At 41.7% G+C, this 212,584-nt stretch overlaps 6 protein-coding genes across 9 annotated transcripts; all 6 read right to left on the bottom strand.

The window, feature by feature from the left end:
- Nucleotides 1-1,202: 1,202 nt before the first annotated feature.
- Nucleotides 1,203-11,572, bottom strand: SUPT4H1 (SPT4 homolog, DSIF elongation factor subunit). The gene is made up of 5 exons (XM_083348347.1): nt 11,416-11,572; nt 9,247-9,353; nt 4,647-4,702; nt 2,800-2,853; nt 1,203-2,317 (listed from the first exon to the last, which is right to left on the bottom strand). Exons 1-5 carry the CDS (start codon nt 11,482-11,484, stop codon nt 2,250-2,252), a joined length of 354 nt encoding a protein of 117 aa, XP_083204473.1. The 5' UTR covers nt 11,485-11,572; the 3' UTR covers nt 1,203-2,249.
- Nucleotides 11,573-14,933: 3,361 nt separating this feature from the next.
- Nucleotides 14,934-71,764, bottom strand: RNF43 (ring finger protein 43). Its single transcript, XM_083350092.1, has 9 exons — nt 71,512-71,764; nt 48,626-48,748; nt 40,466-40,540; nt 32,817-32,948; nt 30,632-30,733; nt 29,590-29,745; nt 28,627-28,729; nt 21,097-22,539; nt 14,934-18,732 (listed from the first exon to the last, which is right to left on the bottom strand). The coding sequence occupies exons 1-9, from the start codon at nt 71,746-71,748 to the stop codon at nt 18,689-18,691; spliced, it is 2,415 nt and encodes an 804-aa protein (XP_083206218.1). The 5' UTR covers nt 71,749-71,764; the 3' UTR covers nt 14,934-18,688.
- A 4,261-nt stretch (nt 71,765-76,025) lies between these two features.
- HSF5 (heat shock transcription factor 5) lies at nt 76,026-91,776 on the bottom strand (the record flags this gene model as incomplete). Its single annotated transcript, XM_083353778.1, has 6 exons — nt 76,026-76,096; nt 77,727-77,904; nt 79,114-79,641; nt 80,204-80,301; nt 84,764-85,135; nt 91,092-91,776. The coding sequence occupies 6 exons, from the start codon at nt 91,774-91,776 to the stop codon at nt 76,026-76,028; spliced, it is 1,932 nt and encodes a 643-aa protein (XP_083209904.1).
- A 6,418-nt stretch (nt 91,777-98,194) lies between these two features.
- MTMR4 (myotubularin related protein 4) lies at nt 98,195-156,816 on the bottom strand. Of its 4 annotated transcripts, none has more exons than XM_083348211.1 (20): nt 156,732-156,816; nt 150,108-150,337; nt 138,307-138,369; nt 123,187-123,276; nt 114,919-115,035; nt 113,931-114,013; nt 113,170-113,336; nt 112,877-112,973; nt 111,786-111,899; nt 110,479-110,675; nt 109,768-109,896; nt 109,217-109,328; nt 108,366-108,561; nt 105,941-106,126; nt 105,054-105,224; nt 104,513-104,667; nt 102,691-103,891; nt 102,083-102,193; nt 101,513-101,601; nt 98,195-99,458 (listed from the first exon to the last, which is right to left on the bottom strand). In XM_083348211.1, exons 3-20 carry the CDS (start codon nt 138,307-138,309, stop codon nt 99,281-99,283), a joined length of 3,396 nt encoding a protein of 1,131 aa, XP_083204337.1. In that variant the 5' UTR covers nt 138,310-138,369; nt 150,108-150,337; nt 156,732-156,816; the 3' UTR covers nt 98,195-99,280. The 4 variants fall into 4 exon arrangements, with proteins under 4 accessions (XP_083204337.1, XP_083204336.1, XP_083204338.1 ...); XM_083348210.1 differs by having other exon boundaries at nt 138,307-138,373; nt 150,109-150,337; XM_083348212.1 differs by lacking the exon at nt 150,108-150,337 and having other exon boundaries at nt 138,307-138,373; nt 156,733-156,802.
- A 9,068-nt stretch (nt 156,817-165,884) lies between these two features.
- LOC310632411 (caspase-1-like) lies at nt 165,885-181,213 on the bottom strand. Its single transcript, XM_083349629.1, has 9 exons — nt 181,011-181,213; nt 178,032-178,304; nt 176,475-176,578; nt 175,547-175,720; nt 174,261-174,495; nt 173,420-173,575; nt 171,584-171,693; nt 171,082-171,180; nt 165,885-166,265 (listed from the first exon to the last, which is right to left on the bottom strand). Exons 1-8 carry the CDS (start codon nt 181,015-181,017, stop codon nt 171,088-171,090), a joined length of 1,152 nt encoding a protein of 383 aa, XP_083205755.1. The 5' UTR covers nt 181,018-181,213; the 3' UTR covers nt 165,885-166,265; nt 171,082-171,087.
- A 4,858-nt stretch (nt 181,214-186,071) lies between these two features.
- ABHD11 (abhydrolase domain containing 11) lies at nt 186,072-192,056 on the bottom strand (the record flags this gene model as incomplete). The annotated part of the gene is made up of 6 exons (XM_083358764.1): nt 191,569-192,056; nt 190,640-190,775; nt 188,973-189,146; nt 187,371-187,541; nt 186,741-186,922; nt 186,072-186,216 (listed from the first exon to the last, which is right to left on the bottom strand). Exons 1-6 carry the CDS (start codon nt 191,688-191,690, stop codon nt 186,072-186,074), a joined length of 930 nt encoding a protein of 309 aa, XP_083214890.1. The 5' UTR covers nt 191,691-192,056.
- Between the last annotated feature and the right edge of the window lie 20,528 nt (nt 192,057-212,584).

Genomic DNA, 212,584 nt, shown 5'->3' with positions numbered 1-212,584 from the left:
CATTGTCCATAAACATTTATTATATTTCCATATTTGAAATACAGAGGAAGGGCCTATCATCTGGCAATGCCTTCATATGCCACGCTTTAATATGAGCACTAAAGGAAGGCAGGGTGTTTGAATACTTGCCACCTTATTTCTAAAAATAATAAAGGCAGGATAGAAACAAATAAGTATGGATTGAAACCAAAAGAGACTAACAAACAAGGGCTTCTGTATGTTAAGATGGTTTGATCATATAATGAGAACTGTAAGAAAAATGAAAGCAGAGAAGATGGAAGAAGTGGATGGATCATCAAAAAAGTTGGTTACAGAGGAAAAAGCAATGCATGAAAATGATGAAGGCGAGAGTGCAGATAAAAAATAGAGGTAGAGTAAATGTTTTTCATTTGATTTGTATCCCATCTTTTATTATTTTTTACAAATATCTCAAGGCGACAAACATATCCAACATGTCTTCCTCCTACTTTCTTCACAACAACCTTGTGAGGTGGGTTGGACTTGGAGACTGGCCCGAGGCCACCCAGATGGCTTTCAGGGCTAAAGCAGGACTTGAACTCAAGTCTTCCACTTTCTAGCCTGGTGCCTTAATCACCAGACCAAACTTATCTCAGACCTTCAAGTTTGGGGGTTACTGTTCTTACTCTGTGTTTTATAATGTTGCTCATTCCCAAAAGAATTAGGATGGTGGGTGTGAATGTATAAATGTAGAAGAGAAAGACTTGAGGCTTTGAGGCTTATCACTCATATCCTCTTGCTATTGTTCAGTGACTTCATGACACAATGAACAGGATTTTTCCAGATTGTCAATAGCTGCTTCCCTGAAGCTTTAAGCTTGGACTGGTTTGTCTCCACCAGTGATGATATTAGGCATCTTGTCTCCTGTCTTCAATTTTTCAAAGCGCTGGAGTCTTCTTCAGTGATTTGTGCCTTCCTATTCAAGGTAGCTAAACTTCTGCTTCATAATTGTTTCCAGTGATCAGTCCGATTCTGATCTAATATTAAATAACATTTCAGTTGGATATTCCACATATTTGGAGGGCGATAACAAAAAAGCCATTTTTTTAAAAAAAAATTCATTAGTATATGCCAGGCATATACTGTGGAAAGTTATCACTATACATTAAAAAAAAAACATCTGGCTGTTGAATAATGTGCCAGTGAGCAAACTTCAAAGAACAAACAAGATAAAAACACCGAAATGGAGGGCAGAAAATAGTTTTAATTTCATGTAATGCAAATTACATTGCAAGGAATATTATTGTTTCCAATATATTTCTTTCCTTCTTTCACACCAGAAATTACAATTCAATAGCAACTTGTGATTCTGGAGTCATACTTAAAGCTTTCAGAGACTGCGTGCAGCACTAATAAGATGTTTAATTTAGACCCATGTTTTAAGATATAGGCAAGCAACCTGTAACCCATACCCCTCAGCCATGTAAGGCCCATCACGGAAAATATTACCTTCTTGTATTATTTATTTATTTATTTACTAGGTTTTTATCCCACCTTTATTACTTTATAAGTAGCTCAAGGCAGGGTACATACCTAATACTTCTTCCTCCTATTTTCCCCATAACATCTCCTGTGATTATCATCATGCCACACAAATGGCAGCAGACAACCTGCAATCTCTGCCAGTCTGCTGGTCCCCCCGTTGAACCTGCTGAGGTCCTGTTGCTCAGAGCAACCGGATGGTCCATAGTGGACTGCTAGGGATATGAGGGGAGATATATAAATGGAACCCTAACCAGAAGGAGCATATGGACAAATTATCCCCATCAGAACTAATATGGAAGTCTTGAATCAAAAGTACTACTACATATTCTATGAAAAGTAAGAAAAAATCTTATCTCTGTCTTTTATGGAATATGTAGTACTCCTCTCAGAGAAAATCCTAGAAATTGAGCCCAGGCAGGCTAGAACACCTCATCTACTACAGGAAGGCAAAAAACTTTTAACAGCAAAAGCCAGAGTGCAGATTTCTGATGCTATAACCAAATTTATTAAAAACAGCTAATAGAAATCAGAAACACTTTGGAGATTAGAGGCACCTCTTCCTTAAGTCTTTCCGGAAACAACCCTTCATATCTAGCTCAAAGGCAGAAAAATGAAGCCGCTAGTAGGCAGCCCCTGAGTCCTTAATAAAAACCTGACCCATGTAGAGATCATACTCCATATCTTTAGAATAGTCCATATGGGAAAAGGAAGCTGGAAAGACACAATATTTGAGGAACCAGATATTCTTAGGTCTTTATGGCTGTATCCCGAGATCTGTAGACCACTCCACGGCTCTTCAACTCCCGTACGATGCCTGCAACAACAACAAAAAATCTATTAATTTAATGGACTCAGATGAAGTACAGGTGATCCTTGCTTACCACCCATTTGTTCAGTGACCATTCAAAGTTACAACGGTGCTAAACAAGAAGACCCATGATTGGTCTGTAAAGCTACGGCCGTTGCAGTGCCCTTGCTCAACAGTAAACAGGCACAAATTTCTAATGCAATTGTTGGATTTTTAGAAATGAGAAAAGATCTCCAAATCCTAGTCCTCCAGAAGGGAATTCTGTAGAGCAGGGGTCCCCAACCCTTGGGCTGCACAAATAGCAGGCCAGTGCACACGCTTGTGCAGTTTGACTTCCACAAGCATTGGGCTGGCACGCATCCACACACAGCTGAACTTGTGTGAGTGGCAGGCTGGCACGCACCCACATGCATGTGCCGGCCCGCTGCTTACGCGGTCCAGTTCCCCTCTCCCCATCTGGGACGCCAGTAAAGGCTGCTGTCAATTACCTTGGGGCAGACGGCCAGTCACTGACACAGCATACACGCCTGGCTTGAAATTACCTAAGAAAACAGGAACAAATATGAATTATGACTGCTGAGAATTGCAGTGTGAAATAATATTTTTATTTGTTTGTATCCCTCTTTTATTATTTTTACAAATAATTCAAGGCAGCGAATGTATCCAACACACCTTCCTTCTTCTACTTTCCTCACAACAACCCTGTGAGATGGGTTGGATTATGACTAGCCCAGTCACCCAGCTAACTTCCATGGCTAAACAGGACTTGAACTCAGGGTCTTCTACTTAATAATATGATTTAAATAATATAACTTTCAGGAAGGGTATTCATGTCACGCACTCACTTTCTACCTCAGTCTAAGTTATTTTAATCAGTTGTCTGAAAGTTTGTTTAAAATATAGTTTTAAACGCACTGTATAGTTTTGATACTTGTGTAGCACTGTACTGATTGAAGATAATTAACACTCTAATGTTTACACAAATGTAGACAACTGAGGATTAAAAAAGAAATAATATACCAATACTGATTACAAACTGAAATATCAATAATAATCATAAAACTATTTGCCTATTACATCCATAATTAATTATAACATTTAAAAACTGCTTCAAAATGTTCAAAGTATTTGCTGACCGGTAAAACACTACAAATTTTGGTCTTAAGCTGTTTAATTAGCATTAAAGTTATCACTCTATTGTTACTTAATGTTTTTTGTGCATGTTGATAAAGGAAAAAGGCAAAGCAAGCTTGAAAACAATTGAAATACCAAAACGTTCCAAAAGAGACTATTCAATTTCTAACTTACCCCTTTTTATGCATCTGCTAATTTACCATATTTGTAAACATTTGATATTCTTAAAAGTCAAGACTAGAAATGCTTATATTTGCCATGTTGCATGATGTATGTGTGGAAACCATTTATGCTCAACTTCTGTTGTGTATATATACTGTTAATTTTGCCACTGCTGTATATGTTCCAAGTGTAAGTTCCCACTTAGCTATTATCAGAATTATATTTTTCTTCAAGTATTAAGCAATATTTATTCTTGTTTTGTGAGCATGTCATTTAATTACATTCCCTTGTACAAAGTGAAATGTTAAATAAAGCCATAAAAAAGTTCAAAATTGAACAAGGGTGCTAAAACCCAGATTTAGTTTAAAAATATTTTAGGATTGTTTCAAGTGTAAATACAATTCCAAGAGACTGAAAATGATTAGGACCAATTACAGCTAGTATCTGAATCATCCTGAGTTCTGCAGAACAAATACAAATGCAAATAGTGTATCTACCGTCATTTTTCCAAATAATGTCATCACTGTATTTGCCAATGAACATTTATGTTTCAAATGTTCAATTAATGCTTTTAAATGCCATGCTTTGAGTTGACAGTGTCAAGTTCAAAGAAATCAATTTGACTAATACTCGTAGTGTCCTCCAAAATGGTAACTATGAATCTCCCTGGGTTTTGAAAATTTTTTCTCACAGGTGAAACATATTCCATGGGCTGATGCTTCACTCCTGAGTCATAATGATGTTTTGTTAAACGGTTATGTTATTGTGAAGAAATTCTTGTAACACAAAATTGCTAGCAAATTTCAGTTCCTGAAGTTTACATCTCTGCTATCAGAATGGGAGGAATCCCTCTTGCAGAAAGTTTCTATAATACTGAAAAGCATCAATAACATGACCTACATGTTCCTGTAGACAAAAAGTTTCCCTTCCAGTAATCCACTACTTGTCCTTAATTTATTCATCAATCTTTCTCAAACTTGAAAGCAGACCAAAACACAATTTAATTGTATAATTAAATATAAGGTGGACGAAAACTTACTGATCCATTGCCACTTGGAGACCCAACTGTCCTCGGGACTCATCATTGCAATAATGCTGCAAGAAGACAAGTAAAGTCAGAAAACTGAAAAAAAAGTAAAAAGAAAACCCAGAGAAAACTGAATTTCTGTATTTTGGGGACACCCTGTTTCAGGGATCCCTTGCATTATTTGTCTCTAGTGATGACAAACCTACCGCAGAATTAGCTTGAATATCTTCTTCATGAAGCTCTAACTGAAGTGGTGTTGAAATCAAGAAGAAATGAATCAGTAGAAGGAAGAGCCATTAAGTGCACAAGAACAGAAAGATATAACAAAAGAAACACCAAGTGAAAGGAAAAGAGAAAGAGACGGAAGAGGAGGAGGAGGAGGAGGAGGAGAAAAAAAGAAAAGGAGAAGAAGAAGGAACTATATATAAAAGATGCGAATGACAGCTAAATAGAACCTGAGGCAGGCTTAGAAAAATTGAGATTTGCTTAGCCGAAACAGCAGCAATAAGATTTCAGCCTCTCTGGGAAATATTGTTAGTTCAAAATTTATAAAATAAAAATGGAGGATGGACAACAAAAGATGGAATTTGAGGCACTATAAGAACTAGAATGGAGGACTGGAAGGATGAATGGAGGTGACAAAAGACTGGAAATAAGGAAAAACAGTAAGCAGAAGATCCTGGATGCTGGATGAGGACTTCTGACCAACTGCCAATCCCAGGCTAAAGGTAAAGGTAAAGGTTCCCCCGCACATGTGTGCTAGTCGTTTCCAACTCTAGGGGCCGGTGCTCATCTCCGTTTCAAAGCCGAAGAGCCAGCGCTTGTCCGAGGACGTCTCCGTGGTCATGTGGCCGGCATGACTAGACACCAAAGGCGCACGGAACGCTGTAACCTTCCCACCGGAGTGGTCCCTATTTTTCTACTTGCATTTTTTTTACATGCTTTCGAACTGCTAGGTTGGCAGAAGCTGGGATGAGTAACAGGCGCTCACTCTGTTACGCGGCACTCGGGATTCGACCTGCCAAACTGCCGACCTTCTGATCAACAAGCTCAGCATCTTAACCAACTGAGCCACCGCGTCCCAGGCTACTGTTTGGTTAACTGAGGAGCTATGGGAAGGAAGTAACTGCGTCCCACGCTACTGTTTGGTTAACTGAGGAGCTATGGGAAGGAAGTAACTAAAAAATTCCCAAACAAAGTAGACACAATTGAGTATTGGTAAGAGTTCCAACTAAGTTTACAGTGAGATTATTGAAATAACATTTTTCTCTGTACTTATTGTGTCTGCAAATTCCTGTATAGCAGACAAATTATAAATTATCTGGGAGTCCTTTACAGAAAAAAAATGGGTGCGACTGAACACCTCCAGGGATGCAGGATGAATGAGCCAACCAAATTTCCAGGTTTTGTGGCAAACAACATCTCTTGTATCTGCTGTCCACTGTAGTAAGCAAAATAATGTCTTCTGGTGTAATCTGAGATTCTTTTGCTCTTATGGAGCCAAAAGTGATGGTTGAGTCTTCTGTAATAGTCTGAACTCTGCCACCTGTCTGATCCATGTCCTCTTGGAGTCCTCAGATAGTTAGACAGTGCATGGCTCTCTGAGAAAATCAATGGCTCTCTGAGAGAGCTTGTAGTGATACTTGCTTTAAAAGAGCTGGGGGTATACTCTTTCTTTGAGAGGCCTTCCCTACCTCAACTATCTCTGACAACTTTCATCCAGTTTCCTACTTTCTCTTCCCAGTAAAGATTGTAAGGAGATATTGGTGAAGCAGCTACAAAAGTTTTTGGACAAAACCAATTACTTGAAAACCCTCCTTTATGCCTGGATATCCAGACCACCCCCTTTCCTGTATTTTTGGAGAGCTACAAAATACGGCTCTTCCAAAAGGCCTATGTGGATGAGTAAAAGGGTAGTTTGGTGTACAGTGGTACTGCAGTATTCGACTGCTTCACATCTCATCGTATTTGGTACTCAACACTTTTTGATACAAAAAATGTTGTCCTGGTAGTCACTGTTCGTTTGGTACTGTGATAAGAAAAGGAAGACGGCCATGGAGAACAGACAGGAAGTTGGGCATGCTGGCAAGGTCATTACAAAAGGAAGAGGGGGCGGACGTAGAGAGCAGAAAAGAAGTTGGCCATGCTGGAAATGTTGCTCACATAGGAAAAGGGACAGACAGGAAGTCCTTCCTGGCCAAAACACAGGGTCGCGTGATAGGTCATGTGGTTTGTTTGACACTCATCAGTTTTAGTACTTGTCACGCCTCCTGGCATCAATTAACACTGAGTACAAAGTACCACTGCAGTTATTAAGGCATCAAGCTAGAAACAGGAGACCGAGACTGATGCCTTAACAACTGAAGTGGTACTTCCGGGAGGGTTTTAATGAAATTAATATATTTTTTATTTTTATTTTTATTCCATTTATATCCCACCCTTCTCCGAAGACTCAGGGCGGCTTACAAGCTTAGCAGTAGCCTTCATTCTATGTATATGCCTGCTTATTAGGGCTTTCACACACACACCCCAAGCGGCATTATTACAAAGTCAGCTTAATTGCCCCCAACAATCTGGGTCCTCATTTTACCTACCTCGGAAGGATGGAAGGCTGAGTCAACCTTGAGCCTGGTGGGATGCGAACCTGCACTAATTGCAGGCAGCTGGTGTTACTTAAGGAGGCATTAGCCCACTGCTCCACCAAGGCTCTGTATGCAGAGCCTGATTCTGTATCTATGTAGCAGGCTGACTCTGTAAACCGCTTAGAGAGGGCTGTAAAGCACTGTGAAGCAGTATATAAGTTTAACTGCTATTGCTATTTAAGTTAGTAATAACAAAAGTAATATAGCATACCTAATTGTACTATGGGATTCCCAAATCAGTAAATATTAATAGACATAATAGGAACCATATTTTGGGTATATGACACAATGAGCCAGAAGCAATTGCAATAGCAGAGAAATTGCCCAAAACAAAAAACAGGAAGGGAAAGCAACAAGCAATAAGGAGCACAGACTAGACTAGAATTAGAAACAGAGTTTCTTTTTTCAAATTGTTGTCTTGTACAATTCCCAAAGAAAAAAAGAAAGTTATACAAATTACTATGTATAATCAAGGTCAACTTAATAAATGAACTGTTGTTTATTCCTAAGAGTATCAGTATCAGTTTTTGTCTCCTTCTCTTAAGAGAACACACTGTAGCTACAGATCAATAAAATTTCAAACAATTTGTCATCTGTTTCTTATATTCAGGGGGGAAGGTTTTTGCTACAATATTCTCTTCCAGTTAGCAGTTTTCCTAGATTTTTGGTAAAGGTCACTTTCTACTTTTTAAACGGAGAATTTTTTTTTCAAGAGATCCACAGCTTTACCTCCACAGCTTTACTAAAATGTATGAACCTTATCAAGGATTTGCTTTCTTATGGGTAATATCATGCTCCATAATAGTTGTATTAATTCAAAATCTATGTAAATAATCGCCCCTATTTAATTCTCATGAATCCAGTCATACTTTTCCTGTAGGCCAAGGGTGGCTAACTTACAAACTGCAGACCCTACAACTCTTTTTCGAAGTTCTGAACCTTCTTTCCTTCACATAAGATCATGCTGCTGAAATTTGTTGACAAACTGCCAGTGGTATCATTTTCTGAATTCATTTTTCCAAGTAAGAAGTTGATAGGTCTTCATTCAGCAACTGACAATTGGGACCAGCAACTTAATTGTTAAATGAAGGAGTCACTAAATGAAACCACAACTTTGGCAATAGTCTTACTCCAGCTTTCTTTTGCTCTGCAGACCCGCAAAGGTCATAAGGAGGATGAGGATTGTTAGCAAAGTTACTTTTTCATCACCACTGTTAACTATAAGGCAACTGCTAAATGAGGACTCCTTGTTATAATAATAAAATATGAAACACTGAATGTGAAAGATTATCTGTCCCATTGCTGACTCTGCACAATTGCAAATTCATTCAGGGATAATAACTATAAGAAGAGTACTTCATTTTGCATCTGATTTCTAGAATCTAGTCAAAATGCAGCTTGGGCAAGAGCAATTCTGCATTTCCTATCTGTTGTATTTAAGTCACAACAAAGTTAAAATTATACAAATGAGATTCAAGGGATATTATGTTTGCAACATGTATAATCAGAGACAAGATGGATAACTGGCAGGAGCAATTTGTATTACTGGCACATAATCTAAGATCATTCCTATAGTAACTTTCCATTGCTGAAGAATTCAGCAATACCCTCTTTAATTTTACACACTAAAGATTAGACATGGCCTTCACATTTTTTAAAGGGGGCTGATAGTTATAAAATGGATGGGTCAGATTGTGCAGATGGAAGAAACTTGGTTTTCTGAGTACTTATCTTTTACATTATTATAACACTAGGCTAGAAGGTCAGTAAACAAACTTTTTTTAAAAAAAATATCAGTGGCATATTTTCTAAAAAGGAAAAGCTCTGCTATCTAACCAATTTATTAAACAGTAATTATAACTAGCAACAGCAAAAAAAAAATGCTGGATTCCAGGCCTGTATCTCACCCTCAAGGCTTATCTGAAAACAACTGTGACCATTATGTGGGGAGCTGACACAGGCACACTTACCCATCGAAAGAAGAACTAGTACAATCGTAAACCATCTCACGGTTCCCCTTCATCTGGAGATAGGCGTCACAGTTGTCACAACCATCAAACTCAAACTGATCAATAGTCTGTTGAAGAAGAAAAAAGTTATAACAGAAAAATCAGAAGTATTGCTACTAGAGACAAGCCCATTTAAATTAGGAGCATCCTCTAAGGTTCCAATGTATCTTTTTTAAAGTCCTCACCTCAATAATGGGAAATACCTTTGCTGCAATTTGTTGCAAAAATTGCTTTCCACAAAAAAAAAGAATTCATCATATTTACAATAAAAGCACACCTCCCAACTTTTCTTTGCATTTAACCCTTCAACATGCTTTTCCTTTGCAACTTCCTTTTCATTTTATAACTAAGTATGGATCAACAATACAATAAGTTGCCCCAGAGATTTTTTTTCAGTACAGTTGTTATTCATTTCCTAACTTTCCTCTCAGATATTAGTACACAACTTTCTCCCATATTCATTTTGAATACCATGGTTGTTGGGAGAGACTAAAAGTAATATGACTAGTCAATTAGTACAGCAAATAAGTAAAAAACTGAAGTTAAAGCTTGTGCTCATTGCAAAAATTTAAAGCTTTTTAAATTAAAAGGGAAAATATTTACTATTGCAGGGGGCACATATTAAAATTGGCTTTTAAAATTAAACATGATACAAAGAAATCAAAGTTGTTTTCTTCTTCACATTTAATACTGGGATTTAAGCCGTCCACTGAAATTTGAGATGGACAAGAGGAAATACAGCTTATAAGGATAAAAACAGCACATGGAGGTAGTGATGTGTGACAAGTTTTTTATGAAACCTCAGAAGCGAATTATGTTTGAATAGTAGTATTCTGAGAATCTCTACCACTCTTTAACATGTGGTTTATTAATTTGATTTACATGTGTCATCCAAGTAGGTAGGAGCACTCAATCAACATTAGCTGAATTGGAAAAAGCTGAACTGATTAATACTTGGCTGGGAGACCACCAAACCCCAGTGCTATAGACTAGTTTACAAATTTTTAAAAATAGTGAAGGCAAAGCATTTCTACATTATTGCTAAGGAAAGGTCAACATATGGGAGTTTTTACCTTTATCTATTCAGATCTATGTTCAAATCGGTTTAAGAAGGGAAAACTATACTTTCTACATAAATAACTGCTATTGAACATTTATTAGAGGAAGGCTTTATGAAGATTTCCAAACACAAATCCGACTTGTTACTCTGGAATTCATGGTGCTTTCTTATCATTTCAGATTAGAATCCAATTTGTTACATATTATCCAAAATGATGAACATCAGTAAAAACACCATTACCCCTATTTGCAAACAATGTAGTAGAGGAACAAGAGTAAAGCACTTAAAAAGCTAAACACATTCAACAGTATTCACAGCCAGCCAACTAAAATTCTAAGCAAATAATTTTAGGAAGTATTTATTGAATGGGAGAAGGGGGAGGAAGGGTACTGCTGTATGTCAACCTATCTGAGAGACAAGCTCTGAAGTGGGGGAAGGCTGCCAAATATGCCCCAGCTATTGCTTGGAGCTACTTCGGACGCAAGACGAAAAGGCTCTAATACTGGGAAGGATGGAAGGCAAGAGAAGAGGAAGACCACAGCAAGGTGGATGGACTCAGTTACAGTGGTGATGGATGCGCCGTTTAAGTAGAATAGAATATCTTTATTGTCATTGTGTAACTCACAACGAAATTATGTCATTGTGTAACTCACAACGAAATTAAGTACTCACGACGAGTAAAGACCAGGTTAGGGACAGATCGTCATGAAGAAAATCTACCACGGGGTGGCCAGAAGTTAAAAAACACTTGATGGCACATAATCAAGTGCTGGAACTGAGAGAAAAGGAACAAGAAACCCCTGCTCTATTGGGTGGGATGACTTTCACCGACAATGCCACTCAAGGGACAGCCTCCTTCTCACAATCGGATATTTCAAGTGACAACACCATAGACACAAACAAGGTGCCGCGCTAGGAAAGCCATCGTCGGCGAAAAAAAGCCCCCAACGTGGTCTCCCAGGACTTACACGTCCCCGACCCAAACCTAGAAATATATATCGGGCGCAGTACTATTCCGACTAGAATTTTTGAAAAAAAGGAATTTCCGCTTCGCTAAACGGAAGGCACACCTTGACCAATGAGCACAGCAAGCAAGCCCTCAAGTGCCGCAGATCCTTAGGTACCGTTTCCAACGCCATGACCACCACCAACCGGCAGCATACACCTAAGGGAAGAAAGCAGACAGCCAAACACACGTCACTTCCCTCACCAAAAAGCTTCCACTACAGTACTCTGTGCCGCTCTGGGAGTTCTCTCGTTTTACTCCTGAAGGACGCATGCGCACAACTCTGTGTATGTATGTGTGTGAGAGATGAACTGGTGTCATTCAGTAATGGCGCGTTGCGTTATCCGATGCTGTTTTGTGCGCAAGCGCCCGATTAATTCATAAGCTCCGCCTCTAGAAACTGAGTGATGGTTTTACTGATTGTAGTCACGCGAGGTTTCGATAAGGGAAAAAGATCTTGCCGCCGAAATCGAACTTCTCCTTTGGTATAATGCAGGGGTCGGCAACCTCGGCTCTTTTATGACTTGTGGACTTCAACTCCCAGAATTGGCTCAGGAATTCTGGGAGTTGAAGTCCACGAGTCATAAAAGAGCCGAGGTTGCCGACCCCTGGTATAATGTGATTCTTTTTGCCTCTGATAAGTGTACACTATAAATTGTTTCAGAAAGTCATTTAAATATTTTTAATTCTATTTCGTGTGTCACTTAAATTGTTCGAAATTCACTTTGGCGTTAGCTAACCCGATTTTTTTTCCTAAAAATATGCGATCCTGAAAAATATTTGATGGCAATTGGTGCTATCAAGGTACGTTGAATATCGATCTGCCCTGTTTAAGTCTGCCTAAAAATCACAAGACGTCCTGCTGATGAGAATCCGTTCTCCCAAAGTGAGAATGATAGGAATGAGAGACTTTGAGAGTCTTCTAATCTAGTCCAGGGATAGGCAACCTCGGCTCTTTTATGACTCATGGACTTCAACTCCCAGAATTCCTGAGCCAGCCAGGAATACCATCTTGGACAATGGTTGTTCAAGTCTTTTCTTTTAAACCTCCAGGGATGGAGCGCCCATAACTCCTGGAGACCAGCTGTTCCAGTGCTATCAGAACTGTCCTTATTTTCAGACTGGATCTTCCTCTGACAAGCTCCTACCCATTGCTTTTTGTCCTACCTTTAGGTGGTACGGAGGATAAATCAATGTCCTCTTCCCTGTGGCAGCCCTTCCAAGTATTGGATGTGGAGCAGTTAGCATGTCTTCTCTTGTACCATGGCTACAGAAGCAGTTTTCACATTAGAAATTGTGTCCTTCATTCCTTCCAACATACACCGCTAACTTTTGCCGCATTTGCATGCCATTTTCCCATCATTTTTCCCATCCTTAATATTATTAACACTTCACTATAATTTTTTTCATTTTGATATGTGATTTGCAATTGTTCATTGCATTCCTTTCAATCACTCAGGGTAACATCTCTGGGATTTATAAAATGGTACAGTGACTGTATATTACTTATCCAGGGTGATCTGTTATTTCTATATGTGCATGTTGAATTTATCTATCTCACAGGTAGTTTCATTGGAATGCAAATATTGAAATATCCATGATCCAATAAAATTCAAAAATAATAAAGTAGATAATTTTAAAAAGCATATCAAACCTCAAATGCGCTCTGGAAAAGTCTTGTCTTCCAGAAGGCAAGTCATTCCAGAGAACTGGCACTGATATAGAAAAGAGACATCTCTGTGCTTCAGTATCCCTGCCTCCCAAAAGTGGCAAACCATCAGTTGTTTTTCATGGTAAGATCAAATGGGTTTGGCCAATTCTAGTGGATGATTGCAGTTTCGAAGAAAAGTTGGTGCCAAGCCATTTTAAGAGCATAGAATAACCCAAAGCACATACTCCAGTAGTGAAAAGTTCCCTGAGGATGGGTTCCAGCATGAGTCCAAAAGCTCTGGTCCTGGTGACTGCCCCAGATTGGTATTGCATAAGAGTTTTGATTAACACTAGCACGCCAAAGCCTCCATGAAGCTAATCCAGAGCTCATAGCACAACAGTAATGGGCTCCCATTGATGAACATACACAGGCTAATGCAATTTGGACCAATGTGGCTTTCAAAGCAGTCCCTTTGTAGAGTACATTTCAGTAGTATAGTTGATGCTGGGGGCATGAATAACTGTAGCAAGACCCTCTCGCCATACATAGGGCCACAACTAATGCATCATGTGCAACACTGTAAAGGCTCCCTGGCCATTACTTCCCATCTGCTGTTGAAGAAGGAGCAGCAACTCCCAAGTTTTGAAGTCAGCCTTTAGGGGTAGTGCTTCCTGACCACGAGACAACATTGGAGCCATACATAATGGACAAATAGGATTCTGTCCCATCCAGACCTTCAGCCTCTAGTCACCAAAACAAGACCTCAGTAGCCTTGCCAGTTTGGCCCAGGACAGAGATGTAAAGCTGGATGTTATGAACAGACAGATGCTGCTGCATCGTGAATTGATGTTTCAAAGGTGTTTTTTCAAAAGGCAACTGGACTTTGTTTTTCCTTGAAGATATTTCGCTTCTCATCTAAGATGATCATCCAATGAAGCTTCTTGAATAAGAAGCAAAGTGTCTTCAAGGAAAAACAAAGAAAGTCCAGCTGTCTTTTGAAAAAGCACCTTTGAGATGACCATGACCTGGATGACAGAATCTCCACAGAGATCCTGAACTGATGGATAACCTCACATACTTGTTTCACAAAGTGAAAGAACCAACTAATGCAGCACACCTGAAGGCAACAGCCACTAAGCCAACCACTCTTCTACCACCACCACCACCTGGAACCCTGAGGAAGAAGCCATTGCAAAATAGTGTTCCCAATCACAAACTCTTGAGAATCAATCCAGGGTATAATAATCATTGCTAGTGGTGGTGCAGTGGTTAGAATGCAGTATTGCAGGCTAATTCAGCTGACTGCCAGAGATTCAATCCTCACCAGCTCAAGATTGACTTAGCTTTCCATCCTTCCAAGGTTGGTAAAATGAGGACCCAGATTGTTGGGGGCAATATGCTGACTCTGTAAACCGCTTAGAGAGGGCTGTAAAGCACTGTGAAGTGTTATGTAAGTGCTACTGCTATTATCTGCCACATATTTCATGTTTCCTCCACTGGAGGTACTACAGAAAGCAAGAAATCTTTCTTAAGATCTAATTGCTAGATTCCAACCCTCAGCAAATATCTGGATTACCACAGCTTTAATATTCAATGGTTCTATAAATTTCCCCATTAGATCCTGCCAGTCTCCAACCTTTCAAAATTAGAGTTGATCACAAGTGCATAATCACTGCAAAGAAGAAACAAAATGAGAACCTTGTTCAGATAGAAGATCAGGGTTATCAACTGATTTTGACCATATCCTGCAATGTATGGGAAATTTTTCCCCATATATACCCCCAATGATATGAATGGGGCAGCCTCATGGATTATGCTGTTTTGCTGCAGTCTCCTATTGTCACAAAGTTGCTTTTCAAGAGGCCGGAATAAGCTAGGATTGTCCCTGTACAATCTAGGAAGTACTAAAGGAAACCCATTCAAACCATACCCAGATTTCCTTCCAATGTTATTTCTCATGTACATTACAAGTCAACATATAAATATTTTTTTTAAAAAAAAATTCTGACAAATAAACAGGAAGAGGCATCTCTTGAACACAGGCACCCATGATTTTATACAGAAAAAAAAATAGCCACATGAACAGCTCTACACGTGGATAAATATATTAGCAAAATAAATAGATTTGAGCATGTCCCCATATTCAAACAATCTTTCTCTTAGACATAAATATTTGGTTTTGCATATGTATATACATAAACATATTTTTTCCCTTTTGGTTTATAAAAGTACCCAAGTGCCTGAAAAGTAGATTCAAAAAAAATAATTAAAAAGTATAAAAATAAAATCCTTATTCACATTTCAAAGGGTCTGAGGTTGCCAGGAGGAAGGAGCAGAACAACTGCAGCTGAAGGAGTTTGAAGGAAAAGGTGCTGAAAGGAAAAGAACCATTCAACGTGTTCTCACTGACTCACTGTTTCCCTGTAGAGTGAGTTTTTTTTCATCCTTTCTATGGCTTGTGCTTTGACTCCAACTGAAACAGAACTACAGCCAAACGTGCCTAGTCTTCAGATGTTTTCTGACAGGTTTCGGAACATCTAAATGAGCGCTATTTTTGTTCCTGAAACATTTTCCAGTGCTTAAATCTAAAAATACAGCAAGGTTAATTCCAGTTTTTTTTACTGTCTCTTATAGTTGCCACTAAATTGCTCCATTTGAGGTACTCCCAGCATGCAAGAAATTGTGTTTTGACCTGAAAAGACTAGTACTTTCCCCCAAATGTGTAACTTTGAAGTGTGAGAGAGGTGTTGGGGCCATGTCTTAAAGTCAGTGAGAATGAGATAATGGAACAGGGCTTTTTTTCTGGGTAATTTTCCTGGAATTTTTTTTTTGCAGAGGGGGGGGAGGGCTGAGAAAGAGGAATCATTGTGAATGTAGGGTGCTCTTCCTGTTGTGCGGTATAGTAGAAAACATCCCACTGAACCTCATCAATAAAGTAGTGGTAGCTTCATAGAATATACAACCTGTGACGTGGGGCACCCCTTTATGAAAAGAACTGGTTACTCTGTTCCTATTCTGTACCCAAGGGGAACGTAAATCTCTTCCAAAACAATGTAAGTCTTTATCCTATGATACAATGCTTTCTCACCTGTGGTGCTTTTTAATACATTTTAGGACTGAACCTCCTATTTTGCATAAACTTGATTACATCTGTTGTTTTCCTGCATTTACAGCTTTCTAACACCTACATGCCATGAATCTTCTTTATCCATGAATAAGTCTCTAAGTTCACATCCAATTTTTGGATGACTAGTCATCAAAGGATGTACAAATCATCCATCAGTAATTTCTGTGAATTTTCAGGTTTTTTTTAATCTGCACTAAGAAAAGCTTTAAATCAGCCAGATCACTGATCTGTGTCTTATCAATATCACCTGTAATACTTCCTCAGTTTAGTATTCTCCAGATGGTGTAGGATTATAATCACCAGAATTCTCAGGCACACTATCATACCAGTACTATCAAGCCCAGGCAGCTCAGCAATTCTGATTTAAATCTTGGAAACCACTACAGATCAGGGACTTTACCCAGCTCCTCCTGGAAACACTATGGTTTGAATTTGCTACTTTTTGCATGCCAAATGTGCTCTTCCTCTTTCTACTGCCGGTTCATTAATATCACAGCTGCATATAGCCTGATCGACACTTTCCTTACATTATTTTATCAAATATGAAATGAATAAAAATAATAAATTCCAAATCTATATTTTGAATTTCCATTAACCTTATAAAGTTTTAAAGATATATCTCTGGCCAGTTTGGTCCTTGTTCGTTAGTTGCAGTGCATTATGAAGAAAGTGACAGTAATAAGCACACACCTCTTGATTTCCTTGCTCATCTCTCAAAAAGCCTGTAATCTCTGTTTAACTTTTGGCAGGTTCTTTAGAAAGGAATCTTTTTAATCATAAATCACTTTCATTTTATGTCCCATTCAAAATTTTTAGCCAAAGAGTGAATGTCTTTGCAATGCTACAGGAGTTAATGGTCTTATATATTCAGTGAAATTCTGAGTATATCTAAAATAAAGATTTATATCACTCTTTATGCCAATTCAATTGATAGTTTCTCCCCAGAGAATCCAGGACTATTAGTTTGGTAAGTATGCTGATTATTCCCAGGCAGATTTAAGTCAGTGCATGGATCTACCTAAAATGCCAGAGTGTTTTAAATAAGAAAAATATCCATAGCTACATCTCTAATTTGCCACACTCACAACAGTACCATATTAATATCCCACTGCTTGATGTTTGACTATAGGTTACATTTACCAATTAGCAACTTATCACAGCATTGTTATTCAATTATGTCTCAGGATGTTTTATGCATACCAGTTACTAAACAGCTTGCCTTGTATTCACTCAGAGCAATGAAAAAAAAGATGCCTGAAAATATTAACTCTAATTCCACAAACGTCAGCTCTTTCTCTTCCACATGTAAAGTGCAGCATGACTGTCTTTAGCTTGGAATTGTTACCTATTCACAATTGGATACAAAGGAGGAGGAGGAGGGAGGAAGAAGAGGAAATAATATTGTGGGCTATGTTGTAGAGTAGCAGGGTGCTGGATGTGAGGATGAAAGAGCAGGGTTTAAATCTTAGATCAGGGCTACTCTGAGAAAAACTGAAATCTTGGGCCTATCATGGCAAGGACACCAGGAAATATCTGGGCATCCCTTTGGGGGAGGGGTGTAGTTTATTTTTTGACAATTTTAAGGAGCTAGGTAGGGATTCTTGGTCCCAATCCAGCCTCTGAAACCACTCTCCTCTCCATATCAGTACCAATCTAGGGTTGAAAGGTTTGTAGAGAACTGGGTTTCTGTAGTTAATAGAGGTTGTTAGCTTATGACATCCTGAAATATTCCTATCTACCATGTTTCAACTCAGTTTTCTAAATGGTCCGAAATAAAATAACCATTAACTACGGCTATGGGGTCTTTTTGCTGCTCAAGGATCAGGCATTTCAGTTAGTACAGACAATAGCTGTAATTCACAGGAAGCAGATCTGGAATTCTCCCATGCTAATATCTGATGTAGCAGACAGTACTCAAAAGGGGAGGGAGATATGCACCTTCTAGACATCTTGGCAAATCGAGCTGTAACGACATTCCTATGAGACAGAACCAGAGTGACCTCCAATACCCCCTTTGCTGAGGATGGGTTAGAGATTTTGGATTTTGCAAACGACATCTTGAACCAAGACTCACAGACACATCAGAAGAAGAAAAATTAGCAGGAATGGAATAATTTCTCTGTCTAATTTCAACCTGCATAACATATATGCTCTTGGAATGAGGTGAGTGTACGGTTGTTCCTGCCGTTCTATTTTGCAATTAAAAAGCAAATGTAAATGAACTTTATGGTGGTTCTTTTTCCCCCTAGGAATTTTAAATGATTACACTCCACTTTCCTTAAGGAACAACAATATGAACAGTAAGGATCCTCCATTGCAACAAATGAAAAAGTCTTCAAGATGGCAGCTTCCAAAAACAATGCAAGTGACATTGGCAGCTTATAGTTCTGACAGGCGGGTGACCACTTGTGGGTTGAATTGTCTGGACAGAAAATTTAGTAAGATTTCTGTACTGCATTGCCAACAAAAGAGACATGAAGAGTTTGTAAGAAAGCCCATTCTCACTGAGTTTCTGGTCTCTTCTCTTAGGCTGTCTGACGGAGTGAAATTCACCTCACATCAAACTGAATGTTCATACACATTGGGGATATCTTCTGTAGATCCTGTAATTAAAAAAAACAACCAAGCAACTAGATTGAGAAAATGGATCTCTTTTTATGTTGATCAACTGCAACCTAAACTGATACTGAGACTTAAATAAGACCTTTAAGTGAGATTACATCTTCATTAGATTTGTTCTTACAAAGAAGTTGCAAAACAGATAAAATGGACACTGAAGACATGGCATTACAGTAATGTCAAGACTGTTCTCATTTCGTAGATAGAAAATTAAACGAAGAGAATGCATTTATGCCATATTTCAATCCATTTTCAGGCACAATTCAAAGTCATAAACTTTTTGAAACTTGGGAATATTAAGGTTATTCCTTTTCTTTCCAATTGTACAGTAAAGCTGTCTGTCACCATTATCAGAGGTAAGTAGGATTCTGAATAGCCATACAGTTTGTTTGTCACAGTTTCCAAGGTTTAGGGCCATTCCTAGTGATCCAGTTTCAAATCTATCCACCCATTTTTGAGACAGCAGTAAATAATGCCCAGTATTTAAAATGATTTAACAAACTCCTTGTTTCTCAATAACTCTAATTACCACGAAACCTTCCACCAATTACAGCACTTTTGTCATTGGTTTTGACAGACAGCTAGACTACCAAATGTTGATATTTAAATTTATATTGCCTACTCAATATATGTTTTCTTCTTTGTTATATATTTATAATAAACAGGTAGTCCTCCACTTATGATCACAATTGGGCCCAGAATCGTCATTAGTGAGGTAGTCATTAAGCAAGATGCCATGTGACTGTTTTGTTTAGGGACTGCAATCCCAGCTCTCCTACTTGCAGTATTTAAGCGTCTGTGGGAGTTGTTAATCAGAGCCTGATCAGGTGGGGCAATCTTTCAGCACACTGAAGGAATCAAATGTGACAAAAAAAAACCCTAGCCAATATCGCTCTGGAAGACTCAGAATGCTGGCATTCACAAACATTTCCCCCTCCTTTAGGGTTCACTAAAGTGCTAGCAAACAATATTCTGAAAAGATCAGAATGCTAGCATTTGCTAGCATTTTCCCCTCTGTAGGGGTGGAGACAATGGTGTTCGCTAAAATGCTATCAAATGGCAGCATGCTGAGCTTTTCAGAATACTGGTGTTCATTAGCGTTTTCACCAATTTGAAGTCCATTTCTCCAGTGCACAGAGAGGAGGGCAATTCCCTTGGCATGCTGGGAGAACGGACCTCAAATCCGACGTCCTCCCTTGCAATCTTTCCTTCCAGCTTCCCCACTGATGTTCTGAGGAAACTGGCAGAGAAGATTGCAAATAGCAATCACATGATTCCAGGGCACTTGGCATCAGGTCCTGAATGCAAACAGGTTGCCAAATGCCCCAAATGCAGTCGTGTGACTGGGAGGAGGGGCAATGCAATATTTTACAATGGTTGAAAGTTCTGAGGGCCTTGTGATTGTGAATGGCAATTAGACCAGCTGTAAGTCAAGCACCACCTCTACCGCAAGCTACTTTATACAAAAATGTATACAAGATAAACTTTATACAAGCGGTAGGTTCACAGCAGAGACAAAATGTCAGATGGAATAGCATAAATGAGTTGGAAGCTACTTTGTAAATCATTTAGTCCAATGCCCAAACAATGCAGATGAGTCTCCTATATCCATATCCACCAGAATGTGCTTCCTTTATCAAAAAAATGCTTTAATAAAAAGCTTTCCATTTTGCAATACTTAAAAGTATTGCCACTGGAGAGCAGGTTTAACTGCTGATTCCTAGAGAGAAGGTGCAGGATGAGTAAAGTACGTCATGCTTGAGTTCCCACAAGCTGAAGGCATTGGCATCTTTGATCAAAAGAGCCTTGGTGGAGCAGTGGGCTAGTGCCTCCTTAAGTAACACCAGCTGCCTGCAATTAGTGCAGGTTCGCGTCCCACCAGGCTCAAGGTTGACTTAGCCTTCCATCCTTCCGAGGTAGGTAAAATGGGGACCCAGATTGTTGGGGGCAATTAAGCTGACTTTGTAATAATGCCGCTTGGGGGGGTGTGTGTGAAAGCCCTAATAAGCAGGCATATACATAGAATGAAGGCTACTGCTAAGCTTGTAAGCCGCCCTGAGTCTTCAGAGAAGGGCGGGATATAAATGGAATTAAAATAAATAAAATAAAAAATAAAAAGTTCCCATCCCATTCATATTATATTGAATACAACCCTCTCAAGCCAGGATTGTATTAAAGTTCACTAACGAACTAAATTCTATTCCCAGAATTCTACGGGGGGGAGTTCTTGACATACATTTTAAAGACAATTGTTACATGGTTTTCAAAATACATATTGCAGATGGAAAATAGAGGTGATATGATCTTGGAAAATAAAGGTATATGAGACTCTAAAGGTTCAGACTTACCCTGAAGGTTTTGCAGAACTCGATTATTGAGGTAAGAGCTTGTGTTGCTTCCTGTTGCATCCTTGTCTGAACATTCTTCTGGAAATGTGTGTTCACAATCCAATTGTTTCAGCGTGTCCCTCTTTTCCTGGGGCTCCACGGTAAAACATGGAGTTAGGCATTTTGATACCTCTGGCAATGCTGCAAAATTATGCGCAGGGGGACCACCTACTAAAAGAGGTTGAATTTCTGGAGAACCCTGGTTTCTAGATAAGCCACCAGGATGGCTAGCTATTCTGCATTCCAGGGTTCTGCTGGAGTCCTTGGGGGAAGTCTCAAGAGGACACTTCCATCTCCTTCTACCTGGATGGATTTGCACATGGTGTTTCTGAGTACCCCACAGTCCAATCGCTCCAGCTTGATTACTGGCTGTCACGCTAATGTCAGACCCATCTGCCAAATACAGCTCAGTAGGTCCTTGCCTAGAAAGATCTAGCATTTGCATTTTCTCTGTCCTTTTTTGTACTGAGATGTTTTGTGATCCCACCTTTGTCCTGGAATATTTCATCTTGCGTGGATTAGACTCTTGGTTTGGCCTGCCATTTGGACAGCTGGAAGGTTTCTGCCCATAATGGTGATGCCTGTGGTGATGGTGATGATAGTGGACATGATTACTGGCTAGTTGTGCTCTACTTGTTACCATTGTGTCTACTGACTGAAGCTGTGAATCCCTCCCAGAGGACGAAGAATCTTGTTTGTTTTCTCTGCTCAACTTCTCTGAGCCACAGAAGGTGAACGGATCATAATCACTGCTCAGGGAGCTATGAAAAGTAGAGCAACTGCCATGGATAGCCTGAAGACTGATGTCAGTGCAATTCAACATGGAGTCACTGGAACTGCCATGGCAAGGACCTGAACTGGAATCACTACCGGGGCCATCAGGAAGGTATCCACTGGGTTCTGTAAGATAACTTTCCCCAGAACCACTACTGTGATGGTGGTGATGCCTCCCATGGCGAGTTCCTCGATGTAAAGGAGCAGCGTGGTTTATCTGAGCTGCAAGGGGAGCCCTGAGACCTTGGCAAGATGGCTGGTGTTGACGCAGACACAGCCTACGAGAGGCCAGGGCTGGCTCACACACTGGTGACTCCAGGTGATGCTGTGAAAGTAACAGGCTTCTGCTGAGAGGAGCTTGGTGGCCACACCAAGGCTCAAAGCCAATTGGCCTATAAGGCAAGTAATGCATAGTTCCAAAATCCAACTGGGAGAGTTCAGGAGAGTGGAAGAAAGGGTGGCCACGAGAGCTCACTGAAGAGCAGTTCCTGGGGGGCATTTGAGGGACAGTTCGTGAGAAGTGGTACAAGGCACGCCCTGGTCGTTGCCGGAATAAATGAGGCCTCTGTCGAGATCCAGAATTGTGTCGGTCCTCACGAGAATGCCTAGATAAAGTAGGGGGAATCCGATCTGAAAAAGAAAATTAACTTTGAGCAGAGACTTAAGCCCTTGTGAATCCTAATCATGCAGTATGTTAATTAAAAAAAACTTGATTAGCAGCCATCTTTTTATCTAAATGAGTTTGCAATGTCTCAACACATGGAAGTAGAATGCAGGATCTCACTGTGTCTTGGTAACGAGCAACATCTTCAACTTGGGCAGCCAGATTCTCTTCAGCCAATCTGTTTTTTGATGAATTAACTATTGCAGCAGTTTAACTGCAACATGTCTGGAGCCTCTAGTATGAACTCAAGACTATAATACAAACAAATGAAAGTTTATACTGAGCCAGACCATTAGGTCATCAATCTTAATATGGTTCTGTGCTGATATGTGATGCCTCTCACAATTTCAGCCAGGGGTCTCTCCCAGCCCTACCAGGAAATACCACAACACTATTAATCTGCAGCAGTGCCTGAATAAATACCTGATAAAGCAGTAGCAGACAAATCAGCAAAGAACAAAACTGCTCTATCAAATTGGGAGCAGTTAATTTTACTAGTTTCTTAGCCTCTTTTATGGAAGCTGGATGGCTGTTTCCTTTTTTTTTAGTTTTAGAAAGAAAAATTTGGAGTAATCCAGTCTAGGTTTATCCTGATCCTTTTCTGTTTTATCTATTCGTTCATGAGGGATTCAGGACCAAAACAAATAGCCAAGATGGTGTAACAAGAGAAACCCTGTTTTTGCAGAACCATACTACTATGCTGATCTTGTATCTAGCAACTGGAACAGAGGCTTAATCTTATGTTAATCTGACTTCCATTTGGTATGGAGAGGTGTTAAATTTACAGTCTCAAATCTTCCACCATCTTTTGGCTGCTTTAATGCTTAATTGGCAAGTGGAAAACTCTTTTGGCCTTTCTTCAGTTGATAATGAGTTTGAAATCAAGGCAAAGAAAGCAAGAATGGTCAAATGTCTAGGGCCCAAATACAGCTAAATGCCAGACTTATTTCTGACCCACAAGAGAGAGCTGGTAAGAAAGTAACAGGAAGCTACATGGGGTTGCTTATCTATTTAGTAGCCCTTTCTCATGATTTACCACTTTCAGAAAGACTGGATTTGTGCAGGTAAAAATTACAGAGTGAGGTGAAACAAGATTTTGAGATAAGACAGAGAATTCTTTGTATTAGAAAATTAAAATTAAAAGCCTAAATGTTGATTAATATGTAAAAAAGAAGTGGGCAGTTTGAGAAATCTGATAAATACACCACAGCCATTGAAACAGCATTGAAGTAAATATTCTATATAACATGACCAATTTACAGGGTCTGCTTCATAGAAATAATTTACTTTTTAAAATATAATACTCAAGATCAGTCTATAGTAGTTTTATAGAGAAATATACACATAGAGATTAAACCTTCTATAATGGAGCAGGGTTCATATAGCTTATAGAGGAGCTGTGTGAAAATACTTTGGCTTCAAATAATCTGAATACAGCTGGGAAATATCTTCGTCTGCCATATAAGAAGTCTGTTTCTGGACAGTCAAAGTGGATAGAACAATGTGGATATTGCAAAAATGTGGGTGTTTCATTTGCTGATGACTGGATTACAAAGCTCAGGAATTTAAAGTAATTCACCTATTGAGTATTACATTAGTCCAAAATCCAGGGTAACTTTGGGAGGAGGTGGGCAGCTTACAGTCTATGATATGAGGTCACATCCTGCCTTTACCTTGGCAAACAGGATTTTTGGAATGGTATACAAAGGTGGTAATATTTTTGGAACTGCCTTCACAAACTCTTCAGGAACACAGACTATTTAATACAGCTTGTTTGGCAGCAGAAAAAAAATGTCTCGTGAAATTTACTAAGGATGCCCTTTCAGTCTTAGTTAAGACATTAACTAAGTATACTGTAGAATGCTTTTTTAAAAAAACATATTTTTTTGCTTTCCTGAATGCCAAGCAGAAAGGGATCATTCTAGAGGACAATACATTCTATAATCTGACGGCAGCCATAGAAAGGACCTGCTTTTATTTTCTCTTTTGCATATTTTAATTTTTTTCTTATTTTTCTTTCAAATGTGTATTGTTGTTGTTGTTGTTAGTTGCGAAGTCATGTCCGACCCATCACGACCCTATGGACAATGTTCCTGCAGGCCTTCCTGTCCTCTACCATCTTCTAGAAACCATCTAAGCTCACGCCTACTGCTTCAGTGACTCCATCCAGCCACCTCATTCTCTGTCGTCCCCTTCTTCTCTTGCCCTCAATCTTTCCCAGCATTAGGCTCTTCTCCAGTCAGTCCTTCCTTCTCATTAGGTGGCCAAAGTATTTGAGTTTTAGCTTCAGGATCTGGCCTTCTAAGGAGCAGTCAGGGTTGATCTCCTCTCAAATGTGTATACTTTTATTCTATTCAAAAATTCTAATAATTTTTTTAAAAAGATCTGTTTTCTAGCGTATGGCTTTCTCTGATCTTGCAGAGACTGCATCTTAAACATAACTTTCTCCAGTAGTCCTAATAGTATACATAATTTGCATTATATTGTCCCTACGATAACCTCCTGCCAAGCCATGTAGGGTTTCTAAGTCATGTCCAAAACTTTGAATTGGATCCAAACCTGACTGGCTATCAATAGAGCAATCACCTTTGGTATTTCTCCCAAAAGAAGCCTGACCACTGTATTCTGGGCCAACTGTTGCCTCCAAATTGCCTGCAATAGCAGCCCCATTTAGTTACTGTTACACTTTTTAGTCCAAGGAATTAAAATGCAGGTGAGTTAATGGGCAGAGATCTCTTGTTAAATAATTCAGAATCTTTATGCTCTTAGATCAGGGGTGTCAAACTCAATTTCATTGAGGGCCGCATCAGCATTGCAGTTGCCCTCAAGGGGCCGGGTGGGTGTGGCCAGGGTGGGCGTGGCCTACTGGGTGGGCGTGGCTAGAGTGCGTATGGCCTACTGGGTGGGCATGGCCAACTCTACATCGTTGGCATCAAGGGTGCCTATGGGGGCCTGGGCAGGAGTGGGACAGATCTGAGGGTCTCTGGCAGAAGGAGGGTCTCTGGGCCAGGGCCAAGGCAGTAGGGGCCGTTCCCTCACTGTTTCCAGGATGGCTTCGCGGGCCACATGAAACCACTTCGCGGGCCGGATCTGGCCCCTGGGCCTTGTGTTTGACATGTCTGTCTTAGATAGAATACCTCTGAATTCTAATGTCTGAGAACAACTGTGGAAGAAGAGTATTGTGTCCATCATCTGTTTGTGGAATTCTCAGAGGCATTTGATTGCCAATTGTATATACCTTTCCTCATTTTTTCTTTTTCCTTTTTTGTCTTTTCCCTTTTGTCTTTTGTTTTTCCCTCCCTTTTTCTTCTTGTTGTCTGTGGAGCCTATTGGATTATAAACTTTTAGTCACAGAACTGTTTAAGGACAGTGGAAGCTTAACTGTTGGTGATTTTCTTTGGAGAAGGCTCTATGGATTATTAATTTTGAATAGTAGGACCTTGCAGGTTATAAATTTTCACTGAGCGATAATTTTGGATTTTGGACAACTGCTCCGGAAGTGAGCCTCACAAACAGAATTGGATTACAAAATTTCTTTTTTCTTCTCTTCTTCTTTGTTTTCCCTTCTTTTTCAGGGAGTTTATTGGACTATAGAGACTATACATAACAACTACAAGACTTATTAAAGAGAAATTTAAAAAATATATTGTGGTATTGAACACAAGATTAATGGTTTGATATAAGGCGGACATCTGGGAAAAGTATTAGAGTTGATAACAATTTTGGGGGGGGTGGAATTAAAAATGAGTGTTCCGAATTTAGCTAAAACTGGCAAGAAAACACCCTCAGCCCCTTCCTCTATCTCTGCAAGCCCTGTGTAAATTCATAACATAAACTCTCAACTAGAAAGCTTCCGACGGATGGTTACAAAGAATGAACAAAGAATTCAGAAAATAGAAGATAAGACAGTAGAGACTGATCAGAAGACGGAAGAAATAAAAGATGAAAATCAGAGGTGGATGCAGGCAACTAGAGAATTGGAAGATTCAATGGCAGTTTTGGAAATGGAAAAGGCATCTTATTTTTTTAAGATTTCAAAATGTAATGGAGGACAAAAGAAGAGGATCTCGCGGATTTGATGACAGAGCTATTGGCTGAAGCACTGGAAATAGGGAAACAGGAAATGGAAGGAGAGACAGACCAGATATTTTGAGTCAATTCAAGCTATGCAAGGAGAAATAAAGTTCCTAGAGAAGTGTATGTTAGATTTGTCAAAAGATCTATAAGAGATGAGATATTGAGAAGAGTGAGAGATGATCCTCTGCATTCTAAAGTAAAGGAAATTGTAGTGCTGAAGCAGATCCCCAGGAGGATAAGAGATTCAAGAAGAGAGTACAAATTCCTGACCAGAAAACTAATTGAAAAAGGAGTGAACTTCAGATGACTGGTTCTGGAAGGGATTTTAATTAATTAGGACATGAAAAGATACATATTGGACACTGCATTCAAGGCAATGGAATTTTATGAGAGATACAAAGCTTTTTTGGAAGGAGAAAGTCTGGAATTTCATGCAGTGAGAGAAGCAAAAAAAAAAAAAAACACCAGGAAGAGATAGCAATAGAAGGAACAGCCAAACCAAGGGAAGAAGAAACAGAAAACATAAACAGAAGAAGGGGCAAAAGGAAGAAAACAAAGACAGATAAGAACAACTAGAAGAATAAAACCTAAATATAATTGAAGAAGGTAAAGGAAAATGGGATTCTTTTGATGAATATAAATGGATTGAACTCCCCCGCAAAAAGGAAAAAATTTTTACACGACTACAAAAATTAAAAATGGATATAGTCTGTCTCCAAGAAACACATATTAAAAGACAACATTAGAAATTGTTAGAACAACTGAAAATCAGGAAACTTCACACTAGCACAACAAAAGAAAAGAGGAATAGCTTTATATATCAAAGAGACAATGAACCCCAAACAAATCTATGCAGATGAAGAGGGAAGAAGATTAATGGTGGAAATAATGATAAATCAAAAACAGATATTGATGGTAGCAATATATGCTCCTAATAACAAACAAGTTTTATCAAAAATTACACAAAGAATAGTGGAATTGGAATATCGAAACATTTGTTTAATGGGAGACTTTAATGCAGGGGTGTCAAACTCAATTTCATTGAGGGCCGCATCAGCATTGCGGTTGCCCTCAGGGGGCTGGGTGGGTATGGCCAGGGTGGGCGTGGCCTACTGGGTGGGCGTGGCTAGAGTGTGTATGGCCTGCTGGGTGGGCGTGGCCAGCTCTACATCATTCGCATCAAGGGTGCCTATGGGGGCCTGGGCAGGAGTGGGACAGATCTAAGGGTCTCTGGCAGAAGGAGGGTCTCTGGGCCAGGGCCAAGGCAGTGGGGGCCGTTACCTCACTGTTTCCAGGATGGCTTCGCGGGCCGCATGAAACCACTTCGCGGGACGGATCCGGCCCCCGGGCCTTGTGTTTGACATGTCTGCTTTAATGCAATAGTAGATGGAATGCTGGACTACAGAAGCAGCAAAATAGGTAAAGAAGAAAGGAATACACTACCTACGTTTCCTTTAAAATGGCAGAAGAAATCTGTATGCAGGATATATGGAGAGAAAAGAACGCCCAAAAATCACAATATACATTTTACTCGGGCACAAATCATGGTCTAGAATTGATATGATATGGATATCCCCTGAATTAAGCACAATTATATATGTATATGGGCAGACCATAACCCGATAAAGATTACTTGGAGAGGAGCTAAGAAAAAAACTAAGATTGCCTCTGAATCAATCTTTACTGAAAGAGAAAGAATTTATATAAATAGCAACAAAGGAAATGGAATTTTTCTTTAAAATAAACAAAAAAGAAGAGACATCGCTTTAAAATGTGTGGGATACAGCTAAAGCATACTTTAGAGGTTTGGCTATAACTTACATGGCGAAAAAGAATAAAGAAAAAATGCAACAACAAACGAAGTTAAAGGAGGAATTTATAAAATTGGAATCGGTATATACTATATAGTCTTAGGACTGATCTAGCATGTCTGATTTTAACTACTACCCTCAGATTTTTTTTCTGCTCACTCTTACCAACAATGTTGAACATGCATAGTGGACATGTTTGGTGCTGCTGGAGCCAAGGGTCCACACACTGCCGATGGAACTCATGGGAACAGGTGATGATCCGTAGTTCCTGTAAAATAGGAAAAAGCAATGGGATGGGAAGGCAGTGATCTAGATTCAGAGGAAGAAACAGTCTTGATTTGGGTAGGTCACTCTCCTATTTCTTGTGGCATATCTCACTGGAAAGGTCTGGTGGGAATGTAATTAAATCTCTGAGTTTTAAACAAGTAATGAGGTTTACGGCTTTGAAACGAAGATGAACACCGGCCCCTAGAGTCGGAAACGACTAGCACACATGTGCGGGGGAACCTTTACCTTTTTTAAGGGTAAAAAAAGTTACAAAATGGTGATTTATAAAGACTAAAATAAGATAGTTGAATGATTGGGAAGAATTAAAATAGGCATTAGTTCATAGTTACAAAGTTTTTTGACATTGCTCCTTCTGTTCACAGGTGGGGCCAGACTGATCTGTGAGGAGGCAAGGGTGGTCAGGGTGATCAAACCAGCATTATAGCACACATATGCCCCTTTTTCTACATGCATTATATCATCATACTACCCAAAAGATACAGAACTTGCAGTACAATGCTATTTTCATTATGTGAAAAATGCACTAAAACGCATTTTAGATTTATTTTTCAAATTTATGTAGCAATCCACATAACAAAATATGACTGGGTGGAGTACAACCAAGTTTTAAAAAATTATAATTAGATCCAATAATATATCCAGGAGCACTCCACAGTGCACACCAAGAAACTCTAAAATATAGAATGCACATGTAAACAGCCATGCTTTTTTCATTTCATCCACAGATTGGCTAGACTTGGTTTTCACCTTGCTCTAAAAACAGGCTTTGGCTGTGAAGGGCCTGTTTATTTGACCTAAGAATCTACATGAGAACTCCCAAACCCAGAAAAATATGCTTACCTGCCCCTCACAAAATTCTTCCAAGCAAATTGCACATATAGGAGGAGAACTGCAGGTGCTAACAGAGTCCCCTGTTGGAGCATGCCGATGGGGGCCTTGATACCTCCGTACAGCCAGGCGGTTGATTGCTTGTATTGTCACTTCCTGCACATTTGTCTGAGGAAGAATGAGAAAATAGAGGGAGGAAATCTTCCAAGGCCTCACCTCCTGCACAGCTGATATGGAACATAAAAAATCAGCATTTCCTTTCAGTTTAAATAGATGACCAAGTTAAAGGGGTTTGTGGCAACCTAGTTCAACCAAAACCTCTCTTGCTTAATGCAGGAAATTCTTTAGGGAGCTGTATCTTCCTACAGTGTGCTGCTAGACCATTGCTATGGCAACAGCAATGGAAACCCACCTATACAAAGTCATGAAAATTTCAGGAGAATCCTGAGAACTCTTGTGGTAACACAATGTATGGCAGATATGGTTGGGAGGCTGCAGACAAGAAAACTCAGCTCTTTGATCTGCTGCCGGGAAGCTAGGCTGAGCCAGACTAGGAGGAGAATCTAGCTTTCCTTGTACAGTAAATGAATATTACAGAGTTGTTGGGTATATAAATGTATAAATAAACAGCTAAACTCACCATGAAGCCACTTTTTCAAAATCCCCACAATGTGCTTCCACAAAACCTCTTTACATGTCAGATCAAAATTTAATTGTGCCCATCTGTCTCAAAAGACTGCCTACCCTTGAAATAAAGCAACCTGCTGCTCAGAGTCTCCAGAAATGGAGTGATACAAGTTTTAAGTACAAGTACTATTAGAGATTTGGAATGATACAATACCCAATTCTTGTGCTTTGTGAGTTTTTGGTGCCACTGTAAAATATGTGTCTGACATCCAAAACCTATAGTTAAAACTCCATACAAAGGCTCTCATGATACTCATGGATCACCACGATCCAAATAAAATATTAATCATATTATCAGAGAAAGAAACATTTTCTGAAGGATTGAGAACATTTGATATCAGATGGAGTACTACTAAACAATTCTTACCTGATTTCTGCCTGGCTGACAACGAGTGCGAACAATGAAGATTATAACAATGACCAGTACTGTACTGACAACGGTGAGGAGTATCCAAACATCATAGTCTGGCTGTTGGGAAGACCCAAGAGATTAGAGCTCTGTCATTCATTCCAATAGGCCACCTCACATGATATGCCAGAACAAATCAAAATAGTGTAGTGATGAAGCGACAATTCAAATCTCTATACACCCATACTGGTTTACGTTATATTATCCTATAATTTAGTCAATAATTTGATTAAACCATACAACTTATCTGAGCAGGAAATCAAACAGTATCATGGTAAAATGCAGTAGAAAAGTAAGAGACGTAAATATTGCTAATACAAAAAGGAGTAAAAGAGAAAAAGTTAGATTAATCTGGAATAACTAGAAATTCCACATTAGAATATTAAGTTTCAGATGGTGATGATCAGGCAGAAAATAACAGAAATATGTAGAAATATCAAATATGGATACATATAGCCAACATAAAAATAATATAGAAAAAGCCATCTGGGAAGGAATTATAAAAATATAAAGGGGGATTAAGGCTAGAAATATGAGGGATATCAGCAGAGAAGAGAAAGGAAAAAGAATAAGAAATCTGAGTACAAAAGGAACAAACAAGGAAATAGGAATGAAAACTATTAAGAACAAATCCCACTCCCAATCAACAGATTTACTACAAGGTGGGGGGGAGAATCTGATAGTATTATAACTAAACAAGAATGCAATAAAAGTGCACACATTAACAAAGAAAAGTCTATTAAGATAGGACTAAGTGGTTCTTGAGAGTAAGAATCTTGAAAGCTAGACTGACAGGCGTCTAGATGAAAGACATCTAAGACAACAAACGCAGACAACCGGACATGAGGCAAAAAGATGATTGCAACAGGTCTATAACAAATAAGCTATTGAGCCACACTAGGAAGGTGGAATTATTACATAAAGTGAAGGAATCTAGGTTTGGGGCTCTAGCTCACATAATCAAAAGAGCCATTTCTGGCACAGCAGCAAGAAAAAAAAATCACCATAAACTGGGGTTGAAAAAAGCATACGAAGATAAATTAGGTATTCCTTGACTTACAACAGTTTGCTTAGTGTGTGTTCGAAGTTACAACAGCACTGAAAAAGTGACTTGTGACCATTTTTCATACTTACGACCATTGCAGCATCCCCATTTACATTCGGATACTTGACAACTGGTTCATATTTATGAAGGATGCAATGTCCCGGGGTCATGTGATCATTATTTAAGACATTCTGACAAGCAAAGTCAATGGGGAAGCCAGATTCACTTAACCACCATGTTACTAATTCAACAACTGCAGAGATTCACTTAATAACTGTGGCACGAAAAGTAGTAAAATGGGGCAAAACTCACTTAACACATTTCTCACTTAGCAACATAAATTCTGGGCTCAGTTGTGATCATGTCAAGGACTATCTGTACAAAAAACATGAAATATGTAGATTTGGCAACAAACTGACATTTCCAAGAAAAAGAGCAAGAAACAATCTCAGTTACATTTCTGTTTTGCTTCAAAGGTAATTGCCCAAAGCAGAGAATAAAGACATTCAACAAGTAGTTTGAGGAAATCCAGGACCATTAACCAAAGAAGCAAAATAATGCCTGAAAGCAACAGGGGAAAAAGGAGAAAGAGTGAATCAAACTCTTTCACAATGCAAATCTGCACAGTGATAAGATTAGTGACATCTTCTGAGGCTTTGGTGGGAAGACAAAAATAGTTTAAGTTGGAAATTACCAAGGTGCAGGCAAAAGAAGATAGTAGATAGGTAAAACAAACAGAAACCTTGAGAGCAGCTAAATACAACTAAGACATGAAGAAAGGATGAATACAAAATTATGAATATCAGCAGCATAAATATCACAAATATGCCTTGGCTAAATTTCCCCAGTCAGCAATTTGTTACCTCTAAGTTGGCTGGAGAGGGATTGGTGTTATAACCAAACACATCTGGAAGGGGGAGTTAATTTGAGAAAAGTTATCCTAAGCTAAAGAGGAGAGAAAAATGCATAAGTTGTCTATGATAAAACAGAAAAAAATGAGGCTAGTTAAAGTATAGATACACAATCAACATTACTGTGATAGAGACTTAAGATTTTCATTAAGAATCCAGGGAGGGAAAAACTGAGGTGCTTACTTACCCAAGCTGGCATTTCCTTCACCTCAATCTTCACATGGGCTTCACGGTTATTGTTCACCACTCTCATGAGAAGTTCAGCATTGTGGCCCCAGATCAGAACAACAGGATGACTCAGCCCTTGAGGCTTCCTCAACTGTGGAGAGATGGAATATGAGCTGGGCTCTCTGGACCATTCTACAAACATTCATTTGGCTTTGGGAAAACATGGAAATCATTTCCTTAGCATGTTTCAGCAAAGACTGGGTTCAAGTGTCATCTCTACTGGGGAGATGGCTATCTTAAAATCTCATTAAGTCATATGGTATTGCCCAGAAAGTTGCTTGCTTAGCAATCAGTTTAGTGATAAGAAGACAATCCTAATGACCAGGTGAGACCGTCAAGCTGTCTTGATGTCTAAAATATGAAATCCAAATGATACTCCTTTCTGATTTAGCTACTGAGCCTTCATATACTGAGTTTTTTTTAATGAATTTATAAGGCCACCCATCTATCCAATGAAACTCTGGACAGCAAACATAAAATACAAAGTATCAATAGTTGTAACACACACACACAGAGAGAGAGAGAGAGAGAGAGAGAGAGAGAGCGCCCAGGTCAACATTTCCTCATTAATATTATTATTATTATTATTATTTATTTGATTTATATACCGCCCTTCTCCTTGGTAGGACTCAGGGCGGTTCACAGGGCACATATAAAAAACAAAAACACTATACAAAAATTAAAAAGAATTAAACCCTTGCCCAATAAAACAGTAATACAGATTAAAAACAATTAAAAAACCCATAATCCCCATCAGGCCAGACCAGCTAATTCGAACAGATGGGTCTTCAGGCCCCGACGGAAAGTTCGAAGGTCTGGTGCCATCCGGAGCTCCACCGGCAACTGATTCCATAAAGCCGGGGCCCCCACAGAGAAGGCCCTCCCCCTGGGGGCCACCAGTCGACATTCCCTGACTGGCGGCACCCTGAGGAGGCCCTCTCTGTGGGAACGCACAGGGCGGAGGGGAGTCGATGCCGGCAGCAGGTGGTCCCTGAGGTAACCCGGACCCATGCCATGTAGGGCCTTAAAGATCGTAACCAACACCTTGAACCTCACCCGAAAGACAACTGGTAACCAATGCAGCTCGCGGAGCAAAGGTGTAACATGGGAGTACCGGGAAACTCCCAAGACAACTCTCGCGGCCGCATTCTGTACCAGTTGGAGCCTCCGGGTGGTCTTCAAGGGAAGCCCCATGTAGAGAGCATTACAGTAGTCAAGGCGAGAGGTCACGAGCGCATGAGTGACTGTACACAGGGCATCCCGGTTTAGATAGGGCCGCAACTGGCGCACCAGGCGAACCTGGGCGAAAGCCCCCCTAGTCACGGCCACTATATGCTCTTCCAAAGTAAGCCGCGAATCTAGAAGGACTCCCAAGTTGCGAGCCCTATCCACGGGGGGTAAGAGCTCACCCCCCATAGAAAGAGATGGAACATTTGGAATGTCCCGGGATGCCGGAATGCACAGCCACTCAGTCTTGTCAGGGTTGAGCTGAAGTCTGTTCCTCCCCATCCAGACCCGAACCGCCTCCAGGCAACGGGACATCACGGCGAGGGCATCACTGGGGTGGTTTGGGGTCGAAAAGAAAAGTTGGGTATCATCGGCATACTGATGATACCCAACTCCAAAACCACGAATGATCTCACCCAGCGGTTTCATATAGATGTTGAACAGGAGAGGCGAGAGAACCGACCCCTGAGGAACTCCACAAACGAGAGACCTAGGGGCCGATCTCTGCCCCCCTGCCAACACCGACTCCGAGCGTCCCAGGAGATAGGAGGAGAACCACTGAAGAACTGTGCCTCCCACTCCCAATCCCCTGAGACGCCGCAGCAAGATACCATGGTCGATGGTATCGAAAGCCGCTGAGAGGTCTAATAGGACTAGGATAGAGGAATGTCCCCTATCCCGCGCCCTCCAGAGATCATTCACCAGAGCGACCAATGCCGTCTCCGTGCTGTACCCGGGCCTGAAACCCGATTGGTAGGGGTCCAGATAATCCGCTTCATCCAGGACCAGAGGGAGCTGATGCGCCACCACACTCTCAACAACCTTCGCAAGAAAGCGAAGGTTGGAGACTGGACGAAAGTTGTTCAAAACGGCTGGGTCCAGGACAGGCTTCTTGAGGAGAGGTCTCACCACCGCCTCCTTCAAGACGGCGGGAAAATAACCCTCACTCAAAGAAGCAGATATAACCGCCTGGAACCAGCCTCGTGTCCTCTCCCTAGCTGCATAAACCAGCCAGGAAGGGCACGGGTCCAACAAACATGTGGAGGAGCTCAGCCTCCCCATAATCCTGTCCACTTCATCAGGGGTCACAGAATCAAACTCTTCCCAGATAACATTGACAAGACCGCCCATGTCCTGATCGCCTGACTCTGCCCAGCTGGAGTCCAAACCGGTCCGAATCCGAGCGATTTTATCCGACAGATGATGACTAAATTCCTCGGCACGACCTTGCAAGGGATCCTCTCTCACCTCCTGATTGAGAAGTGAGCGAGTCACCCTAAACAAGGCGGCCGGGCGATTATCTGCGGACGCGATGAGGGTGGAGAAGTAATTACACCTCGCCACCCTCATCGCTGCGAGATAAGACCTAATATAGGTTCTTAACCGCAATCGGTCGGGTTCGGATCGGCTAGACCTCCAGCAGCTCTCTAGGCCCCGTTTCCGGCGCTTCATCTCCCGGAGCTCCGCGGAAAACCATGGAGCTCGCTGGGATCTGCGCCGGGTCAGGGGCCGCAAGGGTACAACCCGGTCAAGTGCCTCAGTGGCTGCCCTTCCCCAGGCTTCCACTAAGGCATCAGCCGAGCAGTGAGCAGTGGAGGCAGGTGGGGACCCCAGCGCCGCTTGGAATCTGTCAGGATCCATTAAGCGTCTGGGGCGGTACCATCTAATTGGCTCCGTACCCCCACGGCGGGGGGTGGCAAAGCGGAAGACCAGCCGCAGGAGATGATGATCGGTCCATGACAGGGGCATAATAAATGGAGAGCCCCCACCTAGATCATCCAACCACCGTCTAGATAAAAAAATCAGGTCAAGGGTGTGGCCTCCCTCATGAGTTGGCTCTGAAATTACTTGCGTCAGGTCCATGGCCGCCATGGAAGCCATGAACTCCCGAGCTAGCTCAGATGAACCTCCCAGAGATGGTAGATTGAAGTCTCCCAAAACTATAAGTTTGGGAAACTCAACCACCAAACCCGAGAGGATATCGAGCAGCTCGGGCAGGGCTGCCGCTGTGAGACTAGGCGAAATGTACACCAGCAGCAAGCCCAACTGCGCCCCAGGACCAAATCTCATGAAGAGAGACTCACACCCGACTATCTGAGAAACGGTGGCCTCCCGCGGACATAAGGTCTCCCTAATGGTAACCGCCACTCCCCCACCCCTACCTTGAGCTCGTGGCCGGTGTAGCACCCGGAAACCTGGTGGGCAGAGGTCAACCAAAGGGACCCCACCCTCTGGGCCCAACCAAGTCTCCGTGATGCAAGCCAGGTCCGCATGCTCACCCTCAACTAGATCCCTAACGAGGGGAGCTTTATTAACCACGGACCTGGCATTCAGGTACACCAGCCGGAGCTCAGGAGGCTGCACATCCCCGCTCCCGGGACCTCGGGGAAGAACCAGAGGGTCGGAGCGCCTCACCGCTTGAAGACAGCGGAGACGGCCCTCCCGGTAACGATATGGCCCCCTGTCTATCCGCCTGCTGCCTTTCCCCGTCGTGGGAATTGGTAGTCCCACGACCCGCTCAAGAGCCCCAGATGTACCCACAACCCGCTCTCCACGAGCGCCGTCAGACCCAGGCCTGGCCTGCAACAAAGTTGTTTGGCTACCCCCCACCGCCGAACAACCACTACCCCCCACCCCCCTCCCCAACCCCCTAAAAAATTTAGCTAAAAAATTAACCAGGGGCCTCTTATTAGGTTTATATCGCAAGCCCCTGGCCTTTCCCGGCCATCCCTCAGGGTCCCAACAATTGGGCCCCTCATCGAGATTAGGGAAAGAAAAGAAAGCGGGACGCACCCAGGAGAGGGGGGCACCCCTGAGGGCGAGCAAGTCCGTGTCGGAATATTGATGCATCCAGTCAGCGAGTCCAGAGAGGGCAGTCCAATGATTGAAACCAACAGGAGGATCAAAGGAAAAGAGTGGGACATTTGGGCCATCCACCAACCACTGCCACTTGATTGGATGCTCCCAGGGGCACACCACAGCCCGTCCTCTCACAACGGGACGCGAGTCTGCCTCCGGGGATGGTCCAAAATGCCCACCCTGGGTGGGGCAGCACCCACAGAGCTCCCACCTCTATGGGGCTGCCGATGAAAAACAGGCCACTCTCCCACTGTGGCCTGTACCCAGGTCCGTCCCAGTCCAAAGGGGGAAAGAAAGAGGCAAATGGAAAGTTAATAAATAAGATAATAAATAAGTTAATAAATAAGTTGGCAGTCCATTGTATCGCCATCGTTGTCATAAATGTCGTTGCTGCTGCCATTATCTCAAGCAGCCAAAACCAACGAATCGCTGTCGCCATGGTCGTCCTCTCCACCGCCCAAAGCAGCCCGAGGACGCCGCCGGTATCTTAGGATACCCATCCTATACATCTGTACACTGGAGCTTCAGAACTAACAATCTGGCCCAAATGCCTGAAGTACGAGTTAGTAAGGTTAGGAGTGATCCATATTTTGGGGTGAAGATGTTCCATATGGCAGGCACCCTGAGAGAAAAGACATGCTTCCTAGGATCCACCAGGTGAAATTGCCTCACTGAGGGGACCAGGAACATGCCCATTCTACTAGATCGAGTGGGTCAGGCAAATCCCTCAATAACTCTGGCAGGGTCAGGTGATCCCTCAATAACTCTGGCATCATTCCATGCATCACTTTAAAAGTGGTAACTAGCTTCTTAAAGTGCAACCAAAAGCCTACAGGAGTCACTGCAAAGCACATAGCTGTGTGTTATGTGAGTGTATCATGGTGCATGCAATTCTGCACGTGCCACTGCATTCTGGACCAGCTGATGCTTCTAAATACTTCTGAAGACAGCTCCATGAAAATGTGTTGCAACAGTCCATATGCGAGGGTGATTAATATGACAATGAGAAGTGCCTCCAATCCAGGAATGGGCGCAACTGGTGCACAAGAACTTTTTGTGTGAAAGCCTTCCTGGCCATAGGTGCCATCTGCTCCTTAGGTACAAGCTGCAAGTCCATGAAGACCCCGAGATTGTATATCAACTCTGACTGAGGAAATGTTACCCCATTCACAGTTAGTAGTGGAAAACTGCTAGATATCGGGAGGTATAGAACACTGAGCCACTCAGGGTTGTTAAGGTTGAAATGAAACTGGTTCTTCCCCATCCAGTCCTACATAGCCTCCAGGCATTGGGAAAACACAAGAGCTTCAATACACCACTTGGACAGCCTGAGGCACAGATGTGCAACTGACTGGCATCAGCATACTGATGAAATTACATCCTATGCCAAACCACATGCAGTGCTTTCATATAGATATTAAATAGGACCTGGGAGCGAGTCAAGCCCTGTGGCAGCTGAAAAGCAGGTGGCCTAGGGCTGGACCTTTCCCTCCTAGCAACTCCAACTGGAACTGAGGGAAGGAGAACCACTGTAACAGTGCCTCCTACCTCCCAGGATATCACAACTGATGGTATCAAAAACTACTGAAAGATCAAGAAGGGCCAATATGGATATATTATCCCCATCCCAAGTCCACCAGAGATAATCTGCAAACATGATCAATGCCATCTCAGTGCTATATATAGTCTTCAATGAGTCCTGTTCCTCTAAATCCACTTCCTCCAAAGTCATTTGAAGCTGTATTTCTACTACCTCCTCAGCAGCCTTGATTGGGAGTTGGCCAAAGTTGGTAAGAATATGGGTGGCTATATAAATGTTTTAAATAAATAAATAAACCTTCCCTATTTAGAGATTGGATGAAAATTGTCCAGTACACCTGAGTACAGTGATGCTCTCTTAATGAGGGGCAGACTACTACCTCCTTCAAGCCAGGTGGAACCATTGCCTCCCACGAGGAGACATTTATCTTCACTTGAGCCTAATTACATGTCAAGTCTTGGGACGCTTTAACCAGCCAGATAGATCTTTGCTTTGACTTTTCCTATACATATTAATTCCAAAGCATGTTTTTTTTGCCATACCGACAGTTTTAATCACAATTAGTGGAAATTTCTATCTTGTTAACCCAGTGTGAATTGGGGAGACAAGAACGAAAGCAAGTGTCATAACAAAATATGTGGATTTAAGATGGTATTTGCTGATGCAAATATTCAGCCTTCAAAACTACAAGACAGGGAAAGGAGTTAGACCAGATAATTTAAAAAATCTCTTCCAACCTTAAACTCTATGATTCTATGACTTAAGGCAGGGGTGCCAAACTGCCAGCCCATGGGCCGGACGCGTCACCAGGAAACCATGCCCACCCCATTGCCGGCAATGGAAAAAAGCTCCGATACGAGTTTGACATGTCTGACTTAAGGCATTCTCTTTCAAGGGCCAGGGATGAGATGAAGACAATGTCATGGGGACAATAAAAAGACATCGTAACAAGTTTGTGCCATGTTTAACTGCAAGCAGGGAATCGGTCCTTACGAGACTCTGAGAAAGCAATCAGAAGCCCTACTATTGTTGTGTGCCACTCAGTCACCTTATAAATTTGATAAATAATTAAATCTGATTAGCTTCACTGTAAAGACAGGGTATTACATTTTTTTAACAGGACTGAAAAATGTCCTTGCTTATCAACAATTAGGTCATTTCTAGCTCTAAGATTAGAAGACAACCTGAAATCTACACCATCAAGAGGTATCAAAAGAAATCCCTGAATACTGTTTTCCTAGTGTTCAATTTTAGTGGTGAAATAAAGTGAAACAATATTTTGTAGGTCTGGAGTGATGGAATTGGATTCCAAAGAGTACTTGGGTCACATCCACTTTCACTTAACAGAAACCAAGCATTGCTTAGCTCCATTTTTCCATGTTTCATCATGGCAGAATGCCAGGCCTAACATTAGGAAATATGAGGCTACCTGGCCCAGATGGGATAATCTGTATATCACATGAAAGGGCAGCTACAATATTTTTGTTTTTACAGGTCACCTGACACAAGGAGGAAAGGGAGTCATCTAAAAGCCAAAATAAGGGAATATTAACAGTGCTGTCTTTACCCCAAGAAGCTTAGCTGCCCTCTTCTCATACCCATTTCTATGCTGGCGACCAACACGTTTCACATGTATAAAAAGAAATGGACCTAACAATTCCCTCTGGAGGGAAACACAACACGAGAATACAGTTCGAGGAAATAGGGCTACCAGGGATGAAGAGGCAAGAGAACCAGGCTGTGCATAGTCAGTTCATATGAGATTCTGGTATTTCTGTTTGCCCACCTACTTAACAACTGTCCCAATTCTGAAGACGTTGCTTGCATCAAGTCATCTACTGGCAAATTAATAAAAATTCAGAAATATTTAAAAAGAAGGAAGTGAGAGAAGGAAGTGCTGGCCTCTCACTTTTTAAAAGCAAATCTGTTAAAACAAACAACAAAAAAAAGAATATTTCCCTTTCTCTTCAGAATCTCCTTACCTGGTCAGCAGCACTCTGATCATCTGTAATATCAAACAGAACAGCCCGAGCTCCCCTCTCCCCTGCCAGTTTTGCCTGCAAAGAGAGGAAAGAGTTCAAAAGAATATATGTGAATAACTGCACCATCGTGACCACGTAGCCCTTCTCATTCTTTGTTATCCACCTCAGTTACTAGATTGGACATTTATTCTGTGGTCCCCATCTGTGGGAAAAGAAGGCCTTGTTTGTATTGAGTTACCTGTGTCTTTCATAATTGGAAAGCAAGCTACTGGACTCAGGAGGCACACATTTCATAAAAAGTTGATTCTTCACTTTTAAATGATGCATTTATTTACCTATATATTCATTTACAGAAAACAATCCCAGTTTGAGAAAAAGAGGATGCATAGATTTAGAGTTGTATAATATCACAATTGAAAGGGAAGAAATGGCCACAACGAAGTGTGTGATTTGTAGTATAGGTAGTCCTTGACTTACGACCATAATGGAGTCCAAAATTTAAGTTGCTAAGTAAGAAATTTATTAAGTGAGCTTTGCCCCATTTTATGACTTCTCTTGTCACATTTGTTAACTGAATCACTGCAGGTGTTAAATTAGTAATGTTGTTAAGTGAATCTGGCTTCCCCATTGACTTTGCTTGTCAGAAGTTTACAAAAAGTGATCACATGACCCCGGGACACTGCAACTGTCATAAATGTCAGTCAGTTTTCAAGCATCCAAATATAAGTCACATGATCATGGGGATACTGCCATAGTCTTAAGTGTGAAAAATGATCATAAGTAATCTTTTTCATTGCTGTTGTAACTTTGAGCAGTCACTAAATGAACTGGTGTAAATTGAGGACTACCTGTACTCAGTAGCAATGAAATTGGGGAGTTCTAAATGTCTTGGGATCCGTAAATTGTATTCCCAGCCCAGCCCAGCCCAGTTGTTCAGATATCTAGAGCATATAAGCAGCAATTTCCCCCCTGAGCCTGGAAGATGTTCCCAGGAGATTGTGCCCTCTATGGGCTGCCCTCTCTGCCCTGCTGACAGACACTCATAATGGAACAACCATGTTTCCCCAAAAGTAAGGCTACCCCAAAAATAAGGCCTAGTTTTGGGGCAAGGCACACACCTACCCATGTTTCCTCAAAAATAAGACTGGGTCTTTTTTTTGCCTCCAAAAGAGGCATCAGGTTTTATTTTCGGGGGATGTCTTACTCAACTCCGGCACCGACAGCCCCGCCTAGCAGGACCAGTTCTTCTGGGGCTGAAGGAGCAGCTTCATTCTGCAGCTACATTCCAGCTGTATTCTGCAGTCAGGCTATTCCGCGAGGCCTATGTAGCCGAGTACCGAGCTATGGATTGAATCCATAGCTCGGTTCTCAGCTGCAGTGGCCTTCTGGAAAAGTCTGTGACTAAGAAATGCAGGCCTGGCTGCAGAAGACACCTCAGAAGTGGGCTGGTGAGGAGAGACCTGGCTGCAAGATAAGTGAGTATGGGGCATGTGGAGCAGCTCCACACCCCCATCTCTGCTCTAGCTTGATTTTTAGGTGTTTGCCTCACCCCCAAAATCAAGATAGGGCTTATTTTCAGGGTAGGCCTTATTTTTGGGGGAAAGATGGTAAAAATCAAGCTAGGGCAGGAATGTGGGTGTGGAGCTGCCCCACACACCTCACACCCACTTACCTTGCAGCCAGGCCTCTCCTCTCCTCGCCAACCCGCTTCTTCTGAAGTGTCTTCTGCAGCCAGGCCTGCATTTCTCAGTTACAGGCCTTTCCAGAAGGCCACTGCAGCCGAGAACTGAGCTATGGATTCAATCCATAGCTCGGTTCTGCAACATCTCTGCAGCTGTGAACTGAGCTATGGATTAAATCATAGGCATAGGCCTTCCAGAAAGGCCTGACTGCAAAATGCAGGCCGGAATGCAGCTGCAGAATACAGCTGCTCCTTCATCCCCAGAAGAAGTGGGCTAGCTGGGCAGGGCTGTCGGTGCCGGAGTTGAATAAGACATCCCCCGAAAATAAGACCTGGTGCCTCTTTTGGAGACAAAAAAAAGACCCAGTCTTATTTTTGGGAAAACATGGGTAGACTGGGGCAACTCACTCCCTATAATATCTAATCTGAATCCTCAGTCAGTGCTTTCTGCTTGGAGGAGTTATCCAGTACCTTCACTTTTAAAAAAATACAGGCATATATCAGCTGTCATATTATGTTTTTCTAAGCAGTGTACAACTTTAAAACGGCTTTTATTCAGCTTAAAAATAAAACTGTAGCAATACTGTATATTAAAATATAGAAACCTCATAAATCAGTGGTCATGAGCAGTGGAGCAATATCATGAGATGCAAATGTTAAAATGAGTCAGCCTGCTTTCAGAGTAGGTCCAGACTATAATTAGGACTAGGGATGGGCCACAACACTGGCACATTGAGACCTGCATTTTGGTTCAACTCTTGGCATCTCCCATTAAAGACTTTCTTAAACTAGAACTGGAGGAAAGGTCTATTGCTCTGAAAGGATAGCCCCTCTCCAGCCTTTTATCTGCTGCAAAGCCGAGAATTACATCCAAATTCAAAAGTAACCAAAAAAGTGATTTGTGACTTGTGTGTGTGCATGCATGTGTGTGTGTGTATGTAGCCTTCATATGCACAGATACAGATTCCTGGTTTCAGCTCAAAAGACGACAATGCCGCAGCCGCCAACAAAAAGCAGGCCCGCTCTGGGTCAGCAAGGTGTGATCTTGCTTCTCTTTGGAAAAACTCAGGAGCCATCCAGGACTTTGACTTTCCATTCCCCTCCTCTCCAGCCCAGCCCAGCCCTGCCCTACTTGGAGGAACAAAGCTCTCCTCTGTTCCTGCCCCACACTGAAAGCAGCCCTGCCACCCAAACACCCGCAATGCACACGCCTGCTCCCACTTCTCTCTGGTCTACCTTAAATTCCCTTCCCCACCCCTTCCGCCCTAGCTAGCTGGCTCACCTGCTTCCCTCCCCCACATCCTATTGGCACTGGATACCTGCCAGGCCAAGCAGGCCCCAAAGCCACCCGCTGGCTCTGCTTCAAAGCCTAGGATGTGAACCGCAGCCCTGCCTCACCAAAGCCTGAGGCTGTATGAGCCATTCAGCAGGGGCTTTTCGCCAGTTCTAAGCTTTGAGCTTTAGAGCGGGCAGCCTTCAGGCAGGCACATGAAAAAGGCAAACAAAGGGGCAGTGGGCACTGCCAGGCTCAGCCTCTCCCTGAAACAGGAATTTGGGAATTAGTCCCTCAGAAGACCTAACCTGTCCTTTAAGGTCTGATAGTTAGAGGTGAGCAAAGGACACAGGCAAACACTCGAAAGAACTGAGTTTCCTTATCGCTCTTAAGATCTAAGGTTGAGCCCTAGCGTGTTCTACAATTAACATATCCATGGGGAAAGCAATACTACCATCAGGGCACTCTGTTTATGGTCAAAGACTTAAATGAAGCAGGCACAGTTCATGTGTAAAAGGGGGCAGGCATACTCTCCAAGTGCATTAAGAGCACCTACCTACCTACAGGCGGTCCTCAACGTACGACCACAGTCGAGTCCACAATGTCTGTTGCTAAGTGAGACATTTGTTGAGTGAGTTTTGCCCCATTTGATGACCGTTCTTGCCACAGTTGTTAAGTGAATCATTGCAGTCGGTAAGTTAGTAACCCGGATGTTAAGTGAATCTGGCTTCCCCATTGACTTTGCTTGTCAAAAGTGACCTCGAGACACAGCAACGTTCGTAAGTATGAACCGGTTGCCAAGCATCTGAATTTTGATCACACGATCATGGGGACGCTTACAAAGGTTGTAACTGTGAAAAATGGTTATAAGTCACTTCGTTTCAGTGCCATTGTAACGGTCGCTAAATGAACTGTTGTAAATTGAGGATTACCTGTATTAAGTCAACAGGATGGTCTAAACCAGGGGTCGGCAACCTTGGCTCTTTTATGACTCGTGGACTTCAACTCCCAGAATTCCTGAGCCAGCTATGCTGGCTCAGGAATTCTGGGAGTTGAAGTCCGCGAGTCATAAAAGAGCCAAGGTTGCCTACCCCTGGTCTAAACAGAGAACTCTCTGCATTTTTCTTTCCTAAAGGATATACAATAACTCTCCTTTCTCCTTCCCCTAGTATTCAGACAGAGAAGTTTAACGCTGCCCTGATGATGGAATGGGTGGGTTTGGGAAGTAAGGCCAAAGCATAGGAGCTCAGCCTTTTTGTGAAGAAATGCTGGCAGAGTGGGCCTCTCCTTAGCCAAGCTAAGCCAATAGTGACTTCTTGGCTCTTTTTATTTCCTCTTTCCCTTCTTTGTAAATTCATTTATAATTATATGCAAGACCTGCAAGACTAACTTCTTCCACGTCTGCTTGAGTCAAGATTGCCAATATCTTTCCCTCCTTCCTTACCCAATTCTCAGAAACTCACTGGCTATCAGGATTGATGCAATGCCAGAAAATGTGCCTTTGATGATTTTGCAACCTGTTCTTTTAGAAGGTGACATTTTTCAAGTTGGTATAAAAGCTGTGTGGTATCCAAAATCATGTCTCCAAAACCCCTTTCGATCTTGCTCAGAATTCAGACATTTGTCACTTGATAATTGGGGTAGTAAAACAGTCTCTGCTGCCCTTCATCTGGTTCCTTACATTACGCTAGGAAGTGGGTAACCTTTGGGCTACAAAACACCCCCAGCCCCATCTATGGTCCCAAATTCCACAAGATCTTATGCAATGGTCAACAACCAAATCACAGGAGGGCAACATTTGCTTTGCAAAAAACAGGAAATTATCTTTTTTTTATTGAAAAGTTTTACAATACATTTTTGTATTTTGAAATTATCAAATAGGTGAAGTAAGAATCCAATAAGCTTAATAAACCCAACCCCAAAATTTAGGAAAATAGGGATTGAACAGTGTAGCCCTAAACTTTCTGGTGACATTTGTATGTTTCTATCTTGCAAATGCCAAGAGCAAAGACAAAGGCCCTCAGCTACAGTCTTATCTGCAATCCATGACTTGTTTATATGCTGGCCTCTATAATATACATGATTATTTAAACAGGCCAAGTTTAAATTTAAACAGGTGGTCCTTGACTTATGACCATAATTGAGCCCAAATTTCTGTTGCTCAGAGAAACAGTTAAGTGATCATTTTATGATCTTTCTTGCCACAGTTGTTAAGTGAATCACTGCAGTTGTTAAGTTAGTGATGTGGTTTTTAAGGGAATCTGGCTTCCCCACTGATTTTGCTGGTCAGAAGGTCACAAAAGGTGATCACATGACCCCAAGATACTGCAACCATCATAAATATGAGTCAGTTGCCAAGCGTCTGAATTTTGATCATGTGACCATGGGAAGGCTGCAACAGTCATCAGTGTAAAAACCAGTCATGTCACTTTTTCAGTGCTGTTGTAACTTCAGTCACTGAATGAACTGTAGTAAGTCGACGATACTCTTAGATTTGTAACTCCTCTACTGTTCATGCAATTTAAGAAAGCTTAGAACATGTTCCTAGAATTGATCTGAACATGTTCATCAAAACTTTATCTATGATACCCAGACTACATATAACCTTCTAAGGCTTTGTATGATGTTTTTCCAAAATCTGTCATTAAATTATATGATAGAAGAGGGAAATGCTAAATATTTGAGCTGCATATGCTTTAAAAATGATTTAGAGGAAGAGATTCACACCTCACATGAACATAGTACCCTTCTGCTGCTCATTAAAGTGTATGTGATCTTCAGGTTTTCTGAAAGATGCTGATGTTTTAAGGAGTCAAATCAAACCAATGTACATTTAATGAAACTTTCAAAGCAATGGCATTTTTTTCAGGTTTCAGGCCTTGAAAAGTGATGTGTGAGCTTTAATGAACAAAAGGGAAGAGCTGCCCTTGCAAATTATTCTTGAAGCACGCAATGCTAACCCTAATCATAAACTTAAATCTATAGTATGAAATCTAATTAACTAACCGTAATTAAGATATATTTAAATTAAATTCAATGCCATTTCTATCTTGTTTTGAAGTGCAGGCACCAGCATACCACTCAAAGGGCAACTTCAAATTTACACACAGAGAGACCCGTCCGCACATCCCTGCTATTAATGTACTTTTGGAGTACAACTTTGGACTATTACTCTCCATGCTTGCTCCATTGAGGTAACTGGGTCCTCCCCCCACCGCAAAAGAAAAACCATTAGGAAGAGTCTCTTTTCCTGGATGAGATCAAATATCCATTTAGCCTAGTGCTGGTCAGTTAGAATCTCTCCAAACTAGGCAGGAAAATTAAAAATATCCTTTCCAAAGGCCTGAGGTCCTGGGATTCAAAGTCAGGTCTTTGGAGTATATCAGTACTCCTCATCCTTGACAATTTTAAGAGGCATGGACTTCAACTCCCAGAATTCCTGATGGCTAGGAAATTCTGAGAATTGGAGTCCCTGTCTCTTAAAAGTTGCCAAAGCTGAGTAGATTATGAGGCCCTTTGAGTATTGAGGAGGGAGGATTTGCCACTAGCTATTTCTGTATAGTCTCTAGCACCTCTAGAACTGAAGAATCACAGTTGTGGACAATTCTGGCATGGAAATGGTTAACACCTGCCTCTTTTGGAAGGAAGGAAAAGAGGAAGTCTGATGAGCAAAGTGCAGAGGCTGGAACACTCTCAGCAGCTGCCTTTGATCTCAGCGTCCTTGGAAAGCGTGTGTGAGCAGGTATCCGCCAGAATTGCTCCAGCAGGCTGGCTTCGCAATTGCCAAGCCTGCCTTGAACAGGGAGGTCAGAGGTTAGCAGTACAACTTCTCAGCTGTAAGATCAAAGGCACTGCAGATCTCAGGCTCCAGGGTTGCCCTGGGAGGTTGGGCACTGAGAGAGCTTAATTTTTCCTGTAAAGGTGCTCTCAAACTGGGAAACTGGTTACGCTTTCTTTAAACCTTTCCAGCATTTACATGTGCATGCACATTTGGGATGGATTCATTTCACCCTGCAAGGTCCCTTCCAACTCTATAATTCTAATTCTGATTTATCCTAACAGAATCTAAAAGAGAAAATGATAAAAAAAAATCTTAATGGTCAGCAGTGGCCTTGTCTTAAGAATTATACTAATCAAAACAATGTGGGCCTTATAGCACTTCAGATTCTACAAAACCTTTCAAGAATCTTTGGTCTGAGAGATGAATTCACTAAAAGAAATGTAGCTCTCATTTTCGAAGCAAAGAGCATTGTGCAAATTTGCTCATTTCCTGAATATGGAGTCTAAAGAATATAGCAGAAATTGCATATGAAGTCATGTTTAACAGGGATGACTAGCAAAGAGTCCCATTTGTTCTGTTGAAGCCAGCCAGCAGTTCTAAGTTGAGTTCAAGACACAGGCTAATCAGTATTTCTCCCCTCCTACCAACTCTCATTTAGGAAATCCAGTATTCCCTTGTATCATGCTGAGTATTTTGGGAAGCAATAATTGACAGAAAATCACATTTTTACAACCAAATTTAACAATAACTTTTTTTTATTCTGTTCAATTGTGTCCAGTTTTTGGAAACAGTCAGAAAAAAGTCCCTGCAGTTTTCGTGGCAAGATTTTTCAGAAGTTGGTTTTCCATTGCCTCCTTTCTAGAGCTAAGAGAAAGTGACTACTAGCCCAATATCACCCAGCTGGCCTCGTGCCCAGGTAGGATTAGAACTCATAATCTCCTGGTTTCTAGTCTGATGCTTTATCAAACTGCCTCTCTTTGCATTAAATTAAAATAAGGTAAATTTCTGGCAGATGGATTGACAGATGGATACGCAAGTAGGAGACAGAAAGCCAGACACACATGGAAATCTGACATATGCACACATTTATATTGTGTATACGGAATCTTTAAATACCATTTCCCAAAGGCTCTCCTCCCCTAGTGTCTTTCCCAATAGAAAGGTGAGGCCCAGCACTAACATCTCAACTGAGATGATCTGGAATGGCAATTTCTGAAATGTCTTGTTCATGCTTCATCTTTCCCAATGGAAAAGAGTGTAAGGAAAAGAAATCAGAGTGTATGACAGACTGTGTGTCCATTTAATTTCGGCCTTACCCATTTGAACGTAAAGACACTTGGGAGCTTAATTTTCAATCTAATCAACCAAGGAGCTGATCAAAAAACTTTCTGAAGAAGTTATTAAGTCTGTTCTGAGCAAATATACCTTATTGGCCAGTGACAGGCATGGCCGGAGATCCCGCTCAGGCCTCTCCAGTTTGACAATGGAGACAAATCCTGGGACTGTATGTTCATCCTCGCTGGTATTACACAAAGACAGGGGATGGAACTGGAAAGAGAAAGGAAGGGAAGTTACTACTGATAGGACAATCATAGAATCATAGGGCTGGAAGGGACCGCAGAGGTCTTCTAGTCCAACTCTCTGCTCAGAGCAGGAGCCTTATACTACCCCAATCAAACAGCTGTCCCATCTGTTCTTGAAAACATCCAGTGACTGAGCACCCACAATCCCGGGAGGCAAGTTATTCCGTTAATTGCTCTCACTGTCAGAAAATTTCCCTTCTTCTAGGTTGAATTTCTTTGATAAGCTTCCACACATTGCTTCTTGTTCTGCCCTCTGGTGTCCTAGAATAAGTCAATCCTCTCTACTTTGTGACAGTCCCTCAAGTACTGGAAGACAGCTATCCTAAGAGGCGTGGTGGTGCAGTGTTTAGAGTGTAGTACTGCAGGTTACTTCAGCTGACTGCCAGCTGCCAGCAGTTCAATTTTCACTGGCTCAGGGTTGATTCAGCCTTCCATCCTTCTGAGGTGGGTAAAATGAGGAGCCAGATTGTTGGGAGCAATATGCTGACTGTGTAAACCGCTTAGAGAGGACTGTAAAGTACTGTGAAGCAGCATATAAGTCTAAATGCTATTGCTATTGCTATCATGTCTTCCTTAATCCTTTTCTTCAATTGGCTAGCTAGACATATTAACCCTTTATGATTTTTGTTGGCTTACATTATAATGCAGAAGATAGACACTGCATTATTGAGGAGGGATTGTGGATCATCACTTGATGAGCAACTGAGCTGCAGGGTAAAATGCTGCAGAAACGTTTGTCAGTTTCAGATAAATATTTACATTTTTTCATTATTGAGCTTAGGCATTCTTCCATTTCTTAGACACAAGCTTAATGAAAATGTTAAAATATCTTCTGGATGACTTAAATGGCATATCTAACTCATAATCCAGCATGATTCACAATCTGTCCAAATGATGATTTTCAGGTAAAGTTGCATTACAGCTCAGTTATCATTATGCTTGTTGGGAATTCTGAGGATCTGTAGATTCAATACACCCAGTGAGCATAGATTACAAGAAGATGCTCTGCAGTGACCAGTCAGATGTATGACCAAGAGGTAAAAGATACACTGTGCTCTACGTACAATTACTCTTGAAGAAGCTGCCAGTAGTACAAACATTCTGCTGAATTATTTGTTAATATAGTAGAAAGTTTCCAGGAATGCATGGGACTTTTCTTCTTTCATTGTACCACTAGTCAGTTTGCTTCTTAGCCCAGTTGAAGATTATCTAGCAAAGGTCCTGGCTAAAATTGGGTATGAATTAGTCACTTACAAGGACACGGTATCTACATCGCTTATCTAGATTTAAATCTTAGCTTTCTTAGCAAGTCTCACTTTTTAAAGATTATACCTTCATAATTAATTTGTTAAAAATGCTAAGGAAAACAAACAGGACTAAAAGAAGGAACCATTCCTGTTTAGAATGGAAAGCTGGCAGCAAGGAAAGGATTATTCTTGCAAGATTACAGTTGTTCCATAAACACAGAGAGGTGTTTCCTTTGAATTCAAAATGCCTGAAGCTTTGTTCATGCAATCTTAAATCACACAAACATATATAAATACAACATACATACATATAAGTGTAGGAAAAATAATTAATTTACTTTCATTCACAAGAACTTCCTAATAGAAGACTGTTCCATAAAAATCATACAGAGACTTGCTGAATCAATGTTCGCCAGCATTCCAAGTCATTCAGTGGCTGGTCAAATTGATTTAGGAAGCATACAGTACAAGGATACACCTTTTTCCACTTTTTGGTCCTCTTTCCAGTTCTACAATGCATTTTAAAGTATGGTAGCGATCTCACTTGCAACTCAGATTGTTGGGAACTGGCAAGTTTTTCCACAGGGCCAGAGCTGTTACCATTGTGGACATCAAATGGAGGAACTGCTTAGAATCTGGCCAGAGAAAGAAAGAGTGTGTTATTGGGAAGTTGCTCCATCTCCAATGCCACTTGGTTGCTTCCAAAGGGTGTGGGCTACTTAAAAATTGCCATGCCTAATGGCTGGGATGGAGATGGGGATAGAATGTCCCAATCACAAAACTAAGCTTAAAAAAATAAAAATAAAGGTAGTAATTGATCAGTCAACTTCAAGTGAAGTGAAATTACTTTAAGAAAACCTTTGCAACTGGATGATTGTTGTGGATGATTGATGATTGGATGATTGATCCGGTTGTGCGGTTGTGGGGTGGGGTTTCAAAACTGGATGATTGATCCGGTTGTGCGGTTGTGGGGTGGGGTTTCAAATCCCCACGACGATTGGGAATGGTAGCAGGTGGTTGCACGGAGGGCCGTATCAACATCCGGGATCACGCCCCCGCTGTCTTCAAGCGGTGGCGTGCTCCAACCCTCTGGTTGATACCCGTTTACCCGGGGGTGAGGGAGATCGGGCCCGAGCTTAGGCTGGTGTATTTTAATGCGAGATCCGTAGTGACTAAAGCTCCCCTCGTCCGAGATTTGATTGAGGAGGAACGTGCGGATCTGGCATGCATTACGGAAACCTGGTTGGGCTCAGAGGGAGGTGTCCCTCTGACTGAGCTCTGTCCTCCAGGTTTCTGTGTGCTGCACCGGCCGCGGGCTCAGGGTAGGGGCGGGGGGGGTGGCGGTGGTTATACGGGAGACCTTATACCCTTGGGAGACCACTGTCGTACAGATTGGTGGGAGTGAGTCGCTCCTCCTGAAGTTTGGCTCTGGGGTTCAGTTGGGTTTGTTGCTGACATACCTGACACCCAGCTGTGTTGCAACAACTCTGCCCGGGCTTCTCGACACCCTTTCAGGGCTGGTGGTTGAATTTCCCAGACTTATTGTTCTGGGTGATTTCAACCTTCCAGCCCTGGGTGGGTCGTCAGAGTTAGCTCGGGAGTTTATGGCCTCCATGACGGCCATGGACCTGACCCAGATAATTCAGGGCCCGACCCATGGAGGGGGTCACACTCTCGACCTGGTTTTCCTACCTGGACAGTGGTTTGATTATCTGGGAGGGGGTACGCCAAATACTGTCCCCCTGTCATGGTCCAATCATCACCTCCTACGGCTGGTCTTCCGATACGCTACCCCTCGCCGCTGGGCTGCGGAGCCGACCAGGTGGTTCCGCCCCAGGAGCCTAATGGATCCAGAACGATTCCAGATGGTGCTTGGGTCTATACCTATCTCCCTCACCCACAGCCCGGCTGATGCCTTGGTGGAGGCTTGGGAGAGGGCTGCCACCGAGGCACTTGACCGGGTTGTACCCTTGCGACCCCTGATCCGGCGTAGATCCCGATGGGCTCCATGGTTTTCTGTGGAGCTACGGGAGATGAAACATCGGAGACGGAGTCTGGAGAGCTGTTGGAGATCCAGCCGGTCTGAATCTGACCGATTGCGAATAAGATATTTTACTAGGTCTTATCTCACGGCGATGAGGACGGCGAAGTCTAATTACTTCGCCGCCCTCATCGTGTCCGCAGATAATCGCCCGGCTGCCCTGTTTAGGGTAACTCGTTCCCTCCTTTCTCAGGAGGTGAGGGAGGAGCCCTTGCAGGGGCGGGCTGAGGAGTTTAGCCAGCATCTGGCGGACAAAATCACTCAGATTTGGACCGGTTTGGACTCTGACTGGGCAGAGTCTGACGGGGAGGAATCGAGCGATCTTGAGAGTATTATCTGGACTGAGTTTGATCCTGTGACTACTGAGGAGGTGGACAGGATTATGAGGAGGCTGAGCTCTACCACCTGTTTATTGGACCCGTGCCCTTCCTGGCTGGTTTATTCAGCTCGGGAGGAGACACGAGGCTGGTTCCAGGTAGTGATATCTGCTTCTTTGAGCGAGGGTGTCTTTCCCACCGCCTTGAAGGAAGCGGTGGTGAGACCCCTTCTCAAGAAGCCTGCCCTGGATCCAGCTATTTTGAATAACTATCTAGCGAAGGTTGTTGAGAGTGTGGTGGCGCATCAGCTTCCTCTGTTCCTGGAGGAAACTGATTATCTTGACCCGTACCAATCGGGTTTCAGGCCCGGGTACAGCACGGAGACAGCATTGGTCGCGCTGATGAATGATCTCTGGCGGACTCGGGACAGGGGTTGTTCCTCTGTCCTAGTCCTATTAGATCTCTCAGCGGCTTTTGATACCATCGACCATGGTATCCTGCTGTGAAGTCTCAGGGGGGAGTGGGGGGCACTGTTTTGCAGTGGTTCTCCTCCTACCTCTTGGGCCGTTCGCAGTCGGTGTTGACGGGAGGGCAGAGGTCCGCCCCGAGGTCTCTCGTTTGTGAAGTTCCTCAGGGGTTGGTCCTCTCTCCCCTCCTGTTCAATATCTATATGAAGCCTCTGGGTGAGATCATTCGTGGTTTTGGGGTGGGGTATCATCAGTACGCCGATGATACCCAACTTTTTATTTCTACCCCAAACCAACTCAGTGATGCCCTCGACATGTTCCTTTGCCTGGAGGCGGTTCGGGTTTGGATGGGGAGAAACAGGCTCAGACTCAATCCTGCCAAGACTGAGTGGCTGTGCGTACAGGCATCTTGAGTGAACCATTCTATTCCATCTTTAATGATGGGGGTGAGGTGTTACCGCCCCGTCGATAGGGCTCGCAACTTGGGTGTCCTCCTGGATTCGCGGCTCAGCCTTGAAGATCATATAGGAGCCGTGACCAGGGGGGCTTTTGCCCAGGTTCGCCTGGTGCGCCAGTTGCGGCCCTATCTGGACCGAGATGCCTTGCGCACGGTCACTCATGCGCTCGTGACCTCCCGGTTAGACTACTGCAATGCTCTCTACATGGGGCTGCCCTTGAGGACCACTCGGAGGCTTCAACTGGTGCAGAATGCAGCCGCGCGAGTTGTGATGGGGGCCTCCCGATACTCCCATATAACACCTCTGCTCCGTGAGCTGCATTGGCTTCCGGTTGCCCTCCGGGTGAGATTCAAGGTGCTGGTGATGACCTATAAAGCCCTAAATGGCTTGGGTCTGCAATATCTGAGGGAACACCTGCTGCCGGCATCAAGTTCTGTGCGCTCCCACAGGGAGGGCCTTCTCAGGGTGCCGCCGGCAAATGATTGCCGGTGGGCAACACCCAGGGGGAGGGCCTTCTCTGTGGGCGCGCCTGCCCTCTGGAACCAGTTACCCGTAGAGCTTAGGACTGCCCCAGATTTTCGTTCATTCTGCCGGGACCTGAAGACCTGGCTCTTTGAGCTTTCCGGCCAGGACTGAGGATTTTTTAATTTTTTAACTTATTGTAATTGGGTTTTTAATCAGAGATATAGGGGTTTTAGATTTTAATCAAGGAAAATTTAATCTATTTTAATTGCTATTGATTTTTGTATTGTAATGTTGTTTTAATTGCCTTGTGAACCGCCCTGGGTCCTACGGGAGAAGGGCGGTATATAAGTTTAATAAATATAAATATAAATATAATATGATCAAGGGCAATTAAACAACAACAAAAAATGACCATCTACTGGAGTCTGGAGGGGGTTGTTCTGTCAACTGGCGTCAACCCTTATTCAGCTAGTCAGGGGAAGGCTTATGGCTAATGTAATGCCTGTTCTTCTGGGGAAAGAATGGCCATCTGCGCTGTTGCATCTGTTGTCTGATAGACCAAAGGTGAACTCACACCTGCTGCTAGCTTTGGCAAAGGATCAAGGGAGAATTTCATTGAAAGTATGATAGCATCTCTCCCCCCCTCACACACACACTGGTTAAAAGAAAGCTGGCACGTCTGTTTAACACAGCAGCTTCTCTGTGTGGGGTCAACAGTATGTCTGATGGATCAAAGGAAGGAGTGCTGCATCTCAAAGATATGGTTCTTCACCTCCTAGCCATTATGGTATATGGTTCACTAGTCTTAATAAGCCAAAAATTGCAAACTCTTTGCTGCTGCATTTCCAGAAATCTTCATCACTGCACATGTAATTCTATTCAAAATTTTAGAGAGACTGTGACTATTTAGAGTTGAGGGATCTGTGGTTCTGCAGATGCTATTGAGTTACAACTAGAATTCTTCACCATCAGCAGTTTAGGCTACTAGTAATTCATAAAAATCCGGAAGGCTATAGATTCTTTATCCTTTGCTGCAGTTATTTTAATGTACAACACACATGTGGACATTGACCCTCAATACAGAGTGAAATGGCTCTTCTCTCTCATCACTGATACCATACACTAGATAAAATTAGATTCTGGATTTAATAATCTAACTAAGCAGACCCTAGATTACTAGTCCAGAATCCTGCCCTAAATGCACACCCATTGCTGATGTACAAGGTTAACATCAGAGGCTAGGGAACTATATGCCACAGAGACTGCCGTTTTTGTGCCCTCACTGTTGCCAAGGTGTATTTTGAACTCCTAATAACCTACCGTGGGACAATGAGATTTTGTAGCCTATATTTAATGAGAAAAACAAACACCCTCCTGACTTCTACGTTACTGGAAGGCAGGGTAGAAGATTGGTGTTTTGTTTGAATAAGTGATTGCAATATAAAGCAACCAGAAGGCAGGAAAGCAGAAAGAGAAGGAGAGAAATTCAGTGGAAAAGCATGTGTGATTTCCCCATAATTGGAGACATCTAACTAAGGGGGCTGCCAATGGCAATTACTCAGACTGAAACAAAACATATTTCTTCTAGAAGAGGGAAACAATCTAACCAGGTGGAAGACCTGCAAATAGTTGGTGGAGGAAGGTTGGGCAGCTTCCCCAGCTCAGTGCTATCTTAGTATATTGCAACCTTGCCCTCGACTTCACTGGTGAAATACTGTATGGGCGATACTACTATATACTGGAGACTTCCCCATTCTAATTTCCAGAACTTTTAGGACTGAGACTTTCAGAATTTGCAGCCAGATGCTGTCCCAATTCATCCAACATGCTTAGTGTCAACACTTAGCTTTGGATGCGGAAAAAAATCCATTTTCTGTGCTTCCCCAGTACACTGCACCACAAATTGAGCAAACATTCTGGGCTCCCACAACACACCAAACCTGGATGCAGCATAACCAGGATTAGCGAGCTGCAGGGTGTGTTCATCTAACTCAGCGTTTCCCAACCTTAGGAACTTGAAGATGCGTGGACTTCAACTCCCAGAATTCCCCAGCCTGCTGGCTGGGGAATTCTGGGAGTTGAAGTCCACGCATCTTCAAGTTCCTAAGGTTGGAAAACGCTGATCTAACTAACCTTTTTAAGCATGTCGTGTGAACACAACCCATCGAGGGGGCGCTAGGCTGGAGAAGCCCGCTCCACCCCACTGGCCTCGAAAGCCAGAGGCTCAACCAAGCTGTCCGGGCCGGGCGAACCGAGGGCTCGGAAAACGCCCACGAAAGACGCGCTCCCGGCGTTGCGGACGGCGGCGGCGGCCCTCGTGGATTTCGACCACGTGCGAAGCAAAGGAAACCTAATCAGTTCGCTCCAGCGCGGTAGGTTTGAAGGTCAGCCCTTCGCAGCGAGGGCCCTTGTCTGGGCTGGCTGGGCTTGCCCGTGTCCCGCGCGGCTTGCCCACAGGCCCTCGCCTCCAACTCTCGCCACAGCCAGCGGGAGCGGCCAGCAGGGCCTCCGAGGCTGCCTGTGGCGCGGCGAGATGAAAGGCGGGCCGCTAATGTAAGAGCCGGTGGCCTCCCCAGTGCCGTTTGAACTGTTTACAGATCGAGTTAACTATTACAGGCCGTGTGTATCTTGGCCGCCTGCCCGAATTCTTCCGCGCCCGTCAGATATTATTAAACAACCCTTTCGATGCTCGCCTGGAGTTCTTCCAACACACCTCAGAGAACTGCCGACACTCCAGGCGGAGCCTTTGGTTGGCACTCTTGTTCCCGAGGCCCAAACAAGAATCCTGGTCTCGGCCGCGGGGAGGGGGATTTGGCTGGCTCGCGGCGGCGAGTCAAAGGGAGAAGAAAACAGGGAGGGTCAGGCTTGGTAGACACGGGGAAAAAAAGCTTCAGGGTGGGCATAGAGCCTAAGAGCACCCCTCACCTCAGTTCCCTGGGCAAGGTAGCGCAGTGTTAAACCTCCCGCCCCGCATCTGCAGGAGGCTGTAGAGTTGAATGGGGGATTGTGGGCCGCTCATTGTGCCCGGGCTGTTTCGTGGGAGGAAATGGGAGAGACTCCTATGGAAGCCATGTTGAGGAGAGCCAGCATGTTAATGCAAAATCCTCAGTATTTCGGGATTATTTGCCACCCCTAGTTATCTCGGCAGTGCTTTTCATTATTAGAGTATCTCTCAAGCTGTGCCTTTTATTAAATAGGACAATTTACAACAATTATGGCTCAAGGCTGAGTCTCTCTATTTCTGCTTAGGTGACCTGTGGCGCAAGTACTGACCAAATGGCAATTTATCAGTGGCCATAATTGTGTAATAAATCAGAACTGGCTGGATGAACAGAATTCACTCAGACGTAAGATGTGGTTTTTAAGCCACCATAGATAGGCTTGGAAAACCAATTCAACCGCTCTGTGGCTCAGCTGTCAAATGCAACTGATAGTTCTTTTGCCCCTGCATTGATCAAAATTAGCTTAATAAAAAACCTAGTTCAACTGTTGTTAATGAATTATTAGAACCAGTGTGATCTAGTGGCTAGGGGAAAACCCAATCAGTCAGGCCAGTATTATCTCCATTTCAGAGACTAGATGAGTTTGAAAGACATTTCTATTAAAACCACCAAGCTCAAAATAAATGAGAGAAGTTTTGTGGTATTTTGGGTGTCACCTCATTTTTCTCCAATGTATTGTGTTTTCAAAGAACTTGTTGGCTTAGTTGAGGAACATAGTCTGTCAATTTGAGCCCTGGGTAGTATGAATCAAGATGGAGATTTCTTGGAGCATTTACAGAATGTCTTTCCTTCAACACGATGCAGATATATACTCCTCATTGTAATACACCATTTTTGGGTAAAAGAAACCAAAAGCATATTTTTAAAGCTAATTAAACCCATCTCAAAATGTTACATAGTGGACAAATTATGATCATTGCTCAGTAGTAACAGAAGAGTTCTTCATCTCAGAGTTGCTTTTTCTCTTTTTTGGTTTTGGGTCACCAGTTCATTAATGACCTTCATCAGTCAACATTCCAGATCTTTTCAAGGTTACAGGTAGTCCTTGACTTACAATAGTTCATTTAGCGACCATTCAAAGTTACAACAGCACTGAAAAATATGATTTGGGACTGTTTTTCATACTTAGAACCATTGCAGCATACCCACAGTCACGTGGTCAAAATTCAGATGTTTGGCAACTGACTCACGTTTATGACAGTTGTAGTGTCCCAAGGTCATGTGATCACCTTTTGGTGCTTTTGACAAAGTCAATGGGGAAGCCACATCATTTAACAACTGTTAATAAACAACTGCAGTGATTCACTTAGCAACTGTGGCAAGAAAGGTCATAAAATGTGGCAAAGTTCACCTAACAACTGTGGCTTAGTAATATAAATTTTGGGCTTAGTTGTGGTTGTAAGTCGAGGACTACCTATACTCCCAAACCACATGACCAGGTAGTTGTGTTTTTCTGAAGAGACCCTATTTTGTTTATTGCAGATCATTTCAGGGAGTGGTATTTTTTTTTAACTCTGGTTGTAGTACCAGAGGTACACTAGGATTTTCATGCTGAGTGCTCTAACATTTTCCCCCAAGGCTCTTTGCTCCCACTTCCCTCTGAAGGGCAGACTGCTTTTGGCTGCAATCCAGCCTCTATAAATGCAGGCTTGAGAAAGCCAATAAGCTTTGAGGGCTCAGCCCCCCCCCCATCCATGCACAGCAGCTGTTTTTTTATCTGTTACCCTTCAGGTGGGTGGATTTCAACTCTCAGAGTTCCCCTACAAGCCCTACCCATCCAATGTAGAGCAAATAATTTGAGCAGCCAGCCAGAGAGACATAATTCAATGATTGTGCCCCAGATCATTTAGCCCCATTGTAATTGAATTTTGATACAGTACATTATCTAAACTGTGCTAGAAATCCTGGCAACTGCCATGACCACTCATAAACTGATGCAATTTTCTTTTTGTAGAGTTTCCCTACCACCATTATGTTCAGAATTCCCATTTAAATAAAGCACTCCCAATGATCATAGCAACCTAAGCAAGAGGATGGCACATGGGGAACCTCAGCTCAGGCAGGGAAGCCTGAGAGGAGCTGAGTGGGCAGGGAGGACTGTAAACAAGTGTGCAGCTTGGAACTGTGGGCTGAGTTAATGTGTTCCTGCTGGAAAGCCTGGGAGCTTGCTGTTGGCAGGTTTCGATCTCCTGCATCCCGTGTCACTAGGAGCCATTTGCTGGCTCCTCCAGCTTCCCAGCTTGTTCAGGCAGGCCTGTCCTGCTAAGAGAGGGAGGAATTTGATTCTCACCCCCAGGGGCTTGCTAAGTAACTCTCCTGCACTTCAAAGGAGCTCTTTATTTTGCCTTAGTGATCACACCCTGCAAAAATTTCCCACTGACAAAAGAAATCGTTTTATAGGCAAAGGAGGGATTGGAATGTCTCCTCAACCCTGATGAAGGAAGAAGGGCCCAGCACACACCCTGGAAGAGACAAGGCATGGAGTTGTGGTCTCTGCAGTGATAAGTGCTGAGACATAGGATGATCTGAAAGTTGGAAGAATCCTGTTGGATCCTATCCAGCATCCTGTTTCCCAAAGTGATGAACCACATGTCCTCTAAAACCCCATAAAGGTGAGGAAGCTTACACTTAAAATACAGAATTCCAATGTAAGATATCACACACCTCTGCTATGAATTGTGATCTAAGATATTGTTATAATAATGTCAGTCATAGTGTCCATTCTGGAGATCTATGGCAGGGCTTTTCAACCTTTTCACCCATTGTACCACTTTTAGGATATGGCAACATCTGAGTACCACCAGTTGCCTAGCAAGGTGTCAAAAACTTGATGGCCAAAAAAGGAAAAAAGTGATGAAGTACAGGTAGTTCTCGACTTACAACAGTTTGCTTGGTGACTGCTTGAAGTTACAATGGCACTGAAAAAAGTGGCCCCCAAGCCACAGCTGAGCTAGACACCTGCCTGCCCGCCTGGCGGCGCTCTTCCTCCTGTCCGAGGTTTTCATTGTGACCATTTCTGTTGAGGATTGGCAGCGGGGGTGGGTGTTTGGTTTTTATTCCCCCTGTCTGCTGGGTGGTTTTGGTCACTTTCTCTCAGTCTGCAGCAGGTTTTGGTCACTTCACATGACCCTGGGACACTGTGACCGTCATAAATATGAATAAGTTGCCAAGCATCTGAATGTAAATCACAAGACCTTGGAGATGCTGTAACATTCCAGCTGATTGACGCTTCTTCTGGGCTCAGCAGAAGCGCCAGGATCAGCATCAAGCTCCAGCTGGAGCCTGGAGCTGATCCTGGCGCTTCCGCTGAGCCCTGACAGCCCTGCAGCTCCAGCCATCTCTTGCTCAGGCTTGTGCGGTGCTGCCACCAGTTCAGCTCATTCCCCTCCCCTGCTACCACTTCTCTAGGATGGTCACGTACCACCTGCCAGGTGCCAATGTACCACAGGTGGTACCCGTGCCACTGGTTGAAAAGCCCTGATCTATGGCATTAATCCCAAATCTTACTCAACGCAAACGGAGAGCCACAGGCTTCCATTATTAACCTTGAGACTGGACCAAATCTTAATATATTTTCATTCTTAGATTAAGCTAAAAGGCCAGACTACCTTCAACCCAATACTCTAGATCTTCAAGCACCATAGTTTCCAAGAAGTTTTTGACCTTGCTGGTTTGGGAATAATAAAGGTTGAATACCAGCAACTCTGTAGGACAATGCGGTGTTTTCTAGATACTGAGAGAAAAAATATTATCAACGAAGAGTACAAACCTGGATAAAATGCCCTGCTCATGTTTTTGTTTAATAGTTGCAATATCTGCTCTGACCTGTGTGCAGGTTGCTAGAAATAACTAGCTGAAACCCTAGCAGATAGCTAGGCAACTAGGCCAAGAAGCTTGAACAATAATTTGGGAGAACACCGTGTTAATGAAGCTGAATGCAGTCTAGATAGTATACTTAGTAGACATTGCAAATTAACAGAGGATGGGAGATATGGATACGGCATACATCTGGAATAGGATTAACTTCTTAGGTCTTCCAGTCTGCCCATAGTACTTACATCTGATATCTGAAAAATCAGATATCGCAGAAACTGACACAACTTAACTCATGACTTGGCAGGGGCAGCATTTGTAAAACATTACAAGCTTTGTCAGTTTTAACCTTTGCTAGGGGTTTTTGTGGGCCAGCGTTTTGTGGAAACATAGTCATTGGGTTAATTTATGGATCATTATATTTGCAAATCTAGAAAATGAGTTAATTAGTACCCAGGTGAAGTGGGCTGTGTGAATGCTGCCAGTGAGGAATATTAATAGTAACTCTTAAAACTATGTTACCACACAAAAAAGTTTACATTTTTCCATTCTCTCTATTCCCTGCTGACCCTCATCCCAACAATCAATTACAGGTGATAATTCAGGTTGCCGGAGAGTATGTACCAGCCAGCAATCATTGTCAATATATAACAATTGTGGGACTTAAAGCCATAATGGTTTTAGTTTCCCACAAAAATACTTGAGCAAGAAAAATAGTTAATCATCTGCTATGGTCTCTTGCATATGTATGCTCATTAATGTAAGTTGAAGACATGGCAAATATAAAGCAAGACAGTACTTCATGAGGAGAAGCCTGTTCTGAAGTCAGATGGCCTAAAAAGAGCTATTTTTTTGCAACCAGTTGCCTGAGTGCCATTTTTTAATTGGAAGGGACAGCTATCTATAAATGTATGAAGCTATATTATACACATCTTTCCAGTAAGTGTTATTAGGATAATCAGTGTTTTGAAGGTCAAGATTAAATTCAGTGAGGGTGAAGGTTTGTTCTCCGAGTTTGTGGGTTGGTTTCTGAACATTATCCTAGATCCAAACTACAGATATTCACCACTATTGAAAATTAAATTCAATGTTTGGAGATAGAGCAGAACCAGAGGAACTTCATATCATCATGAACAGAGCCAGAATCTGAGAAACATTTTTTTTGCAACATGGTATTAGTATTGCTTCACACTTTTATATTTTGGGGTTGTTCCTCAAAAGAATTGGAAGTTGTAGTTGTTCTATGTGGCTGCTCAATTCCCACCTCCACATTAGATGCAATAGATTTTGACCTATGAAACATCTGAATTTGCAGCTATTCATAAAATCTACAAAAGATCCTGGTCTTTTTAAAATTTGACCTCTTTCATTTTGGACCTTCCAAATGTACTGGACTTGGTGCTGATGAGAATTTTAGGAGTTAGACACATATAGTGAGGATCAGGTTGGGGAAAAATTAACTATTTGACTGAGCACAGGCAGGTTCCATTAGTTTATGGAACTAGAAACTCAGAAAAATCCCACTGGTAGAACCATAAATGATCCTACCACTCTCCAGCGGTGGTATTGTATATGCATTTGCTCTAATTCTTCAGAATGGAACTTTTTAGAGACTCTACAACAGGGGTGTCAAACTGGCAGCCTGCGGGCCAGATGTGTCACATGCAGGCCATGCCCACCCCAGCTCCGTTAAGGCAAAAAATGTTTTGATATGCCATGATATGTCACATGACATGATCATGTTAGACACCCATGGTCTACAACCAGAACATCTGAACAGCTTACATGCCTATTTAATCTAACATCTTTGTTTTCACATGGTCAGCTAGAGAAATCTGATGAGATTACTAGATTGAAATATGAAGGCTCTAAAAGGTAATGGTAAAGGTTCCCCCGCACATGCGTGCTAGTTGTTTCCGACTCTAGGGGCCGGTGCTCATCTCCATTTCAAAGCCGAAGAGCCAGCGTTTGTCCGAGGACATCTTCCGTGGTCATGTGGCCGGCATGACTAGACGCCAAAGGTGCACGGAACGCTGTTACCTTCCCACTGCAGTGGTCCCTATTTTTCTACTTGCATTTTTATGTGCTTTCGAACTGCTAGGTTGGCAGAAGCTGGGACGAGTAACAGGCGCTCACTCTGTTACGTGGCACTCAGGATTCGACCCGCCAAACTGCCTACCATCTGATTGACAAGCTCAGCGTCCTAACCCACTGAGCCATCGTGTCCCTTTTATGAAGGCTCTAGTCCTCCCTTTTGGTTTATGCTTGGTGCTCAGGTGGTGCTCTATAGCACCATGCTATTATGTTTTCTCCATAAATTTTTCTGCTCCAGAGTGCAGTCCTAAAGCCCAACATTTCAAGGGAGCAGAGTTTTCTTAGACTCAGCCGGGCTTCCTCTCAAAAAAACCTGTTGATCTAGAGATTTCAATTTATATTCCCCAGGTGTCTAAAATGGTAACTGTTTTCTGAGCCTGAGTGATCTTGTGATTCCAAATATATACCTAGTTTAGAAGCGCCCTTAAGTACTTCAAAAGAACATGGAAATCTAACTTAGAGCCCCTGTGCTCGTGTTTAAAGAAATAATTGTTAGGGGGAGAAGAAAAATGTGAGGAATATTAGTGCATGTCTGTTCATGTTTATTCAGAAGCAGCAGCAGTGATGCTGTCCTTTTAACACTTGCTGTTCGTCCTAGATCATCATTCCCCAATCCAGTGTTCCTTAGACAACCCATATGGCTAAGGATTTGGGGAATTGTAATCCAGGTAGGGATGCTTCTCAAAAACGTCTCACCTAATTTTTCTCCCAGTAGGACCAATTCCAATGTGGGATTGTCTACAGTTTCTGTTTGTCAAATTTCAAACAGAATACAAACAGCAATCAACATTTGCTGCAGCCTTTCCTCCTATTTTGTCTTTTCACCTTTTTTATTGCAAAATTTCTATTATAATATTTTTCTCTTGAAGCAAATAAAACTTTTCAATCTCACAATTCAAATTTCAGGGAGGCTAGTTCAGAATTTCATACATTTCAACTTGGAGGAAGAGAGGAATTCTTGTGTTCACTTATAAATTTCACTGGTCAGTCTACGGCTATTGTACAGTGTTTGTATAGCTAAAGCAACTTTTTGCAGCTGCACTGTGTTAATCCTTTTGATGTGACATCAGGTCTAGATCTGTGTCTCAGCAGAAGAATGGAGGGTCAGTCTTCACAGCTTCTATTTCAATGATCAATTGTACTTTGTGCCCAAAAGCCCACTTATTGGTTAATCATTACACAAATCAGCCCTAAGGAAATGCAGTCAATGGACAAGGGAAGTTAAAGATACCCATTAAAAAGTTTATGACCCTTACTGGGTCCAGGACAGTCAAAAGAATCTTAAACTCAGCTGAAGTTACAAAGACAACAAATGTCAAATTATCTGTGAGATCCTACTACCATTGTAATATTGGACATTTGTTTATAATAATAGAACATATATGAGAGTAATTTCTTTTTTAAAAATAGCCATTGGTATTGCTTAATCAAAATATACTCCTTCAAATTGGTTTCCTCAGAAATTCAGCTTTTGATATGAAGAGCTTGCCTTTTTAAAAACTAAAATCCAAGGTTGAAAACATCCTCTTTGATGGCCTTATGCGTCATGAACATTTCTCCCCTTTATGTTAATTTAAAACATACACACCTGTAATACAAACTCTGGGCAAGATCTATGTGAGCTTTTTATCTTGGCACTATGACATCTATCTTACTCAAGATTCACACAACACATGTCAATTGTTTCTATTTTATCTCAGCATAGCAGTTTTCTCAGCCTACTGCCTTTATAATGATTCTGTGGTATAATATAGCAATTTGTAATACCCAGTAAAATGTTTTTTTGATATTATAGGAATATTTAAGGGAGCTCCCAATAGGGAAGAGCCAAAAAAGTTTCCTGTTTTTTAGAAATTGTGCTGTCACCAGGGGTGGTGGGATGGTTATTGTTTTTTTTCTATATTGTAATTTTTATTGTTTGTAATCTGCCTAGAGTCACTGTGAGTGAGTAGGCAGCTATATAAAATTTCTAAATAGTGAGGAAGTAGTGAGGGAAAGAGAAGAAACAAGAGTCATGGAGACATCATTTTTTAAATATAAAATAGGTTGATGGGAAGAACAATCCATTGCGTCTAACAGCTCGGAGATTAGCAGTACTGTAGGTCTCTAATGGAGCATCATAACAAGAATTGAGATTTGGCAGCTTCATAAGCTGACTGGATATCATAATTTGTATTTTATGAGGGGTTATTTCATTTGCTTTGGAAGATGATGGTTGTTATATATTCCTGGATCTAAGTGGATTTTTAGAATCAGTTAATGACAGAAAGCAGCAGCTAGAACTTTTAATGAATCTTATTCGATTCATTTAAAACTTCCAAACTCTTAGTATCTAAATCGTCCTCATATTGTGAAAATGGTCTACTGAACTATAGTGCCTACTCCATTGGATTAATTGCCATATGTTTAGGTTATTAGTTACAGCAAATATGAAAACCATGGTGTCTCATTGCTACAAGGAGCTCTAGTGTAAATCCTCACAAGAGACATAGGGTTTACCTTCATCATCAGTTCAGTTTATGGCGATCAATATATCAAATCAGGGATGGGCTGATTAAGGATTATCACCATCAAAGTAAAGAGGTCTAGATTGGGAGAATGAGACAAGAGTGTTCAACCCTAAGTATATTTACACCACATGTTGAAAGAAATGTGGTTAACCATTTGTGGGCAAGACGGATGAATAGAAAGGAACCAATTTAAAATGGATCTACTTTATTGCTCTGCTCAAAGAACTGTGGCTTACAACCAGACTGGAAAGTAGCTTCTGCCTGAGATTCCAAAAAATATTTAAGTGATGTTGGGCTCCTGTAATTACCCTGCCAATGTGAGGTAGTTTCTCCCTGAAGTTGTTTAACATCAGTATTCAAGTTCATTCATACCTTTTGAAATACAGTATCAGTTTCCCAAGAATTTAAGATATATCCAGATGAGGCTCTTATTGCTCAGTCATCATGTTTCTCAGAATTTTATGAGAGTCAAATGTGGTCCTCACCCGAACACAGCACCCCTTTTTTCCCCTTTTCGCTAAGAAATATGTTAGCAGCCTAATGCCAATGTTGGAAACTCTCCTTCTAGAAGCATGCTAGAAGGAGAGTTCCCAATATTAACTAGCATTAACTAATCCATCCAAGTGTGAAGAATTGGGCCAGTTATAGGTGATCTTATCAGACAGTAGGAATCCCAGTCCTTCTGACAAGGGCATCTTAGTACCTATATCAAATGATGCCCATTTATTACAAAACCAATATATCTTACTGCACATTAAAGGAATGCATCAGTTACTCCTCTTCGGCTTTGTAGCATTTGATTGTTATATCAAAATATTTCAACAAACAGCATATTCTTTAACATGAAGATGTAGACAGTTCTCAAATATGAAACTTAAGATGTCACTGTATGAATTGTACTGCTTCATTGTACATTTTTGGATCAAACTTTGTTTTACTCACATTTTTCATCGGCTTAAGACAAATAAATAACAGCACCACGAGGAAAGCTAGGTATTAAGCATCTTAAAACTATTGCCACGTTCAAGAACATAGTAATGCTCATCTTCCATCTATTTAATGCATGTAAATGCTGTTACATGTTTCTTATTGGTAAAAACAACAAGAATTCAGAACAAATGTAATTAAATATTATCTATAAAACTGGGCCTATGCCATTTGATCACTGCAGATGGGGACTGTAGCCAAGAAATTAAAAGACGTTTGCTCCTGGGGAGGAAAGCCATGGCAAATCTAGACAGCACACTAAAAAGCAGAGACATCACCCTGTCAACAAAAGCACGTATTGTCAAGGCTATGGTCTTCCCAGTTGCAATGTATGGCAGTGAAAGTTGGACCATAAAAAAGGCTGAGCGCCAAAGAATTGAGGCCTTTGAACTATGGTGCTGGAGAAGACTCCTGCGAGTCCCTTGGACTGCAAGGCGATCAAACCGGTCAGTCCTAGAGGAGATCAACCCTGACTGCTCTTTAGAAGGCCAGATCCTGAAGCTAAAACTCAAATACTTTGGCCACCTAATGAGAAGGAAGGACTCACTGGAGAAGAGCCTAATGCTGGGAAAGATTGAGGGCAAGAGAAGAAGGGGACGACAGAGAATGAGGTGGCTGGATGGAGTCACAGAAGCAGTAGGCGTGAGCTTAAATGGGCTCCAAAAGATGGTAGAGGACAGGAAGGACTGGAGGAACGTTGTCCATAGGGTCACGATGGGTCAGACACGACTTCGCAACTAACGACAAAATGCCATTTGATCCTACAGATCAACTTCTTGCCACCAAAAGGAATTTTAAATATCTATAATTCTTCCTCTTTATAGAAATATATATGGCTTGCAGAGGATGGGGATAGAAAGATGTGTTTTTCCTCTCCCTAGAAGTATAATGAAATTACTGTGGTCAGCTAGTTATACGGTATAGCACAACATACCCCTACTAAAGAGTATGAACTTCTGGGTGAGCGGCAATTCTGTATGCTTTGACTACAGAGCTGAAGAACGAAGAGAGAAATAATATAAAATAATATAAAACATGCAGAAAAAATCTGCAGGAAGAACAGGAGAGAAAGAGAGCTAAGAATGGCAAAGAAAGAAAATGCAAATTCTATGAGCTACAGTGATAAGAGAAGGGGGGTTCAAAGAAAGGCTTAGCAATGACAAAATGAAAGTATAAACTGAGATAGAAAAGAGTGAATAAGTAGAAGTTTAAAGGATTGGGTTGAAAGTATGGCAAAATATTTTATACTGTTGCTATAGTGATGAAGCTCTCTTGGATTATTATACCTGTTAAAAACCAGCCTTTTGAGTGTCCAATTTATATTGCACACTTGGGTTGTCTTGGCATCAGGATACAGACCTCCAATTCTGCAGGTTTATTCCTGGCTAAAAGCTTGCAGTCCAAAGCTACACATGTAGCTTTGGATTGCAAGCTATATATTTTTTAAAATACCAAATTGGAAGAAATGGAATTTTATTCAGTTTCAAGACATGGCAGCTTCTCTGATATAATATAAATATACGGTATAATCAAAAATGATTTACAGATTTCTCTCTTCTCCTTTCTCCTAAGTTTGTTATAACAACCTGACTTAAAATGACACTGCAAATTGTTTTAAACTCTTTGAGAATTTGGGCTTCAAATTTAGCCTGTTTAAATCCTTACCCCATCCCTTATGCTTCTTTCCTCTCAGCTGTTCCTTTTATTTATCTCAATTCCTTTTCTGTTCTGTACTCCTTTCTACAGATAGTAACACTTGAACTTTCATTCCTTTAATGGTCAGCCACTGATTCTCCTGGGGACCATCTGAATGTTGATTGCATGAAGATGGATAAGCCCCATAGTCCATTTCTATAACAGACTCTTAGCAAGTCTCAGGTTCATGGCCACATTCTGCAGATATTTCTTTTGTCTCCAGATTAGCAAGTGAGGCAGGGGGTGGGGAGAGAAGAGAATTTATCTCAGAGATATTGTGTTACTGATCTAGAGACTATGAGATACTTTCCCCTAATCTTTTTTTCTCTTGGCCTTACTCTTCTGTCAATTCGCTTCCTTATTGACCTTTCAACTTCTAGTGGCTGATCACCTACTGGGATCCCTTATGTTTCTAAACTCACCATAACTTGAGCATTTTCCATTCTAGCCTTCCACTCTTCCACCTTTTCCGTGAGGAACATCTGACTTGGTGCCGGTTGTCAAGTGAAATGGCAGACGTGTCTCTTTTTCCTTAGCCACGTTGGCATTTGCCTCTGCACAACCTAAACTATTAATATTCCACACAAGTAGCCGGTCAATATAATAAAATCCCTCAATCTGGCAGCTGTAAATTATCTACCTTCAGCAAGTCAGTTATCAAATTGTACCAGGTCTGGTTCTCAGAAGTGCCTGCATGACAACTTCTTCCTCTTCTGGTACAAAAAGGACACCCCTGCATCCATCAAAATCAATTGCTCTCTCCTCTGGGATAATCTTATGTAATTTTATATGTAACCTCCAGGATGCAACATGACAATGTTTTCAGTGGAGCTGCCCCTAAAACAGGGGTCCCCAATCCCCGGTCCGTGGGCCAGTACTGGGCCACAGCATGCCAGCAAGCAGTCTGCACAAACAAGCAAAGCCCCATCTGCAGGATGCAGTTAGCACACAAAAATATGTACCCTCCAGTCCATGGAAAAACCTCTCTCCATGGAAACGGTCCCTGGCACCCAAAAGGTTGGGGACTTCTGCCCTAAAAGACAACTTCACTTAACCTGAGAAACAGTGGCTGATTGCTTTGAAACATCTGGAAATGGGAATCTGTCTCTACAAAATAACTGCTCATCTGGTTTAATTATTCGTTTCTTCTAAATATAGTTCAAGATACTTGTTTTCACTTATGCAGTCCAAAACGGTCTTGAATTATAATCAAACGAATAATGCAACTGTCTGCCTATAAAGGAGAATTTTGGCAATTGTAGTACAATCGCTTTCAAAAAAAATTCCACTTGAAACTTTCTTTTTTTTTTATCTTTCAATTCTTTTTTTCCCTTTAGCATTGCAGTTTCCCTTTTCATTAGCTAATACATTAATATATAGTTATTTTAAGTGATTTTAGGATTGGTACATAATCCACCTTTTGTTAACTACTCTGAAGAAATGTTAAAAAAAAATGCCCCAGATAGAATTATTCATGGACAACTATACAAATAATATCGCCTAGTTGGAACATAAATACATGAAAACTGATCAGAGCATTGATATACTTCCCTGAAAACAGATCCAGATTGCCTTACAGTTAGGTGGAACAGACTGTAGCAAACTGGCAGACTGTAACTTGCTGACTTCAGGATGCTGATCTATAGGTGTATAGAATTCCTTCCCCTATATCACAAACTAAAGTATTCTCAATGTGGACTTAAAACAGAATGGTGCCTGCCTTGGGTAACAGGGACTGTCTTCTGCCACTTTGGAAATTGCTGTGTACACAGAAGGTACTGCTATTATTATGAAGTGTTACAATTTTAAGTAACCTCAAGCTGGTCACTATGTTTCACTTTTCCTACAGGTTTGTTGTAGGGACAAAGAGAAAAAACACTACTTTTAATAAACATGTGGAGCTCTTGGGAAGAGGTTGGACAGGAAGGTATGACATAAAATCATGAAGAATTATAATTGTACAGCACTGGAGGTGGTCATAAAATGTCATCTCTATTAATTTTTTGGCTCAAGCCCTTTAAAATCTGAAACAGCATGCACAAGAAAATGTATTTTATTCTGACATGGTTTTTGGAGAAGACCTATTAAGAGCTATTACAGTTTGTTTCTAATAAGATACATTTTGAGAACAGAATGAATGTGATTTGCTTAGATTTACCTAGAAAAGGATTTAGAATCATGACTTATATTGTAGACATCATTGTCAGCTTGAGGCCACAATGTACATTGCAAATATGAAAGACTACTTTCCCTAACACACACTATGATTATATTTTCAAAAATAGCATATGAGCCTGTTTTATGCGGTGGTAGCAGATTACAAGATCTAAGGCAGAGATTATGCCTTCCTTGTTATTCACATACATTTGATAGGTTTTCATAGCATGTAGTTGATAAATTTGTTATCCTAGGAAGAAATCCTGTCATTGAATTATGCCTGTTTGAAAAAGGACACATGTTCAAATGAACAGAGTTGCCTTACGTAGTCAAAGGATGTCCCCGGTTTTTTCTCCTGGAGCTTTCTCAGGTGGGGAATCTTTTTCAGTTCTGACTGAGATCATTTGAACTGGATATACCAGGAACGTGATCGGGGTGATCTATCAGTGGGCTATGGTCTTTCTTAAACACTAAGATACAAAAGTAGTGTGCAATGTATGTTTGCCTTGTGATTTGAATTAACTTCACAGGAGAAACCAACTAGAACAGTTGCAGTACCTTGATACAATGTACTCTATGACCATTCATCAATCTCTAGTGACACCTTCAAGTTCTTTTCTCTTTCCATCCCCCTGCAAAGTATCCTGAAACGGATTGATTCAATCTAATCACCTGTTCCAACATCCTTGCTATTTCAATTTCACTCTGAACATTACTACTGAAGGCATCAGCTACTTAATTATCTGCATTTTGTATAATATGACATTGCTTGAGTTTTGTACCACTCTGCTTGTGAACAATGAATTCAAGTCATGTGAGGACCCTGCAAGATGAGTCACAGGTTGCAAGGCAAGATGGCACATGAAGTCAGGCCAGCAACTGTACTTCATCACAATAAACTGAACTTTACAACAGAGAAATTCATTCAGTCTTTCCATTTGGTTCTTCTTGCTCAAACTATGGAAAGTTCCTCCGAGCATCTCTCTCTGATCAAAGTAAGAGAATCCAAGACTGACATTCCTGAGTCATTGTGGGAAAGAAGAGGCTTGGTTGTCACTTAAAGCTCTTTCAGAAAGACATGGTAAGATCGGTAACGTGGAAATACCCAATTTGATATAGTCCTTATGGCTAAAAGGAACCAAGGGAACAGAAATTTTTTAATATAAAATAAGCATAGAGGTAAAACCAAAATCATGTGTTCAATGAGAGTGTCTGATAGTTCATGCCTTTATATTTCATTCATACAGAACAAAATTAAAATGTCCCTGGGAACAACAATGCGCACTTGCCCATTCATTTGTGTTTGCTTAGCTGATTAATGGCTATAAAAAGTGATACAATGAGGAAAGCTTTGTGAAGCTACAAGGTGGGCAGTTCTACTTGGTGGCTTTAGTTATGAAGCAAAATAAAACACCACTGTAGCCAGCAGACCTTCCATGGGATGAACAAGTGCAACAGAACAAAGATTTGCTTACCTGCAACAGTTTGCCTTCAGCAGGGGTGATCTCTGCAATGCTAGCAAAGACTCCTTCCAGTGTGAGGGGTTCCAGTTTGAAAGGAATTACCCGAATTATTGCCTTCTGGGCCAAAGTCCGCTCGGCTTCCATTGCTGCCACCAGTGCCAGTCCTGAGAAGCCTAGTCGTATCTGTAGCATAGCCATTAGCAGCCAAGGCCAGAGGACTGCCAGCTGTAGCTGGGGGCCAACACTCATGCTCCCAGCTGCAGCAGTGTGCTCTGGCCACACATACTGCTCAGGAATGTGTCCTCACCCCACCAGCAGGTTCCAACAACTGGTAAAATTGTTGAGGATTATAGCCCTCTGTGCAACTGCAGTCAATGGGGCAAACAAGAAGCAAAGGATAGCTACCTGGAGCTTCTTCCAGGTGTTCCTCTCCCCTTTTTCTCAAAGTTTCTTCATGCTACGTGTTTGTGAAAGCCTTGAGCTTCACAGGATTATAAGAACCCCAGATCAGGTCTTCCTCCTCCTCCTCCTCCTCCAGATAAATTCAGACATGGTGAACAAAACCAATGGGATATGAATAGCATATGGTATGAAAAGCTCGTGGTTTCTTCTAGGAATACTGCTATACCTGATTTTAGACAGTTCCCCATGGAAGACAATAGCAGCTTCTCAAATCTTTTTAGGCTTTTAGATCCTAAGATGGCAAACAGGACCCGAACATGGTATCAGATGACCTTAGCAGCCCTTGTTGACTCCTGAAAAGTGAATTGCTTTTTTCATATATTCTTTTCTGTTAATGCCAACTATTTTTGTCTTCTTCTTCTATTTATGCCACACATTAAAGCGCAGAGTAACCATGCATGTACTTGCATTTAGGAATTTGGATGCAAACCTGTTTTTTCTTACTCATTGTCATCTGTTTGATCTTTTATTCATATTTGCATGCCTCCAATGCCTGCACCTCGCTCACTTTGTTGAATTAAAGTTTTTTAAGTTGGAATTTTCCAGCGGTTTGTCATTCTTAATACAGAAAATGTAGTCCGTGGCTCCCCAAATTTATGAAATAAAAAAGGCATCTCAGATGTTTTCCAGGACTTGGAAGCTAAAAAAACAGGAAAAACAACTACAGATACACCTGTGTTTTATTTCATAGCTGTGCAAATCTCAGAATGTGTATCCTTTTAGAAGTTAAATGCAAATTAACACAATTAAACATTAAAAAGCATGCTTATGATTAAAGCTGTAGAAAAGCTGCAGAAATTTACCAGGTAAACTGTTTGATCAGAGAAATAAAAAATAAATTTAAACTGGTATGCAAACCTGTACATAGTCGTGCCTCCTAAAAATCCATGAGGGGAAAAAAAACAACACCCAGCAGCTTTTTGAAAAATCTTGGACAAAATATTTCAATTATCAAAATGTATTCTGAATCTTACCTACAAATTTCAGGTAAGGAAAGGGTAGTAGGGAAAACTCACATAAACACTCTGTACAGGTAAATGTGAAATTCCAGAGTCTGAATCAGAAAGAAAAATTGACTCCCGGCTGAAGGTTTGTGAGTCAGGCGTGGCTGAAATCTATTTTCCAAAAACAACCTAAAAATCTTGCTAAAAATCCAGGAAAAATTCTGGAAACACCTTTTGGATATGAGTAGTCTCCCCTTCTTTCAGCAAACATAGGCATATCTAAGCAGTATGCAGGATGGCAGTTGCTTGAAACAGCAGATATCCATCAGAAGACTGCATTAAAAACACAGTGCAATCATTCTTCAAAGACGAACGGCCCAGTGGGATGAAGTAAACTTGAAAAGTTCTGCAGAGCTCTTGAAAAAGTCTTCATTCCCAAAAACCACAACTGGCTTAGCTCCTGGAAGGCAAAAGTAGTTCGTAGCTTGTGCTCTTGGCTTCCCTCCCCTAGGACTACAAGCACTTTCTACCTGCTGACACAAAGTGAGGGTGGAGCAGCCAAAGGCAATAACTCCACCTCCTGAATGTGGTTTTGAGAGTTCTTAGACTCCCTCTCCTGATTGAGAAGTAAATTGCACTTAACATTTGCTTCTTTTTGACATGAATTGGCTAACTTGTCTATATGAGCAAGATTCACTTGCTGCTTTTCCCAAAGAATTATGTACAGAGAAATGGAAAAGGGAAATAATTTGATCAAATGTTTGTTTCAAGATTTTCAATATGACACTTTCAATTACACTGAAATTAGAACTACAGTAATTTCATAGGATTGACTTATAAATGGAATAGCTAAAGTCTGCAGCTAGCTTTTCTTCAAGTCTTAATTTTAGTTGTGTTGTTTTTTCCCAATAGCCACTGCAAGGAAGATTTTAGGTAATGCTGATTTTTAGAAATCTGGAATTCAGCTATTACTGTCTTCTGACATCAGCTGGATGAGTAATACCACAGGCCAGACAGGAAACTTCAAAGCAAGATTACCCATTTGAAGCTGTAATTTAGGATGTGGTTTAATTCCACTGGGTACAACATTCAGGTTAGTAGAAAGTCAAGTATTCAATAATGTACAGAACTCCATGCGAAAAACCAGTTTTGCAATAATTTTATTTAGATATGGAGAAAATTCAATTTTCTTTAAATAAAAGAAGGAAAATATGGATATTTGATGTTTTGATTTGTTCTTATTATAATAAAGATCTCCCATTTCTAGGCTGTTACCCGAATTTTTTCTTTTAAATTGCTTACTGTATAGTGTTAAAAATGACTATGTGGACTGTCCTTTCACTTTAGTACAGTTTTGAGGGTGTAGTGATTTAGTACTTAATTTTACTCAAATGAAAATCAAATACTTTACTCTCATAGGGCTATAAGATCTAAGCAGCAAAAATCCTGATAACCATTAGATGACAGCATATGGATACAGGAAATTCAACCTGTGTTTTGCTATCTATTCTGGATTTTTGCCAGAAAATCTGGTAGTCCTACTCAAGTATCACTACTAGCAAACACTGGACTTCTTTGGAGTAATCCCTTTTATTATTTATTAATAGAATACATTTTAGCTGAAAACTGTGAAAGTACTGAGAAGGTTGTTCCAGATAGAGTTAGGCTGAGTATTAGCATCAAGCAATATTGTAGAGATTTCTACAATAGTCTGAATATTATTCTCTCTTTTGCCAGTTTCAATATTCTTTCTTTTGTACAAATGCTTAAGAGTCAAATAACCGAGTCTATAAATATGGTAGGAGATCCAGCTCCTTGGCCTCATTTTCCAGTTAGTTTACAGACAGATGTAAAGATATAAATATTGCCATTTCCAGACTGAGCCTTAAAAATAGAGGCCCATTTAATTGTTTGTTATTAATAATTTTGAATTATTAATAAAGCTATGCTACAATACAAATATTTTCTGTAGTCCAATCAGGTGTGATAAAGAATGAGCTTCATTTGCAACATTTATTTGAATCTGCAACAGGCCTGAACTAAATGCCTATTTTTAATTTGTCAGGACTGATATACAAGCACCTCTTACCATTTTTTAAATTCAGAGACCTTGCTAAGTATTCTCCCTGCTTGTGTAGCATTTTATTCTTCACTTAATTTTCTTATCTTACAATTAGACTGAAATGTATATAGATGGACAAATGGAGCCTCTGACAATTGATTGTGGAGTTATCTCAAAATAATCAGTATATCAAAGCAATGGAAGCTTTGCAAGAAATAATACATTACTGTCCTACAACTCAATATGAGGCTATAGCTGAGTTTGTGTGATTGACTGGTTCATCCTGCCTTTCATTGAGAGATAATGGATATAAGAAATCGAGGAATTGCAGAAAGTCAACTGGAAAAAAAGATCTTTCAGATCTGAGTTTTTTGGGAAGTATATTCTTATGCATTTTTCAGAGTTCTGGGAAATCAAAACAGTCTTAAAACACATTTTCGTCATGCTACATCATTTGCATGCGTTCAAATTACAACATAAATACATTCGAGTACAAAGTCATTACTCTTTAAAATCTATTGACAATAAATATAATCATATTGAATAAGTTAAATAGCTTGCCAAGGCAATTAAGCTAAGCAATAAAACAACATAAGCCTTAACATTTGTTTTATATTGGCCTAGAATGAGGAAATTATTAAAACACAAGAATGTACCATTAACATAAAATATCCAGCAGCTATTAGGGATGGAACAAATGAAGAAAGAAAAAACCTGTTGTGTAATTAACTAGAAAATGAGATAAACATTCTTGAAATGAAATCTGAACAATCCTATGGGGACATTTGCGGCAGCTGTTTGAAATACAGCTTTTCCACTTTTAACAGATTTGGACAAAAAAAATTATTAATTAGATGAAACAGGTTAAAAAATAATTTAAACCTATTAAAGGGGTGTATTAAAAACAGTGGTGGGATTATTTACAAGTGTAACAAAAATGAGGAATGGAAGAGAGTTTTATTTGTCATAACAGTCCCCAAAATACTCCTGGAATGAAAGCCACTGCTCTTCCCCAGCTGGCTACTGCTCTGCATTTGTACATACTTTCCACCAACTTCTCACTCCCTTAATTCTTCTTCCTTTGGAAAATGCTCTTGCTTGCAAGCCACATCCACTAGCAAATGTAGATCTAGGAAGAACACAAATGGCAATCCAATATTTATTCTGTAGTTTGGTTCTTAAGATGTAAAGTACATCTTAAGAGATAGAAGATGTACGTACCCCTGTCTGCCTTAACTAATGGGGTTCCAGGCCCATATTTGCCAGCTAGAGTTCCCCAGCAGCTGTGGCAGAACAGAGTTTCAGTGAAAAATTAGGTATTTTCTTTCTTTGCTACATTGAACAGATACAAATTGATAGGGGAAGTCTATCAATGGCCACTTACAAATCCATAGCTGCAGATATATATTTGTGTTGTCTCTTTGTATTATGTATACAGGTAAATAGTTAATAATTATAATTAAGGAATATGGGATGGGTATATAACATCAAGACACAAGGGAATACAGTCACTGCTAAAGATCACATCTTCATTGGCTTTAGTATGTTATCTGTAACACCAAATAAAGGTAGTGAGTTGAAATTAGACTGTTGCTTACATCAAGCAGACATCCTTCTCAGAAAGGCAGCAGATAAAGCAGAAACATAACAGATTGAACTTGCAGAATAGTATTACTATTTTTATTTAATATGCATGTAAGTGCAGTCCAAGCAGACAATAAAGAAATCACAGCATACTATGTATTTCAAGAAGAGACAACTGATTAGCAAGCAGTATAATGTTGTCAACCCATTTCCAAATATTCATCAGAACAAGGAAGGTTGCTCTTACAATTTTTACACTCCTGAAACAAGACTTCAAAAGCCAAAGAATTCATGTCTCCAAAGAGAAATGTAATTCCTGGACAAAATAAAGTGCAATCAGGGAAGAAATTATTAAAGTCACAACCATCATGATGCCAAAATGATGGAACATACATTGTGATGTCATGATGTAAGCTCCATCCTTTCATACTGATATCACTACAGTGTGCAAGTACATAAGAACAGAGTTTGCAATGGTGATGTGACAACAATATTTTGTCAATTGTATTCCTACTTTGCAAATGATTATTGTCCAAATACCAAAATTTCCTCAGCAAAACAAACTCTTGGAGATGCAATTACTATGGTGATTAGAAAAGAAAATGGCAAGAATAAAACCTATGGCATGTAAGGTAAGGATGGGGCTTTCTGCTAGACATATGTAAGGCTCTAAAGTTCCATTCTGTCCTGCAAATCTGAACTGAGCAGGCATAAATGACACTCAAAATCATTTTCAGCTCTTTGACTATATCTGGATTGTAAGGTTAAGAAATCAGACAAAGTTCAACAGATTATATATTTTGTTATCCCTCCATTCTAATACTCAAATTCCCCTTCAGTTCAAATCCTACACGTCTTTTAAACATAGGCGGGACTAAAATATATATGAAATTTTGCTGCACATCTCTTCAGAACCGCATGAAGGCTGTTCAGTGTTTATTATGAGGAATGATCAATAGTGCATTAGTAATTGGGGGGGGGTTTAACCTGTCCCATGTTAATATTTCAATCTTTGTACAAAAGATAAGTACAATTCATGTTAATTATCCCTAATGCTGGTGTCTGAGGAACTAGCAGAAACAAAATTCCTCTAAAAATTGAGGAAAAGGAAAGCATTAAGTATTTTAATGTAAATAAATTTATATGAGAAGACACCGAAAGCCTACCATTCTTACCAGGGGATTTGCCCTTCTGTGAACTGCTCCTTCTTTCTCTGCATTTGGTTTGGACGGATGAAACTGAATCTTTGGCACATTTGCTGAGAGGACCCACCTCTGAAATGAGGAAACCAATTTGTTCTGAGGATGCAAGAGTCTCTGATGTATTTGTCTCACACTTTATATTAGGATCCTCCTTATAAAGAAGTAAAACACATAAATAAATAATACATTTATTTTAAAAAAAATTAGATAACAGCGGCACAAGTCCTTGAAGCCCTTTCTCCACAACATAATATTTATTTCATTACTATTCCAGGGTCCCAGGATGGCCTATTTGTTTTCCCACACATAATGCCATAACAAAGACTTAAGAAGGATAAGTGGGAAGCCTGTTATCCAAGATTTCTTTAAAAAGGCTACATGTGCAAGAGCATATTCAGAACCACCAACAGAATGTATGGGCTATTGTGGAAAACGTTATCTTTCAAAGAACAATTTACCCTTAAAATTAGCCCCATCATCCTAATTATCAGTGTCATCCAAACAGACATCATCACAGCAATAATGGTAAAAATATTTCGGAAACACAATTATTTTCAGAACAACATATTCTTCACTATTCTCTATCATTATTTAATGCCTTGAATCATGACTAGTTCATGACTTAAGTTTATCTAACCCTACTTGCCCCATAAAATATTAAATTTATCATCTCAAATTAACTAATTGGAGGGGCTTTCCAAGAACTGAACCCTCACAATTGGTAAGGAGTTACTGAATATAGTTTAGGATGCTTTATGAACCAAAGTAAACAAACCATAGTTTAATGCAACTTTATACCCAGGGAGGGGTGCCTGGTCTAAGGCAGTCAAGTAAAACTTTCATGGTTGAGGATTTGAGTTCAGACTTCCTTAGTTACAATTTGACCTATGATCATGACAATAATCTTAATATTATGACTGCAATCTTGCAGTAAACTTAAGCTGCTTTTTAAATTAGCCCATTTTCTGAGTTTACACAATTCAGTCAACAATAACTAATGAAACTAGCTGGGTTCACACAACATGCTGAGTGAAAAAAAATCTAAGCAAAGTTAATATTAATGAAATATTAACCTTAGAAAGTTGTGTAAACACAGCTGCTAGTTTTTAACTGACCTGTCTAGTATGTTATATGAACACAGCTGAATTTGCTTAATAAAACTTAATAGTGAATATACTATTCAGTTGTGTTAATTATGCACATTAAGCAATATTTCTATTTATAATTTTGAAAATCAATTATTTGATGATGCCATGAAATATATTATTTTAATTCTAATTTAAATATTTGCTTACTATGGAAGAACATGGAGATGAGATTATCAGTCCAGAATATATCATAGTTTTTACATTGCTCTTACCTGTGGCTGACTGAATGGAAGTTCCTCTTGAACAAATACCATGGAAGACACTGCAGAAGACTGGTTCAGTTCTTTGACCTTTGCTGATGTTTGTGGTGTGACTGTAGGCTGCTGCACTATTTGAGTTGTGGTATTCTCCACAGGTTCTGTGGTATGAATAGCATAGATAAACTCTGGAGACTGTGGCAAGGAGCAAGCTATAGCTTGTTCAGACTCTACAACAAAGGATGTGATATCTGAGCCTACAGGTGTTAGAGGTTCTAAGTGGCTGGTCTGACCTGAAGAAGCTGTATCACTATTCCCTGAATTAACTATTAATTGCTGGTTTCGATTTGACTGTGAAGTTGGACATTGGTTCTCCACTGGTTCTACTTTTACCATTTCCAGCTTTGGGGATGAATGCATTTCATCAACAATCTGGAAGACGGCTTCTAGATTGACTTCTGTCTTCTTGTTTTCATCAGAGGTGTTGCAGGACCAATTAGAAGGCAAAAATTCAACTGGATATGAAGATTGCATTGGTGGATTCTGGTTAAACACAGACATTTATTTGTACATTTTAGCACTGCTGAGTAAAACAAGACTATATAACCCATAATACATCTATCTTTAGGATACGCTGTCTATAATACAGTTACTTTTGAAAAAAATACAAAGAATCTGAAGTCTTCATTAACAAAATTTAATTCTGGTGTCCTCCTTGTGACTTATCCCTAAAACAAAAAGCTATAATAAATAAGCAACTAACTAAATATTATTTGAATTTAATATAACAATATTACAGCAGAGATTGAATTTAAACTGGGCTTTCTGACATTATTCTTCAGATATCTTGGAAAAAAGTATTGTGTGAACAATTTTACTTGTGTTCAGCCACAGATATAATAAACTTGTGACCAAGGAGGAATAAATCTGATGTTTCTTAAATTTACTTTTTAATCTTAATGCCATACAACTAACTACTAAAAAAGCAAAGTGAATTTTCAAAGCTTCACTATATGACATGCCATCAAGATCAGGTTTTAGAAAAGCATACAATATATTGCATTGGACATGCCTCAAATAAGACACTGGAACCTAGCCAATTCACCTGAAAATAGCTGCAGTGTGTATAGATTGAGGCTGCAGGACTACCACAACCACTTAGGGGATCCATGTGGGTAGGTGGAGAACAACACTGTAATACAGCTAGAAAGAAAAGAAGAAAAAATTAAAAGGCAGAAATGATATTCCCAGTTAATTAAAATGATTTTCTTAATTGCATTTAAATACTATTATAGTTCTCCTAACTGTAATCTAGCAGTGGATTATGGTATAGGATCAGCAGAGATATGCCACAGACCTATATAAAAAGCAGACAAGATCTGAGGATTAATCCCTTCCCTTCCCCTAAGTAAATGATTTATATGCATTAAAAACATTGAAAGGATTCCATAAGTATAATAGGAAAACTGGTAAAATCTACTAATACATCCCTTCTCCCAAATCAACAGCATGCCTTGAGAATCATAGTGTGTGTTGATGTAGACCAGCCCAAGCACAAGAAACGTGGAAAAAGACTCTAGGGCACGCATGTCAAACTGCCGGCCCACGGGCCAGATGCATCACGACAAAACTGCGCCCTCCCCCTTGCTGGCAATGGGGAAAAAGTCACAATACGTTGCACAACGTCACGATACGTCGTGCAACGTCACGTGACGTCGCGAGTTTGACATGCCTGCTCTAGGGAAATTCTTTATTAATCCAAGATTTGTGAATAGCTATGTTCAGAATTGGATTGCCAAACACAGTTTTGTAAGGAATTGTGCCTTCTAGATCACCTTGTCTTAGAGTCCACCATTGGATAATGTGTCTCATATAAAGCAATTTTTGAGTCCATGAAAACAAATATGTGCAGGTTTTTTTCACAATTACTAACCCCAGTTTATATAGAAAGCTAGTTAACACTCAATGATATTTTTTTGTAAACTTTTAAAGGCAGAGCATCACCAAGGGATATTGTGGAATTTATGAAGGCAATACAGGTAGTCCTCAACTTACAACCATTCATTTAGTGACCATCTGAATTTACAACAGCATTGAAAAAAGTGATTTATAAGTGCTTTTCATACTTATTACCATTGTAGCATCCCCATGGTCATGTGATCAAACTTCAAATGCTTGGCAACTGGTTCATATTTATGACGGTTGCAGTGTACTGGGGTCATGTGATCACCTTTTATGACCCTCTGATAAGCAAAGTCAATGGGGAAGCCAGATTCATTTAACAACCGTGTTACTAACTTAACAATTGCAGTGATTCACCTAACAACTGTGGCAAGAAAGGTCATAAAATGGGGTAAAACTCACTTAACTGTTCTGCTTAGCAATGGAAATTTTGAGCTCAATTGTGGTCATAAGTCAAAGACTACTTATATTGTATAAGGGAAAGAAAGGATTAGCATTTAGTGATAATATTCAAACTCACTGGATACTATATACAACTAATTTATGTTTCAAATGTAAATTATCAGATTATCATTCAGAAAAATTGTGTTGAATGAATCTTCTTTATTCTTTGACGTTAAACACTTTCCTCTCAGAGACTTATAATCCTACTGCTCAGAAGTCATTTTTAACCAAGTATCTGTTTATGACCTCTGTAGAAGAGCACAGCTTTGACAGCACTGATGTTTAAAATAGAACAGTCTGTCTGAACATTTTGTTTGCTTGTTGTGTTAAGGCAAAATCCCAGGGCTGTTTTAAATAATACAAACAGCAAAAGCTAATATGAAGTCCCTGCTAAAACTTCAGTGGGTGCAATGTAAACATTAATTAAATGTATTCCTTTGTATGATGACATATACAAGAAACACTGCATAGTTTATGGATCTGCACAGCAAGTTTCCAGGATTTTAGTCCATGATCAAAGAGTGTGAAGTAGACTCTGAATACATATGAAGTAGCTTTTAGACTTAAGTTACAAATCAATATACTACCATTTTCTGACATTATTGAAAATAATTGAGTATAGATTTTGGGGGTAGGTCACATCAAATATCAAGTATTTAAGAAGTAGCTGTGTGATTCCATACTAAATACAATTCTAAACTATAAATTTAAGTACGAATTAAATTATAAATTCTAGGCTAGGTTATTTTTCTTACATTTCCAGCTAAAAGAATTGTAGGTAGCTGCCATCAGTATTTTAGATGATAGATCTTGCTTTGAGACAGATGCAGAGATAAGAAAAACTGTAAATTCAGATATTTTTGGACTTTACTACTTCCTTCCATTAGCTGCAGGTGGCACAGCTGGCGGTAACAAAAGTTAGCTGTAATACCATATGTAGCAGGACATAGAAGCCCCAGGGCTCTTTTTATCTAAACAGCAAGCAGATTTGCCATGGTATATTATCAGGGATTTATTTATTTAGCGTACGGCTGGTCACACACAGAATTAAAAGCACTTCATATTTACAAGTTAGAACAGTTAAAACAATTTTTTTTAAAAAAAGAAGCAATTATAAAACCTTATCAGGGATACTATATCACAAGTCCTACACTGAAACAATCTACATACTATTGTTGTTGTTCTTAGTTGTGAAGTCGTGCCCGACCCATCGCGACCCTATGGACAATGTTCCTCCAGGCCTTCCTGTCCTCTACCATCTTTTGGAGTCCATTTAAGCTCACGCCTACTGCTTCAGTGACTCCATCCAGCCACCTCATTCTCTGTCGTCCCCTTCTTCTCTTGCCCTCAATCTTTCCCAGCATTAGGCTCTTCTCCAGTGAGTCCTTCCTTCTCATCAGGTGGCCAAAGTATTTGAGTTTCAACTTCAGGATCTGGCCTTCTAAAGAGCAGTCAGGGTTGATCTCCTCTAGGACTGACCGGTTTGATCGCCTTGCAGTCCAAGGGACTCACAGGAGTCTTCTCCAGCACCAGAGTTCAAAGGCCTCAATTCTTTGGCGCTCAGCCTTTCTTATGGTCCAGCTTTCACTGCCATACATTGCAACTGGGAAGACCATAGCCTTGACTATATGCACTTTTGTTGACAGGGTGATGTCTCTGCTTTTTAGTGTGCTGTCTAGATTTGCCATGGCTTTCCTCCCAAGGAGCAAGCGTCTTTTGATTTCTTGGCTACAGTCCCCATCTGCAGTGATCTTGGAGCCCAGGAAAATAAAATCTGTCACTACCTACATTTCTTCCCCATCTATTTGCCAGGAATTGAGAGGGCCGGATGCCATGACCTTGGTTTTCTTAATGTTTAGTTTCAACCCAAGTTTTGCACTCTCCTTCTTCACTCGCAACAAGAGGCTCTTTAGTTCCTCTTCACTTTCTGCCATTAGAGTGGTATCATCTGCATATCTTAGGTTGTTGATGTTTCTTCCGGCAATCTTAATTCCAACTTTTGATTCATCTAGCCCTGCCTTTCTCATGATGTGCTCTGCATATAAGTTAAATAGGCAAGGCGACAGTATACAGCCTTGCCGGACTCCTTTCCCAATTTTGAACCAATCAGTGGTTCCGTGTCCAGTTCTCACTGTTGCTTCTTGGCCCACATATAGATTTCTCAAGAGACAAATAAGATGGTCTGGTATGCCCATCTCTTTAAGGACTTGCCACAGTTTGTTATGATCCACACAATCAAAGGCTTTAGCATAGTCAATGAAGCAGATGTTTTTCTGGAACTCTCTAGCTTTCTCCATGATCCAGCGTATGTTAGCAATTTGATCTCTAGTTCCTCTGCCTCTTCGAAATCCTGCCTGTACTTCTGGTAGTTCTCGATCCACATACTGCTGGAGTCTAGCTTGTAGAATTTTAAGCATAACTTTACTAGCATGAGAAATGAGTGCAATGGTGTGATAGTTTGAACATTCTTTGGCACTGCCTTTCTTTGGAATTGGAATGTAAACTGATCTTTTCCAATCCTCTGGCCATTGTTGAGTTTCCCAAATTTGCTGGCAAATTGAGTGTAGCACTTTTACTGCATCGTCTTTTAAGATTTTGAATAGTTCAGCTGGAATACTGTCACCTCCACTAGCTTTGTTGTTGCTCAGCTTTTCTAAGGCCCACTTCACTTCACATTCTAGGATGTCTGGCTCGAGGTCAGTGACCACCTCATTGTGATTGTCAGGGACGTTAAGCTCATTCTTGTATAGTTCTTCTGTGTAATTTTGCCACCTCTTCTTAATCTCTTCTGCCTCTGTTAGGTCCCTGCCATTCTGGTATACATACTATACAGTACATTAATACATACTATACATTATTTCAGATATTGTTGGACTATTACTACTTCCTTCCATTAGCTGCAGGTGGCACAGCCGGTGGTAACAAAAATTAGCTGTAATACCATATGTAGCAGGACATAGAAGCCCCAGGGCTCTTTTTGTCTAAACAACAAGCAAATTTGCCATGGTATTTCTATATTATCAGGGATACTATATCACAAGTCCTACACTGAGACAATCTACATACTATACATTAATACATACTATACATTAATAGAAATTTGCATCTGTATTTTTATACATCAGATATTTTAATAGTTTTACGGTTGGATGGGAGGCTTGCTAGAGATTGTTGCTGCTGTTAAAACACTAGTCTTGTAAATTTTTTAAAACATGCTTTTGAATTTTTAATGAAATAAACTAATATTGGAATATGTTACCTGTTGGATAGTAAGCTTGAGAATATGGTACTGAAGCTGCATAACTGGTATATTTCTGGGAAGATGTGGCCATTGTCTGAGGCCCTTGTTGAATGTGTACAGATGTAGAGCTGGGCTGCAGAGTATAAGTTACTTCTGTTGGGAACCTCTGTAGCACAGGAAATGGAACACCTTTGTCTGAAAAAGTTGATGTCTCCACCTGACCTGGGAGCAATCCAAGTGAGTTCTGCCATGTTCTGGGAGGAAAAGGAGTCCGATCGGAACCTTTCAGTGGAAAAGCATTTTGGCTGTGAGATGATGGTGACAGATAGGAATAAGGAGATAAACTGTCTCGCCGAAAAGATCGATGAACCTGCTCTAAAGTCAATGGTGCTGAAGATGGAGAGGAAAATGAGAAATTAGATACATTATTAAACATATATCAGAAGCCACTAAGTCTTTAATATTGTATAATCACTGCTAAGCATATTTTTCTACAATAGTTTTAATCAAATAATATAGCAAACAATACTCAAAGAAGTAACTTCCTAGTCAGAATTAGAAAACTCTTAATTTGTATCAGTTGGCATATGTATGTGATTCTGAATAGGATTTCTTAAGTGAGCATTAGCTCTGCTTTGGATATCAAATCATTCCTAGAACATTACCATAGGATTAGGAAGAGCCTAGAGTGATAACATAACCTGGACCAAAGTACTGATTTGTCACCACCCCTTGATTGCTATGTTTAATTTGATACTAGGAGTATCCATTTCAGAATCAACTAGGATAGAGCCCTTTTTAATAATTATTAACAGTAATAATAATATACAATTAAAATAAAAACTACTAATTGAACCTCTAAGAAATAATCTGGGGAAAAAATATACCTAAAAACTGTTCATCTGGACCAAGGGAATAGTAGAGCATCAGATTATTTCACAAAATGAAGACTTTTTCTCTGTTTGCTACTTGCCATAACTCTGAAAGTTATGGCAATTAGACAAAGGCCTCAATAACCATCTACATAAATTATGAGTGTTCTTCATTTTCAAGTTGTGAAGAATGTGAGATAATAACTAGCAGCCTAATTAGATTAGAAATGGGGTAGAAATCACTACAGTTTTCTGTGCTATTATTTTAAAAATGTCTTAAGTGCAGGGTCAACAGAGCTTTAAAAATATTTTTACAATTTCTCAGCTATTGTACCCTTTAGGATAGATTCATATCAGGTTTTTATATTTATTTTTAAATATGAGTTTCATATTTTTTATATCTGATGCTATCTGTTGTGTCCTACCTGTAGTTGCCTTCAGTGACATGGATAACTATATAATATTTATAAATAAATAATGCAGTAGTCTAATTAGACATATTACTGTGGGTTGGTGCATCTACACCTATTGTTGACAATCACACCTCTATCAAACGACAAATACCTTAGGAATATTATGCTTGTGTGTTACTGCAATACATTCTATATGAAGCTATCTTTAAAGTGTGGAGAAATTACAACTGACCCAGAATAGGCAGTTAAGGAATTGTCACCTATTGAAAATATATGATTCTTTTATTAAAAAAAATACACTGGCTTCTCATTTATTCTGGACCAAGTATAGAGAACTGGTAATATCCTTTAAAATATTTTGGACCAGAATATCTGAAAGACTACCTTCTGCTGTTCAACAGCTTGAGGAAATTTTCAACAGAAATCCTGGTGTTAATATACTCTCAATAATAGTCTTGTCTGGAAAGAAAGCTTTTTTCAGTAGCAATATCTTTTTCCCACCAAATTAGATTTGTCATAATCATTGTTTTAGTCTTAGTTAGTTCAAATATTCTAAGAGTTACTATTATAAATAGTAACTCTTAGAATATTAGTATAAATAGTATAAATATTCAAATATTTAGTTCAAATATTCTAAGAGTTACTATTCTCTTATTGCTTTAACTTGCTAGGTGCTGTTCAGTTAAATTATTTAAATGATTACCTATAAATATAGCCTGGTTTTTTGCTGTTTTATCAAATCCTCATTTTATTATTTTACAATTGGTGGTGCAGGGGTTAGAATGCAGTACTACAGACTAACTCACTATTCATTCCAGGAGTTTGATTCTGAGTTGTTCAAGGTTGACTCAGCCTTCCATCCTTCCAAGGTCGGTCAAATGAGGACTCAGATTGTTGGGAGTAATATACTGACTCTGTAAATTGTTTAGACAGGGCTGTAAAGCACTGTGAAGCGGTATATAAGTGATATTGCTGTAAGTATTTTGTCAATGGTAATACCAGTAACACTCAGACTTATATACCACTCCATAATACTTTACAGCACTCTGAGCTGTTTACAGTGTCAGTATATTGTCCCCAACAATCTGGGTCTTCATTTCACTGACCCCAGAAGGCTGGAAGTCTGACTCAACCTTGAGTTCATCCTGATCAAACTCCAGGCTGAGGGCAGTGTGCAATACTGCATTCTAAGCATTGCACCACGAACGCTTTTTAAAATATTGTGAGCATTCTTGAGTTTGATTGAGGAAATGTAAAAAGGTATAAATAACAGGAGGGAAAAAATGTCAAAATTTCTACAAAACAAAAAGACAAGTAGAACTACAAATAAAGTAGGAAAGTGGCATCATATTGGTCTTTTCTTTCCAGGCATGCACTGGTAACCTGCACTGAAGTAGGAAAGAAAAATGTGTAAATAATTTTCATATGTATGTTTGTTGTACTGATTTCACACAATAAAACTGGTACATATGTATTTGTTACTTCTTGTGATATATATCGGCTTTTCTTACATTTATTTTTATTTTTTTATTTTAATCCCATTTATATCCCGCCCTTCTCCGAAGACTCAGGGCGGCTTACAAGCTTAGCAGTAGCCTTCATTCTATGTATATGCCTGCTTTCATACACACCCCAAGCGGCATTATTACCAAGTCAGCTTAATTGCCCCCAACAATCTGGGTCCTCATTTTACCTACCTCGGAAGGATGGAAGGCTGAGTCAACCTTGAGCCTGGTGGGATGCGAACCTGCACTAATTGCAGGCAGCTGGTGTTACTTAAGGAGGCATTAGCCCACTGCACCACCAAGGCTCCTTGAAATACATGGGTATGATATTTGTGTAGCAATATTGTTTTACATGAAATGATTCTAATAATGGATGCAGTGAAAAATGAGAATTTATAGTTCTAAGCTCCTTATAATGACCACCTATGTACTTCTTTCAGCAGTTTGTGAATTTCTTCCTTTTCTTCTCTGTGATAATGGCTCTAAATGAAAAATAATATACCCTATTAAAATGGGGATAAACCTGTGGAATGCCTGCTCCAGTGCTCTCCCTCTTGTTCTTTTTGTTTCAATTTTATTCACCTGCTAGTAATCTCCGATTGATCTTGATGAATAATTTAATCTATTTTCATCCTGGTCCTATGACTGACAAGTATTATTTAATGTTTCTATAGCCATAACAAAAGGGGGCACATTGGCTCAGCGGTTAAAGATACTGAGCTTGTCAGCCCAGGTTTGAGACCCAAGTGCCACATGGTGGGGGTGAGCTCTCTTTACTTGCTTCAGCTCTTGCCCATCTAGCAATTTGAAAGTTTGCAAATTCAAGTAGATAAATAGGCAGTGGGAAGGTAACAGCATTCCATGTGCCTTGGCATGCTGGTCATAGGACATTGAGTATGTTTTCTGATTTAATGCTGGCTCCCTCAGCTAAGAAACAGATGAACACCACCAGTTAGAGTTGGACATGACTGAATGGGAAAATCTTTACTTTTATCTTTATAGCCATAGCAACTAGTAAATTTGGTGCTCATTTATCACAGATATGCTCCTGTTTCTTCATATGTTACTGATTATATTACTGGAGACTTGAAAAAAGAGCTGCATTAATTAACAAAATGGTGGTAGTATGAAATATACACAACAGCAATTATTTAAAATATATATTGAAAAATTGCAAAAAAGGAATCACTACAACAAAAGATGGAGCAGATAGAACATGCATAAAGCATATCTCTTGTTCCAAATTATAAATTTATAAAAAGAATTGGCTGGATTCACAAACATGGTAAACTCAAACCTATTTTGTGATTTTTCATGATGTAAATTCAACAATTGGTCAGTTTATATAAAGATTTGGCAGAGTAATTCCAAGTGGGGATGATTATTCTGAATAATTTGTCATAGAGCAGGTGCAATATCTAAATGAATAGGTGAATCCTGTTCCTCATTGATTCTATCGGCCTTGAAAGGCACTGCACAACTCAAATCTGCAGAACAAGAGATAATTGTTAAAAACAATATTTTAGGCTTAACATTTAGCTTTAACCTTTTTTTGAAGCAGAGTGGATTCAGAATGGATTTTCTTTCTTTCAATAGGATGAAATAGGTAGTTATTGAAACATGTGATTTTGAGTGTTGTTTCATATTACAAGGATTTATCTGGGGATATCTTTAAAGAAATGTTCCTGTTCTGCAAACATTTATTTCCAAAAGAATTTTGTTGACTTCAATGAGATCTACTTTAAAACCTTACCTAGTAAATTGAAGTGGAAATTATGTTGCTAAAAATCTTATATCCACAGGTTTCTAACTACTTAAAGAATACAGGTAGTCCTCAACTTATGACAACAATTGAGCCCAAAATTTATGTTGCTAAGTGAGAAATTTTTAAAGTGAGTTTTTCTCCATTTTATGACTTTTCTTGCCACATTTGTTAAGTGAATCACTGCAGTTGTTAAATTAGTAACATGGATGTTAAGTGAATCTGATTTCCTCATTGACTTTGCTTGTCAGAAGGTCACAAAAGGGGATTACATGATTCCGGGACACTGCAACAGTCATAAATCGGAGTCAGTTGTCAAGCATCTGAATGGAAGTCATGTGACCAGGGCAATGCTGCAATGGTCATAAGCAGTGGTGGGATTCAGCCAGCTCGCACCACTTCAGCAGAACCGGTAGCTAATTTTTTGTTGCCCAGGCCCAGAATGGACATCTGGAAGCAGCATCCACACAGAGAACCGGTTGTTCACATATCTGAATCCCACCACTAGTCGTATTAAAATTGGTCATAAGTCACTATTTTCAGTGCAGTTGTAACTTCAAACGGTCACTAAACAAACTGCTAATTTGAGGACTACCTGTGTAGAATATGCATGGCAGACTAAAGGACTATCTAAGCACCAGACTTCAACATAGAAGCGTATGGATTTTGAATTGACATTGGATAACCAAAGATTTGAACCAGGGCCCTTGGGTGATTCATGCTGCTTGTTAGTGACAACATGGCTTTATTCGCACAATACTTAACTTGGTTACAGAAAAATCATTTTCTGATTCATATAATACATTGAACAATTGACTTAATCAGTGTAGCTTTGAAAACACACTAGGCCACATAAAACCTAATGGAAACTAGTAGTAATCAAGCTTAATATATTGTGCAAACACAACCAATAGAACTTTAATTGATCTGGTTAAGTGTGTTTTGTGAACAAAGCCAGTGAGTTATAAGTTTATTCCTATAAGATACTAAAGAGCCAATCATATTTGACTGGATGAATCTTGGCTATGTGTTTCATACTTTAATATACAAACCCAGAATGCTAAGTTGAGCAAATAGTAGTCCAGTTAGGGTAAAAATGATATATAAATACAGGTAATCCTCGACTTATGACCACAACTGAGCCCAGAATTTATGTTGCTGAGAAATTTGTTGTGAGTTTTGATCCGTTTCACAACTTTTCTTGCTACATTTGTTAAGTGAATCACTGCTGTTGTTAAATTAGTAACTTGGTTAAGTGAATCTGGATTTCCCATTGACTTTGCTTGTCAGAAGATTGCAAACGATCACATGATCCCAGGACACTGCAACCTTCATAAATATGAACCAGTTGTCAACCATCTGTAAATCACGTGATCATGGGGATGCTGCAACGGTCATAAGTGTGAAAATGATCATAAGTCATTTTTCCCAGTGTCGTTGTAACCTAGGTCACTAAAGAACTGTTGTAAGTCAAGGACTACCCGTATCAGCCATAAGGCCACAGAGAAAGCTCACTACTAAAACTAAAGGCGGTAACTCTTCATTGTTTTTTCTTATAAACATTTAGATGCTCAGGATGAAATGGGAGAGCTTCTGAACATGCTTTCTCACTGAACTGGGGCTGAACTCTGGCAGACGTGTTCCTCAAGGTGCACTCTGCAAGCGTTCAGTATCATGTCCCCAATACTGAACTTTTATTGCTATTACAATATTGTTGCTATTGTTAGTATGATTCTCATTGCACAAGGAAGAAGGTGCAGTTCTGTTGACGACAATCACGCCCTCCTCTCTCACCAGGCTTGTTGTCGTTGTTCTTGGCGGCTACGGCCCCTGCATGTGCCGGCGGGGGATTGTGATGGTGCTGATGTTGCTGGCTGAGGAGGGCCTCGCCACCGTGAAGGGAGGTGCTGAGAAGGCGCTGGAAGCGGTTGGGCGGCCGGCTGGTGACTTCCAGGCCTGCGGCGAGCTTGGCCTTATTCGCGCTAGTCAGGCGTTTGAGGTGCACCAACAAATCGGGCCGGTCGCGGCGAAAATGCGGGCTGTGAAAATGGTGCAAGGGGCCGCCGGGGGCCGAGGCGCCTGCGGTGGATCCGCCGCCGGACGAAGATCCTCCGCTGCCTCCCGGCGGACCTAGCACCACTTTGCGGAAGCCGTACAAATTGAGCTGCCGGATGAAACTAGTGAAATTGGTTGTCTTGAACAACTCCGGCGAGGAGGTGGACGACGAAGACGGAGACACTGAAGAGCCGCCGGCAGCGCCGACGCCATCGCCCCCCGGGGCGCCTCCCACCGCGACGGCCATGCCGCTGCCGCCGGCGCCCAGAAGCTCGGCTTCGAACAAGGGCTGGTCGATGAGGAGTCCCTCGCCCCGGGCGTCCCAGCGGATGGAGCGGAAGCGCGGGCTGTTGACGAGGCGCCACAGCTTGGCGGGGAAGTTGTTAGGGTTAATGGGCGCGGCCGAGAGCAGCGGGTCCTCCATCGAGGTGGTTCGGTCTGCGGGGAGCCGCCAGACCTTCTAGGCCGCCTCGCGCCCGTTCGCCTTCTCTTCCAGCCTCCCCACCTCAGTCCAACGGACGGTGGAAGGCCCGCGTGAGGCCGACCGGCTTTTTTCCAACGGACGCCGCCGTCAATCATCGCCGCCGTCGAGGCAGAGCGGGCTGACCGGGCTGCTTGGCGGCGCGCGCTCTGGCTACCCACTCCCGCCAAAAGTCTTGGCCGAAGGTGCTATGCTGGCGGCTGCCCAGTTTCTGCCTTTCAGCGTTTACCTTGGCGAGGAAACAGTTAAAATCACACGCCCCTCTTGCTGAAACCAAACCCTTCACAACAGCACAACAAAACGTCCACACAACGCGCTTAACCTGGTCTCTGGCTAGTGGTCTTGGTGGAGAGCAGAAGATTCTGTTGCCAAGTGCCACACTTGGCTTTGATATCCATCCATTTTGTCCTTGATAAGAATACGTAACTTTAAGAAAAATATAAATAATAATATATAATTATATATAATGCTTTTGCAGAGGACAGAAACTTTGCTATCATCATCAGGCTGATTCTCATTCAGTATTCTTAGAATGATAGAGAAAGGGCCATTGAAGTTCCCTGCCGGAATCCACATTAAAGCATCCCAATAGACATCCAGAGCAGAGGAGTTCATAATTCTCGGTTTAAGTGGTCATCAACTTACAACCATTCATTTTAGTGAGCATTTGAAGTTACGGTGGAAGTGAAAAAAGTGGCAACTAGTTCTTGCACTTACAACTTCTGCAGTATCTCTGCAGTCATGTGATCAAAATTTGGGCACTTGACAACTGGCTTGTATTTACAATGGTTGCAGCATTCTGGGTCATGTGATCACCATTTGTGACCTTCCCAGCCAGCTTCCAAAAAGCATCAGTGGGGGAAACTGGATTTGTTCAATGACTGCATGATTCCCTTAAGTGATTCGCTTAACAACTGTGGCAAAAAGATCATAAAATCAGGTTCAACTTAACAACCGCTTAGCAACAGACCCTTTCCACACATGCCTGTGTATAAGCAATAGTTACAATTCCCCACGGTACATTGATGCATCTATATTTTTCCTCAGTGAAGAATTTTATGTTTTTCTGGATTAAATTTAATTCTGTTATTTACAATCCACATCTCTCACCTTTCAATACACTTTTTAATTTTCCTTTTTTAAATAGTTTTAACCGTTCAACCCAGTTTTGTATTATCTGCAAATCTAATAAGGAATTCACTTCCAGATTATGAATTTAATATATTTAATACCTGGGTTTACAGTTCATGGCAAATTAAACAATTAACACTATTCCAATATACCGGTAGTAGTTCAGTTTAAGACAGAGGTTCCCAACCTTTTGGGCACCAGCAACCGGACCGCACAAACAAGCAAAGCCCCATCCGTGAGATGCAGGCAGCAAAAAAACCAAAACACCTCTGGTCTGTCGAAAAACATTTCTCCACGGAACCAGTCTCTGGTGCCCAAAAGGTTGGGAACCTCTGTCTTAAACTGAACTACTACCAATATATTGGAATAGTGTTAATTGTTTAAAGTATTTGCCATGAACTGTAAACCCAAGTATTAAATATATTAAATTCATAATCTGGAGAAATGTTTTTCCACAGACCAGAGGGTGCATGGCTTTGTTTGCTGCCTCCATCTCATGGATGGGGCCACAGCCCAGTACTGATCCAAGGACTGGGGGTTGGGGATCCCTGGTTTAAGAGTCATAGTTGCACAGTGGTTAGAATGCAGTATTGCAGGCTAACTGCCCACTGTCAGGAGTTCAATCCTGACCGGCTCAAGGTTGACTCAACCTTCCATCCTTCTGAGGTTGGTTAAACGAGGAACCAGATTGTTGGGAGCAATATGCTGACACTTAGGAAGTGCTGTAAAGCATTATGAAGTGGTAAGTCTAAGTGCTATCACTATTGCTAAGTTTAAAATAAATATTAAGCTATATAAATATTCTAGCTGCTACTCCTGAACCATACCCAAGATCAGTATCAATTCTTTTCTCACTTTAAATTTCCAAAGGCCCTCTGGAAATGCCAGGTCTTAACCATCTTCCAAAATATTAACAGAGATGAAGTCCTCCTTGTTTCTAGGGACAATCTGTTACAGAGAAGGGAGACCATCACAGAAAAATCTCTCCAGGCTTTCTATCACCCTATGACTGCCCTATTGATTCTTACCAAAGTGGCAGATTGTATTTGGAGCAAGTCCTGCTAACAAAGTCTGAAGCCATATAGGATTTTATGGATGATAGCCACCTTAAATTGCTCCTAGAAGCTAATTGTCATCAGTGGAATTCCTATAATAATAATGCTACATTATTAATCCAAGCTTGACCATTACTGCAAGGCAGCCTCATTTAAGCTAGCTAAAATGGTCACCAGGGACAGCCCCATGTAAAAAAATATACAGTAGTCTAGTTGTGACATGAAAAGGAATTGAATGACCACCAGCAAAGCTTAAATATAGAAGTGTTATGCTAAAGGAAAGGAAAGGTTTTATACTAAAAGGTTGCACATATATTTTAACAAATAGAAAAAAGAAGCCTGCCCTATAATCTCAGAACTTAAAAATACAATTTTTGTCACTGCTTCTTAAAATCATAGTATTTGCTGAAAAACATGAACTAGCTGCTTCTCAATGTATTGGAGGCCATCATTTTAAATCTTTGGGCTAAAAACTGATAAGAGAACATTCTCGTGAAGACTGCTCTAAATGGATAAGAAGTGGTTCTACTCATTTGCATTATTAGACAGAATTTTAAAAAGTTGCAGTAATTCTTTTTGGGAGCAGCAGATAGAACACTCAATTATAGCACTGAAAAGCAATAGTAGCTTCAAAGTCAATTCAAAATAACATTTAAAAAATCAATAGATTATGTTTTCTCTGGGTGGGCATGCTACTGATACCCTCTATCCATCGTAGAAAAGGGCCTATCACATTAAATCCAAGTTCCTGTTTTCTTACTGTGGAAAAGAGTAATCTGAGAATTGGGAGATACTGAAACAATCCCCAGGACGAATGCAGTTCACAGCTGATGCTTGTACTGTTATGATGGCTGGAGCTGATAGCTTTTGGAAAGAAAAAGATCTTCCTGTGCAATGATTTGTGTTGTAAAATTTATAGACTTGACCTGAGTTTAATAGCATGGAATGTAGGCAGTGGGCTGAGAAAAACAAAGCCTAAGGAATGGAGACTTAAACCACTGCAAAGACCAATTAATCCAGTTTGAAATCAAACCAGAATGGAGACAACTACTAGGTGAAAAATGCACATCAAGTAATAGACCCAAAATGACAACAGCTAACAGTGGCATAGCTGAGGTGAAAAGTATTATTAGCATATTACAAGTGGCTAGAGATAGGGATCTGGATGAAGGGTATCCCGTGTACATATAACATCTAGATTGTGATTCATTTTACCCACTTTCCTCCAGATTCTTGATCTGTTACTTGGTGGTGTTTTGTGAATCTGTAAAGTTTTATGGGTGTGTGCTGAGGCAAAATCTTTCTATATTGTAATTAATAAAGCTAGGGATTAACAAAGGATTATGTGCAGTCTCATCAATGCCTAATTACAATCTTGTGGGGAAGGCTGGTATTTCACTGATAGGTATGTGTGTTTCTAGTATAAACTCCTGATCATTGACCAAGGCTATGCTGCAGGGCCCCAATCTGGATTGGTCCTCTGGTCCTGGTGACCGACCCAGATTGGACCCAGCAACATTATCTAGGGACATGTATATTTTTTGCCTTCATTCACGAAGACTGTGTCCAGCAGATGTCCATGTCCAATCATTTCTTAGTCATGGAAAATTACTAGTGAGATCTTATAATGTGCAATGAATGATAGAAGGAAGACTGTAAGTGAAGTAGCCAGAAGTGGATTTCCAGTAATGTTTCCCCCTTATCAGAGATTGCCTGAAGAGTCTAAGTGTGGCACTCGCACTAGTGGCACTTTTAGCAAAATCCTGATAACAACACCCTGTAATTTTAAGGAGAGATCTACTCCCAAACTCTGCAAATCGTTACAATGGATTTTTGAAGTCTCCCTACCAGAGCAAGCAGGAAGATATTAAAATTAGGAATGATGTTTGTAATACTGTAGTGTAGGTGTTTTATGTAAATAAGAATGATGGTCACTTCACATAAAGGTAGAAAATACCTATGTGATGCTAACACATACCTCATGCTTTCTTAGATGGATTCTCCCATTATTCTTAGTCATCTTCTCATCTCTGTTCTGGGTTGTAATTTGCTTTTTTTTTGCTTGACCTAATTCTTAAAATAAACATATGTACACATCCCAATATATATTCACTTTCTTGTAATAAAAAATTCTCAAGACACTATGTATGAGGCTGCCCTTGAAGCTTCACCTGATCCAGGATGCTGTAGTATGGACAGTGATGGGCATGCCTTGATATGTTCATGTAGCACTTTTCCTCATGATTGGCACTGGTTGCCAATTTGCTTCTGATACAAGTCAAGGTGTTGCTATTATCTATAAAGCCGTTCATGACATAAGATCTTCTAGTTACTGAGGCACAACCTGTCTGTCCTCGTGATTTGTCAGGGTTCCTTTGATTACACATCTACGGAACTTCAGAGGGCTATCTTTTCTGTAGCAGCCCATACTTTGGAATGGGTTTCCCCTAAAAGATCTGGATAGCCACCACCCTGCTGGGATTTCAAAGAGCTCTGAAGATAAGGCTCTTTGCCCAGACCTTTGGCAAGGGTGAGTGAAGCCTCCTGGACTGAATGGTAGTGTTTTTCTCTTGTTCCTATCATCTTGTCATCCCCCCCATTTTTAATGTTTTTGTCTGTGAATCACCAAGAGACGTTGGGAGTCAGGCAGCACACAAATTTAAATAAATAAAAAATAGTAATAAGCCTCTGTATCTACCCTTATCAGGATTAGCCTCTACTTCAAAACTGGAGGAAAGGAAAAACCTGTGTTCTTGAAACTGATAACAGACATGAATTTGGAAATTTGGATGCCAAAATTAAATTAGGTCCAATGGTAGAAAAACTGATTGCCACATATTTAGAAAGATTGAGGAGGGGTGGATTGTTGTGCAATATATAACAGAACTAAAAGCATGTTCTGTGTTCTGCTCTCAAATCCATACACGCATCTTCCTCCTTTTTTTTATCAAGAACATTGAGGTATACCTTCACCACCTTGCCTGACAAGTTAATTTGTTTTGTTGCTTAAAAGCCACTGTAGATAAAATAAAACTATCTGGAATTACAAAATGATTCAATCGTGAGTTTCATTGTGAACGTTTAGTGATTCTATGTAAACTGTGAGCTTCACTGAAAAGTGTTACTAAACGTTTTTTAAAATACTCCTCAGTTATTAAATATTGGAGTAAACTTTTTTTAACAAGGGAACTGTTTTCATTGTTATTTGTAAAGTCTCAGAGGTGATATGTTATGAAATGAAAAACCTAGAAACAGACCTCTGATTATCTTAAAATATCATTTTTGGGTGTTTAGAAGAAGCAGAGTAATTCTGCATAATATATACTGGTGGAAGCCAGTACCCAATGGAGAAGAAAAACATTGAGTGAAAATTGAATAATATGGTCCAACAAAGCAGCACTAATATAGAGATTTTATTCAACTGTATTGAATTCTTACAGCACATTGTTTGTCACAAAGCTATTGATCCGATTTTGAAGTTCTTTTGCCTGAAGACAGTGACACAAAATTCATGAGAGCTGAAAGCAGGATTGATTAATCATGGCTAACTTGAAGGGTCTTTTTCTCTCTTTGTTTTCAAATTTTTGTTTCACATCTGTGCAAATGAGCTGAAAAAGGAACCAAACCTGAACTTTCCTACTAATTACATCACTCTATACAATGTTCAGTGTATGGCAAAATCAGATTCCATCTTTTATCCCTATGAGGTCATGCTGCCTGGAAGAGGCCAAAGGGCAATTCAAACAGATCCAGTGTAGAAGATGATGCTGGCTCTAGGGCTTTTGACCCAAAGCAGGTTGAAAAATGGAAGGTAAGAAGTGGTAGCTTGAACCATTAATTCTCCAAAAGGCTTTAAAAACTAATCAAGAATGGGTAACTGGTAAGAATTCAACCCAAGCGTGAAGTCAGTATCTTCCAATTCTTGAGGAAAGAGATATTCATGTACCCATCCTTTGTAACTGCCTAAGGACTGTTTGTTCATTCTATAGTCCTACATAGATATACATTTCAAAATAAAATGATTATGAACACTGCTCATAAAGATCTATGGAAATGGTGGTAACATTACACTTGCCTTTCTAAAACATTTTAGTTCTTGTTTAGATTATGTGAGAGTAGCAGGGTAAAATAACCGCTATACTGCTGCCACAGTGAGTATCCATAAATCAGAAGAGTCACTTTGAAGGGAAATTTATTGATGTCAGAATGAACAGAAAAGCATTCTTGCAGCAATGATGATCACCTCTACAGTGTCCCTCACACCTTCTTGAGTGTAAGAGGGAGAATCCCTGTTTGTCAATATTCCCTGTCTTCCATCTATAAAATTGGCACCTTCCCCCAGCCGTTTATACTCCAGATAAATTTTAAGTGCAGAGAAGGAACATTTAGCAGCATTTTGGACTGAAACCCTCAAGCACACAAAACAGCACATTCCAGGAGGTAAAGAAAACCCACATAATAGTCTGCCTTGAAGCATCAGGCTTTCAGAATAAAGAGCAACCAGAAATATGGAGATACAAATGCAGCATAAGGGAGAGGGAATACACACTGATGTGACTCAAGAGGAGATTTAAGCTGTTGCTCCTGTATAGACACTGGTTAAGAACCAGCTGTTCAATACCCACAGTGGGCAAGAAGTGCACAAAGCCAAAATTAATTCTGCTTTCCATACACAACAGCCCAGCTGCTGGGATAAAGTCTATTCCCTCAAGGAACACAAGGAAAGTGCAGAGATACACTCTGCCTTATAAGGGATCCCTTCCTAGTACAGTACTAGTGCTGGCCTTGAGCTGGATATCCAAGAAGGTTGGCAAGCTGAATATGACTGAAACATGACTAACACAGCCAAAGAGAGCTCCCAGAGCTATCACACTGTGGGGCTGCATTCTTCTTTCTTACTCAATTTAACCTGGCTGCTTTCTGACATGGGAAGAAGGAGGTTCTGATTAGGTTCATGCCTTTCTATTGCTTTTGGAAGGCAATTATTTGTACGATATCATTTGCCATCCCTCTGTCCCTAACTTGGCCTTATGTCTTGAAACCACGAACAGTACCATAATGTAGGCCGTGTCACATTCTTTAATCCAAATTCCTCATCTCCAATACATGGGGCACCAAGTGGGGAAAATTGCCAACAGTGCATACAAGGCTTGGTGATCAAGTGCTGCGCTACCGAGCTCTTCAGCTGCAGCAGAGGCAGCCTTCTCCTTCCAGTCTGCAAGGGAAAAGGCCAGGCTTCCACAGATTTCCTCTGCTGGTATTCAGCTAGAAGCTGTGGCAATAGGCTTCTTCAGATGCTGGCTCATAAGTTCCCTGGCGCGGGATACCTGGATGTGATCGTAACAGGAATTGCAGACAAGGACTGGATCATAAAGCTGCTGATCAGGAATGGGCAGCTTTAGATGGCAGCAGCTGGCACAAAACACATTCCCACAATTCCTGGGTAAGAAATAACACATAAAAGCAACTATGATACTGGAGCCAGAGTAGGGTGATATATGGAGCATCTTGTTTTCACTTAACTGAGGAATAGAGCTGACAGTGCAGTCTCGGATCTTAGATATCCTGCTGTGCTGTATGTTTTTGCAAAATTTTCCTGAAGCCTAAAGAAAAATACTACATAAAGAGGTAAACACTGAGAGTTTAGTGCATATTAACCCAGCTCTTTACATGTACGAGAACACTCTCTCTCTTTCTCTCTCTCTCTCTCAATCTCTTCCCTCTCCCCCTCCCCGTGTCTTATAGATAGGAATAAAATGATAGTAATTTAGAGACAGCCTGGGCAGGGCCCATAGTTTAGTGCCAATTAGTCTTAATTCAGAACAACTGAATTCTGAGGCACACAAAATAGTACAGCACAGATTAAGAAGAATTGTTATAGGCAGTGGTAGGAACTTTCAGCTACAATTTTGTCTAATGTATGAAGGGACATATGCAGAACTTCCAAGGTCCCAGGCAAACCTCATAGATGGGGTCCTCAAAAGAACTCAGGCGCTGAGCTTTTCAGGCTCAGAAGAAAGACAGTGGCTGCGCTTTCACTGTGAGACCTAGTTCTTCCTTGCCCTGCTTCCCGATAATCCAGTCTATTAGAGAAAGTGGGCAGTGGCAGCAGATTGAGCTTATAGCTGTGTCAGGAGCAACAGCATAGGAAAATGCTATGGCTCCTACTAGGGCACGGGTCGGCAACCCGCGGCTCCGGAGCCGTCTCCTGCGGCTCCCAGCCGCCCGGTGCGCGCGTACCTCTTCAAACGGGCAGTGGTGCGCGTACACCTCTCCAAATGGAGAGTGGCACCGCCCGTTTGGAGAGGTGTGCGCGCACCTCTCCGAATGGGCGGAGGTGCGCGCACACCTCCCCAAACCTTTGGAGAGGTGCACGCGTACCTCCGCACGAACGGGCAGCGGCGCCGCTCTTTGAGAAAGCTGCCACGGCACGTTTGCAGGCTGCCGAAAGCGGCAGCTGTGCAAACGGGCCGCGGCAGCTTTTCCAACAAGCGGCGCCGCTGCCCATTCCGAGAGGTGCGCGCGCACCTCTCCGAACGAGTGTAGGTGCGCACGCACCTCTCCGAACGAGCGTAGGTGCGCACGCACCTCCCCAAACGTTTGGAGAGGTGCGTGCGCACCTCCGCGTGAACGGGCAGCGGCGCCGCTCTTTGGGAAAGCTGTTGTGGCATGTTTGCAGGCTGCCGAAGGCGCTAGCTCTGCAAACGGGCCGTCGCCGTCACGTAACTGGGAACCGGTTCCATCACACATAAAAAAATGGCAACCGCGCGCGTCCGCGCATGTGCAAGAAAAAACTGTTTTGTGCATGCGCAAAATGTTTTTTTGCGCATGCGCATGCATGGACACACACACGCGGCTCCCACTTTTTTTATGTGTGATGGAACCGGTTCCCAGTGGCTCTTTTCCTTTTTCAGGTTGCTGACCCCTGTACTAGGGCCTTAAGAGCCCATGTTTGCTGAAAGCATTCACTGCAAATTTCTGTTCCATAAAACGTCAGCCTATTTACATAAGGTCTACCAGCAACAGGGGGAGACTGAAGCCAATCTCTCAGGATTAAGGTTTTTTAAAAAAAGTTTTTTTATTCTTTTTCTGGAGAATACTTTTTCCTATTGCTTAAAAATCACAAAACCCCTTTTTTCTATAAAAGTATCACATGCTGCCACTTTATATTAACATACTATTTCCAAATGTAAAGGATATTAAAAATCTTAATAATTTTCTAATACTTTTACCTCAAGTGTGCAATCAAGTGATTGGAAATTGGTAATTGATAATTATTGTAATTATTTTGTCAAACGTTGGCTAAAGATAAATATAATGAACTACTATTTTCCAAGAAGATACTACTCTACTATATTCCATTTATCCTCTAAATAGAACTTGTCATTCCCTTTCCATTGCTCTCAATATTTGCCATATTTTCTGTAGACGTACTTAATAAAATGAAAAAAAGTGAAATGGGAAAATGAGATTTGTCATAGTAATTACATTACCTGCAATGGTGTCTGCGTTTGGCCAGCCAGAATTCACAGTCACAGTTAAAACAGTGTGATGCCATGTGGTCTGGAACCCAACGTGTGACCTATTTAAAAACATAGTGTCATGGATGATTTGGGTTGTTTCTTACAAAGAACATATCTGTAAGGGAAGAAGCTAACATAGCACACACATTTTAACATGTTTTAATATATTTTAAGCTTTACTTTCAAAGCAATTGTCTGAAGAATAATTCAAAAGGAATTATTAAAGAGGAGCAAAATGTAAAATATTGGTTGTTTTCGTTAGAAACACTAACGTTTATTAAAGACTTAAAAGAATGTCAGAGGGAAAAAGGAAGATCCTTGTAAGTAGACAACCAAAGAGGAATTATCTGTTTGAGTTGGGTTTTTTTTACTAAGGGGAACCAGATACAAAATATATGTTTATACCTCAGTAGAAGAGAGCAGAATAGGGAAATACAGGGGGGAAAGCAGCAATGGAAATGTTTTCATCTTACATCATACAAAGTTAAGAGACATAAACGTATCTCAGTGCAAACTAGAAAATAAGGAAATGTAACATGCCTCAGTTTCCCTTTTATCAACAGGCTCCCAGCTTGCTTCAGATAGACAGTCTTCACTGTGATCAGAGTAAAAATCCTCATTTTCACTGCCATCTGACTCCTTGAGGCAAGTCTGCAAGGAAGACCATGAAAGCCATCAGATTATCTATACCACACATATGATCACTTCCTTTAGAGTTTCAGCCTTCCTCCCAATGAACTGAAAATAACCACAAGATCATAGATAATAGCTTTTATCAGGTGTTATTTGGCTAGCTCAATATCATCTACTGTGATTTCAGGTTCTACCCTAATTGATATCTGATCTTTTAACAGATGCAAAGATCAGGAGCTTCTCTGTATAGAGTGCTATTTGATAATGTCCATGTTATTATTATACTCAACACAGCAGAAGTGTGGGAGATAGCATGAAATGGTAGAATGGAATGTGTGTGGGGGTATCTATGTCCAGAGAGAGAACATGTGTCTTCATTAGTATGTTCACATTTGTATGTACAGAGTGCCTACAAACACGATGGTAGCATGATCTGTTCATTTTACCTATCTATACATGCCTTCTTGGGTAAAAGTTAAGGAAACTACTGAAAAAGCACCACCAGTGCCACTTACAAAGTCATCTTCATAGTCCATCTGTGGTTCAGCTGGAGTTGGATAGCAATGACGGATGTCTAATCTATGCTGAAGTTCCCGCACCTGCCTACGCAACTGCTCAACCTCCTGCTTATAAGTAGCTTCGATCTGCCGCAACCTATGCTGGATTACATCTGTGGGGAAGGGAAGTCCATCATCATCTAGATAGAAAGGAGGCACTGGAGAAGGGCTGTTTGGTGGCAGGTGTTTGGAGCCAAGTGCCTGCTTCAAATGGCAAGGGAGCCACAACTTGCTGGACTTCCCCACAAGGCCTGTGCAGTGTGTGCCAGAATGGATGGAGCAGCCAGGAGGCTTCACACTTTCTTTCAAAGGCCACTGGCCACTGAGGCACAGTCCAGAGGTCCAGAAGTGCCTGTTGTTCAGTCTCTTGTTACAGCAGCCATAGGACAGGAGTCGTCGGGGACCCATATCACCCCCAGGAAGTGATGTCCCCATCCCTTGAAAACTGTCCCAGTTTGCTGCTAGAAGAGAGAATTCACTCGTCTGGCTTTGAGAAATTCCTTTTCGCCATAATTCTGTCTGAATTTTCCCGGTATGGTTGCCCTCCTCTCCATGCTTGACGTTGCCAATTTTTCCATCTAGTTCTTCTTTTTGACAACCTGGAGCACTGTGTCTTGGAACAGTCAGAGCTGGCTGACCTGAACTGGGGCGACTTGCTGAAGTCTGGCTGGAGGAGGATTCTGGATGAGAAGTTTGCACAGGATCCCAAGTGCCGTTGGATATCAGGCCAGCGTCTTTGACATGGTTGCAGGATAACTTTTCAAACGCTTGTGTTTGTCCAGAATTTGGAGTTGGGACTGTGCCTTCTGTTGCTTCTGGACCTGCTCTGCTTACTACTTCTATCTCAAAAGGCACAGCAGTTAACTGCTGAGTCACTTCATGTTTCTGTGGTGGACTGACTCTGTGCTTGTCAGAGGTGCCACTGCCAGCACTATGCGGGGGATGGAATTCCTGCTGCTGTTGAGGTACTTGAAGCAACTCATCCTCTTGGGTTTCTTTGCTTGTCCCTGTCTCCTCAGCATTGGGATGTCTGGATTCCAAACCAACCCTGACATCTTGACAATGGTTATTCAGATTTGGATCACTTGACGTGCGGGTCAGTAGGCTGCTAGGATCACATGCTGAGAGAAGATCATCCATGGATCTTGTCTTTGGTAATCTGAAACCACAAAAGTCAATTCAGGCAACAGGGATATAATGCATATATTGCCTGCAGGTACATTTGCAAGAAGTTGCACACACGCGCTTATGTTCTGTTTCTCTGCCCCCCATCCCTACATGCAACCATGCGTGCGCGCACACACACACACACACACACACACACAGAGTCCTTTTATAATTCAAAGGTTTTCAATTATTTTTAGCATTGCAGCAAGTAGTTAGAAGCAAGGAAGGAAAAGCTCTTTTTGTCAGGGCTGCAAAGGTAAAACAGTTTCTTGTGGTATTTTGCCTGGATATAAATAGTTAGGACAGATCCTTGATTTTTTTCCCTAAATTATTTTAAAGACTCATAAATAATCACCAAGTAAATGGGAAGCATAATTTCCTAATCTATAAAATTAAAAAGGTCACATCAAGCTTTCAGAGAATACAGATTAAGTAAAATGATTAACACAACCCTAAATCCAATCCCCTAAAGACTTCTATATAAACTGCATTGTAATTGACCAGGATAAGCAAGGCCCTTATAAATAAATAGAGGCCATTACAGAGGTATCCAAAGTAGCCTTAGAAATCCTGAACTGCGCAATTCATAGAACCATAATTATTTTTCTCCTACCTGTCAAGCGACCGACTGCTGAACTCTTGAGTCTGAGATCCAGAAGGCAAGTAAAGATCCATGCCTTCTTCTCCTAAAGGGCATGGAGATGACGTTGGAAGATATACAGCTGTCCAGAGATGCAGCGCACGCACGTGGCACACTGGATGCAGCACCTTGACATCAAAGATGGAGGAAAGCAGATTCAGGAAGAGGAGAAGAAACCCAGCATAAGCCCAGAGCCTGGTAGCTCCTGAAGGTGCCCCTCTAATTAATAACTGATATGAGCTATGATTACAGTTGTCCTATCTAACTAAAAGATACAGGGGAATCACTGGACTTTCTTCCTCCTTCCATTTTCAAAGAAGCAGCGGGGGAAAACAAAGAAGCCCTGCATGCCAGGAGTAGGCAGAACTCAGTGACGTGGTGCTCACAGTAGGATTGTTACAAATCTTTTAATCCTGCATGAGGGAGAAGCAAGCTGTATTTGGGCTTCTGTCCCCGACTGCATACATTTTTTTTTCTCTCCTGCCAAACTGGCACAACTGGGAATTTTACTTACTTGCTCATTAGCAGGCATGTAGAGTAGATTGTGGAAATTTTTATTACCAGCTCTCAAAAGGGACCAAACTGAGCAGGTGCGTTTGGCAATGTTGTGCAGCTCACGTTCACAGGGGCTGTTTCCAAGGAAGGTCCCATAAAGGCAGGAATATGTGTGTTGGACTAACTTTACCTGCAGGTAAAAGAGAAATTTAGGGATTTGAGAGAATTTTCACAAGAGGCAGCTTATTGATACAGTGCTGCTTTAAGAATAATGCTGTGTACTATGTCAAGCTTTGGAATGGGTAAACAAAAGTAATAAAAAATAAATATAAAATAATTACAATTTGGATTTGGTTAAATGTCCCCAAAGCCATTTTGGATCTTAGCTTGGTTAGACACTGAAAGCCCCCCTTTTTTTAAAGAAAAATCATAATATACTAATTTTTCTGGGTTTTTTCACTCTTCACATACTGGGATTAAATGGGGTGTATCCACTAACTTAACAGGTGGATACCAGGCTAGTGCTCCCATTATCCATAAGTGCAGATACAACATATTACTCGCCTTGCTCTGTATGAAATGTAGACATTTTGATAAACAACTCTTTCTCTTTATTAGAGAAATAAAGCACCCCATTTTAGCACACAGCACAGCATTTTAGTAGCGCTTTCAGAAAAATCAATTTTATATAATAATTCAGTAAAAGGGAATTATTTTTCCTCACAAGGATGCACATTTTATCTATACAACAGAGATCTATCACAGTAATTCAACTAGAGTGGACAACCAAAAGGAAAAATGACACAAGAACCATAGCCATTTTTGCTTTAGAAACATCAAACTCTCATTAAACACTAATCTATCTTAGTATTGAAATGTATGTCCTCTGCTAACACTTGGCCTTACCAAGAAAGCTTCATTAAATTCAAAGAGACAGGGAAACTGCTTGAGCAGCTGGTGAACAGAATCCAACCACTGTAAAAACACTGGGCACTGTTCATTTTGATCTTCTGCCTTTTCCTGGTGTCCACATCGATCTCCAAACTTATGGCCAAAATCCAGCCAATCTGATTCAACCAGTACCTGGAAACCCTGGCAATAAAAGGAGATAATTTAAGTACTATAGATTTTCTGAGTAGGCTGCAATAAAAAAAAAGATAATTCCATAGTTGCCAACATAATTCACCTATTCTCAAATCATTTTTGGATGTATCATAGCATCTTTAGTTCTTCTTCCTTGTTTCCCTGCCCTTGCTTTCATGATATTGTCATCTATAGTGTTTTATTCCTCCAGTTCATCAACTAGGTTTCAGTGGGGGAGCTTCTACCCAGCTTCAGCTAGGGCACAGCTGCCACCCTTTTTGGAACAGGACATTTTATTAATAGTAACCTCAATATCTTGCACTCAACTCCTTGAATTTAAACTAGTACAGGGACAGTACTAATTCAATGACAGTATAGTCTATTTGGGACTCCCTTTGAAAATCCAACCAAAACTACAGCTACTTGTGGCTGCTTAGTTGCTGGTAATTAAAAGCCAATGTAGTAATGTGAAATCTGTTTTGTGGGTACTATATTACCAGTAGGGTTTGAGTACAATTCAAATGCTGGTGTTAATTTATAAATTTTATAATAGGCTTGGCTATCTGTAACTTTGGAGACTATTTTCTCTGGTACTGAATCATAGGGGTTGCTTCAGACCTCCTCCCACAAAGAGCAGAGAGGAATAGGAGATAACTCTCCTGCCATTATTGAACAGCTCACCCTTGGAACACAGATATATTTTGGAAGCCATAACAACATGTAAATGACACTGGGTGCATCATGGTATGAATTATGACGCAGGTCTATTATTTTATCATGATGCATGTAATAGCTAATATTTGCCTCCTCCCTGGCTACTTTGCCCAAGTCTTGGAGGCCTGGATGATTTCTAGACTATCCATTTTCAAGAATGGACATTTTTCTTTATCTTCCTTTTGTCAATTTAATAATAATAATAATAATAATAATAATAATAATAATAATAATAATAATAATAATAATAATAATAATTATTATTATTATTATTTTTGTATACCGCCCTTCTCCCGAAGGACTCAGGGTGGTGAACAGGGCAATAAATACTAAAATACAAAGATACAAAAATTAAGAAAAGATTAAACATACTGCCCAATACAATACAACAATAAATACAATACATTAAAAGCAATAATAAAACCCAAACCCATCAGACCAGGCCGGCTTGTTCAAACAAGTAGGTCTTTAGATCACGCCGGAAGGAGCGAAGGTCGGGCACCATCCGGAGCTCAACCGGTAAGCGGTTCCACAAATCCGGTACACCCACAGAGAAGGTCCTCCCCCTGGGGGCCACCAGACGACATTCTCTGACCGTGGCACCCTGAGGAGGCCCTCTCTGTGGGAGCGCACTGGGCGGAGGGAAGTTGATGCCGGCTGCAGGTGCTCCCTAAGGTACTCTGGACCCATGCCATGTAGGGCTTTAAAGGTCATTACCAGCACCTTGATGATAATGATACTACTACTACTACTACTACTACTACTACTACTACTACTAATAATAATAATAATAATAAAGTTGTAAGGGACCTTGGAGGTCTTCTAGTCCAACCCCCTGCTCAGGCAGGAAACCCTATACCATTTCAGACAAGTGGCTGTCCAGTCTCTTCTTAAAACCTTCCAGTGTTGGAGCATTCACCACTTCTGGAGGCAGGTTGTTCCACTGGTTAATTGTTCTCACTGTCAGGAAGTTTCACCTTAGTTCTAGGTTGCTTCTCTCTCTGGTTTCCATTCATTGCTTCTTGTCCTGCCTTCAGGTGCTTTGGAGGATAGCTTGACTCCCTTTTCTTTGTGGCAGCCCCTGAGATATTGGAACACTGCTTTCATGTCAAGCCCTTTGTACTTATAGGGGGATCTTTTTTTGTCAAGAACTAGAATTTCCTAGCAGACAACTGTTAGGAGTTACGTGCTGATGATAGGTGAATTACATACCAACTGTAGGAGCTCAAGCCAAAATGTGGCAAGGCTTCTCTTTTCAATCCACTTTTCTTACTCCCACTAAGTAAACTAAAAGATCTATTAAATACAGCATATATAGCATTTTCAGGATTGAACCCTGAAATAAAAACGCAGGCTTATCCCAAGCCAAAGAAAAGAAAAAAGTCTATTGTCTCCAATTGCAGATCAGTCAGACAAAAAAGATGAAAAAGGATGCTTTGCTTTAGGCAATTCTGTACTGCATCTCCCATATAAATTAAAATTCTCCTAAAAGCTATTCTTCTTCTGAGCTGCTAACACAACTGAAGCATAATACCTCCATAGTCCTATAATAGGGATCCAGAAGAATCTTTGCCAAGGCAACAATCTGAGGGGTCCTGTCCCAACCATCAGAGCAGTGAACCAACACAGGGCGTCCTTCTCGGTCAACAGCATTTGAGACCAGCACAGCTGCCTTCAGCATGATGGAGAGATGCTGTAGCCACTTGGTGCTCTCTAGTGCTGACAGCCAGCTGAAATGGATCAATGAAAGAAAGTGCATATGTAGCCAATATAAATATTTTTTTAAAGTGCTGGAAACAAGAAATCTAAATCCAGCTTGTGCCAGATAGAAAATTTTCACTGAGAAAAGGGATTGGCAAAATGTTTCAAAGTCAAAATCTTGTTTCAGCTCAAATGGGTTAGTTTACTGATTCTGGAATGTTCCAAGTTTAAAATAGCTTTACTTCAACTTCAAAACACTTTCTAAAGAATTGAAACAATATTTTAAACAAATTGCTAACTGTACATTGATAGCGTGCACATAAAAATATTTTTGTTTGTTTTGAACTTACTGTTAATCAATTTAACTCGGTGACCTAGTGCTGTGAAGGACAAAAGGAAAAAAAATCCCTTGTAGCCAAACTTCCCATATTATTTGCAGTTATATAAATCTCTTTGAAAACTTTTCTCTATCAGAATGATTATGTATCGCCACATATAAACCTAATGAAAACCAAGTGAACTGTACAGCAACAAAGAGATAATTCTGCACATAGTAAATCTTCAGAGCATGCCTCTTTCTTTTCTTTCAGTTCTGGCAGAAAGAAAATCTGTGTTTTAGAGTCCCATAGATAATGAAATTCCATAAAGAATGTAGCTTTTTAACAAATGCTACTTGGAACTTACTTGCTAGGATCTGGCATCTGACTGCAGACTGCCCTCAAGTACTGGAAGCTATTACGGATGGAATGAATGTTAGCCATACCCATAAACACCACTTCACAGTTAGGATAATATTCTGGAAAATGTCAAACAGAAGGAGAAAATTAGTTGGAAAGTTAAATCAAACCTATCTATCACATGAAATATCTTCAACCATAATCCTATTCAATGAGAATAGTTCAAACTGACCCATCCATAAAGAACCATCACCATGATTGCGATATGTGTATTGAAAAGAGTATCTTCTCGTTTTAATTCCATACAGATTCAGTAACTTTATTGTTTCAAGAGAGTTGTAGATTCCAATAAATCTTTTTATAATTCAATGGCTTCACTTTAGTCAAATCAGCCTCCTAAAGCTCATCATACAGTCAAGAAGTTGGGATGGAAGTAAAAGTAAAACCTTGGTGGGGAAGGTGCTCAAAATATGTTTTGCTTGCTTATGCACCCTTTTTAAGTAGGATCGTACAGTGAATAGATTGCCTAAGAAAGCCAGAAGAACATCATGCTTGTACCTTCACATTCACAGCCGCCTCCTTTGGCTCTATTGGCAACTGCTGCAGTGTAGGACCGAGCATCCAAAATCAACAGTTTCTGAGGTGTTGCTGAATTCTCTACATTTGAACATGCAGTCAGTGATGAATCTGCAAAAGGTCAAACAGGAATTTCTCATGTCTTAAAACAGATGTACAGTTTGATCAACAATACAGAATTCAGAATGCTGAGATCAGCTGAGGTTGCAAAAGTTGGCTACATCAGACATCGCCATCTACCCAAAAAGTACAATCTTTCATAATTTGCTCTTTTGGAGTTTCACTGGCTCACTGGGGGAAAAAAAGCTTTTTTTAAAAAAAAATCTTTTCCATAAAAGCACTTGCAATGTTCAATTTCTTAAGCACTATGTTCTAATAACCATAGGGATTAATTATATTGAACGCAATATAAAAGAATGGTTGTGGTTCCAAGTTTTTTATTTCTTTTACTTTTGTTTTTACCATTGTTGGCTTTTATGTTGTTTTATACTGTTTTATTGTTTGTAAGTCACCCAGCTATATAAATGCTTTAAACAAACATACATCAACTGCATAATTTTATCTAGATTGGTAGGCATTACAAATGAGATTATATTCAATATAGCCATGAAAAACTCACCAAATTCTGTCAAAGGCAAGATAGCATTTGTGCAGCAATGGAAATTAGAAAGGAAATAGAATCAGCTTACTTACCAAATCCTGCATCACAGGCCTCATTTCCATCACTAAGCCCAGACTGTGGGGACCCCCCAGCCAGTCTCTGTCCAGGGTTCAAGGCACAGGCTTTGGCAATGGAAGTTACTAGATATTCATCATCTGCATTGCGCCAGCCCCACCAACTTATCTCAGGTTGACTGCAACGTGCAATGACTGCCCCATTGCGCAAATGTCTAAAAAAGAAATCAAGTCCTATTAGTCCTAGAATGCAAAGTATTTCAACAAGTCCCAGTTTGACTGAAAAACCAAATACTCTTTTCAGTGGAGAAGAAGCGTCAAGTATATGTATGTAATAACAGTTTAAGGAGATGAGCTCTCTGAGCTTGGTTGTTTTCTTGCAGACATTTCATTTCATTACCCAAATTAAGGGGTAATGAAACATCTGCAAGAAAACAACCAAATTCAGAGAGCACCAATGATTCCTCATTTCAACCCTGATCTACAAATATTCTTCTTTATTAAATTAAGGAGAGGCTTGGTGAAATGTTGACTGGTGAATCAATTTAAGACAAGGCAAAATTCCTGATCCTCAAGATCTGCTTAAATGTAGCTCCTATAATCATCATCATCATCGTATCATTATCATTATAATACACCCAGAAGACACAAATGGAACTAGGAGATTTCAGATGTAACAGTAGATGCAATTAGCAAGTATGAATTTTTTGGGGATAATGAAGGGAAAAGCAAGAAACAGTGATTTGAAGATATACATACAATAAGGATATGATTAGCTTCCAAATGTGCATTAGAAATTTGAAACTATATGAGATAGCTGCTAAATTCAAGATAAGATAAAACTCTTTCTTAGTAGTATAGGAAGAAGGAGTTTTAGGTATGCTTGCCACCTTTAATTATCTATAAAAAACAATAAAGATGGGTGAATGAATGAATGGAAAATCTCTTGAGATAGGTAGGCAGGCACTAAATTGCGCTTTACTTAATGTACTATCGAATACATTCTCATTTCAATTGTAAGCCGCCCTGAGTCTTCGGAGAAGGGCGGGATATAAATGGGATTAAAAAATAAATAAAAATCTCCATGATCTATCCTAAAATGACACTATTGTTTCAATAATGGAATTATTTAATGGAATAGTGTCAATAATGGAATCTTAAGGAAGAATTTAGATACTACACGTTTTAACAAAAATTAGAATATCTGAATATTTTAAAAAAATACCCTAGCAACAAACTTGCAGTTGATACATAAGTCTTTGCCTCTACCCCTCAAACCACAAAACCCTTTTACATGGCCTTCTTATAAGACGTGAGTTTTGTACCTATACACAACCACTGGAATCCTCTTCCAAGATCTAAAAGAAGCTACATTCTCCAGTTCCTTGTCGGTGATCCAAACAGGAACCAAAAATTTCTGTGGGTAGCTGGTACATAACCTACAGAGGAAAATTCAAACTAATGATCAGAAATTGACTATTGGACAGGGGGGCAGGAATAAAAAAAACAAGATCAAATTCCAAATCTTTAACCTGCCAGATCATATGTATAACTAATTAATAAGTTTGATATTTTCAAGGTCTCTTTAGTTTACATAAATAGGTAAGATGAGAGATGATTTTAGTTCATCTTTAATAGTATTTCTCAACCCTGGCAATTTTAAGATGAGTGAACTTCAACTCCCAGAATTCCCCAGCCAACCATCTTCAACACTGATCTCTAATCATACAAAACAGCAAATATGAACCTGTACTAATATTCATAGAAATCGCAAATCTAATGTTCTTTTGGATGGACATATGAAACATCAAAATTCCTAATAGATTACTTATATCAGATTCATACTATACATGACATTATGACTGAAAACAGTTAGAATCCCCTTAAACATAAGAGCAACAGCAATTTTAATTTAACTCAAGGCACCAAATAGAATGGCAAGCAACAACAGATAATGGTCTCCTTTTGGACATGCAATGTGATGTGGGCTTGGGAATAAAAAGAAGTTCATGGGATACATTTGTGAGGTAGAAGTGGGAAAAGGCCACCGTAATAACAAATAAAAACTATTTTATTATCATAAGGTAGATATTTTAATATTATATTAGCTTGAACTGCTTTCCTGATTGATCAATGGGTTGGACTAGAAGACCTCCAAGGTCCCTTCCAACTATTCCTATTCTATTCTATTCTATTCTATTCTATTCTATTCTATTCTATTCTATTCTATTCTATTCTATTCTATTCTATTCTATTCTATTCTATTATCCTATCCTATCCTATTCTACATGTTGTCTAGCTATAACATTATACTGTTACATCCTAGCTATGTTAATTTGCAAGACAGAGGATTTAATGCTGTTGATATTTCCCCCCCCCCTTCTTTTGCAGTTATCTGGTAAATTTAAAGGCTCACTTGTAGCTGTTGTTGATGTCAGAAACTCTCCACACATTCTGCAAGTCAAAGCCCATTCGAGCTAGTTCCATTTCAAACCGATATTTCACATGGTCTCCTGCAAAACGAATAGTAGTTAACAATAATCAACAATAATTAATTCTGTCAGAAATTATGACAAAGTATTCAAAGATCTCCTTATCAGACAAGGAATTAACAGAATTGGTTGCATACGTCACCCTGAATAATAGCTTTCAAGAGGCTTGGATATGTAGCTGTAGAAGCTTACCCTGATGTAATTCATAAGAACTTACCTGGGCGGCAAAGGTGGGCATGCTGGTCCTCCTCATCCGCACAAATTCCTAAGCACCAGGCATGGTAAGCAAATGCAAACAGGTCTTCTAGTTTGGTGGGGCGTGCAATGGCTCGGCTCAGCCTTTTCAACCATTCCTGGCATTGCTTAAAAGTAGAGAAATGGCACCTACAAAAACAGAAGTACACGTGTATATATTCGGTGCCCGGGAAAGACGGTCTGACAAGGGAATTTCAGCGAAACTCCTCAGGGAAAAGGAACGGGAAAACAACCTATTGAAAAATGAAAATGCTAGGGACATCCTGACACAAAGGGCTGCAGTGCTACTTAAATCACTTTAAAAACTTAGCAACAATCGCTAACAAAAAAAACCCCTTTTACAATAGAAGATCTATTAATTGCCATCAACTGTGGCAGAAACTGAGCCTTTGTTTATGGATATTTTCCAAGACACTTAGCTGTTCACTGCTGGAAAGCAAACAGATTAAAGAATTTTACTTCACTTTATTTTGGCAGCTTCTATATTTAGAATGACAGGAACCTGGCAGCATCATGGTTCAGAGCAGGAGTAAAAAAAGATATGGTGTCCCAGTTTGTTGCTGGATTACATTTTCCACCAATAGCTATGCTTGCATTATGTTGTCAGAAGCTGGAAATCAAAAACATCTGCAGGCTGCATGTTATCCATCCCTAGTTTGAGTAAATCACATTTGCTGACTCTCACCAGGCTATAAGAGCAGGGTGCTATTAGACATTCCCTACCTGACTACTTTGGAATCTTTGCAGACAATATGGAGCTGGAACATATCCCGACTCTCCACGCTTTCCATCATTCTCAAAGGCACCTAAAAACAAAAGCAAGGGATGAATGAACAGGTATGTTAACACTCAAATAGACAATAAGCTAGCTGTCAAACATGTGTCAGGTATTCTAATGGTATTATGGAAACAGTAACATTAGTTGTAAGCTATAGTAGGAACAGGAATAAACTCCATTTGGCATGTAGCAGATTTTCTTAGTAATGTAGGGATAGTATTGAAGAGACATCAAGGCAGTTTTGAAGGAGGCATCAAGGAGGGAGGGAGGGATGGAAGGATGGAAGGGAGAGAGATTAAAGTGTCCATTGTATGGTTAAAAAAAGTATAGCCAATGAATATCGGAAATGCATGAATCTTGGTGCAATTAGAAACCATATTTTATGATTGAATAATATGCACGACTTACTCCTTTCAAAGCACATGACAATCTGAAGCTATAGCCTTCCCATAAACAAAGCACAGATCATACTAGGAGTTTCCCTTCATGAAGGCAATTCTTCCTTAAAAAAATAGTACCCTAACCCAAATTGACAAATATTCTCTTTGAAACATTTTGCAAGGTATGGTACCTCACTTGAGACATCTGAAGCTGTCTGATCAAGAGTGGTAAAGGACAGGACAGAAGTCCCCAACCACTGGGCCACAGCCCACTACTAGGCCTTGATCCATTTGGAACAAGGCCACGCAAGTAGTGGGTGAGTGGTGGGCGCTTCAGGGCATGCCTGTCACTTACACAAAACCATTCCCTCCCCCCTGCCAGGCCACCAAGCTGGAAAGGTTGGGGACCATTGAGATAGGGGACTCTTCAAGTTTGCTTTGTGGCTCAGTGGAAGGATAAGCTACATAATTTGTTTCAAAGGGAAAGAAAAATTAACACAGGAAAGTATAGGCCCTTCCAGAAATAACCATTTAATATATTAACAAGACTTACATTGATTACAGAGTCCTTAAACTTGATATGGAGCCGGTAGTTAGAGATGGCAATGATGGCATCACTTGCATGGCCAAGATATTCCACACCCTCTCCTTGCAGCACAGTAAATGGAACCTAGAAAAGGGAAACTCACACATTAAAGTAGTTGCCGATTGACCAGCCAAGGTTACAGGGAGATATAGCATACCCCCATATAACCAATGGAATGCTCTGTTCAGAAAGAAATAGATCAAACACTTGTTTTCCAGCCCAAATTTCTAGTATTAACTTTCTTCATGTGCTGCGAATACATTATCTGAAGAAACTTTTATTCCAGTTTGTTCCTTCTTGAATTATAATATCATCCTCAGAAATTCTACTCCAGGTGCCCCCCCCCCCCAACTCTGGTCTCTTTTCAGTGCCAAGCAATTATGCTTTATTCTCTCAGGTATTTTAACATTTTAATATTAATTTTGTTACGTGGCAAATGAAGCCTTCTACTACATTACATTTTTTAATTTTTAACTACTCCCGCCTAGAAATGCATGTTTCAACAGGTGGTGATCTCTGGGCGATGATATCTAGGCTCAGAAATGAGCAAGGTCAAGCCTGGTTAGTACTTGGATGGGAAACTACCAGGAAGTTTCATGACAACAGGTAGTCTTCGACTTATGACCACAATTGAGCCCATACTTTCCAGTCAAGCATGGGAAAGTCCAGGCAGTTCAAATGAACATAAAGGTTTATTGTAAGCTTATGCTGACTTCAAGAATCTGAACTACTAATGGCCAAAGCAAATTGGCGGTAGATAAGAGTCAATGGAATTCAAGATGGGTTGGACTTAGATGTCTTGGGGATTACAAAGGGACTTAAGACCGATGACATGTTTGACCCCTCCTGTGGGCTCAACTGGCTCATCTCCTACATTTCCATTACTAAGCAAGATGGTTGTTAAATGAATTTTGCTCCATTTTACGACCTTTTTTGCCACAATTGTTAAGTGAATCATTGCAGTTGTTAAGTTAAACGAATCTGGCTTCCCTAGTGACTTTTGTCAGTAGGTTGCAAAAGGAGATCCTGGGACACTGCAACCGTCATAAATGCATTCCAGTTGCCAAGCATCCAAATTTTCATCACGTCACAATGGGGATGCTGCAACGGTCATAAGTTTGAAAAACAGTGATAAGTCACTTTTTCAGTGCTGTTGCAACTTTGAATCACTAAACAAATGTTTGTAAGTAGAGGACTACTTGTAAAGGCTATAGTGGTTGAACCTGAAAAAGATCCCAGAAGAAGGGAATAGTAAACCCTTTCTCTACTTCTACCAAGACAATTACAAGGTGATGATTCATCTGATCCCCAGCACTGGTACTTAAGTGGAGATTGCTTTTAATCTTGGAAATTGTTTTTGCTTTAATATTTTGAACTTTAGCCTGCTCTTTTAGCTTAAATTTTTTAAGATTATGATTTTCAAATATTTTGTGAACTGTCTTGGGAATGCTTTTATTTTGAAGAAAGATACTGTATCCCATTTATATAATTTAAATAAGTAACATTTCAGGTCCAAAGCATTGTCACTGGCACCTTATTAGTAAATGTACAGAGAATGACAACATCTATTTAGGAATGACTGGGACAAGTAAGAAATACTATAATAAGGAAATCCACAGAGATCTATATCATGAAGAATGATACCAGCTCTACTATGTATTTATAGTGTAAATGGATGCACAGCAGTATAGATGCAGAACAGTTAAAACTTCTGATGTATGTAGCCTTCCTAAAATTAAAATTAAGAAGTAAACTACTTTTATTTTTTCCTCAGTTCTAAAATAACCTCTATGGACATACTTTAAAGTGACATCAATAATTAATTGTCTGAAAGGTCTTTGTCATCAGTCTGAACTATATTTAAACTGAAGTAAAAAATACTTTTTTCCAGCTTTAATATTATAGTGAGATATATATATATATATATATATATATATATATATATATATATATATATGTGTGTGTGTGTGTGTGTGTGTGTGTGTGTGTGTGTGTAAATTACTAACAAAGAATTAAAGGGAAACTAATTCTTTGTTAGTAATTTACACAAATATATGAATTGTCCGGTGTGACTACTGCCTGTTCGATAGCCTTCAAGATAGGCTGAAAACAGGAAATAAAGATTTGCCCCATGTTTGGGGCCTAGCAAGGTAATCTAAATAGTTAACATTTGAAACATATATATATATATATATATATATATATATATATATATATATATGGATCCTTGGTTTTTCGGGTTTTTCCCCGCGTAGAATTAAAGGTGTAGGCGCAACGTTTCGATGGAATCCCATCCATCATCATCAGGCTTCTGTTTCCTTCTTCTGGGAGAAGCATGTGGCTGTTTGTTCCTCTTTTTTAAACTGCCAGAGGGGGTGTGTTCTGTGGAGGTGTGCTCTGATTGGGTAGGGGACCAAGTGTGTTCTGATTGGGTGGGAGTGTGTTTTGAATGGTGGGGGTGTTCTGATTGGGTGGGGGTGTGTTCTGAGTGGATGGGCTGGTCTCAGCTGCCAGCTCCAGACCTGAGCTGGTGAGTTGTGCTGCTTTTGTTCGGCTTCGTGTTTGTGGTGGTGCCATGTTTTTATAGTGGGTGTCAGTTTGCTTATTGTGTGGTTTGGAGGGGTTTAAAGTGGCTGATGTTGCAGCTGTAGTTAGGTTTCTGTTTTGTGGTTGTGTGTCTTTATCGTTGTGGGTTCGGATTTGCTTTTTGAATGGTTGTGTGGTGGTGATGTCATGTGATGTTATCATGAGTTTGGGTCTGGTATCATTCTTGGTGGTTGGGCTTCGTCTGTCAATCAAGGCGGGTTTCCAAATGGCTGGTAGACGAGAGGTATCATCTCGTTTATTCATGCTGTGGGGGCGTTTTTCTATCTCAATGGCTTCTCTGATTATTCTGTTGTTAAAATGTTCAATTTTGGCAATAGTTTTGGTTTTTTTAAAATCAATTTCATGTCCCCCACCCAATCAGAACACCCCCACCATTCAAAACACACTCCCACCCAATCAGAACACACTTGGTCCCCTACCCAATCAGAGCACACCTCCACAGAACACACCCCCTCTGGCAGTTTAAAAAAGAGGAACAAACAGCCACATGCTTCTCCCAGAAGAAGGAAACAGAAGCCTGATGATGATGGATGGGATTCCATCGAAACGTTGCGCCTACACCTTTAATTCTACGCGGGGAAAAACCCGAAAAACCAAGGATCCACATACAGGCACCCGCGAAAACCTCAGAAAACAAATATATATATATATATATATATATATATATATATATATATATATATATATATATATATATATATATATATATATATATATATATATATATATATCACTATAATATTAAAGCTGGAAAAAAGTATTTTTTACTTCAGTTTAAATATAGTTCAGACTGATGACAAAGACCTTTCAGACAATTAATTATTGATGTCACTTTAAAGTATGTCCATAGAGGTTATTTTAGAACTGAGGAAAAAATAAAAGTAGTTTACTTCTTAATTTTAATTTTAGGAAGGCTACATACATCATATATATATATATATATATATATATATATATATATATATATATATATATATATATATATATATATATATATATATATATATATATATATAGTGATATATATAGTGATATTGGCTAAAATGTTTTTTATTTGTTTTTTTATTGGACAACTAGAAAATTTAACACATCCAGTGATGAACAGAGGTCAGGATATTCCCACAAGACTAGAGTGCAATTTAGGCCATGCTGCTTCACTCTGAAAAACACAAGATGAAAACTATATATTTTAGTTTTTCAGTGTTTTGCAATAATGAAAGTGGAAACTAAGGAATTGATTATTTTAAGCTGTGTACCGTTTTGTATGCTTTAGAAAATGATCCAATAAAAAAATTGTTGGGAAAGACTTTTGGGTGATTTTCCTGAATTCTTCTAACATGTTTAAGCAGAAGGAGTGACTAACTGGACTATATATACAAATTTACTTAAAACACATCCAAAACAATTTAGAGAGATTATGATTCATATAGTGCAGTTTTAGTGCAACACAGTATCACATGGATTATCTTCATAGTTGATTCACGTTGAATTTCTGAAACAGATCAAAGGAAAATTTGTTGCAAAGATTTCCATGAGATTCATCTATTTCGAATTCCAGTAATTTTCTACCTCAGTTATAAAAATATGTTTAATAAATCTAGATTGCGTTTGCAAACGTGTTTTAAAAGCCATCCTGGGAAAGTCTTTATTTTCAAAGGTGGCATATAATTTTAATAAGTAAATAAGTGACATCCCTAATCAAATGCACTGTCACTAACACCTTGGCAGAATATTAGCAGAGATGACAACATCTGCTTGGGAATTATCAGGTAGGGAATAAGGAATATATTACAAAAACAGCAAGGACTAACATCCAGCAGGATCTCAGCTCTATTGTCCACTGGTAATGCAAAGAGATACCAATTGGACCTAGTTTTTTTTATATAGTATCTTTTATATTGCCCCCCATCGCAGTCTCCCAGATTGAATCTTTCAGTTTCTTTTTCCTTCAGTTCTAAAATAAGAACTTATATCTGCATTTTTAAACATTATTGAGGGATAACAACAATTGATTTTCTGAAAGTGCTGGTTGTCAGCCTGATAAGACTCAGTGCTTATAGTGCTTAAGGTGCTGAACCAGGTTCAGAGGAGACCTAGATTCTTCCTTAAGCAGAGAAAATCACCTGAGTGATCTTAGGTCAGTCACTCCTGCTTAGCCCAAATCAGCATCACGGTCCACAACATGACGGGTGAAAAATAAACCTTTTGTCACATCATGCATTAACAAGCTTTACTGTAAGAACTAGGTGAGTAGAATGCAAAAGGAGCAGACAAAATAACTAAACAGGACAAAAACTAAGGAGAATAATAACCTGGTTGTCAGTCTACATTGCATTTGAGATGAATTGCAAAAGGCAGGGGGGTCTGTTTCTGTTTATGCATCAAGGATATCTTCCTTAGTGACTTAGAAGTAGTTTTTGTTGAGGTTTATTTCTTTGCTCAGATTAACTGGAAAATTAAAACTCACAGGACTATATGAAAATGGATGAGGGATATGAAATTTGCACAAGAGTGTATAGATAGTTCTCGACTTACAAGTTTGTTTAGTGACTCTTCAAAGTGGCAATGGCACTGGGAAAAAGTGACGCACGACCGTTTTTCACTTACAACCATTGTAGCACCCCCACGGTCATGTGATTAAAATTTGGATGGTTGACAGTTCATATTTATGGTGATTACAGTATCCCAGGGTCATGTGATCACCTTTTGAGACTTTCTGACAAGTAAAGCTGCATTGTCTTCTGGGTGAGGTTCAAGGTTTTGGTAATGGTTTTTAAGGCCCTACATGGCATGGGTCCGGAGTACCTCGGGGATCACCTGCTGCCGGCGTCAACTTCCCTCCGCCCTGTGCGCTCCCACAGAGAGGGCCTCCTCAGGGTGCCTCCGGTCAGAGAATGTCGGCTGGTGGCCCCCAGGGGGAGGGCCTTCTCTGTGGGCGCCCCGGATTTATGGAATCAGCTGCCAGTTGAGCTCTGGATGGCACCTGACCTTCGCTCCTTCCGACGCGGTCTGAAGACCTATCTATTTGAACAAGCCGGCCTGGCCTGATGGGGGATGTGCTGGGGTTTTTATTGGGGATTTTTATATTATTCTACTGTTTTTAGCTCGGGCTCTTATTTAATTCTTTTTTAATTTTTGTATTCTGTATTTTTTATGTGCCCTGTTCACTGCCCTGAGTCCTTTGGGAGAAGGGTGGTATACAAATATAATAAATGAAATGAATGAAATGAAAGTCAATGGGGAAGCCAGATGTACTTAACAACCATGTAACTAACTTAACAACTGCAGTGACTGACTTAACAACTGTGGCAAGAAATATTGCAAAATTGGGCAAAAATTCACTTAACAAATGTTTCACTTAGCAACAGAAATTCAGGGGTCAACTGTGGTCACAAGTCAAGAACTACCTGTACTGCAATTCCATATTTAATTAACATTTTGACAGCTCACTTTATATCTTTGAAGTAGTTTTCTCTCTTACAATTCTTTCTGGCCAGAATGATATAGCAAAACTGAAGAAAAGCTCAACAGTACCTCACAGGAAGCAGGTGAGGCATTTCTTTTTTATCGCTGCTTTTTTTTTAATCTAAAAGAAGCAGTGATAAGTATGCTCATACCTAAACTAGCAAGTCCCAAACTGACATGCACCCTTTGTTTTCTGACTGTATGGACTTATTATGAGATGTAAAATAATTTTAAATGTCTTTAAAAAATTACACAAGCCAAAATAAAAAATGCATATTTTAAATTCATTCTCATGACATTTTAATTATGTTGTGCCAAGAATGCCCATTCTTGGATTCCTCTTCAAAGAAAAGTTTGCCAATCTCTAGAGGAAAGAAAAGCTCATTAACTAGATGACCAATGACCATACTTTTCTCGATGGCCCTTTTTCCTAGGGCTCACGGCAAGATTATCAGTGAGGAAATATGTTCAATAATGGTAATACTGAAATTCTCCATCTGTTTGAAATTCAATAGTACCATTTTATACAGAATTCAATTATATGACCATTTTAAATCAAAGTTGGAAAAAAACCCAACCCTGTTAAGTAAATTAATCTCCTTAAATCATCCTTATAAACTAAAGGAAACCAAGACACAACAGCTATATGCAGAAATCTGATTAGCAGTTTTAAAAAGCAATTTAAAGTTAAAGGACAAGAAATGTCTGTATATATATCAGTCAAGCTGGAAAGCTAACGGCTTTTGCTTTCAACACTTGAATCCATCTAAGGCTTAGAAAGTTAAAAAAAGGATTCTAATTCTTTTTAAAGCCATTTGGTAAAACTGAGGGATTGTCATACAATATCTGGTCTAATTGCTCATCCTCCATTCCCACTTACCAAAGCTTTTTAAAGGACATGTCCTCATGACATTAACTCACCCCGGCTTACTGTGAAGGCAGTCTAGAGTTGCCCTTAATTATTTTGTTGAAATAGTGCTTTCACAAAATTTGCCATCAGACAACCTAAGGTGCCTCGATACTGGTGATGATGTAGTCAAGGATTGGGATCTGGGATATCACTTGGACATAAAAGGGGCGGGGATTCAATTGCTCAGTTGCAACTGATGCTGTTGGCTACCAGTTGTCTTCCGGGTGAGGTTTAAGGTCCTGGTCATGATCTTTAAGTCCTTACATGGCATGGGTCCGGGTTACCTCGGGGACCACCTGCTGCCGGCGTCAACTTCCCTCCGCCCAGTACGTGCCCACAGAGAGGGCCTCCTCAGGGTGCCTCCGGTCAGGGAATGTCGACTGGTGGCCCCCAGGGGGAGGGCCTTCTCTGTAGGCTCTCCGGCATTATGGAACCAACTGCCGGTTGAGCTCCGGATGGCATCAGACCTCCGATCCTTCCGCCGCGGGTTGAAGACCCACTTATTTGAATTAGCTGGTCTGGCCTGATGGGGGAATATGGGTTTTTAAATTGGTTTTTTAGTACTTTATTATTGTTGTTTTTAACTGGGCACTGGTTTAATTTCCTTTTAACTCTTGTATTGTTATTTATATATGCCTTGTGAACCGCCCTGAGTCCCTAGGGAGAAGGGCGGTATAGAAATCAAATAAAACTAAACTAAACTAAACTAAACTGTTGACCCCATCCCTACCCCTCCAGTAGACGGTCATGACTGGGATTAGTCCAGCTTCTGCTAACCATTTAGAGCTGCTGCAGGTACATCCTCTCTCCATCTTGGTTTCTAGACAGGGCTATCTATATCCATTCTGAATTGGGCTACTGAACAACTTCTTTTTCATTGTAATATCGATCACCCAGGAATTTAGTTTTGTTTGTTATTTGTGCTCTCTCTGTGTGTTTGTATGTGTGTGTTTTCTGGAAAGACAATGAAGTAGAAAAAGTATCTGTCTCACACTATGCTGAGTTTAATACTCTGTCCTCAAAATGGGAGAACCATGGTGCAATTTTTAACATGTATAGATCTACAAAGAAAAGACTTGAATGGCATTTGAACAACAGTTGGAACTTGCAGCTACTGTTGTAGGCATATATTTTATCCTCCTCAGTTACCAACTGTATGGGAAAAGATGTTCTTTACATCTTTTGTCGCTACTTCAGTCATATGGTTTTATTTTATACACCATTCCTCTGCTAGTGAAACCCAAGTAACTTACCTGTAAAGACTCTTCTTCTTTAATCAGTTCTTTATGTGGGAACAAATCCTTAGCTTGGATGTATTCTAGACTGGGAGGGCCTTCTTCACCCTAAAAACCAAACAGAAAAACAAATGCTTAGAGATACATATGGATCATTACCTGCGAAAACATATCAAACATATACTTATGAATTCCATCTTTTTATTCAAGATGTCACATAGTACTCTCTCATAGACTTTTTGATTCTGTATGATATATTGTATTTAGAGATAGTGAAACTATTCATCAATAGTTTCCCAGTGAACTTACTTCAATGAGGGTGGATATTAATCAGAATTCTTTGTGTTCAGTCTCCTAGTCACCATATCCACACTACTCTCATATGCACAATCCACATATAGTGATGATAAGATGTATATATAAATTTTCCAAGCACCCAGTAACCAGAAATATAATCTAATACTTTTACTAAACATAATATAGATTTACAATAAACCAGTTTGAAACTAAAGGCAAACAAATATAACTATTCCTAATCAACCAGTGATTCCAACAGTGTCCCTTTAGCTCCTTCTTATAATTAACCAGCCAGCGCTAACTTCACAAACATTCTTAATGTACAAAAATGACATAGTGTAGGAATAGTAGCAGCAGCAGCAGCAACAACAACAATTTGGAGAAACTGAGCTAAATTTCTTTAACTTACAGTGGAACTATTTCTGTATTTCTATTTTACAACTAAGGGACGCGGTGGCTCAGTGGGTTAGGACGCTGAGCTTGTCGATCGGAAGGTCGGCAGTTTGGCGGGTCGAATCCCAAGTGCCGCGTAACAGAGTGAGCGCCTGTTACTCGTCCCAGCTTCTGCCAACCTAGCAGTTCGAAAGCACGTAAAAAATGCAAGTAGAAAAATAGGGACCACTCCGGTGGGAAGGTAACAGCGTTCCGTGCGCCTTTGGCGTCTAGTCATGCCGGCCACATGACCACGGAGACGTCCTCGGACAAGCGCTGGCTCTTCGGCTTTGAAACGGAGATGAGCACCGGCCCCTAGAGTCGGAAACGACTAGCACGCATGTGCGGGGGAACCTTTACCTTTTACCTTTATTTTACAACTGAAACTTTCAGCCTAACCTCTACTTGAAAATGGGATCTTCTAATATTTCTCAATATGGTTTCTCACCTAATCAAGGTCCACTGCAATCTTCCAGTGGTATTCTATTTTTTTTAAAATTATTATAACTTCAACAACCATACCTTTATTAACACATTTAAACGATGCCATTCCAAAGATCTTTCAGAACTACATTTATCACAAGAATATTATTGTAATAATCATAATTATAAATGGACCTCTCTGGGATTATATTCAAAATGATTATCTAATCCAGACATGTCAAACTCGCGATGTCATGTGATGTCGCGCAATGTATTGGGACAGTTTTGCCATTCCCGGCAATGGGATGGGCATGGCTTCTGTATGACATGTCCGGCCCACGGGCTCATCCCTGATCTAATCCATGTACCTGTTTCTTATAATAGTGAACCAAATACCTTGGAAAAGTCTACAATAGACCCTGAAGGTAAAAATTATCACTACTGTTAAAAACAAATCATACTTTGTGAATGTTCCACAAGGTTATAGAAGAGAGTTTGATGAGACTAAATGGTTATTAATGTGAGCTAGATTTGTTGTGTGGATAGGCTCCTGTCAGTTTTTCCAGTCTGGCAGAAATTTATCGTCCTGATTTGTGCAAAGTAAGGATTTTTAAAAATGTGAACAATAAAGTTTCCTTAACACTACTTTTATCTACCCAGGAAAGTCCTCAGGCAGTTTCTTAGGGGAGATTGCATTTTTCTGTTTCAAATCAAAATTTGTCAGGGTATGGAAGAGGTTCTTAAGTAAATAAGCTATGATTGGAAAATACTTCAAATTCTCAGAAATAGCCCCAGGATTACCCTGCATATTTTTTACATGATCATGATGGATAAAGATGAAGAATTTCTCTTTTGTTAAATCTGTTTGGAAGAAAAAGTAGACTCTTAAAGGATAAATATTCACCTCTAAAAAGAACATCTGAGAAATCTAGGCATTACACATATTTGCAAATCACATTATCTGGCTCTAAATTCTATGGATTTTCTTATAATGCCTAGTACTTTTTCTTAGAAAATGCTATGAGGAAAATGGATTTAATCCTAGGTTCTGTTGATAGGACCAGCACTGAACTTTAAGTGCACATGCACTCCACTGAAGAGACCCGGTTTCTGGGGCGGGGGAAAGCATGACAAGGAAAAATGTCTGCCTAGAAATATTGAGGCAGATGGATTATTACTCTAACCTGGTAGTTTGGTATGAGAACTTTCATCCTTATATATGTTTCTGATGTAGATCATGCTGATATAGGTGGTCCAGTAATCTGAAATGTTTCTATATTCACGTATGTCCCAAAGGTGCTTTTTCAAGAGGCAACCAGACTTTCTTGTTTTTCTTTGAAGATGTTTCGCTTCTCATCCAAGAAGCTTCTTCAGCTCTGTAGACATATATTCATGTATGCTATTCCATTTTTCTTCATCAGATATGAGATTTTCTTTGCCAGCTATAAGCAACTGTTACCACTAAGAGCAGCATTAAATCAGCTTTATTAAAATAACATTAAGCGCACAGACTAAAAAATGATAAAACTTTTGAGGAGTTAGGAGAAAATGTTAGCTCATTATAGAAACAAACATTTCCATTTGAAACTGGAAACACTATTTTCTGATGTTGATAACTGGATTTATTTACATTAATTTCTCATATCTAATAACCACCCATCTCCCTTGCATAGGGACCCTGGACAGTGTACAATAAAATATTAAAAACATAAAAACAGCATATGAAAGTTAAAAGGAAGAGGAATGTTAAAATTAATTAAAAGGTGGGGGGAGGGCTTCAGAGCACTAACCAGCCCTAGAGTTATGTGCTCCTCTGTGTGTCCCTAGAAAGCATGTGTTTTTATGCCTTTTCTGAAGACCAGGAGAGTAAAATTAATTAGTGATATGCAATTGCTTTCTGCTAATCCAATAATCACTTCTGCCCTCAGATATTGATAAAGTATCAGGTTATCTAAATACTATGTTTTTTTAAAAACCTCTTGAAGATGATACGCCCTTTCCCTTGAAATTCAACATTAAAACACCCATGTACACCAATCGTTCTAAATATTATTTCACAAAGGGGTTTTTCTTTTGCTCACATTCATATTTCACAGTATCAATAAATTCACATTTTATTAAAAAAATATTAGTCACTTGAAACTGAGGAAAAAAGGTCAGATGATTGAATAAAACAAAAACCAGATGTTTCAATAACATCTAGTTAAAATTTAAGAGAGATATATAGTAAACAACTGTTATTTCTAGTAAAGTTATTTCTCCTATAAATAACTGTCCAATATATCTTGCACGCTGCTTGTGCAAACATAAGACACACAGTATGTCAGATTGCAATAACTGTGATTCAAGATTATAGCACCTAACTCATGATAGGAATACTCTTAGCATAATGGAGTTGTATATGTGTGTTTATTAGATCTCAACATCTTGACTGATCGTAATTTTAAAATACAAGTCCCTAATATACCAATGGATAGATGCAAAGGCCAAGTACTTTATTCTTATCATTCCCAATGACATTTTACTATATATACAAATGGATAGATGCAAAGGCCAAGTACTTTATCCTTATCATTCCCAATCACATTTTACTATTAGGAGACAGGCAGACAGGCAGATAGGCTCAGAAACATCCCGTCATATAGGATGAAACTGCTAAACTATTCTTAATCTGCAACTTTGTGTTTTCACCCACACTTTATCATAGGGGTCCTGGAAATATAAACATTGTATGTTGTGGCAAAGCTAATACACAGACACACAGACACACACACCTTCATGGGTACCTGATGTCACCATTCTCTTATTTATTAATCTACTCAATATTTTTCCCATCAATAGCACAGGTTTTCATATCCTAATTAAATTAAACATCAGAGCCCTGTGAAATGGTTCACATGTCCCCATTATATTGCTCAGCCCTACTACTTATAGTAAAATGAAACTAAACTGGCCTTCCATTTAGGCATTGACCAGATCCAGACCACACCTCCAGGGAAATCTGAGGGCTCAGATCAGTCTTTTGCACCCATTCCCTTTTATTAAGCTGCATATGTAGCACTCAATTAATTATCATGCCAATTGGACAGAGTGAATCATACAATTTCTGTCGTGCTTTTAACATTTGCGTGCGCTCTGTCACTGAACAAATGTTTCTCTACGGTTGCCCATTTAAACCTCTTCTCAGACACACTAGCAAGGAATAGGTTCTGTGTATCTTGGGCACAACACAATATCTTCAAAGCTAGAATCAGGACAACTTTTTACTTATATGACATTGTAAACAGCTAACTAACCTTGAGAACCCCTATGCCTCCCAGCAAACATTCCCATGACTTGTCCAACATGGTTTCAGATAAGTTTTATTCCTATTATGCTTCTTCCTCAAGTTTTTTTTCTCAGCAGGTTCAAATCAGAATCCTAGCAGGAGGCACTCTGGAGGCCAGAGGTTAGTAGAGCACCATGCTGAGTAACTGTACTGAAAAATGCTGCCAAATGCTACCCACCTTATGAGGTCAGCTTCAATTGGTATGAAGAAGGTATGAAGTATGAAGCAGGGTACTTTCCATCTTCCCTTATATCACAAAGGGATTTAATACACGCTAGCAAGCACAGTGGGGAATTCTAATAGGAAGACCCGTGTCTCAGTAAACCTAAGCCATCGCTTAGGCAGCTACGTGGCTGTGATTCAATTAAGCACAAAGCAGCCAGAAAGTGGGAATCACAGGTTGAGTAGGTGAATGTGAACCTGTTCTCAGCAGGCCAACATCAATACACAATGTCCTAGATTAGGAAAGCCAAACTTCTCCTTGTACGTTTTGTTCAGACAGTTCTCTTCAGTGAGATCACTGGAATAAATCTGGCATCCCCAATTTGGAACCTCTCAGCGCCAGGTAAAGACGAGGTACATATTCTGGGAATTATTCAAAAACAGGAACTAGGATATCGACAAGAAGCATGTAAAATTAAGATCAGGAAGAAGAATGGGGAAAAGCCACTCCCCGAGTATTAGGGAGAGCTGTAAAAAGGGCCAGATGTCTCCAGGCAGACAGTACGTTTTCTTCCTGGCTCCGCCGCTCCACCCCCACCCCAAAACATCAAATGCAGAGAGAAATGCAGACTGAGGAACAGCCTTGCATGCAGTCAGTGGAGAGAAGAAAAGGGTGGGAAACAGGGAACCTACTTACAAAGCAGTTCAGCATGGAACAGGAGACACGGCCCGGCAGAGTCATGGTCGTTTCCAAAGCGGCTTGCCGTGCCTGGGGCATGCGAGTGGCATTGCTTCCCCCTGCCCCCTTTGGCATAAATGGCTCAGGCAGACGGACTGTGAGAAAAGCAATCTCCTAAGCACGCCTAGAGCATCTCTGTCACCAGAGACGGGAGCAGGTGCGCTGGCTGCTCCAGCAGCTGCCGACAATGGAGGGGAGGGAAAGGCGGGAGAAGGAGGAGGAAGAGAGACTCCACCTCCCTCTGATGAAACCAAGATGAAGCTCTGCCATGCTAGGGGTTCCCTGACAGCAAACACAGAAAATGGAGTCATCACTTCAGCCTAACTAGGAGAATTCATGGCTCTGCAATTCTCATTGTCCTCTGTCGTGGGGCTACGGAGCAAGACTGCTTGGTATGCAGCTTAGCAGCCAGGCAGCATGTGCAGGAATGTCTAGGAACAATAGCAGACCCCGCCTAGCTCAGTCTATTACAGTAAGAAAAAGAAGCAGTAAGGATTCAGCTTGGTGCTTGTTTTCACACAGTAAAGATGGGAATCCTGTTGGCAGAGCTCTGCCAAAGGGACACAGGGATCTGTCAGCTCTGCTGCATAGCTGCCTAGGCCTGCAATCTCCTCTGGCTATGTGCCAAAGAATACACAGCTGACATCTCAGAAACATCCCCAGTTCACAGAAAACCTGACATAACCAGACAACAACTGTGCACACAAATTGTATTTTTGTTTTTCCTTTTCAACATGTTCTTTTACCTATAATTAAAGCTTTTCTGGGACATACATTAAATAGACAAAATTAATTTTAAAATATCGGAATAGCTAAATTTTACTCTAAACTGGCTTTCAAAAGCTATACCCCTGGTAGGTATAGGGAAGGGATTCCCTTGGGTTTGTTACAAACTCAGAGGCAAATGTACAAAATCACAAAGGGACTACAAAGGTGATCTAAATCAATCCCCTCTTAATAAAAAAAAAAAATTCCATCCTTGTAACACACCTGAGAGGTGGTCTGTCTAAAAATTCTAATTAAACAAAAAGTACAGGAAGAAGTCCACCAACTTTTGAAAACCAAGAGAAATTACCAGTTTTTATAAACATACATATATACCCATCATATTATTCCTTTTCAAGGTAAGCAATGTTGTACAGAGCAGAGAAAAGGAGGAAGAAATAATAAACCAAACAAATTAAAGATAAATTTACAATTTTTCTTTACCTCTGTCCTTGAGAACTCCAAGTAGTTTACAAATGTTAAAATAACAATAAAAGAAAAGATACGTTTACTTTTCAACAAAAGATCAGGCAGTAAAAAACACAAATATACAAACACAAAGGCGCATACATTAACATACATAAATACACACACACACACACACACACACACACACACACATACACACACACATAGGGCATTCTCTGTGGGCGTGCCTGCCCTATGGAATGAACTGCCGGTGGAACTTCGGACTGCCCCGGACCTTCGCTCGTTTCGCCGGCACCTGAAAACTTGGTTATTTGATCTTTCTGGCCTGGATTGAGGGGGTTTTAACTTAACTTTAAATTTTAAATTTAAATTTGTTTTAATCGTGGGCTAGTCTTAATTTAATTCTATTTTAATTGTATTTATTTGTATTGTTTAATTCGCCCTGTAAACCGCCCTGAGTCCTTCGGGAATAGGGCGGTATATAAAATCAATCAATAAATAAAACGTATATATGTCCCTGTGAATGAATCTACAATTAGTCCCTAAAACCCTTTTGGAAAAGTCAAGTTTTTACTAGTTACGTTTTTAAATTTACATGAATTCCATTAGCTATATTTCTTTATACCTTTCATACCTTTCCTTTGTATGGTCATTCACTTTTGTATTCAATCCTTATTCTTTCAGTACTCATTCATTCCTGACCATATCTTTTCTTCCTTATAACATACACTTAAATTTCCCATTGCATACAACTAACTTTTTGTTTTTCTTAACACTCAATACGGGCTGCCAGATAGCAAAGTAGGAGGAAGACTATCCTTTACACACAGCCATTTTCACTTATTTAGGCATTTATTCCTTGCAAGAGAACACAATTTACTCCCTACTTTGCAATCATTGTTTGCATGTCTTAAAATTCTTTATTCATTTCCCCATTTTATAAATACTTTATAAAAATACTCAGATTCATTCATTTTACTGTAGATTTTCATTATTTACTGTATATATAATTTACAATTGTTCATTCTATCTTCTGTAGGGCAATTTTCTTTTCTTTTCTTTTTTTAGAAAAAAAACACACCTTCCCATAGCTTTGGGATTTCCTGAATGAACGGTCTTCCACCCAAATATTAACCAGCTTTGACTCTTTGAGAACAAGCAAGGTGTTTAGATGCTGTCATGCTCTGTGACACTCTTACTTTTAGGGTTCTTCAAAGTTTTTTGAAGCTGTATAAATTGTTCAGTAAAACTAGTTTCTTATACCCTTGAATGCCACTTGTCCAAAGAAAGATATACTTCCTCTTTCATTACGTGTAATAACAAACTTAGAATTGAACAAGAGGAAGCAATTTCTTATGCTGCATCAATTCATATACTTTACAAAAAAGAGCAGTAAATACAATTTGAGAACATATCAGTTAATGGTAAAGCATTAGATACTGGGAGGCTGTGAATCCTGCCTTAAATGTTTAGCCAACTGGGTAACTTTGGGCCAGTCACCCTTTCTCAGCCCTAGGAAAAGTCAATATAGCAAACCATTTCCAGAAATGCTAACAAGAAAACAATGTATTATGTGTTCTTCTCCAGAAAGATGCCAGAAATCTGACTCAAAGGTGCACATATACACAAAGGATTTACTATCAAGAATTGATGTTTCATGTTTCAAAATACCTGCTGGAAAGAAATAAACTGACACTTCCACTAAAATGGAACATGCAGCAATTGCAATATAGGTAGTCCTCGACTTATGATCACAATTAAGCCCAACATTTCTGTTGCTAAGCAACAGTTGTTAAGTGAATTTTGCCCCATTTTACAACCTTTCTTGCCACAATTATTAAGTGAACCACTACAGTTGTTGAGTTAATAACACAGTTGTTAAGTGAAATTGGCTTGTCCACTGACTTTGCTTGTCAGAAGGTTAGAAAAGGTGACTCTGGAACACTGCAACCATTATAAACATGAGCCAGTTGCCAAGTGTCCAAATTTTGATCACGGGACCACAGGCATGCTGCAACGATCATCAGTGTAAAAACCAGTCATGTCACTTTTTTCACTGCCATTGTAGTTGAGGACTAGCTGTAAACCCTTCCAACACAATTTAGCAAAGTTGCAGTTTTGATCTGATGTAAGGTGGAACGAAAGAGGACAACCAACAAGAGCGATGGACTCAGTTATGGTGGCAATGAGTGCACCACTGGGAGACTTGAAAGGGCAGGTTAGGATAGATCATTTTGAAGAAAATCTATCCATATGGTCACTAGGAGTCTAAAACAAGTCATAGTATTCCTACAGACCAAAGTCTATTTTTAATGATTTGGTGGCGCAGATGTAAAATGAATTAAACAGTTCCATAGTAAATTGCCATTGAAATCTCTTTATTTCTCCAGAATTTTCTGAAACTTTCAAGATAATCTGTCCTGTCTGCGGAATGGGACACCTTGCCGCGGTCAGCTCGCTACTGCCAACTCATCTCTGCCAACTTGCCACTGCCAAATTGCTGCAGGACAACTCCACACGGCCAACTCGCCACAGGGACAACTTACTGCAGGTGGCCAGAGGGAGAGCTGGGCAGATGGGTGAGCGAGTGAGCAGTGGGCAGAGTGCAAAGTACACTGGGACAGGCACCAGGGAGGCAGCAGCAGCAGCTGGGGGTTTCCCTTTTTCACACATCCTGCCACTGCCGCCTCCCACCACTCACCCCGACATGCTCTGCACTCTGCCTACCTGCTCGGCTCTCCCTCCAGCCACCCACGAGGTGCTAGAGGTGTGAAGGGGATGAGTAAGGGTGTGGCAACTTTGGGGAGGATGAGCAGGTGTGCACGAGAGGTATGGCATGGAGAAAACGCAAAGGGTCTGGGGGATGATGCACAGGTGGGGGAGAATTACCCTAGCGACTTTGCAACCTTAACCACTGACTTTCTGGGGGAGCCGGCAAGGAAGACTGCAATTGGTGATCATGTCATTGTGGGATGCTGCAACTGGTCATAAGTGTGAAACAGCTGCCAAGCATCCAGATCATGATAATGTGACTGCAGCAATGCTGGGATTGCCAAAACTTCAAGGACCATTCATCACCACCATTCATTCTGCACTGTCATAATTTCAAATAGGTCAAGGACTACCTATAAGTCATAAGTCTGAGAGCTTAGCAGGAAGAATAGCTCCAATGTTGGGGATCTCAGTATTCCCAACAGACAATTAAGGTATTTTTTCTCTCTTCTGAAATCCAATGATAATTCAGACAAAGAAAAATGACCTCGAAAGACATACGGAATGCTTCCAATGCCCCACTTATGCAGTGCTTAAAAGAAAATGACAGGAACAGCAGTGCATATGCACAGTGGGCAGGGTACAGTTTATATAAAAATCTTCACTTGAGAAGAATGGACTTTAAAAGTTTCTAATTTGGCGGAAATGGCAAAGATCTCAGCATATTTGAAAGACCAGTCGCAACAGAGATATATTGTGGAGTGGAGAAGATGGATTGATTATATCCAGAATAAATATGGGACTAAAAAGTTTCACCTAGCATTTGAATAAGTATTGATGTGATATATAAATTACTTGTAGTTATTTTATAAGAGTTAAAGTGCGATAGATCTTAATATTTTATTGTTGTTTGCATAAGGTAGACTATGATTGTTTGTATTTCTATACCCTGTATTTAGCTCTGGGAAGTCGGGGAGGGGGGAGGGGGAGGGGAGGGAAGAGTTGGGGGGGCTTGGGGAGAGGGGAGGGGGTTGGGAGGGGTTTTGTCTTTTTAAAAAATGCATTGTAAAACTTTTCAATAAAAAAAATCTTCACTTGAGAAAGTTATTGATGAAGGCTTTGTGTGAAATTCATGACAATTCATAGAATCACAGTTGGAAAGAATTTTGGCAGTCATCTAGTTCAATTTTTTGCTCAATACAGATCTAGCAATTCAGAATGCTGTGGTAGCTTCTTTTCTCTGGCTTTTCACCCCTTCTATTGGGCACTTGATACCATGGTTCCTTTAACAGTTAAGACTCCTCAGAGATATTTTCCACATGCAGCATTATCACCCTTTTTGTCTAAGCTGCCACCACCTGTTTCAGTTAGGGAGCCCACCACCCATAAACAAAAAGGAAATACTCTTTATTTTCTAATACTTGTAATTAATGTGGATAAATTTGATAACTTTATCTTGCTGATGCATGATATATCTAAGGACTGACAATGAGTACAATCTAAGATACAAAAGTAAAATTTTACTAAAAGAACTTTGACCCCACAAAGCAAAACTATCTGGTCACTGGACACTAAAGACTGGACAACTATTTGTCTAGAAGACCTCCAAGGTCCCTTCCAACTCTGTTATTCTGGTCACTAATCTTTCTCTACAATGATAATGCTTTGACACTGGGGAATCTGTATTTAAAAACCTTTCTCTCAAGCTGAGCTAAATGTGCTCTTTTTTCTCTCATTAATCATCAACTATTTCGCCCCTCCAACTGACCTCCAATGACTAGAAATTGCCATCACCATACTCCCAACTGTCATCTATCTCCTCTCGGCATCCCTTTTCTTAATCTTTCCTGGTTAGAAAAAAGAAATGTTAAGAAACCTAATTCTTCAGGGGAGTCAGCCACTACAGCAGGTACAATGTCTCTGACGGAGACTATAACCTTGGAATTCAGTTCCATTGCCAACTGGCTCATCATTAGGAATGTCCCAATTTCACCATAATTTCCATGGTTCTGGACTTGTACACAGAATCAACGAATAACAACTTTGTTCTATCCATAACAGACTTTCAGGCAACACAATTATCCTATTTTAACTGTTCTTTTATTAATATTGAGAATTATAGGACTTGGTTTCTGCTCCACTCATTATCCAAGCTGCTCTTTTCTAAACATTGTACTACAGGTAGTCCTCATCTTACAACCACCACTGAGCCCAAATTTTCTGTTGTTAAGCAAGACAGCTGTTAAGTGAGTTTTGCCCCGTTTTATGACCTTTCTTGCCACAGTTGTTAAGTGAATCACTGCAGTTGTTAAGATAGTAACATGGTGGCTATGTGAATCTGGCTTCCCCATTGACTTTGCTAGTCAGAAGGTCACAAAAGGTGATCACATAACCCCGGAACATTGCCACTGTCATAAATATGAGTCAATTGCCAATTGTCTGAATTTTGATCACGTGACCATGGGGAATGCTACAAAATCGTAAGTGTGAAAAGTGGACAAAAGGGATGTGGAGTTATGTTAATGTTTATTGGAATAATGAGTTGAAACAAACTGTCAAAAAAGGGAAAACATACAGACTGCTGAAAATGGTAAAAAGAATGTAAAGTTGCAAAGAATGTGGCCAAAAATTAAGGAATTGTTAAGATCAAAAGAGACAAAGAAAATTACAAAGTGATTTAATTATAATTAAAAATATTTTGGAAGTGAATGAAAAGAGCTAAACCAGCAGCTTCAAGCAAAATGAATGAAATTTAAAATAAATATGATGTGATGATTTGGGATGAAATTAAACCAAAAGAATGGTGGGAGGAATATTTTAGAGAACTGTATGGGAACAATAATTGTGTGGAAAAGAACAGAGTTGAAACAAATTCCAGAAATGTTGATGTCCATGAAAAATACTTATATAAAGGAAATTTTAAAACCTGAGAGAAAGTTGCAAAATTGCAAGGTTGAAAGTGTAGATAATTAAACTGAAGAAATGCTAAATATGGTGGTGGCTTGTTTATGCTGTGATTTTGTAATTTGTTTAATACTCATGTATGAAGACAGCATATAGCTCTGATGACTGGAACAAAGCTGTCACTGTCCCTCTATGCAAAGGGAAATATTAAAAAAAAGTAAAGGTCAACTCACAAGGTATTAATCTGTTATTAAATTAAATTAAATTAAATTAAACCTGGGAAAGCACTTGGCCGAATTAAAAGGATGCAAGAGATGACAATAAGCAAAATATGGGAAGTGGAATACAGCTTTACTCAAGGCAGAGGGTGAACAGAGATTTTTATTCTTTGATAGGTCACTGAGAAATGTACAACTAATCATGAAGTTGCCAATGCAGTCATTAAGTTTGCCATCTGCAATGAAAACATATTGTTCCTTGCAATCATTAAAGTTTTCAATGCTAATGGACTGAGCCTACTATTGTTCAGGGCATGGCTCTGCACATATTCTGATTATTCACACTCTGAAACCATCCAATCCAAAATCACCAGAACTTTACTGCAAGTTTCCTGTTCTACTTCAAATGAGCTTCTTCAATTAGAACTTTCCCCTCTCTATCATTTCAAATGAGAATCTGTTGCCTAAAAAAAAAGGAAACAGACTCCCTGCGGTGAATTATGTCTAGCTTACGTTGGCTGATTAATTTCACTTCCATTTAGAAAAAGACCTTTGGCAGCTATTCATCCTCCAATGATTGTTCTGTCCCATTCCTATTATCACTTGGAATAATTACCTATTTAAGTAATTAAATAGAGAGTCCTTGATCTAGACATATAGATCCACAGATCTAAAATTTCACATTTATCTGGGACCTTTTTCACAGAGGTGGGCATAACTATTCCCATGTTCACATAACATGCTATTCTTGAACAAATAAATCATATTTATGATTTTTTGTGCGTGCTCTGGAACTCAGCCTATTAGCATCACTCTAACTAGCAAAACAATGTGGAGATTTTCTTCCAGTGATCATTTAAGAATATCATAAATGTACAACTCTGAAAAAGTACTGGTAATCACTATATAAAATAAAGGTCTTCCCCACAGAATTAAATACCTAGAGTAGTTCCTTTTACATTCCTATGGAGGGATGTTCCCTTTTACACCTACCCAATGTCTTTCCATATCCCTGTCTTATTAGCAGAGAGTAAATTCTCTGAACAGAAACAGCATCCCTTTTCATATGGAATCAACGCATTATACAAAAAATAAACAATAAAAAAGCTAGAAAAACCCTACTCTGCCGTAGTTTCCGGCGTATAAGACTACTTTTTAACCCATGAAAATCTTCTCAAAAGTCAGGGGTCGTCTTATACACCGGGTGCTGAAAATTTAGGGACAGGGATGGCTGGAAAACCTGGAGCAGATCTCCCATTTAGTCTGTGCAGGGAAAACGCAACCAATTGGAGAAGAAGCTGCAGTCTGTGATTTTTTACAGGCTGGGGTCTGGGCGTCTTTTCTTCTAAAGTTGAAGACCAGCTGTAGTATATCCCAACTTGAAAGGCAGGTGGGGAAGCCAGCAGCCAGAGCAGTGGCTTAGCTCTAAGGACACATTTGACTCAGGAACTGGGTGGGCTGGCTGGAAAACCTGGAGCGGATCTCCCATTTGGTCTTTTTTAAAAAAAAATCCCATTTATATCCTGCCCTTCTCCGAAGACTCAGGGTGGCTTACAATTTAAAGCACAAATCAATGTGCTTAGCAATAGCCTTCATTCTGTGTATATGCCTGCTTATTAGGGCTTTCACCCCCCCCCCAGCAGCATTATTACAAAGTCAGCTTATTGCCCCCAACAATCTGGGTCCTCATTTACCTACCTTGGAAGGATGGAAAGCTGAGTCAACCTTGAGCCTGGTGGGATGCGAACCTGCACTAATTGCAGGCAGCTTGTGTTACTTAAGGCTCTGCGCAGGGAAAGCTTTAGAGTGAATTAGGAAAAGTGAAAAAGTGAATTAGTAAAATAGGAATGGTTGCTGGAATCAGGGGCTGCCACAAAGAAGAGGGAGTCAAGCTATTCTCCAAAGCACCTGAAAGCAGGACAAGAAGTAATGGATGGAAACTAATCAAGGAGAGAAGCAACCTAGAACTAAGGAGAAACTTCCTGACAGTGAGAACAATTAACCAGTGGAACAACCTGCCTCCAGAAGTGGTGAATGCTCCAACACTGGAAGTTTTTAAGAAGAGACTGGACAGCCATTTGTCCGAAATGGTATAGGGTTTCCTGCCTGAGCAGGGGGTTGGACCAGATGACCTCCAAGGTCCCCTCCAACTACTTCTTCTTCTTCTTCTTCTTCTTCTTCTTCTTCTTCTTCTTCTTCTTCTTCTTCTTCTTCTTCTTCTTCTTCTTCTTCTTCTTCTTATTATTATTATTATTATTATTATTATTATTATTATTATTATTATTATTATTATTATAGTTTAATCCACTTGCACTGTTCTATGTTTACATGTTTGATGAGAAACAGCCTTATGTTTATAAGTGACAGTTTTCCTACTAAGCACCTGCATGTCATAAGCATTTGAATTAAAATTACCATATTAAAATCAAATCTGATGTTTTTTAATTTACTCTATAATTTAACAGGAAATGTAGGGGGTCGTCTTATACGCCCAGTCGTCTTATACGCCGGAAAATACGGTAATTAAAAAATGCTATATCTATCCCAGTTCTGCAACACTTGAACTTGGGTCACCTCCATTTTAGCTCTTTCTGTAGCATGTTCTTATCTTTCATATACTGTTACAGAAACCAAAGATCAAGCAATTATGAAACAAATCCTCTTCAACCACTATGGTTAACTTTGAGAACACATACAACAGAATGAATAATAATAAAAATCACATTCACCATGATTTTCTCTGATTCCTGGCAGTCTCTGATTTTTTTCCAGAACTGCTGCTGGAGATCCACCTACCGGGGGAAAAAAGAAAGTTTAGGTAGATAAACGGATCAGCAAAATGTAATCAGAAGCAAAAGCAAATCTTCCATTAAATGATATTTTACAACACCATGATTTAAAGTATTAAATTATAAGAATATCTTAGTCTTCTATTATGCAACAATGCACCCAGAATGAAACTATGAAACTCTCCAAAACAGCAGGAGAGAGTAAATGGTTAAACTCCTCCCTCTCGGTAGCTACAAAGGTGAAAGAACAAAGTACATGAATCTACCACTGTTCCTAAAGCATGCTTCAACAACTGGCTATAAGAAAAATAGAAAAAAGAATAGCTGCTAAGCAGAAAATCCAGCAAAATAAAGACTTGGCTTCTGATTTAATCTCCTGTACCTTGCATTAAATCAATTATTTAATTAAAAATGAAAATGTACACCTGCGATATCTGTGAGAATCTAATTGGGGGTACATATATGTTTATATTTTATAATGTTAGTATGTTTCTTCAATTACAAGACTCTGGAGAGGGCATATGTATTACTCTGTGCATGAATGAGGGTCTGAGCAGAATGGATATTTTTGTGCCGCTCCAGTATACAATATATGTGCTTCCACTCTCAAATTGTCCATTTTTGTGCTTGGCTGTACTGAGAAGCACAGAGCAGGCTGCATACACTCCATTCTGGTCACATGACCGGGAGAGTGAAAGAAGGGAGAGGAGTTTAGAATATATTATTTTGCAGCATACCAAGCTGCTACCCGATTACCTCTCCGATGGGATACATTCCAGATGTATTTTTCCAGAGTGCTTTTTTCCTCAGCCTATCAGTGAACCTGGCCCATTTTTCAACTTGGTCTTTCATTAGCTGGCTTCTCCTGCAATACTGAACATAGTCTTGTGTTCTTTTTTTATTGAGTTATCCTGTTGTTGATAGACAGGATTCCGATATCCCTTTACATAACTTCCTTCCAACCTTCTGCTCAATGAAATAACTACTGTTTCTGCTTTCCCCTCCTGTTGTGATTATGTATACAACATGATGAGTTACATGTCTTTTTCTGGGTCATATGACCAGAAAAGGAACTTAAGACTGGAATACAGATAGTCCTCGACTTATGACCATTTTTCACCCTTATAACTGTTGCAGCATCCCTCTAGGCAGGTGATAAAAACTGGCAACTCATATTTATGTTGGTTGCAGTGTCCCAGGGTCATGTGATTATCTTTGCAACCTTCTGACAAGCAAAGTCATTGGGGAAGCCAGATTTACTTAACTGTGTTACTAATTTAACAACTGCAATGATGCACTTAGCAACTGAGGCAAGAAAGGTCATAAAATGGGGCAATATTTGCTTAACAATGTCTTAGCAACATAAATTTTGGGCTGAATTTTGGTTGTGAGTCGAGGACTAACTGTATTCCAAGCTGATATCCGACTGCCTATCCCCATAGGGATATACAGTGGGATAAAAAAGTATTTAGTCAGCCACCAATTGTGCAAGTTCTCCCACTTAAAAAGATGAGAGGTGGCTCCGCGGCGCCGGAGACAGCCTTCCCGGGCTGCCCGCGGCTCAGCTGTGTGATTTTTCGCCCGAAACAGCGCCGATCAGCTGTTCGGGCGAATTTGAAGCCCCCTCCTCGGGAGAAGAGGAGGGGGTGAGCCCCCAGGTAGGGGTCGAGTTCTCCGGGGCCGCCTGAGCTTGGAGCTTGGGCGGCTGAAGGATTGAACTCACCCGTAGCCTGGGCTGCTCCCAGCTGGCTAGCGTCTCTGCTCCGGACTTCATGGAGCAGAGCCAGGCGTCTGCGACCATCCCTGCTTGAAGGAGAGACTATGAAAGGAAAAGAGCAGGCAGAGCAGTACAAGAGGGAAAGATGAAGAGATGAAGAGGATTATTTTATTTTACTCTCGAGCTTGATGGACTTTGCTTAAAACTTAAAGTGAAAGTGCGTCACAATTGTAAGTAAAAGATGGTGGCTAAACCTCCCCCTAGAACTTTTCGGAGTGCTGGAAATTCTCCGGTGCAACAACAATCATTACTGCAGGCGTTGCATTCTCCCGATGTATTGACATCGAAGGACCTTGAAAAACATACCCAGTTAATTTTGGAGTCAATGGGTGTTAAATTTGTACAGATGGAGGAGAAATTGGAGAAATTGGAGCAGAGAATGGAAGAAAGGATGGAACAGAAATTCAGAGAGATGAAGGTAGACATTTTGTCCTCAGTGCATAAAGTAGCTAAATGTGTGGAGGTGCTGGATGACAAAGTGGAAGATTTGACTCAAAAGAATGCTATATTAGAAGCAAAAGTATTGGAAATTGAAGATTTAAAAGACAAAATGGATAGCGAACTGAGTCTGGCTCAATTTTACCAGATGCAGTTTGCTGTTAGAATTAGAGGCCTAAAAGAGAATATTAAGGAAGATTTAAAGCAGCTGGTTTCTGAGGCTTTTGAGGTGGTATTGAACCATCCAGCATCTGAAATAAAACAAGGCATGGACAAAGTGTTTCGTGTGAACTCGTGGATTGCTAAACAGAGAAAGTTGCCTAGAGATGTGGTGGTTTATTTTGTAAAAAGGGAAATTAGAGATGAAGTTATACAAGCTGCCTATGATACTAAAGTTGTGATTGCTGGTCAAGAAGTTTTGGTTCTAAAAGAAATTCCTCCAAAGATTTTAAAGAGAAGGAAGGACTTTATATTTCTTGTGCAAGAGCTCAAGCAAAGAGATATAAGGTTCAGATGGGAGATCCCAGCTGGGTTGAGCTTCATGTATGAAGGCAAAAGGTACTGTTTGGGTACTGTGAAGCAAGCGCATGATTTTTACAACAATGTCTTAAAAGCAACCCCATCAACACTTTTGGAAGCTGCAGAGGGATCTGGAGAAGGAGAACATCAAGAGGATGAAGATGGACAGATAGACGAGAATGGTACAGGAGGAGATCAAGCTGCAACTCTTTTGGATGATCCTAGAGAACAGAGGGTGACGCGTGCTGCCTTAAAACGCTCAAAAAAGATAAAAAAATAAGACCAGTAGAAATCTATGGAACTTCCACAACATACTTACAGTCAAGTGGTAGTTGTGTTTTTAAGAGTTTGGGGATGATATATATGGTAACAGAATCTTCAATTTGGAATTAATGGACAATTTACTACAGAGGAAGAGGTAGAAAGTTTTGTGGGTTAATGTGGGTTAATTTGTGTAAGAATTATCTATTATAGCCTATTTTGGCTAGAGAGGTTAATAGGGATAGGTGCTTGTGATGTGTAAATGAGAATTTGTTTAGGAAATAGTGAATTGTGGAAGAACATAGATGGGAATGACGCTAGTTTTCTTTTATTTTAGTTCTTTATACATATTTAGTATTATTAAGGATTGGTTTACTCTATATAAGCTAGAGAGTGATGGATTTTAGAGTTTATACCGTATATACTTGAGTATAAGCCGACTCGAGTATAAGCCGAGACCCCCAATTTCACCCCCAAAAACTGGAAAAAGTTATTGACTCGAGTATAAACCGATCCGCCGTTCTGCAAGCCTCTGCCGCCAGCAGAGGCTCGATCCGCCATTTTGCAAGCCTGAATACACAGGAATACCCTGTGTAGCCGCGGCTCGTCGGCAGGTCTCCGTTCCTCCTGCCGACCTTTGGGGAGGTTTGGGCGCCTCCCCAAACCTCCCCAAACCTCGGCAGGTCTCCGTTCCTCCTGCCGACCTTTGGGGAGGTTTGGGCGCCTCCCCAAACCTCCCCAAACCTCGGCAGGTCTCCGTTCCTCCGCGCAGACCTGCCGACCTTTGGGGAGGTTTGGGCGCCTCCCCAAACCTCGGCAGGTCTCCGTTCCTCCTGCCGACCTTTGGGGAGGTTTGGGCGCCTCCCCAAACCTCCCCAAACCTCTGCAGGTCTCCGTTCCTCCGCGCAGACCTGCCGACCTTTGGGGAGGTTTGGGCGCCTCCCCAAACCTCCCCAAACCTCGGCAGGTCTCCGTTCCTGTTTGGGGAGGTTTGGGCGCCTCCCCAAACCTCCCCAAACCTCGGCAGGTCTCCGTTCCTGTTTGGGGAGGTTTGGGCGCCTCCCCAAACGTCCCCAAACCTCGGCAGGTCTCCGTTCCTCCGCGCAGACCTGCCGACCTTTGGGGAGGTTTGGGCGCCTCCCCAAACGTCCCCAAACCTCGGCAGGTCTCCGTTCCTGTTTGGGGAGGTTTGGGCGCCTCCCCAAACGTCCCCAAACCTCGGCAGGTCTCCGTTCCTCCGCGCAGACCTGCCGACCTTTGGGGAGGTTTGGGCGCCTCCCCAAACGTCCCCAAACCTCGGCAGGTCTCCGTTCCTCCGCGCAGACCTGCCGACCTTTGGGGAGGTTTGGGCGCCTCCCCAAACGTCCCCAAACCTCGGCAGGTCTCCGTTCCTGTTTGGGGAGGTTTGGGCGCCTCCCCAAACGTCCCCAAACCTCGGCAGGTCTCCGTTCCTCCGCGCAGACCTGCCGAGGTTTGGGGAGGTTTGGGGAGGCGCCCAAACCTCCCCAAAGGTCGGCAGGAAGAACGGAGACCTGCCGAGGTTTGGGGAGGTTTGGGGAGGCGCCCAAACCTCCCCAAAGGTCGGCAGGTCTGCGCGGAGGAACGGAGACCTGCCGAGGTTTGGGGAGGTTTGGGGAGGCGCCCAAACCTCCCCAAACAGGAACGGAGACCTGCCGAGGTTTGGGGAGGTTTGGGGAGGCGCCCAAACCTCCCCAAACGTCGGCAGGTCTGCGCGGAGGAACGGAGACCTGCCGAGGTTTGGGGAGGTTTGGGGAGGCGCCCAAACCTCCCCAAACAGGAACGGAGACCTGCCGAGGTTTGGGGACGTTTGGGGAGGCGCCCAAACCTCCCCAAAGGTCGGCAGGTCTGCACGGAGGAACGGAGACCTGCCGAGGTTTGGGGAGGTTTGGGGAGGCGCCCAAACCTCCCCAAACAGGAACGGAGACCTGCCGAGGTTTGGGGACGTTTGGGGAGGCGCCCAAACCTCCCCAAACAGGAACGGAGACCTGCCGAGGTTTGGGGACGTTTGGGGAGGCGCCCAAACCTCCCCAAAGGTCGGCAGGTCTGCGCGGAGGAACGGAGACCTGCCGAGGTTTGGGGACGTTTGGGGAGGCGCCCAAACCTCCCCAAACAGGAACGGAGACCTGCCGAGGTTTGGGGACGTTTGGGGAGGCGCCCAAACCTCCCCAAAGGTCGGCAGGTCTGCGCGGAGGAACGGAGACCTGCCGAGGTTTGGGGAGGTTTGGGGAGGCGCTCAAACCTCCCCAAAGGTCGGCAGGTCTGCGCGGAGGAACGGAGACCTGCCGAGGTTTGGGGAGGTTTGGGGAGGCGCCCAAAGCTCCCCAAACAGGAACGGAGACCTGCCGAGGTTTGGGGACGTTTGGGGAGGCGCCCAAACCTCCCCAAAGGTCGGCAGGTCTGCGCGGAGGAACGGAGACCTGCCGAGGTTTGGGGACGTTTGGGGAGGCGCCCAAACCTCCCCAAAGGTCGGCAGGTCTGCGCGGAGGAACGGAGACCTGCCGAGGTTTGGGGAGGCGCCCAAACCTCCCCAAACAGGAACGGAGACCTGCCGAGGTTTGGGGAGGTTTGGGGAAGCGCCCAAACCTTCCCAAACGTCGGCAGGTCTGCGCGGAGGAACGGAGACCTGCCGAGGTTTGGGGAGGCGCCCAAACCTCCCCAAAGGTCGGCAGGAGGAACGGAGACCTGCCGAGGTTTGGGGAGGTTTGGGGAGGCGCCCAAACCTCCCCAAAGGTCGGCAGGAGGAACGGAGACCTGCCGAGGTTTGGGGAGGTTTGGGGAGGCGCCCAAACCTCCCCAAACGTCGGCAGGTCTGCGCGGAGGAACGGAGACCTGCCGAGGTTTGGGGAGACGCCCAAACCTCCCCAAACGTCGGCAAGTCTCCGTTCCTCCGCGCCCTGCCTGCCTGCTTCTTTCCGCTGCGGAAAGAAGCAGGCAGGCAAGGCGCGGAGTTTGGGGAGGTGCGCGCGCACCTCCCCAAACCTCCCCAAACTTCGGCAGGTCTCGGACGGCGGTGGCTTGGGAGAGGTGCGGGCGATCCCGGAAGCACCAAAGCCTCGGCCGCGCACAAGTCCTCGGTAAGTTTTTTTTGTTGACTGGAGTATAAGCCGAAGTGGAATTTTTCAGCCCAAAAAGTGGGCTGAAAAATTCGGCTTATACTCAAGTATATACGGTAATTGTTAGTATATGATTGTTTATGATTGCTTTTTAGATATATACCTTGTATTTTGCTCTGGGAAGTCGGGGGGGAGGGGGGGAGGAGGGGAAGTAGGGGGGGGAGGCAGGGGAGGGAGGAGGGAGAGGGGGAGGGGGGGAGATAGGGGGGAGGTAGGGAGGGGAGGAGGGAGGGGGAAGGGGGGTTTTTTAAAGGAAAACTGTATTTTAAAACTTTTCAATAAAAAAAAAAGATGAGAGGGGCCTGTAATTTTCATCATAGGTATACCTCAACTATGCGAGACAAAATGGGGGGAAAGAATCCAGGAAATCACATTGTAGGATTTCTAATGAATTAATTCGTACATTCCTCGGTAAAATAAGTACTTGGTCACCTACAAACAAGTAAGATTTCTGGCTCTCACAGACCTGTAACTTCTTCTTTAAGAGGCTCCTCTGTCCTCCACTCGTTATTTGTATGAATGGCACCTGGTTGAACTTGTTATCAGTATAAAAGACACCAGTCCACAACCTCAAACAGTCACACTCCAAACTCCACTATGGCCAAGACCAAAGATCTGTCGAAGGACACCAGAAACAAAATTGTAGACCTGCACCATGCTGGGAAGACTGAATTTGCAATAGGCAAGCAGCTTGATGTGAAGAAATCAACTGTGGGAGCAATTATTAGAAAATGGAAGACATACAAGACCACTGATAATCTCCCTCGTTCTGGGGCTCCACACAAGATCTCACCCCGTGGGGTCAAAATGATCACAAGAACGGTGAGCAAAAATCCCAGAACCACACGGGGGGACCTGCAGAGAGCTGGGACCAAAGTAACAAAGGCTACCATCAGTAACACACTATGCCGCCAGGGACTCAAATCCTGCAGTGCCAGACGTGTCCCCCTGCTTAAGCCAGGACATGTCTGGGCCCATCTGAAGTTTGCTAGAGAGCATTTGGATGATCCAGAACAGGATTGGGAGAATGTCATATGGTCAGATGAAACCAAAGTAGAACTTTTTGGTAAAAACTCAACTCCTCGTGTTTGGAGGAGAAAGAATGCTGAGTTGCATCCAAAGAACACCATACCTACTGTGAAGCATGGGGGTGGAAACATCATGCTTTGGGGCTGTTTTTCTGCAAAGGGACCAGGACGACTGATACGTGTAAAGGAAATAATGAATGAGGCCATGTATCGTGAGATTTTGAGTGAAAACCTCCTTCCATCAGCAAGGGCATTGAAGATGAAACGTGGCTGGGTCTTTCAGCATGACAATGATCCCAAACACACCGCCCAGGCAACGAAGGAGTGGCTTCGTAAGAAGCATTTCAAGGTCCTGGAGTGGCCTAGCCAGTCTCCAGATCTCAACCCCATAGAAAACCTTTGGAGGGAGTTGAAAGTCCGTGTTGCCCAGCGACAGCCCCAAAACATCACTGCTCTAGAGGAGATCTGCATGGAGGAATGGGCCAAAATACCAGCAACAGTGTGTGCAAACCTTGTGAAGACTTACAGAAAACGTTTGACCTCTGTCATTGCCAACAAAGGGTATATACTGACCAAATATTTATTTTCCACCATAATTTGCAAATAAATTCTTTAGAAATCCTACAATGTGATTTCCTGGATTCTTTCCCCCCATTTTGTCTCTCATAGTTGAGGTATACCTATGATGAAAATTACAGGCCTCTCTCATCTTTTTAAGTGGGAGAACTTCCACAATTGGTGGCTGACTAAATACTTTGTTGTCCCACTGTATTGGGCATTTTTTTCAGGTTTATTTTCCCTCTACAGCCCCTGCACTGCTCTGGTTCATCTTGTACTTCAAATGTTCTTTTATCAGCTTCAACTTCCCCACCAAATTTAATCACATTTTGCTAAATTAGAAAGAATAACTTTGGTGTGAAATAAATATTTAATTGAAGTTTTTATTCGTCAAATTGGCTATACAGATTCTCCCTTTTTTCATTTATAGCTCTATCAATTACTAAAGAACAAACAGTGAGGAAGAACATCTAGTTAAGAACTAGATGGTGTAAAGGAGCATGAAGATAACCTTAACAAAGAAATGCAAAAAATCTTAAGAAAAGGTTAAAAAAAAACAGTCATGGGAAAGGAGAAGTAAGAGAAACAAAATCAGATTGTTTTACATAAGAGGGGCAGAGGAACCAGATTCTGTTACTATAGCCTAAAATAGTAAAGGAACATTCCAGAAATCCTTCTTCAATCTGTTTCTTAACCTACCCTTCCTTGAAGGGCTCACAACTGTTAACAAAAACTGCAACAGACAGAACACTGGTTTGGTCCTGTTTGATTTGGTCCGATTCAGCAGGCATCTTAGCATTTTAAGGAAAAGGGGAAAGAAATACACACTTGTTTTGGATTTTGGTGGCAAACCTATGACATATATGTTAAAGATATATGCCATTGGGTGACACACCGGTATACACCAACACCCAACAAATATTCTTGAAAAGACGCCCCATTCTCATGTGATTTTCAGTTGCTGTGGAGGCCACAGAAAAATGGGATGTGCTCTTGCACGGCCTCCAGAAATCACATGAGAGGGCTGTCTTCTTATATGGACTCCAGAGTCTCCAAAACTCATGCAAGAATGAGGTTTTTGGAGGCCGCTAAGGCTGCAGAAAAGCATTCTCCTAAGCCACTGCAAGAACAAGCGCCTTGTGCGACTTGGAGCAGCTTCCAGTAGGCTGCAGGGGCCTGTCAACAGTGCCTGAAGGTCAGTGGAATGCAGATTCCGGGGAGCACTGGGTCATGGGGGACAACTGTGCCTTGAAGAATGACACACGGTGGTCGTTTTAAGTGGCAGCAATGGTACTAGGGCTGAATTTAAGGCCTGAACCTCTACTTCAGACCCAGCCCAGTTCTCACTTGAGGCACAAATGAGAGACTTAAATTACAGGCAGCCCTTAACAATTATTTGTTCAGCGACCATTCAAAGTTATGACAGCACTGAACGAATGATATTTATGACCAGTCCATGAAGTTACGGTATGGCTACTGGAGCACCTTGTAATCATGTGATTCAAGTTGTGTCCTTTTGCCCACCCTGTACTCCATTTGTCTACTCCTGCCACCCACCTCCCTCTGGCTGACGTCTGCTGTCTTCTTCCTCCTGCTGGCCCAGGATCCAGGGGCTGCGTGAAGGTGTGACCCCAGGACATGCATGGTGAGTGTGGCAGAGCAATGGAGCCTTCTCTGCCAAAGGGACATTGTTAGGCTCAGATGGGAAGGAAGCAGTGGGATGGAGATGGCGGAGGGGGTAGGGCAGCTATATGGATGGCAGCTCCCTGTGTAGGTGGCATCAGTCACCACTGAACAAAGCCTTGTGAAGCTGCCTCCTTTGTCTGGGAAGCCAGTGCCTGCCCCTCCCGTCTCTTCCACTAGCTTTGTTCCACTGCCTCCTCTCCATCTGGGCCCAGTGAGTTCCCTTCAGCGGATGAGGCTCTCCCAGTCTGCCATGCGCATCCCAGATCTGCACCCTGGGCCAGCGCCTGGATACTGGGCCAGCAACAAGAAGGACAAAGTTCAGCTAAGGGCAGCAGGGATAGCAGTGGTGGAGTGGAAGCTATCTGAAAGTGCAAAGATGAAGAGGGGAGATAGACAAGTAAGGGGAATTGAAGCAGAGGCAACTGTGGCAGGACAATATTTGAAATGGTATCAGGTAATATGAATAAGGAGAAAAGTACCAAAACTAACATCATTCCTATCCCTGCATATCTTTAACAAAATATAGCACTATGCCCTGACATCATTTTGCCTCTGAGAATGATTGGCAAATTAGAACTAAGGGATATAGTACTAGATAGTAAGTTATCTGGGATTTATGTTTATGTTTGATTTTGAAAACATACATTTTAAATAAAACAAAATAGTTGTAGTTATGTTCCTTCTTAGTATTTCCTAGTGAAACTAAGCAAGTCTTACTTGTGGAACAATCCTATAATATCAGACTTAAATCCCTTTTAATTGAATGGGAATTATTACTTGGTAAGTGGGTTTAGCCTGGAATCCTCTGAGCAGAAAACTGGCTTATGATTATTTAAAAACAGAGTTATCTTATACTTCTACTTTGACCAAAATTTAAGGACTCAGTAATTGGACTGATCATTCAATAAATTGGATTACTCCAGAAGCAGATGATACATGTTAGTGAACACTCTAGATCTGGCACTTGGCTGTGCTAGCAGGGAAGCTAAATTATATGCAAACACTGATTAATCAGTTCATTGAACTGCAATCTTATATCTATTTCCCTAAAAGTAAGACATAGAACTCTATGATATTTCGTGCTTTAAGCTATTGTCAGCCTTAATATAAAAATGCAATAAATCATGGGTGAAGGCTTAAGCACAATGCTAATATATTACTGTAGATATAACTGAAAAGTATCTCTATTTCTGTATTTATGTGATATAAAAGTTCCTGATTTTATCAAACAAGAGTAGGAAACATACTATCATTTGCTGACATTTTCCTTTCTACATAATTACTGCTGGTAAGTTTTCCCCCCCTCTTACACTGGTCATCTTACACATTGGTCTTCTGTTGCTCCCCAGCGAATGCACTTTGCCTCTAGCAGAGACCTCTTTTGGGGGGTGAAGAGTCAATTAAATTTATTCAAGATTCTCACAAATATTTAAAAAGTTTTCTTCTACATTAAACAAGCCATGATTAAGATAGAGAAGGTCTCTTTTTAAATATACATATATTTTAATATAGCCTCCCACAAAAATATCTTCATTTCATAATCATTTTGTAAACCTTTACTTAAGTTTTACTTTAGATCTAAAATAAGAAGCCAAGAAACCAAAATTTATTAGGAAATCTAACACTATAAAGACAGGGATGACCTCATTTCTGAAAATAGCTGCTATTCTTTCAAAGTTAAAGCATTTCTCTTAGGTTCATTTCTCCATTCTTTTGTAACTATCATCAGGTACAATTTTCAAAGCTAAACTCTTTCAATATAGTTCTCATTTATTTTCTATGCTTCCATTTTTGTGAAGTCACATCTCCTTTTCCAATACACCGTACTTAGAAACTGTGATGTATCAAAAGTCCAGAATCTTGCTTCCCTAAGTGATCAGTCAAATAATTTTAGGAACCAGTGCATGAAAACAATGGCAACTTTCATACAGCAGATTGCCTCCAATTATAGTTTCCACATAGCCATTACAACTAGTAGTAGACGGACCTTTCCTTCTTGAATCTGTCCAAGCAGCCAACCTATGACAGTGAATACCAAAAACAGACTAGGTGCAGATTGTATAACATGTTATAAAAACCAGGTTAGCCCAACCATCCAAAGGGCATCTAAAGAGAATCCTCCTTTATTCATACTGTCCACAGACCTTGCTATGTCTGAAGCAGCAGTACTATCGTCCATTCAGAAGTAATAAAAATAAGCCAGTCTCTATCTTCATAAATATTTTGCCTAGCTGTACTCACAGGTAATTTGCCTCTGTACTCCCAAAAAGGTTTGAAGTTTTGAAGACAAAACTATATATCACATAGAAAAAGTGAAGAGTTGTCCCAGCCCTATCTTACCTCTTTTCTTTGTAAGGAGGAGGAGGAGGAGGAGAGAAGGAGGAAGAGGCAGATGGTCCTAGTCTTCTCTTTTATAAAGAGGGTCCTTTTATCACTGTCATGAGAACTGGGAATAATTCTTCACTGCTTCAATATTAGCAAAGGAGAACTGGATTACAACAGCAGGGGACAGAGTCTGGAGTGACAGTCTTCCTTTTCAGGAAAGGTTTCATAGAATCTTTCCGTATCATCTGGATGAGTAGGAAGCAAAACATTTTTAATTTGAGCTAGTTTGAGTTCAAAACATTCTAACTGGATTTAGAACAATTTTCATGTCCAGTCTAAGAATGCTGAGCTTCAATATGAAAACACCTATTGTGAACTTGAAGCTGTTTCAAACCCATATCCCTTCAGAAATAATCCATTTTGGCTAAAAAAAAAACATGTCCTTAGGCCAAACAGGGTTTATGAACTCAGAAAAGTTCAAATTTAAACTATCTTACAAATCCTTAATTTGGACTACTAGGATCTTCTGCCTGCTCTATGGTTCAGAATTCTCAAGATGCAACATTGCAGTTGTGTAAAAAAACAGAAGAAGGTCAAGTAAAATAGGCAAAAGAAATCAACAGTGCTTCATTTCCCACAAACTGAAGAATGAACACAAACCAAGTCTCTAGATCGCAATCTTCATCCACACAACTCTGATCTAAAAAAAATCCCTGAGCAAATAGTTTCTAATATATCCCAGCATTTATCTTCATTAATAAAGATTAATTATGCTTCCCTAACAAATAAACATAGGTGGTAAAACTAGCTAAACTTGTAAATTTATGGAACATTTACAAGGTTGCTCTGTGAAGATATTTATCATACACACAGTCCGTTAGTAATATAAACAATTGTTTCCCTGCAAAATTTTGTTGCAGGTTCCTAACAAATTAGGTTTATTTTTTTAAAGACTTTAATTGTAAGCAACTTTGAGCAGTTAATGTGAACTAGAACAGGGGTGTCAAACTGCCAACCTGCGGGCTGGATGCGTCATGCCAAACCCACCCCCACCCCATTGCTGGCTATGGGAAAAAAGGCACGTTATGTCGTGACACGTCATGTAACGACGCGAGTTTGACACCTGGGAACTAGACAAATGTAAATATTGAAATAAAATAAAACAAAGAAAAAAATATTTCGGAAGTGAAAAGGATTTAAAGGAACTATAAGAAATTACTACCACAAGCACACAAAGGTAATTCTAGTGTAAATTTAAAAGCTAACAAGATACATTACAAGACTTATCTGATAGTCAAACTCCAGGAAAGATGTATTAGATGGCTAGTGATTGGAAACTGGATTAAATTTATGAATATTCATAAAAAGATTTTCCATGTGAGCATTGCAACTGTTCTTTTATCTACAAAGCATAAAATAAAAATGATTTTATAATTTTTTAAAATTTGAGTATATATGAGAAACTGGATCACCCAATTTATTAACTTTAAAAGGTAAAATGCTTAGTAAGTCATCCCAGTTAACTTAATGAAGCTTATACTAGATAAATCTATTTCCCTTATATATTTAAATATTAAAGAATATACATAATTTAAATACATATTTTTGTAAAAAGTAAATTTTTATTAAAAACAACAAAGATAAAAATCAACTTCCCTCCGCTCAGTGCGTTCCCACAGAGAGGGCCTCCTCAGGGTGCCACCGGTCAGAGAATGCCGACTGGTGGCCCCCAGGGGGAGGTCCTTCTCTGTGGGTGCGCCGGATTTGTGGAACCGTTTACCGGTTGAGCTCCGGATGGCTCCCGAACTTCGCTCCTTCCGACGTGATCTAAAAACCTATTTGTTTGAACAAGCCGGCCTGGTCTGATGGGTTTGGGTTTTAATTATTGTTTCTAAGTAATTTATTTATTGCATTTGGGCACTATGGTTTAATCTGTTTTTAATTTTTGTATTTTGGTATTTATTGCCCTGTTCACTGCCCTGAGTCCTTCGGGAGAAGGGCGGTATACTAATTAAATAAAATAAATAAATAATACCAGAGAATCTCTATAACAAAAAGATCTTGGAGGAGCCGTGATGGTGCAGTGGTTAGAACAGAGGTCCCCAACCTTTTGGGCACCAGGGACTGGTTCCCTGGAGAGTTTTTTTCATGGACCGGAGGGTGCGTGATTGTGTGTGCTGCCTGCATCCTATGGATGGGGCTTTGCTTATTTGCGCGGACCAGTTTCTGGCATGCCACAGTCCGGTACTGGTCCACGGACTGGGGGGGTTGGGGACCCCTGGGTTAGAATGCAGTATTACAAGCTAACTCTGCCCACAACCAGGAATTTGATCCTGACCGGCTCGAGGCTGATTCAGCCTTCCATCCTTCTGAGGTCAGTAAAATGAGGACCCAGTGTGTTGGGGGAAATATACTGGCATTTGTAAACCGCTCAAAGAGTACTATAAAGCACTATGGAGCAGTATATAAGTGCTATTGCTATCTTAAAAAATATTTTTTTGCTTCATGTCTCGTCTCATGACTGAAAAAGGAACAAAGAACACTTACCTAACTACTTGTCTACAAAGAATGTATCCTCAATTTGGTAATATTAATCAAAATACTAAGAATGATAAACCACAAAACTTCCAGGGGAAAAATTGCAAGCTGAAAACAATGGGACATACAGTTGCTCCTCATGAGGTGACCACAACACAATGATCTCCAATGGGTTTAAAGCCACCTTTACTCAAATCATAGTTTGTGCCTTCAAAAGGATTCTGCATTTACACATAGTTTTCTAATCATTTTTGGAAACTGCATGTTAACTGCTTTTCGACTATTAGGAATCTTTATAGCCCTGGTTGAGTTCCTTTCAATTCTTAGTGAAAGAAGTTTTAAATACAAGTTTAAGAATAAAAAAATGGAATAAACAAGAAAGATTAAGATTTTGATTTGGGAAAGTTACAGACAAAGGGTCCAGATGGATTTGAAATAAGATTTTAGAAGTAATTATAAAAAATCCTTCCTGTGGAACAATCCTTTCATTTTGATTTTTTAAAAAAATGATGAGAGGAGACTTTGAAGGCCAAAGGTGTCAAACTCACAACATCACGTGATGTGTCGTGATGTATCATGACTTTTTTTTCCATTGCTGGCAATGGGGTGGGTGTGATTTCGCCATGAAACATCCGGCCCGCAGGCCTGGCAGCCCGCAGGCCGGCAGTTTGACACCCGTGCCTTAGAGGGAACCAGAAGAAACTAAAGATCACAATTAAAGGACAGTGCTTAAATTTTGTTTATTAATACAAAATGAAGCAAAATATTTTAATAATGCACATATGGAAGGATATTATTGAATAACAGACCCAGAAATTAAAATTTTAAGAATGACTGCCTCTATAAACAGACCGTGTTTAAAAGATGCTATGGAAGAGTTTTAGTGGCTTGGATTGAGACTGATTTCAAAGTGGATTTAAAATGACAGGCTACAAGAATTGTACGGAAAAAAGATGCTATACTGGATATACAAATGAAATTGGCTGATGTCTTAATAATTAAAAGGGATATAGAAATAACAAAAGAGCAACCTGAATAACTTTCCTATATTGGATTTACAGAAAAGACTTGTTTGAAGAATTCTGTGAGAAGAGACAAAGGAAAAAAAAGAAATCAAGTTGTAGATTATTTGAAGGGAATAAAGAGTAAAAGTAAAAAAGGAATATAAAGTTGTTTATCTGATCAAGGTTAAAACAGATACATCATCTCTAGTAACCCTTAATTTGTTGTATTTTAAGAAGTAATGTTACTAAAACTGTTTGCACTTGTTATGGGGAAAGTTTATATATTTCTTTTTTTCTTCATTATATTCTTAATTTTTCTTTCTTTCCTAAACTCCACACCCAAGCAACCCTATACAAGTGGTTTAAAGAGAAGATCTATGGATAATCGGCAAGCTGCTTCACTTTAGAATTAAGCATAAAGTTTTGCCCTCACCCACATATCCTATTTTAGAATCTGTTTTGAATACACCGGAATTGATCTGTAACATATGAAAAGCTTACTATTATAATGAAATGAAATCATCCTTCTGAGAATATAGTGATTTTCTGTCATCTATCTGTAAGCAGCCAATCATGTACCAAGCCCCTTCTCTCATATCTCAAAGACTGCAAACACGACAGTTTTCTGCTTTTAGGAAGATGTTCTAAATGAATCAATATTACCCTCTTTATTTAACATTATCATTTCAAAAGATATTTAATATCAAAGTGAACACAGGGCTACTTCATAATATATACAGTTGCATTCTTCTTATGCACCTACATGAAGGATTTAAGAAAGGAGAGTAATAAGAGATGTTTCAGTTTGGAAATCTACCCTCATCATGTTTTAGAGGTCTTATGAAGCCATAGTTCAAAAATCACATCTGGAGACAGCCCATCAGTCAATGGAAGAATGCCTTCTATGCAGAAAATCTCAGATTCAGTACTGTTCTTTTTTATGCTAATTCAATTCAATTCAAAGTGGAAAAGATTCTTGCAATACAAACAGAGAAAAGATTGTTTCTATCCATATATACAGATGTGAGTTTCTATGAAGACTGAATATATAGCTATTAAAAATATCTAATTGGATAAATCACATGCATGAACAATTTATACATTACATCCCAGTGCAAGCTTAAAGCCCAGATTAATGGCTCTTGGCGCCTATCTTGATAGAAAAATAAACACTTGATACATGCACACACTTGAAAGCAGCACAGAAGAAAAACATAAACTTTTTAGTGGATAGTACTACTTTGAATTAATATATTGGGAATTTACATACTCAGTATCCTATATGCAAGCATTTACTTTGTTACAGCATCTGGGGTAAACATCACTAATGAAAATTCTTTCTGAAAATAAGGAAAGTGAATTTTATGGGAGGGGAGGGAAATAGCTGAATTCTTCCCAAAATAATAGAATGACATTTTATTGAGACAAATAAAAAGCTTGTCACATGGAAAAAAATAATCAAAAGTACAGGAGGCAGGATTCAAACAAACTGAACAGATGCAAAGAAAAGCAGTAAAGATTATCCATCTTATGAGAAGAGACAAGCATCTCTATCTTAGAGAAAATACAGTACAGGATGACTATGATTCTATTTTTTAGATATAAAATGAATCAATAATATAGATAAGGCCTTGTAGTCATTGTGCTGCAACCCAGTGGGCAGGACATGGAATAATGCTCTTGAAACACTGGAAGATAGATTCCACTTGAATCTTAAAAAGTTTTTAAGGTAGTAGTAGCTTTTCTGTAGAACAAATTGCAAGGTGGTTGGTTACCATTCCTTTGCAGAAACTGGACAATCTTCTGTCAAGGATTCTTTAAATGGAATTGACTGGGGGGAGGGAGGAGGGGGTTGTAGCTGGCTTAAATGGCTAATAATTCTAGACCAAATTTATACAATACCTAACAATCTTAAACACAGCAATGTTAGCCTTAAAAAAAGCACAAAGTCATCCTGGATAATGTTGCCATTTTTCTCCTACGAAGATGCACAGGAATATCTTGCCCATCCTGGCTTACAATCCTAGCACTGCAATCATTTAAATTTGCCTGAATTAAATAAAATACTTGTATCTTGTTTTATTATGTATTGCCCTGTTCACCGCCCTGAGTCCTTCGGGAGAAGGGCGGTATACAAATTAAATTAATAAATAAATAATAAATAAATAAAAGACATGGCTTTATTTTTAGATAACATATATACATATCACATATACATAAGACTCTAGCAGGTAGAGTCTTAGAAAAAGCATTCCCTCCTATATAACAGCGAAGGAAAGCAGCGTCCACCTTTTTGTATTTGTAAGAAAAATATTGTCATATGCACATCATATATGTATACTTTTTACATAAACAACCCATACTTTAAAAGCTAGTGTGTAAAAGTGCTGTTTAAATAATCAGGGCTCTCTTCTTAGACAAAAAATGTTCAAGATTGAATTCTGAATTCCTAATCTGTAGTATAAACATAACATTGCTGTTATATTTCATAGTAAAATGTAACCACTTTGAAAGATAAAATTTTATTGTAACATATAAACCCAAGTCCGCCTTAACAAGGAGCAAAGCACATCAGTCCAATTCACTGCCTGGCTTGCAATTTTGACTTTATTATGCTAATATGCTTGAACAATAGAAGGCATGGTTTCTCAAGGCTCCTCCCTCTTGTTTTAAGAAATGGCACTACAAACTGGTGGCAGGAGTTGAAGACCGGAAGAATAAAGCCAGAGCTACTTAAAAAGATTCTACACGTATTCGAGAACACGAAGTTTCATTAAAGTGTGAGAACTGGGCCCAACGAAACCGGAGTTCTCCTGAGCATGTTCAAAGCTCGCCGAACAACTCGTTAGAACTTTGGGGGCGTGGCCTGATATGCCCTCAATAGGGCGAGGTTTGTCTTGGCTCCTCCCCTCGCTTTTAAGACTGACAGCAATTAGGGAAAGGCGTCCGGCCTGGGCCTTCGCTTTCTTTCTCCAAAACGAAGCGAGGCCCGGAGACATTAAGGCCCCACCCACGAAGCCCGTCGCCGCCACCGCAGAATGAGGGGACAGAGGGGAGAGGGCGGCCGGTTGAGCGAGCGCGAAAGGGGTCTCCTCACCTGCGCTCCTCCTCCTCCTTCTCTTGACGGCGCTGCTCCCACCTCAAGCGCCTCGTGCAGCTCCCGCCCACTTGCCTAGCCAGCCACTCCTTCACAGTGCCCGCTGTCAGCCAATCAAGGCCCGTCGCAGAGATCCAATCCAGAAACTGAGATTGCGCCTCCTGGAGGAGACGATTCTATGCATCTGGTGCTCAGATTGGTCATTGCTCCCGTCAATCATTCTTCCCCAACGTGACAAAGGAGGAAGAAAAGGGGTGGGAGGGGAAGGGGCAGGCCACAACAGCCAATGAGAAATCACAGCGCGTCCTTCACGCTAGCCAATCAGGATGAGAGAGAGAGAGAGAGAGAGAGAGAGAAAGGCGCCCACGGCCATTTTCTCCTCAGGGCTGTCAAAAAAAAGGGTGGGAAATAAAATATTCCAGTTGATTGGCTGTGACGAGAGACACGCCTGGGTGCTGCAGCAGTTAAGACATTTCCATATCAATTTCTGTCTTTCAGCGTTAATCCCACTGACTGTGTTCAATCACATCGCCCCACCTCTACTACGCCTCTGTTTTGGTCCAATCAAAAGTCAAGGCGGGACCTTGGCTTGTATAGGCCAATTACTGTAGTCTATTCCTTTGGTATGCCTTGAAAGGAAGGGCTTGGTGCGTGAGTGAGCGTGTTAGTTAACGCTAGGCGTTTAATGTATTGCCCACCGAATGCTGGCATTGTAATAAAACTTATACTTCCATCAACTCAGATTATGTAAAAAATAAAATAGTAATTGTATTGTCGAATATAATCTAAGTGGCATTAATTAAAGTTTAACAGCGGTTGCCCTGGTAATTGGCTGATAATGAGGAAAAGCTTCGGTCGGATGCAGGTGGAACGCGCCCCTTTCTCCTGGTAAAGCGCCTTGGCTGTGAGCTGGGAAGGACGGTCGCTGCTGAGATTATGAGCCTAGAACGGGTAGGCAACCTCGGCTCTTTTATGACTCATGGACTTCAACTCCCAGAATTCCTGAGTCAACTATGCTGACTCAGGAATTCTGGGAGTTGAAGTCCATGAGTCATAAAAGAGCCGAGGTTGCCTACCCCTGGTCTAGGTATACTCGCACACAGCTTTTGAAGGAACTTGGCAAGGTTTCTTCAAGGTTATTCTAAACATCTTGGAGAACTAACCATGGATATTCTATGAATGTAAAAGGTAAAGGTAAAGGTAAAGGTTCCCTGCACATGCGTGCTAGTTGTCTTCAACTCTAGGGGCCGGTGCTCATCTCCATTTCAAAGCCGAAGAGCCAGCGCTTGTCTGAGGACGTCTCCGTGGTCATGTGGCCGGCATGACTAGATGCCAAAGGCGCACAGAACGCTGTTACCTTCCTACCGTAGTGGTCCCTATTTTTCTACTTGCATTTTTACGTGCTTTTGAACTGCTAGGTTGGCAGAAGCTGGGACGAGTAACAGATGCTCACTCTGTTATGTGGCACTCGGGATTCTATGGATGTAGGCTGCCTCAAAACCTTCTGTCTCTTCATGTTACCTTAAAGACTCAATGATGTTGAAATCAGTGATCTGTGGGGGCCAAATTATCATTTCCAGGACTTCCTGTTCTTTATGCTGAAGATAGTCCTTGATGACACTGGCTGTATGTTTGGGGCCGTTATTCTGCTGCTGCAGGATAAATTTGGGGCCTATCATATGCTTCTCTGATGGTATGGCATGATAGTAAGTATCTGCTTGTATTTCTCAGCATTGAGGACATCATTGATTCTGACCAAATCTTCACCTTCATTTGCAGAAATGCACCCCCCAAACTTGCAAGGAACCTCCACCATGCTTCACTGTTGCCTGCAAACATTCATTGTACCACTCTCCAGCCCTTCAGTGAACAAACTGGCTCCTGCTACAGCCAAATATTTCAAATTTTGACTCATCAATCCAGAGCCACGTGCTGCCATTTTTCTGCATCCCAATTCTTATGTTTCTGTGCATAGTTGAGTTACTTAGCCGTTTCCATGTTGGAGGTATGGCTTTTTGGCTACAATTCTTCCATGAACACCACTTCTGGTCGGACTTGTTTGAACAGTAGATGGGAATACCTGGAGCACTCTGGTTTCTGCTAGTTCTGTGCTGATGGCATTGCTGGACATCTTCTGATGGGCCTTGGTGGAGCAGTGGGCTAATGCCTCCTTAAAGTAACACCAGCTGCCTGCAATTAGTGCAGGTTCGCATCCCACCAGGCTCTAGGTCGACTCAGCCTTCCATCCTTCCGAGGTAGGTAAAATGAGGACCCAGATTGTTGGGGGCAATAAGCTGACTTTGTAATAATGCCGCTGCGGGGGGAGAGCCCTAATAAGCAGGCATATACATAGAATGAAGGCTATTGCTAAGCACATTGATTTGTGCTTAGATTGTAAGCCGCCCTGAGTCTTCGGAGAAGGGCAGGATATAAATGGGATTAAAATAAATAAAAATAAATAAATGTCAAAGGGAAGTATGATGTGTCTTTCATCTGCTGCATTAAGTTTTGTTGGCTGACCACTGTGTCTATGCTCCTCAACATTGCCCATTTCTTTGTGCTTCTTCAAAATAGCTTGAACAGTACATCTAGAAACCCCAGTCTGCTTTGAAATCTTTACCGGGGAGAGACTTTGCTGATGCAGTATAGCTACTTTATTTAATTTAATTTAATTTATTAATATTTCTATACCGCCCTTCTCCCGAAGGACTCAGGGCGGTGTACAGGGCAAGAATAAAACACAGAAATTTACAAAAAATAAAAGATAATTAAATACATGCCCGATTAAAAATACAGTTGATACATGGTAAAAAAACCCCAATAAAAATAGTAAAAAAAACCCCACCAATCCCCCCTCAGGCCAGGCCGGCTTGCTCGAACAAGTATGTTTTCAGATCGCGGCGAAAGGAGCGAAGATCGGGCGCCGTCTGGAGCTCAACCGGTAACTGGTTCCATAGCTCCGGGGCGCCCACAGAGAAGGATCTCCCCCTGGGGGCAACCAGTCGGCATTCTCTGACCGGTGGCACCCTGAGGAGGCCCTCTCTGTGGGACCGCACAGGGCGGAGGGAAGGAGACGCCGGCAGCAGGTGTTCCCTAAGGTACTCCGGACCCCTGCCATGTAGGGCTTTAAACACCATTACTAGCACCTTGAATCTCACCCGGAAGACAACCAATGCAGCTCACGGAGCAGAGGTGTAACATGGGAGTATCGGGAGACTCCCAACACAACTCTCACGGCTGCATTCTGTACCAGTTGGAGCCTCCGGGTGGTCCTCAAGGGAAGCCCCATGTAGAGAGCGTTGCAGTAGTCTAGACGAGAGGCCACGAGCGCGTGAGTGACCGTGCATAAATCATCCCGGCTTAGATAGGGCCGCAACTGGCGCACCAGGCGAACCTGGGCGAAAGCCCCCCTAGTCACAGCCACCATGTGATCTTCCAAGGTGAGCCGTGAATCTAGGAGGACTCCCAAGTTGCGAGCCCTATCTACGGGGGGTAATAATTCACCCCCCATAGAAAGAGATGGAATATCCGAATAGACCCGGGATGAAGGTATGCAAAGCCACTCGGTCTTGTCGGGGTTGAGCTGAAGTCTGTTCCTCCCCATCCAGACCCGAACCGCCTCCAGGCAACGGGACATCACGTTGAGGGCATCACTGGGGTGGTTTGGGGTCGAAAGAAAAAGCTGGGTATCATCAGCGTACTGATGATACCCAACTCTAAAGCCACGAATGATCTCACCCAGCGGTTTCATATAGATGTTGAACAGGAGAGGCGAGAGGACCGACCCCTGAGGAACTCCACAAACGAGAGACCTCGCGGTCGACCTCTGCCCTCCTGTCAACACTGACTGCGAGCGTCCCTGGAGATAGGAGAACCACTGTAAAACCGTGCCTCCCACTCCCAATCCCCTGAGACGCCGCAGCAGGATACCATGGTCGATGGTATCGAAAGCTGCTGAGAGGTCTAATAGGACTAGAACAGAGGAATGACCCCTGTCCCGAGCCCTCCAGGGATCATTCACCAGCGCGACCAATGCCGTCTCAGTGCTGTGCCCGGGCCTGAAACCCGATTGGTACGGGTCTAGATAATCCGCTTCATCCAGGACCAAAGGGAGCTGATGCGCCACCACACTCTCAACAACCTTCGCAAGAAAGCGAAGGTTGGAGACCGGACGAAAGTTGTTCAACACAGCTGGGTCCAAGGCAGGCTTCTTGAGGAGGGGCCTCACCACTGCCTCTTTCAAGACGGCAGGGAAGCTACCCTCACTCAAAGAAGCTGATATAACTGCTTGGAACCAGCTGCGTGTCCTCTCCCGAGCTGCATAAACCAGCCAGGAAGGGCACGGGTCCAATAAACATGTGGTGGAGCTCAGTCTCCCCATAATCTTGTCCACTTCCTCCGGAGTCACAGAATCAAACTCCTCCCAGGTGATATCGACAAGACCGCCCGTGTCCTGATCGCCAGACTCTGCCCAGTCAGAGTCCAGACCGGTCCGAATCCGAGCGATTTTGTCCGACAGATAATTGTTAAACTCCTCGGCACGACCCTGCAAGGGTTCCTCCCTCACCTCCTGATTAAGAAGGGAGCGAGTCACCCTAAACAGAGCGGCCGGGCGATTATCTGCGGACGCGATAAGGGTAGCGAAGTGATTAGACCTCGCCACCCTTATCGCAGCGAGATAAGACCTAATGTAGGTTCTTAGTCGCAATCGGTCGGATTCGGATCGGCTGGACCTCCAACCGCTCTCTAGGCCCTGTCTCCGACGCTTCATCTCCCGGAGCTCCGCAGTGAACCGTGAAGCTCGACGGGATCTGCATCGGGTCAGGGGCCGCAAGGGTACAACTCGGTCAAGAGCCTCAGTGGCTGCCCTTTCCCAAGCTTCCACTAAGGCGTCTGCTGAGCTGTGAGTGGGGGAGGCAGGTGGGGACCCCAGCGCTGCCTGGAACCTCGCGGGATCCATTAAGCGTCTGGGGCGGTACCATCTAACTGGTTCCACACACCCACGGCGGGGGTAGCAAAACGGAAGACCAGCCGCAGGAGATGATGATCTGTCCATGACAGGGGCATAATAATTGGAGAGCCCCCACCAAGATCATCTAACCACCGACCAGATAAGAAAACTAGGTCAAGGATGTGGCCTCCCTCATGAGTTGGTCCTGAAATTACTTGCGTCAGGTCCATGGCCGTCATGGAAGCCATGAACTCCCGAGCCAACTCAGATGATCCTCCCAGAGATGGTAGATTGAAGTCCCCCAAAACTATAAGTTTTGGGAACTCAACCACCAACCCAGAGAGGACATCGAGAAGCTCAGGCAAGGCTGCTGCTGCGTGACTAGGCGAAAGGTACACCAGCAGCAAGCCCAACTGCGCACCAGGGCCGCATCTCAAAAAGAGAGACTCACATCCGACTATCTGCGGAACAGTGGCCTCCCGCGGACCTAAGGTCTCCCTCATAACAACAGCCACTCCCCCACCCCTACCCTGAGCCCGAGGCCGGTGTAGCACCCGGAAACCTGGTGGGCAAAGATCAGCCAGAGGAATACCGCCCTCTGGGCCCAACCAAGTCTCCGTGATGCAAGCCAGGTCCGCCTGCTCACACTCGACCAAGTCACAGACGAGAGGAGCTTTATTAACGACAGACCTGGCATTCAAGAACACCAGCCGGGGCTCAGGAGGCTGCACATCCTCACTCCCGGGACCTCGGGGCAGAACAAGAGGGTCGGAACGCCTCACCGCTTGCAAGTAGCGGAGAGGCCTTCCCTGAGATCGATACGGCCCTCTGTTCCTGCACCTGCTGCCATTCCCTAACGTCGTGGGAATGGGCAATCCCACGACTTGCCCTGGAGCCCCGGGGGCGACCGACCCCCGCTCCTCCCCTCCGCGATCAATCCCGGCCCTGGCCTGAACAGTGGTTGCTGGACTGCCCCCCATATCCGAACAACCAAAAGAAGTTCCCACCCTCCTCCCTAGCCTCCTAAAAAATTTAACCAAAAAACTAACCAGGGGCCTCTTATTTGGCTTATATCGGAGGCCCCTACCCGTGCCCAGCCATCTCTCAGGGTTCCAACACTCGGGCCCTTCATCAAGAGGAGGTGTAAAGAGTAAGGCGGGTCGCTCCCAGGATGGGGGCCCCCGAGAGCGTATAAGGTCGTGCTAGAATAAGTCAGACGCATGATCTTAAACAAGTCCGACAAAAAAAGACAGCAAGGCAGACCAGATCGACACGGGAGGATCTCAAAATAAATAAGTCGAAGGCAAATGACCAGAGAGCCAGCCCAGCTCCACTGCCACTAGAGCTGGGAAATCCCGGAACAGATCGAATCCCGCCCTCTCACGGCGGTCAAGGCCGGGGGGCAACCTGGTACATAAAACCGGGGGAACAATACCACCCAGAGCTCTCACCTCTGGGAGGCAGCAGATGTAAAAACTTAACCACTCTCCCACAGTGGTTATAACCCGGGCCTTCCATTATAGGGGAGGGGGGAGAAGAGGAGGGAGTTAGAGCAAGAATCTATAAAATACATCAGGATTAATAAGCCGGTATAGTCAAAAAGTGGTAGGAGAGATTCCGATTGTATAAGTCACTTCCATGTTGCAAAAGACTGGATGATAGTCAGTCAAGAAGGAAACCACAACATGGTCTAATCATTTTCTGGCGGCGCAGAGATTAAATTTTGCCTCACAAACGTCCGAGGCAACAGCGTCCGCGTTCCACCACCAGGCCAGGTCACCATGTCAGAGAGGCCAACTCCCTTCACCGTCAGCCATCTCGGAAACCAGCCAGACGATGTCTCCACCACTCCAGCATTTTCACCCCCCCGCCGCTCCAAGCCGCGATTCATAGTCAATCCAACAACACGCGGCTCCCCAAGCAGCAGGAAGGCATTCCGGAGCACCACCGAGCTGTAAAAAATTAATCCGGGCGTCACAGGTCTCAGGAACGCCACCAGGCTCCGTAGAGGGGGTCTCGAGACCCCCGTTGCACAGACAGTCAGCCGGTCGGCGCCACGTTGAGCAGAGCTCCAGCGAAAAATCGGGATCTTTCCGGGCGCCTCAGCAGCCTCAGCAGCCTCCATCGGGGCTCCGCCCAGCTCCTCCGCGTACAACAGCCTCCATCGAAGTTCGCCGGGTCCCTGCGGCACCGACAAACAGCTGGTCGGAGCCGTACAACACGGGGTTCTGCTCAGCTCTTCCATGTCCACCAAGCCGTCCAGAAACTCCTCCGGGCTCCTCCGGGCTCAGCTGATAGTCCTCAAAGAGTCCTCGGAGTCCTCGGAGCCCTCGGAGAGTCCAGGCTCCCAGAGCCAAGGCAAACCATGTAGGCGTTCTAAAGGTAGGCACCGAAGCTCAGCTCCCTCGTCCTCATCCTCACCCGAAACCTTCACAGGACCCAAATATCACTGTGAAGCTCCCCAGGGTCGCCACATTGCTAAAATTGCCGAAGCTCCTAACGGAGCTCAGCCATGCACGTCCGCCATCTTGGGCATGCTCAGAAGAAGATGTCTGGTTCCTGTGCTCATATTTGCCATGAAACCATCTTCCACATGCTCACCTTAGTAACCAGCTTTGGCTGTTCTGCACCCAGTTTTAACCTCCTACACAGCTGTTTCTTAATTTAAAGTACTTTTGCACAATTGCCTAACACTTTTTACAGTACTGATATTTTTAGCTTATCCCATTTCACTAAATCTTTTTAAATTGCATTTCTGTCAGGACCAGTGGTGGGATTCAGCCAATTCGCACCACTTTGGCAGAACCGGTAGCTAACTTTTTGTTGCCCAGGCCCAGAACGGACTTCTGGAAGCAGCATCTACACAGAGAACTGGTTGTTCACATATTTGAATCCCACCACTGGTTAGGACCCACTTCAAAAACTCATCCCAAGAAAGCAGGACTCTTGGAACAGTTTCATTCCAAAAGGAACTTTTATTAGGAGAAGCTGATAGCAGGCATAGAAGGCAGGATAGAGTACCAAGCAAACCCCACCCCAATAGGTCATCCGGTCAGTTCAAATGAGCCAATCCCCAGTCTCCGCTGTGGGAATGGAGCTGATAATAGAGTTTGTTTCCCATGCCTGTGAAGACATTGTTGGGTCTTTGCACCTTTTTCTTCCGCTGCGAGTGATAAGACAGATGCCCAGAGGCACATTCCTTTCTCACTCCAGGTTGACAACAAAGGACAGACAGTTCAAAGAGCAAGCATGTAGAACCAGCAGAGGATACATTGTAGCAAAGCAAAAGGCATCCCACAGAACCTTCCCCCCTCCCCTCAGGAGAATGGCAGAACCCACAGAAAGAAATGAAGAGAAATGAAATAGATTCCCCCACCCCCAGGAAGAAAATGGGTTCTGACAATTTCACATTTTTCCATAGTTTTTCTAAAGCAGGGGTGTCAAACTTCTGGCCCACGGGCCGGATGAATCACGTGGAAGCCGCGCCCACTCCACCTCCAGCAAGGGGGAAAAAGTCGTGATAAGTCATAACATGTCACGTGATGCGGCGAGTTTGACACCCGTGTTCTAAACTAACATACAATTTTGAGTGGTTAATATTACTTCTAAAAAATTATTTTTCCTTTCAATTTTAAAAGCCATGTTTGGATTTAATATCTCTTTATTTTCTATACTCATTTTTGATCAATACATTGGTCTTCTGTTTGTTGACCTTAATATCAGCTACTTTACTAAAAGTCTTTAACTTCTTCATTAATTGTTCATGGGGGGGGAAGCCATTACATATAGGTTTTGACACTTATTTCCATTTTAAGCATCACAGTTTAAAGCAGTGATGGTGAACTAATGGCACGCGTGCCAGAGGCGACGCTCAGAGCCCTCTCTGTGGGCATGCCTGCCGTCACCACTAGCAGCTTGCACAGGTCCATTAGGCTACCGCCAGTGCCCAGAACAGCAGCCCTGCCCAGCACAAAGGAAGCAAAGCAGCCAGCTAGCAAGCTCAAGTTCAAGTGGTAGAGCATGCCCCTATGCACTCAGCCGCCCCTGCCTCGCCCCACAGCAATGGCACCCCCGCCCTACCCCCTGCAGGACGAGCCTCCTGCCCACTGCCCCACCCACCAGAAACCCCCTGGATCTCCCCCAATCCTGCCCAGCCCCCACAGGCAACCCCCCCATGAGCAACATCAAAGTGGCCACGCTTAGCCTGGCCATGCCCTCCAAATTTGCCATGACCACATCAGCCACGGCCACCCAGTGGGCCACACCCCCCCACCCCCATTGAGGGCACCACAATGCTGATGCTGCCCTGGCACTTTGCTATAAATAAGTGGGTTTTGGGTTGCAGTTTGGGCACTCGGTCTTTAAAAGGTTCGCCATCACTGGTTTAAAGTTTTTTCTGTGGGAAACACACACTAATCACACTCTATAAGTTTTAGACACAAATCACATAAAATTCCAAAATAGGGTTGATGGAAGTTTTACAATGAGGAATAAGGTGGAGAAAGGACAAGGTTTGGTCAATCCATATTTCTTCAACATATCTGAAAATTATTTGCTTATTGGTCCAGTAGCTTCTCCTTCACCTGAGAAAAAGAGAGGAAAAAGAACGAGCAGCAGCTATTTATTTATTTATTTAAACAATTTACAGTATAAGGCTACCTACCTTGCTCGTATAATTGAGCGGCTCACAAAATATTAAATATACAATAATGCCCCCCCTAAAAAGTATAACAAAAGTCCACATCTCTGAACATGCAGTTATTCAACTCGGCTAATTAACATGGTGATTAAACACTTAAAAGAATGTCCTTATATGTAATTCTTTACATCAATATTTGTTATCTATATTAAAAATTTAAAGTATATATAGATGATATGTAGTGTCTGTTAGTATAACACATACAGGTATACAGGTAGTCTCAACATTTTGACCCTGAAAAAGCTACTTATGACCCAAATTCCAAATTTCAACCTCCGGGCCACCCCCAGATCATGTTGCCCAGCACTCAGCAAACAGCCCCCATTTACAGTTATTTGCAGCTCCCTGTAAGATCATGATTTATGATGTTTTTGCTGGAAACTGGCGTTTACTTCTGGTTTCTGGTAAAAATGTCCCATAGCGAACAATACTTTGCTTAATGACCTCTGTGTTTGTGGAGGTCATTGCATTGCAAACAAGGTAATAAAATCAGCTCTGGTCATGTGGTAACTTGCTTTATGACCCTCACAACCTATAATAATAATTGTGGGGCTCAATTACAGTTATAGTTTGAGGACCTGTATGACATGAATTACCATTAGTTTCATTAGACTACATTACCTTAATGGTTTACTTTTGAAGCAGGATGAGCAAATAACGTAGCCTCCAAATCATTCTGCCCACATTTTATAATAAAAGCAGAGCTTTGTGTGGATGATTGGATTTTTCTAAAGAGTTTATTGTTTGTCTTGATCCAAGTAGGTGTAAAATAGAAGTGGTAATCATAGAAAAAGAGTAAGTATACCTGCTCTAATTCCAAAGCTGACTCCTGCCAATGATCTTACTGATCAAGCATATTGCCTGTCTTATAGCAATGTAGGTGAACGGAGTCTCACAAATACTTTGCAGAGTGCTGGCAATTGTTTGAAGTGATTCATATGTGCTATTAGTTGTAATTGTTCAATACCTTATAAGGGGGGGGCAGGGTATCTTTTTCCAATGTGAGCAGGGATTGTTGCCAGTGTCTGGGAAATGCAGTGTACAATGATCAGTGTCATCACAGAAGCGGATAGGACTGACTTGGAGGCAGGGATAAGAGTGATTATCCTAAGATGTGCAAAATTTAGGAAAAGATTTCACACACACACACTTTATTTCTTTTTCTTGAAAATGTAAAAGAATGTTGTTCTGTTCACATTCAGAGATTTGTCAAATATGTTACTTGGGGAGTGGGGGAGCCCGGATGTGGCTTGTGATTTCCTATTATTGCTGTTTAAAAAAGGATTATTTTTCTCCATATTACACAGAAGAAAACAGGCTGAAGACTTCACTGTGAGTTCATGATAGTGGTGAGATGTCACAAAAGAGCTTCAGATTTACCCAAAAACTCCAAGAAAAATCAGCTGGCTGTTGTTTCTCACTCTTTGTTGTTGTTGTTGATAGCTGTGAAGTTGTGTCCGACCCATCACGACCCTATGGACAACGTTCCTCCAGGCCTTCCTGTCCTCTACCATCTTCTGGAGTCCATTTAAGCTCACGCCTATTGCTTCAGTGACTCCATCCAGCCACCTCATTCTCTGTTGTTCCCTTCTTCTCTTGCCCTCAACCTTTCCCAGCATTAGGCTCTTCTCCAGTGAGGAGAAGAGGTGGCCAAAGTATTTGAGTTTTAGCTTCAGGATCTGGCCTTCTAAAGAGCAGTCAGAGTTGATCTCCTCTAGGACTGACCGGTTTGATCGCCTTGCAGTCCAAGGGACTCGCAGGAGTCTTCTCCAGCACCAGAGTTCAAAGGCCTCCATTCTTTGGCACTCAGCCTGTTTTATGGTCCAACTTTCACTGCCATACATTGCAACTGGGAAGACCATAGCCTTGACTATACGCACTTTTGTTGACAGGGTGATGTCTCTGCTTTTTAGTGTGCTGTCTAGATTTGCCATGGCTTTCCTCCCCAGGAGCAAGCGTCTTTTAATTTCTTGGCTACAGTCCCCATCTGCAGTGATCTTGGAGCCCAGGAAAATAAAATCTGTCACTACCTCCATTTCTTCCCCATCTATTTGCCAGGAATTGAGAGGGCCGGATGCCATGATCTTGGTTTTCTTAATGTTAAGTTTCAACCCAGGTTTTGCACTCTCCTTCTTCACCCGCAACAAGAGGCTCTTTAGTTCTTCTTCACTTTCTGCCATTAGAGTGGTATCATCTGCATATCTTAGGTTGTTGATATTTCTTCCGGCAATCTTAATTCCAACTTTTGATTCATCTATCCCTGCCTTTCTCATGATGTGCTCTGCATATATGTTAAATAGGCAGGGCGACAGTATACAGCCTTGCCGGACTCCTTTCCCAGTTTTGAACCAATCAGTGGTTCCGTATCCAGTTCTCACTGTTGCTTCTTGACCTGCATATAGGTTTCTCAAGAGACAAATAAGATGGTCTGGTACGCCCATCTCTTTAAGAACTTGCCACAGTTTGTTATGATCCACACAATCAAAGGCTTTAGCATAGTCAATGAAGCAGAAGTAGATGTTTTTCTGGAACTCCCTAGCTTTCTCCATGATCCAGCGTATGTTGGCAATTTGATCTCTAGTTCCTCTGCCTCTTCGAAATCCTGCCTGTACTTCTGATAGTTCTCGATCCACATACTACTGAAGTCTAGCTTGTAGGATTTTAAGCATAACTTTACTAGCATGAGAAATGAGTGCAATGGTGCAATAGTTTGAACATTCTTTGGCACTGCCTTTATTTGGAATTGAAATGTAAACTGATCTTTTCCAATCCTGTGGCCACTGTTGAGTTTTCCAAATTTGCTGGAAGATTGAGTGTAGCACTTTTACTGCATCGTCTTTTAAGATTTTGAATAGTTCAGCTGGAATACTGTCACCTCCACTAGATTTGTTGTTGCTCAGCTTTTCTAAGGCCCACTTCACTTGACATTCTAGGATGTCTGGCTCGAGGTCAGTGACCACCTCATTGTGATTATCAGGGATGTTAAGCTCATTCTTGTATAGTTCTTCTGTGTAATTTTGCCACCTCTTCTTAATCTCTTCTGCCTCTGTTAGGTCCCTGCCATTTTGGTCCTTTATCATGCCCATTTTTGCATGAAACGTTCCCTTCATCTCTCCAATTTTCTTGAAAAGATCTCTGGTCCTCCCTATTCTATTGTTTTCTTCTATTCCTTTGCACTGTTCATTTAAGAAGGCATTCTTATCTCTTCTAGCTATTCTCTGGAATTCTGCATTCAATGGGGTATATCTTCTTTTTTTCTCTTGCCTTTTGCTTCCCTCCTTTCCTCAGCTATTTGCAAAGCTTCCTCGGACAGCCATTTTGCTTTCTTGTATTTCTTTTTCTTTGGGATGGTTTTGGTTGCTACCTGTTGTACAACATTGCAAACCTCTGTCCATAGTTCTTCAGGCACTCTGTCTATCAGATCTAATTCCTTAAATCTATTTGTCACCTCTACTGTATATTCAACAGGGATATGATTTAATTCATACCTGAGTGGCCTAGCGCTTTTCCCTACTTTCTTCAGTTTAAGCCTAAACTTTGCAATGAAAAGCTCATGGTCTGAGCCACAGTCAGCTCCTGGTCTTGTTTTTACTGACTGTATAGAGCTTCTCCATCTTTGGCTGTAGAGCATATAGTCAATCTGATTTCTGTGTTGACCGTCTGGTGATGTCCATGTGTAGAGCTGTCTCTTGGGTTGTTGGAAAAAAGTGTTTGCTATGACCATTGTATTCTCTTGACAAAATTCTATCAGCCTGTGTCCTGCTTCATTTTGTACTCCAAGGCCAAACTTGCTTGTTATTCCGGTTATCTTTTGGCTTCCTACTTTAGCATTCTAATCCCCCATGATAAGAACATCATTTTTTGATGCTAGTTCTATAAGGTGCTGTAGGGCTTCATAGAGCTGGTCAATTTCATCCTCTTCAGCACTGGTGGTTGGGGCATAGACCTGGACTACTGTGATATTGAATGGTTTGCCTTGGATTTGAACTGAGATCATTCTGTCATTTTGAGGACTGTATCCCAGTATTGCTTTTCCTACTCTTTTATTGACTATGAAGGCTACTCCATTTCTTCTGAGGGATTCTTGCCCACAGTAGTATACCTGATGGTCATCTGAATTAAATTCACCCATTCCTGTCCATTTTAGTTCGCTGATACCTAAGATGTCGATGTTCGGTCTTGTCATCTCTTGTTTGACCACGTCCAGCTTGCCTTGATTCATGGATTTTACATTCCAGGTTCCTATGGAGAAAAAGTCTTTACAGCATCGTACTTTCCTTTCACCACCAGATACATCCACAGCTGAGCATCCTTTTGGCTTTGGCCCAGTCGCTTCATTCTTTCTGGCGCTACTAGTACTAGCCCTCTGCTCTTCCCCAGTAGCATATTGGACGCCTTCCGACCTGAGGGGCTCATCTTCCAGCGTCATATCGTTTTGCCTTTTGGTACTGTCCATAGGGTTTTCATGGCAAAGATACTGGAGTGGGTTGCCATTTCCTTCTCCAGTGGATCACGTTTTGTCAGAACTCTCTGCTATGACCTTTCCGTCTTGGGTGGCCCTGCATGGCATAGCTCATGGCTTCATTAAATTACGCAAGCCCCTTCACCACGACAAGGCAGTAATCCATGAAGGGGCTCTCACTCTACTGCTCCCAAATATCCCAAAATTTGGTGATACAGGTGTAAGAATAAATACTTACCTGGCTTCAATGTCCTGGGAAGAGGTAGAACTTTTTAATCAGGGTGGTTCTGTCCTTTGAGGGCATCTGACATGGGTTACTTGCAAAGTGCTGCAACACCTGCAAGATGGAAGACACAGAAACAAAAGCTGGTGAGTGCATGTCCAAATCAGTCACCTAGCCCCATCTAAAAGTTAGTAACCCATAATATATTTTATGGCCAACTAGCATGGGACAACTCACTGTGGGACAAGTTACACTAATATGAAAGAAATGATGGAACAAAAACATTAAAGAAAGAATGCAAAAGGAGGGACAGAATGAAATGTAAATGCCAAAAATTAAAATATTTTTTTTATTATTTTAAATAACTAAATTGAATTGTTAAATTGTCCTGCAGCGAGTTGGCCATGGTGAGTTGTCCCACAGCAAGCTGGCTGTGGAGAGTTGTCATTCCAATTCCAAAGTAGGTCTTTAATGAAAGAACTTCATTCCACACATGAGCCTTGTGTAGAAAGACTACCTTCCGGAAGACCTCTTCCAAATTGCAATTCCAGGCATGTTTCTTGATAGTATCTATTAGCTGGGTGATGAAGAGTGATCCACTTTTAGGGTCTCTCCAGGATAAATGATCTAAACAGACAACGATTAAGCAGTTATTCTTCACAATGTCAGACTTCATTCTCTAAATTTTAAACCTATACAGATAGTCTTCGACCTATTACAGTAATAGAACCTGCCCTTTACAGTCGCAAGTGGTGATGGCCATTAAACAAGATGGCCTCACTTAACAACCAGCATCCCCTACTCTCCCTGAAGCAGTTGTTAAATGAACATTGGGTCATTAAACAGAGCAGAGCTTCAGCGGTGGGGAAGGCCCTGAGAGATCTAATGCAGACCCCAGCCCACTTGCCTTCAGTGTCCCAAGACCTCCCCCACCTCTAAGTTACCCTATCGTCCTGCCCCTCATCATCTTTACAGCCCTTGGGCCTCCTTCCCCCCTTCACCAGGTTACCACAGGCTTTCCCCAGGAGCCCGCAGGGCTTGGCCTTCATCCCATCTCTCATTATGCATTTACCTTTTGAAGATTTCTAAAGGTTTTCTCAGTGCTGTACAGATCATATGAGGGAAGCAGAATGGAGCACTCTTAAAAGAAAATTGCCAAGAAGTGGTCCAAAGCAGGATAGAAATGATAAGAATTGCTGCCTTAGCAATACAGGCATTTAGTTGACAAAGCTGTCTGTCAGAGATTGGCAACCAATCAGTTAAGAAAACCTGATCTGGACCTCTTTTCTAAGTATCAGAAATTCTCTGGCAAGCTCGCTGCAAAAGGCCGAGTCATTCATTCAGTTTACAATAAATTGTGGGTGTGAATGGCAGCTACATCCCAGAGGCAGCCATGCAGCCAGGGATGAGTGGCCTGCCCTGCTTCCCCAATACAAGGTCTGGAGTAAGTATATGATGGGTATGAGTAGGGAGGGAGCAGGCCCAAGGCCTATGGGGACTTAGCAGGGTGCCCTGGATAACTTATGGTTCAGTTACTATAAAATGGATTAGTTCATACTACATATGATACTCATCTTTGTTCATGCTGATCAGATTTCTGGTAGCTAACATTATTAGGCAGACCCAATCTCTTTGGGTGGTATGTGGTTCAATGTATTGTCAAATCCCCAAATCTATCTACCTCACAGGATAGATAGGATTGTTGTAGTGGTGAAAAAGAGGATAAAGGAGTATTACTATGTTTTTTGCCATGAGTTACTTACAAAATAATAAAAGTGGGATTAAAAAATCTAATAAATGACTGAATAAATGATTAGGCCTTTTGCAGCGAGCATGCCAGAGAATTTCTGGTACTTAGAAAAGAGGTCCAGATCAGATTTTCTTAACTGTGTCAATGCTGCAAACACTGACATGTTTTTGCACTGACAATATAAGAGACAGCCTGTTATTTTAATTGTTTCAGTTGGGAGGGGGGAAGAGGAAGATTGTACTTTCAAGGCCATCTGAACCTAAAGAAGATAAGACCTTGGCGGGATTCTTTAAATCAATTGGAGAACATGATTAATGACAAAATTAGAAAGGTAGAGAATTGTGTTTTAATATATTGTGCAAGGGGCAGAGATTTCAGATTCCAGCTTCCTTCGAGCAAGCATTTGCCGGTATATTAGGCTAATAAAGGACTTTTAAGGTAAACAATGCCTCAGAGTCACTTGAAAAGCCCATACGTCAGAAACCTGACAAACTAATTGGTTGCCAATCTTTGACAGACAGCTTTGTCAACTAAATGCCTTTACTTCTCATTTCTGTCCTGCTTTGGACCCTACTTAGCAATTTTCTTTTAAGAGTCTCTTACCAGGGGTGGTGGAATATAGGCAGATGAAGTCACTCTCCACATGGATTTTCTGAACAGCATCAGTCTGCAACTGCTTGGTGCATGAATCAGACTGGAGAGAGGCAGGAGCAGATGTAGCTGAGTCTTCCTCAGTTTCCATCAAATACCCTCGTTGCTCTGGAGAAAAAAATGGGGGAATCAACAATTATCATCAAAAGCCTCTGACAGAACAGAGGTTACTCACACATGGCTTTACGTTCGTCACAAAAGTACATCATAGCCTTTGGTTCCTGACAGGGTTCAATGAGGTGAACTCCCAAGTTTAAGATAAGGTTCAAAGTTAGTTTTTCCCAATTATTGTATTGCCATTTATGAAAAGTCATGATCCCAACACACTTGAATATTATTCAAACAGATCTTGTGGAGATAAATACAACGAGCAGTAAATACAAATCAGTTTGCTAAAAGCAAATGTTGGTCTAGAGCAGAGGTGGGGAAATAGGGTCCCTTTATGACTTGTGGACTTCAACTCCCAGAATTCCTGAGGCTGTATGGCGGGCTCAGAAATTCTGAGATTTGAAATCCAGAAGTCATAAAAGGGCCATAGTTCCCCACCTCGGTCTAGAGCACGGGTGTCAAACTTGCCACATCATGGGATGTATTGCAACTCTTTTTGCATTGCCGGCAATGGGTGGGCGTGGCTTCAGTATGATGAAACCAGCCTGTGGGGTGGCAGTTTGACACCCCTGGTCTAGAGGTTGCTTTGTCTAGTTAAGACCAACAGTTCCTGCAAGAGGCTATATATTCCTGCCAAACATTTGTCTGCCTTCTCCCCTCCCAGATCTCAACTTCAGCAACCTACCACCACGACATGCTTGAATAATGACCACCTTGGGCTTTCCCCTCAAAGCTGGGCAATTTATGTTGTTGAAGGTGGAGAAGATAGTTTTGATGGAGAAGATGTCAGAGTGTCTGCCTACTGAATTGACTCCATAAAGGCTGTCCAGCTGGCCATGAGACATGAGTACTACAAACATGCCATCTGAAGTCTTGTGTTCTTCCCGAGCTGCAAAATTCTTCAAGCAAGTGGTTATTTCCTGAAAGCAAAGAAAGGGGAAGGTGAGTCAGGAGTGGAAGTGCAGTTTCTAGCTAACTCTGCACTCATTATTAAAATGGAGAAGAATGGAGATACCTTCTTGCAAGTGCACTATATTTTAATATTATTCAAGCTTAGTAAAAATTCAGTGCAGAAACAACTTCCAGCTTTTTCTCTCTAGATCTGAGTGGGAGGGCTATGCAGCAAATCTCCATATATGAAATTTGTGAACACCATCACAAATCTCCAATATGTAGATGGGGGGTGGGGAAGGGCCTATCTTCATGGGTGAATGGAAGGCTGACCTCATCATGCCCTCCGAAAGAAAACACTCTGGCCAATATCCTCAGTGGAAAGTTAGCATCCTCAACTGTTTTTTTGGAGAAACAATTATGAGAGATGAAAAAGAAACAATATGCTGGCATTTGAAATTGAAAAAGGTATCAATCCAGACGTATTGTTTTCCTTATACTAAATTAGGTATAAACAACTTGGTAATCTACAGTTCTTTGGAGCTGAGGTCCCATCAACACCAACCAGTATGGCCATGAGCCAAGACTTTCTGGGTTTATAATTTAAAACATCTACGAGGTATTAGATTATCATCATCTGTGCTAAATATTATTGTATAGATAGCAGTTTAACAAGATTGCCATGCTTTATTCAGTTTTGAAGCTGCTAGGTCCAACTGACTGTGGGTGACCAGAGTTAATACACATACCATATTAAAGGGCAAAATCAAAACTTCCATACCCATATATGGTATAGGGTTTCCTGCCTGAGCAGGGGGTTGGACCAGAAGACCTCCAAGGTCCCTTCCAACTCTGTTATTCTATTCTATTCTATTCTATTCTATTCTATTCTATTCTATTCTATTCTATTCTATTCTATTCTATTCTATTCTATTCTATTCTATTCTATTCTATTCTATTCCATTCCATTCCATTCCATTCCATTGCATTCCTTGAATGTTTAGCTTTCACTTAGTCACTAATTTTTTTCCCTTGAGTAACAAATTGAATTTTACTCTTTAAACATAACTTTTTTTTTACCTGCGAGTTTAAATTGGTCCTTATTTCCACTTTGTAGCCCAGATCTTCTAGGAGAAGTGTCATCTGTTCCAAGTCTACCTCAGCCCCATTTCTAAAATCCAAGTAATCGAATTTGATATTGCAGATGATCAAAGCCAGGCGTGTACGAGTCCTGGGATCACTGATAGGGTAGATCTGCATGGGGAAACAAAAGTGATTCCCATCCTGAACTATAGTTACGCCAAGCATTCATCTAGCTTAGGGCTCTTCCAATTCTTATCAATCTTTAGTCAGTGTTGGGGGATCCTGGAAACCAGTTCAGTAACATCTGAATAATCTTGTTGGCACTGCAAAATCTACAAACAAGGCTGAAAGATACAATGGTTTTGCTAATTACTCAGAATTTAGTGTTGAGATTATTTGAATCTAAAGATGCATTCCACTTAACCATAAAAATAAAATTGTTAAACCAGACCCAAAATAAGTATGACTTCCAGTTTGCTATAGTGGGTGGCTAGCTACTTGAGGAAACCCACAAGCCTGATTTGAAGGCAAGACTTCCCTTTCCTTCCCCTTCCTGTAACCAGCAGCAAATATTCAGAGGACATGGCAATTCTATGAAGCCACAGAGTCCATGAGTTGTTTACTTTTAAAGCTAATGAAGGTATTGTGGTCACATTATATTTAAAGGTCCCTTAGTTTCATGTTTTATTGGTTGTCAGATATAGAACAGAGGAATCCCAACTCATTTTTCTGCTTTAGAAATAAAACAAGGTAATATTTCCAAAAGCCAGGATGAAGAGAATTTAAGAAATATTCAAAATTCCTGCTACAAAAGATGAATTTTCAATTCACATCTGTGGCAATCTTTACAGCAGCTACTGAGTGCAATGAAGTGCAGTATTTAAGCTCAAGTCTTGGATAGATCCAACTAGCTCTGCCAACTCACCTCGGTGCCTTCTGTAGTCTGTATTTGCTGAAATACATTCTGAGGACAAAGCCTGATCCCGCTTTTAGATTCCAGGAACTGGACTTCTTTCTTTGAGATGTTACCTTGGTGAGAGGAAAGTTGAACACCAGATTCAGCTTTTTTTTACCACAGTGAATTATTAAATATCACTTGGGTCAGCTTTGGACCTTTTAAATTGCTAAATTACAGCCCCTAGCAGCCCATCAGAAGGGCATTGGGAATTGTAGCACAACATCACAGGGACACTTGTTTTCTTGTCAGCGCCAAGAGGAACTAAAATCACTTTGTAATTAGCAAGTCTGGGCCCTGAGAAAGAGCATGTCCTCCTGCTCATTGACTCCACTGCCATAGCAGATCTAAAAAAAATATGCAGAAAATTATGCAACATGGATAGAGCTGCTGGCAAAGGATAGCTGTGAAGACTTTGGCCTTTCCTCCACATTGCTGGTCTCCAAGAAAGCCTTCAAGATGCTAACGAGAAGCCTAGCAGATAACTTAACACCCAGCCTGAAGCCTACCAACCTTTCTGATTCTCATAGCCTAACTTCAGACCTATCCCTTAAAATTATTCATTTAAGAAAATGTATATGGCTGCCCAGCTCAGTTGAAATGAGCAATTGACAAAATCACACGAGAATGTTCTCACACAATTTTTGGAGGTTCCAGAGGCCCTGTAAGAGTGGGGCCCTCTCACGTGACTTCCAGAGGGTCCAGAAGCTGCGTAAGAGCACACCACAATCTGATGTGGCCTCTGCAGCCTCCAAAAAGCATGGGAAATTCTCAAATGGTTTTCTGAGGCTCCAGACACCGCACAAGAATGTTGTATGCTCTCACATGACCTCCGGACCTTCTGGAAATCGTGAAAGAGGACTCTACTCTCATGCAGACTCTGGAGCCTCCAGAAAGGGTACAAGAACGAAACATGCTTTCCTGTTCTTTTCAGAACAGGCCACGCAAGACAATTCTCCAAAGTTTCCAGGCCTCATGTGACCTCAGATAGAGAGACAAAGACAAATCAAAATTATTTGTTTATTTATTTATTACATTTATGTGCTGCCCATTTCACTATCCAAAGCAACACTTTGTTAAGAATTGTTTCTCCTTTGTCCGATGGGGAGGGCGTGACACACCAGCAGAGTCAAGTTAGGCTTTGTCTGAATTTTTGACACGCTGAGCCCAAAATGTTCACCATCACTGTCCTAATCCAAAAAAAAAAAAAAATCAAGGGAGAATTTTTATAAGATACAATGAAGCTAATTAAAAATTGGAAGGCACCCAAATTCCATGTACCTGTATCTTAGTATATAGAAACGTTCTTATGAATGTGCTATTAAAAAAACAAAAAAAAATCCATCTTATGATAAAGTTTCCTTTCAAAATGAGTTATTACACCAATGTGGCCAAACCTAACCAGCCCAAACAGTTTGGGGCACAACACAAAGCCTTTGCATGATTTCGGGCCAAGCAACTAAATTAGGGAGGAAGGGCAGTCATTTTGGCCCAAAGCTAGATGATATGCTATAAGATCACATGTACCAGCAGGAAAGTTTTGGAGATCCAGTTGTTCAGCTAAGAAAGTATCTCGGGTCTGGAGGAAGACAACAAAGCGGCGGCTAGCTTCAGGCCCCTTTCTTCTCACATTGTCGATCAAAATTCTTGCTTGGTCCTGCCTCTTATCTTTCGTATTCACTTCTTCCAGCTCTTCATCCTCCATGATTCTCTCACGGAGCAGATCATCCAAGAGCTGGCTGATGATAGCTTTGTTAACACGCTTTATAAACTCTGTGCGCACTTCCTCCAACTTCCGGTCTGTAAGGAAAGCAAGTGCATTTTTCTAAATTTATCACACTGACTTGAAGAATTGCAATTTTACTGAGACCCACTTACATTCTTTTTGTGTCAATTCAAAGTTACAACAGTGACCTGCATTCGCATTTACAATTGTTGAACAAGCTTTGCACTCGTGTGGTTGCAGTTTGGGCAATTGGCAACTGCTTGCGTTCACAGTTGGTTGCACCATCCTGCAGTCAAGTGATAGTAATTTGCAACTTTTTTTTTTGCTAATTTCTGGCAAAAAAACATGCCCATTGGAGAAGCTGGATTCATTTCATAACCACATGATTTGCATAACAATCACCATAAAAATCAGGCCTGATTCAACTTATAAATGCAACAACTTATGATATAAATTAGGGTCCCAATTGTGTTTGTAGCTGAGGACTACCTGTAATTTGTAGTGCTGACTCATAGATTCACATCTTACTGTAGCTATTTATATACTGGGTGTCTACTCTCACTGTACGTATAGATATGTGTACAAGAATGCCAGAAAGTGGTTTATTAGTGTAGTGTGCCATGCAAATCACAACACATGATTAATCACATTTGGATTCAGTGTGATGTATAAACCAGATTTGTGTCCGTGTGTGTGCTCTTTCTTTTCTCCAACCAGAAATATTGGAATTACAATTCCTATATCCCCCAAACAATATAAGTCTGGAAGATAGCTTTCTGATAAATAGGAGCAGGCAGTTAATATATAAACTAGTATATATTGTCTCAAATTAGCTCACTTTTCTGCCCAGAGAACCTGCAAGTAGTTAAGTCTGACCAATGACTGGATTTTATGTATTATAAAATTAACATACGTAGGATTCTGCAGAAAGTGAAAAAGGTGATGCTGGACTCTATCTAATCACAGACCCTTAGATCAGGGGTCTCCAACCTTGGCAACTTTAAGACTTGTGAACTACAACTCCCAGACTCACTTCCAGACAAAACAGAGTTGCAGTCCCCTCCCCATTTTGATTTTTTAAGAACATGTACTGGGCCCAGAGCATTCTTGAAAACACTAGTGTCTGTCCATCCATCCATCCATCCACCCACCCATCCAGTTATTCATTCAAAAGAAACAATAAAAATATCAGATGGAGCCAAGAACGTTGTGAATGCCAAAACATTTAGTGGGCATGTTGGTGCTTGCAGGCCATGCATTGTTGATTCCAGATATGTTCATACTGAGACATCTCATAAATACTGTATGGGAATTCTTTTTTTGTGGTGTGCAGATACTAGGGGCAATAGGAAAGGTCTTGACTTCCAATTACTGCATCACAAGTCATTGTGATGTTATACATGACACATCATCCTGTTGAAAAACTTTCATTTTGCTCTTAGTTGTTTTCCTTTGGGGCCTCTCATTCTTGGCGCTTACATCCTTATCCTAAAATTACTGGAAAGTTACATAAATAGCCACATCAAGGAACCAGGCCAGCAGTTGATTCAGGGTTAACTTCCCCTTGTTTTAAGTTTTGAACAATTAGTTATCAGGGATGTAAGGATGAAAGCTTTAATATTTTAGCAAAGAACACACCTTCTGGGAGGGCTATCTTCTATCAGAAGTGTGAATATGAGTAATCCTTGACTTACAACAGTTCGTTTCACGACCATTGAAATTTACGATGGAACTAAAAAAGTGACTTACGACCATTTTTCATACTTATGACCATTGCAGCGTCCCCATGGACACATGATTTACATTCAGATGCTTAACAGCTGGTTCATATTTATGACGATTGCAGTGTCCCGGGATCATGTGACCATCTTTTGCAACCTTCTAACAAGCAAAGTCAATAGGGAAGTCAGATTCACTTAACAACTTTGCTACTAACTAATTTAACAACTGCAGAGATTCACTTTTAACAAATGTGTCAAGAAAAATCATAAAATGGGATAAACCTCACTTAACAACTCTCTTGCTTAGTATCAGAAATGATGGGCTCAATTGTGATCACGCGGAGGACTACTGTACTTTGTGATCACGCGGAGGACTACTGTACTTTGTCGCTTGTTTTCTTGCTGCCTGCTAATGATCAGTGTACCTTTGTTTTCTGAAAGGGTATAAAAGCTATGCTAATTTGGGTATATATATCTCGATTTGTATTGTAGTCCAGAGAGGACAATTCTTTGGAACCAAACTGAATGCCACATAGGGGGACAGTTATGTTAATCTATATCTGAGGAAACAAGAGTGTTTGTCTACTCCTACACGCCTTATTTATTTATTTAAAAGATTTATATGACCGGGCAATCTATAAGCAACTCTGGGAGGCTCACAACGGCAATAAAACCAGTAACTATAAAACAGTCTCAAAACAATAAAACTCCTGCTCCTTAAATTTGCGAAGCCTCGCAATAAGCTCCACTTGTTCTCCTTCCATATCTATGCGATCCTCTCGCCAGCGCCTTGGTAAAATCCTGGTCTTTTTTGTTATACACGGGAAGGCAGCCAAAGCAACCCGGTTTAGGAAGAAAAGGTATTTTTGCGCGTTGCAAGACCCAGACTGGGTGGGGAAAGGAAGTTCCCTCCTTGCATGTTATACTGTAAAAAAAAAATGCAGCGTAAGAAAGCGAGAAGGAAACAGTAAAACCGCCACTCCCGCTCTTTCAGGATTTAAGGTTTTAAGAAAAAAAAAGGGAGGGTTTTTTAGAAAAACTATCTACCTATGATCTTACCTGCCATGACACCTCAAGATTCAGCTGATACTTGACAGCGATGACAGGGGAGCAAAAAGCTCACCATCAACAACAATTCCAACTCTGGGCAATTGTGAAAGTGAAAGAAACACAGCGATTATACGGCAATTGTTTCCTTTTCCCGCCCATGAATTGAAAAGGAGGGAAAAGCTGGCCCCAACCGCCGTGGCAGTATCCTGGAAATTTCTTATTTGGTAGCGTTTGTCCTAGCAAGCTGCAGGAAAGGAAACGCGGAAAACTGAGGCATTTCCTGGCACTGCTGATAAATCTGGCTTGTTCCCCAGTGCTTTCCCGATTCCCATGTCAGAACTGGAGGTTTGTGGTTTTCTTCTTCCCTTGTTCCCCCCCCTTCCTTTTATGCTACTCTTTTTTAGCTTGCAGACCAGGGAGGGAGATATAAACGTCTTCAAACGAAAGAACAGAACTGAAGAAGCTTCTTGAATGAAAAAGGAAACGTCTTCAAGGAAAGACAAAAGTCCAGTTGGCACTTTTGAAAAAGCACCTTTGGGACAGCCATGACCTGGATGGCTGAGAATCTCCACAGACATTCAAAACAAAAGAATGCTCTCTCAAAGTGGTGAACAAATTGTAAATTTTTTGAAAAATATATACCGTGAATAAACTACATATCACAGAGAAAACAGCTAGGATATTAACAGATTATTTAATTGCTTCCTCAACAAATACTGTAATCTGTTTCAAAATGATAAAAGGTTTGTGGCAGTCTTTGCATTCCACAACTGCCACATCAAAAAGAGAAATACTTCTTTCCTGTACTGTTCTCCACCTCTTCAATTATGTAACATAGGTTCTGATCCCAAACTCGTTAGGCCTTTTAAAAATACTTAAAAAATACAATTACTTTAAAAATATTTGAATCAAATTCAAAAAAATCAGGAAAAACTGGATTTCTAGTATTTTGATATGTTCTCTGGGACTGAGTTCATCAAGTACTTCTTAAAGAGAGCGATACTGCCTAAATGAGATGTTTTATTTGCTCACATTCTTCCCCCTTTGCTTTCTTCTTGCTGAAGTGTAAAGGAATCATTGTTTGCAAAGAATTGTCACTGCATTGGATAGAGATTTTATGCACTATGGCAGCTTGGTGTAGTGTTGAAGGTGCTGGGTCCCAAGCCTCCCTTAGACAGGAAAAGCAACTGGGTGACTTTGGATCGGTCAGACTCTTTGTCAGGCCAAGTCACCTCACAGGGTTCTTGTAGGGAAAAATAGATGGCAGGAATATTATATAGGTAGTCTCAATTTATGACCATAACTGAGCCCATAACTTCAGTCTTAAGTCATGACAGTTTATAAAGCGGGTCACCATATGGCTGGATCCAATTTTATGACCTTTTTTGAGGTAGCCATTAAGCAAATGTGGCAGTCATTAAGAAAACCCATTGTTCACTAAGGGATGTTTTTTTTTACTGGAAACCTGATGTAATGCAGACTTGTGGGAAAAACAAATTGCAGTCATGGAAACATCGAAAGCTGGCAATAGCTGTAAATGTGGGCCAGTTGCCAAGTGCCCAAAATATGGTCATGTGACTGCAGCCGGTGGAATATCAGAATTTCAAAACCAGGTCCTACTTTCAGGGTCTGTTGTAAGTTTGAAGGGTTACTATCCTAAGGTCATAAGTTGAGGACTACCTGTATAATCTATGTTTGCCACATTGAGTGATTTGTTAAAAAGGCAGATGTCAGGACCCACGGTGTAGTGTATGCCTTTAAAGCATACACGGAAATGTCAGCACAGCAGGGGGCTGGACAGCTCCAGGCTATAACCGTTTTGGCGGGAAAGCCTGAATAGGGCGAGTCGTTGACAGCCCCAGGGCATGGTCAGCTCTGGCGGGAAGCCAGGGTTTAAATCCATTTGCCACCTGCACTGGCGGGAAGCCCAGGTTTAAATCTATTGGTCACCATTCACCTGGGCAGGTATAAAGAGACGCCAGGTAACCCCTTTGCTCCAGCTTCATTTCTGACTCAATAAAGAAATACTACCCAGCTCAAGTGTCTGTCTCTCCGTTCAACCACGCGACATTGCACACTTCAAGCCCACATCTTAAGAAAGCAGAACTCTTGGAAACAATTTCTTCCAAGCAGGAACTTTTATTAAGAGTAGGTGATAGCTGGCATAATAGACAGGATCTGAGATTTCCCGCACAACGCAGTAGATTATAGTGTCCCCAAGCAGGACCACACCCCATAGATCGACCGCCCAAATTGGGATAGCCAATCCCCAAGTGTTAAGTCCGTTGTGGGAACTGGGGAGATAACATCGGCCTGTCTCCAGCTCACGCAGCAAGGGTCGGCAGCTTCTTCACACCTTTCTTTGAGAGTGTAGACATAAACCAGGCACTGATGTTGCATTCCTTATTTCCTCCTTTGTTCTTAACTGAGTTTAAAAGATAAGAGTCCAGAGAGAGAGATAATGCAGGAAACAGGATACAGACCCAATAAACAAAATAAAGGATTACATTGTAGCGAATGGAAGAAGTGAAAGTAATAGCCCTACAGGCACATCCCCTCTCCCCCTTGGAAATATGGTAAAACCCAGGAAAAGGTGGAATGAAATAGAAATGAAATAAAATAGGAATGGGTTTTGACATCAGGAAAAGATCAAGTAATAAATAACATCAACAATAATTCTGCAAAAAGCATGGAGCCATTTAAAGGCAGCCTTGATGGTTGCCAAGACTAAGATGGGAAACATTTTTTAACCTTACATTGGACCAGTCCATTCTACTAGAAATGTTGGGCAATCTGCAAATTGCTGGAAAAGACTACAGAAGATGGGTACTATCAAGGACAGGAGACGGCAGGAGTCATGTAACAGAATAACAATTCACAAATATCACTTATACTGTCATGTTATCAAATATTGTCACTATCACAAATACTGAGTAGGCAAAATGCTCACAAACTCCTTGCCATGGATTAATTTAAATCTCTCCTTTTAAAAGTGGTCTTCAATTATAATAAGCACAAAAATAGGCATTAAGTAAATAATTCATATTTAAAGGCCTGCTAAATAATCCAAACAATAGCACAAATATATAGCTGAAACTTATGTTTTCTTTCTTTCACCTTGAAGGACCAGCAGTAGCCTAAAGAGTTGATTATGACTGGTTTGTTACTACTTTGGATCAATCACTTTTAAAGAAGAACTAGACAACCTGTAGCCCATTGGGTCATGCTTTCAGAGATCTTTCCATTGCAAATCCATTACGTCTTCAACAGTAACAAAGCTAATATACTGTCTTCACTGGAAAGGTTGGGATACTTTCAGAGATGTATTGGCCTTGAAAATAGTCCACATTAAACTCTATAGTATAGTCAAACATCAGCATAGGAAATGTTTTATGACATATTACAGGTAGTCCTTGACTTATGACAATTGAGCCCAAAATTTCTGTTGCTAAGCGACAGTTGAGTTTTGCCCCATTTTACTACCTTACTGACTGCAGTTGTTAAATGAATGACTGCAGTTGTTAAGTTAGTAACACCCTTGTAAAGTGAATCTCGCTTCCCCATTGACTTTACTTGCCAGAAGATCACAAAAGATAATTGCATGCCGCCAGTGATGGGATACAAATATGTGAACAACCGGTTCTCTGTGTGGATGCCGCTTCTGGAAGTCCAATCTAGGCCTGGGCAACAAAAAAATTAACTACCGGTTCTGCTGAAGTGGTGCAAACCGGCTGAATCCCACCACTGCATGACTCCAGGACACTGCAACTGTCATAACTATGAATCAGTTGCCAAGCGTCTGAATTTTGATCATGTGACTATGCTGCAATAGTCATAAGTGTGAAAAACAGAAGCCACTTTTTTCAGTGCTGTTATAACTTTGAAATGTCACTAAGCGGTTGTAAGTGGAGGACTACTTGTATGTTCTGAACTGGTTTATGATAATTTTATGTCATAAAATGTTTTATAAAATTTACCATATTTCAATTCCAAGGGAGTTGCAGGTCCTGGATTTTGGATGAATCCTGCAAGTTAGCCCATCTGAGTTCCTTGGTTCAAAAATGGTTGCTGTATGATGTATTATTTTGCCCAGTTAAACATTACAGGAACAAAAGTTTTATTATTATATAGGTTGCCTAAAACAGCATGGATCCTTCTTGATTATAGATCTAGTGTTCTCAAGAATTATGGATTGGGGCTGTCTGAACAATTAAGAAACACTGGAGGATGAAATCTATATCTCACCTGGAGCAATGAATTGTCAGTGTGGTGTTTGCCAATATTTGGGGGTTTTGGTAGGGTTATTAAATAAATAAATAAAACATATATACATACATAGACCAGAGTTCCCTGTTAACCACAACTGGATTATCACATTTGTAATATGCTAAGAGGATGTGTAAGGGACACGGTGGCTCAGTGGGTTAGGACGCTGAGCTTGTTGATCAGGTCGGCAGTTTGGCGGGTCTAATCCCGAGTGAGCACCTGTTACTCGTCCCAGCTTCTGCCAACCTAGCAGTTCGAAAGCACGTAAAAATGCAAGTACAAAAAATAGGGAAGGTAACAGCGTTCCGTGCGCATTTGGCGTCTAGTCATGACTGGCCACATGACCACGGAGACGTCCTTGGACAAGCGCTGGCTCTTTGGCTTTGAAACGGAGATGGGCACCGGCCCCTAGAGTTGGAAACGACTAGCACGCATGTGCAGGGGAACCTTTACCTTTACCTATGAGGACATATTCCATTAAGTGGAGTCTGCATTGAATGATAGGCAGAACTGGAGTAAATGGTTGGTTGAGCCAAAGCCAAAAGTGAATGACTCCTCAGTTTTGCTTTATGACACTTCTGTTTTCTAACATCTCTCTTGTCTCTCATTCTCTGACTCCGACTCCCACTTCTAAGTCCTCCCAGGAGCAGATCATCAGGGAAGGGACTGACAATTTGACCAAACACTGAATGGATCACTTGCATGGAGCTTTTGAAATAAGACCATGAGCCACATACAACACTAAATCCAATGGGAAAACTTCCAATCTTGAGAGGATAGTTTGCATAGATCTGTACAGAAATCTTACAGTGGATGGAGTGCAAGAAAGTTGCAAATGGCAGTGATGAATTCTTGGGGTTGATCCGCATGAACCCAGTGCCCTGCATTGGGAATATGCTGGATTTCAGCATCAGGAAAGAGCCGCTTGATCTCAGAGTAGTTATTGGAACTGCAGAAAAGTAGACACAGAAAGTGGGAAGGAAACAGAAAAAAATTGGAGTAACAACTTTGTGGCATTTATAAATTGTATCAATCAATATAATATGATAATAAAATAACTTGTTTGTACTATATAAAGTATAGGTAACTAGTTGTTTGTGAATGAGAGAAATTAAAAGGCAGTAAAAAAAACTTAGTGAAAAAGGACCTTATGATTTCAACTGACCCTAAAAAGCAAGGTGCAATGGTAGACCATTCTGGAAACCAAAGTTAAACAGCAAGTCTATGATAGAAACATCCACCAGATCTAAACTTCCAAACTATCTTTGGTCTAGCTGTGCAAAATACAATTCAGATTAAATCATGCCTATGTGTAAAAGTATCATCTGCAGACACTCAGCAAGACTAATTTACCTTTTGGGGTATGTAGATTATAGCCTACTGTTTACTGAAAATTGTTTGATATGCAATGTAAAAAGATTTCAGGCTGCAACCCTGCAGATATTATTTTAAATGAAGCTCCAAATCTCTTACCTAATATAGCCAGATTTGGAACCCCCAAGAAACAGTGTAGGCCCTAAATAAGATGTCTGGAAGTCAGGAAAACTGAGCAGGTCATTCAGATGTTGTGAAATGGCCTCTAGATTCACACGCCATACAAATTGGTCCTCAGCATTCACTAGGTTGGTAAGTAGAAAGTTGAGGATAGTTGGGTCCTACACAGAAAAAAAGTAAAAGCACTGGGATGATGGCTTAAATGTGACACATAATCCTTGGGCAGTCATTTTGTGTGACTACATCCAAATAAAGCTGAATTTGGTAAACTGATTTACGTGTTGTACATGGCCAGCTCTGAAGAATAATAAATTCTGTTTAAAACAATACCACACTAGCATATATCAGCACTATGATGATGCCTTAAATGTGAAACATAATCCTTGGGCAGTCATTTTGTGTGACTACATCCAAATAAAGCTGAATTTGGTAAACTGATTTACGTGTTGTACATGCCCAGCTGTGAAGAATAATAAATTCTGTTTAAAACAATACCACACTAGCATATATCAGCACTATTTCTTGTCCCACACTTTCGCATGCCTCAGAAAGGTGAAGTAGCTTGGATCTGAAATGTATAACGTGGGCTCTCTGACAAAAACACTTTACCTGAATAGTTGGGCGCAGTTGTTCTTCGGCCATACGATGTGCAGTGGAACGAGGAATACCTCTAGGGATATCCACTGCTTTCATGGCAGCAATGAAATCCTGAAAGCCACTGAAATATTTTGTTAGGCTAGGACTGATGTCAACACACACTAAGCGCTCCACCAGGTCAGGCTGCAAAGGAACAAATGTGGGGAAAGAAAAAGGAGATCATAGAAATCATTGGCTGAAAGAGTTGTCACACTAGTCCCTATTTCAATCAATTAACCAGAATAGAGCTGGAAGGGACCTTGGAGGTCTTCTAGTCCAACCCCCTGCTCAAGCAGGAGACCCTATACCATTTCAGACAGGTGGCTGTCCAGTATTTTCTTAAAAATCGCCAGTGATATGAAGCAGCTACAATGTCTGAAGGCAAGCTGTTCCACTAGTTAATTGTTCTCGCTGTTAGGAAGTTTCTCCTTAATTCCAAGGTGCTTCTCTCCTTGATTAGTTTCCATTCATTGTTTCTTGTCCTGCCTTCTGGAAAATAAGTAGCCTAGCCTAGACTCTAATAAGAATTCTAAGGCAGATTCAGTGTAACAGACAATAATTGTTGTCTGATACATGGAATCAGTTTCCATCACAGACATTGTAAGAAGAAAGGGAATTGTGTTTCAAAGAAAAAGATGCATAACCTTACATCTGACAAGAATTTATGTCCTCTACCCCCTCTTCCAGAGGAGAATGAATGACCAACAGTTGCTACACCTATTCTGCAGCATGCTCTTCTAACTGAATGGAGGGACTAAAATAGGGAGAAATTATACTTAAAAATTGTAAAATTGGCTACATGTCTATTCTGCAATTGTTTCAAATCCCAGAAAATTAAGATGTTGGCTGTCCTTGTTAATTTAAAATAGAGCATATACATTTTGAGGAACTTCAGTTCTTGTCTGTGTGTTCTGAACTTGTACAACTGTTTAAGTCTAGGACTTTGTAACTAATTAAAAATAAGAATGGAGGAAATGTTTTTTAAAGCATCTTTTGCGTGCTGTGGCTTCAGACAAAAAATTGTTTTTTAAAGCCTGAATTGTAAAAACATAAATTATGCAAAATGAGATAATTTGCTGTCTTTTCTCTCCAAACTGGCCCTCCAGGTTTTCCAATGGTATATCTCATCACCTTCCCTTTGTTCTCACCTTTCTCAGCATGACAGACTCACCTAGAGAGCTAGGTCTTCACACAGTATTCCAAATATTGTAATTTGAGCCTGCAGATTTGTGCTTTAGGTGGCAACCTCAGATCAATTTGTTCTCTGATCAGTTTATTTTTACATTCATTATCCCTAGAAACTATACTATATTCTTCACGATATCGTATGACAGGATTCCCTAAGGGACAGTCAACTTTTGATATTTATTATATATAAATATTTGAGTTGCCATAGATATAAACTTCATGTCCCCCCTTCATGCCCATACACAAATTTCTGGTAATAAAATATTTCTATCTGCTAAACATCTACTTTTCCTCCTCTCTCAATAACCAACTCCCATTTTGTCTAATAAGCCATATTACTCCAATACCAACAGTAAAATACTAGAAGAACTAGTCAGAAATGCATACCCATTGTAGTGTGAATACCATAGCTGTCTTGCCGCCCATGCTGTGGCCAATTAAGACACACCTATTGAGATGTAGCTGGTTCAGAAAGAGATGGATGTCAGCACTCATTGCTTCATAGGTCATGATGGGGCTGTGGGAACTATCCCCATGGTTGCGGGCATCTACTGTTAGCACCTATTTGGACAAGAGAAGAGGGAAGCCAGCAGGTTGGCAAAGATAAGGCCATACTTACTTAAGAATCACTAGAACTATATTTCAAACAGATATGAGGAAATTATTATGATCCACCAAGGAACAGTCTAGCTGTTGAATTTTCCAATTTTCCTGGAGATTCTTCAAAGGTAGCCTCATTTAGTACACAGTTGTACTAGTCTAAAAGTTTAAACATAATATCACCAATATATAGGTGATTATTACCAGGTCTGACCAGCTCAGGAATTGCTGCAATGGATAGAATTGAAGAAGTTGCAGAAAAGCTTAATTACTATTTCCATCCCAGAGATTCAGGAACAGCTCTGGATCAAAAAAATTCTTCAAAGCTGCAAATCAGACCATGTAGGGCACGGGTGTCAAACTTGCCGCATCATGTGACGTGTCACAACATATCATGACTTTTTTTGCATTGCTGGAGCTGGGGTGGGTGCGGCCCCCACATGATGCAACTGGCCCGTGGGCCAGCATTTTCACACCACTGATGCAGGGGAAGTGTAGCTCCTTTTAATAGGTTGATTTTCCAAGTTTGCTTTTCTTCTCTCTTTCTCTTGCACAGTTGTAATATATTTATATTAAAACTATGTAAGATAGATAGTGAGAGAAGAAAACCATCCAAGATTTAAAAGAAGTGATTAATTTATAGCTTTGGGTTTAATTCCTGCCAAATATGGACTAATTTTGAATTATATCTTAGCTACATTTGCAGACTTCCCCAAAAAGGCATTGCATAAGATTTGTATTAAATTATAAAAATCAGAATAACTTGTAGGTTCAGTGTTGTAAAAGAGCAGAACAAATTATTTGAGATTTTTTTTGAGTTGCATTTCTCCCTTTTCATTCAATTTTATTTATTAAATTTATATGCCACCCATCTTGCTATCCAGAATGACTCAGTTTTGATGCATTATGCACTATTAAGCAATTGTAATCTTTTCAATATGGAAAGCTCATATTTTTGTACTCATTAAGTTGTGTCAGAGCATGAAATCTAATAAGGGAAATGTAGAGAAGTCGTTCAGATCAGTCCAATTCTACTTTCTCATTTAGCTTTCTCATTTAATGATTATGTGTGCCTTGTGATTAAACACCTTGTTTTTAATTAATGTCCTCCTTTTCTTATATACATGTACTTCCCTTGTTCTTCTTTGCAACGCTATCATAATCACGTCAGAATGTTTTAAGGTTGTTTATGAGACAGTGACATGATGAAGCTGCAGCAAGAGACATTAAAAAGAACAAAGACTTTCTGTTGTGTTGAATTTAGAGCTTCATAAAAAACATAAAAAGCTATGGATCACCTGAGACAGATTGACAAGTATTTTAGAATGTTCTGTTCAGTTATACAAAATTCTGGGAAAGAATTTCTGACTACAGTATTCAATATAAAAATGGCTCCTCATTTTTGGCCAGTAAGAACCCCCTCCCTGGCTGATCATGTTCCTTTTTTTACCCACCTTGCGACCAGTTTGGAGCACTAACTTTTTTACGACGGATGAAAAATTGGATTTGCTTCCAAACAGCCCATGTAAGAAAACAAGTGGAGGATCTGATGATGGTCCATCAAAAATGGCATAGGATAGAGGCACTGGCCTATAAATAAAACAAAAGCCATGATCAAGTTGATGGTTAGGCTAGCAGACCCAGACTGCAAAAATGCGGATAACCACAAAGTGGCAGATAGTAACACAGATATGTAGAAACCCTCCTTGCTGCCATTCCACAGCCTTAATTGTTTCAGCTAAGACTAGTAGCAAGTTTTGCAAGGTTTATAAAGACAAATTAATGTAAGGACAGATTTATGAATGACTATTAGCTAAAAAGAATCTCCAGGAAGATTCTAGAAGGAAGTGAGCTACTGAAAAAAAAGAGTAATTTTACTTGAGCCCTGCTTGTGGTTTTCCTTGCAAAATCTGGAAGCTTCTATAAGGACCAATAAAGTAGAATAAGTAGACCATAAATAAGCTTTTGGTTATTGATGCTCTATCTTTTCCCCTCAGGAGTCTCTGAGGCAGCTTACTAGCAACATAAATCCATTTCAAAGGAATCAATAAATAGCATTTTAAAAACAGAATCATCTAAAAATATTCTGCATTTATATGCTGCCATCTAGTGGTCTTATGTGTTTTCACAACCAAATTGGTAACCATTGTACATTTCAGGCAGGAAATAGACCATTTCTGCGGCCCCATCGCAGCTGACCGCCGAAAAAGGAGAGGCTATTGGGACGCCATCATTTTACTGTATATTTACAGACTGTCCTTTCCATCTCTATGATGACTACATCCGGTCAATGATCCTGACACAACCGGGAAGATGGAGGCTTCATGAACCAGGAGGTTCGCTCTACTCTTTTCAAGTTCTACCCCCCCTGCCGAGCTCTTACATCATGGCGCGGCTGGCGAGACTCTTTCTTTCCCGGGCTGTGATAGCGAGGCGGCATCGGAGTGTCTGAGCCCGTGCCCAGCGAAAAGCAGAACGCGGGAAGCCAAGAGCACGAAGCATCATTGGCCGGGCGTAGCGGTCACCAAGGTGACAGAGAGACTAAAATTAATGAAGGAACGTAGCCACGGATCTACTGCCGGGTCGGTTGCTAAGGTGTCAGATGCCATAGAACAGGGGTGGGGAACTGGCTCAGGAATTCTGGGAATTGAAGTCCACAAATCATAAAAGGGCCATAGTTCCCTATCCCTGCCATAGAAGAAAGTAATTCGAATGTCTTGCCCCTTCCGGCTTTGTTGGACATGCTCACTGAATCTTTTCTGTCACCAGAGGGAGTGACGAATGCCCTTATTCATGTCTGGTTGCTAGTAAAGCCGAGTTTGGGAATTACACAAAAACCTTTTTTTTCAAAGAATACTTTTATATAATATTGAATAAAATATTATATCGTGATAAAATATTGAAAATAATATTTTCAAAAAATACATATCAAATAACCAGAAAAACGTTATGATTGCGATCAATGTTTTTTTTTTTAGGAAACAAAATATTCCCCAGAAGTCATAAAGCCTCCTGGAAACTGAATCCCACGCCTGTTGACTGTAGGCAAATATATCGCGATCCTGAAGTGCAAATGCCATTGCTCTATTCCACAAGATACACCAACCTCATTTGTATCTCCAGTATTCCTCGGAAGTCTCCCATCTGAGAAGTAACCTTTTTGAGATAAATTCAGGTTGTTTCTAGGACAGGGGTTCCCAAGATATGGCCTGTGTACGCCTAGATGTCTATGACCTCTTCAAGTGGCCCACAAAGTCAAATACTTTAAATTTCTCAGTTTTAATTTCTAATTCAGTAAATATCAATAGATACAACCCACATATACCAAAACGTTTTGGGTCCTCAATCATTTTTAAGAATGTGAAGGGTCCTGATGTTGCCTAGAAACTCAGGCAACAAATTTATGTGGAGATGAAGATCTATTTCCTAAATTTGGGCGAGAAAAACACTTTTACCTCTGCAAAGTTTTTTTTTTTACCCATCCGAAAATACAAATCACCAAGTAATTCAGGCAAAAAAAGAAGCATCTACATGGGGGAGGGGTTAGCAAATCTTTTTATAGGGTATAGAGACAAATATTACATTTGTTATATGTGATGTGTCAGAAAGCAACAAATAAAACAGACATTTATTAAACATGAGTATTAAACAATAGAAAACATTGATCCTATTTCCCCAAATAGTAAATTTAGGAATTTTGACATCCCCTTCCAGTCCAATTGGTATCTTACTTAATGTAGTTACATGTATACAGGTAGTTCTCACATTTTATGAGTGCATGTCGGGCGGGTGAGTTTTATGGCTGGTTGTGGCATGGTCGTGTGAACACAATTTGTGATGTTTTTTGCCATTTCCTGAAAAATATGCCAATTCAATGACTTGGATCACTTAACAACCACCGTGTTTGTTTAACAATTGCAGTGTTTGCTTAATAACCACAACAATAACTTTCCTCAACAACTACTGCAAAAAAGTCTGGAAAAGTAGTTTTGGTCATGTTGACTTACAACTATAGTGACTTAACAAACATATTCCTCGACTCAATTACAGTTGTAAGTCAAGGAGTGTCTGTATTTAAGGATTTCCAGAATGTGCTCCCTATTGTTTAGTCGCTGAAAAGGTTGGTTCTTGCTATCAAAAGAAGAAATGACTTCGGTTAAAAGGAAAACATGTTTTCCTGAACTTCAAAAAAATATATGGATGCCATGTTAAAAATGCTAATAGCACCTTTATTAGAAGGTTAATAATGAAATCTAAATTCCATTTAACACTAACACTAAGGCCAAACTGTTTGAGAACCACTGTTCTAGGGAAATAGGAAAAACTCAAATATGATTGTTTGAAACTCTTCCCTTTGCCATTCTCCGTTATCTCTAAAAAAGATGCTCTATAAAGGAAATCATGTGATTATTGAGCATTTTATTCAGCATTGTAAGACCAATCCACTTGCATAAAAATGAATGAAAGCTTTAAGCTGTCTGTGATGCTATTTGCTGTGTGTTTATTTAATATCTATAAAATACAAAAATGTTTTTACTAACCTTTAGTTCACCCAGAGGATTTTAGTTATTGACTGGATTAGTAGTATAATCAATATTAATAGCAAACAAAAGGCCACTTTATTTTAATCATTAGTCATTTCCTGCACGAGGAAAAGAACAGAAACTTCTTCCTGCTTCTGCCTTCCTATACACAAAACGGTTGACAGTAATATATGGAATTAAACTGATTTTCTCAAAGAAAGAAATACCTAATAGCTATTGCTTCTTATTTCACAATTTAAATATACTTGTTGAAGAAGCAGGACTCTGTGTTACCATTTTCATGTAGCACCTACAGGACAAACCAAAGCTACAATCTTGTATTGTTTTTAGGGTGTGGTAATCCTAATTTTCGTTTTTAATTCCCTCTTTTAATTCAGGAGAGAGTTACAAACTGGAAATAGTAAGAGCTTGTTTCAGCAGGTGGCAGCACACATCCAATTATTGCCTGAGCTAAGCAAGATGAGGCTTGATTAGTATTAGAATTGGAGACCACCAGAAAATCTTAAAAGTTGTGGCCCCCAACCTTTTGGGCACCAGGAATAGTTCTGTGGAGAGAGGTTTTTCTGCGGACTGGAGTGGAGGTGATTTTACATGTTGTCTGCATCCAGCAGATGGGGCTTCGCTTGTTTGCACGGACCGGTTTCTGGCATGCCATGGCCGACTGCCAGTCCATGGACTGTGGGTTCAGGACCCCTGTCCTAAAGTGTAAACTAGACTGGGAAATCAAAGAAGCATCTTAGAACAAGAAAATGGAAAACTGCTTCTGACTTGGAATGGAACTACCTGTGCAGTGAGAATGTATTTGGAATGATCATGATTATTTACAAGTTTAGTGGAAGGATTTGGCTGGCTTATACACATTCTAAGGATGGTATTAGTTAGATTTCTGTCTAATCCAGGTATGGAGTTACCTTCCTCAGTAGTCTGAACCTCCTAAGTCACGTGCAAGCACCTTGCTTTTTTTTTGCTTCATGACCTCCCATGATTGTAGCAATAAACCTTCGGAATTCAGTGTACAGGTTGAACTAAAGTTCTACTGTGTTTTCCCGAAAATACAACCCATCCAGAAAATAAGACCAAGCTTGATTTTGGGGCTATAAGCCCTACCCCAAAAGTAAGCCCTACTTAAGACCCACCCATTCCATCCCACTGTAGGTTTTTTGGCAGGCCGGATCATGTGCCTCCCCCCTTGCCCGCTGCCGGTTCTGCCGCTGCGAGGTGGCTTGAACGTTAGGAGAGCTGGGGCCTGAGGCAAGTAGAGGCTGCCTCCCTGCCCTGGATTGGGGAATGCAGTGGGCAGGTGGGGGTGGGGACTGGCCATTGGAGGCTGGTCGTATCCAGGAGGGAGAAACCCCCCTGAGGGCGTACAAGTCCGATCTAGAGTATTGTACTCGAGCCATGAGATAGAACTGTCCATATGAGCCATTGTTCACAAATGGGGTCAGATGTTATTAAGATGATAAGATGTTAGTTCAGATGTAAAAACATTAAGTCCGGAACATGTCTTCATCCAGCAGTCTGCCAATCCGGCTCTGCTCTCACCTGAGCCGGTCCAGACAAGAGCCCATGACTGTCCTCTCACCTAGCCATGAGATCCAGCCTGGGATGGATAAGGGCAGCATTGCTGGGGGAGCAGAAATCCCCCCCTGCTAGTCTCTCACACCAGCAGGGGATTGATAGCCAGTCCAGGGCCACCCTCTCACCACGGCCTGTCCTAGACTCCTTCCGGAACATCATAGGGAGGTCACGGGAACAGGAGAAAAAATGTCCCAAATCCTGTTCCAGCCTCCAATCCATCTTGGAAAGTAACAAGCAAAAACCATCCAAACACGCTAAATCCATTCCTAGGGCAGCAGGGAGCTCAGTCATAAATGTCAAGTGCTCAGATTCAAGCAGCCAAATCTCCATCGTCCTCTGAGAAAAAGGAGACAGAAAAGTCTCCCCCATAGCCTCCACGCCGAAACGGGAATCCGCAGCCATTTTATAAGCGGAAAGGCCAGGAGCAACAGTCAGGAGCAGAGAGATCCATACGGCTGCAAACGGTGCCCTCCAACCGAGTTCAGGCGCCTGATAATCCATCCAGGGGTCCGCAGCAGGATCCTAGGCTGCCGAAGTCATCTCAGTCTGAGGAAGCTCCCCAGCGCCCGAGGTAAGGGAGAGCAAGCGATCAATTCTAGCCAGCACAGCACCCGACAGCTGATCCAGAGCCCCAGCTGATCGGCGGCAGGTTACAGGCCGCCCGGCCGCTGCCGCTGCCGCTGCTACTTCTCTGGGGGGGGGGAAAGGCTCCACACCACAAAACGGTGCTAGCCTGTTGTTCCTACACCCCCCTCCGAATATGCCCCTCGGCTGGGCTTTCGTGAGCCTCCCAGTCCCCCATTGTGTCGGCTCACCGCAGAGCTCAGCGAACGCCGCCCGTGGTCGCCGCCATCTTGGGCAAAAAATAATAATTAATGGTGATAATGCAGTTGCCTCTGAACATGTGAATGTGACTTCTTAAACCACATCTATTCTGTGCAACCAAGAGATTCTGTAGTGTACATGTTTTCCCCCCTTGATAGATCTATTTTATTTTTACCACGGAACTGTGACATTAACAAATGATAAGTGATAATAGATATCTGGAACCCAAACAACTACTATACCTCAGTGCAGAACTACTAATTATCAATCTTCAGACTCATTCTGTTGTTCTTGTTTAGAGAATAGCTCTTTGCTTTTTGGTATGACTAAAATCCTGTCACAAACCTCACAGAAGATAGTGAAGAAAACATGGAAGGTAGGGGACTTCCTCACCCAACAGATCCAGAGACCTGTGTTTCTTCCCGGTTTTCACACACCATTGTTCCCTATCAGAACTGCTGCCCTTGAAGACTGGTGAAGAGTTAAACTACAGTCAGGCAGCATGTTGGCTTGAGGCCAAGTATCTTCCATCTGTCCTGGTATCGGTCAGGTGCTCCGAGTGTGGCAATCGCTAAACCTATTCTTTGTGCTGAAGTGAGCTACGCAGAACAGTCCTCCGTTGTCCTGGTGAGGACAGACTCCACCACTTCTGGAGTGCTTATTAAATTGTGTCTAGCTGGTTGCCTCCTTTCTTTCCATCCTCTCTCAAGTGCAATTAGCAACTGAATAGAGTCAGGTGCTCCAGAACAGGTTCCTCCTGGCTCAGCTGATAGCTGATCCTCCCATGTGCTTGGGTCTTCATAACCAGCATTTTTTCCTTTAAAAAAGCAATAAATTGGGCAACAGTGAACAGTACTATGAATTTCGAAAGTTGTAATCTGAATGTATCTGGAAAACATTAGGTTGGGATAGGAATGTTTTAAGCCTCAGAGCATGTGTTACATGTATGGATCTAAGCAGAAGGTGAACTCCCAAAATTATCCCGTCTAGTTTGTGGTGTTTTTGAAATCATTTCAAAAACATTTCATGAAAAGTTACCTTCTGAGAAAATTCAGCTGAGGTTTATGCATACATTACTTTGGAAGAAGGACATCCAAGGTGAAGTTATCCTCCAGTTGAACTGCAGTTCTGATCATATCATAGACATGTCAAATAAAATAATGATTTTATATTACGCTCTTTGACGAGCCTTTACAATAGGAATAGCATAATAAAAATGAAAAAAAATAGTTTAAACCAGCAATTTGTTATTGGGAAAGGGTCATGGATATGTCCGTACAGAACTTGGAGATTCAGAGGGAAAGGGTAAAATCCAGAAGGTGTTTACTTGTACATTCTGAGAAATTAGTGAGCCTGCAGTTGGAAGCCCATTGCTTTCCTTCATTAATCCTAGATATATTGGGGCAGTTCCACATTAGCACCTGAAATCACTCCAGTGTCGTTCTGTAAATAGTCAGCAGACTGGGACAGGAGGAGGCGTATTTAACAGAATACTCTCCAGGACGCATGTAAAATAGTATTGTAAGAAGTCAGCACCCTTCCTTCCTAGAGAAGGAAATATTTGGGGGGACATTAAAAAAGGCAGAATATTATATATCCCCAAAGGAATAATAAAAAATCAGCCCACAGAAACCAACCCCCTCTCCCTGTCCTAAGCAGAAACCAGCTCTGTAGAAATGCAGATTTGATAATCCTATTCAGAAAGACTGGGGCCAGGAACCTTGGAGCTGATGGGATTAAAAAGACAACCCTAAAATCTGCGTTCCTCACCCAAAATCTAAAGGTATGACCTTTAGGACACAATAGCATTAACCCAGCACCATTAGAATACCAAAAGGGCACATTGAACCTCAGGTCAAGGTTCATTGCACAGGAACAGGATCAACATCAAACAGGAACAACTCCAAACACAAAGCCCAAAGGAGGTGTAAAAACCCACCACTTCCAGCTCCATTTTGTCAGCTTTCCCAGAACTGCATCCTGCTGCTGTTCTGTTCTTCAAGAAACTGAACTTTCTTTCCTAAGCAGCCTCCATTTTGTTTATTCCCGGCTTGGACTGGACCTGATGATGATTTTTCTTTCAACAGTATTTTTAGGGAAATTCTCAGAAAATAAGTTTTGGAGAGAGGTCAGCTCATTGGTATCCTAATCACTGGGTAAGTATAACCACAATAAATTTGCATGTTGATGTTTCATTAAGTGGAATGCAAGCTGCCACAAATCATAGCTGCTCTGCTGATCCTTGCTGTTTCTTTGACATCAATTCTCTTTTTTTTCTGCTGCCTCCTCCTAATCCCCCCCCACCTTTTGTTCCAAAAGATTTGAGAGCCATCATTGTACCTAGTCCACAGGTCGGCAACCTGCGGCTCCGGAGCCGCATGCGGCTCTTTGAGCCGTCTCTTGCGGCTCCCAGCCGCCCGGTGCGTGCGCACCTCTTCCAACGGGCAGTGGTGCGCGCGCACCTCTCCAAATGGAGAGTGGCACCGCCCGTTTGGAGAGGTGCACGCGCACCTCCCCGAATGGGCGGAGGTGCGCGCGCACCTCCCCAAACCTTTGGAGAGGTGCGCGCGTACCTCCGCGCGAATGGGCAGCGGTGCCGCTCTTTGAGGAAGCTGCTGCGGCCCGTCTGCGAAGCTGCCGCTTTCGTCAGCTTCGCAGACGGGGCGCGGCAGCTTCCTCAAAGAGCGGCGCCCCTGCCCATTCCGAGAGGTGCGCGCGCACCTCTCCGAACGACCGGAGGTGCGCGCGTACCTCCGCGCGAATGGGCAGCGGTGCCGCTCTTTCAGGAAGCTGCCGTGGCCCGTCTGTGAAGCTGCCGAAAGCGGCAGCTTAGCAGACGGGCCGCGGCAGCTTCCTCAAAGAGCGGCGCCCCTGCCCATTCCGAGAGGTGCGTGCGCACCTCTCCGAACGACCGGAGTTGCGCGCACACCTCCCCAAACCTTTGGGGAGGTGCGCGCGTACCTCCGCGCGAACGGGCAGCAGTGCCGCTCTTTGAGGAAGCTGCTGCTTTCGGCAGCTTCCTCAAAGAGCGGCGCCGCTGCCCCTTCGCACGGAGGTACGCGCGCACCTCCCCAAAGGTTTGGGGAGGTGCGCGCGCAACTCCGGTCGTTCGGAGAGGTGCGCGCGCACCTCTCGGAATGGGCAGGGGCGCCTCTCTTTTTGAGGAAGCTGCCACGGCCCGTCTGCGAAGCTGCCGAAAGCGGCAGCTTCGCAGACGGGCCGCGGCAGCTTCCTCAAAGAGCGGCACCGCTGCCCATTCGCGCGGAGGTACGCGCGCACCTCCGGTCGTTTGGAGAGGTGCGCGCGCACCTCTCGGAATGGGCAGGGGCGCCGCTCTTTGAGGAAGCTGCCACGGCCCGTCTGCAAAGCTGCCGAAAGCGGCAGCTTTGCAGACGGGCCGTCGCCGTCGGGCAACCGGGAACCGGTTCCATCTCATTTTTAAAAAAATGGCAGCCGCGTGCGTCCGCGCATGCGCAAAAAACCTTTTTGCGCATGCACGTGCATGGACACACGCACGCGGCTCCCTCTTTTTTTAATTTGTGATGGAACCGGTTCCCAGTGGCTCTTTTTCTTTTTTAGGTTGCCGACCCCTGACCTAGTCCATCTATGCTGTATTTCTGCAAATGGAAAGGTTGGAGGTTTTTGTTTTTGCTTTGTTTTGGATCTCTAAGAGAACTCTTCAGTTGGAACCTTAACTGCCGTCTTTTTATTGGCTTTTAGTTGCTGATGTTAAATGCAGATAAGTGTTTATGACAAAGGTGGGGCCTTTTAGAACAGGTTACAATGTTTGATATGAGAGCAAATGTAATGTTTTATAGTAATCAGCAGCATTTCCCCAACATTTTTCTTTCCCATTTTGCAATTCCTGTGAACTGCCTGCCAAAGCATTTGAAACTTAGGAAGGATGCAGATTTGGGAATAATAAAGGAGTAATAAATATTAAATCAACCTTTGATTTGATTCTTGTGTAAAGATATAAAAAAATATAACCAAGATCTATAGTCACCTCATCCAGCATCTTTTGGAAGAATCTTTAATAATCCATTAGTAATCAACCACAATAAACCTGCCAGCATACAGTATGTTGGTGGAGAGACTGAATGATAAGACTTGCCCAAATCACATTCAAGAAAATGTCTTAAACATAACTCCATTCTCCTTCTATGACTGGGGCCTTGATGAGGTGAAGAGGCTTGCGTGGGTAAATGAAATAGTGGCTATGTCGTCAGACATGCATATGTCTGCTCAGGGACCCGCCGGTAAGAGATTGCCGGCGGGTGACACCCAGGGATAGGGCCTTCTCAGTGGGAGCGCCTGCCCTCTGGAACCAGCTGCCGGTGGAGCTGAGGACTGCTCCCGACCTCCGATCATTCCGCCGGGGCCTGAAGACCTGGCTCTTTGAGCTCTCGGGCCCAGGCTGAGGAGACATTCATTTTAATTGGGGTTTTTAATAGTACAGGGTTGATTTAATATTTTTTAAATTGGGTTTTAACTTTTGTATGGTTGATTTTTAACTCCCTGTAAACCGCCCTGAGTCCTCAGGGAAAGGGCGGTATATAAATGCAATAAAATAAATAAATAAAATATGTCCAGAAGGATCTTAAGCCAAACAGGCCATGATGGATACTCCAAACTAACACTGATTATATGTGCCAACCCACATTGGACCAGCATGGCAGATTACGGTCTATTCCTTCAACATGGCAATAGAACATCAAAAACAGCCCTCACTTAGGACCGTATTGGTTGGAAACATGCAGAAGAGGCCTTCATCCTGCAGTGGATAGACAATGGCTAAAATGATGAACTCCATTCTATATATTGGTAACCTGAATCTATGATTAAAAATAATCAAGATGATGGTTGCAACAGTGTGAACAAAGCACCTGCTTTTTATCCACTAGTGATGTCCTATTGGAGCTTCAATCTCATCACTGCAGCCACCATCTTGACTTTTGTACTCCACTCCAAAGACACCCTCCTTACAGGGAAGTTGCCATTTGAAAGTGTGCAAATTATTTTGCATAGGATCAGAAGCTTTTTTTTTTAAATCTAATGTTAAGACAGTATTTAATGGGTGGATTCTTTATGTTTAATGCTAGATTTATTTGATATTTGGGTCATTTTTTCCCCTTTTTGGCACACAATTATTTCCCTTTTTTGTTGTTAGTATTGGAGTTTTTCTGTTTTGCATTTTATTCTTGTTGATAAAACAAATAAATATATATTTAAAAATACATTATGCAATTTTTGTTTTTGCCTTTAATATATTGGCTTCCAGCTGTTGCAGACAGAATACCAGTCAGGAGTGTAATATGGCTACGCTCCTGACTTCTTATATTTATACTTAGGAATATAAGTATGATTTCTATATCCCAGAAAGCAACATTTCAGCTTTTTTTGATATTAGTTAACAGTCTTTCCTATTGCCACCTTCAAAAAGTTTCTTAGTTTTTTAGCAGCATACTCTTAAGAAGTATTGAGGCTGGCAGCAAGGATGGGCAGGGCACTAGAAACTAAAGACTACTAAAAGAAGTTGAAGGAGCTTTCTTGTAGCCCTAAGAAAAGAGTGAGGTTGTATATATCGCTCTACAAATAATTGTAAATAATTGTACAAATAAATACAAATACAATGAATGTCACACAGAAGAAAGTCAAGACCTCTGTTGTTCCAGAATGTAGGATACATAGCAATAGCAATAGCGCTTACAGCTTCACAGTGCTTTAAAGCCCTCTCTAAGCAGTTTACAGAGTCAGCATATTGCCCCCAACAATCTGGGTCCGTAATAATGATTTTACAGTACTCGTAGTCCTCAACTTATGACAGACTCCCTAAAAGATACTCATGACTCTGTGTCAAAGTTCCAGTGGCTGGGGCCTGCATTATTTATTTATTTATTTATTTATTAGTTTTTATAAACCGCCCTTCTCCCGAGGGACTCGGGGCGGTGTACAGAGGAAGGGAAGGTATACAGACCGAACAATAAAATAATAAGAAACACTAATGCACACAAACTGGGACCCCAATTAACGCTATCATGCCAGGCCAGCCTGCTGGAACAAAAAAGTTTTTAAGTCGCGACGGAAGGTACGGAGGTCAGGGGCCATCCGGATTTCGGTAGGTAAGGTGTTCCAGAGGGCTGGCGCACCCACTGAGAATGCCCTCCCCCTGGGGGCCACCAGCCGACATTCCTTGAGCGGTGGCACCCTGAGGAGGCCCTCTCTGTGGGAGCGCACAGGACGGTGGGGTGCTGACATCGGCAGAAGGTGCTCCCGTAGGTAGTCCGGACCCATGCCATGTAGGGCTTTGAATGTCATTAGTAGCTGTTTCCAGCATCCCGTGATCAAATGACCGTGATTTATAGCTTTTTTGCTGGAAAGCAGCATTTACCTCTGTTTTCCAGCAAAGAATGCCCATTGCTTTATGACTGTGGCATATACTTGATGACCATGACTTTTGTTTAATGACTTCTGCAAAGAAGGTTGTACAATTGGGTATGATCACTTGATGACCCACTTAATAACTGGCATGACTTACAGCTGTAATTCTGGGCTCAGTTACAGAAGTAAGTCAAGGACTACTTATAAGCTAAAAAAAATGGAAGCCATCAAATTAGGGTATCCTATTATCCTTGCTTGATTTGGACGAGGGGATAGATGGGAAACTCATCAAATTTGCAGATGACATCAAGCTGGCAGGAATAGCCAACACTCCAGAAAATAGGCTTAAGATACAGAAGGATGTTGACAGACTTGAACATTGGGCAATATCTAACAAAATCAAAATCAAATGGTGAAAAATGTAAGGTTCTATAAGAAAAACCAAATGCACAGGTACAGTATAGGCCAGTGATGGAGAACCTTTTAGAGACCGAGTGCCCAAACTGCAACCCAAACCCCACTTATTTATCATCGGGTGCTGGGTGGGCGTGGCCCTCTGGGTGGGTGTGGCCACTGGGTGGGCGTGGCTACAGTGGTTATGGCAGACTGGGTGGGTGTGGTCAGGGTGGGCAAGGCCACCTCGATGTTGCTCGTGGGGAGAGATGCTTGTGGTGGCCGGGCATGGTTGGGGGAGATCCAGGGGGGTCTCTGGGCAGGAGGCTCGTCCTGCATGGTGAGGTGAGGCAGGGGGCAGGACAGGGGTGCCACTTCCATTCACCATTTCTTGCAGACATTTCATGACCCAAACTAGGTAACATGAGCAGTGCCAGAAGAGAATGGGGTTTGTGGAGTGGAGGAGAAGAAAAGAAGAGGAGGAGGAGGAGGGTGGTTGTGGGTTCCTTGGTCCTCTCTGAGCTTTGTGGCATTCTTGTAGATGTCTCATGGCCCAAACTAGGTAACATCATTAGTTCACTTATTATTCCACTCTGGGTCCTGAAACGTCTGTAAGAAAACCACCATCCTCAGAGACACCCCCCACCAGGACCCTTCTGAGCCAGAAATATTCTCCTTGATTGGCTTTCTGGACCATCTCAGGGGCAGAAAAATGTGCCTGGCAGGACCTCATTCCTCTTTCCATGGGGCACATCCCAATGCCCCCATACATCCTCCACCATTTCCTGGACCCTAAAAGCCAATGAAGTTTCTCTTAACTACCTGCACTGGCACTTTCAGTTCCTCCGAGCTGCTCCACCACCTCCAGCTTTGACTACCTCTCGGGGCTTCACCTGGATGTGGCACCACCACCCCCATTAATGGATCAGGATGCTTCTCTAAAGGCCAAATGCATCCTCCCTGCCGGTGGCTCCCCGACCTTTCATCGCCTCAGCTCCACACAACCCTTCACAACCCCGAAATAACCTTCTGGAGCAAATTCTTTTTTCTCACTCACCCTGACTGCCCCCCACAAATACCTCACCCTTTGCCCGCTCCCCTTTGCCAGCACCCCACTCCAGCAGCTCCACTCCAACTGCCGGTGGGGCTGGGTCCCTCGGCAATGGTGGGCGTGATGTTGAGAGCCGGCAACACCAGTCTCCTTTCGGCCAGCATGGTGGCAGCGGCAGCAATGGCGGAGGCTGGGGCTCGCGTTCCATAGTGCCTAGCGAGGGACCTGCCTCAGAAGCAGCAGCAGCAGTGGCATCGTCATCACCAGGCTTGGCTGCACTAAGTGAGGCTGAGGCTGCAAGCAAGGCCTAAACCTCTCAGCCCAGCCCTGAGGTAAAAATGCGAATAGGCAAGAGGAGGAGAGGAAGGGGGTATGGCCAAAGTGTGATCACGCTGTTGGGTGCGCGAAGGAGAAACTGGGGAAAAGACATCACAATTTTTCATGAGAAGTTGGAATTGATTGACTGACTTTTTTTTCCTGAAAACAACTTCGTTTCCTTGCACGCGGCAGCGGCGGCGGATTGCAAAGGAGAAACGGCACGGGGCTGGGAGTCAGAAGGAAGTTTCTGGAGGGAGCAAGGATTTATTTCCTTACCTGCCCCACTTGTTCTGAGGCCGCTTTCCACTCAGACGTGTTGCTCTTGTCAATGGCCTGACTGCCCACTTCAGCACCCTCCCTCCCCAGCCTCTGTGCTCCACCTGCTGCTTTGGTCAGTCTGCCAGCCCCCATCGCCGCCTAGCACGGCTGCCCCGGGACTGCAGAGGCTGGCCTGGCACGGGAAGGGCAAGCACCCCACCCTCCCGCCACCATGCTGGGTAAGGTTGCTGTGCCTGACCCTGCCCAGATGCCCTCGGCTCCCCCGAGCGGTTTTTTACTAACCTCCTTTTCAGCTGCATTCTGTTTCGCTTATGGGAGGCGGGGGCGAGCATGGCAACCTTACTCTGCACGGGTATTGATGCAGGTTGCTCATGGATGGGGCTGAAGGCCTAGGACTTGGATGACGGTGTGCGTGCCCACAGAGAGGGCTCTGCATGCCATCTGTGGCATGCGTGCCATAGGTTGCCACCATGGGTACAGGCGATACCTGGCTCAATAGTAACTGTGAGAGGGATCTTGGAGTCCTAGTACAGGTAGTCCTCGACTTACAACAGTTCGCTTGGTGACTGTTCGAAGTTACAATGGCACTGGAAAAAGTGCCCCCCAAGCCACAGCCGAGCAAGACACCTGCCTGCCCACCCGGCGGCACTCTTCCTCCTGTACGAAGTTTTCATTGTTGTGAGCATTTCTGTTGAGGATTGGCAGCGGGGGTGGGGGTGGGTGTTTGGTTTTTATTCCCCCTGTCTGCTGGGTGGTGGCAGCAGGTTTTGGTCACTTCACATGACCCTGGGACACTGTGACCGTCATAAATATGAATCAGTTGCCAAGCATCTGAATGTAAATCACAAGACCCTGGAGATGCTGCAACATTCCAGCTGATCGGCGCTTCTTCTGGGCTCAGAAGTGCCAGGATCAGCACCAAGCTCCAGCTGGAGCCTGGTGCTGATCCTGGTGCTTCCGCTGAGCTCTGACAGCCCTGAAGAAGCACTGATCCTGGCGGTTCCACTGAGCCCTGACAGCCCTGCAGCTCCAGCCATCTCTCGCTCAGGCTTGTGTGGTGCTGCCATTCCCCTCCCCTGCTATCACTTTTTTAGGATGGTCACGTACCACCTGCCAGGTGCCAATATACCACAGGTGGTACCCGTACCACTGGTTGAAAAGGACTAGAAGACCTCCAAGGTCTGTTAACCTGTATTGTTTAAAACATTCTCATAGAATGTACAGTACATATTAGAGACCAAACAAAATGCTGGAGAAATGGACTATAATCCTGTGTGCAGCAGAGGATGAAAGAATCAAACAAGGAAGTCTTCTAAAGATTAAGTGGGAGTGTCCAGATGCAAATGAGCTGAATATATGCCAAGCTCTGCTTTAAAAATTACATTAAATCAATTCTTTATGTAGTGCTAAGCATTTATTTATCATGTTTGCTGGTTGCTATCCATAAAATGGTAGATAATAAAGTGTTTAAAGTTTGGCTTAGTGCCAAAGAAAAGATTGGAAGTGTGGGGGGAAGACACTGCTAAAATGGTGACTGGGAATCACAGTCTCAATACGTCTGGAGCAACCAGATTTGGGAATGCTATTCCAGATAATGGGAACAAAATAATTCTATCGATTTTATTGGGATATGAAAGACATTTTGTTCCGCTTCCTTTCCTGTTGAAATCCTGCCCCCCCAACCTCTATATTTCTTTCCCAGCCTCTGCAGTTTGCAATGTTTGTTTCTTCATTCTTCATCTACAGCTGGTAACCCAAGCCAAGCAGAAGGGTGTGGATCGTTTGTTGCACTCTCTAAACCAGGAACAAGAGAAAATAAACAGGAGCTTGCTCAATCCATTCCTGCCTGAGTACGTGCATGTGAGAAGCGGCTGGAGATCCCAAACATATCTCATGTGGGAATGAAAGAAAACAGGTTTGAACCACTCTCTGCAGGTTAAGGAGAAGCCAAAGCCTCATTCACACCTGAACTGAAACACTGGCTACTTGCTCTTGAGAGTGTTCTCAGCATAGGAGATGGCCCATGTAAAGTAACTATACATCAAAGAATGCTTTTGAGCAGGGGTCTTCAAACTTGGCAATTTTAAGACTTGCTGGCTGAGGAATTCTGGGAGTTGAAGTCCACAAGTCTTAAAGTTGCCAAGTTTAAAGACCCCTGCTTTTGAGCATGCAAATTTTATCAAGGACTGCCTCTTGCCTATTACATCTACCTGGCCCACAAGGATGGGAAAGCAGTGTATGTTAAGGATCCCATTGATTAGGATTGTACTGTATATCTGGTGGGACACATACGAAAAACGGGCCTTCTTGGTGGTGACCCCTTCCCTGTAAAACATCATTCCCCCATACCCACCCCCCCAACATATGATTAGCCTCCAATCTGTTGCTTTTCGAAAAGGCCCTTAAAAACATGGATTTGTTAGCAGGCTTGGGGACCACGAATGAAGATGAAGCTGATCAAAGGCTGATTTGATTGTGTTCTTGCTGCCAGGTGAGGTGGGGTGAGATATTTTTACCGGTTTTTATTATGTGGTGAAGATTTAAAATATTGTAACTTGCCCAGAGTCACTTATGTGTCAGTTCGGTGGTGATATAAATTTGTTTAACAAATGAACACACAAACAAACAACCTAAGTAGCTTGTAAATTGAGAGATAGGAGATAGGTTTCCAGTTCAAACATGAGGTCAATTCTTATGCTTTGGAACCTTTTCTTATAAGCAATAAAGTTCTGGACTAAATTTTATAAGGTACTGTGGTTTGGATTTTTTAAAAAATATAGCATAAGTAAGTCCTGGAATGAATATGATGTAAAACAGTAGTTCTTAAACTGGGGTGGGGGTGGGTGGGTGTAATTATCCCAGTGTGTGTGTGTAATTCGGACATATGCTGGGGGTAATGGAGCACTTTGTTGTTGCTTATTTGTGAGCTGAGGATCCAGTTTGGGACTGCTGCTGCACAGAAACTTGTGTAAAACAATCTGTTGTTCTTTTTTTGTTTCCCAGGGGAATGATGTGGTTTGAGACCCAGAAAAGGGGTAATTGTGTCAATCGTCCTTAGAAAGTGAAGGTTATGCATTTCTGCCTTATGTATGTTGTACAGAAGATCTCATTCAGAGATATGAAATCCAAACCATCAGCCCAGTGATTTTGTGTGTGTGTGATATTTATCTCCCATTTTGCTTCCCTGCCTAATGTAGCCAATTTTCCTGTTTGCTTCTGATCATGTCTCAGTAACAAGTGATATTGTTTGAACTGGGGTGGGGGGGTTTCTTGTGGCAAAGGGGTGCAAAGGCCAAAGGGAGGAGAGATGTTTCTTTGACTCGGACTCAGATGGTTGTGCGAAGATCAAGAAGCTTATACGCATTGTGAGAGAGTAACATGAGTTGAAGCTTGTGATAAATCCTAGTGCCTTCTTCATGTACACACACATTAGTCTACATCAGGGGTGTCCAACCTTAGCAACTTTAAGGCCTGTGCACTTCACCTCCTAGAATTTCCCAGCCAACCATGACTGGACATCCCTGGTCTACATAGTCTAATTCAGACTTCATTAACCATGACAACTTTAAGATAGGTGGACATCAACCCCCAGAATCCCAACTGTGTTGGCTGGGAAATTCTGGGAGTTGAAGTCAACTTATCTTAAAATTACCAAAATTGAGAAATGCTGATCTAATTTAAATATATTATTTCTGAATCTCATTAAATAACTCTTTTTAGAAGAATATATTTGGGCTGATCAAACAAAACTGGTTCCATCTAATTAAATGTGCTTGTGAGCAGGGCCTTGATGGGCTCTTTTACTGGTGTCTGCTGAATTTAGCCTGATGGACAATGCTCACTTTTCATTCTCCATGCTTTATCAAGCCTTTGTTAAAGTCATTTAATTTAATTTAATTTAATTTAATAATATTTCTATACCGCCCTTCTCCCTGAGGACTCAGGGCGGTTCACAGGGCAGAATAAAATACTAAATACAAACATTAAAAAGAGATTAAATGATTGCCCAAGTTAAAACAATTGGAATACAATTCTAAAACCCCAAGATAAAATTAAGAAACCAAAAATAAGAAACCCCACCAATCCCCATCAGGCTAGGCCGGCTTGTACAAACAAAAACGTCTTGAGATCGCGACGAAAGGAGCGAAGATCGGGCGCCTTCCGGAGCTCTACCGGTAGCTGATTCCACAGCTCCGGAGCGCCCACAGAGAAGGATCTCCCCCTGGGGGCCACCAATCGACATTCTCTGATCGGTGGCACCCTGAGGAGGCCCTCTCTGTGGGAACGCACAGGGCGCAGGGAGCTTGATGCCGGCAGCAGATGTTCCCTAAGGTACTCCGGCCCCATGCCATGGAGGGCTTTGAACACCGTTACCAGTACCTTGAATCTCACCCGGAAGACAACTGGCAACCAATGCAGCTCACGGAGCAGAGGTGTAACGTGGGAGTATCGGGAGACTCCCAACACAACTCTCGCGGCTGCATTCTGTACCAGTTGGAGCTTCCGGGTGGTTCTCAAGGGCAGCCCCATGTAGAGAGCGTTGCAGTAGTCCAGATGAGAGGCCACGAGCGCATGAGTGACCGTGCATAAATCATCCCGGCTAAGATAGGGCCGCAACTGGCGCACCAGGCGAACCTGGGCGAAGGCCCCCCTAGTCACAGCTCCTATATGGTCTTCCAAGGTGAGCCGTGAATCTAGGAGGACTCCCAAGTTGCGAGCCCTATCTACGGGGGGTAATAGTTCACCCCCCATAGCAAGAGGTGGAATGTCCGAATAAACCCGGGATGAAGGTATGCAAAGCCACTCAGTCTTGTCGGGGTTGAGTTGAAGTCTGTTCCTCCCCATCCAGACCCGAACCGCCTCCAGGCAACGGGACATCACGTTGAGGGCATCACTGGGGTGGTTTGGGGTCGAAAGGAAAAGTTGGGTATCATCAGCGTACTGATGATACTCAACTCCAAAACCACGAATGATCTCACCCAGCGGTTTCATGTAGATGTTGAACAGGAGAGGCGAGAGGACCGACCCCTGAGGAACTCCACAAATGAGAGACCTCGCGGTCGACCTCTGCCCTCCTGCCAACACCGACTGCGAACGTCCCTGGAGATAGGAGGAGAACCACTGTAAGACTGTGCCTCCCACTCCCAGTCCCCTGAGACGCCGCAGCAAGATACCATGGTCGATGGTATCGAAAGCCGCCGAGAGGTCTAATAGGACTAGAACAGAGGAATATCCCCTGTCCCGAGCCCTCCAGAGATCATTCACCAGCGCGACCAATGCCGTCTCCGTGCTGTGCCCGGGCCTGAAACCCGATTGGTACGGGTCTAGATAATCCGCTTCATCCAGGACCAGAGGGAGCTGATGTGCCACCACACTCTCAACAACCTTCGCAAGAAAGCGAAGGTTGGAGACAGGACGAAAGTTGTTCAATACAGCTGGGTCCAAGGCAGGCTTCCTGAGGAGGGGCCTCACCACCGCCTCTTTCAAGATGGCGGGGAAGCTACCCTCACTCAGAGAAGCCGATATAACTGCCTGGAACCAGCTGCGTGTCCTCTCCCGGGCTGCATAGACCAGCCAGGAAGGGCACGGGTCCAATAAACATGTGGTGGTGCTCAGCCTCCCCATGATCCTGTCCACTTCCTCCGGAGTCACAGAATCAAACTCCTCCCAGGTGATATCGACAAGACCGCCCGTGTCCTGCTCGTCAGACTCTGCCCAGTCAGAGTCCAGACCGGTCCGAATCCGAGCGATTTTGTCCGACAGATGTTGGTTAAACTCCTCGGCACGACCCTGCAAGGGATCCTCCCTCACCTCCTGATTTAGGAGGGAGCGAGTCACCCTAAACAGGGCGGCCGGGCGATTATCTGCGGACGCGATAAGGGTGGCGAAATGGTTAGACCTCGCCTCCCTTATCGCAGCGAGATAAGACCTAATGTAGGCTCTTAGTCGCAATCGGTCGGATTCGGATCGGCTGGACCTCCAACCGCTCTCTAGGCCCCGTCTCCGACGCTTCATCTCCCGGAGCTCCGCAGAGAACCATGGAGCTCGACGGGATCTGCATCGGGTCAGGGGCCGCAGGGGTACAACTCGGTCAAGAGCCTCAGTGGCCGTCCTTTCCCAGGCTTCCACTAAGGCATCTGCCGAGCTGTGAGCAAGGGAGGCAGGTGGGGACCCCAGCGCCGCCTGGAACCTCTGGGGATCCATTAAGCGTCTGGGGCGGTACCATTTAATTGGTTCCATACACCCACGGCGGGGGTGGCAAAACGGAAGACCAGCCACAGGAGATGATGATCGGTCCATGACAGGGGCATAATAATTGGAGAGCCCCCACCAAGATCATCTAACCACCGTCCAGATAAGAAAACTAGGTCAAGGGTGTGGCCTCCCTCATGAGTCGGTCCCGAAATTACTTGCGTCAGGTCCATGGCCGTCATGGAAGCCATGAACTCCCGAGCCAACTCAGATGATCCTCCCAGCGATGGTAGATTGAAGTCCCCCAAAACTATAAGTTTCGGGAACTCAATCACCAGCCCAGAGAGGACATCGAGCAGCTCAGGCAGGGCTGCTGCTGCGTGACTAGGTGAAAGGTACACCAGCAGCAAGCCCAACTGCGCACCAGGGCCGCATCTCAGAAAGAGAGACTCACACCCGACTATCTGAGGAACAGTGGCTTCCCGCGGACACAAGGTCTCCCTCATAACAACAGCCACACCCCCACCCCTACCCTGAGCCCGAGGCCGGTGCAGCACCCGGAAACCTGGTGGGCAAAGGTCAACCAGAGGAATCCCGCCCTCTGGGCCCAACCAAGTCTCCGTGATGCAAGCCAGGTCCGCCTGCTCACCCTCGACCAAGTCACGGACGAGAGGAGCCTTATTAGAGACAGACCTGGCATTCAAATACACCAGCCGGAGCTCAGGAGGCTGCACACCCTCACTCCCGGGACCTTGGGGTAGAGCCAGAGGGTCGGAGTGCCCCACCGCTTGTAAGCAGCGGAGAGGCCTTCCCTGAGATCGATACGGCCCTCTGCTCCTACATCTGCTGCCATTCCCTGATGTCGTGGGAATAGGTAGCCCCACGACCAGCCCTGGAGCCCCGGAGGTAACCGACCCCCGCTCCTCCCCCCTGCGATCTACATCGGCACTAGCCAGAACAGAGGTTGTTGGATCGCCCCCCTTGTCCAAACAACCAAAAGAACCCTCCCGCCTCCCTAACCCCCTAAAAAATTTTGACAAAAAAATAATCAGGGGCCTCTTGTTAGGTCTACGTCGAAGGCCCCTACCCGTGCCCAGCCAACTCTCAGGGTCCCAATAAATGGGCCCTTCCTCTAGGTTATAATCGGCTGGCAAGGCGGGTCGCACCCAGGAGGGGGGAGCGCCCCTGAGGGCGAACAAGTCCGTGGAAGAATATTTAAAGGAAGGCATAAATAGCAGTCCGGATCGCAGGCAGTCCATAGATAATAGTCCATGAGGAGGATCTATTCAGAGGAGGTGTCCCAGGCCTCCGTCCAGCCGCTGCCACTCAGCTGGATAAACCCCCCGGGCAGGCCTACCACCGTCCTCTCACGACGGCCACAGAACCACTGGCCATTGCTGGATCTTGTGGAAATGGGTTCTGCAGATTGATTTACATTATTTTTTTGTCAAATGGACCTTTTTGTTGTAACTTACTGATCAAACTTACTAACTGGAATATTAATATAATCCTATATCCATTTTTTCCATTCTATTTCCCCACAACTTCTCTGTTTTAGAGTTAGACTTGAAATAGGAGAAGCAAATCTCCTACAGCTAACCTGTTCCATTATCTTTACTATTTAATCTCCTCATTTTACCGTATTCATTAGTCTCTCGTGGAGTACTTCCAGTCTGGTATAAACTAATGTTATGAAAATCCATTTCTAGCAGTTTGTGCAAACCGGACACAGATTCCCCCCCCCTCCAGAATGTTCACCACCGTTGCTGTTGGCTGTGCTCAGAGTTGAGCTCATATTTTTTAAACAAAAACTTGGCTTCTGAAGCCCCCAATGGTCT

Source organism: Vipera ursinii (genome assembly GCF_947247035.1).
Source record: "Vipera ursinii genome assembly, chromosome: 1".
NCBI classification, from domain to species: Eukaryota; Metazoa; Chordata; class Lepidosauria; order Squamata; family Viperidae; genus Vipera; species Vipera ursinii.
Note: the sequence above shows the minus strand (reverse complement) of the source record. Positions and strands in the feature narration are given on the sequence as shown.

What these genes read in the sequence shown, in the direction of transcription:
- RNF43 (XM_083350092.1), bottom strand. Translation starts at nt 71,748, where the DNA reads ATGAGTGTTGGCCCCCAGCTACAGCTGGCAGTCCTCTGGCCTTGGCTG. An exon ending in CTGAAGGCAAACTGTTGCAG is followed by an intron (nt 48,749 to 71,511) that starts GTAAGCAAATCT and finishes TTCTCTTTCCAG; the next exon opens with TTCCATCCCCTGTCTTTGTG. An exon ending in ATGCATGTTCAACATTGTTG is followed by an intron (nt 22,540 to 28,626) that starts GTAAGAGTGAGC and finishes TTTCTTTTTCAG; the next exon opens with ATCGGATTCCCCCTACTTTA.
- LOC310632411 (XM_083349629.1), bottom strand. An exon ending in TCTCCAAAACTTTCCTGCTG is followed by an intron (nt 176,579 to 178,031) that starts GTACATGTGATC and finishes CCTCTCACCAAG; the next exon opens with GTAACATCTCAAAGAAAGAA. An exon ending in TATTCAAGCATGTCGTGGTG is followed by an intron (nt 173,576 to 174,260) that starts GTAGGTTGCTGA and finishes TTTTTTCTCCAG; the next exon opens with AGCAACGAGGGTATTTGATG.
- MTMR4 (XM_083348211.1), bottom strand. An exon ending in GACATCAACAACAGCTACAA is followed by an intron (nt 111,900 to 112,876) that starts GTGAGCCTTTAA and finishes TTTCCTCTGTAG; the next exon opens with GTTATGTACCAGCTACCCAC. An exon ending in AAACGCAGACACCATTGCAG is followed by an intron (nt 99,459 to 101,512) that starts GTAATGTAATTA and finishes TTTCTTACCCAG; the next exon opens with GAATTGTGGGAATGTGTTTT.
- SUPT4H1 (XM_083348347.1), bottom strand. Translation starts at nt 11,484, where the DNA reads ATGGCGTTGGAAACGGTACCTAAGGATCTGCGGCACTTGAGGGCTTGC. An exon ending in TGCTGTGCTCATTGGTCAAG is followed by an intron (nt 9,354 to 11,415) that starts GTGTGCCTTCCG and finishes CTTCTTCAACAG; the next exon opens with ACTATTGATCAGTTTGAGTT. An exon ending in CTCCAAGTGGCAATGGATCA is followed by an intron (nt 2,854 to 4,646) that starts GTAAGTTTTCGT and finishes CTGTTTTCTTAG; the next exon opens with GTAATTTCAAGCCAGGCGTG.